The sequence below is a fragment of the Zootoca vivipara genome, chromosome 4, assembly GCF_965207765.1.
Source record: "Zootoca vivipara chromosome 4, rZooViv2.hap1.1, whole genome shotgun sequence".
NCBI classification, from domain to species: Eukaryota; Metazoa; Chordata; class Lepidosauria; order Squamata; family Lacertidae; genus Zootoca; species Zootoca vivipara.
This window is the reverse complement of record NC_142587.1, coordinates 34,500,338-34,788,695: the sequence shown is the minus strand read 5'-3', so window position 1 is coordinate 34,788,695 and position 288,358 is coordinate 34,500,338.

The window sequence follows — 288,358 nt, the reverse complement described above, 5'->3', positions numbered from 1 at the left end:
AGGGGGAAAAGACCAGAGGCACTTGGTACATGCTTGTTATCTAAACAGACTCAGAGAATAACAGGAAGGTGATGTAAATATCTAGGAACTTTCTGGAACATTTAACTCATAGACAGGAGATGTGCCTGAATTCTGGGATGAAGGGTCAATTGAGGCACTTCATTTGATGTACACACGTTATAAAGAATCAAAGTTTGATGAACTATATAAGGAAAAGGTTCTTGTGGGTGCATATGATTTTTTTGGAGCTGGACTACCAAACTTGTAAGCTATGAGCTGGAGATTATGGGATCTTGGGTGATGTTTAATCATCCCTATGTAGGAAAAGCCTCTTCTTTCTTGTGTGGCTTTATTTTTAAAAAAATGTTTGCATGAAGCTGTGTGGATGTGTCTTGTGATTACAGTGGAACCTCAGGTTATGTACCGTCCTCCTTATGAACGCTTCGGCTTACGAGCTCTGCTCACCTGGAAGTAGATGCTCCTTGTTGCAAACTTTGCTCCAGGATGCGGGCAGAAGTCACGACCCGATGGCGTGGCAGCAGCAGGAGGCCCTATTAGCGAAAGCGCACCTCATGTTAAGAACGGTCTCTGGTTAAGAACGGACCTTCGGAATGAATTAAGTTCGTAACTGGAGGTACCACTGTACAATAAAGGTGGTTTCAACTATTACCTCCTTTGTTCTGATAAATCAGCAAGTGACCAGGCTCCAAGCACCAGCAAAAAGTGACAGAGAGATTTTGTAAATGCTTCAACTCTGGTACCTAACTGAAGTCTCCTAAAAAGAAGAAAGGAAATTATTTCCCCCCCCCAAAAAAAGGAAGGGAGAATTTGATGAAATTCTCATGGTATGTGTCTATGTGTGTAAAGCTTCATTCTGCTGGAAAGACACATAGCACATTACATCCTTCGCTTAAAGTTTTAAACTTGCATTGATTTCAGTTGAAACCAGTATAGGATCATTTGTTTGCTTATCATATTTTTTTTGCTCATTAATTCAAATTGAGAACGATAAAAGCGCTGCAAAGATAGAATGCATTGTGCTGCTCTGCCACCATCACCTGAGATTATGTCAACTCCTCTCAGCATAAAGATGTCACCTCCCCAAAAATATCTCACCGAGGCAACAATGTCTGTTTTCTAGAAATGAGACAGTTATTATTATCAAGGGTGATTACAGGATATGATGACACTAAAAGAGAAGGGCAAATTCTTGACCTCAATCTGTCACCTTAGTTCACCATTTACTTGTTGCAAGGTTACATAATGGGGATTTTAATGAATCACTAGTCATCTTAACACACACACACACACACACACACACACACACACACACCAGGCTGCCATCAGATTTTAAGAAGTCATTTGAATTCTATGCAAAACAGGAAGCCCATAAATTCTATGAAACACTGAGAATTCCCTACATTATAAAAATTCATTACTCACTGACATAAAAAGTGTGTGTGGAGGGGGGCCCAGTGACTCACCAAAGCAGGATGTTGTTGCAAATAGATGTTCTATGAAAGTAACTTCACCCAACTGCCTAAAAGCCATTTGGGCATGTTAAGTGGCATTATAAATTATAATAATAATAATAATAATAATAATAATAATAATAATAATGCTTCATTTTAAAGCTGAATTTCTAGTGATGGATTTTTGGAGATACTGGGACTTGTTTGGAGTTCACAATCATCTGTGCTTATGGATGTTTGTGTTGGATTTTCTTGGTGAAAAATTGAAATTCCTAGTTTCTATGTACACCAGTACAAAGCATCAAGGACTGAAAGGCTTTTTAATGTGCAATAGTCCTGGGAAATACTCTTACCAATAAAGCTTGCCTGGTACCGACATTGAGATCTTTTCAGTTGCAGATGAAGACTTTTTGATCTAATATGATGACCTGGCTGTTACATCTAGTTGGCTCAGATGCTGTTGTTGAGTTGCTAGTGACACTTTTGTTTGTTTGTTTGTTTGTCTGTTTAAAAATGGTGCTGTTTTTATATTGTTATGATGTTTAATTGTTGATGGTTGCTATGTGCACCATATAAGGTAACTAACAATAGTAAATTGTAACAATATTGCACAGCAATGGGCTCAATCATTCTTATATCCATTTCTGGGTTATAAGGCTGACTGGGATAAAGAACAAGTGAGCAGGAGGGCAAAGCTACTTTTTGACAAGAAAAGCACCTTTGGAGAAAGACACCATATATATGTGTTTATAATGCTAATGCTAGAAGTTTCTGAGCCATGATGGGTGAGCTAGAATTTTCAAGAAGTGCATAGAGGGATTGGATACAGAGGGCACAGCAGAAACTTGGTGGAATGGAAAGAACCAGTAGGACACAATTGTCCAACTTAAGCATAGGTTGTAGAGTAGACATCCAAGGAGGAAATATGTAGTAATGAGTGACTTCAGTTATCTCTGGGCAGATGTGTATTCCAATCATAACAAAGAGGTAACATTTCTAGATGTCCTAAATGACTGTCCCATGGAACACTTGGTTATCAAACCAATCAGAGGGGCAGCAACCCAGGATTTAAGTGATGCCCACAACCTGGAGGGAGATGCCATTATTGTTGTCCCAATTGGAAACAGTGCTTACAATGCTTTGTTGTTGTTGTTTAGTCGTTTAGTCATGTCCGACTCTTCGTGACCCCATGGACCAGAGCACGCCAGAGCACGCCAGGCATATTGAATATTGAATTTGGTAGCATTGGTTTACAATGCTACCAAATTCAATATAGATGTAAGAACGTCCAACACAAGCAAAGTTGACTTCCTCAAAAAAAAAAAAAAAAGAGGGATAAAAGAAAGGGATGGATAAAAATGAAGATGAAAGGGAAAATCAAGAAGGTCTAATATTCCCAGAAAGTTGGGAGATTATCAAAAATCACAGTAATACAAGCTCTGCTAGAATATATACCTCAGATCATGAATGATACTATCAAGGTGAAGTTCATGTGAGTGTGGTGAACGAGCAGAATCAATGAAGCTGTTGAGAAGAAGGCTTTTTTTTCAGAAAATGAAAGTCTTGAGTGGTACTGAGCAAGACCAGTGAGATGCAAGTTTGGGTGATGAGGCCTATGAGGGCACTATAAGCAATGGACGATGGTGGGAGACCCATACCTCAGCCCCATAGTATGACCCTAATGATGCTACTGCTCCCCCCTTTGGCTATTTATGTTTTATTTTATGTGTAACAAAAGCATGCATTTGAGCTACATCCAACAATCAGTGTGACACCTAGCTTGGACCTGAGACATAGCAGCTTCTCAACCTTTTGAATGAGTTCATAGCGATATCTGAACCAAGCACTTCTAGATTCATAGTTCATGTTCCTAGCCAGTGGCCTATAGTAACTGTTAGACTGCAGTGGTCTCTGTTTTGCTTTTCAAACTCCTCACCATCTCAGGGACTTGAGAAGTGACAGCCTGGGAAACTTCATGTCTGTGACCTTTCATGGGGCATTGAATGGAAATAACAACATCTGATTTCATGTGTGCGCGCGTAATATAATATAATAATTAAAGTGACATTTAGTCCCATTTATCCATAAGCTCTATCTTGGGGAACCCATTAAACATGTGACTCGGCCTTTTCTTCGTCAAACTATATATAAATTTCAGTCCAGTAGCACACACAGCAAGTGGATTTCAGTGCCCTTTAAAAATGTTCATCTCTTTTTGGGGAAATGTATTGATCACCAGCTAACCTGCCGACAAAGGCTGGCTTATAATAAAGATTACACCAAACCTCAAATTAAACTACTGGTATATTGATCGGAAAATCATTTTCATCTGCTCTTGGTGCTGAAGCTGCCATTGGAATTATTATTCTTTTTAATGCCACAGCCCAGCAGGAAAGGGCCTCTCCTGAAGCTGCTCTTGTTCCCTTCTCATTCATTTCAAGGAGGCTTGTGCAAAGGAAGTCATAGCATGACTGTGTCGCTTTTTAAAAATGGAGACAAACATTTATTTATTTATCCCATTTCCTCTTGAGAAATGAAAAAAAAAAGGGTCTGTAGCTTCTTACGAAGCAAAACGTGATATCGTGCGCTCCTACAGACATCTAACTCAGGGGAAAGTCCCATTAAGTTTAATGGGGCTTATTCTCAGGCCAGTGGATTTGTAGACTGAAGGTACTAGTTTACAATGAAACCTATTTTTACCTTTCTGCAAAGGCAATAATAAGGGCTGGGATCTGGAGGCACACTCAGTGTTGTGGGCACGACTTAGGAAATATGTGACCTTTTTTCTCATTTAGCAGAAAATTCTCATGTCCATCACGAGCTGCCATGGGGAGACCCCTCAATCTCAAAATGGTTTATTATTATTATTATTATTATTATTATTATTATTATTATTATTATTATTATATTACCTGCATGTGGATGTGATTGGTTTGATCATGTGATGTGGCAGCCACCTCATCTTAGTTCCTTTAATTCATTGAAATGTCCTTAGAAACAGATTTTTTAAAAAATTATACAGGATTTTTCATGCAGACATCCATTTTCAGTTTAGAATGGTTTCTATTTATTTTTCTCATGATGCATCAACTGTAAATTTTAGGTTCATTTCCCCCCCCCCCATTTCCTTCATGGAATCAAGGCTTACAATCTGAATAGCCAAAGACCCAGTGCGCCCTTTTAATAAACATTCAATATCTACTTTTTCAAAAGTTCAGCACTGACAAAGGAAGAAAGCAGGAACATAAATGCTCTGATATACTACACACATTTTATATACAGTATAGATAGAACGAAAGAGATGCAGTAACTTCAGTACAATACTGCAGGTCAAAATGGATTATATATAAGACACACACACACACACACACACACACACACACACACACACACACACCACTAATGCTTTGTGACTTTTTTTTCCAAAGTGACTAGTCCTGCCAGAGCTGTACTTGTTCCATGTCAGACACATGCAGCTCTCAAACAAACACTAAAGCAGAAATTCACCTGGAGGAATTCTTCACCTGACAATAGCCTTTCTCCAATGTCATGTTATGGAAAGATCACAATTTCAAGTGTTTTTTGCAAACTGAACTGAAGCAAGTGATCGCAGCAACAGATCAGACTTCTACCCATCAAAGTAACAAATATGGAACTTGACATCAACACTTGAACTGAGGAGTGTGCTGTACAATCTTATTATTCCCCCCCTTGTGAGACACTCTACTAACCTGCAAAGAAAATCCTGTCAATAATTACCCTTTTATTACATAGTTTGGGTTGAAATACAGTGCCATTCTTCTGAAATGATATAAATTGACCCTTACATTGAACTGCATCAAGTATTTCCAAGTGGCTGATTTAGTCCCTTTATCCTCTGTTGAGACCATAGCAACACCGTGAAGCACCTTGCGGAATACATGCAGGAGTCTTGATCTCATTCATACCTTCCCAATGAGAAGCAGTGAACTGGTGGAGGGTGCTCTGGTGGTTAACATGCCGGAATTCGGCCGAGGAGACCTGAGCCTTCAGTTTTGATCAGTCACTACAATCCAGAGAGGGAGAACCTTCCGGATGTTCTTGGGCTGCATAGAATCAAATCCATGCTGGTGGGGACCGATGGGAGTTGGAATCCAACAACTGCAGAGCTTCAGGTTCCCCCATCCCTGTTATATATAGTTATCTGGGAGTAAGTTCTCTTTAACTCAGTGGTACATACATGTAATGTAGCCTTCAGCTTTCAATAAAAAAAAGACCTAGCAAACTTGCAAAGAAGTGTTACCATGAAGTGAGTACTCCACCAAAGGGGGGAGAGTATCTTGCCTCTCCTTACTGTCCTCATTCTCTGACTCAAACAATAAGAAAGCTTGAAAGCATTTCTTATTGCCTCAAACAATGAGAAAGCTTGAAATCCTCACAACCAGGTCATTCACCTGCCGAAGCAAGGAAGACACTTGTCCATTGTTCATTCTGGCAATAATGATGTCAATCTTGCTCTGGAAAATGTTCCAGAATGGAGCTGTCTCTCCCTCATATTAGGTCCCCTACACCACCGAAGTATAGACCGCAACCTGCTCAGTGTGAGTTAGGCCCTTCTCCACTATTCCTTATACAGTGGTACCTCTACTTACGAATGTTTCTACTTACGAATGGAGCTCCATCTGCCATCTTGGATGCTGTTTAGATAGGATTTTTTCTACTTACGAATTTTTAGATAGGGTTGCTTCTACTTACGAATTTTTTCTCCCAATGCATTCCTATGGGATTCGACTTACAATTTTTTTTTACTTACAAATGTGCGTTTGGAACGCATTAAATTCGTAAGTAGAGGTACCACTGTATGTAATGTGTAACCTGAGACTTCCATACGCAAAACAATATACCCTATGTCAAATCCTCTAGTTCTCCCTTGTATGGTGTAGGGTCACATAACAAACCATGACCATAGCATCTTGTACAGTTCCCTGCCTCCAGGATCAGCCAAAGATGTGGAGTGTAAATGGGGAAATGTACAATGTGATGATAGCAGAGCATGAAAAATCCTCCACATTAAGCAGAAGAACTCAAACTGGTGATGAGCACCATAGGCTGTCCAGTCCTAAATCCTATTCACTTTTGCATTAGTCACAAGACTGCACCATTATTTGCCAGCACAGTGGGCAATGGGATTGACGATACAAATTGCTGTTTTAATCATTTTGAATTTGCCTTATGATTATTTTAATAGTGAAGGTTGTTGTGAGCGCTGTAGGTTCACTGCTCAGCATCTTATGCTGTTTGTTCTGCCTGTTTAAAAATTGAAGAAAACTTTAACTGCTGTGGAAGCTGTTGTGTTGTGCTATTTTTCTCTCGCCTCCTATTATGCATTTTCCTTTTTGATAGCCTTATTGTGATATTCATTCTCCGGTGCTGGACCCTGACCTTCCCCTCTAATGAAAGATTAAAGCCTTGTAAGTGTGCATCTTTTCCCTCCTCTCTGCAGTGTGAAAGATGCACAAAAGGCCTCGACTCGCTGGATAATTATTTTCATCCTTCATCGTGATTTTAACTTTATTTGTCTTTATTATTATTTAGCACTTCTTAATTATTTAACATGCAGAGACTTATTTATTATTTAAAACTCTCCACCACCCATGGTTATTTCTCTCTAGATTTTCTTTATGTGCCAAAAGAAGTTGCGTCTTCTCCTGAGTGCCAGCTCTTGCTGTTATGAGGCTGAGCGGAACATCTCCCGTGGGCAAAGATCTAGCCTGTAAGACTATGTCACAACAAATGCAACCTGACCTTTACTTTCGGCCCATATTATGATGCACACGTTTAATTTTTCTCATTTAATGAACACTTGTGCTTTCTTTCTGAAGCCTCCTCCTTCTCAGTTTTTGAAACCTTGTAAAATTATCGTTTCTTTTCCCCTCAGTATTCCTGGGTTTTTAATTTGCACAAAAGTCTTGTACTCTAACCTACTGGTTTTCAGCTGGGGGTTTGAGACCCACAACCAGGTTTTGGCCTGCTCTAAGGTGGGTCACAACAGCAGCACTCCCATCATACTACAAAATGGGTCTCCATAGGGATGTTTGGGTTAAAGGTTAGTTAGAAAGACTTTGGGGGACATCATGTCTTCTCTGGGTGATTTACCATCCTTTAAAAGGCCAATCAGCTGGCTACATTTCTCTGGGGAGACCGGGTCCCACGATGGAAGGGCAGAACTGCTGTCTACCAGGAGGGTTGTGGGAGTGTTAGAAAGAGAATCGGAATATAGGTTGGAAAAATGTTTATACCAAGTTTCTGCTGTGATATTATTGCTAAGGAAGGCAGGGGTGGTAAAGCTCTTATTTATAATTTGCCAAAACTTCTTGTCATCTTGGTTTTTGGTAGCAGCGTCCAGTTCCATCCAACATGCTTTTGCGAAGGTTAATGCATTCTTCTGAGATCCATTAGCCCACTGACCTAGTGGTAATTGAAAAGGGGTTTACATGTGTACATACATAGAGCCCCTTCACATGAGAAGGGAAAAGAGGGCCAATGGGGGTTCCTGATCAAATGGAGGAAATGTGCACACATACACTTGAATATGTATAGGCCTTCTTTCATACTTCTGCAGAATTGATGGCCAAGGGGATGATGGTGAGTGACATGAGTTTCTAGGACCAACTCCCTTGTTATTTTGCTTTTGAATGCTGCATGTTGTTATATTTATGGTAATGGTGTGTGTTTTATGAATTCTGCTAAAATTGCTATTGCTTTGCTAGGTTCTTATGAAATTGTTATTGCTTTGCTATGTTATGAAATTGTTGCTATGTTATTGTTTTGTAATGGTTTTTGTGGTGTTTGAAATGCATCTCTGTTTCTTTGTTGTAAGCTGCTTTGAGCATGAAATGAATGAATGAAAGATAGAGAGCTTCTTAGCATCAAGGGCCGTGATCACCTGACTGCATAAGGGGGTGTTTGAAGTCAGCACATTGCAATCTTAGGGTCTGGTATTCTGCCTGCCCATGGTGTGGGGCAATCTGTGGGGTTGCACGCACATCATGTCATAACCCAAACCCTCAGTCAGATGATATCTTTGAAAACTCCAAGCATAGATGTGATTGGTCTCTGATGTTTTTGAAGTGTGATATCACTAGAGCAGGCATCCCCAAACTGCGGCCCTCCAGATGTTTTGGCCTACAACTCCCATGATCCCTAGCTAACAGGACCAGTGGTCAGGGATGATGGGAATTGTAGTCCAAAACATCTGGAGGGCTGAAGATTGGGGATGCCTGCACTAGAGGATTTCATCCCAGAGGGGTCCCAGAAGACTGCGAAGCCTCTACCACTGGTTTCAGAGGAGGTAGATTGCACCCTGCTCCTTTGACTCAGACTCCTTCCCTCAGAGTCCTCCAGCCCCCATGGAAACTTCTTCTCTACCCACCAAGTACAGGAGACCCATTATATTCTGCATAATAGAATGTATATCCATAATTTCCAAGCAAGCTCCCTCCAGGGCAGCTTCACCCACACCCCTCTTTGTAAGACCCTAGAAAGTATCATTCAGTGCTGGAAAAACACAGTTAGCTCCCTACTACCTAAGAACTCTATTAATCTATGATCCAGTCCCATCCTGAATCTCCCACGGAGAACTCTCCATGGTGCTGACCGTCATCTATCTAACCAGCACTTTGGCAAAATTCCCCTAATTCCCCACCCCTCTATTTGAAACTGAAAAGGCAGACTTTTGGATCTAAGACCCAATTTACATGTGATGGTTCCAGCTGAGATGGTTAGGAACATAGGATAGAGACACCTGAAATGTGCTTGTAAGCATGTGAATATAAGAACAGGGTATATTGTTTCCATGTGTTTGGAATAACTGGTAACTCTATATACATTCATGGGGCTGTTGCTCAACCAACCTTTGGTGAGAACCTATAAAAATGAGTTAAGGTGCACATAATGACTTCGGCAAAACAAGTACACTGTGTCTTTACTACCAGACAATTTAGTCATGAGCAAGGTGGTAGCTTCAAGAGCTAAGCTAGAATGCAACCATTCATATAGGGGTTGTCCATGAATTGATAACTGGGCATGATCTACTGATATTTGTGAATTTGGCAATGTTATAGTATTCTTGTTTATTTGCATGCTGTATTTTACTGGGACTATTGTACATAGCCACCTTGACACTTTGGTCAAAGGGCAGTCTAAAAATATAATCATTTTGATGCCCAGCTTGCCTGATTTCTGTATGTTTAGATATGGTTGGGAGAAGGGATGAGAACTAAAGCAAATAAGACTTCAAAAGCCTATTTCAGGTTCTGATGACTTCACTGCACTTATTTAGGGTGCATAACTGGACAAATTCATGCATTAAAATTCTCTCAACTGGAATGGGGCCATCACCACATCTATGTAAAGCAGTGTTGGCCAAACTTGGGTCTCCAGCTGTTTTCGGACTACAGCTCCCATCATCCCTGACCCCTGGTCCTACAAGCAAGAGATGATGGGAGTTGTAGTCCAAAAACAGCTGGAGACCCAAGTTTGGCCAACACTGATGTAAATGAACTGTGCATAAGCTAGACATTACATTATATTAAGATCCTCTTCAGGTGATTTCTAAATACACACACACCTTGCTAATCCCTGAAAGTAAGAGAATCAGAGAATGTGAGCATCTACATGATTGCAGAAGCAATTCACCAGGTGAGGCTGGACAACAGTGGCTTCTTGACAGGCAGCTGCATTTTCACCTTACCAAGCTCCCTGCTTCCTCCCCATCTCCCTCCCAGTCAGCAATAGCAACCCACCTGCTGGAAGCTAGCATAGCTGCTTTGTCCCACCTGCCGACCTCTTCTGCTTAAAGGAACATTGACATGGGGCATCTGTTGCATCCATTATGTCATCTGTAAGATGGAGGGAAGGGGGGCATGTCACCACATGAAGACCTGGTAAGAAGTGTGAGTCTGGGCCTTGTTTTCACTTCCCAGTTGCTACGGTACTCCAAATGTTATGGTATTGCTTTGGAAGGAATGGAAACAATTTAGCCTGTTGGAAATGGAAGATGCTTATAGGATGGAACTTGTCAGTGCAGCTCTCGCTGTGAATGAAATCGATGTCTATCTCTCAGACTTTTTAGATTACTTGACTGAGGTGTTGATTAAACTAAGATGAGGACTGCAGTTGCAATTACCACCAGATGAGATTTGTTAATTGGCTTCTTTTGAATCAGATCAGGGTTTCCCTTCTGCTATCTTCTACCTTTGATGTGACTCAATATATGTGGATAAGGCGCAATGAAAATTGACTGTAGAGGGGCTGCCACTTGAAAATTCAATCTCTTTAATTCATGCACATACAACACAAATTGGAATTTAAATAAATAGTTGAAGGAAATGATTAATGCTGTTTTTAATGTCACTGGTTAGCCAAAAGGATGTATAATTTGTTCACTTGCTAATGCGATTAATTGAACTGGTTTCTTAGACTCTGACAACAACAACAAAGTAATGATCAAAGATAGATGATCTCTTTAGGAAAGTGAGCAAAAGCCAATATCTAATCCTTATTTCCCTACTGCCGACTACAGAGGGGTATATCCATATCTTTGCTTGCATTTAGCACCGTTAATTTTGTTGCTATTGTATGTTTGGAAATAACAGCTTGCCCCAATCTGAAAAAACAACGACGATACAGTCACAGGAATATAGCATAATCCAACATAAAAACACTGACTGTTGGGATTTGTTGCATGGAAGCAGTGCTAGTGACGTGAATTGAAGGTGATATTTTGCTGAGATTCCATGCTGATTACTACTGACCTCTTTACAGAATTTACTGCTGGGTTACAAACTAAGCTGCTTACCTAAGTGAAGCAAGCAGATTTTTTGGTGATATTTAGTTTTTGCTCTGTGTGATGATCCAAATCTGCTGTGGAGCCTTTGTGAGCCTCTGTTACGTAGTGTCACAATCTGCTTCAAATGTTACTACCTCCTGTGCAACGGCTGCTGAGCCATCTCTCCAAAGAAGATATCCTAATGCTGGAGAGTGAAGCATTGCAGGATGTGGGCAGGAGGCGGTGGGATTAATGTGAGAGAAACTGCAGCTACTACTTGTTCCTTGTGCTGCCTCCATCTTAGTTGCAGGTGTGGAGGTGGAGATGTCTAATAACAGCTAAATAATGATGGATGGAGTTTTGGAGCAGGTTCTTGCTGAATGGGCAGGGAGCTCTCGATGCAATGATTTCCATAGGGGTAGCCAATCCATCAATCAATGCAATGAAGGGTGGTGAATCTGTAACATAAAGCTTCATTTTTAAGCCCTCACCCCACAAACATTATAAATGTAGTTCATTATAGAGGTGCTTCATCTCAATCTTGAATTGTGCTATGTAGTTTGCCATTCAAAAGTGTACGAGTTAGTGATTCTCAAGGTTTTTTTGTGGGGTGGTGGTGATATTTGCTAAGGGTTAGTGCAATGTTGAAATGCTGGGGGCAGTTTATGAACATTTCTCCCCCTGTAAAATGCACCTCACTTGCTGAAATTTGAAGGGGGAATATCACCCCCACCCCCCAAGAAGAAGGGGGTTCTGTGAAGCGTACGTTGGCATCCTCTGACACACTTTAATACGAGAAATCCTTAGCATTCAGGCAGCAGCCCATATTGGTTGTGGCTCCGGCATCATTTTTGTTTTGCGGGAAAATGTGTTTTTCTTCTTCTGGGTAGCAGAAACAATATCACACAGTTTGTCCTGTTAGTCATATGGTGATGTCATTGAGGACAAACAAAGCCAGTTCAGAGTCAGGGTGTTGCCTACTCAGAAAGGATTGCCCTCACTCTGAATAGGCTCCATTTTACTGTGTATCACATGACAAAATCTATTTTGCTTCATGATATTACTGTTACTATGCATATAAAACAACATGCAGAAGCTACAGTCAATGGGGTTGCAATCACAGAGTTAACTTAGAAAATCTGGATTCAGGGAGGCAGCCATGTTGATCTGGCACAGTCGTTTATATATATATATATATATATATATATATATATATGTGTGTGTGTGTGTGTGTGTGTGTGTGTGTGTGTGTGTCCAGTAGCACCTTAGAGACCAACTAGGTTTGTTCTTGGTATAAGCTTTCATGTGTGTGCACACTTCTTCACAAGTGTGCATGCACACAAAAGCTTATACCAAGAACAAACTTAGTTGGTCTCTAAGGTGCTACTGGACATTTTTATTTTATTTTTTACAAAATCTGCTTGCAGAAGAAATAGTGACAATCACTACTTGAGGGTTGTACAGATGCATCAGGTCAGGCACTGAGAGTGACAGCATTTTGGACTAGATAGGTCTTTGGTCTGTGACCCAACAAGGCTTTTCTCCTATTGTTATGCAAGATTGCAGGGTCTTTTCTAAGAGAAGGGGAAATCCAGTTCCCCTAAATCTTCTTTTTCACATTGAATTCACTAGATAACATTCACTTCAGCCCCATTAATTACTGTATATTACTGTGGAATAAGATATGCTGAAATATTTGTGGTAAAAGTGCCAGCCTTTGATTTAATAGCATTGAATGCTGGGTAATCCAATATTAATTGTTCTTAATCAGGGCAATATTGTGCAGAATGACCTTTTGAAGTATTCCACCTATGGCATTAGATACCATAATGTATCCTTGGCTTTTGAATAATGTCCAATATTCAACATTATTTCAACAAACGGCTGGTTAAAGGGTTGCACAGAGCAATGAAGTGCATTTAAAATTTCACAATAAGCAGAGAAAGAGAGGCTCTTTTTGAATTCTTTTTCTTTAATAGAAACATGGTAAATTGGTGGAGTCAATTGACTTTGGTAGTGCCAATAACATTTGGCAGGCGGGCAGTAATTGAACAGATATGTTGCTGGGCATGTGAATAAAATAACCTGTGCAATATTACACATAGAGCCATATTTTACCTGGACAGTCAAACTGCAACAAAAACACACTGTGCATCTAGATTTCTGGTATGCTAATGATATACGGTATGTTTGGGCATCAGTAAGTCAATGTAGAAGTGCTATTAGCCATGTGTAATCCTGTAAGAAAGTTTGTTTTGCACAACAAGTGACATAGAATCAGAAAACCATAGTGTTAGCAGGGAGGTCATCAGCCCTCTGCTCAATACAGGATCTGCAGTACAGGATACAATTACAGCATCCTTGGCAATGCAATATTCGGTGTGGAAAAATCTATCTGTTTTGGTTCCTCTAAATTTCTCACCCCCCCCCAAAAAAAAATCTTAAGCACAGCACTCCACATTTACACATCAACATTTTAGTGCAAATTTCTCCTTACACAATTTTGTGTGCAATTTCTCCTAATAGGCAAATTTTGCAAATCAACGTTCCCTTATATAATTCATTTTTTGCATATTATTTTCACCAACAATTGAGTTTTTATACAAATTTTAGCCATGTATATGCATTTTTCTACATATTATTTGACTGGAAAGCTGCATTTTGAAATTCAGAGACGTGTAAATTTTCAAAGGTGGCTCTGTTTCAGTTCTGATTGATTTGGTGTTCTTGAGGTCTGGGGCTAGCAGGGGTGGGGTGTGCACATCAGATCTCACATACCCAAGCCCCCCTATATTGGGAGCTGGAAATCCTATGTTCTCATAACTCACTTGAATGTGATGCAGCCAAGCTAGGCTGGTTTCCCCCAGGGTGGTGGACTCTCCACTCTGAAAAAAAATATTCAGGCATTTGGGGGGGGGGACCAGATTTTTGTTATTTTATTTTCATTCCCCCTCTTTATAAAGTCACCAGAGTTGCCATGCTGTGCACACACACCCCAGGCCTCTGTATCTTGCAATTCTCTGTTGTTATTTTACCTTTCTGTCAGTCACACTCTGCCTTCATTCAATTAATTTTTCCTTCATTAGAATTCGAGATGCTGTTTTCAGGTGGAAGACGATTTGGAGAAAGCTGTTAGAAGCTGACAAAAAAGGGGAATGAGATTTGTATTACTAGTGAAGCAAAGAAGATGCAGGAGAATTTGGAGTGGCAACCAAATAAGATTCTTCTTAATTTATCTAGACACCCCAATCAGAACGGTTCTTCATTTTGTTGGGTAAAGGCAGAAACAAAGATGTTAATCTGTACTTCTCAAGTACTGCCTTGATAAGGACTTGTTTTATCTAAAGAAAATCAAAGCCCGTTTAACCCAACAAGGCAATTTAGATACTTGCTATAATTCCAGTCATCTTCAGAAGCAGTAAATGGGTTCAAGTATATTGACAGTGGAATTCCACAACCTCACCCCTGCCCCTTAACAATTGAGAACCATTAATCTAGCAAATTCTGGTGGTTAACATCACCCTGAAGAATTCCAGTAAGAAGTAGAGACAAATGTAGTAGCTGGGGTAGTCAATGTGGAGCCCATCACACATTGAAAGACAGCACACAGAATGGTCACGTGTGATGGGGGATAGAGTTCACCATTTGGAGGGTAAGACATTGGTTAGCCCTCTGATATGGCAATTACAAGACACAAAGAGGGATGCAGGTATCTGTCTGTTTGGGAGCCATGGCACTTTCACTCGTGCTTTCTCATAAACATGTTGCATCCTACTTCTGCATTAATCTGTGTCTTATTCTTTTTAATCTGCATACAAATTAACAGTTAAACGTGTGTGTTTTTTAACAATGCAATCTTATACATGCCTACTTAGAAGTAAGTTTATTTCTTACAGAGAAAAAGGCCTTCAATGGCTACTAGCCACGATCCACTTCCACTGTCAGAGCCAATATGCCTCTGAGCACTGGTTTCTGAGAATCACAGTGGGGCAGAATACTGTCGTGCTCACATCTTAGTTGTTGGCATCTTATAGGCATTTGGTTGGCCACTGTGAGAATAGGATGATGGACTAGAGGGGCCATTGGCCTAATTCCGCAGGCTATTCTTATCTTCATAGTGTTATGTGTTGGGGGGGCAGTCTAAATCAGGCATCCCCAAACTTCGGCCCTCCAGATATTTTGGACTACAATTCGCATCATCCCTGACCACTGGTCCTGTTAGCTAGGGACCATGGGAGTTGTAGGCCAAAACATCTGGAGGGCCGCAGTTTGGGGATGCCTGGTCTGAATAGTACCCTGGGTCCCTTCCCAGGCCTGGTAAGAATCTAGTAAAAGAGGCTGTGGAACCAGCCCTATCAGTTTCTTTGTTAAGGTAATGTCTTTGGCTAACTAGATGTGTACCCATAATCTGCATCTCAAATAAAGAGCTCTATTGCCATAGAGACAAATGGGTGGGCCTTTTCCAACATCATCTGGTTGGATGGCACATCATTCTTGGATAGAGAACAATAGGCTATGCATAAGAGCTGTGTGTGTCAGTGGTACTTGTAGCATTAAGCATCCCAGGTGATTTATTGAAATAAATCATAGATTTATGATCAAATGTGTGTGGTTGAGGATGATGATTTTGAATTAACAATTCACCATATCAGACTCCTTCCACCCGGGTCATAGACTATATGATTTACGATATAAATTCTACAGGATGCTGTCTCCATTTTCTATACTTGGAAAATCACATTTTAGCCTGATGATTTTTCCAGGCAAGCCCAACAATTTGTTTCAAGCAGGCACAAAGCCATTTGTCTAAACCATTTGGTGCAGGCAGGAAAAGTACCATTTGCACTCCTTTACCACCCTGCTTTTCTGGAGGTAGTTTTTCTGCTGTCTTCCTGCCTAATCCTTTCAGGAATTTTTACTGCTCCTCTTTCCTGTTTACAAGCATACATGCTTTGTAGTGCAGATAGATAGCAATTAAAAGAGAGCCATATGTAAAGCTATTAATCATGATAGCTGTGTAGTACACCCAATCACTGGCGGAGGAAGAGGAGTGCGGGGGGAGTGCACCACCCTCGGCAGTGCGATCCCGGTGGGGTGCTATCGCGGCTGTCCCCCACCCGTGCTGAGTGCCATGCCCCCAGGACGCGCGCCAGCCCCGCCCCACCTGCTTTCCACCCCCCACCCCACCCCTGCTGGAGCATGAAGCTCCGCCACTGACATCAATACCAGGAAAGATTCTAGAGCAGATCATTAAGCAAACGGTCTGTGAGCACCTAGAAAGAAACTCTGTGATCACTAAAAGTCAGCATGGGTTTCTGAAAAACAAGTCATGTCAGACTAAAATGATCTCATTTTTTGACAGAATTACAAGCCTGGTAGATGAAGGGAAAGCTGTGGATGTAGCCTATCTTGATTTCAGTAAGGCCTTTGACAAGGTGCCCCATGATATTCTTGTAAAGAATCTGGTAAAATGCAGGCTAGACAATGCTACCATTCAGTGGATTTGTAACTGGCTTACTGACCGAACCCAAAGGGTGCTCATCAATGGCTCCTCCTCATCCTGGAGAGTAGTGGCTAGTGGGGTGCCACAGGGTTCTGTCTTGGGCCCAGACTTATTCAACATCTTTATCAATGACTTGGATGATGGGCTTGAGGGCATCCTGAGCAAGTTTGCAGACGACACCAAATTGGGAGGGGTGGCTAATACCCCAGAGGACAAGATCACACTTCAAAATGACTTTAACAGATTAAACAACTGGGCCAAAGCAAACAAGATGAATTTTAACAAGGAGAAATGTAAAGTACTACACTTGGGCAAAAAAAATGAAAGGCACAAATACAGGATGGGAGACACCTGGCTTGAGAGCAGTACACGTGAAAAGGATCTAGGAGTCTTGGTAGACCACAAACTTGACATGAGTCAACAGTGTGATGCAGCAGCTAAAAATGTCAATGCAATTCTGGGCTGCACCAATAGGAGTATAGCATCTAGATCAAGGGAAGTAATAGTACCACTGTATTCTGCTCTGGTCAGACCTCACCTGGAGTACTGTGTCCAGTTCTGGGCACCATAGTTCAAGAAGGATACTGACAAGCTGGAACATGTCCAGAAGAGGGCAACCAAAATGGTCAAAGGCTTGGAAACGATGCCTTATGAGGAACGGCTTAGGGAGATGGGTATGTTTAGCCTGGAGAAGAGAAGGTTAAGGGGTGATATGATAGCCATGTTCAAATATATAAAATGATGTCATATAGAGGAGGGAGAAAGGTTGTTTTCTGCTGCTCCAGAGAAGTGGACGCGGAGCAATGGATTCAAGCTACAAGAAAGAAGATTCCACCTAAACATTAGGAAGAACTTCCTGACAGTAAGAGCTGTTCGACAGTGGAATTTGCTGCCAAGAAGTGTGGTGGAGTCTCCTTCTTTGGAGGTCTTTAAGCAGAGGCTTGACAGGCATATGTCAAGATTGCTTTGATGGTGTTTCTTGCTTGGCAGGGGGTTGGACTGGATGGCCCTTGTGGTCTCTTCCAACTCTATGATTCTATGATTCTAGATCTGTAGCCTGGGAAAGGTCTTCCTGGTTTTTCCTCACGTATTCTCTGCTACCTGATCCTCTCCCACGTGAAACCTTTTTGGGATGTGCTGATGCGTTTGATTGGTTGTTTTGAATTCTATGATGCAATTCTTTTGTGTGATTAAAGTAGCCTGGGCGAAGGGTGAAGGAGGTCCCTTCTCCCTCTCTCTCCCACTTCGGACCAGAGCTTTGCAGGTCAAAGTGTCTGTCTGTCTTTCTCTTCCTCTTTCCCTATTCTTCCCTACACTCATGAGTAAACCCCACAATACTGATGCTAGAAGCTAAAGGCACAGGAATGTCTGCTCTGTGCTGGATTCAAAGCTAGACTTCATTGAAATCTTAAAGAGGAAGCAAGATATGTTGGGGTGTTAATGCTGTGAGCCCCTCCATCCTATGCAAAACTTGCATATATGTGTAAATAAAACCATATGTCCAAAAGACAACATAGTCTCCACTGACCTTTATTCCAAGGAAACTCAACCCAGGAATTCTTGAAGTCTCTCACTGCTCAGCGATTGGGATTGTACTTAACAATATATTCTTTAAAACCCTGTTGAATCAGACAAAAGGCACATCTAGATAAGAATCATGTTTTCACAGCTGCTAACCAAATACTTATGGCAGGAGTATGGAAAATCTTTGGCCTGTTGAACCAGATAATTATCTCCCCACACTCCATGTGCCAAGGTAGGAAGAAGCCTATAAATCAACTAATGTCCTAAAGGCTTTCAAAAGGTTTTCCTAGAGCAGACATAAAGCCAAAGGACCTGTAATTTCCTGAGTCCACTCTGGATCCCTTAAAAATGGTGTAAAATCAGCCAATTTCTAGTCTCCAGGCACTGGGACTGATCTTAGGAGCAAGTTACATATTTTTAATAGATCAGCAGTCCTCTGTGGTGGGTACATGCATTTCTGTCTAGGTAGGAACATGATCAGACATGAATAGGTCCTTAGTATAACTACGAAATCCTGAGCAGTTCTTCCCATCTGGAGATGATTTGCTGATGGTGACAACTCTGAAAAGCCCTGATATATTCTTCCTTTGAATATGCAAAAAAAGCCCGAACCTTTTGATATACCTCCTCCTGGTTAGAAAACTATTACATGAAAGAAAGCAAAGTGATTGCCAGAAGAAATATGATTTTGCTCTACAGAGCATCACATAGAGAGGGTAATAGTGAAGGAAAATGAGAAAAGATAATAATCTTCATGAAGAAATACATCTGTCAGAGAGAAATAAGAGGGCAGGTCATGGACAGCTCTCAGCAGCTGCATGCCATCTGCATGCAGTAAATCGGTTTCTCTTTGATGGGACACACTCAGGAAGGTGAATGGTGATGAAAACTGCAGAAAATGGGTTCTTACAGTCCGCATCAAAGGTGTGATCCAGGCGCTAGAATCAACCACATTTGTACATTAAAAACTTCAAGTCCTTGTATGTGCAGTGTTGTGTGTATGTGTATTGGGGGGGGGTATTCATGTTATACTACAACAGCAATTTCTGGCTAGTAATGTGCTCCTCCTAGGGCTGCCACCAGAATCCGTATCCCCCAGGTTCAAAGATGACAATGGTAGGGCTGGCTTTTGATATATATCCCCCAATCTGAACAGCAGTAACCTTGGAGATATGCCCCCCCCCCCCGGTCAAAACAACAGTCCAAACATTTTGTTACCTATATCTGTTTTCAAAGTGTTCTTGCTTTAATTGTTTTTATGATGGTGGTTTTGCGTATATTTGATTTTTTTTTAGCTGTATTTTATATTCAGTGTTATTTTTACACCACTCAGAGACCTCCTTGATCGAGTGGTTTAGAAATAAATGATCCATTTCCCCAATGGCCCACCACAGAGGCGGAAATATTTTACTGCATTTGATACTACATTCCAAACTAGAGAAGGATCCCACTCCATAACGTAAAACATTCCTTCCATTTCTATTGTCACAAACGTATGTCAGCTGTTCTCTTTCCACCTCCAACATTTTGTGCCTTCAAAAAGCCCAAGTAGAGGAGCATAGAAGAGCTTGCAGTGTGTGAATGTGGAGCGGCAGAAAGAGAGAAGGGAGTAAGAGAGTCTTGATGCAGTTTTTCTGCGTTGTAGGTTGTGCTAGAATCAACAGTTGCACAAAGACTTACTTCTGGTATGTTGGTCAAAAGAGCAGGTTTTTTTTGGGGGGGGGAATGGGACTGAGAACAATCTCAGAGACTTCAAAAGGTGGCAGCAGAAATTAATAATAGACTGTAACATGCTTCTGTTTGGTGCCTCTCATGGAGTAACTGATTTCATTAGTGCCCTTCTCCAAAGCAAGAATACACATGTGGAGAACTTAGCAACAAACATGAATGCAATGCATCAGAGGGACTTCACAACTCCAAAGGCAAGAAGAGGCGGGCAAATTTCTCAGGCACTTCATTTGGAGGAGGGCCTGGGGAATGGTTTGTTTTAGCTGTGCTGAGCTCCAGTAAGTGGTCCAAGATTCCCACATTGTATGAAGAAGGAAAATACAAAACTGGCCCATGTGGCACTATCGTATTTGGTGACTGAATTGCAATTTAGTTTACACAAATAATAATCAGCGTCAAACCAAAATATCAATACAGGCACAGATAAGGGTCATGGGCTTGAGCCCCATGTTGAGCAAAATATTCCTGCATTGGACTAGATGACTTTGCGGTCCCTTCCAGCTCTACAATTCTGTGATACTATCAATCTAAGAGCCAAGTAGGCCAGAATTATTATTTACAGGGAGGTAGCCGTGTTGGTCTGATGCATTCAAAACAAAATTAAGAAATCCTTCCAGTAGCACCTTAGAGACCAACTAAGTTTGTCATAGGTATGAGCTTTCGTGTGCAGATATCTGAAGAAGTGTGCATGCACACGAAAACTCATACCTATGACAAACTTAGTTGGTCTCTAAGGTGCTACTTGAAGGATTTCTTAATTTTGTTTTGAGGATTATTATTATCATCTAATAAATTTAGACCGATAGAGAGCAGCTTCCCAGTAAGATCGTGCTTGAACTGAGATGTGAATTTTGCACTTTCTGGCTCTTTTCTCATGTAAGACAGACTTCAAGGATACATTCTAGCCAGGAACCAGGCACTTGAATAAAATATTGGAGTGGGGCAGTTAAGCAAGCCCCTCCCCTGCATAATCGATCACATTACATGGCAAACACACATATTCTGAATGACAATGCTCATCAACTGGGGGGATGACCCCCCCCTGAAATATTTTATTGGCGGCGTTAATGGGACCTCAGCCACTTGGAGTTGGCTCCTATGTCTCCAAGGGTCTGACAGAGAAGCCTGAAGAGCCACACTGGGCCCCTGAGACTGAGCTGCATTCCACCCTGCTTTTACTAAAACAGTGCACTAACTCCCCAGAATGGTTAGAATGAATATAGAATAAAGTATGGGTTATAGTCATCATAGTGTTAAGGCAAATGTTCCAGCAGTGCAATGATTTATTCTTGTACAGCAAAACATTTTCTCTGTCCCCTTCCCCCTAAATCTGTTCTGGGTTTTCTCCCAATGCCCCAAAGCACAATCCCATTATGTTACTGCTAATCTTTGTCCTAGCCCAATACTTTAGTTGAATACTGCCCCAGGTCAATATTCCTTATACTTGAAATTAATTTAACGTACACAGAGAGAGACTATGGATTGGTAAAAACCAAACAATTCCAAATAATGGCAGAGACTGGCTTTCTATTTTACAAATCCAAATGATTATCCTCTCCATGATTTTCTTGCTCTGTTTTCGATCACACTCTGTGTGTTGCACTTCAAACTTCCTTGCACGCTTCACAACAAGATACTGTGTCTCAAGAGGGTTTTGACTGATAGAACAGTAGCAGGAAAGATCAAAGGGGGGCTTCTCATTATTAATAGATCAAATGATTCTCCCTCTTTGGGGGGGAGGGAGTGCTCTTCATTATCCAAATACTTCCCCACCACTACCCTCTTATCCACTGGACCTGCCAAAATGTCCTTTCTTAAAAAAAGGGGGGGGGGGAGGTTTTGAATACTGTGCCAAGTAAATGACACACACCCAGGGATTTAATTATTTTTATGTCACAGATCTCTCTCTCTCTCTCTCTCTCTCTCTCTCTCTCTCTCTCTCTCTCTCTCTCTCTCTCTCACACACACACACACACACACACACACACACACACACTTGAATTCAAATGTATTTTGCTGTTTTAAAGAATCTCTGGAGCCTCTGAATCTGAATAGCTGGTTTTAATTGCTTAGTTACTGGGATTGTTCTCTGCGTTCCATTTTACAGTGGAATTCCACCTGGGCTGAAACACATTACTCTGGCAATATACAATGTAAACAAGGCTTTTTTGGGTATTTTAATGCAGCAAGGTCTGCAGAAATTGTGGGGCATTACTGTTGAGATTGCGCGCACACACACACACACACACACACACACACAGAGAGAGAGAGAGTGTCAAGGTCAACTGAACTGTGCTCCAGGGCTTAGTCACTACATTTGAGAGTTCTTTCTTTGAGAGCAGGAATCTCCAAGGTATTCCTAATGGCAATTAAAAATAGAATGTTAAAAATGTCTGCACAATGCAGGCCTGTAAAAACACTGGCTGTCCTTCCTTAGACCAGGTATGGGATTCCTTCAATTCTGCGTAAACCCATTGCAAGGCATGCTCTTTCCTCCTGCAATGCACAACACAGATCACATCCACACAGTGCATTTAAAACATATTAAAAGCTTACCTCATAGAATCAGGGGAATTATAGATCACCCCCAACAAAGCTACAGTTCCCAGCACTGATAACAATCTATAATTCTTTGCAGGGCGCATGGATCACTGCCTTGTCGTGGCGAAGGGGCTTAAATAACTTGGAGAAGTTATGTTTTGACCAAACGTGATCCACCTGGAGAAGGAATTGGCAAGCCACTCCAGTATCCCTGCCAAGAAAACTCCATGGACAAAGACAATGGCGTACTATGGTCCATGGGGTCACGAAGAGTCGGACACGACTAAACGACTAAACAACAACAACAACAAATGTGCTTTAAAGCTATGGTGTGGATGTGACGATAGTGTTTTCCCTTTAGTGAAATTCTATATGGCAGGAACCAATAGGAGATCCTTCCAATTCACACCACTTCCGCTACATAAAACATTAATTGCCCTAAGCACCCATTTTTGATGGCTTCCTGCATATGTGTCTTATGGTGCCCCAGACAAAGCAGTGGAACCAATATTGCACTCCATTCCATGTGTCCATTAAGCCCCACCCTTGCCTCCCCATCCCAGTAAGTGGCAACAATTCTGCTGCTGGGAGGCTATTGGTACCCACCCTGCTGGACAAGCAGCTCCTGGTTGCTTTGAAACACCCTGCAGATAACCTGTGGCCTCTAGATTTTGCTCAACTACAACTGTCACCACCACTAACCATTGCCTGCATTGAGGCTGATGGGCGTAGGAATTCAATAACAGCAGGAGGGTTGCAGATTACCCACCTCTGCCCTATGGTATCATTTTCAGACTGCATGCACTAAGACAGAGATAACCAATGTGGTTCCCTTCAGAAGTTATTGTACTACAACTCCCATCATCCCTGACTATGTTAGGGGGGAACAGTGGGAATTGTAGTCCATCTGAAGGACATTATAATGGCTACCCTTGCTCTCTGGCAAGCAGACAGTCCAAAGAGGACGAGCAGATTCTGTCCTCCAGTGGAAAGAGCCTAGAGAGAGTCTGCTGGCAGCTCCCCAATTCCCAAGTCTGTTTCCCTGAAATTCACCAGCCAAAGGACTTGTATGGCAGGTGGTGGCAGAAATCCCCAAGACAGGGGTGGTCAATTTTTTTTTGGCTCAAGAGCCGCATTGCCCTTTTCCAACCATCTGGGGGCCACATGGCAGAAATGGGCATGGCTACCCCACACTTTCACATGCATGGAACAAAGAGTGAAAGCTCCTCAGTGGGTCAATGGATCAAATATTCATTCTGATGATGACCAGAGTGAGAGGGGCAGATTATGCCCCTGAATTGGGGGTTAGTTATCAACAAGTTCTAGAGTTGTGTGTGGTGCCACATCCCACATGTATGATCAGTACCCCACATGGGGTCTGTAAAATTTGACATAATATCGTTAAATATATTGGTAAGAGCACACTTTAGAAGATACCTAAAAGGATGTCTTAATTCTGCTGGGTTTCCCTGTCATTTACAGCATGAGAAGTATATTCTACATTATCAGTCACTCTACTGGTACTAGAAAGAACCAGTAGAAAAGGTATGGGTAAAGAACCAGTAGGGTAAAGGTAAAGGGACCCCTGACCATTAGGTCCAGTCGTTACTGACTCTGGGGTTGCAGCACTCATCTCGCATCATTGGCCGAGGGAGCCGGCATATAGCTGCCAGCTCACGTAGCCAGACTGACTAAGCCGCTTCTGGTCTGGCAAAACCAGAGCAGCGCACAGAAACACCGTTTACCTTCCTGCTGTAGCGGTATCTATTTATCTACTTGCACTTTGACGTGCTTTCGAACTGTTAGGTTGGCAGGAGCAGGGACCGAGCAACGGGAGCTCACTCCGCAACGGGGATTTGAACTGCCGATCTTCCAGTCGGCAAGCCCTAGACTCTGTGGTTTAGACCACAGCACCACCCGCCTCCCTTAACAGTAGATAATAAGCCTGCAGTCAAACTGCAGTATAGGTACATTCACTCTTTCTGTGACTGGCACACATTTTCTACTTCACTGTGCTTTCATATTTCCCTTTTTAATTTAATCCTGTTAATGTTCACATTTTAAACTCAGTATCCTCAAACCACAATTAAATGTCAAAGAGTATATTGAAGTACTCTAATACAAGAAGCTTGATTCAACACTTCTCAAATGGAGTGCGCTGCTCAGAGAAAGCATTTCACAAGCTAACTGCTGTAGTGTGACACAGAGGTGCCACCCCATTTGCAAGGAACAGCCAGCACAGCAGAACGAACAGGAACATTGGGTTACATCTGGAAGAAGTTCCTCAAATGGAGGAAACTCCTCTATGTCCAACCCATTGACGGTCACTTATCAAGCACTTAACACAGGCACCCCCAAACTGCAGCCCTCCAGATGTTTTGGCCTACAACTCCCATAATCCCTAGCTAACAGGGCCAATGGTCAGGGATGGTGGGAATTGTAGTCCAAAACATCTGGAGGGCCAAAGTTTGGGGATGCCTGACTTAAGGTATGGTGAATGTAAACTATGCTTTCCACTCCCGCCCTCCCTCCGATTTAGCTTCGCAACAAAGCCATGCAGTAATGTTTTCAGTCTGTCTTTGAAAGTTTTGGTGCCTAGCAGAAGCAGGAATAGGCAGTAGAAGCAGCAAAAATGTTGAATGAGGGTTATGCGCTTTCAGGAAACCTCCCTACCGACACTTGGAAGCTGGAAAAGTTCCTTTAAGGATGCTATGTGCTGATCTGTACAAGTTCCAGGAACCTGTCACTCTTCTTTACAGACTGAGGATGCAATGTTATGATCCCTGGGAGAGATCCAGAATATTGTGGATTTTCCTCTCTCTAGACAGGGAAGGAAGTTAATTCTTGAATAGGAAGGTCCACTCCTCCCTTACTTCAGTGGTAAAGTATCACTTCTCTGACATTGGTGTGTTGATGTTGGTAGGGAATGAAAATGTGTTGGGACTAGGGACAGTCAATTTTAGTTTTCCCCAGATTCTCAGCAGCCCTGTTTAGGGAAGTTTTTAATGTTTGATCTTTTATTGTGTTTCTAATGTTCTGTTGGGAGCCACCTAGAGTGGCTGCAGAAACCCAGCCAGATGGGCAGGGTATAAATAAATAAATATTCTTATTCCACTCTGAAGTTCAGTTTTCCACATTTCCACAGCAATTTGTTAATTTTCTTTCAATGTCCTCACAAGAATTAATCTACCTTTTAGGGCTATTTTTCCTAATATACACATTTCTGTCTAATAAACACATTTTTTCCAAAGCCATTTCCCTATATAATATAATTTAATATATTTATTTAACAAAACGTATATATCACATGATTGTAACAAACCTCTCATTGTTTACAAGAAATTATCAATCAAAATAGTTAAAAACAAGTAATGAAAAGAAATTACAGCACTTATAAAAACTACAAAGAGATTAAAACACAACAATATCTATGTGTCTGGATAGGCTTGCCTAAACAAAAATGTTTCAAGCAGGCACCAAGTATGCTTTGAACACCTGCTATAATACAATTCTAGCTCTTTATTCTTCACCTCGCAGAACCTAAAATAAATAAATGAATAAAAATCACATACCACCTCCTGGAGGAAGTGACAGAGCAGGGGAGAAAATGTTGGAATATTTTCTCAGTGTTGTTTTTGTCCTTTGTGTTATCCTTAAAGCAATCTATTCAGCGCTGTCTCCTTCAACATCGTTCTGCATAATTATCCTTTCCTTGACTTTATACCCACTTTGGAAAGCATTCTGAAAGAAAGTGAGACAAAACAAACCTCTTTACTTTAGGAGAATAAAAGCAGGAGCTTATTAAAGGTGTAACATAATCTTTCATAAGATGTAAGTTCCTTCTTTACTACAGAGTGAAGAATTTAAATTAGGGTCAGTGGCAATTAACACAACAGTAGGTAGCAAAACTTTAACAGTTTTGCTCTTTAACAATGCAATCCCATTGTTGTTGTTGTTGTTGTTGTTATAGCTTTTTTAGCCAGAACTCACCAGAACTCAGTTCCAGCACCTCTTTGATGGGCACCATTGCCATTCTAAGAAAACGGGGGAGGTGTTCATGGTGAGTTGTAACACCTTTTTTTCTAGAAAAATAGCACTGATTATTATTCTTATTAATTTATACCCTGCTTTGTTGCCTGGCAGGGCTCAAGGCAGCTTACAGATGAAAACAATAAACCATAAAAACATAGAAAAACCATACATCAAAATACGATTAACATTGATAGAACTAAATCTATCTATATAAAAATGTTCCCACTGCATGCGCGGATATAACAGCCTTGCTCCGTAACCGCTGAACCGAAATGCAACAAATTAGGACAAAGCGTACCTTGCCCATCAGGGAGGGATCTGGCATAAAAAAAATTCCAATAAAGCACACCTTTCATACCTAAAATAATGATTAAACACAAAAAGTGGTGCGCAAATTATACATCACCAGCAGAAGCTCTGAAGGGCCCCGCCAAATAATGATGTCATCAACCGAGCAACTGAAACCACCAATGCGGCCATTACCAGACAACCCACAGAGTCAGGCCGGGGCCAAGGAATGGAGATATAGGGCGGAGGCCTCAGCTCGCATTTAAATACTAGCCCAAGGCAAGGCCGACAGACTAGGCCTCTGCTCTACTTTAAAACCTACAAACTAGGCCTCGGCTCTACTTTACAGCCCACAGACTAGGCCTCAGCTCTAATTTACAGCCTACAGACTAGGCCTCGACTCTACTTTACAGCCTAAAGACTAGGCCTCGGCTTCACTTTACAGACTAGGCCTCAGCTCTACAGCTCTTTAAATACTATCCCGAATGGAGCCCTGGGTGGGGGGAGGGGCCCAAATAGGTCATGGGCTCATTAGGGTGGGGGAGGGGATACCTCATGGGTCACTACAGGATGGGAGTAAACACAGGGATGAGACACAACCATGGGGGGGGCACACAGTCCAGGGGTAAACGGACACATCCTCCCCCTTTCCTGGGAAACATTGACCCTGAGCATAGCTGTCAAGTTTTCCCTTTTCTTGCGAGGAAGCCTATTCAGCATAAGGGAATTTCCCTTAAAAAGGGGGATAGCTTCACAGCTATGACCCTGAGTCAGGCACAGCAATGTGTCATGGATCGTCACAGGGTGGGGGCAGCCACAGGGATAACCCACAGCAACACGTGGGTGGGTCAACTAGTACATATATAAAATGTATTTTAAACATCCCACCAATTTTAATAAAAACAGCATGGCACTAGCCCTTTAATTAAAGCAGTAAATTCCCAAAATCCTCTTCAAAAAATAAAGTCTTCAACTGCCAGTGGAAGTACAGCAAGGAGGGACCTAGTCTAGCTTCACTAGGACGGAGTCCAAAAGTCTGGGAGCAGCCAAATAAAAGGCCCTCTCTGCATCTCCACCAAGAGAAGGGCTTCCCCTGAAGATCTCAAAATCTGGGCAGTGTCTCATGTGGGAACACGGTCTTTCAGATAGCTTGGACCTAAGCCATACAGGGCTTTATAGGTGACAACAAGCATTTGGAATTGTGCCTGGAAACAGATCAGTAGCTGTTCTAACATGAGAGTTATATGCTCCCTATAACCAGCCCTGGTCTACAATGTCGCTGCAGTTCTTTGAGCCAGTTGACGTTCCTGGGCGTTTTTCAAAGGCAGCCACCCCACACAGAGTGTGTTACAGCAATCCAAATGGGATGTAACTAAGACATGTGTCCCTGTGGTGAAATTAGACACCTCAAGGAATGGGCGCAGCTGGTGCACTAGCTTTAACCATGCAAAGGCACTCCTGGCCTCCACAGATACCTGGGCATCCATTCTCAGGACTGAGTCTAGGTCAAACCGCAAACCTCAGCCTTCAGGGGGAGTGTCAGAGTCCTCTAAGCCGAATTCCTATTCTTTGTTTTGCCTTCCGACTGACCGAGAGCACCTCTATCTTTTCTAGATTAAGTTTCAATTTGTTCAGCCTCATCCACTCCATTAGCGGTGACAGACACTACAACTGAGACAGATTCCTTGGATTGAGATTTTTTTTAAGCAAAAAGTCTCCTGCATTTTTTATTCAGAAGCCCCACTCTGGGTAAGTGCAACCACCATCTTAATTCCCCACAATGTCCCTAAGCAGCACTATGTCATGGACACAGGATGTTGAAGATGCTCTGAAGTCTAAGAGTTGGCCTGGCTTCCTTTTTCCTTTCCATACTGATCTTAATTTTTCAGAACTACCACCATTTGCCATGCAAATGGATTCCTTTGCGGGACTTTCGCTAGAAATATGATATATTTGGCATTATAGATTGGGCTCTTTACAAAACATGATAAAGTTATGCAGCTGCTTATCATGGAACAATGTGGCAGGTAAAAATTACCAGGCTACTTCAGATCAGGCATTAAGCATTCACTTTATTTATCCTCCCATGAAACATTAGTGGCATGGGGGGAAATTGATGAATAAGCCCTTCTTTTATTTTAATAGAGATGGATTGATAGTTGCTGCTTTACCAGAGGGTCTCTTGAATTCTAACTGTAGTTGTTGAACGGAAATACCTCTGATAAAGCACACTGACTTGCTCTTTAGCTGGACTTAGACTGGCCAACCCTTCAAATAGAGGATTTCTTCAAACAGATGATTGTCCTCTAGCAGCCCTTCAGATAGAGGACTTCCCTCTGTAAGGTAGGATGTATGAACCCTTTACCTATCTCCATGAAACATCCATGTGGCAAGTTCTGCATGTACAAAGTAATTTACTGCTGCCTTCCTTACACTCCTCCTCCTAAATAGTTGCTCCTGAAGATCAGGAGACTATCCAGAACTGGGCTGGATCTACACTGATCTGTAAAAATGGCAAGAAAACCCCCGTGTAATATAGCTCTCAATGCAATTTTCCACAGATGACGGATTGCTGCTCTACAGCACCCTCTGGTGTCACATTTCTATAATACATTTTAATGTTATAAATGACCAGTGTGGATTAGTCCCAGGATTCAATGCAGTGGAAAGGGCAAGGCTGTAGTTGAAAAGGAAAATTGACATGGCGTCTCCACTTTCCCTGTGAGCAGAAACACTTTCTTCTCACTTAACAAAAGTATTTGGACCACTGTTTATATTGTAAGAAATTGGAGCACTGATGGTCCAGTCAAAAATGTGTTGTCTGTTGGAGGGCACAGTGGACTATAAAGAAGTTCCATTATCTTTGCTAGACCTTTTCTCCAGCTACAATTGCAGATTGTAGGTGCTACTAGAAGTGTGCAGTAGCTTTATTTAAAATTGGCAGCGTTCATCCAGAATTAATGGGATAGGATATATTTAACCATTTGATTAACTCTCATATTGAAATCAATATGGCTGAATCATGGGATTGTATCCGACCAAGTGCTACTCAGCACACACCCATTGAAATTAAAAGTACCTAACTTAGCCATATCCATTAATTTCAATAGGTCTTGACTAACTCTGGTTGTTATCCTTCTGGGTCTGAGTGTGAATTGACTGAAATTAAGGACGTGTAAAGATCTCAGTGGCAAAGAGTTAATCATCATAACTATAACATTGAAAAAACTTTGCTTGGGTTCAGCAGTGGCTTGTGTGTGGGAGGGGAAGAGGCAGTGGCATCATTCCAGCAGTGGTGCTGCACTTGTCTGGACAGTGGTTGGGTGGGCTGAGGTAGGGTTGCCCCAGTATTTTGAGGGGCTGTTTAAGATACAAGCAGTTGGTCCCTTACCTCTCTTGCCCTGATCTGGCCACAGTGATCCATGTGATGGTCACCTCCAGGCTTGATTATTGTAACTCGCTCTACGCGGGGCTGCCCTTGAAGCTGACCCAGAAACACCAGCGGGTGCAGAATGCTGCTGCAAGGCTCCTTACGGGGTCCCGGCCATGGGATCACATTCATCCGGTGCTTTACCAGCTGCACTGGCTCCTGGTGGAGTACAGGATCAGATTTAAGGTGCTGGTTTTGACCTTTAAAGCCCTATGCGGCTTGGGACCCTCATACCTACAGGACCGCCTCTCCTGGTATGCCCCGCGGAGGACCTTAAGGTCCACAAATAACAATATTTTGGAGATCCCAAGCCATAAGGTGGCTAGATTGGCCTCAACTTTTCAGTATTGGCCCCGACTTGGTGGAACAGTCTCTCACAGGAGGGCAGGGCCCTGTGGGATTTGACATCTTTCCGCAGGGCCTGCAAGACAGAGTTGTTCTGCCTGGCCTTTGGGTTTTGATTTGAGCCATTTTAAAATGAGGCTGCATTTTAAAACAGTTTTTAAATCTAAATTGTATTTTAATCGGCATTTTAATCAATTGTTTTTCTTTCTTTTATGTTTTATTGTAATTTTATTGATGTCAGCAGCCCTGAGCCCGGCTCTCACTGGGGAGGGCGGGGTATTATTATTATTATTATTATTATTATTATTATTATTATTATTATTATTATTATTATTATTATCATTTGAGGCTCTCTATAAGCATACAATTTCACTTATTTCTGTTTATGAAGCCATAATGGAAGTACGGATAATTGTATCATAGCACATTCATTGCGGTCAATTCTCACAACAGCTGGAGTGAAGAATATGACTTAATACATTATATCAACACTACGTAGTTAATACAAATCAGAAACAAGCCATTACCTCCAAATGTGATGTTCTAACAGAAACAGGAAAGGAAAAAAATCCCTAAAAAGCATATTGTAGGAGAAACCTATGGTGAGTTGGTGATAGCCAGATCACCGATGAATCATGGTGCAGTGGTTCTTTAAGAGTAAATTCTGTAGTACCCTATTTAATGAAAGGAACCTTTCAACCTCTCACAATTTTATGTTCAGTTGAAATCAGTGGCCAATCCTACCAAGCATTCTTGTCAAATGGATGAGAGCAGATAACATTTTTCATCACTTTCAACTTTGAAAATCACCTCTCATCAGACACAAAAACTACAGGCAGAGTGAGAATAAAGTGAAGCACCACACATAAATTGTGGTTAATATCTTGAATATTATATTTATGAATGAATAGAAGGGCAGCCAATGCTGTACATTGTTATTGTGTTTGAGTATGTAACCTAAAAACAAATCAACCAACAACCAACTGTAGATTTCAGTCAGAAAGTCGGTGAAATCAATAGCCCCTTCAAAGTGCAAAGATTCATCTTTGCAGCCCTTTTCAACCTCCCATGTTAGCCAAAGACTTAACATCAGATATGAATCCATGATCATTCTTAAACTGCACCATTTTGTTAAATCTGACATCTTAGGCGAGCAATTGTTCCATCTGCTATAACATTAAAGAATTATATGTGAAAATTGTCTTTTGGGTCGAGAATGGGGCCATCTGATGTTTCATCTAGGGAAAGCCAATGCTTCTTTATCACACACTGCTCTGGGAATGTTCTCTCTACTGATATCCACTCCTGGACTGGATGGACCTGGCTTAATGGGGAAAGCTCCAGGTCTGCTGTTTTATAGGGATGGACTTGTTTGCCTGAAATGCATAAGGCAGATAAGGCAGACGGAGACAGACTGACTATAAAGACAGGCAGGATTTCTTTACTAGATTTTGTTGTCCTTTAAAGTGTAGGGCCTTGGGCGATTGCCTAGTTTGCTCCCCTACCAGAAGCCATCACTGGTGGTAGTGATGAGATCAGGAGAGTTCCAGGTTGTTGGTGGCCTTGCAGGTGAACCAGCATCTTCAGGGCTCTTGCCCCGGGATACCCTGATTTTGCTGCTGCTACCATGTCCCACCTCACCCCAACAAGAATAGAACCATTGCCAGGGAGACTCCACTGTCTCTGTTCCCTTTCTTCCTGAGCCACTTCTGATCAGAAAGTTTCTTGTGTGTGTAAAAATATCACTATAGTGCAATATGATACCTTCCTTCTTTAAAGGATTGCAATAGTGCATCAGGAATTTAAACTATCATAGTATTCATATATATGAAAAAGTTTTAGTCTGTTCTTTTTTCCCTAATGCTGATATGGATTTCTTTCTTTTTTCTTTTCTTGTTGAAAGACTTGAAGACAGTTTCTCTGGTTTCCAAGTACTTAACTTATGATCTAGAAGTGTCAATCCTCATTTCTAAGAAAGTGTGCAAATTGCAAGTCTGGTAATTTGGAGCAATTATACGCTTTCTTAATTACTAATTTGAGTAAATCAAGATACAGTAATTTCTGCACTGTGGGTGAGAATACACTAAACTTCAACCCAGCTGTTTCTGCTACTTTATATAACATGAATATTAATGCATTTTGATAACCAGAATAATTCATTGCTTGTCACAGATTGACATTCAATTAATAAAGAGGAATCATATTTTTTCTGTCTCAGAATAGAACACCTAACAAAAAATTAATAGGAATGGCTAGTAATAAGTCCTATATATTTAGAGGATGGATCAAACATGAAAATATTTGCCAGGATGCTTGCCATGCTCATTCTTAATTTGTTAATGTGTCAAATACCTAGAAGTATTTTGATAAACGTTCTCTCAAGATTCCCATTAGAGCTGGAAGAGGGAGATATTTTGGATGGAGATATTTTTTTATAAAAAAAATGGCAAGGAGAAAGCTCTTGGAAGGGAAAGTAGTCAAATTTTCATTTGACAACCAGATAGAACAAATCAAAGAGTAACCTTCAACCATCTAATAAATTATATTTTTCTCAAAATTCACATGGGATTCCCTATCATTGACTCTTGCCCTCATTTCAGCTTCGACCTCCTCATTGTCAAAGTTTCTTAAACATCATGCTACCTCCAAGGAAAGGGTCACAAAATTCCCATCACAAATGGAAAATAAGTGAAATCATGATAGTTACCCTATTCAGTCTTTGGTTGAGGCTGCACTGCTTGCACCCTGTTTTGATGGGGTTGAAGAGAACTCTATCTAGATACAACATAGCTCAATACCTACTATTCTTCATCCAATTCTTTTCAAAGTATCCCATATTTCATTTTATGCATTATCATTGTACACAAACTTGAGATGCTCGCACAACAGGGGGGGTAGAGGTTTAAATAAAAGACCTAGGACCTGAAGAGTGCCACATGGAGCCTCAGAAATGGAACATCTTAGCCCCCCCCCCCCCAATGCATCACCATTGCAAAAGGTGCAGCTGATAGAGAGGGCCAATGCTGCATATTTGGCCTCCTGGCAGCACCATCCAGGCACAGGTAGGAACACTGGTTTGCCTTCATTGGTGCTCCTGAGCTGTTCTGACCCCATTGCCACTCCACCTCATTTCTTTACTTCCGAGTTTATGATGCTGCTGCTGGGTGGCCTCGTACCACCAGATCTTCTTGTAAATGCCAGGGACAAATGAGTCTCATGACAGAATTGGAAGGTTCTTCTGTGGCACTGCTAACCTGAAGCTATTCTTTTACTGGTCTAACAAAGTAATGACTTATTCTTTTCTTCCACAGATCCAGCTTCCAGGGGTGGGCAGGTTAATACTAAAAGCTCTCTCTCTCTCTCTCTCTCACTGATCTATTCATATGGTGCTATAATGAAAAACCATTAAGGACTGGGGAGGAATTTGGATTACTTGAAAGAAAAGCACTACAGGGCTGCAATTGCAAAAATATTAATTATTATCATTATATTCTCAGCTAGATAATGTTGGTTTTGAAGAGCACCTAAAATGCTCTTTGCTCCTCTTCTCTTCTGAGGCTTCAGATTCTTGGATTTTCATGGAGGTGCCTTTGTTGTTGTTCTTGCTGCTAGCCACATCTTATCCATCAAGACTAAGGTTGGATGAGGACTCTGTTTTAAACAGATTTATACATTGAATTTGGCAGTTCTGGCCTAGCTGAACTTTTCTAACATTGGACTGCCTCTTATAATAATTTATTATTTATACTCCGCTCATCTGACTGGGTTGCCCCAGCCACTCTGGGTGGCTTCCATCATATTTAAAAATATAGTAAAATATTAAACCTTAAAAAGATTCCCTAAATTATTATTGTTAGTAGCAGTAATATTAATTATTATTCTTGTACTGAGTACCCAGTTATGTCCAAGATAGTTTTGCATTATCATTTCCTTAATTAAAAAGTGCTTGCTAGTTAAATTCAAACAAAGGCTAAATTAAACATATATTATTTTTATATTATTTTGAACATTTGCTTACGTCTAACCTCCCTGCAAACAAATCAGAATCAGCACTCAATAAATAGCTCATGCCATCTAACCTCCCTTCAAACTGTGTGCAAATGAATTGGAATGAATGTCCAATAAACAAGTTGTCCGGATGCGACCTTGGTTCTGCAAGTTGCAACATTGCTCTGTTGTTCTGGAACTCCTCTCCATTTTCCCATAGTAACATTGCCAAAGTCACATAGTAAAGCTGTTCAGTGACTTGAGAGTGCCAAACATTTCCAGTGCACTAGTTCAACATTTATAAGCACACTGGGGGTACTTAGGTTTGTCTGATAATTCAGAATCTCTATTGTCAGCCAACAGAATAGAGACTCGCACTTCGTATTGTTGATAGATTTCCCCAATAAAATCTGAGCACACTTAATTTCCCCCCAGAGGAAAGAGTGTCACTTTACAAGTTCCACATTAGAAAGTTCCACAATGCTTCTTCCTTTCCTCTTTTTTGTCCTCATTTTGTTGCATCCCCTTGGTAGTAACAAACAAGTGACACAAAGAGAAAATACAAGCACATCAGTTTCCTTGCAGTCCCCTGATTCTATCATCCCCATTCCCACTATCTTTTAGCACAGATTTAAAAACACATTTGTGACTTCCCTCTCCCAAACACCTTTGTCCTTTCAAGGACTGATGGATGAAAAGAAATCTGAGAAAGTATATCTTAAGTTCTAACATGGTTGTGTACCTTTCAGATACGCTCACTAGGGAACACAGTACTGGCAGTACACAAGGGAACACAGTACTGGCATCTACTCCCCCCCTTCCCCATGTTAAAAGTATGGCACTTAATGTAACAACTTCATTAAAAAAAAAAGCACTGCCAATTCCCCAGTGCTGGTTTGGGAGTATTGAACCCAAAGGAAGGAAAATATCCCCAGAGAAGCTGGATTTGATCTTTGATGGAATAACCCACCTATAAAAAGGAAAGCCAGCTACATGGAACATGTGTAGTCCCTGCGGGTTAAACAATGTCTGCTGTCAATTACATAGACCATGTGTCTGGATATCCCAATGACTGCATATGCTGGTGTTGGTGGGGAACTCATCTGATCCAGTCAATGACAGTGATATGGATTGCTCCAGATCTCACAAAGGAACTTTGTATTTTTCAAATATTATAGCTTCATTTCTTGAGCAGTTGGGTCACTCTTGAAGAAGAGGTGCATCTAAAAAGTAGATGTGTAATGCAAGTGATCCCAAAAACCATCGCCAGAATTCTCCTCTACAACTTGTGAACCTGGACATTCTCCAATGATTCTCCAACTCCTACGCTTGTGAGATTTTGGCATTTGATATTTGTCGCTTTGCTACAGTAATCCATCAAGAGATCCTCCCCTGCCCGTTGCTCTTTCATTCTGATATCAAATAAAATCTGGATTTTAGAATTTAAAGTAGAATTTGGCCAGTGTTTACTAAATTTCAAACCTTCTCCCTGGATAGCACCTTCTCACATTCTTAGAGCTCTATGGATTATTTACTGGGGAAACCCCAGGTACAGGCAGAAAACAGAGCACAATCCAATATGTTAAATTCTCTTGTGCATGTTGAGTCTTATTTAATCCCAACTGATAGCTCAATTGGCAGGGAGAAGAGGAAGAAGAAGAAGAAGAAGAAGAAGAAGAAGAAGAAGAAGAAGAAGAAGAGTTTGGATTTGATATCCCGCTTTATCACTACCCGAAGGAGTTTCAAAGCGGCTAACAATCTCCTTTCCCCTCCTCCCCCACAACGAACACTCTGTGAGGTGAGTGGGGCTGAGAGACTTCAGAGAGTGTGACTAGCCCAAGGCAGCTGCATGTGGAGGAGCAGAGATGCAAACCCGGTTCCCCAGATTACGAGTCTACTGCTCTTAACCACTACACCACACTGGCTCTCCCCCTGTAAGACTCTTAATCTCAGGATTGTGGGTTCAAGCAACACATTGGCTAAAAAGATTCTTACATTGCAGGGGGTTGGACTAGATGTCCCTTGTAGTCCCTTCCTACTCTAAAATTCTATGATTCCTGGTTAAGTATTTTTAGGATTGCAGATGCGACCAAAGATAATTGTGTGGCTGTGCACCATGGGCAGCAATCACACTACAGTGGTACCTCGGGTTAAGAACTTAATTTGTTCCGGAGGTCCGTTCTTAACCTGAAACTGTTCTTAACCTGAGGTACTATCTCTGGGTTAGCGGAGTCTGTAACCTGAAGCATCTGTAACCTGAAGCATCTGTAACCCAAGGTACCACTGTACCTTCAACTCTCAGAAACAATAGTTGACCTCTAGTCCAACTGGTCTCTAGGCACTAGATCTTCTTATATCTAGGAAACTTGAGAGTGGAAGAAATGCTATGATTGTATCTTTCTTTACCACATGAAGGCACATATATAGTAATGAGTAAATATAGCAGAATTGCTTCCCCTTCCCATTTCATAAAGCTCATGGATATCTCACCACGTGTTCTGTGATTCCTCTGTGGGAAATGAGAATGCAAGCTCAGCCTCCACCACAGACTTTCTTATATGAGAATAATTTCAGGAGCCAAACTTGCATACAGGGAAGCTTTAGTGAAATCGGGTATAACGTCACATTGGGGATCATAGCAATAAGATAAATGGCTGCCGTGGACCTAACATATATGAATAATTCTTACAGATGTGAGTAATATCACAGGAATCAATGGGCCATCTTATGAGTTGCAGAGAAAGAGCACTATGTTTTGAAACCATTATAGGGGAAGGAAAAAGAACGAACATCTGTCAGTCTTGCAAACACATTTAACATCAGAGTGATTATACAGTGCTGAGCACCTTCCGTGGGCGTTAATATGCAAAATCACTGACATGGTGGAGCTTATGATATATACCTTGCACATATGCTTTTCAGAGTGGGGTAATAAAATGTAATGTATTTGCCCTTTCATGCTTCATCACTGTTTGAACTGTTGTGATCCTTCCAAGTTTAAATGTTTCCTGTCTTCTCAGAGAACAAATTCAAGGGCATCAGATTATTTGGCAGCCATTCATTTTGAAACGAAGGCGGCTGCTTGGTATCAGAAAGATGGAAGATGCAGCGCACACACACACACACACGCAGAGAGAGAGAAAGAGAGGGAGAGGGAGAGAGGGAAAGAGAGAGAGCCTTCTTGACATTTATTGGAACATGTCAAAGCCCCTCACTGATACTCTCCTGAAAGGAATACAGCACTTTCGCACTCAATGACTCTCCCTTTAATTGAAATCAATTTGACAAAAATGCACCTCTGTTTCCTCTCACACAGTGCTTTCGCCCAATGCACACGCACACAAAAATCTAATTCTGAAAGGGAAGCAAGGCCTACTGTCAATATTATAGGCACCTGAAATCAATGCTGCTGTTTTTCTTCCATTCCAGGTGCATATGCACATGGCACAAAATATTTCCTATATACAACAAAATTAGACACAGGACTTTTTAACATATGGTCAATGAAATACCATATTGTCAATGAAATCTTAGATATGGGGCTGATGGAAATTGTAGTCTACACTATCTAGAGCAGGCATAGACAAATTCTGCCCTCCAGATGTTTTGGGACTACAACTCCCATCATCCCTAGCTAACAGGACCAGTGGTCAGGGATGATGGGAGTTGTAGTCCCAAAACATCTGGAGGGCCAAGTTTGCCTATGCCTGTCTTAGATCTTCATTACAGAGTAGCTGATCAGGGTTACCATTTTGGCTCAGGGATAGAATTGATGTGATGTTTGTCATGTTGTTTGGCTAATGCAATGCATGCAGAGCTGATTGTTGTTATATAAATAGACAGCATGGGGGGGGGAGCCAGTTTGGCGTTGTGGGCCTGCCTCTGCTATGGTCCTCAGTAATATTTGTTTGCTTATGTGGAGCATGAGTGCGCCTGGGACCCTTCTTCCTTCTGTTTTTCTCTCTTCATCTTGGAACTCTCATAAAGATGATAGCTAGGCACAGCCTCAACCAATTCATGTGTTTATTAGGAGCAACCAAAATGTTCCCTATCTGACATTTTGGTGGGTCCTAATAAAGGTATCCATCTTCTGTGGCTTTTGGAACTCTCAGGGCTGCTTCAACTGGGCATGCTCATTTCAAGAAATTGAAGCTGGTGGTGTGGCAATCATTGGCCCTTAGGGGGACATAATTTTGTGGATTGTAGGGACAACTTTTGCTCCAGTGCTTATTTCTGTGTAAAATGTCCAGAGTGAAGTCTCTGCCACTGTAGTAAGTCATCTACCACACATGTCAAGTTCAGGCTAGCATATAAATAGTTGTTCACAAGAATGGCAGTTCAGCCATCCCTTACAGGGTCCAGTAAGTAACTGGAGAAGAATATTTTAGACCTAGGGAGGGGAAACAGCATTAACTAGTGAAATGTCACCTATTTCTATTGTGCCATGGTGAAGTGTGAAGAGCTGCAGGGAATGACTTCAGTGTTGCTGTTCTGAGAAGGTGGATGGATCTAAAGGAACTCTATACTCAGACTTCCACATACTTTTTAGTGCCTATTAATATCAATTGCTTCTGTGATCTGCTATGGGGGTATCTGTCCCATCACTCACAGGCAGCTAAGACAAACCACCTGTCAGTCAAATTATATCATTATGAGGTCAGGTGAATGACCAATGGGTTGCCCCACCCACCTGAAAAATTCCTTTGCTCAGTACTTTGCATGTGTCTGACAGCTAGTTGGCAGACAATTAGGAGCCTCACCACAAGGGGGCTTGTCAACCCTATGCTCAGATCCAGTAGGGTTGAATTCCCTGCCCATCAGTTAATGGGTGTTGACTTCAACCCTGTTTTATTTCCCCTTCAGATTTTTATTTTTTTTTAAAGTCATCTTTCCTGTGTGACCAGTACTGATGCCTGACTACTTGGAACATAATATGGATGTAGCTGTCATGTTCAAATGTGTATATAAGTCACAAAGTCATATCCCATTGAAAAGTAATTCAGGGTGGGTAGATGACATTGGCATGTTCAACCGGATGTTGATATGCATGGTATTGCTTTCAGCCAGATGTGCATGGCGTGGTTAGGATTCAACCCCCACTGCACCAGCATGAAAGCAGGGAAGGACTGATACTTGCGGAAGCAACCCCTTGTGCTTCATGGAGGGCATATCTGGAGGGCCTGCAATCTTAAAATTGCTCGTGCTTGAATGCAAGGCTGCTTCTATTTGCTTATTTTAATGAACCATGTTTGAGGTTTGTGTTTGAAGGGGTGAAAGCAGATGTTGCCTGGAATATGGGATGGTGGTGGGGAGAATTTTTTTCCACTGACAGATGGAAGAGGAAGAGAAGAACAGGTGCGCAGAGGGAATTACCTGTGTGGGGACTGGTTTGAGAGATTTCTAGTTTACTCTGCCTTTGTTTTCATTGTTGCTCAAATAAATATTATTGTTTGCTGTTAACTCTGGGCAATTTTCAGTGAAACCCATGATCACTTATATTCAATTATTATTTGTTGCTGGCATCCATTTCCATAACACTTTATATTTTTAAGAAAAAAATATCGACGCAGTTTACAACCTACATTAAAACATCAAATAAAACAGCCCAGAATAAAACATTACTGGAGAATGTCAAGTATACATTCAAAGCAACATAATTAACAGGAGACTAAAATATTACCTTAAACATTTGAAAATAAAGCAAAAGCAGTCAACTTAAGATGCACATTTAACGCAGCAAAGTTAACAACAAAATTTGTCTTAAAGCTTTTTTTAAAATAAAACATTACTAAAGCAAGTCAAATACAAAATGTTCATAGCCAATGCCTACATGCACACAGTGTTATTAGCAAAGTAAAAATGTGACACTTTGGATCCTGCCTAGTAGAATATCCATCCCCATCCATGTGACTAGTCAACAACATAGTGAAGGTCAGTTGGTTGGCATCCATCTATCTCAGGAGACAATGGAGGAGTACACCTTTGGGGGGATGGACAAATCTGTCAATTTTGTTTTCTCTCCATTTGGCCGCATCTGTTGGGTCACCAAGGCCTTTAAGGACTTAAGCTATGCAACCCACCTAGAGCTCTCACAATGTCCTGCATCTTCCCATGTGATCTGGAGAGAGCTGGTTAGGAAGGCCTTGTCCCCTCCTGCTGCTGCCCGGAGCCACCACTCTCCTTTTTTGCAATCTAGCTTCAATTTTCCAAATTCCACAGCATATTGTAATTCATATTAGTTTCTTAAAAGTCCAAATGGAAATTTATCAACATTTTATAGTGTGAATCTCACACATCAGTATGCAATTTTGCCTAATATACGGTACATATTTTTCACAAAGCAATTTTCCCTAATATCATTCTTTCTTGTATTATATTACTACTTACCACTACTATTAAAATTTGCATATCACCCTTTTAATGCACACTTTACCCTAGTACAGTGGTACCTCGACTTACGAATGACTCGATGTACAAATGTTTCGAGTTACGAACGGAGCTCCGTCTGCCATTTTGGATGTGGCGCAAATAGGATTTTTTCGACTTACGATTTTTTAAAAAATTTCCCCCCATAGGCTTCTACTTACGATTTTTCCAACTTATGGAGGTCCGTTCAGAACGGATTAAATTCGTAAGTCGAGGTACCACTGTATATGCATTTCTGAATAAGAAATTTCTGAATTCTGAAAAAGAAAAAGAAAAATGTGAATTTTGAAGAATGGCTGTGTTTTGGTTTTCATACTGTTTTGGAAAGCGCATATGCAGCACATTCACCCTTAAATGTTTACTGGACTGAATTTATCTTCCATCTTTAATGGTGAAAAGGGTTTAGTTCAGGCATCCCCAAACTTCGGCCCTCCAGATGTTTTGGACTACAATTCCCATCTTCCCCGACCACTGGTCCTGTTAGCTAGCGATCATGGGAGTTGTAGGCTAAAACATCTGGAGGGCCGCAGTTTGGGGATGCCTGGTTTAGTTCATTTGCTTTAAGAACAGAGGTGTCTTTTATTTCTCTCAATTCCCTTCCTGCTTGCAAACCGTTTTGCACCCTTTTCCAGAGGGTTGTACAAAGTTATCCAAAGGGAGGCCTATTACAAAAATATCCAAGGGAAGCATGCAAGAATGTTCACAAAGTGCACCACCCATGTTGGCGTTGCAGTAGTTTCAGCTGACAGCGTGAAATGGTATTGAAAAACTGAACAATTTTGTGGATGCTTCTTTGATACATGAGCAGCTGTGCTGGAGTGAAAATACTCAGGAAGATACCTGACGAGGTCTAGTGTCTGACAGCCAATAAACAAGATTTATAGACATCTTTGCCTTCTTTTTTGCCATCAACTTATCCCAAATAGAGTTCAAACACAGTTCAGAATCTGGGTCAGAATGACCTAGTTCTTTTACTAGATAGCTGGGACATCTTTCTGAATGTCCTAAAATTCTCAGAAGGAACTTTTGCCAATGTAAGCAACAATTTGAAAATGATTACTGTGAAATCAAGGATAGCAGTATGTAGTGTGCAACTTTCTAAAAACTGGCTGATAGTGTTTTTGGCTGCCTCAACAGAGCAGAGAAACTTTGCAAAATGACTTTCCTTTGGCTAGTAGAGAGAGAACAAAATATGCATCCTAAAAATAGCCAATTAGACAGTCACAAATAGCCAGTTAGACAATCACAAATAGCCAATTAAACAAGTCAATTAGACAAGCACATGGTAATTTATGGAAACATCTGGGGAATGTTGATGGCTTTGCAATTTAAAGGGAGGGTTCTTTATTAAGTACAGTTGAAGTGTGTTGCAGCCCATCAAATGAAGCTTTACATTCAATGGAATGCTTCTGTGGTTGCAAATCACAAAATTAAAACTAAAATCTCCCCTACAGTTCTATAGTAGCTTGGAGCAATATACTAGATGGTGTGCTACTAAACTTTCACAGGCATTTGCCCCTTCCCACCTATGAAGGCTCCAGAACAAGCAATAAATCTGGCCTACAGTTGACTCCACTGGGTCAACATTTTCATTGAACTAGGTTACTAAGAACCCTGAGGCACGTATGACTTGTTCAAGTCCTTTAACTTTTTCTACACTGTCAAACACAACCCCAAGATCTCTTTCCTGGTCACCCATTACCAGGTCAGACCCCATAAGTGTACGAGTGAAGTTTTTGTTTTGTTTTGTTTTTTGCCCCAGAGTGCCTTACTTCATACCTGCTTACTCTGAATCACATTTACCATTTTAATGTCCATTCACTTAGTTTGAAGAGATTGAGTCTCAAGAGATTTCAGTCCCAAGAAACGTCACAACTGCCCCCTGTGACAATGATAGCTGCTGAAAAACATTGCAATTTAAATAGTGATTTCTCTGATGTTTTAAAGGGTATAGTTGCTTCTAAATTATTAGTAATTAGCAATCTGCATATTCACTATACCCTTACTGGTCCTAGGATTCACCTTGCAAAAGAGTGCTGCACTGTAACACTGTTATTGTTTTGTTTCTTTTTAATAAGCTAACATTTAATTGTAAACAAACAAACAAACAAACAAACAAACTTCTCTTTACTACATCTATAATTCCAGCCCTGATTGTCTTCTCATGTTAATATATTGCTTTGTAACTATAAATTAAAAATTCTTCCCAAATCACGCTTATACTATCAGGAAATTAATATAACAACAACAAAAAAGCCATGATGCTCTTAGCTTTAAAACAATAATGTCATACTCTACAAAGGCAACTACCAGAAATAAAGAAACAATTACAAGAAAAAAATGCAAGTCATATAAAGGAAGTTCACATGATATCCCCATGTTAAAGCAATGGGTGATAGGAGTGATCATAGGACTATGTGGACCAGCCCTGCCCCTACTGCTGATACTTGCCATGCATACCACTTTCTGTGTGGAAAAGAGCTCTCTGCAAGTATTCAATCTGAAAAGGGATTGACTGTTAAACTACTCTGTGAGTTGTAGCTCTGGGAGTGGAATAGGAGCTTCTTAACAACTCTCAACACACTTAGCAAACTAAAGCTCCCACAATTTTTTGGAGGGAAGCTATAACTGTTTGTATCATAGTTTCTTGATTTAAAAAGGCAGGGAAGAGGCATTGTTCTCTTAAAAATCAAGCACCTTCTTCCCATAGCTATTATATCCACCCCCTCAAAAGTGGCATCTAGAAACATGTTCAGTAAAAACTTTATAAGTGCTAAATGAGTGTTCATGTACAATTAGCAATATGGTTCCGTCATCAGTTACATGCAGGCCAATGCTGAGGGCAATTAGGAGAAGAAGAAAAGAGATAGATCCATTTCATATTATGCGCTGCCAGGATGGTCTTTGTTATTTGCAGACATTTCATCACTTATCTGGGGAAGAGATTAAGCTTTATGAGCTATATTCACACTTTTAATTAAAAAAGCATGCCCAAAATGGATGGTTGTGAAGGTCAGGCTATTCATTTTGAATAGACTGGCAAAACAATGACATTTCGCCACCCGATTTCTGGTGCTTTAGTGATATGTTTTGTGATATTTTGACAAATTAGCTCTAGAGAGACAGCAGAAAAATACCTCAGCTATTGCAATTATTCATTCACCAACTGGATAAACATCAGGGTTATTAAGAAAATGACAAGTAATTATAGCAAATATTACTGATTCTGTGGATGCAGGCATTCTCAAATTTGATTCTTCTAACACACACCCAATGAGTCTCTCTCTGCAGTTGTGAGATAATTTGGGGAAGTGGGCACAGGGAATACAACTATATTTGTGAAATCATCATGTTATATGTTGGGAGCTCGTATGCATTCATCATGTAGAGGGCTTCTTTTCAATCCATGGTAACTTCTTTTCTGCCTGTCCAGGTACCAGACAGGCCTCCATCATCTGCACATTTTGTGACTGTGAAGGATACCTATGTCCAGAGGACTCCACCAGATGAAGGAGAATCCTGATTGGTCCAGGATTACCTCCTGTGGCTTCCATCAGGAATGAGATGCCCAGAATGAAAGAAAGTAAGAGCGCTGAGAACTTTACCACAGGCTGTAGCACAAGATTGGCTCTACGGAATCACCTGACTCCTTACAGATGTGTGATGCCCTGCCTTAAACTTTCTGTAGATCATTTGTCTGCCCAATGGTCCTGATGGCACAGAGCAAAGAGAATCCGTTTCTGTTCTACAGAGCTCCTAGTGCTAACATCATAGTACCTGACAATTGTCCTTACTGAACAATTGCATTACTTTTAAAGGATGAACACCAACACAGTGCCACCACCCTGTTTATCATTTGTTGGCTTTTGTAGTACAACAGTTAATTTATTCCTTCTTGTTATCCAGATATAAGTGGATATTATTATTATTATTATTATTATTATTATTATTATTATTATCCATAAAGCTAGAGCAGCAGGTCACAAATTGTATGTTTTGCATGCAGAAGGCTCGAATCCTGGTTCACCCTAGACATCTCCATGTAAAAAACAAACAAACATGTAGATGATGGTATGCACGACCCTTTTCCTGAGTCTCTGGAGAGTTGCAGCCAGTCACAGAAGGTAAAACTAGATTAGATGGAAAGATAGCTTGGCCCACTATAAGGCAATTCCCTACGTTGCTTTTTCCGCATTAATTGGAATAGTTGAGTATGTGCATGGTGCAAAAATGCTGAAAATAAACCCCAGTTTTCCTGTGATAACTGTCAAATTTATTATGAAGGCAGCTTGAGGATTAATATTATCAAGGGACTTACTTAATGCCCTGAATGGATTATCCCACACTTACAACAAGGCATCAACATCCTCATCCTCATAGTAATCAGAGTAATGTATTCTGAACACTTCTCCCTTTGCTCTTAAATTGTTGGCTTTCCAATTATTTGTGACATAATGGTATTAAGACACCAGTACCTAACTCCCATGTGTGCTTGGGTCCGGAGAAAATAAACAGCATACAATTATCTATCATTCTGCTCTGCTCCTCCGCAAGTATAATCTATCTCGGGAATGCACCGTTACGTTGTTGAATTTCATCTGTAGCAGAGGATGGTTGGGCTGAATATTATTATGCTTGGATGACAAAAAACAGAACATTTACCTGTGTGTAACCACCATGGGTGGGATTTACTTATGAGTAGGCATGTGTACGATTGAGCTATAAGTGCATTTAGAGTGATTTGTATATGTTTCCTAAAGAAGCAGGTTGTGTGGGGTTTTTTATTGTTAAAAATAAACTGAGAAATATTTTATTACATATTTTTACAAATTTGTACACACACACACACACACATTTTGATTCTGGGATTTGACCCGTGTGATGCCTCCGAAGAGAGGCTTGACAAAAAGCATTTGTTTAACTGATCCCCAAGCTATTGTCATGTCAAGGTCTTCTCAGACCATTAGGCATAAAGTTTAAAACCAATACACTATCCAATTCTCTTCTTGCCTTGTCACTTGACCCCCCTCCCTACTTCCTCCTTCACTTCCTCCGTTATCCACCTATATAAAATGTTGCTGTCACTACTTTTTCCATTTCCTTGACTCTTATCTGACATCATAAGGTCCTTCCTTTTTTATTGCAACACAAGATAGAAACCTAGATTTACCGTACATCTGAAATTAGAGTAGGCATGTTGAAATTAGTTGATCTATGGTGCATGGTGTCACGAAGAGTCGGACACGACTAAACGACTAAACAACAACAAAGGGTGCATTCAGACATGGGAATTATTGCATTAGTTTTCCTGGCTATAATGCCAGCATTTCTGTCCTTGTTTCTAATATTCCTTTTACACTTCATTACTTGTTGCATTATGGAAATGTGGCTTTTTGATCGATATACCACCATATCACGCTAAATTTCATTCACTTCAGTGGAGGCGGTATGACCCAATGGCAGATGTCACCGGACACGTCCTCACCCATTAAGCACATGTACATTTCTGTTTCCCCATGATTCCCTCATGAAAACAGCAATATGAGATGGAAATGATTCGTATATGAGGGTAAATCTCTGGGTCCCACTTCAGTAGCTAAAAATACTAAACCCTAAACAAGCTGAAATTAGCCCTTTTAACCAATGGGATATAAGATTGTCACAGTTAACTTGTTCCATTGGTTTAATGACAAGTCAATATTTAGACTGGGCTCGATAGTGGCAAGAAATTAACACCCAGAGATTAACAGAACCTCAACAACCCCAATTAAAAGGTTAGTAGGGCCTCAATAATGCAAGTTTGTTGACACTTACAAGTCCAAGGAGCTATTTTGTCCCTTTCATATTTTATGTTGATCAGTAATTGTCATCCCTAATAATTACACTAAATGTGTTTGGTGGTTGTAACATGGGTGTAGCTCTTCAAATAGTCCCATTCACTTCAATTAAGTTATAATTATTATTTTTAAAAAGCAACAACAACTGTGTTGGACATTTTCTTTATTGTGGTGTTATTTTAGTCAAGCTGAAAGACCCAATTAAGCCCATACATAAAATCCTTAAAAACCTGCTCTCCTGCTGGTTTGTTTACTCAGATGAGATGAAGAATTATAGCAATGAAAGTGCTAGTTGCATTAGAAATCCCATTTAAGATCCTGTTTATTGTGTTTCCTGAACAGGAAGCCTCTTAGCCAAATTAAATATATTTTCCCATGTGAACCTATAACAGTATGACTGAAGGTGTACTTAAAAAAAAAGGTTCATTGCTCAAGTCTTTGCTGATCTTTCAATGTGGGTTTATAGTTACAAGCACATTTAGATGTACTGCAGAATCAACAATAAATAAAAGTTCTTATTCCTCATACTACTTTACTTAAAGGGATCCTGTGAAAAGAGTCTGAAATACTAAGGCCAGCATTAGCTGCAAAATCCATTTTGGTTTTGTCTGCTTTGCCCACATGCAAAAGGAAAAGTGCACACTGTCTTGTATGGTTGCACTTTGCATTCTAAATTAGGGGATGGCTCAAAAATCCATAAAGACTGTTCCATTCTGGTCTGTGCTAGCTCGGTCCCTCCTGCATTGAACATGCACCCCACAGTGGCATGATTTTGATCAGGGCTATGAGCACAACACACCCATATCACATGTAGTTTGTCTCTGGGAGTTCTACCCGAGATGCCCATTTTTTTCACACACCACAGCTGGCATGGGTTGCACACAGTGCTGTTTCCTTTCTGCTGCAATTTGGTTTCTGTCAAAAAACTTAAGTTATTCACCTTGCTGTCTGCTATGGTGATATATGCAATTAATTAAATAAGTACAGTGATACCTCTGGTTATGAACTTAATTCGTTCTGGAGGTCCGTTCTTAACCTGAAACTGTTCTTAACCTGAGGTACCGCTTTAGCTAATGGGGCCTCCTGCCGCCGCCACACAATTCCTGTTCTCATCCTGAGGTAAAGTTCTAAACCCGAGGTACTACTTCCGGGTTAGCTGAGTCTGTAACCTGAAGCGTTTGTAACCTGAGGTACCACTGTAATTATATCACTATTATACTATTCTGGACCATTCATTTCAATTCAAAGGAAAAACAATGCATTGTTGGGCGGGTGTGTGTGTGTGTCATCAATTGTGTATAATTTCCAAGACTGAAAACAACAACAGTGAATAATGATCACATTTGCTAGATTGATTCCCATTCTGGACATACGACAAATGAGCAAATACCAGCAACTTCTACTCCGATTTCCATTTCCATCAGAATTCTACCCCTAGTCATGATGGAGTCTTATCTAGTAAACCCAGTTGCAATAAGAAGTCACTTTCCTGTGATGCTTCTGCTATGGGTTTTGGAAAGTCAAATGAATTGATGCAGATGCACAGTCAAATCACAGCCTCATTCACCAAATAACCAAAACTAAAATATTTTTCCCATAATTTATTTCCCCACATCGAGGAATGATGAACATTCCTAGTCAATTAAATATGTGCACATTTTCTTTCTTCTTTCTGTGAGTTAATGATGCAGTCTGCCATCATTCTTCTGACATTTATCACATATACATTCTGCGTTCAATTTAGCATGGCTTTTTCAATCCTGGTCCTTGAATTGGATTGTTCTCAAAAACACAAAATTAGTTTTGGTTAATGAGGAAATCCATTTTCTTATTAATGTAAAGAAATCCAAAACATTTTTATGAGTGCTCCTGCTAAAGAAAATCACATTAAAGAAAACACGGTGCCATTATGAATAGGTCTAATCTCTCTAAGTGAATCTTGATTTGAATATTTAAGAGGCTACAGAGGCCATTCGTCAAATAGCTGAAAAGTATAAACAAATGCACATAAATTAAATGCACAGACACAAAAATATAATAACATATAGCATCATATTCTGTTGGACATTCTAAAATATATCATCCTAGAATCTAGAGGGTTGAAAGAGTTTGGGGCATTATATGGCTTTTTAATTGCTTGCTTTGGTTTATACCTGTCATAGGAAAACTCTGGAATGGCTGTCAAAAGCAGCCCTCTATGCCTTTCTATGGGGAACCCCCCTCACCCCGCCAGAACACATCTCTCACATATTCCATTGGGGACCTTGCTCCCCAATATTGTGCATTGCCATCACTCTCAAGTGCTCTTGTTGGACTGGAATATGTCCTTGAACTATGACAATACCTCTTGCTTGCATGGATAGAGAAATGTTGCTTGTGCTGTGTATGTGTGTTTATTGAAACGTTTGACTTTTGTGTGGCTAGAAGGACAGCCCTGCAGGGAGACTGAGAGCCCTTCTCCTGCCTCTATCCACCTGGTCCAGGGCGGGGCCTGACAGGTTTTTATAAGGACTGCTGCTGCTCAGCAGAGATGGCTTCTTCTTTTAAATTGACTTTTAAAAAAAACATTATATACTTTTTAAGCAGGTGGCACTGTGGTCTAAACCTCAGAGCCTAGGGCTTGCAGATCAGAAGGTCAGTGGTTCGAATCCTCGCGACAGGGTGAGCTCCCGTTGCTCGGTCCCTGTTCCTGCCAACCTAGCAGTTCGAAAGCACGTCAAAGTGCGCATCGATAAATAGGTACCGCTACAGCGGGAAGGTAAACGGCGTGTCCGTGTGCTGCTGTGGTTCGCCAGAAGCAGCTTAGTCATGCTGGCCACATGCCCCGGAAGCTGTCTGCGGACAAATGCCAGCTCCCTCGGCCAGTAAAGCGAGATGTGCGCCGCAACCCCAGAGTTATCTGCAACTGGACTTAACAGTCAGGGATCCCTTTACCTTTACCTAACTGGGTTGTAAGGGCATTTTGTGGGGTGTGCTTAGGAGGAGGAGGGGAGCAGTTACAGTGGTTCCGGGTAGGGAGGGTTATGGCGTGAAGGGAGGGGCAGGCTGGGTAAGGGGCATGCGGAACAGGCAGTTTGTGACTGTGCCCTGTGCCAGCCCCTCCTCCAACCTGGCAAATTGTGGTTGTCATATCAGCCAGCCTTCAGGTTTGTGACTGCTCCTGTTGAATGCCAGGTCAGCCCAGAATAAAATCTCCCTCATCCATGATCTGATAATGGATGAGGGAGCTGGTCTGGCATGTATCACTGAAACCTGGATGGGTGAACAGGGTAGCGTTGGTCTCACCCATCTGTGCCCACCGGGGTTCTCAGTGCAGCATCAGACCAGACTTGAGGGTCAGGGAGGGGGAATTGCTGTGGTCTATAGAGATTCTCTCTCAATCTCCAGGCTCTCTGTGTTCCTGGCATTGGGCAATCGGGTCAGATTAGGGATTCTGCTGGTTTAATGCCCGCCTCGCTGCCCAGCAGTCTCCCTGCCTGAGCTGACAGAAATGGTCCCAGCGGAGTCCCAGACTGCTGGTTTGGGGAGACTTCAACATCCATGCCGATAAAATAAATTGCATCCACCAAGACCTTGACTCTCATGTTATAGCAGATAAATCTAATGGGGTTCCAGAGCACAGCCTAGTCCTCTTCTTTGACAGCTCCTCAAATAGAGGACTGTGCTCGGTAAAGCAGAACACATGTTCACCCTGTATTTTGCGCCTTTTAATATGGAAAGAAGGGATGGCAATATTTGTAGTTGATATACTGAGAGATGAAGTTCATTAAATGCCGTGCAGGATTTAATCCCAAGCATGTGTATCAATTTTCTATTCAGTATTTTAATGTTTTGAAATTATTCAAAATTTTGAGGTTCTAAAGCCCAGACAGTATGTAACATTATTAGTCCAAACTTTGAAGTTCTGCATTTCCACTTAAATCAGAATCAAAATTATGAATTCATTTAATCAAACATAAATCATCTCAATACTAGTGATATTGCCCTGTACACCATGCATCATATATGCAAAGTACTCTAGGCCAGAGATTTCCACTTACATCAAAATGTATAGCAAATGATGGCTTTAATACTGATCTCTTTGAAGTTACTGCAAAGTTCTTGTGAACTCAAATGAGAAAGACTCAAGTTTTCTAAGGAAAACTCTACTGAAATGCAGTGTACCACAGATCTAGGCAAAACAAGAAATGAGAAAGGAATACGTATGTATTGGCACTGGCTTGAGCAAGACTGAAAAATTATTAAATTATTTGACAGTATTAAGATGAATAAAACAAGTTCCAATCCCAGGAGCAGCAATCATGAAAATCTCATTCCCTTCTGTCTAGGGTCCTTGCCTAGAAGAAGAGGGTGTCTGAAAGTCTAGGCATGCTCTCTATGCCCAATAATGATTCTCAACTACAGTGGTACCTCGGGCTAATAACTTAATTTATTCTGGAGGTCCATTTTTAACCTGAAACTGTTCTTAACCTGAGGTACCACTTTAGCTAATGGGGCCTCCCGCTGCTGTCACGCCGTGTGATTTCTGTTCTCATCCTGAAGCAAAGTTCTTAACCTGAGGTATTATTTCTGGGTTAGTGGAGTCAGTAACCTGAAGCGTCTGTAACCTGAAGCGTCTGTAACCCACTGTTATGGAAAGCACAAGGAGTTGTTATCCAGATCTGATGTGAATCCTTGCTCCCAATCATAGACCGGCAGAGACTGTCATGTAGAAATTTCTTGGAGATAATGGAAGCCTGGAACCGTAATCTAAAATTAACTGTTGCTCAGGATAGACACCACTTGCGATGGACTTCAGTTTGTATACAGTGTCTCAAAGAAACAGCCCAGTTTCCCTCAGATAATTTGGAAGCTGCATGATTTGGGTCAGTGGTCCAAGGGCACTTCACCCCGACCTAATAATTCAAATCAAACTATACCTATTTCTTTACTCCTGTAAAGCTGTCACAACCCCACCCCCAGCCCTCCACAAAAAAAAGTACTGTGATTGGAGAGTGCAGGTAAAATCATTCTTCCTGATTATATGCTACATGTTAACCACAATAGAGCTTTTCCTCCATTCCATATCCCCACACTGGTGTTTGTTCTTCCTTCACCCATCATCCCACCCTGGTGCTATGACATCATGACAAGTTTTAGAGGATTATTTTCTGCCTGCAATACTTTTTGATGCCCAGATTAGCAAAGTGCTAGTACAAAACACTTCAAGGGTTCTTGCTCCAACTTGGATCATCTCGTAAAATTCACGATTCACCTCAGGCAAAACCCCAACCATGCTCTGAGACAGCCCATATTTCCTTTGGATTTGGGATTCATTAATAAGCTTGAGGGTAAAACTTTTCAGTACTTTTTAAAGTATAAATGTAATTTTATTCTACATTTTCTTCTGTAACACTGAGCAATGAATTTGAAAAAAAGGATATGCTGAGCCCACATTGCTCACAGCTGAATTATATAGAACCATCCTGGAAAATTGCTATTAAGGATACAAGATAAAAAATTACAAACATGAGATTCTGGCCAATGTGGTTCCACTGGGAGGGGATACCTTCCCTGGTTCCATAAATTGGTGATTAACATAGCCTCTGTCATCCCTGCCAAAGTGTTGATAACATGTAAATTGGAACATCACTTAGTGAGATGCTTGGTGTGAAGCCTCTGTTGTCACAGAACTTGATTAGCTAGTATTCAAGTATTTTGTTCTGATCAAGATAGGACTGGAGACTGTTCACATAAATAAGGGAAACCATGCACACACAGGAGTTAAAAAAGGGGGGGGAGAAGGTAAAGCACCCCTGGAGGGTTAAGTCCAGTCAAAGGCGACTGGGGTGCAGCACTCATCTCTCTTTCAGGTTGAGGGAGCCAGTGTTCGTTCGCAGATAGCTTTCCAGGTCATGTGGCCAGCATGACTAAACTCCTTCTGGTGCAATGGGACATGAACCAGAGCACACGGAAATGCTGTCTACCTTCCCGCCACAGTGGTACCTATTTACCTACTTGCACTGGTGTGCTTTTGAACTGCTAGGTTGGTAGGAGCTGGGACAGAGGAATGGGAGCTCAATCCATCACAGGGATTTAAACCACCGACCTGATCAGCAAGCCCAAGAGACTCAGTGGTTTAGACTTAGTGACACCTGCGTCCCCTGTCACAGGAGTATGGTATGGCTGCATATGGTGTTCAGGACCAGAGATTCTTGGGGAATTTGTTATTTTTAAATTCCAAGACTAACTGACCATGTCAGACAACATTTGCATTTCTCTGAATGTTGCAAACCACTTTAAATGTGAATTTTCATACAGATCTAATCTCTCTCTCTCTCTCTCTCTCTCTCTCTCTCTCTCTCTCTCTCTCTCTGTGGAAGTGGCAAATGCTAAAAAATACATTGATCCACTCACCCAACTCAAGTTCAAGGTGGGCAGGTGACAGGAAGTAGACTAGTAGGCTATAGCTTGACAGGACAGAAGGAGAATCTGGTTGCTTTCTTCACCAAGTAGAGCCAAGGTGGGAAGCAGCCAGGGGCACCTTACCCATAGAGGCTACTGACGCAAGGTGCCACGGCGCCAAGTTCTGGAGGCGCTTTGGGGGGTGCCTCCGCCATGCCGTGCTGTGCCCGGAGCCTCCTCCCTGCCAGAGGAGCAGCACTCAAGCCCCGCCAGCAGTGCCGCCCTCGCCCGCCTCTTCTTGGGCTGTGGGCGCCATTGCAGGGTAGCCGGCCGCGAGCCTCCCGTCGGTGCTGCAGCCAGGGCTGCCTGGACGGCAGTGCCACACAGCTGCTTTGGCAGAGGAGGCGGAGGCAGATCACAGCTGGCAGCGTCCCCGCCCATCAGGCTGCCCCCTCCGGGGGCCTGCCATGCCTGGCCCTGCCCAGCGGAGCACGAGTCCGGCGTCACCATTACCATTCCTGATCGCGGTGGGCGAAAAGCAGAAGTCACAGCATGGCTGTGCTGGGGGGAAGCAGCGCCACAGAGAAAGGGGGGCAGGATGCCGGAGGGATATCTGAACCATGGCGCTGGATAGGCTTAAGACGGCCCTGGAAGCAGCAAAGGCTGGTAGGACAGCATGGCCGTGTTGCATTGGGGACCTGGCTCCCCAATATTGTGCATTGCCATCACACCCATCCCAAGGAAGCCTCAAGATACTGCTTTAAATTGGGGGGTAAGGTTATAGTTATTGTATATAACTTTAAGGAAAACTTGAGGATCTGCAGAGAAAACCAATTAATCTAAGCAGATCCAAACCAACAAAACAAAACGTAGTCTGAGCAGAAAAGTTCCCTGCTTGGGAGTGGGGAATGGGGTCATTTGCCTCCCAACTTCTGAGGCGATGAAAGTCACTACCCGTGCTCTGCAGCAAGGATTGCAATAAATGATTCCTCCTTGCTACACAAGCCATGGGTCTGTGAATCAGACAAGTGCATTGTGACCCACTAAGCAGGTACAGTGTAGGGCAATGCCAGAGTGTCCCTATGCCATAATTCCTCAGGATTAAAGGTTACCATAACGTAAGCTGTCTTTCCTGCCTGGACTAAAGGCCACCGGAGGTGGTCATCGGTGACTTGGTCACCTCCTCCCAAGTATGAACAAAAGCTCAAACATAACCTTCTACAGATCCTCTAGAAAAATATCTGAACCTATTTTGGACAGGCGAACTCCATCATCCCTTCAGCTTCCTAACACCTAACAGATTGTTTGTTTTCTACTGCATTGCCTTCTGAATTAGCTGTTGCACTGCAATCACAGTTCCCTGACCATTTCATAATATAAAATAGTCTATCACTTGTTGAGAAGTTTTCCAAATGTGAAATCAATTGTTATCAGGTGATCTATCTCATATAAATAGACAATTTGCAGTATTTCTCTTGTAAACTCATTTCCATCCAAAGATTATGTTTCAGGTACCTGCACTTAGTGCCACCATATTGTTATTTTGGTGGTTACATCATCTGGCTATTACAAACTGACTCATTTAGAGCATATATCTGTGTGTATTTCATTTGTTTATTATGGTGGGAGAATGGATTTCAGACTGAATTTCAAAGCTAAAGGGCCGGGGGGGGGGTGTTGTTGAGTTGTATTGATTTGACTTCACTTCTTGTGCAATGCATTCAATGTAAGCAAAGGAAGCAAATTATGCACTATAAATGACATGTCAAACAATATACTCAAACGTATCAGTCAGCAGTCCTCGCTGCAGATTGCTGAACCAACAAAGAATTTTCGTACTGCCTTTCCTGTATTTGCTCTATACACAAGATGTTTGTGAATAAAACATTAAATGAACAAGGACTACCATTCTGAATATGTCTGTTCCAGCATTTCCAACCAGGTACTTTCCGGATGTTTTGAACTACAACTTCCATCAACCCCAGCAAGCTCAGGGCTGATGCAAGTTGTCACCCCAAACATCTGGAGGGCAGCACCTTAAAGAAGGCTCTTCTGTGTAATACAGAAAGCAGCCATACACATTTGTACCCGTGTATCGTATACATATACAGTGGTACCTTGGTTTAAGAACAGCTTAGTTTATGAACAACTTGGATCAAGAACGCTGCAAACCCGGAAGTAGGTGTTTTGGTTTGTGAACTTTGCCTTGGAATAAGAACATGTTTCGCTTCCTGTTGAGTGTGTTCCATTTGTAAAATGAGTCCCCTGCTGCTATGGGAAAGCACGCCTTGGTTTAAGAACGCTTTGGTTTAAGAATGGACTTCTGGAATGGATTAAGTTCGTAAACCAAGGTACCATTGTATATTGCAGAGACCAGCTACCTTGCACTAAGTTCCTGCACTGAGAAAATAGCATCCCTTAGCAATCTCTCCAGTGTCACCACAGCCCTAGCTTATAGAATCACACATTTGTCAAAAATATAGATTCAGTCAGGCTTAGCAAAGGTGGGCAACAGATCTGCATAGCAGAGTAATAAAGGCTGTCGTCTTGCTGCTTGCGTTACAATCAAATTCCTTCACGCAACAGCTTGAGGAAGTAGAAAGCACTTTAGATTTCATACTCCCTCTAGACTCCAGCTTAATTTGCATCACAGACTTCAAGCATTGTCACTAGCATGTTAATGTAACCTTCAGAATAACCTCTTTGCAGCCTCTAATTTTTTTAAAAAAGAGATGCTAAATTCTTCATGCTAAGAAGAATGTCCCTTTGCCTAACAGAACCTGTAATGTCTTTCTGTTTCATAAATGCCTAACTCGTATGGCTTCGCTTTCCACAGCAAGTTATTTAAAACCTAAACTCTCAATTGCTATTCTACTACAACTCAATGAATAAATAAATAAAACTATAGATGTTTGACGTATGCAAAGATACACAAACATTCCATACACAATGCTCCCTGAAAGCATGAACCAATTAATAGGCAATGTTTCTTTTTAATAATCAAGTAGATAGGGGACTCGTGGGCAGGTCTGGCTGAATCTCCCCAGCATGTCTTCGCAGATCTGGGTTTGCCCTGCCTAATATATGAAATAGCCTTCTGATTATGAATTGAATCTTTGTGCTCTGGATCATAGTTCGTATTACCATTAGCAACAATGGCCCTCATTTCTGAGATATTTGAGGATGGCAGGAGGCTGTGCCTGAGCATTTATGTTCCATAAAACCAAGGCATTTTGATCTCTAATTGCCCTTCCTAGATTATGAATATTGTTTTCCATGTTTGATACATTTAGCACAGACCTGAACATTATTTGAACTGAGGAGGGTTTTACTATTGTCATGTTGTTGGGGAAATAACTTGCTAAGTTTTCAGAATCATGGTGAAGTATAGCTGAAAGGGTTGCCACTTCGCTCACTTTAGAGACAGCTCAGATACATAGTGAGGCAGAGCACAGGGCCATTTATTGATCTGATTTGTGCTTTGCTAATCAACAGGTTTCCATGCCACTAGAAAACACATTGCTTGATGGAGGTACTATTCTAGTACTGGGGTGTGTGTGTGTTGTTATTCACATCACACTTTGACTTCGAAGGATCCCACTTAACCTTAATTTACCTAATTATTTGGCCCACAAAGAGAGCCAATACATACAGTATATACCACACTCACATGTTTTGACAATACATTTAGAGCATGGTCATTTATAAGCACAACATCCTTCAGCTGTATAAGGTTTACAAAAGAAGGTAAAGGACCCCTGGACAGTTAAGTACAGTCAAAGGCGACTGTGGGGTGGGGTGCTCATCTCGCTTTTCAGGCCAAGGGAGCTGGCATTTGTCCACCGACAGCTTTCCAGGTTATGTGACCAGTAGCAGACACATTACATTTTGGTAATTTCTTTGTGGTTTATTATTGCTTGCAGCTAATTTTGAGAAATAATTCCAAGCGAGCCATCATTATAGGAACATGTGCGCTACATCCTGGGGAATTGTAGCATCCATTTAATAGCAATTGGCTTTTGTGAGATTGCAACTCCCTTTTGTTCCTGTAAACATGTTCTGCTCTAAAAAATGCAGTTCAGAAATTATGTTTCTCTAATTACATTAATGCTTCGATTCTCACACTCTTAGGCCTAGGTATTAACACTTACATAAATGGCTATTTTATGTCACATTGCCTCAGTCACTGGCCGAGTATCCACAAAGAAATTATAAACAAAGCTGCTTTTAAATACTTCACTTCCTCAGAGGTGAATTTTCAACGTCCTTCTGATAGAAAGACAGTGCATTTGATTCATTCAGATAATTGTCTGCTTATGCAAAACATCTCCCAAAGTATTTGGTGAAAGCAACACAAGGTCATACCAAGGTCTTTTAATGCTTCAGTGTTAATGCTGCTGTAAATTGAGCCATATTTGGATATTTCTATTAAAAAACACTTATCTCATGTATATATTTGGTATGTGAACTGACCAAATGATTTGGTTCAGAACCCTGCTGGACATCCCACATTAACCAATGAGAAACCAGATTCTAACTTCCTTAATTGCATCCCATCATGCAATCCTGCTCACTTCATTGAACTGAATCGTGAGCCTTAACCAAGAGAGCCTATTAGATTGTGCATGGCATTTCAGACCTTGGCAGTAACTTAAACCATGCCATGTAATGTGGGCTTTCACTGCTATCTCTTCCTCTCATCTCTATCAAAGAACTAGTATCACTCAGTTATTGTGATTTTCTGTTACATTCTTTTGAGGAATGGGTGTCTATCTCCCATCTCTCAGGTGTGATTCTACTTCCCTTTCCATTTCCCCCCGCTGTATAGTTATACTTCAGTGTGTTTCATGCAATCAGCCTTCATTCACATAGCCGATCATAAATCTAAATAAATAAGTTAAAGAAACAGACTGTGTATTCAAACGCCTTTTCATCTTCTGCAATTGCTTCAAGGAAGCTACAGGAATAATCAACCTACTGTCAGTAGAGCAATGCAGGTTTACAATGTGGTTAATCCCAGACCTTTCATTTCATGATGACCCAACTGTTCAGTTATTCACAGTCTTTGAGTTCACTTCACTTTACTGAGTTCCCAATGGAGCAGTCAGGGAGTGTTTTATGTTCAGTGAGCACAGCACACGAAATACCAACCTGCTTTAATTAAACATAACTAGAAGGAGTTAATAATGGACAGTTACAGGTTGAGCTATGCATTAGCAAATGTATACGGGAACTAAAGCAAAAGAACCTAAGCTCGCATTCCCTACTGGCATATTCAGAATGGCCATTAAATGACACAGGATGGGAATCTATAAGCAGTTCAATTTCCTCATGGCATTAGATTTTATTGAAGAGGCTGCAGAAAAATAAACCAGAGCTGCTTACGTTTAAAACTCTTCATGTTATTGTCAGCCCCAGAATCCCTGGCATATGTTTCTAGAGGGTGTCACTTAATTCCATAGGCCAGAAGCGAGATAATGATTTGAGGCATATCCTTTGGGATTTTGAAGATTTTTCTTTGGAAGGCAGGCCCTAAAGCTGAGTTAGTCACATGGTCATAGTATTTCAAAATGGTCAATGAAGCATAGGGTTGTCTTCATCTAACTTTTGCTCAGAGTAAACCCATAAAAATTAATCAACTAAACTTAGCAATGGTCATTATTTCCAATGTGTCTACTCCCAGTGAAAGTTAGTTGAACACAACCCACAGAATCCCATTTCATGTCACCTGAACTCTTTCATGTAAGTATGTAATGAGACCCTGGGAATACAAAGAAGGAACAGGTTTGTATGAAAGTGGCCTTTCTCAACCTGGTGCACTTCAGATGTTTTGTACTCCAACTCCCATCATCCCTGATCACTGGCCTTGCTGGCTGGGGCTGATGGAAATTGTAGTCTACAGTATCTAGAGCAGGCATAGGCAAACCCAGCCCTCCAGATGTTTTGGGACTACAACTCCTATCATCCCTGACCACTGGCCCTGTTAACTAGGGATGATGGGAGTTGTAGTCCCAAAACATCTGGAGGGTCGAGTTTGCCTATGCCTGATCTAGAGGTCACCAGGTTTTGAGAATAAGCTTTGGATAGGTCATTGTAAGCCAGGAATGAGGAACCTGAGGGCCTCAATATGTTGTTTGACTCCAACTCCCATCAACCTCAGTCAGCACACACACACACCCCACAACTGCAGGTCATGTAGTCAAATCCCTGTTTGATGCAGGAAATCCAGAGCTAGAGCTACTCCAGCTTCACATTCCTATCCATGGACGTGCACAACAACAAAAATCTCTCCCCCCTCCCATGTTTTTATAAGAAGAGCTCTGCTAGGTCAGACCACCTAGCACCTAACTGAATACTTCCTAGAAATCTCAAGAGGAGGACAGGGAGGAAATTGCTACTGTGTTGACAAAGGGCAAATTTACACTAACATGTTCATCATCCGATAACCATGACTACAAGAAATCTGCATGTGTACAATGGATGGAACTTTCAGATTTAGTCCCATTGCTTCTAGCAGACTACTTTTCAATGGAGCCAGTTCTTGCATTGTTCAGAGTGTCATTTAGTGATAAGTCATCAAGTCATGATATCTCAAGAGATGAGCCATGTGTCTATGACTCAGCCCTTGGGCTGATTCTGACTTTTTCAAAATCCTGTCAAGTGATTAAAATGATGATGAAGATAAGGACTTTGTTATGAAGTTAATAAGACTTGTAATTTTTTGTTAGAAGGCAACTTCCCAATAGCACTCTTGTAAGAGTCAGCCTTAACATGGGCACGAAAACACCAGCAACCTATGGATTAAGCTTTAGCCCAGGCATCCCCAAACTGTGGCCCTCCAGATGTTTTGGCCTACAACTCCCGCGATCCCTAGCTAACAGGATCAGTGGTCGGGGAAGATGGGAATTGTAGCCCAAAACATCTGGAGGGCCGAAGTCTGGGGATGCCTGCTTTAGCCCCTTTGCAAGAACAACTCTTAATCTTAATATTCAGAAGCAGTGGGCAGAATCTAACTCAGGCTTCCTCAAACTCGACCTGCCAGATGTTTTGAGACTACAATTCACATCATCCCTGACCACTGGTCCTGCTAGCTAGGGATCATGGAAGTTGTAGCCCAAAAACATCTGGAGGGCTGAGTTTTAGGAAACCTGATCTAACATACATCCCATCGGTGCAAGGATTTACCCCTCCTCCTCACATGCACCCTCTTAATCTATTCAAGGAGTTTCCCCATCCTTCAGATTTGGGAAGGGTGTGAGGTGCTTGCAGGGAGATAAGCAGGGGGAAAGTTCCACTAAGCAAGTATAAATTCCTCCGCTGATGCATTAGTTGGGCACTGCCCAGTATCTTTGCTTTGCAATGCTGTTCTAGATTACAACCCTATTCAGGCTTTCTGCCTGATTAGGGAAAAGGAATTTATGTATTTGGTTGCTTACTGAATTTATCTTGCCCTTCCTCTTGCAGGAGCAAAGTAAACATGGCTAGAGGGTATGTGGAAGAGCACATTGCTTCAGTGTACCTATATGTGTGCAATACACTCAGACTGTCCTGTGTTAAGCAGGAAGGAGTGAAAGGGGCTTCTAAGCACGTTCAGCTGATCACGCTTAGAAGCCTCTGCATTATCTGAGTTTATGATTGCACAAAGGCTTCTATGCATTCGGAAGAATGTGCTTATAGGCCCCCTTCAGACTTTCTCACTCAGTGTAGGAACACCGGGCATGGAGCACATACACAGTAGAGATGTGTGCCCTGTGTGACTTCGCACACAGGGATATAGGGGTTGCTGAGGGCACCACTATGCCTCTTCTCATGTTTACGTTCATAATTCAGAAATATTGCCTCAATAGGGTTTATATCCAGTAAAGGCTGGTACACATTGGGATTGGTAGGACAGAAGGCAGGATGACTGACAGTAGGTAAAGCCAGAGTCAATAGGAGCCAAAGCCAGAGTGAGTAATGGGTGGAACCAACTGATTGTGATTTTGTTCCTATCCTCTTTCATCCAACCACCCATGCCTGGTTGTAAGTAAGGAGGCAGGCAGGAGGGGGCTGGCTGAGGGTAGGCTGTGCTTGGTGGGGCAGTGCCCTATTTGCCCAAATTGACCAATCACTACTGTTGCTATCTGTTCATCTATACACCTATCTGATGTTACTCAAGGGAATCTATCTGGCCAACCCCAATGATAGATTATGATACAGCTGTGCTAGTAAAGTAAGTTCATATGATGTGCACACATAGGGAACATAGGAAGTTAGTTGCCTTATTCTGAGTCAGATCACTAGACTGATTAGCTCAGTATTGTCTACACCAACTAGCAGCAGCTATCCTATCTGGAGCTGCTGGGGATTGAGCCTGGGACCTTTTGCGAAGCAGATGCTTGACCAATGAGCTATGGTCCTTCCCGGATATGCTAGTAAGTGCATATATCCATGCCTGTAGCTATATCTACACACACACAGTGCATACAACACACAGTTTTCAAATGAGACAAGGATGCCACAGTACATATTCTGCAAACAAAAGCAAAGCACCCATAGTGCATTAATAAAAAAATACAAGTTTTAACCAGCCATCACTGCAATGGCTTTCCACTGTTGTGTTCCTGTTTGTTTGCATTTCTCACTTTTGTGTCCCTGAGACAACGCTACACTGCTATATGTCTCGCTTTGTAAAGTTGACAAGAAAGCGGGAAACGTTAAGCGTATTGTTAGCGCAAAAAGGATTTTCTGCTGTTAACTGAATATAAATTGTAATTAAGCTAAGCAAAATGAATACATTATCTTTCATTTCTAGACATGATACGAGATTAATGCCCTAAACCAGCAGCCAAGTACTTGCTGCCAGCTAGGATTACTGCTCTCTTCCCAGTGCTGCTTTGCTTGCATTCATTTGCAGTGGGCTTTTAGGTCCAGGAATTAAATTTGTCTTAAAGAGTCAGGGATGTAGGTTTGACTACCACTTCAGACAAGCATCAAAGCAACGGAGAAAGATGAATAAAAGAACAACAGTGGGGGCAGGGCAGAAACCCTTCCAGCTCTGCGCTATAAAGTAGGGATGGTTGCACACCAGCTTGCATGCCTTGAAATAAGAAAACAATGGAGAGGACGTCAAATTTTGGCCTCTATATATAGGGCTCCATATAACCAAGATCCAGCAACTCCAGGGTAGAAGCATGGCTCTACCCGGAGATACCATGGATTGAACCGTTCACTTTCTGCATGCAATGCATATGCTCAATGTCATGAAGTGGCAGGATGATGGGGAAGAGGAAGAGGATCCTGGTGAGGGGCGTAGCTGGGACTGAGACACATCAGGGCAAGCAGGGGAAGGGAAAGGAAGTACTCACAGAGTGAAGGAGGATGGCAAGGGGATGGGAGTCAATGCCCAGGACCCATCACCAGGACCAGAGGGGCCCCTGTCTCCACAAACACAGCTGGCATAGCGAGCAGCAGCTGGCCAGGTGGGGCTCGCTAGCTCTGGGAGGAGGGGTGCGATTCCTCAGCTGGAGGAGGCTTGGAGCAGGTGAGGGTCACATGCCTCTTCAAGCCCAGATGCTGCAATCAACATGCAAAGTACAAAAGGGCAGCAGAGCTGAGGTGCTATGTCTGCTGAGAATTTCCATGCTGTTGGATCTTGGCCTGGTTGTTCATGAACCTCTACAAGACTGTGTTCTGACTGCTGGACTTCAGACTTGGCTGCTTGGATTGACCCTGGACTGCTTTTCTTGGACTTTGCTTCTGTGGCTTGACCCCCCAGCCTTGGACTTGAGATATTGACTTGCTGCCAGGTAAGCCAGGGGTTCAGGATATTTAAACACTGAGCTACAGCCCTTCTGCTATCTCAGTTTTGTAAGCATTCCTTGCACAAATGCTCACAGAACATCGGAAGATAAACACAAAGGTTTTTACCCACCTATGTTCTCATCTCCTATCAGATCCAAACACTTTCCCCCACAGACAGGAGGAAAAAACACAATCCTTTTGTTGTGAAAGTGTAGGTATGCAATGATGGGAGTCTGTGCTGTGTGCCCTTCTGCCATGCAGGTGTTGAAACAACACATTTGGGCATGTTCAGAAATGTTTCCTTCTAAGGTTAAGAAAGACATAGTCCAGAAAAAGATGTTTTGATTTCTGCAGTAGGATGGGCAGGTAGACTGACTGGCTAGACAGTCACCTAGTGAGCCAGGGTTCTTCCACGTGTCACAACAGTATGAGTTTTGTTTTCATTTTGTAGGAAATGCCAGAGTGGAGGGAGATAAGAAAAGAGGAGATGCGAGTCTAATTTGCATGCCTGGGTAATGATCAATTCAGACTTATGTGGGTCTGGACTGACACAAAATAGGTTGCAAGGTTTATTTTCAGCAGGGTTTACCTTCTCAATTTCATATTTCCTTCCGCTCAGTTTGAATATTTAAACCATCCCTGATATTAGACCTTCCCCATGTATAGGGGAAGGATGGAGTAGTAGGAAGCATGCCTAGTTCTTAGCATTTCCTGTGAAGCTCAATCTTCTGCCACAGTGGAGGCTCTGAAGCTAGCAGGAAACCACACAGAGAGACAAATCATGCCACCAACGAACATTCAGAGCCAATAATACAAACTTGTACTACCAGCCAGGAGTCCAGGGCTATAAAAGGATGACTACATGTTTCTGCTTCAACCTGCATGAGCAATTGTGATTTCCTTCTGGCTCATTCCCCCACCCTCCCAGTTTCTCAAGTAGAGCTTCAGACATCTGCTTTACCAACTTGACTTAGCCATCCAGTCTCATGTGCAAAGTTAACCTAAGTTCTCAGGATAAGGTTCGCCACCAGTCATTTGGCTATCTGTTCGACTTGTACCTCTGTGCTGGCCCTACTATGCATACACACAATTTTGAGCTTTGTAGAGCTGTTCTCCAGTTCTCCTTAAAGTACCACATGAAGCTGAATGTTTGCACATTCTTGGCAATATGCTTCAACAGAAGTCATGTCCCTATAGTTTTGTCAAATTACCCTTATTCCTTGGTTTCCACTTGTGAGCTGTGGATAAAGCTGTCCTCAGTTCCCTATGAAGACATTTTTTGTCGAGCAGGCCAATGAGCTGTGTAACTTATCGGATGCCAACTTTGTCACAGCTGACTATTTTGGCTGAATCCTCAATTGACCATAATGTGGCCCACAGGCTCTTTTCATCAGAATAGTTTCCAAGTGCCAGGTGTGGGCTGGTGTCCACCTTGGACCACAATCACACTCTCATACAGACATTCTGGCAGGCAGATAATGGAAATCCACAGTGTGCTTATGTCCTGCTCTAGCTTCTGGCAAGGAATACAATTGCATTACCATGGCTCCATGAGGAGATGTCATGCCAATTAGCAGTGAACTGTCTTACCATCGCAGCGGGCCACGAGATGATGACCTAGAACCTGCAGTGTCTGCATAGCATTTGGACAACCTTCATAAGTGCAATTTAGCACCTGCCTCCACAGAACCTCAGAGAGCACCAGTTTCCCTTATCTCTCATACGTGAAAAGGGCAAGGAGTCAACTACCAATGATTTAACTGCAGTAGATATAGGTAATTGTATCTACTGCAGGGTGAAATCATGCTTTGCTGTAGGTTGCCCAAGCAAGGCACATCCAGACCTCTAGCCATATTTCTCTTGCAGTCTGTGCATGTTTAAAATAAGCTCGCTCAACTTGGGCTATTTATACATTTATCATACATTCCTGAAACCAAGATTGGTTTGCTTGCAGCTTGCTACACTTATGTAAGCTGCTTTTGTGAGAACTGTGCAAAGCTGAGAAAAGAGAAAATAACAGAATTATGCACTAGTGCTATGTGTTAACCTGTGTGTGCAGGAAAAAATTCTTTGGTTCTCCTTCCTTTGCGCACATGCATACAGGTTTGTGTAAATGATGCAGGCAAACCGATTGCTGGATTGAGCGGGCTCAACAAGTATATCTGGTATATATTTTCTTGGGAACATATAATAGTTTGTGGTTTGGTTTATGTATTTCCCTGTTTACAGTAAATAATGATGAGTGGGATAGGAGAGCTGAAAAGAATGCCAATATATTTCACATCTGGCAACCAATGTGCCCCTTTGGTTTCCGATAGTACATGGGAAGATGAGTCTAAAAATCCTGGGACATAAATTTTCACAGGCTATAGTGGCTCATTTACCAGAAGTAATGTATTTAGCATTAACTCTGGAAGTGTATACTGTATTTGATTCTGACCAAACTAAGCCTCCTAGAGCAAAATACACATCAGTCAGTCTATAGTCTTACAATTTGACAGACTTCAGGCTTATGAATGCAGGTCAGTGAAATTAAAGTTACTCAAGTGTGCAAATATTTCTGAGGTCAAACACCATAAAAATCATTAGGATTGCCTTTTGATATTAGCAGGTGTCTGGGGGGAAATGAGATTGATATGCTTTATGTCATAGTTGATAGCAATTTAATTTGCAAATATGGCATTAGGGTTTGGCTGCTTACCTCTTAATGAATAATGGGTTTTCCATAAAATAAAATGCAGCCTTTTATAGCTTTTGCAGTAAACAAGAATCATAGGTAAGGAGGGAGTGAAGGTTTTACCCAGATACCCAAAGAAAAGCAGTGCAATAGAATTAAGGACACAGCTGAGAAACTCTTCCAGCTTTCTCCGAGTTATTAATCATAACCTTAATGTTTTCCAAGTTCCTGCTGGGAAGACTCAACATGTGCTGGACAAGTTTTCTCTGCAGGCAAAGAGAAATGATGTAATACATGAACAATATGAAACTCATTTTTAAGCTGATATAAAATATCTTTATTTTGTCTCTAATAGGGCTGCCAGGTGTTTGCTGCCCACCTTCCCCATGTAGTAAGTGGCATGGTTTCTGGCTCAACATGACCTTTGGGTTGCTGCTCCTTTAGATTGTTACAAACTCAAGGACCTTCCTTGACATTCCTCATGGGTGTGGATGGGCTTGTTGGTAGATGAGAGATTGCAGCAACTCATATGTGTTTGAGATAGTTCACCAGGCATCCAAGAAAGAGATGGATTACTGGGAAGCTGCAAGAGCATGGACACAGTTCACACACATACCACACACGTTTGGTGGGTATTTGGTTATTTTGCTGTTTCACAATGTTTTGATTCGTTGATTATACTTGGCCTTTGATTGCACTTTTCTCTTTGAATATGCTCTTTGCTACTTTAGAGGCTTTTGGAGTGAAGAGGGATATATAAATCAACCACAGCACGACACAACATAGCATAATCCTAGCTGGATGAAGTTCCTCCTTCACTCTAGCAGCTAAATTTGCATAAAATCCATGTAATCCAAAAATCAGCAGTAGCAGTGTACCAGCTCACTGTCCAGGAAGAAAATGGGGGGCAGTTTTTAATCTCCTCTCCTGGGCTCTCTTCCCCAACAATGAATGGTGCTTTCACTGCCCAGTACATTCTTAGTTGGATTTGGGATAATATCTGGAATGGAGAACTCACAGGAACCAATCTTTTCCCTCGGCACATGATGAATAATTGGCCATAAGTGTGAACGTTCAGTATAGGATGAAGATGTTTTTTCACCCAAAGTTGTATCAACACAAAGTTGTATCAGCTGCAGAACACATTGAAATAACTCAGTACTTTAGGAAGTTATTTTTGCTATGGCATCAAATATTACTGGGGAAATAACCCTTCCTAACTCAGCTTTTGCTCTCTTGTCCATTATAGAACGTCTGGAAGGGTTGGTAGTTCATAGAGAACTTGCTCTTCTTGCTGGTTGTGGCCCATATGGGAATAACATTTCAATGGAAAACTGGACAACCTCACAGTTGAGAGGGCAATATCCAGTTCTTCCACCTATCAGAAAAACTAATGCAGTATAGCAGGACAGTACATGTTTTGGGTTGTCAAGAAAAATGTGATTGTTTGGTATCCTTTCACCACGCATGCTACTAGAGCTCTACCCCCACTTTATCCCCCGCTCACTCTTATCTCCCTTTGGCAGAGGTCAATAAATACCATGAGACATAAAATTAGTTATGCGTACTCGTTTATTTTGTAGTAATACATCACATGCAGTAAAATGATGGCTTATGCTTCCTGTATGCTTGCCATATGCTGGACTCCAGGTTTGATTCTGCGTTGTTTGTTCTTCTTTCATGATTCTTCGTAAAGCCAATAAAATGCAATTTCTGGATCCACATGTGTCATCATTGGATGCCATTTTTATGCCAAATCATGTCCCTCAAAAACCACTGGGAATGAAGCAAATATATTTCAGATCACCTCCACCAAAAACATTATTAAAGGCGCCAAGCACAAAAACCCTTGGGCCTATATCTTTCTATGATTTGATAGGTTTCTTACCTAGAGAAAGCTCTCTCATGTGTATTTTTGCATATAGCGTGCCCACAAACATTAGAAGAAATTAAGTGAATTGTTGTTGTTTTTTACTCCGCCAAAACTGTAAACTCTGCCCTTGTAGGAAAACCACTGCAGCTATCCTTCTGCAATCTGGCCCCTCAACTGGGGCTGCCATATTTGCACGATTCATTCAATTTTGCCAAAAATATAAATGGTCCCTTCAAAAAGGAAAAAAAAAATGGTGCCCAGCAGAACCACACTGGGCATATGTGCCTGTCACTTGGCATGCTTTACTATGTCTGCAATTTTCATCCCATTGTTAAAAACAAAAGATAATAACCATTTTTAAGCTTTCTCCATAATTGTGAGTGGAAGAGGCATGAAGTTTTTTTGTCCCCCCCCCCAAAAAAAAATTGGCACAGTCGCTGAAGCATTTCAGATCAAATCTGGCTGACTTCCATAGTGTCAAATCAGGGTATGAACTAAATACTGTAATCAGTGCAGACCCTTTTTTGCAGCCTGCCTGAATATGTGTTTGGTGGTCATGGTGGCAGCCGAGCTTTCTAGCCACATTTTTATTACATGCAAAATAAACATGAGGATTTTTATTTTTAAGCCACCATTGGGCAACCTTGTAACAAAGTAAGAACATATTACCGTTCTCACATGCACAGAAACAGGATGGAATGGATTTAGGAGTGAACACATGTGAAGTAACATGAATCAGAAATAGATTTATCATCTCTCTAGAGATGAAACAGTACGAAATTAATAAGCACCATGAGAAGTGTTTGACCACCAAGCTAATATATGTGAAGTGCATTGCACACTTAGGTAAAATACTTTATAAATAATAAGGCCAGGATCCAAAGATTCACTTAACTAATTCTGCCTGGACACATATAATTTAGAGTGCAGTTGTTTCTTGAACAGCAATTTCCATCCTTCTCTCTCTCCTATTTCCACACACACAACAATTCAAGCCACAGGGCAAAATACACTTGAAAGTTTAAAGCTTGAGAAAATAGAAATGGAATGGATATTCTGTAATACATCTTTTAAAAAACCTCTTGCCATATAAAACAACCCTTCACCTCATTTCACATAGCTCTTTGGATCCTGGCCAATCTGTGTAGGATGATTATGATTATCAGAGGGAAATGCTTATGGGAAACTGCTGCAATAACAAAGGCAATAATAAAGAACTTTTAGCTCTCCAGTATGGGTTATTTTTGGGGAGGGTAAGTGATTCTTTTGACAGCTTATAGTCAAAATGATTATATGGCATTCCACTGGTGGTTAACATGGCTATCTTATACTGAGTCAGCTGTCTTATACTGTCCATCAAGCTCTACATTGTCTCCACTGATAGCTCTCCAGGATTTCAGAGAGGGTCTTTCCCAACCCTACCTGGAGATAATAGTCATTGAACTTGGGACATTTTGCCTGCAAAGCAGATGCTCTACTGCTGAGACCTTCCCTAGAATCCCCATTGATCCCCCCCCATATTTGGCTTTTTGTCCAGATGTGATACTAGACACCAATTGTCATTAGCATGATGGCACATTCAGAATCCTCTTTTGATGTACTGAGAGATAGATAGCTTAGCTGGTTAGAGAGTGGTGCTAAAAACACCTAGGTTGCAGGTTCAATCCCCGTCTGGTTCAGCGGCATATTCCTGCATTGCAGTGGGTTGGACTAGATGACCCTCGGGGTCCCTTTCAACACTTTGATTCTGTGTTCTATGACTGCATGCTAAAATAGTATGGCCATTATATTGCATGATGCAGAAGCTACTCACCACCTTTAACAGCAGCAATAACAAGGGCAGTGGCACTTATCTTAGTGTCCACCAGGCAGTGGTTACCATTTTTCCTTCAGAATGGTGTTTTGTATGGAGCATTGGGTGGGGGGATGGCGGAGGGGTGGCAGTCAATCTGTTGTCATCACAAGGAGAGACAAAAATTAATCACAAAAAGTGGGGAAAGAACCCTGGCCCAGTGCCAATGGGCTGTTAGTGATTTCCCCCCCTCTTTTACAAACGCCACAAACCTGCAAAATTCTCTCCAATCCTACACCCAAAAACATGTCTGTGATTTTGGCAAGCCACTAGCAAGATCAGTTCTGTAAAATAAACACAGATGTTGACATATTGGTAGCTGTGGTGGCGAGTTTCTGAAAGAGACGACTTTTGGGAAGCACACCATCTTCTCTCCTCCAGGAATAGTCTTTCGCTGTTTAACGCCTCACCCCTTCCTAAATAGTTATGAATTTCAAAATTTTAAACATCTAAACTTTGGAACAAGGGAGTGCAGGAGAAGAAAATTACATCCCTAGTTTTGAAGAGAAACTGTGGTCTGTTGAATTACAATGTGGATGAAATAATGCATTATAAAATACTAGGAAATGATGGAAGGAGAACTAATGGGCATTCTGAATACATTGTGAGCACAATCTGCATTGCAGATATTAGCAATGCATTCACGGTGTGCATACGTAGGAAATTGTGCTGGTATATATTTCCCCGCATTTTGTCATTTCTTATCCATAACTGTTCCAATAAGTGCTCCTTGTGGATACCAAGCACCCTCACTATGCACCAGTGCTTGATTACCAGATGCAACCCTTAACTCAGCTTTGAACAGTTAAATATATAATGCATGGTTTAATTATTGGAGCAGAACTAGTAGGCATACATTTGCTTTTTAAAACAGTAGCTTGGATCCAACAAGATACAAGCTAAGTTCTGTTAGGTAGAATGGGACCTCATCTCTCCCTGCTGCATCTGTCCCAATCCAATTCTGAAAATTGGAGGACTGTTGGAAAGGATGAAGTTCAGGGGGCTACAGATGAAGGGGGAAGTCTGAGGAAATCAAAATGTAGCTAGCAGAAGCCATCCACTCACATTGGAGCACCTTTGGTGTCAACCCAATATTGCCAATGGGAGTATAGTGTTCCCATCACTTAATAATGAAGTGTTTTTCTTATATACTGCATCACTTTAAATTCTATTACTTTCCTAATACAGTGGGACCTCGACTTACGAGCTATTTGACATCCGACGTTTTCGAGTTATGAGCGAAAAAAGTGGCCGCGCGCTTATGATTTTTCCGACATCCGAACGGAAAACCCGTTCGTGTTCTTCGACTTACGAGTTTTTAGATGCGGTTTCCTCGACTTACGGATTTTCTGTTTCCAATGCATTCCTATGGAAAACCACGTTTCCTATGGGAAACTCGACTTATGAAGTTTTCGACCTACGAGTGTGCATTTGGAATGGATTAAATTCGTAAGTCGAGGTCTCACTGTAAAAAGTCAGTTCCATAAGAGGCTCCATCACATCCAAGCTTCAGCAAGGATCAGAATCCATGGCTGAACTATGGAGATTTTAGAAGATGAAGACAAGAGAAGCAAATCTGATTCTCAGTAGAAGCATCTTAGAGTTGCCTCTATATCTATCTGGAGGAATTACAGGTAGCATAATTACTTCGTTTGTACATTTGGAGATGGTGGAGTTGTCATGGTTGAGAGCAATGTCAATATATTTGCCAAAAGTAAAATTGCACGCGCGCGCACACACACACACACTCACACACACAAGAGATACATATATGGCTGCATTGTAAAAATTGTAAATGACTGACACTTTTTTGTTGGTTGGCATCCAGCAATAGGATTGGCTGGCACAGACCCTGTGTAACATAGCTGAGAAGTGCCAAACGTGGTTTCCTCTTTTCATTCAGATCATTACAGAGTAAGATTAGTGATTAAACAGAGCTAGTTTTCCTTTCCCAGAGTGGCCTTGGATAGCAAAGCCTGTAATTTCCTAACAGCTGCATAGAATTAGCTGAAAACAATCTTCTGCAGGCAGAGACAATTCCGATTATCAAGCAAACACAAACAAGCCATTTATGTAATCAAGAGCTTCATTCCCCAAGTTTATCTTGGCCATTTATATATGATGATCTACTTCAGTGTGAAGAGAAAGGTAACTAACATAGCCAAGAAAATGAACATGTGCTATTTTCTAATCCATGGTCACCAGTGCATTTCTAAGTGCTTGATCCTATGGACCATCGATTGCTGCAAAAAGACTTGAGAAGCTAAAGCTAAAACCCTGTTTTATACATGGGAAGCCTAGTGCAGCCAGAAAAATTGGAGATTTTTGCTGAATCCATGCATGTGGGCATACATACACAGAACCACTGATGGGGGGGCAGGGAGTACTGTTGTACCAGGTTCAAAGCCAGGAAGGGCTTCCACAACAGGGGCAGGAGAGTGTGGCATGAATCCATTATTCCCCTCATGCCTAGTATTATGTGATGGAAGAACACAAGACTACAGCTCTTGTTGCTGCTCTCCAAGGTGCTGGATCTCCAGCCTGACTTTGCTTGACTAGGCCAGTGTTTCGCAACTTTTCCCCAACCATGGCCCCCTTCCGATCTTGTTTCCTTCCTGTGCTCTCCCATGGGCATAGCCAAGGAGGGGCAGAGGGGCAGCTCCCCCCCAAAAAAAGTAAGAATCATTACAAATCAATACAAATCTGAGGTTCTTCCAACATGCTCATGATAACAGGACAGTTAATCTCCAATCGACATCTGGGCATAAATTGTGTTTCTCTTCCTTTAATAATGGCATGATAATAAAACACACAACATATGCCACTGAAATATTGCAGCATGTGAATGGTGGCTGAGGCACCATTTAAAGGTAAAAACTTCCTTAGTGATAGAGGGTTCGGCTATCAGGGTGAAATGTCTGTTCTTGGATATATTTAAAATTCATTTGCCAAGACAAAAGTTTTGTGAGTACTTTTTAAAAATCTGTCTCCTAATAGCTACAGATGAAAACAGTCACACTTTCCCTCAGGAGAAAGTGATGCAAATAGCATCTCATTCCCACCCGGGAGACTGGAATGTTTATTCCTAGTCCTCTCCCAGTGTGAATGAATGCTCTGCTGCTGTGGAACTGAGGGGAATAGGGTGTGTGTGTGTGTGTGTATGTAACATTCAGAATTCATATGGAACATCTTCTTCCACAACCCTTTTATGCTTTTTTCAACTAGTCCATTTTAATCCCTCCCACTCTGCTGCTCTTAGAACAGCTTCCCTTTTCTATTTGACAACCAAGAAAATCAAATTCTCCTTTCATGTCCTCACTCCATGCTTCCTGCTTTATCTGCAACACTTTAGCCTTCCCTTTCCAAGACTTCCATTGCCACATGCCTTCACAATCCAACACCATACGAAGGGGGAAATCCAATGCACATGTAGTTGGGTCTATTTGCAGACACATTTTTTTGGATTACCAATACAACCCTGCCCTTCCCAATCACATTCTGGTTTGGCACTCCCACAAGCTAAGGGTTGGCTTAAATGCATGGGGCCATTGATGGGCTTTTAACATGGCCAGGATCAATTGAAGTTATAGATGCATGATATATGGATAGACATCTGCTGCAATTTGCATGATCATAGTAGTTCTTCCCTCCCAGTTTCCAAAGCCATGCACATTTCAGCAGTTGTGTATCCAACTGGCACCTCCAAGAGATTCTGGACATGTCAAAAAAAAAACCTGCTAATGGAACAATGTATTTCCTCAGGCAAACAGCAGTGAAATCCACATATTTGAAATGGCTCTAATATTATATCCTAAGTATGTCTTGGCTTATTCTGTATTGGCTGCCTTTATGAGGCCGATGTTATGTCCTAGATTTCAAGGGGGTGGGAAGAGAGAGATGTCCACTTTTGCTATTTTTTTCAAGGCACCTCTGAAGACTGAACTGTAGAGCATGCCAATTCCCCACTGGCATTTCATGTAATGATCTGGCCAACTTGCTGATTGTGCCAAGTTGGGGCAACTGTTGCTCTGGATGTCACATTGTGCCAGAAATCAGCATTCTGCCATTTGCCTATAAGGAGAATGGCCATCACATAAAGCAGACATATCAGTAACCAATTTCTTTTCTACCCTCAAGAAATCCTGTCACCTACATACAATTCAGAATTTAAAAATAACCCCCCCCCTTAATGATTTTCTAGTAATGCAGGGGCTGGTGAAATCCAATCTTTTTGGATTGCCACTCAGTTTAAAAGAACATTGTCATTCAGTTCAAAAGAACCAGAATTTCATCTTTGATTTGGGAAGCCAGAGGGAAATGTCATGCTGTCATACACTGGTAGGTGTTGCTGTTGTACTGTGCAACCATACCTATAGAATGTGGAGAAAGTGATTAGTTACCTGGTCACAAAGAAATTACCACACTGTTATTAATTCTAACCTGCTCTGTCAAGCATGGCTTGGAACTGCAATTTTCTGAAAGCAGTTGAGCTTCCTACTACCCCAGTTACAGCTAACTGTATATGTTTTTGAACAATTGTTTAGAAAGTGATGGTGTTTTTTTCTCCAGTCTGCATGCTTTATTTTTGTAAGTATAGTCAATGTATAGTGAAAGGTGCATGGGCAACCACTCAAATCAAATATGTTTCTGTCTTCATTTATGCACTGCCTTTTGATTGATTGATTGATTGATTGATTGATTGTCTGAACTGCACTTCATCATAATCATCAAGTTATGTCTACTTGTTTCTTTTTGATTTTATTGGTATTTCCTTGTGAATATTTCATATTATATTAGAATCATAGAATCATAGAGTTGGAAGAGACCACAAGGGCCATCCAGTCCAACCCCCTGCCAAGCAGGAAACACCATCAAAGCATTCTTGACATATGGCTGCCAAGCCTCTGCTTAAAGACCTCCAAATAAGGAGACTCCACCACACTTCTTGGCAGCAAATTCCACCGCCGAACAGCTCTTACTGTCAGGAAGTTCTTCCTAATGTTTAGGTGGAATCTTTTTTCTTGTATTTTGAATCCATTGCTCCGTGTCCGCTTCTCTGGAGCAGCAGAAAACAACCTTTCACCCTCCTCTATATGACATCCTTTTATATATTTGAACATGGCTATCATATCACCCCTTTTTGGAGAAGACTGAGGCAAATAAGGTATTGAGGAGTTCTGCCCTTTCTCTGTCCCCTGTTCGCATTTCACCATCTTCTCCCCTAAGTGACCCCACTGTTTCCTTGTTCTTCCTTTTGCTATGGACATACCCATAAAAGCCCTTTTTGTTGCTTTTAACCTCTCTGGCGAGCCTGAGTTCATTCTGTGCTTTAGCTTTTCTGACTTTGTCTCTACACATGCTGGCTATTTGTTTGAATTCCTCTCTGGTGATTTCCCCCTTTTTCCATTTTTTGTACATATCCCTTTTAAATCGTAACTCAGTTAAAAGTTCTTTAGATAGCCACCCTGGCTTCTTTAGGCACCTTCCATGTTTCCGTCTCATTGGTACTGCCTGAAGTTGTGCTTTTAATATTTCCCTTTTAACAAACTCCCAACCATCATGAACTCCCTTCCCTTTTAGTATTACTGTCCATGGGATTTCACCCAGCGTTTCTCTAAGTTTTCTGAAGTCGGCTTTCTTAAAGTCTAGGATTTGAGTCTTAGTATTCTTGGTTGCTCCTTTCCGCTGCATAATAAACTCAAGAAGAGCATGGTCACTCCCACCTAATGATCCTGCCACTTCTACCCCACTAACCAGGTCATCACTATTGGTTAGGACCAGATCTAAAATGGCTGATCCTCTTGTTGCTTCTCCCACTTTTTGGACAATGAAATTGTCTGCAAGGCCAGTGAGGAATCTGTTCAACCTTATGCGCTTGGCTGAGTTTGACATCCAACAAATATCAGGATAGTTGAAATCCCCCATTACTATCTCACTTCCTTTTGAATGCTTGGCCATCAGTTCCAGGAAGGCATCATCTGTGTCCTCAGTTTGGCTTGGGGATCTATAGTAAACTCCCACAATGAGATCACTGTTATTTTTCTCTCCCTTAATTTTGACCCAGATACACTCAACTTTGAAGTTTTAAATCTCAATTTGGCTTTGAAGTTTTAAATCCTGGATCTCTTCACAGGTATACACATCCCTGACATATAACACTACTCCTCCTCCTTTCCTGTTTGGTCTATTTCTATGAAATAGATTGTATCCCTCTATTACTACATTCCAATCATGAGACTCATCCCACCAGGTTTCAGTGATGCCTATTATGTCGTATTTAGATTGCTGTACCAAGAGCTCAAGTTCATCTTGTTTATTTCCCATGCTCTGCGCAAACCATGCTTTTGTATTAAGGCAATTAGGCCTTAATATTAGGCAAACCATGCTTTTGTATTAAGTGGTTTATACATCATATTTATTAAAAGAGATTCAATGAATAAGATTCCAGGCAGTTTCCCAACAACACATCCATATCATAAAAACTCAGTGTGTGGTATGTCCACTCATCTTTCTTGGTGGGCAGTGTTGCAGCCAGACCCTGGACCTCACCAGTGTGACCTTGCAAATAGCAGGCTGGATTGCCGAGCTGCCGGCTATTGGCCAATGTTGGGAGCCCTTGGACGGGCGTTCCCCTGGCAGTGGTCCCAACCAGCCAGTGGGAATGCTTGGGCCCCACTCCCAGGGATTGTTTAATTGTGAACTGCCCAGCACTCATTCCTGCCTTTTTTGGATCTTGGCACACAATATGCACTTCCTCTTTAGTTATAATACTCCTACTTCCCCTTCCCATTACACATGAGTAAGACATATTTTATAGATGGTTCAGCTTCTTCTTCCCCCTTTCCCCAAAAGCATTAAGAATGGAGAATCCATATTTGGATGAAAAAGATATAACATCCAGTTTAGACTATGTGGGATCTGTCATGAACACAGTAGAAGTAGATGTTCATGAGGAACTTTCCAGGATTGACTGTTGTGATTAGACTTATTTGCCAGGCTCATCTGGAAAGGGTCTTGGTTGTGTCAGCAGATACACTGAAAAGAATAAATTCCCAAGCTGCATGGCAGTTCATTTACTATTTATTTCCAGACTCTTTGGATGGCAGCCTCTCAGCAGTGATGTGTGACCTTTCCACAAAGTTGCTGTTTGTACTGGAGTTGATTTAATTGCAGAGATGAACTTTTACTTCTGAAGAGTCTTAATCCAGTCATTTGATGCATACATCGTTAGCCTTCTTGTCCTCTATCTATTACAAAAGAGCCTATTAAAGTTCAAAGCATGCCAATTTTATTTTTAATCTGGAAATACAAGGTTTTGCATACTATAATGTAAAAAAAAGGGGTTGGGTGACATTGCCTCGAAAGAATCATAACATCCCCTATAATAAGAGAGCTTTAAAAACAACGAAAGAGACTTCTTGACACAAGAAAAGGTCATTTTTCTCTTGATGTCTTTCACCCTTGGCACCCAAAGACAAATCCTGTAAGTCCTAATCAACAAACATTTCTCTTTCCCTCCTGTGTTTTTATGTGTTTTAAAGATCTCTCTGGCTAGAATAAATAACCTTTGTCAATAAACAGAACAATAAACTCAGGCCCTGTTCCTAGGATATTTGTCAAGGTGGACCTCTGTTTTCTCAAAGCTAGGAGCTTTATCAATGACTGTAGTCCAGAGAGTTCCTTAACTCTGAGCCAATTTCTAGATCACATCTCATCCTTGCACTGCATCAGAGATTGTTCATGAAGATCCCTTGGGCGTCATGAGAAACACAATGGGTGGTGCTGTTAAGATGGACAGGTGCATGACTGGGAGCCCTATGAAAAGCAAAACCCTCAACTGCAAAGTCGTAGCCTGTGTGCCTGCAGTTTCAATGTATGCAGGGCTCTGTTCAAATCTTTGGCTAAATAAACAGAGGTTTAAGCAGGATAAGCAGATGCAATGCACCACCACCCCTCAACTCCAGCCTGCATGTACTAAAGATATGCAAAGACATGCAAACCTTTTCCATCTCCTCTCAACCCTAGTCAACATGGCCAATTTCAGGGATGATTTATTTATTTGATTATTTAAAAGCATTTCTAAACCTCTTAATAGTTCAAAAATATATAAGTAGTACACACTATGCACATCAGAGAAGCAATATACATTGAAACAAAAATTCAACAGAAAACAACATATATAAATTTCTCACACACTTAGAGCAAAAAAATAAGAGATTCTGGGTTTTCATACACATGGAACAGGGAGTTAAAATCCAGCAAGTCTACACCACATTGAGCTCCTTGAATGTAAGCTGAATCACTCAGCTGATTAGGGCATTGTTCTAATAACACCAAGGTCACAGGTTTGATCCCCACACAGGAGAGCTGCATATTCTTGCATTCCAAGGGGTTGGACTACATGATCCTCTGGGTCCCTTGCAACTCTACAATTCTATGAAATGCCCTTTATGAAAGGTGGTGTATAAATAAATATAAATAAATCAGAAAGATCCGGAGGCTTACTCTTGCTTTCTACAGTATGATTTTAAGGAAGACTTTTGCGAATCTGACTATTGTAATCTGGGGAAAGATAGCATAAACTCCAGTCATATTGGCCTGGTATTCACTACCACCCCAAGTCCAATCAATAACTTTTTAAAATTTGTATTTATCTGTGCCTGCAGGCTTTTGATAGTGCATCAAGATGTATTCCTGAGTCATATTGCTGTCAGTGCAATGAGTCATTCATTATAACCAGTAGCTGTATTTTTGTTTTCCTTTGTCAAGTGTATAAATCTCAGCAGCAGATGGAATTTATAGTCATGGCACTCATTGCTCAGCATTCATCAAGTTCTGAACCTTATATCACTTTTTAGTCTACCCCATGGTAGGCTTCTTGCATTTTTATGTTACTCTTCCCCCTGTGAACTACCCATGAATCACATGGCCTTGATGAAGGCCATGTGACTTTAAACAATGGATGCTGGAAGATAAATCTGACATTAAAATAGTACCAATCAACAAAACAGTGAGAAAGGGGCTTTGTGATGCCAGATTTAAAATGGATGTGCCATTACAAAACCTGACTTGTACAAAAAGCTGTAGACTAACATTAAAGCGGTAAAATGTGAAGGCTTTGAGAACAATGTAAGAATTCACTTGAGATAAACCAACATACCTGTCTGCTAAAGTTCACAAATTCATAAAAGTGAGTTGATGTGAAAAGCTTTCAAGGCTACCAAGATTTTCAAGCAATACTAGATGGGCATGTGTTCAAAAACATGGTCAAACTAACATTCACCCTACTTAGGGCTTCCTCAGACTGGAATTTTATTGTAAGTGTATTCTGCAGCATGTGTTTTGGCACAATAACAGTGGTGGATTTATTTTGCTTTAGTTTGTTTGTGATGCTTTATTATTGGTGTCTGGAGGCATTATAGCATAACAAAGACGGAACAAAATAAAACAGAACATTGATGGTATAAAAAAGTTCCAGGATTTCAACAGAAAGTTTTGGGGGTATGCACTGACTGGGAATGAAACACTGTAACCACCTAATAACTTTTTCATCAAAGAGTATAGAAAGTGGGGTCACGTGTCCAGAAGCTTGTGGCCTGTTACAAAACTTGAGTGATCAAAGGGTTTGCACATGTAAGTCTTATTTGCGCCTTGTCATTGTTATTTCAGTTGAACCTGCCAGCCTGCACAGTATTTTTGAGATGTTCCTGGAGCCGTGACAAATTCTACTTGCATGTCAAGCAACTTTTGTCACCTCCAGGAGGACTGCATTCTCTAGAGAACACATTTGCATACTGTAAATATAAAGAAGCAGCTAAACGAGTCCTTAAACATGTCCTTATATTTAACCATAGCTCCCCATTCAAAGTTAAAAGCTGTGAAGGCATTATAATCTAGAAGGTGCCACACATACCCACACAATCTGCAAAATATAAAGAGGCACAAGCTATTTGTTTGTCAGGTGGAAATCCCATTTTCTTTGTGATTCTGCACCAAGAACTTAAATAAAAATGAAGACGAATAGCAAAATAAGGCGGTGGAGAAAAAATGTTACTGAAGGTGAGTGAGATGCTGCCCACCAAATGGTGGGAATGGATATGGAAACAAAGCCTAAAGGGGCTGTGTAGCTGATTGCATCGATTAGTGCTACACACAACTTATCTTCCATGTCCTCAGCAGGGTTGGCAGGTGAACTTCCATTGAGCTGTGTTCTGAACCAGACACACCTGATTCAGTCTTTTTGGCTCCCCTCCCATTGCCAGAGTATGAGGAGTATTTTCAGAGGCTATTTCCTCCCCTTCTTGTCCCAAATGAATGTACAATCATTGGAGGGGTTGGATTTGAAACCCATGCTTCCCTTGATTCCCACTTTCTAATGAATTTGTACGCTAAGTGGAGCAAACACTGGTTGTCTTCATTAAAAAGCATCTTCAGTCCTCCTTTTTTCTCCTTTCCATTAGCATGGCTAATGGAATCTGAATAGGAATGTGGAGGATGATTTGATTTGAGGATGCACCCTTTCTCGTCAACCCTCTAACCTTGGACGTGGTGGTGTTATATGACTAATTGACATGTAGTCTGGGCACAACAGGCAGATAGTGTGGGTGGGGAGGAAGAGCTGAAAGGGCTGCCTAGCAAGCACCCTGAGGCACCCACAGGAGGCAATGATGGCCACCAGCTTGGGTGGCTTTAAAGAGGAATAGACACATTTGTGGAGGAGAGAGCTATAGATGGATATGCTGCTCTTTCACAGATGGAGGCAGCAATGCTTCTGAATACCAGATACTGGAGTGTTCTTGTGCTCAAACCCTGCTTGCTGGTTTCCCACAGGCTGGCCACTGTGGAAACTGCTAAACTAAAGGGCAATTGACCTAATCCAGCTGGCTCTTCTTATGTTCCTAATGTTGGGGTGCTGCAATCACTACCCATCAATCTCAGGGGGTTGGGAAAAGAGCATGCCTTGGACTTGGATATTTCACTCTTCTGTACACATGATACCCAAGGGGAAGGGGAGCTGTCAGGTGAGCTGCCTCAGCTCACCTTTTGGTGCGCAGGCAGAAAGTGGGACCAGACAGCTAATTTATGCTCCAGTGCTCAGAGGCAGGATGGAGATTTGCACCTATCCGTCTCCTCCAGTTAAGCATGCCCACAGGGACTGATTTAATTGATCCTGCCTCATTGTAGATTCTGCATGCAAACCAATAAATAAAGCCATGATTTTTTAAACGAGATATACCGTAGTGCTGAGTCCTATCTAGGTGTAGGGGTCAAAACAGATGCTGGCTATTGCTGATTTAGGAGGCCTTTTTCATGATTCATGGTTTGTTATATAAGATGTACAATAAATCAGAGAAGGCTGTTCTCTGTAGGTTCTATTCTATAGAAGAAATACACGATGCATGCACAAAAGAGACTTCTTTCTAGTAGTGATGCAACTCTGGAATCATCTCCCAAAGGAGGTACAATCAATGCTGTATTCTTTCTGTGGTTTCTAAGGTAAAGGTACGTGACTATTTTTTTATTTTTCTTTTACAGGATGCAGTGGTACAGTTCTTGGTCACCTAAATTTGTATCTGAGAAACTGCTTGATTCAGACTCCTTCTTATAAAAATAATCAACTTTGGATTTGTCCTTTTGGGGGGGGGGGTCACTCACAGAAAGCTGTTCAACCTTGTGTCTGACCATTGATCCATCTAACTTGGTGTTGCCAATACAGTCAAACAGCAGTTCTCTTTCAGGCAGGTTCTATCCTAACCCCACCTGGAGATACCAGGCCTTGAATCTGAGACCTTCTATATACAGTGGTACCTCCGGAAGTCTGTTCATAAACTGAAGCGTTCATAAACTGAAGCGAACTTTCCCATTGAAAGTAATGGAAAGTGGATTAATCCATTCCAGACGGGTACACGGAGTACTCAACCTGAAGCGTACTTAACCCGAAGCATGGGTGTAATTGGTTCTGGAAGTCTATTCATAAACTGAAGCGTTCATAAACTGAAGCGAACTTTCCCATTGAAAGTAATGTAAAGTGAATTAATCCATTCCAGATGGGTCTGCGGCGTTCGTAAACCGAAAATTCGTTAACCGAAGCATGGGTGTAATTGGTTCCAGAAGTCTGTTCATAAACTGAAGCGTTCATAAACTGAAGCGAATTTTCCCATTGAAAGTAATGGAAAGTGAATTAATCCATTCCAGATGGGTCCGCGGCGTTCGTAAACTGAAAATTCGTTAACCAAGGTGTTCATAAACCGAGGTTCCACTGTACATAGAAGAATTCCCTAGAATTTTTCACTAGATTTCATTTTGAATTCCTTCATTCATATTCAGCTTGCTGTGCAAATGTTACACAAGGCATCTACTGCCAGTGGCCTGGTGGTCTATCCAGACACTAATTTTCATGTACTGACATATCATGGCTCCATACTGCAATATTGATAGATTGTTTCAAATAATGAGCACATTGTGATTTGAGAAATATTATAATGACCACTCCCCCCCCCCAAAAAAAAAAATCATCGGAGAAAACCATAATATCCAGCCTAATTGAAAACTTCCAAAGAAGGTTTTCTGTGTTTACAAGTTTTTATTTTAATCTTCCTCCAAGTGCATGGTGTCTTACAACTGTCAGTAATATTTCCCCAGTTGATGATAATCCTCCCTTTGAAGTTTTCTGCTAGATTATAAAGAGGATAACACAATGGCTGGCTACTTTGCAATGACAGCTGGGTGAAACCATTGTAAATACTGAATATAGCTTTCCATATGGCAAGAATTTCTCACAGCTTATATGGTAATCACCACTATGTGCTAATTAAAGCCCAAGGAACGTTGTTCCATTTGGTTCCTTGTTTGCAAACTGAGTGGGTGCCTCTACAGTAAGCTATGTCTTAACGATCAATGCAAGCAAAAAAAATTCATCCTCTTATGGATTTTGAACATCACACAGCTCAACGGTATTTTAATGAGGGACTTTTTACTTACTTCATTATTAGGACCAATGATATGACAGACATCAAAGTTGTCTTGATTTCATTATGTTATTGAAGAACAATTTTCAATGCTTCTTTCTGGTGCATTTCACTCATTTCTCAAGTACTATTATGGATTATCCCAAATTCATAATTCCAAAAAGTTACCCTGTGTAACAATTTGACATATATAGAAATTAGTGCTGAACTACATTTTTATGACGTTCATTGTTGACTGCAAAACCTGCTATTTCCAGAGGTGAAAATGTTCACTTTCCCACACCTTTAATATTTTTTATAAATATGCTTTATGAATATGAAGGCTGCAGTTTTTTCTAAATTAAAAGGGCCTCAAGCATTTTAGCCTTTCTTTATAGGAGTGGTGCCACAACAACAATCATTTCAAGTGTTGTCTTCATCTTTTATACTGTTGTGAACCCGGGGGGGGGGCATATTCAATAGTGGTAACTGAATAGAATGGTTCATTGAACCCAGAGCATGGAACAAGAAAACTGGGAGAGCAAGAATTACACCAAAACAGGAAATGAAGCAAGAATAACCACAAATTTTTATTGGTTACAGTTGATATAGGGACCCAGGTGGCGCTGTGGGTTAAACCACAGAGTCTAGGGCTTGCTGATCAGAAGGTCGGCGGTTCGAATCCCTGCAACAGGGTGAGCTCCCGTTGCTCGGTCCCAGCTCCTGCCTACCTAGCAGTTCGAAAGCACGTCAAAATGCAAGTAGATAAATAGGGACCGCTCTGCCAGGAAGGTAAACGGCGTTTCCATGTGCTGCTCTGGTTCGCCAGAAGCAGCTTTGTCGTGCTGGCCACATGACCTGGAAGCTGTATGCAGACCAACGCCGGCTCCCTTGGCCTATAGAGCGAGATGAGCGCCGCAACCACAGAGTTGGACACGACTGGACCTGATGGTCAGGGGCCCCTTTACCTTTTACCTTTACAGTTGATATAGAGTTTGGTGCAGCATAGGGCAAGGATCCAGATTTCTGACAAGCTGACTGAGATGCCTCAGAATATGTCTCTCTATTCTGATAATGTTGAGAGAGTTTTTTTTTTAAAAAAAATTCTTGTTCCATATCTTTAGTTCTGGTTAGAGTCAGTACAGTGGTACCTCTGGTTACAAACTTAATTCGATCTGGAGGTCCATTCTTAACCTGAAACTGTTCTTAACCTGAGGTACCACTTTATCTAATGGGGCCTCCTGCTGCCGCCACACTGCCGCCCGATTTCTGTTTTCATCCTGAGAGTAAAGTTCTTAACCCGAGGTACAACTTCCGGGTTAGCGGAGTCTGTAACCCGACGTGTTTCTAACCCGAGGTACCACTGCATATGAAATTGGCAGAAAGTTCAGGACTTCATAAAGGAAGTACTTCATAAAATGCCCAGTTATTTCCTGTAGAATCTATGTACTTATATTTAAATATTTTTAAAAATATATATAATAATATTTGTACTCAATTCCTCAGTGTTACCTTGGTTGACCTCTCGAATGTGTTTCATCAGTCTCCCTGAAATATATTATAACGTCAACATCTTACATTTTTGTTTCTAAACGTAGGGTTGACTTTGAAAATCATGATCAGTGCAGTCTTTCACTATATCTTATTATTTTCATGTTTTATGCAGAAAGTATTATGAATATCAAAGAAAAGTGAGAAATGATTAATTATTCACAGTAGCACTGAACAATTTTTAATGACTATTCTACCATTATAAGAGGTAAGGCAAATATATAGGGGTGTATCTAATGATATTTCTGTTCAAATTCGATGCAAATTAATGGGTGACTTAGGTCTACACCGGGCAGAACTGAGTTGGATATAATCCATATTTTTACATTATGATTGCCCCCACATTTCTCCTACATGTCAATAATGGAGAAAGATGTATCACAGCAGAATGGCATTTCACAAATGTCATGGGTCAAAACCAGCTAGGCAGCAGGCAGAAGTGGAACCACCAATAACTCCCTTGCCAACTGTTCGGCCAGAGATGGTAGACATTTGTTTATTTTTTTATTTTTTTTATACCCCAGACACTCTGGGCGGCTTCCAACAAGATATTAAAATACAATAGTCTGTCAAACATTAAAAGCTTCCCTAAACAGAGCTGCCTTCAGATGTCTTCTAAAAGTCTGGTAGTTGTTTTTCTCTTTGACATCTAGTGGGAGGGTGTTCCACAGGGCAGGTGCCACTACCGAGAAGGCTCTCTGCCTAGTTCCCTGTAACTTGGCTTCTCACAGCGAGGGAACTGCCAGAAGGCCCTCGGCGTTGGACCTCAGTGTCCAAGCAGAATGATGGGGGTGGAGATGTTCCTTCAGGTATACTGGACCGAGGCCATTTAGGGCTTTAAAGGTGAGCACCAACACTTTGAATTGTGCCCAGAAACATACCGGGAGCCAATGTAGGTCTTTCAAGACCGGTGTTATGTGGTCTTGGCAGCTGTTCCCAGTCATCAGTCTAGCTGCCGCATTCTGGATTAGTTGTAGTTTCCAGGTCACCTTCAAAGGCAGCCCCACAAAGAGCGCATTGCAGTAGTCCGAGCGAGAGATAACTAGAGCATGCACCACTCTGGTGAGACAGTCTGTGGGCAGGTAGGGCCTCAGCCTGTGTACTAGATGGAGCTGGTAAACAGCTGCCCTGGACACAGAATTGACCTGCGCCATCATGGACAGCTGCGAGTCCAAAATGACTCCCAGGCTGCACACTTGGTCCTTCAGGGGCACAGTTACCCCATTCAGGACCAGGGAGTCCTCCACACCTGTCTGTCTCCTGTCCCCCACAAATGGCCGTAGCTGGTGAGCCAGCCTAACCTGGGCATAAACACATAAGCCACAGAAGTTGGGACTCTTGCTCAGTTGGGAGTCCTGTAGACTTCACAGCAAAAGAAAGTAGGTTTGAAGCAATAGACTTCGCTGGGCACAGATCTATCAAAATATGCTCCCTGATAAAAAGCTACCATAGCAGAGGCTCACTCACAACCTGGCCCATATTCAGTACTATTTAAGGAATGAAAAGAAAGGAAAGGAATAAAATGAGCAGCAGTACCAGTTATACTAATGTCCCCCTAACAAAGGGAGAGTTCGAGGCTCCTGGGATGCCCAGCCCTCTGTCTAATAGTGAAGTCAGGAAGGTGACTCTCAGAAGACTAGAATTTTATTCGTACTAGCATGAAAAATCCATATAATGTCCTGTCTGCGTAAAAAGGAGTTGTAAGTAAAAAGAGAGATGGGGAGCTTTTAAATGCATTACTACTAACCTGCTCACTAAAGTTCATTTCTAGCAATTCTTTTGTCAGTTTTCCTGCTCTTCAGGTAAAAAAGAAAAGAAAGAAAAGACAGTGTGCGATACTGAAGATTGGTCCGAGAAACATGAAGATAATGACATGGATAAACTGAATCACTCTGTCAGACACAGTGGGAGAGCTGCTTTATGTGCCACTGATGGAATGGCACAGTTTCAGAAAGTGTCCTTTTTCTCTTGCTCCAGGTTCTTCTTTTATCACTTCAAAGGGTCAAAATGAGCATCAGATATAGATGGAAGATACCCTGAGTTGCAAATGATGGCACATGCAGTGGGGGAGGGGGCACCTCAAAAAGGCGAGCTGACTCTATCCCCATCCCTGAGGAGGTCTGCCTTTGTTCAGTAGCTGCCCACAAAAATAAATGCTTGCTCCTTTAATTGCTTTCTGAAAAGAGTTATCCCTCTTGACTTGTTAAAACCCTAAGCCCAGTTAATATTCCAGACCCACCAGTGAACGTCCCCTAGGTACTCGGTGTAAGAAACTTCTCAGCAATCTCCAGCCAGCAGTAGGGCAAAATTAGAGAGCCCTTCAGACTGATTGTGGTTGTGTGTTTTTTTGGGGGGGGGGCAGGTATCCTCTGCAACATGGCACTGGTTCAATGACTGTGCATTAGTGGTAGGTTTATATTAGACCATTCACACATCCTTCCATTTTATTATATATTTATTTTTTTTTAAAAAAAAATACAATCTGCACATTCACATCAAATACAACATGGCAGTGTGCAACCTTAAAAACACAGCAAAAACAAACTGAAAAAAGTCAAGCAGATAAGTAAAAACAGGTTGGCAAAGAATCTCAGATTTGAAAGGCCTTGAATGAAGATGTAAAAGCAACAACAACCTCTGCTGGGAAGGTTAGCCAAACTGCAGGCATATTCTGACTTTCTTGCACCAAGGAACCCAAGGCAGTTTGTATCTCAAGGAACTCGGCATCACTGAGTTTCCAGGGGGTTCCCCCTCAAGCACTGACCATACCCAGACCTCCTTAGCTTCAGAAAGGTGTCAGTATCTTTTGTTCTCAGACCACACCCTGGTCTAGGTGCCACCCAGGAGAGAGGCAAAAGTTGAGGGGTGGGTGGGTGGGTGGGCAGGCAATATTTAGAGCTAAATTTCTGGGTATGAAGTTCTGTACCAAAACCCTTCATTACTTGTACGGCTGTACCAGATATCATGTACTGGCTGGATGCAGAAAAGTGGTGGGAGTCACCAGTTGGGGAACTCTTGAGGGAAGCCTCAAGGGAAGAAGGCTCAGAGATAGGGGACTGGTGGTGGCATGATGGTGAGAGGTCAGAGGGAGAAGAGAGAACAGGCTTAGAGAAGGCAGTGTCAGAAGCAGAAGAGGTAACAAGGTTTAGTGAGCTGGAAGAAGCTGTGGCAGAGAGCAGTCCAGAACCAGAGGCAGAAGAGGAGACTGAGGAGAAGGTTGGCCAAGAAGCAGAGTTGAGGAAGGCTGTGGAAGAATATAGGGAGTCTCCCCTTCCTTCTGTGACCAGCTCTCCTCCCCCCGGTCTTCCAGAACTAGAAGTGGTATGAAGAGGGTGCAGCAAAGACAGGCAAGGCAACATAGTCTCAGATTCCTTGGGAAGGAGACTTGGGGGAGCAGGGGGACTTAGGAAACCATGAGAAAGTGGGGCCCTTCAGTTCCCACAACTGCCTCATTGGAGCAATATCTACCAGGAAGAGTAGATGTACTCAAAAGGTTTGACCTCCTGTGCTGTCTTGTTTCTTTGAATGAATATATAACTTTACTGATGATGTGTGAGTTATTGCTGACTTGCTCCTGACACCTGCTCCTGACCCTAAACAATTTTCAAAGGTCTGATTCATACATTATCAGCAGTGGTGTGTGAGCTACTCAGCATGGAATCACAATGAACATTAGTAATGAAGTAGCACAGTTAGAGACATCTATTAAGAATCTACAGCTTGAATGATCTAAGAAATTAGAGTCTCAATTAATGACTAATACATTACATATTTCGGAAAAGTAATTGGATAATTTGCATAATAAACCCAAAATGAAAAAGAAGACATAGGCAGATTATGTCAATCAAAGGTTTACTCATGGTTGATGGATGCATTAAAAAAAACAGTCTCATTTCTAGATTCCAACTGACACTGAGTTCCATGAAAGCAATAATGATTCTGCCAATCCTTTGAGAGTATTTCAAGGGGGTTATTTTAAGGTGACAGGCTCAGAAAAAGAAAAGAGTGTTCAAACCTAGAATGACCATGAATTTTACTCAGGGGTGGACTAGGCACTGCAATGAGGTCTTGACTTGATTCACTGGAGAAATTAATTTGTTGGATGAATGCTATCAGATTTGTTCCTACCTCTAAATACAATGGGATTTATTAATGAGAGTGGATCTGTATAAATTCACTAGAATATAATGAGAGATTTAAAAAAATAAAAAAAATACCTCGAGCCCACATGCAAATACTTGTAGGTGTAGATCTAATTTTGTACCAACTCTCACATTACTGTTTTTGATTAATTAGTCCTACGAGATTTGCACTTTTTAGAACAGAAACGTGTTTCTGTTTGGCATAATTTGTCTGGTAATGAATTGAGAATTCTGAACCATTTGCAAAACGATATGGAAATGATCAAACCTACTAATGAGGGAAGGACTGTTAGAGGAATGCAAAAGATCATAGAAAAGAAATCAGCAGCCAACTTAACATATAACTCATTTCAAATACATGAAGCTTGATCTTATCAGAACCATTTAATTTATCACTTGCACCTGTGCAAGTAAAGTCCAAACAGCACATACACGGAAGATAGTGGGTTGTCTCCATTGCTGCTGTTCTGTTCACACAGCAGACTTTTACTTGCTGAACAGAACTTCCCTGTTCTCTCCTCTCCCATTGCACCAGAGGGCTGATGGATCCTCTGGGGCAGTTTCTTGGCAGGGCGGGCATTGTAAGGAAAGGAAGGGAAAGTCATGCTGCATGACTAGGAAGAAGGTTGGTGGTTCGAACCCACCCCATTTCTACATTACAGGGGGTTGGACCCTTCCAAATCTACAATTCTGTGATTCTACAAATATATTGTATCAAAATATTTTGTTAACATATATCCTAGAATCAGTGCTTTTTTTCTTTAAAAATGTTTAGGGGTACTCTCATTTTGACCATTTTATAGTTCAAATCAGGGGGAAATAAATACAGTAAATGGACAAAGATTCACAAAATGTCTAGGGGTATGCTTCTCCCTGTGTCCCCCCCAGAAAAAAAGCAATGCCTAGAATATCTTATTTTCCGCAGTCCAAAGCTGCTGATATCATAATGCCCATAATGCAACATACCTGCCAAGTCCTGGACTGCAAAATCCGGGATGGCAGCTGCGTGACACCGGAGGTTGCGTAGATGCAACTTCCGGTGTCGCTTTGCCCATCTATGGGCACCAAAAATGGCTGGCGCCGACACCAGAAGTCGTGTCTATGCACTTCCGGACATGTGTAGATGCGACTTCTGGCGCTGGCCATTTTCGGTGCCCATAGATGGGCAAAGCAGGGGGGGGGGGAAATGGCCGCCGGCAGGAGCAGAATAAGGGAGAAGAACTGGAGACGAACTGATATGGGGGACCGCCGGGAAACGGTACAAAAAACGGGGGTTTCCTGGGGAAAACGGGGTACTTGGCAGCTATGTTAATACAAGTATATGGTAAGACCACATTTGTTCAGTTCTGTGCACAGTTATAGTTGCCTCACCTCAAAAGAGATATTGTAGAGTTGGAAAAGGTCCAGAAAAGCACAACCACATTGAGTAACTGGGTGGAGTGACTGCCATATGAGGAAAGGTTACAGCATTTGGGACTTTGCAGTTTAGAGTAAGAGGTGACATGATAGACGTTTATAAAATAATGCATGTCATGGAGAAAGTGGATAGAGAAAGGTTTTCCACCCCAGAGGAACTTGTGGGCATCCAGTTAAGATGTTGGAAGATTCGGGACAGATAAAAGAAAGTACTTATTCACAAACCAAATGGTTAAAACACAGAACTCACAAACACAGGTGGCCACCGACTTGGTTGACATTAAAAGTGGATTAGACAAAATGATGGCGAGGACAATGCTATCAACAGGTGTTTTTTTTTTTTTTTTTTTGCCAGGATGGCTATTTTCTTCCTCCATAATACCAGTTTCTGGGATTCACGGGCGGGCATAATAATAATAATAATAATAATAATAATAATAATAATAATAATTTATTATTTATACCCCGCCCATCTGGCCGGGTTCCCCCAGCCACTCTGGGCGGCTTCCAACAAAACAGAAATTCTAAAATACAGAGATCCATCAAACATTAAAATACAGAAATCCATCAAACATTAAAAGCTTCCCTAAACAGGGCTGCCTTGAGATGCCTTGTCCGGTTTGCAGGCTTCCCACAAACATCATGTCCTTCTAAAACAGGATGGAGAAGACTTATGAGTGAATGCAAAATGAAAGGGACACTAACTAGAAACAACTGATCATGTATGGATTTGGCCCCAAGTGAAATAATCCAATGAAACTTTGTAGATATTATTTGCTGAAATTCTGAATTCAAAACAGCTCTGCTAGTTTAAATGTCTCTGTTCGGCTCTTATAATACAAATCCAATGAGGCACAATTTTTAAGACCCACTTCCATTTTATTTTATTTTATTTTATTTTAATTTGCTTCTGCTGATTCACTCCCTGAGGATTCAGTCTTGCCTCTCCTAACACAGAAAACTAGTGGGTCCCCACCATGTAGGAAAAGGCCTGTAGGCATAACTTCTTCTCTGGTTTGGCACAGTTTCCCTACATTAGAAGATGAAGACAGGAAAAAATGATTTCACAATGCTATGATGAAAGATGGTTTTCTGCCCTCCCCCCAAGGACCATATGCAAATAATCTCAGTTTGCTTTATGGTATACTGCCACTTCTGTATTCTAAGAAAAGGGAACGGAGAGTAAGAGAAAACAAGTGTCTGAGTGATGGGTGAGGTGAATAATTTGCTGTAACACTCCGTGAAGGAGGCTGCAGTAACTGCTAAGTGAGAATTTTGTGGGTTTCCTACATGACTTTTTATGTACAGTAGTGATGGGCAGGGACTGGAATTGCTCAGAGAGGCAGGCTGTCTTGCTTGCTCATTAGTTTTTATTCAGTCACTCCTGGAAGTTATTAGAGAGTGTTCAATGACCTAACATGAAACCATTTTGTGGCTTATGTCAAGACGTTCAAAAGGACTGTTATAAAATTTTTAAAAAATTAGACATCAACTTGGACATCAATTCACATCTCTGCAGGGAGATGCCAGAGATTTCTGTGTATGGACATTGTAATGTGAACCTAGTTTCAGACATCACCAGACTCCCAATTGCCGGCTGCATTGTCTGAAATGAGAGTGGATTAGCTTGGAAGATCTTTTTTAGAGGTTGTGTTTTACCCGGCGATAATAAAATTAGTTTAAAATTATGCATCAAGGTCACTTGAATGCTGCTCCTAGAAAAGCCTGATTTGGTGACCTATATAATTTATATACCACTTGATTGTCATAAAATCTTTAGGAAATCAGATGAAAGAAAACATCAATAAAAGGCAGCTAGATACCAGTACCGTATTTAAAAAATTAAGGAAAACCAAGAGTAACCAAAAATGGATTAAACCATATGTCAGCATTCTGTGAGTCTGGATAGACTTGTCTAACAAAAATATTTGGAGCAAGCACTGAAAAGAGGACAGTGGAGCTGCCTGATGTCAATAGGCAGCCACTTGATTTGTGACAAGTGTGGAATGAGTATTGTGCATGACCTGCAACAGTGCTGGTTCTGCAGAAGTAAAGCCTGTTTGCTCACCGCCGTCAAATGTATGGCTGATCAGTTCGTGTGTTTGGTCAGTATTCCACACCAGTGGCAAGAAGGTAAATCTAGTCAGTGGGAGCCCACAGTCCCTTCACACATATTTTTGTGGTATGAAGAAGCTTTGGAGAACTGACTACTGTGAATTCCTGAAGCATTGGGCTGATGCATTTAGGACATCCAAGTTTGCAGTATCTTCAAGAACTGCACAGAATTCTTTGAATTTGACCACGATTCAATAGTTTTCAAGTTATAATTAATTATTACGGTTGCTGCAGGACTGGGACCTGCCAATCCTAAAGCAGCAGTAAGTGTTGATAGGCAGCGAGTGTGAGTAAATGCTTAATTGCACATATTGGTTTGATCCAAGCTGCCAATTTCTTAGCTTTTCAAGGCAGACAAGCTCTCCCCCCCTTTTTTCAGTTTGATGTCTCCTCCCCACTCCACCTCCTCCCCAAGCAGGCTGCATTCAACTAGGCCTTTTAATTAGCACCAAATTGAATGGTAACAAGTAGCTTGTTCGCTTCGCAGACTAATTAAATTGAAAATGAATTACGCATGTTTTTCATCGAAATGCTTGATAACAGCACACTTCAAATCCTCCTGTTCGAAAAGTAGCCTGTGATGAAAATGATACCTTGAGAGTTGGTTTGGTAAAGGGTTAACATTCCTGGAAATGGGCTAAGTTCTCATGACCTGAATACTGACTTAGCCAACCTGAACACACACCCCACCTTAGATTTCCAAATTGCCATCTTGTCATTTACTATGGCTTTGTCCATTTGTCAGCGAAATTAATTTGATTCCCTATATATAGCACATGTTTCCTTGGAAACTATCTGTTATGCCCTGCAAATACAGAAGCATTTATTGCCTATTTGTGGGAGCCACAAGACTCGTCTGCTTCCTTCTTTCCTATAATAATTGTCACAATATTGGATGGAAAAATGCAGTGAAACCTAAAGCTGTTTCAAATAACCTTTGTTGTGTTTACTTCAAGGTAAATACTTTAGAGGGCTGATCATTTTAGTTTCCATTTGGGCAAATGGGATAGATTGTGCTAATGCTGGATTGAAATAGTTGGCCTAGTAATTTATGCAAGTTTTTGGAGGGTGGGGGAGGGTAGAAAAGCTGAAGTCTGGATTAATCTTTTTTGGGATGAGGTTTTGGTGTGTTTAAGTTGATGGTTTAAGAATTGAAGGAGAAATTTAATTCAGTTCATATTGAAAGGTTAATCAACCTGACTTGTACTTTCCAAAATAATACATGAACCAAAACAGCCATCCTTTGGAAATTGCTCTTCTCTGAATTTTGCAATGCAGATTTCCAGCCGAATAATCAGTATGGAAATGAAAATACTTTACTAAGGTAAAGTGTGCATCAAAACGAATGCACTGGTGAAAATAACATACAAAGGTGTGTTATATTAGGAAAGATTGCTTAACAAAGATGTGTATAATAGATACAATTGCTTACAAATTGTGTATACTAAAAGTGCGCGCTAAAATGCTGATACATTTTTATCAGGACTTTCCAAATGAATCACAAATTGAGAACTGAGTTTAAGACTAGAAAATGAGAAACTGAGATTGACAGATTCACCCATCTCTAGGATTACCCTACCTTTATGAGGTAGCTGAGGACTTTTCTGTATGTGACAACTGTTCCTGATGTCATGTTATAATGAGACATTTCGGAAGTTTATTTGGGAGACTTCTCCACCTTGTTTTTCACTTGTAAAGATGCAGCTTTCAATATTGGAAGGATGAATTAATTTTACAGATCTTAGTTTGTACCATAAGGCACAAGGCTTGCAGAAGTGATTAGTAGGTTTCCCTTTCTGCAAATACCCTAACATGGATAATCATGGAGATGATGCAGTTGACACCTTTTAATGGATGAATATAGAAAAAGGAAAGGACAATTTCCACCTATCATTTCAGTGACTAGGGATGCATGGAGTATCATCTCCAATCATTTACATCTTGACTCATATGCGCATACTAAATTAACTCTTTAGGGTAACCTAGATTTGACAACAGAGAGGCAGTCTTGTTTTGTCAAAGAATTAGGCTGATAGTGGGATTTATATGTTAGATCAGTTAAGATCACAAGAGAAAACATTCCTCATCAACTAGTTCTTTGGCTGTTGATCAATCTATGGCCTTTTGAAGGGATGTTATTGCCTTAAAAAAACACCCTTTATTATGAACAATGGTACCTCTACTTACGAATAACTACTTACGAATGGAGCTCCGTCCGCCATCTTGGATGCGGTTTAGATAGGATTTTTTCTACTTAAGAATTTTTAGATAGGGTTGCTTCGACTTATCTATACCACATATCTGGGAGTAATCCCTATTGAACTCAGGGTGAGACTTCATTCTGAACAAATATCAATAGTATTGTCTATAAGACCATAATTACTTTTTACAATTACCTACAGCAGGAATGGGGACCCTTAGCCCTCCACATGTTGTTTAAGTTCAAGGGCGACATTCAACTCACTCCGAGTAAACCTATTGAAATAAGTAGCCCTTGGTTATGCACACTAATTTCAATGGATCCACTCAGAGTAAAATTTAGCTGAATACCAAGGCATATCTTATCACCCTTTACCTTTGGCCATGCTGGCTAGTGCTTATGGGAGCTGGAATCCAGAGGGTCACAGGTGTTGGTGTAATGCTCCTATTTCAGGCTGATAGGGATAGATTTATCCAATAGCACTTCATGCTGATTCAATATACACTGGTACCTCGGTTTAAGTACACAACTGGTTCCGGAAGTCTGTACTTAACCTGAAGCGTACTTAACCTGAAGCAAACTTTCCCATTGAAAGTAATGGAAAGTGGATTAATCCGTTCCAGACGGGTCCGCGGAGTACTCAACCTGAAGCGTACTTAACCCGAGGTATGAGTGTAATTGGTTCTGGAAGTCTGTACTTAATCTGAAGCGAATTTTCCCATTGAAAGTAATGGAAAGTGGATTAATCTGTTCCAGACGGGAGTACTTAAAATGAAAGTATTCAAACCGAAGCATATTTAAACCGAGGTATGACTGTACTGAATAGGAAAGCACTTCACCTGAGAGGGCACTGCAAGATTAAAATAAGCCATTATAACCGGTAATTTTTAAATTTTATTTTTAAGGCGAGTGAAACTTTTTGAGGGTTTTTTTTAAATAAAAAAATTCTATTATATTTCCTGGATCAGATACCTTACCTCCTTACCGTAGGGGTTTTTCTAAATAAAATTCACCACATTTCCATATCAGTTTACTTTTTTTTTTAAGTCCTCAGGAAAACACATCAAAATTTAAGTATGCATTTCTCCAAATACAGTATATGTGTTATGAGGCAAAACTGCCTATAAAATTGCATACACATTTCTGTAAGCAATTTCTCCTGATATATTGCATGTTTATTCTTTATACACACTGTCCATACATACATACATACATACACACACAGAAAGACACATATTTGATATTTGGAAAATAGCAGCTTAAAATTCAGATAATTGTGAATTTCAATGTGAATTAAGATGTGACTCGAACTGAAATTCTTTCCTATCCACACTTTACCATAAGGAATTGAAACAGGAAATGTTTAACCAACTCTTAAGCGAAATTGCTTTTCTGCAATAACATCCGAAAAGCTTTCACCAAAGTACTTATGTAGGTGCACTATATATATGACTCTATAAGAAAATATCTCTCTTTATTCCATCCTACCTTATGTGTTTTCTGTTTGGGAGGAAGCAAACACCTCAAAATTATTCCCCATATAACACTGCAGGCAGAAAAATAAAACATGCCAGTACAGTTTATTTGGGGGATACTGTGCCTTGAGAGAAACCAAACCAAGTCTGCAGTTAGAAAAGACCTGGTCAGAAGGCCCAGGAGAGTGGGCAGTCATTGCAGAACAACCAGCCTGATGCGTTTAAAGTTATTTAATTGAATTAAATATTAATAAAATAAAATGGAATGTTACACGTTTCAAATAAAGCCTTAATGCTTCTGAGTTTTTATCCCAGTGCTTTTCACTTATTGCTCAGATGAAATAAAAGGATCTAGTAAACTGCCTGAAAGCTTATATTTCCACTAGTAAGCAGCCTAGGGAAACAGATGATATTGGATTCCAGTGCCATCAGGATCATACTTACTATTAGGTAGGGTGATGCAGCTGCCTCCTACAGCAGATGCTTAGGGACAGGGAATGGACAGAGGTGTGTCTACCATGAAGTCTGCTCTGTAGCCCCTAAGTTGGTTGCTGTCCACAGGTGTGGTAGAAGATAGGGATGTGAGAGAATTCTGATGAAATTAAAAACAGGAGCGGAAATTGCTGGTGTTTGCTTATTGGCCCAATGATCAATCAGACAATGTGATTGGTATTTAGTTACAGGTAGGTAGCCGTGTTGGTTTGACGTAGTCGGAAAAAAATAAAATTATCTGAAGAAGTGTGCATGCACACGAAAGCTCATACCAATGACAAACTTGGTCTCTAAGGTGCTGCTGAATAGAGACAGAGCTGCAGCATGTGATGAGTAAAGGGTGGGCTGGAAAAATGGAAAACTTCTTACATGTCTAGTGGAAGATATTCTTAGTGTTTTTAAGTGTCAGGTGTAACCAGCCTGAACACAGCAGAGTTTGCGCAGGCTTTTCCGGAAGCTTCTGGCGGTAACTTAAATGACTAGACGTCTGGACACAGAGTAAAACTATATACAGGATTTATTAAAAATAAAGAAAATCCAGAGTTTCTATGTACAGCTTTAGAACTCAAAACAAAGTGAAATAAATCCTTTCCTCTGTGTCTCTCTCTCAACAGATACAGCACCTCTCCTCCTACACTGACCACACTCACCACACCACGTACTGTGCTAGCTTTCCCTGATAACAGGTCTCAGTGCTGATATCAACCAATGAGAATGCAGTTACTAATGCAGAAGTAGACCTTGGCTTTCTGCCCAGTGTTAATTGCTTGTCCTAGAGTTGATTGTGTGAAGAAACAATCTGATGGCTTCTCACGCTACTAATTTAGCAAAACCTGAACAGATATTGCCCCTCCCTGTGTAGTAAGATCCAGCTGGTCAGTGTATGGATCTGGAGTTAGGACTGCCATATTTCAAAAAGTGAAAATCCAGACACAAAAGTTATTGAAAAATCTAAAAAAAGAGTTTTTGATTCATTCATTGATTGGTTTTTAAGGAAATTCACCCAAAAAACCCAACACTTTCATTATGGGCTGCCATACGCTTGAATTTTCCCAGACATTTCAATCAATTTCTGAAAATTCTGCCCAGACGCTATTTTCGGAGGACAAAGCCCGAATATGTCCGGGAAATTCTGGACGTATGGCAGGCCTATCTGGAGTAGGAGAGGCAACATCTTCTTCATCATCTCAGGTGGCAAAATGTCTTGGGCTAGTCAGGCCCAGCAAACATTATTGAAAGTCAGGGGTGGTTGGAGCTGGAGTCGAGCAACATCTGGAGGGACACGTCCTTGGGCTTGAAACTTGCTTCTACTTCTTTGTGCGTGTTTTTCCATTTGAAAGAAAAACTGTCATTCCACACAGATAAATTAATGCAGTTTGGCACAGAAAACACCAAAGCACCCCCCCCCCCAAAAAACCCCATTGAGCATAAATCTTGTGATGGATTCGAATAGCTGAGTTTTGAAGGTGAAAGAAGCAGTGAGTTGGGAACGGTGCATCATCTCTCTCCAGAGGTCACCTGATTTGTTAATTTTATTTTGGAGGATTTATGTAAACTGGCAAGAAAAACTAAAGCAACTGAACTCTTGCAGTTAAAAGGTAAAGGTAAAGGGACCCCTGACAGGTCCAGTCGCGGACGATGCTCATCTCGCTTTACTGGCTGAGGGAGACGGCGTACAGCTTCCAGGTCATGTGACCAGCATGACTAAGCCACTTCTGGCGAACCAGAGCAGTGCACGGAAACGCCATTTACTATCCTGCTGTAGCAGTACCTATTTATCTGCTTGCACTTGACGTGCTTTCGAACTGCTAGGTTGGCAGGAGCAGGGACTGAGCAACGGGAGCTCACCCCGTCGTGGGGATTCGAACCGCCGACCTTCCGCCCTAGGCTCTGTGGTTTAGACCACAGCGCCACCCGCGTCCTAGCTAAAAGTTAGTACCCATGAATTTAGATTCCACTTGTCATTATTTTCAGTAGTAGTAATGTTCAGGGCAGCTGGGTTACCACATCCTACTTTAAAAGTGTGTGAGGGAAGTAGTGAATTTCTAGGTAGGTAGGAGTTCTTTTCCTATAGTTGTTGTTTTTATTATTATTAATAAAAACCTGGAAGCTGTACACCAGCTCCCTCGGCCAACCCCAGTCGGTCACGACTGAATCTAATGATCAGGGGTCCCTTTACCTTTGCCCATTATTATTATTATTATTATTATTATTATTATTATTATTATTACCCCGCCCATCTGGCTGGGTTTCCCCAGCCATTCTGGATGGTTTCCAACAAAATATTCAAATACAATAATTAATCAAATATTAAAAGCTTCCCTAAACTGGGCTGCCTTCAGGTGTCTTCTAAAAGTCAGATAGTTGGCCACCAAACAACCTCTGTCAACCTCTGTGGTCCAAACTTAGCATTTAGCTAGTATTGGTGGGATTGTGGCCTTAATCTCAGATATTGCATGAAACATCAATACAGGCTTCTATCTGCTTTATAATCTGAATTTGCTCTGGAAGAGTATCTGTGTTTCTTGAAAAGGAACGCCATCTGTGAATACAAAGTACTAACACACCAGTATTTAGCGTTCCTTGCATGAGGGTGAGCTTTCTTAAAATGCCCCCCATCTCGTTTTGTCCAAGGCTCTACATTTTAGAACAACAACAAAAAATGAGAGTTAACACTCTCATTTCTTACTGGTAAATAGAATTTACAGTAGGCTTATAAACAAGTGGCTGGCCTCTCCATTTTCTATCACCCGAGCATTTAGAGGCAAGAAGGAAGGCAGTTTTTCACCCCAAAAAAGGTCATAAATGAAATGGAATGCAGCAGTACTGACAACAAACACTTTAAAGATCTATCGGAGGCCTGTTAAGGGCTGTTTGCTCTTGGATGAAGGATTGCCTATTAAATCCGAGAAAGGTTGCAAGCTGAATAAACACCATCTAGTAGGGTCAGTACTCTTTAAAGTCATGTAATAGAAAGCACAAAAATGCTCTGGGTAATGTACAGTATATCTACATCAGATTGAATAGTGTGGGAGGTAACGCTAGTCTTGAATGGCACTTACAGGAATTGGTTTCTGTGGATTCTCAGTTTGATTAATATATTAAAAAAAAAAGTTTTGGTTTGCATTAATGTTTTCAGTCTAAATAGGACAAAGCCTGCTACTGCTTTGCATCTGAAGATAAGGGTTGAATTAAGTACACCAAGTCCAGACCAAGACAATTTGCTGCCCGAAATGGATCAAGCAAATGGCACCGCTTCTCCAGCCATGTTCCATAATACCCAAAGCTAGCGAAATTATTTTTTTCACCCGATGCAAAATAGGGTTGCCATATTTCAAGAAAGCAAAATTCCTGACCCCACAAAGTTGTTGTTGAGCTTTCTTTTCTTCTTCTTTTTAAAGGAAACTACCAAAATTGTTGAGCTTTGGGGAAACTTCTTCCCACCAAAACAGTGATTTTAAGCTTTTGGAGCTGTTTCCGCTGCTTTTCCACCACATTGCCATACATCCGTGTTTCCCTGACATTTTGCTGATTTGGCAAAATACCCCCCCCCCCCACACACACAGGTGCCATTTTTACATACCAGGACATATCAGGAATTTTCATGACCTATGCAAAATGCCTCCCTGGTAGTAAAAAAAATACTACAATAATAAAATAAAATACTGTAACTATCAATTTGCTGCCCTTTCATGGCACTCAGTTTCCTGAGGCAGTCACCTAACTCTGGCTAATGGTAGGTCAGGTCTTGGAGCAAGTTACAGGAAAGCTGAAGACAACTTGAAAGCCAGTGCTGAGCTCAATATGTAGTTACTCTCAAGCTTGGTAATGAGAAGCTATTCAATGTTTCATCAGAGAAGTGGATTGCAGGCACACTATACTAACTAACATCAGCCATTTGGGGGAAAGGGGCAGATAGAGGGGATTTTGAGCTTTAACTGGAGTGTTGAATGCTTCTATTTTTTGTGAATTCTATTCTGGTGTTGGTTTTGGAAAATACTGTTTTACACTTGTAGTTTTTTATTGATGTGAGCTGTTTTAGAGGGGCTTTGCCCAGAAAAGTGGCACATGACTATTTTAAAATAAAATAAAATAAAATACAGAATAAGCACAAACCCTGTCCACTGCATCTCCCTCCAAATCAGCCCATCTCATCGCTTTTCTGAGAAGAAGTGGCTTTAACATTTCCTGTCAAAAATATAGATCAGGCATGCCTACAATTTAGGGTCAGCACCTGGTAATTCATATTGATGTCCGTGGGTCTGAATAGCTATGTTCAGTGCACTGAATGAAAATAAAAAGTCTTCGAAGTGATAAATGGACATGTAAATACACGGCTAGCTGTATCCTTAGACTGTAATCTAGAATCCAGTTTACTCCAGAGTTGCACAGTTATGGTCAACGGGGCTACTCGGGGGCAGTTAAGCTGTGGGTGTCAGTCTCTGAAAACTACAGAGCTAATGAATAACCCTAATAAACATATGCATGAATTGAATAAGAGATGCCTCTTTTTAGTAGAATGAGAGATTTCTGCATTAGTGATAGAAATTATTAATTCCCATTCTGGTGATTTATTACTATCAGAGTGGGAGTCATTCTTCTCCCATACACACAGACCTCCAAGACCCTCACAGGGCATACAGTCTGGAAGGAATTTATGAATGCTCCCACTGCTATTCTGATTAGCACTATAAATAATACAGGATATGCAATGATAAATATTAAAAATGAGCCCAATCTGACCTTTTGAGGAACTTCTGAAAGTCAAAGTCATGCTTTGCCTCATTCATTGCCTAAGGGAAGCAAATATTGGAGTGATAAGGACATCAACAAATAAGGTCCTTTGTAATGTGATTCCTCCTTGAAGACAATGGTATGATTAGTTTACTTTCTGATCATAGATCAACCGCCTCCTGCTGCTATCTCTTTCTACTTGTTTGTGTGTGTTTTTTCTTATCAGTGGGCCAGAAACCTAGTGGGGAAAATGGATAGTAAATAAAATATTAATTTGCTCCTCTTTAAAGAGGGATAGATGCAAAATTAGATCGTTGTGATCAATGTCAGTGTGAATTATTTTACAGTTTTGTATGCATTGTACTGTCACAACTGTACATTAACAATATTATGTGATCCAAATACCATTTACAAAATTGTTTTAGAGAAAAGTATGCTGGTGCAAGTCCAATGGAGGCAGCTAGTACACTGTCTGTTCCATCTGTACTGGTCATAGGTACTTTTATTGTCCAATAACTCTTATTGGACGTCTGAGTAAACATGTACTGTATAGGCTTGCACTGTAAGAATCCTAGTAGTGCCAATGTGAGGGGACTTTTTTTTTTTACTGGTCTAGTTAGCACATAAGCTCCAGCTCTTCAGCAGATCACATCCATGCTATATAAAGACTATTGTGTCACTCTGTATAAGTTTGTCCCATCCTCTTTCTGCATCATTTTATTATAAAAAAATACTACATTAAACATTCAGTTTGTACATATTTTTCACATGTGCAATTTTGTATATATAGTTTAACCTAAAATGCACATTTTTGTGTGCTTTTCGATGCATTTAAGCGCAAAAATAATAAATAATAAAGTAATAAATAACACCATTTGAACCTGTGCAAATCAAGTCAGTTTGCTGAAAAATGTAGACCGGCTAAAAGCCTTGGGCATCCCTATTGGTAACATATTTCAGATCCAGGACATTTAGAATCACAGAAGGCACCCCAAAGGTCAAGTAGTCCATGTATGATCATGCATGACAGATGGCCATCCAAGCTCTGCTTAAAAACCTCCAGGGAAGGAGAGTCCATTGCCTTTTGTGGGAGTCTGTTCCATTGTCAAACAGCTCTTCAGATGAACGTGACTGAAAATAACAAATTTATCCCTGGTACCTAGGCAGTCATATTTAGATCAACTTTCTATGCCCATGATTTTTTAATATGTCTCAGCTGCAAGCCTACCTCAAATAAGATCTACAGAAAATACTCAAGGAAATGTTTCTGTCACGGCAATATAGATACACATGCATAAATTAACTCATCCCTCATGGTTTGTATCATGAGAACTGCAGTGTGAGGAACAGCGGAGAGGTTCTTTAAGGGGGGAAAAAAAATCATGTGTACTTCAGCACATTTGTCACTCATAGCAGATGGGGCTTTGTAACCCTGAGTGACATAATTCTCCTTAGACATTTCAAGGTCTGCCACCTCCCTTTATAGGAGCTACAAGTGACTGAGCATTGAACTTGAGGTGCAAAGGAAATAAAAGACAGGCACCAATTTCTGGGATTAATCAAACTACAGGCATACCTCGGTTTAAGTACACCTCGGTTTGAGTACTTTCAGTTTAAGTACTCCGCAGACCCGTCTGGAACAGATTAATCCACTTTCCATTACTTTCAATCGGAAAGTTCACTTCAGGTTAAGTACGCTTCAGTTTAAGTACTCCGCAGACCCGTCTGGAACAGATTAATCCACTTTCCATTACTTTCAATCGGAAAGTTCACTTCAGGTTAAGTACGCTTCAAGTTAAGTACGGACTTCCAGAACCAATTGCACTCATACTTCGGGTTAAGTATGCTTCAGGTTGAGTACTCCGCGGACCCGTCTGGAACGGATTAATCCACTTTCCATTACTTTCAATGGGAAAGTTCGCTTTAGGTTAAGTACGCTTCAGGTTAAGTACAGACTTCCGGAACAAATTGTGTACTTAAACCGAGGTACCACTGTACTCCGTTAGTTTTTTTGAAAATATGGTGAAAACATCCTCACTGTAAACTATTTAGACAAATGTGGAATGGGCATTTATAATCAGCTCTACTAAGATAGACAGGCAACTGAGACAGGCACGTGTCAGTCAGTGCTAAAGCACACTGAGAAGAGGGAGCTTTTCCAATGGAGCTGCCTGCAACCTTCTTGGTTCCACTATTGTAGGGTGAAATTACTCTCAGCTTTAATGCATTGGCACTAGGTAATAATGCCCAGGCACAGGAATGAGATCCTAACTCTGAATCCAAAGCCCTGCGGTAGTGTGGTGGCAGAACATAGTATTTGCCTATAAGATAGTGGACCCAGTACAGAAGCAATTATATACATAAGCTGAGAGCTGGCTTGAGACATTTTGCTGTTTGGGGCATAGCAGGAAACAGTGTCCCTTTACATCTCAAGATTCAGAGTACAGTCAAGCTATTTTGGCACCTGCGCTGGAACATCTAATAGAATCTCTTCCGCCCCAGCAATGAAAATTCAATGGAAAGAAATTTAAAAATTCCTAAGACTCAAAGTCAACATCCTTGGGGGGCCAGCACATTCTGTCTAATGGTAGGGCCAGCTCCGTACACAAGACAATGAAAGGGGCACACTGCAGCTGCCGTGAAGGCTAAGTACTACTAAAAGGTAAAGGACCCCTGACAGTTGAGTCCAGTCGCGAACAACTCTGGTTTGCGGCGCTCATCTTGCTTTACTGGCCTACTAATGATCTATTTAAAGCGCAAGACACTTTGCAGTAAGTCCGCTTACCCCCTTTTAGGAGTGTGACAACTTTGCGGGGCGGCCAGTGCCTCCCCCACAACAGACGGTGCAGAGCTGGGATGCTGGGCGCTTGTCTTGCCAGAGTGAGAGCCTCGACTCGTGCTCCCAGCTTGAAATCTGGCACCATGTCAGCCTGCCAAATTGGCCAATGGCAGGCTGGCATGGAGCTCTGGGTTCTGCGGAGGGAACAATCAAGCTTCCCTCTGACAGCTCCTGGTGGATTTAAACAGCCCATGCCAGCCCCCCCCCCACACACACCCAGCTCTTCAGTAAGGGTCTAAACTACATTTCCATAGAAACTTTTTATGACGTCCCACTTTTAATAGTTTTCCTCCATCTGTTTATCTGCTGCTTGGAATCAGTGACAGAGCAAGCCGATCAGGTGCCTGGGGCAGTGCGAATGCCCTGTGCCCAGGGGTGGGGCCAGCTTCCCGCAGGGGTGGGGCCAGCCATGGCAGGAACCTCCATGGGGCCCCCGAGGAATCTGCCTGCCTCCTCCGACTCAGCCATCCTACAGCTGAGGGGGAGGCGGCAGGCGGACCGTTTGGGGCAGCGCCATGCAAGCCACCACAACACTCCCAGGAGAGATGTGTGGCTCAGGTGCGCTGCAGGACCTGTGACGAGGGGCCGCCCAGCATTTTTTCACCCCCCTCAGTGGTGACACCCAGGGCAACCCGCCCCCCACCACACCCTTCCTCCACCTCTGCTTGGAATGAACTAGTTCCACTTGATAAAGTTCACTAAATTAGTTTGAATATCTCTGAACTACACCTGAAAGTAATTCCCATAATTGCTGAGTGAACGGAACCTGAATTAAATTTGTTTTGGGGAAGAACTCTGAGTGATTTCCAGTTCATCTTCAAGTTTGTTCTCTTGCATTCATTCTTTACTGTTTAGAGCTTAGCTTAAAGAGCTAAAGAGCTCTTGCATTCATTCTTTACTGTTTAGAGCTTAGCTTAAAGATTGTACTCGTTGGGGGGAAATAAACAATTCACATTCCACCATGTGTGTATTTTGATGGGGACACAGGTGGCACTGTGGGTTAAACCACTGAGCCTAGGGCTTGCCGATCAGAAGGTCGGCGGTTTGAATCCCTGCGATGGGGTGAGCTCCCGTTGCTCAGTCCCAGCTCCTGCCAACCTAGCAGTTTGAAAGCATGTCAAAGTGCAAGTAGATAAATAGGTACTGCTACAGCAGGAAGGTAAACGACGTTTCCGTGTGCTGCTCTGGTTCACCAGAAGCAGCTTTGTCATGCTGGCCACATGACCTGGAAGCTGTACGCTGGCTCCCTCGGCCAATAATGCGAGATGAGCGCTGCAACCCCAGAGTCTGGACCTAATGGTCAGGGGTCCCTTTACCTTTACCTTTAAGTTTGATTTAGTAGTATGCTTAAACTTCAGCACAGCAGCTTGTAACATTCTGAAGGCTGAAAAGAATTGCTGAGGATAATTTGGATGAACTTGAACTGAACATGAAGTAGTTCATTTTGTAAAGGAGCAAATATGAAATGGAATTTATTCCTTCTTGAACTAGAACCAGTTCCTTTTTAGAATGACTTATCTATATCTACATCCATGTTATATTCCCCTAATGATTTTATAACATAATACCCATGCTCAAGCAAGCCACATTTCTATGGAAACAATGTTGAATATTACAAATGAATAACATATATTGAAGCATACTTTCTGGGGAACCAGGTACTTTGCAAGTGGGGCTAACAAATTCCATCAGTGAAGGGCGACATTTCCTCACAGCAATGCTGCACATGTGTTTGTGAAGGAAAACTTTCCCCTCACACCCTAAGGCAATCATTTTAGTCCATGAAGCATGAGATTTAATTTCCCTTTTCATTAGTTTCCACAACTACAACTTTTATTTGCTATAATAATAATTACCGTAGCTTTTTAAAACGAATCTAGCCATGATATTTGTCAAATATATTTCCTGTAATGTGGGTAAGGTTGGGTAAAGAAAGCACAGGTCTGATATTTAGCTGAAAACTGATAATGATTGCTAATGATAAAATGATTTATCGCCCATCATTTCTGAGCATGGACAATCTTAAATTTCTACTCAGCTGGAGGAAAAATACACTACTTCAAAGGAGGGACTTTTAGAAAAGGGGAAATCCTGTATCAGGAGAGGATAGCAAAGCTTTCTCAGAAGATCCACAAATTCCTTGGCTACTAAAAAAAAAGATTACCAATTATATTTAAAAATCAGTGATTAAGGGCCAATTGAACCAACCACCCCACCCTTCTCAGATTTAGCTGGTGTACCTAAGAAAGTTGGGTTGCATCTGTTACTTCATGCAGTAGAAAAAGAAATTACTTTATTTGTTGTTTGGAGGGGGCAGGCAGTCAATAATGTAATGGAGATATATTTCCAGCGGTAGACCCATTCCTTTTGTTGCCACCATGTGAAGAATCACCATTCCCTTTCCTGTGGCTAGCAGGAACACGGAGAGGAACCATGGATGCTCATAATGTGTGTGTGTGTGTGTGCGGGGGGGGGGGGGGGAGAGAGAGAGAGAGAGAGAGAGAGAGAGAGAGAGAGATTAAGTGCAAAAAGTGGCCGGCATAATGTGGTGCTACAGCTCAAAGATCTGGTGGGTCTCCACTGCAGTTCAGTGGCTTTGAATCTCCTGAATGCTTTTGAATCATAATTCTGATGCTCTTTGTTTAATTTTCTTTGCTTTTGTATTGCTCATTATTCTGGAAAGCAAGCTACGTTGGGAAAACCACAGCTGTGTACATCTCCAGATAAGCGCTGTCTGCATAATACGTATATAATGAGATTGTGAGTCAGCTAACACCTCACCCTTTCCTTTTCACTTTGAATAATATTGTGTATCTTTACTCAAGAACAAACAAGGACATCATCAATATGTGTGTGTGTGTGTGTGTGGAGAGAGAGAGAGATGAAAGCATCAAACAGCACTTCACACACACAAACAAATGTTTGCTGTGATAATTAACATAGTGCTAAATGAGAACGCACAAAAATATCAGGAATAAAAGCCACTATTCATCACCTTTTTGGTAGCACAAATGGGAAAGAATTATTTTTCCATTCATTTTTATGGCTACGTTCTGTTCTATGTCCACACACAAAGAGCACCTACAATTGCCTTCATGAACTGTGAATTTGGGAAGTTGGCTGTCCCAGACTAATGATATGTGTCACAGGATAAAGAAGGAGATTTTGTTTTATTATTTAATTTATACCTTAGTTATCTTGGAGATATTTCTGGAGCAAATGCTGGGAAAGAGATCTATATTATCTATCATCTATCTATCTATCTATCTATCTATCTATCTATCTATCTATCTGCAATCTGTTTTAGTACTAAGTATATAAATATAGAAAGGAAGGGAGACAGAAAGAGAAATACTGTAACACAGTGTAGAGGAATAGAGTGAGGAAGCATAGCTCTGGGACTTCTTCTTTTTTCAGAGCATGAGCAATGGCATCATCTACCAGAGCACCAGGATAATCAACAGACTCTACTCATCCATCCATCCATCCATCCATCCATTAGCTATATCCATCACATTCTGTTTAACTTCAGTTATGATTTCTGTCTCTTTATTTCCTTCACACTGCAACTGCAATTTTCTCATCAAGCTGTCAGTTTTACATTAAGAACAAACACATACAATTTCAAGAAAACCCCAAACGTTTGTAAACTGTGAGCATGTGAATAATCCTTTTTAAAGGAGAGGGGACAGCAGTAAAAATAAATGGGGGGGGGGACAATTTGTTTGGGAGATCATCATTCTGATCAGCATCATATCCAGCAATATTCTCTTTCGCCGTAGAATCTTTTTTTGTTCAGGAGATCTTGAGAGATCATACTTTTCAGTTCTATTTTTGCTAGAATGGAGTGAGTGCAATTGTTTGCCTATGAATACATGAGCATTCATTTCTATTAAACGGTGGTTTAAAGCTTTCAGTTGCATGAAATGTATTAAAAGCAAAGAGAAATGGATAACAACCAAGGGAAAACAAATTGAACTCTGCAGCTTCCTTCTGGCATTGTGTCTTTGTTGTGCTGGTTGTGGGGCTTCTGTTTGGCAGGAGGATGCTATTTCTTAAAGCAGAATGTGCAGTATACTTATGGGTATTTATTTTATCACCATTATCTATAATGGCTTGATGGATTTTTTAGTTTCTTTGCGTTATTTTTCTTCTGAGTTGTAGTACAAGGCAATAAATGTCACAGTCGGTTTGAATCTGTAGTAAAGGACAAAATGTGAATATTCATGAGCAGGCAATTCCCAGGGCCTGGAGCTAAGCCATGGGGCAATCTCTGCTAAAGGGACACTCCCGTTTGTATTGAGCTCATAAGAAAAGCACTGCAGGATCAGATCATCAGACCCAAGGCTTCTCTGATGCAATGCCACCTTTCCCACAATAGCTTGCTTTCCTTTTGCAGCGACTCCAGCAGACTTCCACTCTGCCACCTATGAGCTGATGGGCAGTAAAGAAGAAGGCAGCACACAATCGGGAACCCATTTTAAGGTTCTTGATTGTGCATTGGCCTTTGTCCAATGTGGGTGTATTAAAAGGGGTTCACCTAATTCTCTAATCTATGTTAGCACACTTTCCAAGTGTCCCTATTTTCCAGAGACAGTCCCAGATTTACAGAAGCTATCCCAGTTTCTGATTTGATACCAGAATGTCCAGTTTTTCCTTAGGACAGCCCTATTTTCACTGAAGAAATGTTGGAGGGTATGGAATTATGCAACCCGTGAGTCAAGGAGATAAGTAACTACACAACCTTTAGAAGACATCTGAAGGCAGCTCTATATGAGGAAGTTTCTTAATGTTTCTTATGTTTTTATACATTTTGGAAGCTGCCCAGAGTAGAATCATTATGGAATAGGATGTTCCTATTTTCATCAGAGAAACGTTGTAGGATATGTATTTTTTAGGCCACCAATGCATTAGGCAAACTTAAACTCCATATTACTTTCATATTTTTGCAGATGATTTTTCTTTTCTTTGAAACAGAGCAAAACACTTTCTTTCCTTTTAAGTTATATCAAACTTTTAACTTTAAAAAAATCACCCACTGCTCTCTTTTAACAGCAGCAATGAAAACAACAATAACCCACAATCATCTAGAGCTGGCATCCCCAAACTTCGGCCTTCCAGATGTTTTGGACTACAATTCCCATCTTCCCCGACCACTGGTCCTATTAGCTAGGGATTATGGGAGTTGTAGGCCAAAAATCTGGAGGGCCGCAGTTTGGGGATGCCTGATCTAGAGGTCTTCAGTGCTCTGCACACCACATTCTAGACAGCCTCACTTCATGCAAAACTCTGGATCTAGAGAAACATACTGGTAAATACATAGGTGGAAAAATAGAGATATTGTGCATATAAAAGTAGAGTTATAGAAATACAGAGCAACTGGGTGAAACGGGGCTTTGTGGGTACCCTGATTTGACTGAGGGCATTTTCTCTCTCTTTTCTTTTCTTTTTTACGTCATAGTTTGATTCAGTGAAGGTTAAAAAAATCACCCTGAATCATCTCTATTAGGCTCATTATTTGGTCCCAGCACAGAGACACTGCATATCCCTCATATTTACCCAAAAGCAAATATGAGTCACTCTAAAGACATTTATTTTAAAAGTATACAAAAGTATACAATTCTCCCAATTAGGGTTATGACAAAATGGGTGGTTCTAATTCTAACTAGTTAATATGCACAAAATAGAAAAGCTATTTCTGGCTTCTGCAGGTCAGGGTCTGTTTCAGATCCAAGGTTCCTGAGCTAGAAGGCAAAGGAACCTTACTCTGTATTTTCACTGCATGCAACTTGCTATAGAATGCTGATTCAATCTACTCTGGCAGAAAAAGGCAGCCTGGCTTGAAGAAAATAACACACCAATAATGGCAAAAAGCTGGGTGGTTCTGTGAATCATCCTTGAGTGTAACTACTAGATGCTTTTGTGAATCTGAAACTGTTTATGGTTTGTGAAATATTACATTCTGTTTTGCTTTTCAAAATCCTTCTCACATAAAATGTTCAAGAGAGCAAAAATGCACTGTTCATTATCTCTGCATAGACAAACAAGCATTTGGAGTTGGGTCTTAAAAATATATGTGACAGGTGTTAGAAATATAAAAGTGGATTTATCAAGAGATTAAATTAATTTCCATGATTACACTCTGAAATGAAGTGTGTTTGTTGCCTTCTGAGAAATGCAGAACTGTATGCTGCTAAAAGCTTTTAACTTTTTTGCCTAAATATTGTCAGCGTTTAAAAAGGCATGCTACATTTTAATTATATTTTGTTATTACTGATGAATGCATATGCCCTTGTAAGGTGGCTTATTATTATTATGAGTAAAGGTAAAGGGATCCCTGACCATTAGGTCTAGTCGCGGACAACTCTGGGGTTGCGGTGCTCATCTCGCTCAATAATTGGTTTGCTGGTGTGTGTGTTTTTGGTTTTTTTTTTTGCTTTTTTGTTTGACTTCCTACCATGCAAATAAGCACCATCACTGTTACTGCAATATAAAGCAAAACCTGATGAGCAGCAATACTGAAAAATCAGATCTGGAGTGTGCATAATCTCTCATTTAAGGCCCCTAAGGTCTGTGTGGTCTGAAGGTACGTCTCAATTTATATCAGATAAGGGCTAAAACCCAAGCCCCTGGGATTTAACAGATCTGACAAAACCAGAGGCTTTGCGGTCTTATAGACCAAATTAAAGCTGACATATTGCCAGGACCAGATGGCATCCACCTGAGAGTTCTTGCATAACGCAAATGTGAAATAGCTGGTCTTCTAACCAAAATATGTAACTTGTGCTTAAGATCAGCCTGCGTACCTAAGGTTAGAAAATGACCAATGCAGCAACAGTTTTTAAAAAGGGATCCAAACTGGATTCTGGAAATACTAGGTCAGTTAACTTAACATCTGCTTGGGAAAACATGTGGAAAGCATATAAAAGAACAAGTACTGCTGAAGCAGAACCAGCATGGCTTCTGCAAGGGTAATTCCTGTCTCACAGACATCATATAGTTCCTTGAAAATGTCAGCAAACATATAGACAACGGAGATTTGGTTAACACTGTGTACTTAAACTTTTTTTTAAAAAAACTTTTGATAAAGTACATCACCAAAGAGGAAGCTTAGCAGTCCCCGAATAAAAGGAGCAGCCCTGTTATGGATCAGCAGCTGGTTAAGAAACAGGAGGCCAATAATGGGAATAAATGAACAGTTGTCCTACTCTATTCCAAACTTAAAAATGGAAAGCGTAATGCTGGTGGTCAACAAAAGAGGTTTAAAGACTGTCTCAAGGCAAATCATAAAAAAAAATAGTATAAACACTGACAACTGGGAAACACTGGCCTGCGAGCGCTCCAGTTGGAGAACAGCCTTTACCAAAGGTGTCATGGGCTTTGAAGACACTCAATCTCAGGACGCAAGGGAGAAATGTGCTAAGAGGAAGGCACACTTGGCAAATCCACACCGTGATCAAGGCCCGCCTGGAAACCTATGTCCCTACTGTGGAAGGATGTGTGGATCCAGAATTGGCCTCCACAGTCACTTACGGACTCATTGTTAACTGTGTTTATGGAAGACAATCTTACTTGGCTAGGAGTGATCGCCAAAGAGAAGTAAGCAGTGGAGTCTCCAAAGCATCAGTATTGAAAACTGTAACTGTGCTTTTTTACTTGCTCATAAATGATCTGCAGTTGGGTGAGAGCAGTAAGGGGTTGTGAGGAGCTCCAAAAGGATCTCTCCAAACTGGGTGAATAGGCAATAAAATGGCAAATGCAATTCAGTCTAGTGTAATGTAAGGTACATTAAGGCAAAGAAATTCCAAATTTCACTTATAGATTCATGGGGCCTGAGCTGGTGGTGACTGACTTTGGGTCATAGCGGATAGCTCAGTGAATTGTATTTATGAACTGACTTTCTGCCAAGAACAACCAAGGTGATGTACAATTTTAAAGGACTAAAACAAATGATATAAATCCAGCACTATTTTTCTAGAAAAAGAGGGGCCAGAACTCACAATGCACGCCTCCCTTGTTCTCTTATAATGGCAACAGAGTCCACCTGAGAAGTGCCGGAACTGAGTTCCGGCTGAAAAGAAGCCCTGGGTATGCAAAGTTGGCTGGGGAAGGGGGCAGTCTCACTGGAGCAAGGCCTGATGTTGTCTATGCCTCTTCCCTTAACTCTCTTCTTCCTTCTCACAATGGTGTCCATTGGCCCTGTGGGTGGGCAGAGGGAGCGGTCTAGCTGGAATTGGCCCCAATATTGTGTTCACTTGCCTCACTGGAACTCTGCTTTTTCTTACAAGGCAGATTTGAGGCAGATCCCTCCCTGAACTGTTTAGCTTGTCTCTTAAGGGCAACACTGTTGCTTTAGTTTAGTTTCACTTTCACTTTTGGTTGTTAGAAGGTTCTAGTCCAGGCTAGATTTGTCAGAAGTCTTGCTTTGTTTCTACCAAAGCCTACCACTTGGAGTGTTCATGGAATTATTACCTGCAAAACACTATTATTCCCCTCTGTGTCTGAAGAAGTCCCTCAGCCCTTAGCACGTTCAGTCCCAGTAAGGTAGACAGGATGTCTCATTACCAGACCGTAAGTTTCCTGCTGAAACATTGGAGATCCTCTTTAGGTGCCAATGCTAAACACATTTATCTATACCCATTGACCCCAATGGGACATTCTTCTGAGTAGGCCTGCATAGGATTGAAATGTTACTCTCTAGTTTTCTTAATTCCGTGCACAATCCTTGCTTTACCATTGTCAGAACATTCCTCTGATGTCCTCTGCTAGTCATGTCAACTACAATTTTAAAAGAAAACTTACCCAGACTCGCTCCAGTGACAGATTTCATTTGTATGGGCTGCCACTGATATTTCAATATAAACTCAAGCTTAAAGCTGTGTTGTGTTTTGCTGTAAAAGTGTGTTTCCCTTTAGTGATTGATTATGCTCTTTTACACCTCGGTGGATTTCTCATCTATTTTATTTTTAATTGTTTTTTAATTAAATGATATATTTTACTTCAGGCATGCAGGGAGATAATAAGAATTCAAGTGTGCTGCCAGATGTTCGGGTGGATTGCATATCAACAACATTTCCCTGCAGGCAGAGAACCAAGAAAGCTTGGGGAGTTTTAAAACAGCCTGTGCCGTCCGTAATGCCTACTTGTTTACACAGTTTTATTCTGTGTAAACAGTGATGGAGCCATATTTATTTCTCTCCGTAGCGGACTAGCTATTCCTATGGCATGCTGATCAATTGTTTACAACTTCAGAAATACCCCTTTGGCAGAGGGTAGAAGCTACAGGAATTGCTACTGGGGCAATTCACATAAAGAAAACAAAAACAAAAATGCTTCTGTACACAAATGCTCCATGAACGCAGGAATTTTGCATGGAAAAAAACCTCTCTATGAGTAGTTTATTTCAGAGTACATTTGGTGAACACAGACCTGCTACTGTACATAAGAAGCTGTGGATCATGAGCACAGTATGTTAAGAGGACAAAGGTTTGAATCCAGGGTTCTCTGTTGGTTTCTGCAAGGCCTCTTGCAAGTTTAATGTTGTGCAACCGAGGCATCCAATGCAACAGTTGAGATAGTGGAAACTCATTGCACAACAGATCTGTACAATATACTGTGCAACAAAGTTACCAGCAACCTGCATGCTCTTGTGGGACAATGCAGCAGAACAAATGTACCACTAAGTGACTTTAATTTCACACTACATTGGATGCAAACCGGTAACTGTGTTAAGGCAGGGTAGCCAACAAGTTCTGGTGTTCTGGATTAGAACTCTCTGATCCTTGGCTATCCTGACTGGGGCTGTGCTGTTTTGAGTTGTAGTCCAAAACATCTGGATGGCTATCCCGATGTTATGACACTTCAAATGACTTTCTAAGTCTTCACAAAGAAAGTATCAAATGATATCATTTGGGGTTTCTGGATATATAGGTGGAGATGTAGGGAAGTTTGATAGGAGCAGGGTCTCAGAGCATGTGGAAAGGAGTAGAGAGGAGCTCTAGCCCAGTGACAGAATACATCAGGCTGCAGAAATATGATATCTGTGAACTCCATGGTGAAATGACCTATTCCCCACCTACCAGACTAATATGAAGATTGAAACATAATTTTTCCTTGTTAAATTTTGAAATACAGTTCTTGGCTCAAACAAGATCAGAAACAGCATGATAAAATGCATATAAGAATTGTATTTCAGAATATAAAGCATTTAGAAATGTACACCTCAAGATAAAAGATCTTTGTAAGTGCATATTCTGTGATTAAAATATACATTTCATGCAGTGTTTTTTTCTTTTTAAACATCTGCACATTAATGTGGATTTGGGATGGGAAAGAGTTATGAATAAATATATGTGAAATTTACATAGACTGACTCAGCTATCCCTAATATTATGCTCAATGGCATAATTGTAAGAAATTGCAGAATGCACAAAAAGTATACATTTCATACAATTGTGCTCAAAGGGATAATATTGAAAGATCTTTGGTAGCAGAACCTCTACCTGAGAGCTGAAAAGAGCTTATTCTATACAAGGTTGATAACACTGATCTATTCAGACCACTGTTCTGATTCAGTATAAGGAAGATTTTCAAATTTAGAATGGCTTTACTGCTGACATTTGCTGTGCAGCAAATTTCAAGAGCAGAAATTCATCCAGAGATATTTGCTTTGTCTACTGTGCCCAAATAGCAACTCAATGTAGTGTGATCAATGACCTGAACATATGAAATGTGACTATAATAGGCTATAGCTGGACAAAACCTACAGAGAGCCAACCTTTTAGTAAGATTGCATTGGGGAAAGTTACACAATCAAATGGGCAGACATATTGTAAAACATTTACATTTGTGTGCTTTTAGCTTTTCTAATTATAGTACTAGTCATATACAACTCATTCTGTAGTCATCAGCCTTGCAGATTTAGGAAGTGTGAATGAGGCCACATTTGACTTTTCATTTAAAAGTATCAAATCAGTGTTAAATCTAAAGCAATTTCCATGATAGGTTAACACACTTCTTTCATTCACAGGGCTGACTGGGCAAAGAACATTAATTTTGGTTAAACATAGGAAATCAGCCTGTGTATGATCACTAAGCTCTGACCAAAAATGGCAATGGAATATGGAAAAATACAGTTTATTATTGTATTATTAATGGATTTTATTATAAACCATATTTTGATGTTTTCATACTAGACAGTATAAAATTATTATTATTATTGAAAAATAAAAATCCATTGACTGGAGCAGGTCACATAATAAGATACAACTTCAGGGTCAGACTGGCTTCCTTGTCTGAACAATAACATATTTCTGTTTTGGTGCCAGGACTTTGCTACCATTGAACCATCTCCAACTTGGAATGATCAAGGTCCCGGAACAAGTTCTGCAATGCCGTCCTATCACTAGCCTCATTTTCTCAAAACAATATGACAAGTGGGACCTGCAATAAATTGTCACAATGGAATATTTCTGTTTAGGATTCTAGCCAGCCATGACCTATTTCAGGATATTCCAATCCATTCCCATTCTCCTCTAGTTATCCAGTACCAACAGACATTTTGCTTCTGTAGTCCTTGAGAATGCTGACTTCTGACTGGTGTGTTTTGAGGCACCACCCACTTCTTAGAGGGCTTTCCTCCCTATTTTTCCCTCTCCTATCATGTTGATACCTCTCAGTGACCCAGGTTTGGATAGAATCCTGTCAACAGCACCAGCTGAGCACGCTCTAGCTACAGCAAAATGTTTCAACCTTTTTGGATACCAGATTTTATTCAATTACACGCACACACACACACACACACACACACACACACTCATTATGGTTAACACTGAAACTAACCACACTTTCCATAATACACCTGCACAGTCATATTTTGTATAAGTAGCTGTAGGTTTTAAAGAAGGTGATAACATATAGAAACTCAAAAAAAGAGAGAAAGAATAGGTCACCACAACTTAAGTTCTACAAGCATACCAACTGAAACAGTTAATAAATAGCATTAATAACAACTCAGAGAAGCAGTGGATTGTGATGGAACACAACATCTACCTAGGTAATAAAATCAAGAAGGGCCACATTTTTAAATACATAAATTGAAAATGATTCATAAAATTAAAATGTAACTTTTTTAAAAAAACAACAACAACACTACAATGGTTTGGAAGACTTGTGTCAAGAAACCATCACCACTAATGCTTTTTCTCAAGCGTGCTTTTTTGATGAATTCTATTTCAAGGTCTGGTAGAGCAATAGTCTAAGTCCTATTGAATATGTTTACATGAGTAATAAATATTGGACGGGGGAAATAACTGGTCTCCAAAGGACACAACACAGCTGGATGCAAGTCCACCAGGTAGTAGGCTCTTTAGATTGGCCTGATGTTCACATCCAAACAACTAGAGCTCCAGCCCAGTTTGAGCTACCAATTGCTCAAGCCAATTTCTTAAGCAAGGGAAGGTGTTCTTAAATGTACACATTATTCTCTAGGAAATGTACAGGACCCACAGAAGCTTTCCAGGTAGTATGGGGAAATTATCTAAAAATACGAACTTAAGTCATGCTGTGTTCAATGGGGTTATTCCAAAGCTACTGTGCATAGGATTGCTGTTTTATTCTTTAACTGTTCCTTCAAGGTTTCCTTTCTCTCTTCCAACATAATTCTTCCAGAAAACTTGTCCCTCATTTAGTATCCTCAACCAAGTTCCTATTTTTAGATCACTGAGAAGTGACTGAGAATAGATGAACATTTGCGATTTGATTTTCATCACAGACTACTTGCCTCCAGCAAAAATGTATTTATAGAAACATTCTTACTTGGTATTTAATGCTAAACAGATTTTCCCACACCTCTCTCTGTTTAAAGGGAATTGTCACCTAAATCATGAAAAATGGTGTGTCTTTTGTTATAGTTTAGGAAAGCACTGAAACAAAACTATTGCTTATTTTTGCATTTTTTTAAAAAAGGATTTACATATACATATACAAGATATACATATAAACGAGCATGTACAGATTGTTACAATAAAAACATCACTACACTAGCCATTTCCTTAAAAGTAAGCACCCTAAATAGAGAAGAAATTTCCAAAGGACTGATTGAAATAAGGTGCTGATTCTGTAGGTTCACCACATCTGTACTTTTCATATGCAGACATGAAAACATGAAGAATAAAATTACAACATAATTAAAAAAATCATAATATCATAGAAAGCTTAAACATGGATGACATAAAATATATTCCATAATGGGGTACAAGGTTCATATTTCTACCAAACATACCAGATATTAATGAATGCTGCCAAATAAACTCATATTTAGTGTGAGTGTGCCAACCATGCTGCGCATGCGCGTGACACAATATGGTGCTTCTGCTCAGGCGCAAAGCACGATTTAGCGCTTCTGCGCATGCGCACGGGTTACCAACGCAACATGAAGCGGACGTATCATGAGGTATGACTGTATTTTATTAGACAAGTGTTTCAGAAATGGGAATAAACATTACTTTTTGAAATTATTGATCCATAAAAATAACAAGAAGTGTCCTTTCGCCCTTGAGAGACCACTAGATGAGCGACAACCACCAGATACAGAATTAGTAGTTGAAAAGTGAGGTCAGCATTGGCAACATTAATAGCTTAGTGTCCAAGGTGACCTCTTTGCTAACAATAATGTCAAACCTCCATTACATCCTGCCTCCAGAAATTGTGTACATAATTACATCCTTGCCACATATGCCAATATGTTCCTCGTACCTTACAACCCCACCAGCGTAAAGAGGAACCCGATCTTACAATATGAGCTACTTGGAGTGGGGTTAAAAACCAGCAGTGGGGGCTTCCGATTCGTCGCGCTGGTGAAGTTGGACGCAGGGACTTCGTGCTCCGAAGTCCCTGGCTTCGTGGAGGGGGGGGGGGAAGTCCGCAGAGCGAGCGGACTCCCCGAAAAAACACCGGGTAGAGAGTCCCGGTGACATAGTGCCCAGCTGTTTGCTCCGGACGCGAATCCTCTGCTGCCCGAGAGCTCAGTAGAGCAATCGAGAGCCAGCGGAGTGGAGTCGCGGGAGCCATTTTTGGGTTTCATCTTACCTCCTTGAAGTGAAGCTCCGAGTCCTCAGCCTGCAAGCGGCGGATTCTTCCAAGGAAATAAAAGACCATTTTAAATTTGAAGATAGGAAGAGATTCTAAAGTAACGGAAGCCGATCTCTTCCAAATGGACAATCGGGAGGCGCATTAAATATTCCCAAGCCGAAAAGGGAAAACTTCTTTCAAGATTGCAGACCCGAGAGAAAGAAAGACTTTTCCAAACCTCCCCAGCCCCCGGTGTCGTTGCCCCTTGAGGTTCAGCAGCAACAAGGGGGAGGACGCTTTGACAGCTGTCAAAAGCTGTCAAATTGTTAAAGGACTAAGAAAGACGATTTTATTCCTGTGAATTGGAAAAATTGATTCAAAAGGTTTTAAAAGGATTTAAGTGGACTGTAAATTTGAAATCTGATGAGGTTAAAGACAAAGGATAAGAACAGCCAAGATGGAGCCGACAACGTGGTAGAGAGGAATTTTCCAGTACCCTTCTGCCCTTATCTCTGGTCTGCCTGTGGTCAAGTGAACTATGAAAACAAAATTCTCTCGAGCTTTCCAGGAGGCTGTGCTGGGCTATCTACAAACATGGGAAGATATCTATAAGGAAAGGCAATGCTTCAATCCAACAGAAAAGGAGAATGAGGTGCAAGAGCAAGATTTAGAGGACAATTTTGATTATGAGATTGTGTGTGAGGAGCAACAATTTGAGGACAATTTGGAGACTGATTCAGACCATAAAAAATATGTGTTGGATGATGAAAAACAAAGATCAGAACAAAGAGATGAGGCCGACAAGGAGAAGCAAAGTGAAGAGAAGATTGATGGAAGTGAAAATCCTGGAGAGACTGAAATGTTGAATGGTGTTAGTGAAGGGAGGGAAAGGCAGAAAGAGGGAGGAGCAGAGGTCTGGAAGTGGATGTGGGAAAGAATTGGTGTGGGGTAAAAATTTTAGTTTAAGGTACTTTTTTTGGTTTATGAACAACGGTGTCGGAATCTTGGCCTGCTAAAGGATATACTGATCCAATTGGGAGGAGGGACATTGGGGGGGGGAAGGAGAGATTTTTATAGTTTAAGGTTAAGAGCTTTCTGGAGGGAGTTAAAAGAATGGCTGAGGAAATATGCTTAGAGTTTGTTTTTGAATAATTTTGGTGATCAGGAGGTGTTTGGGTGGAAAACTGCCTGTCTCCCCCTTCTTACTCTTGGTACCCAGTGGCAGGGGGTGCCTTGAGGGGAGAGGGAAGGGTGGAGGGAAACCCAGACACAAAAATGGAACCTTTTGACTGCTGGATTCCTAGGGCTACCCCAGTGGCAGGGTGGGGCTCAGAGGGGGACAGCATGAAGAAGGAGGAGGATTGTGTTAATATTATAAGAATAAGATTCTGAATTGGATTAGAAAACCCGCCATAACTATGTAAAGAGGTTGGGAAATCCAGGAGGAGGAGAGTCGTGGAAGCCATTAATATTTTTCATTTTTCCTTTTTTTTCCTTTCCTTTTTTCCCCCCTTTTTATATTTTTGCTTCCCCCCCCCCTTTTTTCCTTGTTTTTCTTTTTTTCAGTACAGTGAAGAAATAGCTGGGGGATAAGCCAATCCCCAGAGATCCTCCACCTTTGTCCTCTCAGTGGCAGGGGGGGATGAGGGGGGAGGAAGGAGGGGGGAGGTCAAACCCAGCTTAAAATGGACCCCTTTGTTCCCCAATACCCATGGGTCTCACTGGTGGCAGAGGTGGGCTGGTGGGTGGAGGGAAAATGAAGGGACAGCGTTTATGTTGTATACTTTGTATGTGTTTTCTTTTTCTAAAAATTAATAAAAATTATTTTTTTAAAAAAAACCAGCAGTGGACCACCTTCACAGAATTCTCCCTAACGTTAACAGGCAGGGAACAAATGGACAAGGGGACAATATTGTAAGCCATTGAGATTCTTTCAGTTCACCTATAGCAGTGGTTCCCAATGGGTGGTCCGCAGACTCTAGTGCAGGCACCCCCAAACTGCACCCTCCAGATGTTTCGGCCTACAACTCCCATGATCCCTAGCTAAGAGGACCAGTGGTCAGGGATGGTGGGAATTGTAGTCCAAAACATCTGGAGGCTGAAGAGATATCAAATTTTTCCTAAGTAGGAGGTCCATGTCTTGGCCTTTGACAAAACAGGGGGGCTGCAGTACTTAGATAATTAGGAACTACTGTACTGGACTATAGGATCCATCTCCTAAGCCAATTTTAAAGTTGTTAGTAGAGAGAACTGGGATTGTATTAGTAGGAAATATATAATAGAGACTTTGCCTCTCTGGGTGCTTGCTACAGCTAGATGTTCATAAGGTTTCAGGGCTCTAGTGGCTACAGCATGTACCACAGGATCGTTCAAGATGATGCTAATCTGGTTGATATGTAGCCAATCTATACCTGAATTTTCCCTTATTCACAATCCATAAAATAATTTACTGATATTCCCTCATACAGACTGGTGAACTGAGGGCATTGACAGAGATTGGGGTTCTGAGCCCACTTTTCAAAAGCAAATGCTAGCTGTTATTTAACATTAGCTCTCTAACGGGGGAAAATTCACATAGAAGGTTTTATCTTATGCTGACTAATTTAGGAATAAGACCAACTATGTCCAGCAAGATTTACTTTAGAGTAATAATCTGTAGGATTGGCCTGTAAGATTTTTTTAAAAAATGATTTTTTCCCCTATGCTCTGAATAAGACAAAATAAATTATTTCCCTGAGAGCAAAGCTCTTGGAAAGCTTTCTGCTCTAGTTGAGGCCTTTGTGAATGGAAAAAAATATATATGTGGATTTTAAAGCAGAATAAATCCATTATTTCTCCGGAATCCCCTTGCCCCATATAGTAAATCTTACACTGCTGCAGAGGACTTGGCCCCAGCAATCTGGAACATGGGATGGTGCATGGGAGTGCAGATGGAAAGGGGAATAATGTACAAATTGCCTTTCCCGCTTTCTATCCACGGAAGCCTCCACTGGTTTGCAGAGCCTTCCATGAATAGAGGGACAGAATTGGATACAATCCATTATTTGGACATGTTGCCTTAGCCAAGATAGCAGGGAAAGGTAGTTAATGGACCATTGCATGCCTCTCATTAGGGCAGTATGTTTTTCCATTGTCCTGATATATGAGTGCATCCACAGTGGATGATGATGATTCAGTGCTTAAGATGCCATTTCTATTTTATTACCATAGATCTATATCTAGAATTGTAAGGTGCTCCAGTAATTTCAAATCATTTTATACCAGTTCAGTATTATGATTGCTTCCAAATGCAAACACTTATAAAAATGACTGAAGTGTCTGAACAGTTATTTATTTCTCTAGACAACATATATCTTAGAGTTCACTGCTTGCAAACTTTAACTCATTTGAGCTTTTTGCTTTTTTAATGGAAAGCCCCTTTTAGCAACTGGCCAACTTGACAAGGAAGAAATCAGGGCCTTCTTCCATCTGGATGCAATATAGGAAGAACAATGAAGATAAATGGCGTTGCAAGCCATCAGAGAAAATATCTGCTGTTCAAGTATGGATTTCTCCTCCTCTGGATACTTCCCAGCCTCTGAGCTTGTGTGTCCTCTAAATTTGATGCACAGTGTTATGAGGATGTTGATTGCTTTCCATCACAGCTGGAAAGGAGCACAGAGATGGAAAAGCCCATCTAGTGGCCCTACCAACTGTGGGCACCTTGAGATTTGTAAGAATCTCACCAACTTGAATAACACCAACTTGGACACTCTTGGTGATGGCTTGAGCAGGGTGAAAGGTGTTAAGCTGCTCAAAAGCTACAGAGTGAGCTTGTTGATCCAGAGTGAGGCCTGCTTTGTGTGAGAAACAGAGGGAGAGCCGGTGAGTTGCCTCAGATGAGAGATGGGGGTGGACAGAAAATGGTACTTTAGTGGTAGGGAAGGTTTGAGTTCACTGGTGGGGAATTCATGAGGGCTTGTGGGGAATTCCATTACTACTTTATATGTAGGGATGCAGGAGGAATTCAACTCAGTTCACATTTAAAGGTGAGCTTACTTAATTCACACAAGCATCTTTCATAATTTGCATTTCTGTGCAAAATTCCATATAGCTTACATGTTAGTGAAAATAACATACAAAATGCATTATATTAGGGGGGAATTGCTTGCAAAATGCGTCTGTTGTGTCAAAAGTAAATACATAAATGTGCTAGGGAAAATTCTGACAAATTTTCATGAAATTTGTCGCACAAATGTGGAGAACTTAATTTCACATTAGGAAAAAATGAGAATTGGAGAGAAACCAAAATTGATAGATTTGTCCATTGTCATTTACATTTTATTTTTTAAAAAGCCCAGTTTGGTGGTAGAACAAATGTCTTGCATGAAGAAGTTTTCATGTTTAATCGCTGGCATCTCTAGTTTGGGGGTAGCATGAGGGGAACTGATCAAATAGGTTAGGTGAAAGACCTGAGACTGCAGATACTTGCTTTCAATCAAAATTATCTATACTGGGCTACATGAACAAATAGTTTGACCTGGTATAAGAAAGATTTCCATGTTCCTGCAGCTCTGTTAGTATCTCCCTTATTGCTGGAGTCTTCGTCTCTGAGGGGCAAGCTAATTTTAATAGCTTTCCCAGTTATCTAGTTTCTCCTAACCTACTGATAACCAAGTGTTTTGGACTATGATTCAATTTATCCCTGATCACTGATGGAAGCAGGGGCTGATGGGAGTTTTAGTCCAACAACACACTGAGGACATCTCATTGGCTTCTGCTCTTCTAGAATTTGAGACATATGCCCGAATTGCTCCATTATTAGAAGCAGTGGTGTGCATTCCTATCATTTGGTTCTTCTCTCATCAGGGGACTTATAAAACCATTTCAGTTCTCATGTGATTTGAAGGAATAACACACCCAGCACGGACTGTCATAATGGTTCGTATAGCAGCCTTGATTGGTGGAGCTTTTGCAATTCCACAGCATCTGTAGTTGGGATTTAATGGACTTGGAATTATCTTTGTTCAGAATGAGAAGTTGGTTTCTATATTGGGCTGCACCCATTAAAGATTATGTAACACATCACTGATAACATCAGGCAATTTCTTGTCATTTTTATAATGCACTGTCAGACTTTGAGAGAAATAATGTTTAAAATGGCTTGCTTTATAATTATCTCTCAGGAAAGAAAAGAACAGAAATTATACCATTGAGGCTGCTTACTTTACAGAGTTCATCAAGCTGCACAATCTATTGGTTCCCATGGGAAATTCAAGATGTACTAGTGTGAAAATAAAAAAGGAAAGAGCTAAGTGTTATGTTTTCTTTTACAAGTGGGTTTGCCTTTCTTAAATCCTTGATGGAGGAGCTCCTTAATACCTTTTCTTTTTGCAAATAATACCAGAGAACTGCTTTCTTTCTTGATACTACCCTTTATTAGTGTTCTGCACTGCTTCTGTGTCCTTCCCGAGCCACTCAGGTGATGTTTTCACACACCCCAACTGGATTTTACTATTAATGAGGTATCTCAAGTTGGAACTAAATGCTGCGGTTTTAAAGCAACCACTGCATATTTTTTTCAAAAAAGGTGAAACCAATCTAACTAGGGAGATGCTCTAAGGCTTGGGTAGGCAAGCTAAGGCCTGGGGGCCAGATCCGGCCCAATCGCCTTCTAAATCTGGCCCGGAGACGGTCTGGGAATCGGCGTGTTTTTACATGAGTAGAATGTGTCCTTTTATTTAAAATGCACCTCTGGGTTATTTGTGGGGCATAGGAATTCATTCATTTTTTCTCTCTCTTCAAAACATAGTGCGCCCCCCACAAGGTCTGAGGGACAATGTACCAGCCCCCTGCTGAAAAGGTTTTCTGACCCCTGCTCTAAGCTTAAGAAGGAAGGGGGTGGAGAGGTGGAGAGGCAGGGGGCAGCTTGGGGCACTTGCGCCAGGACTTGTTGGGCTAAGTTGGCTGGTGGGCCCTGCCAGGGGCTTGCTGAACTTACATTGTCATGCTAAGAACAAGACTCCCGCCCTGGGCCTCACACAATCTCTGCACAGGCCTGAGTGATAATGTTTGTATGTGTGAAGAGATCTTTCACTATGGTGGTTTTAAATCCCCAGGGCGCTGCAATCGCAGTGATTGGAAGTGATTTGAATTTAATATGAAGAACCATATCCCCCCCCCCCACACGCACTTCTTTTCATATGCATCTGTGCTGTGTGATTTGCCCCTACACCCACCCCTTTCCTTATGCAAGCCAGGGGACAGATCTCTCTTCCTGAGATAAGGGGCTGCACCCCCAAAATCCAGGTTGGAAGGCAGACACCCATCTATTACTGGCCCTTGTGGTGGCAGGGTCCTTGCTGAGAGGGTGATGCTTCTCTCATTACAAAAACATCACTTGGGGAAACTCCGTAAATTGAGGAGGCTCCCTAAGGGAGATATGTGGCCTCAAATTCTTGTAGGGTGTAAAGGAGGCTGCAGATGACATGTGAGAAGGATGGAGGTTGCTTGTGTTTATGTGCTTCCCTTTGCACAATTGCTTATCATGAATGCCCAAATACCATTGTAGAATTTGTGTTTTTCACTGTTTTTCATGACAGACTGATGGTTCCACTTTCATGAAATTGAACTGGGTCACATGAAGAAACAACTCATATCGGAACAGAGCAGGACCTTAAGAATAAACTTAGTTGTGGCAAATCACACTAGACACGCAAGCCTGCCTTCCTTTCTCTCTGTCTATCTCTCTTGCTGTCTACATGCATGCTGTTTAAATCCTTTAAAATGTTTACCGTTGCCTGAGGCATATTGAGCCTTCATCTAGAAAGAACTAAATTGACTCTCATTTGCATGTGGCAAGGTGAAAAAGAACTCTGTATTGACTTATTTTGGCAAACAACTGATGTATACAAATGGAATCTATAACAGGTATAGACATTTGTTTTCTGAACTGTTTACTGAGAGAATTCATAAAACGCTAATACTGCACAAGTCAATGAAGGATTCATTTTGCTGTTTAGCTTGGGTCCCTTTCTATTACATTGCTGAAATATGTTTGCCTAGAATCCTGTCATGTAGCTTTAAAAAGACCCAAAACTAAATCAACAAGGGGCAGGTGCTAAATCTAAAATTGAATTAACTCAATGGGGTTTCATGTCCAGATCACATGATACACTTTTTGGTTGTTTTAGTCTGAGAATGATCAGGTGTAGGGGTTTTTTTTTTTTGAGGGGTGGGGTGGGGTGGGGTAGAGCATCATGGCCAGAGGATCCATCCCACGGTATGCAGCATTTTTCAGTTTTAGTCCTTTATAAGGTCATTCAAACAACAAATTGGTCCCTCCAAAGTTCCCTTTGAAAGGGGGGTTGTGTATTAAAGCAATCCAGGGATTGTAGCTCAGGGTCTTCTAACAGCTCTCAGAACCCCTAACAAACTACAGCTCCCAGAATTCTTTGGGGGAAGGCATTACTGTTTAAAGAAGTATGATAGCACTTTGGAGTAATTTGTTTCCTCCTGCTCTGAAAGGTAGAACCTGAACCAATGGCTTCAAGTTACAAGAAAGGAGATTTTGACTCAACATCAGGAAGAACTTCAGGAAGATCTGTTCAGCAGTGGAACGGACTCCCTTGGAAGGTGGTGGACACTGCTTCATTTGAGGTTTTTAAGCAGAAATTGGATGGTCCTCTCCCATGGATGCTTTAGTTGAGATTCCAGCATTGCAGGGGGTTGGACTAGAAGACCCTTGGGGTCCCTTCCAATTCTACTATTCCATGATGTTATCAAATGTATAGTGTGAATATGGCCAAGTTCTATGCACATCTACTTGGCAATAAGGTCCACTGTGGGGCTTTTACCCACTGCATTAAAAACTGCACCCTTAGAATATAGGTCTGGTTCCTACCTGTGTTCATAATCACATGATATCTGGAAAGACTTGGCTAATGTATTAGTTCTTCACTGTGCACCAGTTGTTTCTTTGGTTTACTGAGAGCTGAGGTTGTATTATCAAGAGCTTCAAAGGAGGTTTGCCTACAAATGAGTCTCCAGGAAAATGGACAGATGGTGATAAGTTAATGTAAGTAAGGTATTTTTCAGTAGTTCCGACAGATATCTAAGCCTTCACTTCATAGTTGCAATGCCCTACAACCCATATATGTCATACACAAACTACGATTTATTTATCCAATTAATGTTTATACAGACTTTAAAAGGTAAAGGGACTCCTGACCATTAGGCTCTGGGGTTCCGACACTCATCCCGCTTTACTGGCCGAGGGAGCCGGTGTACAGCTTCCGGGTCATGTGGCCAGCATGACTAAGTCGTTTCTGGTGAACCAGAGCAGCGCACGGAAACACTGTTTACCTTCCCGCCAGAGTGGTGCCTATTTATCTACTTGCACTTTGATGTGCTTTCGAACTGCTAGGTTGGCAGGAGCTGGGACCAAGCAACGGGACCTTCTGATCGGCAAGCCCTGGGCTCTGTGGTTTAACCCATAGCACCACCCACATCCCAGACTTTACCCCTAGCTTGTATCTTGAAGACTTCAATTTTGGATAGCTCAGTTGGTTAGAGTGTGGTGCTGATAACACCAAGGTTGCAGGTTTGATCCCTGTATGGGACAGCTACATCTTTCTGGATTGCTGTGGGGGACTAGATGATCCTCAGGGTCTCTTCCAACTCTACAATTCTATGTCTTAGGGCAAAATCTCATGGGAAAGTTTCCTGAAAAGTCATATTGAAATAAACATGGGATGCTACATTTGCACAGCTCACATTCATTTCAGCGGTCCTCATTTGGACCAGCTTCCCAGTTAGATTAGGAACAGCAGTGCTGAAAGGTCCTTGTTAGTGAAAATGAAAGAGAAATGATGCATTTTCTAACAGTCAAGGCAACCAAACAGTTTTACTGATCAGTGCTTCCTTTGCTCATGAAAGTAGAATTCATTTCAAGAAACGGATTATTCATCTAGTTTATGAAATGAATTCCTCATTAAAGCTGAAGGCATGCAAGTTTTGAAAGAGAGGACAATGACATAAAATAAATTATTCTTTATTGCCCAGAAACATCAAGGATCTTGAATGTTTTGGTCCCCTGTGAGATGATTCTCCTCTCTTCATAATAGTCAAATATACCGTAGTCAAGTTGCTGTGATAGGGACTCATTTAGAACTGCATGACCAAGCTCACAAGTAGTCTATTTAACAAATCTGAGATGTTACTGCTGCCAACTCTTCCCAGTTCCTCTTCACTAACTGCTCATCAAAGTTCAGGGCCAGGCTATGTGTGATATTCTCCTTTATGAAGTTTCAGTCTGACTTTTTCCTTTTCTTTGGTAGAATACAGCCGCAGAAGCCAATTCACATGATGGGGTTGCTCTAAAATGCTCCACGGAAAGTGCTATTTTAGTATTCTATTAACTCCCACCTCACATGTTTTAATGCTCCTGTAAACAAAATATGCACATACAGGGGAACTTGTGAGCGGGATTTGCTGGAGAGTGACTGCCTTCTGCTGCAGCCTTCTGTGCTGAGCTTTTAGGAGAAGAAAAAATGGTTGGAAAAGGTGTTAGTGCTGTGTGAACATAACGCTGCAGACAAATCTGGAAGGGTCTTTGTTGTTGTTGTTAAATATATTTGTCCCAAAGGGGAAAATGGGTTGTATCCTACTAAAGGCATATCCACATTTCCTCTTGTTCTGCTGCTTCTCCCCCACCCCCACCCCGGAAAACTGCTCTTTAGTGCTCAATCGGAGCAAATGGCAATCAGGTTACCATTGATTGCTGTTTGTTCCAATTCAAAGCTAAAGAGTGGGTTTTCCCTGGAAGAGGAGCATGGCAAGGGAAAAACCACTCAGACCTGTGCTTCCAGGCATGGGACAACCCCTAAGTTTTCCAGTTAGTGCAAGGAGCTATGGAACATTCCCCCCCTCTCTTCCCACAGGTGAGTTACCATGGAGAGTGCTCAGCTCACGGGTGGAGTAGGCTTATAAAGGTTCATCTTATTCTCCCTGACTAGCAAGACATCTCTCCAATTTCATGATACAACCATGGCCCATAGAAAGAAACCCCCCTGCTGCGGTAAGTGGAGGAACAAATTTGCCCCTGCCCAAGCACCATGGAGAGGTGCTTAACCAAATGGATATGAATTGCACTGTTTGCGATTCATAGGATTCAATGCTTAATTTAACACTAGAACTTTGAAACCTCACACCTTTTACAGACGTTTACCAAATCAACTACAGGCATAACCTTCCAATATCCATGAATGTATGACCTATTGTAAATGGCCACTACCGTAAATGAAATTGTGTGGGAATATACTTGGTGTGCAAGGTCATGTGTTCCGTTTGTTGGTAATGCTTGCTGAGTGACACTGTCAAAGAAGATGCCAACTGCTGCATAACAGTTTGCAGCCCAAGGTTACTATGATTCTTTCCTCATGACGTTCAACGGTTATAGAAATAGTTTTTAATATATACTGTATATATATTATAGTAGCTGGTTGCAAGCATGGGGCAAATTGCCCCGATTTCATGATGAATGGCATATTGGGGTTTTACTGGGACAGAATGTTCTGTGTGTGCTGAAAAAGTGGCACATTATCCTAAGGATCATTGTGTTGGTCTAGGATAATTGTAATCCATAAACCTTTGAGAAACACAAGTCAATTCCACTTTTAGAGCTCAATAGAAATGTAGGTCTTCTATTTGTTGGTCTCCTATATATAGCATCACCTGTTTCTTATTTTTATAACCCCATTATTCTACAATATGACAGTGATGCATTACTCTATTGGTGATGAGACATTACACTGAGCAGTTCCATATATCAAATAACTTTTTCAGACATTGGGCACCTGACCTTTCCTTCTTCTTTAAAATGCCAACCAAGTCATATTATTCCATATTACTGCTACTGTTATCATTATACCTTTACCAAGATTACTATATCTAAGCTATTTGACTTGATAATAGCAATAGCAGACTGTGTAGCCAGCCCCTGAAATGCATTACTGCCGAGCAAAAATTGCTATCATCTTTTCCTACCCAAAATAATTGTTTGCGGACTTTCGACCCAATCTTGTGCTGTCGGCTTGCACTGCCATGGTTAAAATAGCAGCCATCCAACTCCTAGGCAAATTGGACAGCTATCCATTTCTGCCTTGCATACCATTAAAAACAAATTATTTTTTCCTATAGCACAATAACACATGAGTAACAGAGAGAGACAGTGTTGTGTGGTGGTTAGAGTGCTAAACTATGTCGTGGAAAACTGGAGTTTGGAGTGATACTCAGCCAGGAAGCGCAATGGGTGACCTTGGAGCTATTGCTGTCTAGAGCACCATCAACGTGCAGGACATTTTACAGAATAGAAGAGCGGAGAAGAAGCTTATGTTTGAAGTTCTAATGAAGGGGAAACACAAGAGGAAGGAAATGAAGGTGGAGGCAGGGATAAACAGAGAAATGGGTTTGTCGCATGCATTGGTTGGAAATTCGAATAGAGCATGGGGATGAGTAGGTTGAGTGAAAAAGGTGGGATTTGTGGAGGTAGTGAATGAATGAAGAGAGATGACATCATGGAGGTGATCTGGGCATCAGTCCCACGCATATGGGGCACCAATAAAGAAAGGATGCAGTCTTTTCAGATGACACGAAACCTTCAGGAAGCTGAGGGTGTTTAAGCTGGAAGATTAAAGAATGGGTGTGTTGGGTTATAAATTAGAGAGATAAGGAAGGGCATGACCATGAAGGTAGCTGACAGGAAGCAAGGGTAGGGGACTATAGGAGGAATATCATTTGACCAAAGAGACAAGAGAGGTTAATGATTTTGGTAACAGGGTGGTGGAGAGATGGGATGATACAATGGAGCACTAGAAAGGAGAGTCTTGCAGGTAATGTACATGAGAGATCACCAGGGCGTAAACTAGAGGTTTCACCAAAAATCTTTAAGGTATTCAAATACAATCCTTCAACCTTGACAAAAATCTACCAATCCTGTGGTTGTTGTTGTTGTTGTTGTTGTTGTTGTTTGTTGTTGTTGTTTTAAAAAAACCTTTCTTCTTATTCTCCCATCAAAACCAGAGTCTTATCCCAGATCCTCTGTGCCATTGCTTTAGTCCAGCAGAGCACAAAATCAGGCTGTCAGAGAGAGAGAGCCACTTTTCCAATCAAACTGCTCATTTCCTTCCCTCCTTATTGATTGTATCTTTGATGTATAACAATGGAGATGCAGATTAAAATAAACACTATGAAGTACCTTTGAAAGTGAATCGAACAGCTCCTCATGTTGCTGAAATTGGTAGTGGTATCACTATCTTTATGCACTGAGATTTATGCTGACAATGATTTAAGCCAACAGGGTTCTAAAATCATGATAATCCACTGTAATGGATTTAATTAGAACCACACTGTAGCAATTGGATATGACTTACAATGCCGCCTAGCAAAATAAACTACAATGGTGATTATGCTGTTGTGTGGTGTAAGATGAAAGTTAAGGGAAATGGAAGACCATAATTGCTTTTTGGCTTTCTCCTAGCATTGTGTTGTAATGGATATAGTATCCTTATGGTACATAAATTGCAAGGTAATTATTTCAGATCTACACCATATATCCTTTTCAAGTAATGTGCAGGATAAAAATGTATTTAGACAGTTGTCTTTTTATCTTTTGTTTGCTCCCAGTGTTTCTCAAATAATGGTTTGAGGACCACCAACAGGCCTCAGTCCATTTTGAGGTAGGCCTCAGTGTCTCCACCCATCTTGCCCCTGGTGAAAAGCTACAGCTTTTGCTTGGACTGATACCAGAACCAGCAACTCCCTTTATGCTGTTCATCCAAGTTTAGCTGCCTTTCAGGATATCATCACCAAACTTGTCAGGATATATATATATATATATATATATATATATATATATATATATATATATATATATATATATTAAAGTTCCTGAGGTGTGGGCAATGGCCACAACTAATGTTTGGCTTCCAGCTGCCATTTTGAATCAAGATGGCAGGCTGAAATGTGATTTTGGCTTGGCTTCACCTGTTTTCCGGCATAAGTTCAGCCGCCTCTTGACACATATTCCCAAACTCGGCATCAAGGTGGCAGTAGTGGACTTTAGTGATGTTTGGATACTGTCTGCCATTTTGAATCAGGATGGTACATCAAGATGTGACTTTGACATTTCTTGTCCCATTTTTGGTGTGATAGTTTCAAACTCACAAATTACTTTAATATTGAAAAATCACTCCCTCCCAAACAAATTCCCAGGCAATGCCAGACACTCCCCTCTAGTAAAATTGTATAAAATTACAATATTGTAATAGTGTATATTTACATTGTTGTAACCTGCCATGGGACCTTATGGTGAAGGGTGGGTAAGATATCTAAATAATGCTGAATTTGTGTGTGCTTGTGTGCGTGTATTTAAACCTTACAAAATGATAGAATGGGACTATGTTTGAGCACATGGAAACCTGATATGGAATGGTGCAATCTGTCTATAGTGTTACAAGTAGAAGACAAACAAAAAAAGCAAACACGAAAAGAGGATGTTGGAATGGTTGGTAAATAATCCAAGAGAACCTGCTTAAGTTTAAAGTCAGGAACTAGTTTTCAATATTTCTTGGATGTAACAGGCCATAGTGTTTTATATAGTTACAGGAAAAGTTCGTTGATTTCAACTTTTCTGCTTTAGATTTTTCATGTTTTTAAAATATCATTTATGTTCCGTATGTATGTTTGTTTTGTTAACATTAAAGACTGCCACTAAGCATTCCAAGTGACAGTTCTTTGATATACCGAATGCCATTACAGGAAATCATTAAGTGCACAATTAATTGGTTCCAAAATTAATGTGATGCCAATGGTAAATGGAAGCTTTCTTATGATTTTGTCATGACAATAAGCGTATTATTTGATAAAGGTAATTTAGTACTACAAAACTTCTATTATATCTCATTAAAACAAAATGACTTCTTAACTGAAATACTGCAATGCCAAAAACGGCAAGATTTGTCTAATGATTAACAGCATAGCTTTCTGTAGTTCTGTGACAGGAAATAGGAAAATAATCTAGGAAGTAACAGCTTAAGACATCCTTGTTTTTATGCTGTCCTGATATATATATATATATATATATATATATATATATATATATATATATATAGCAACTTAGATGGTTTGTTTTGGTGCTGCTGATCAAGGATTTGCTAGTGTTTTCCCATTGCCCTGCTGCTGTGCCTAATATATATCTATACTTGTTTTTAAGTATGATTTGAATAAAAGGGGTCCGAGGGACATTTATTGGGGGTGAGGGTGGAAAAAATAGAGTACAAGCTTCCCATTAAAGAAAAGTCATTGTTATAAGGTGGGTCTTCCAACATAATTATATTAAGGTTACCAGATTTTTTCCAAAGAATCCGGGGACACTTAAAAAAAAAAGAGAGCATGATTTCTGTTCTCATCCTGAAGTAAAGTTCTTAACCTGAGGTACTATTTCTGGGTTAGCGAAGTTTGCAACCTGAAGCGTTTGTAACCTTAAGCGTTTGTAACCCGAGGTACCACTGTACTGTATATCACTTCTAAGGTACAGTCTTTCATCATTTGACTTCTGCTTGCTCAAATATAATTGATATACATTTACAAAGCTCCTCTTCACAAATTATCTCCTGTTTCGCAATAGTCTCCAGATCTTATTTTACGTTATGGGGTGTGTGTTTTTTTTGGGGGGGGGAGTTACTCACAAATAATAAATATACAGGGATGGAAAAGGAATTTCATTCACTTTTCATCGTACTGGGAAATTCACACTTGGACCAAAAAAGGAAGCTATCCTTTGAAATGTGCACATCTCAACAACAACAACAACAACAACAACCTATCCAAAAACATGGATATTTATATATTATTTTATTTGTTTCATAAAATTAATATGCTGTATACAATCTGTGATTTTTTTTAAAAAAAACATCTTTCTAATCTTAAATTCAGTTATTCACGTTTCCATATCAGGTTGTGCATGTATGTGTGTGTGTCATGAAAATTAATCAGCATTTAGGTGTGGAATTTTCCTGCAATACACATTTTAGTAAGCAGTTTTTGACTAATATACATGTTTTGTAAAACAACTTAGCTAATATAATGCATTTGGGTATGTTATTTTCACTGCCATGTGTGTTTTTATGCATCATTTTATTGTTTGTAAACACCCTCGAGCTTTTATTACAATCATGTATATAAATGTTGTTAATTCAATTCATTAAATAGCATGTGTATCTTCATTCATATTACTTGACTGGAGAAAAATGTGAATTTTTGAAGGATGGCTGTGTTTCAGGTTGCATATTATTTCAGAAAGTGTGAATTAGGTAGGTTTGCATACCAGGTTCCATTTCTCCCCCATCCCTGCACAGAGTATACTATGTTTTGGAATGTTCTGCTGAGTGCAAAAAATAATAATACAGAAATAGAAACAAAAACTTCACATTCCACAGAAATTGTACACACAAGAACCCCACCACCTTGAAGCTCTAGGCTGCATTGAATGCAGTGATCCACCCCCTCCGCCAATCAAATCTAGCTCTCCTGGTTACAGTATGCAGGCTCTCTGTCCTTGCTATGTTGTTGTTCTTTAAGATGGTCACCTTCTGTGGTCATAGTTCTTCCCCCTTTTTTGTTGGTGAGCATGTTGGCTCACTAGGTAAATACATAAAACACCCACTGAGAGTGCTTGCTGTTCAGTATGGATTTATTATCTGTAAAATCCTTTCTGCAAACAATGTACTCTGCAGGATTTGTTGCCAGTGGCTTATTTCAAAACCTATTTTTGCTACTGCCTGAGGTGATTGTCTAAGGCAGATCAGAGTTCTTCATCATTTTCTTTTCTGTAATTTGTTCTGTCTTCCTTTTTCACTTGGCTACATGACATACCAATCCCTTGATATGACTGATGGAACTGGGTGTGACGTCTCACATGTCATCCTGTAATAGCTGACCGGGGAAGAAAAAAGTTGTGGCGTTTTCAAAACTTCTAGGTTGTCTAAGTGGATTTGCTGAAATTCAATTTATACACCAGCACTTACACTGCCCCCAAAAATGTATCTTAAGAGAAGTGAATCCACATTGAGGGTGGAGAGATGAAATGTCCTGGTAAAAATGTATACGCATATATGCATCTTCCATAGAAATCTAAAGTAACCCAAATTGGGCAGGCTTGGAGTTCTTCATTCTTTTCTGTAATTGTTGTGTCCCCTCTCTGTTATATGACATGCCATCTCAAAACCTGGGCCCTAAAAGGAAGACTGCTCCTTACATGCAAACACATAGACTGAATCCCTCATATGTATCCTTTTGTTCAATGCTGAGATGCTCTAATTCTGAGTGGAGAAGTAAAGGGAAAGGAAGACTCCTTTATCATTTCTCCTTGTATTTTTTTTCCACCTGAAATTCCTGTGCTACGAAGTAACTTTGAGCAGAAAAGTGGGATATGGGGTTAAGCACTCTCTCTCTACACGTCAACCTCACTCAGAATTATAGTTCCTTGAGATTGCTTTTCATTAAAAATGAAAACTGTCAAGACATTTCTTATAATGTCTAGGTTGCATATAATGTGCTCAGATGTTGATTGTCATTCCTTTAATGCCTGTGAAACCATTCCCACCCCCATCAGCATGTCACACCGCCATCTTGGAAATTTCACCAAGAGCTGTTGATACAATATGTCATGATCATTACTGCCTCAAGCTATGGAGATACTTTCCGAGCAACGCTCCCCTTCTAAGGTGGTGTCTGTGGGTAAGACTTGCAACAACAGAACCTGAACAGGATGAAACATCTGAATATCACCAAAGTGGTGCACCGATTGGTAAAGAAAATGAGAACTTGTTTTGCCATCCCTGTTGCATTTTAGTATGTTGCACTGTTCATCCTTTGGTAACTTATGCCCATGTTATCTATTTATTATGGCTAAAGATGGTAGATCTTATGGCATAAAGCCGAGAAAACATTTTCAATGAAATGCAATGGGAAATAGTCATGCCACACATATGACCCCAAGTGAGTGTGACTCAATATTCTACCTCCTAATAAAAATATTCAGAGAGACTATCTAGCTAAATGTCAGGGTATGCTAACAGAACAGACTTCACTGTCGCTGGAGTGAGTTACTTAAAAATGGAAGTGCTGGAATATGGCATTTTTTAAACGAAGCCATCATAGCATCAGGCTACACAAACTTAATTCAGTTAATGTTCCAAAGGATACATCACTCCCACAAAATGATGTGTTGCATAACCCTGAGCTCCTTCTCCTGTAGGGAGAAGGCACACAGACAATGGAGTGAAAAATCATTAGGATACCTGCATTGCAGTGAGCAATTGTTGCTTCCTTGGAACTGCATGGCAGGACCCCACTTGCCACAAGGACTATATCATTCATTTCTTATGATGTATGCCAGAGTCGGTCAATTACTGCCAGAGCTCAAAGGCTGTGTTTTTTTATAGAGCAAAAGATGCACTCCACTGAAAAAGTGAGGGAGAGAGAGAGAAGGAGAAAGAAAAAAGGGGAAAGCTGCAGAAAGGGGGGGAGGCACAGAATGCCTTATCAGCTCTTTCAAGCTTAGACTAGAGAACTCACTCAATTTAGCATCCATATTATCTCCACAGTGCTATAAATAAAGATGTGGTCTTGCCACGGGAGAGGCAAGAGGGGAAGGGTGAGGGACTAAGTTAACACACACAAACACAGAAAGGGTAACAAAGGTCTGGTGAAACGAGCCAATGGTTTGCTTGCTCTGTCACCCGAGCCAGAAATGTGTACATGTATGTGGTGGGTGTATGTATTTAGAGCATTTGTTTTGCATGCAGAAGGTCCCAGGCTCCCATATCTCAAGGTATTTGCTGAGGGATACTCCCACTGTGAATCCCGGAGAGCCATTGCCAACCAATGTAATAAAGCCTGAGGTAGATGGACCAATGGCCTGGCTCAATTCAATGCACCTTTTGGGTGGGGGAGAGGGGCCCTTTTAAGCACCCAGTTTATAATATCTGCGAAAAGGCAAGCAGCTCTCAGTATATGCAAGAATAATTCTGCAAGAGAAATTATATGGCATTTCCCTCATCTACCCAGGTGTCTTTTCTGCATAGGAAGCACAATGCTCCTAGCAGCTTCCTCCTGTGTGAGGTTTCTAATGTATCAGGGAGACAGAATCGCAGGCTTAAAGTGCCAACAGCCAGCAGCTTTCTAGTGACATCATTTCGTTTTCTGCTGTTTTTGTGTAAAAAAAAAACATCAGCAAAAACCCAGCAAGGAAGATTCTTGTGTCTCCCACCCCACCTGCAAATGGTTGTCTCATTTCCCTTAGCTAAAATCTTATGGATTATATCTAATTCTCACATCACCCCCTGTGAAACATTAAGGTTGATATGCCATACATGTTCATTTTTATGCCTGTTCTTGAACTACTCACTCTGTTCAGCTGCTTTGCTCTGCTCCCCCCCCCCCCTATACCAAGGCACCCGCTCTGCAACCCCCTGATACAGGAGGGCTGCCAAACTGCTGCAGGCTTTCTGAACATTACAGCCCTGCAAAATGTCAAATGATCTTCCAGTGAAGCTTGCTGGCTCAGTGGTATCTATTCATATGCTTGGAACATCTCCCTCTGGGCTTCCGCGAGCTTTCTCTTCTAATCCTTTCATTCCCTCGAGAGCCCATCACTTGGCATATTGATTTCGCAACCCCCTATTAGCCAGACCAGGCATGGTATTCTCAGCTGAGCTGGTTCCACAAGCTCCTCAAGACTCCTGATGCAGCCTGCGATCCAGGGAGCAAAGCCTTGGTGCATTTGTCACAAAAAATCCTGTTTATTCTGTGTGGGGAATGGCAGGCCTTTACTGCACATTCCAAACATCTTATACAAGTTTGGATGGAACATTAATGCAAATTTGTTGATGCTACCTATAGAGATGGGGAGGGGTGGAACGTAGAGACAGGGTCTTTGTTAAACGTTAAGCAGAAGAAAACTAGAACAATCCATTGCAGTATTTAAATTAATTCAAATGATTAATTAATTAGTTTGACATTTACTTTGTTTTTTAATGAATAGTTTTTCACCACCAGTGTCTACCAGTTTCTTGTCCCTTCTGGGCTTAATAGCTCCTCAACCCTCATGGGAAACTTCCTGTATAATTGCACAATACAATCTAACTTTCATTTGAAGATCCAACTTGATCTGCCGATCTGCCTCATTTTTCCGAAGATTGCTGCTGTTCTTTTGCCATGTGAAGCCACTGCTTTTCAACAATGACTTTCAGATGCTTCCTTCCCAACATTTCTTAGTCTTTTGTTGTCTTATATTCGCATCGGTTTTTGCTTAGGCATTTCCTGTTACGACCTCTTTCTCTTGTGATTTTGATCCTTTCTCCATTAATTGTTGTTGTTGTTGTTGTTGTTGTTGTTGCCATAGGCATTCTGGGTTCCTGTTCTATTTTATTTGCAAGTATAATTATTCCTTCCCAAATAACTCTGTAATAGTTCCGTTGGAGCTGAGAAACAGAAAGGGAGGCAGAATGACTATCAAAGGACTGGAGTGCAATTCCAGTGACAGCTGAGGTCCCTTTAAGGCGGGGAGATAGGGAGCCTCAGGTCCCAGGGGACAAATGTAGCCCTTGGGACTCTCCTAGGCCACGACCTCTCTCCTCAAGCCACACCCTTCACTGGTCCTGCTCCATATCCTCTTCAGCTGATTGCCTAGAACTTGTCTGAATGGAGGTGTGTGTATGTGTTGCTTTGTGAATGTCAAAACCTCTGTGTTTTGTGTGGCCAGAATGTAACCTCCTGAAAAGTGAGAGTCACATGTGTTTCTCCGCTCACTTTTCCCTCTTCCTGCCTATCCCTGGCATGTACACACACACACACACACACACACACACACACCAGGTTGTCTATATTGAAGTGTGGGCTTCAGATTGAAAGAGGTTCTCCAACCCTGCCTAAAGGGGCTGAGAAGCACAAGCCTTGAACCAATCAATCTAGGGGGAGCTAGGGTGCCATCTACACCCCAAGCCTGGGTGTTCAGTTCATGAAGACAGGTAAAGCTGCCAGTGTCCCATGGTGCCCTTCTTCCCAATATTCTCCTAGCCAGTGTTTTTTTCTTTAAAAAAATGTTTAAGGGCACTCTCATTTTGACTCAAGAAAACCACCATTTTATAGTTCAAATTGGGAAAAATAAAAACAGAAAATGGACAAAAAGTACAAAGAACATGCATTATCCCATATTACACGACTGACATCTCACAGTAACTTCCACATTGGCATGAGGTTGTGTGCACTAACATCTTCCCTCCTATCTCCAACTCCTACTTCACACATTAAACGCTCGCTTCCATCTGAGACTCAGGAAACACCATGACGGGAAATGAGGCTGCCATTGGGGGTAGCAATGGAACTGATGATTCACCGTGCTAGAGAAGAAACAATTTTTTTTTAAAAAAAAAATTAGTTTCTTCTCCTGTTAGATTCACAAAATGTTTAGGAGTATGCATACCGCTGCGTACCCCCAGAAAAAAACAACAACACTGCTCCTACCAGACAGGTTGGTGTTGTGCATTTCAGTGAACAATATGGATCTGTAACTGGTTGCTACACCATTACTTTCTGGAAGTGGGACCCAGTGAAGTGATGGGCTCCTTTCCTTCTTCTCTTCCCACCTGGTGCCACCACTCCCTGCTGAGGACACAATTCTTTCCTGCCACAAGATCATTTATATATATATAAAAAACCTCTGTCACTTTTACTGATTGATTTTATTTGCTTTGCATATTCAAAAGTTTTATCTAGGTTCAGGCAGCCTCAAACCCAAAATGCTGTCTTTTTTATTACAGAAATTAGGTTACAAATGGAATGATCGCTTAGGCTTTCAAGAAGTAGAAACTGCAATTTGGAAATTATTCTGGTGGTGGGTTAACTGCTAGCATAATTTGAAGTACTCACTTTCTCTGATCTGACATTCTGACATGAGCAAAGAAATTTTTGTGCAAAGAACTCAAAGGGCTTTAAAGAATCTTTGACAGAAACTGGGGGTGGGGTGGAGATTTATGGATTAACATTCCCTTAAAATCACTTACTAGGAATAGAACGTTTGGGACATGGGAAATGGCAATATAACCATCTTCCATTCTGTCAATATCAGCATCTCATAATAATATCCAGGGAGAGAAAGAACAGTGTAATTACTTTCTTACTTTTGGCAGAAGATAAATAGCGAGCTTTGTTTGCTCAAATATGTTAATCAAGTATGGCAATTAATTTAAAATCAACTGATTATTTGCAAGTTACGGAAGAAACCATTCTTGTTAATAAATGTCTAGTCACATAATTTATTTTTGCCAACTTCAATGTCTATTAAAATATTAGGGATCAAGTAGTAATGCATTTAGGCTTAAAAATGCATATATGGACATCAATTGCAAATGTTTCACTCAGTTTAAACGCATTGTGAATTCAATTCTGTGCCTAATACTTGGCTGGCATTTGGGAAACTTGACTGAAGGCTGTGCAGAGGGAATGGAAATCTTCAGGAATTTTCTCCAGATGCAACATTAACATTTAATATATTTCTTTGAAATGTCTTGCTTATAAACAGTATAAAGGTAAAGGTACCCCTGACCGTTAGGTCCAGTCGCGGACGACTCTGGGGTTGCGGCACTCATCTCGCTCTATTGACCAAGGGAGCCGTTATACAGCTTCCAGGTCATGTGGCCAGCATGACTAAGCCGCTTCTGGCAAACCAGAGCAGTGCACGGAAACGCCGTTTACCTTCCCATCAGATCGGTGCCTATTTATCTACTTGCACTTTGGCATGCTCTCGATGTGGACAGGACAAATGCTTGCACAGAATTTTTCACTATATCCAGTGCTAGTCATAATACTCAAAGTAAACCCACTGAAATCAATATCAACTGATGAGATCTGATGAGTTCAGTGGGTCTACTCTGAGCAGATGTGCAAAACCCCTTTATTTTTGCAAGAAATGAAAATACAGGTTCCTTCATGCAAACAACCATTGCTAGAATAGCAACCATTCACTCAAAAGATGCTTCATACTTATTTGAGGGGATGGAGCTATTTATCCCACACAACATGTGAAGAATAGAAATGAGAAGTTCCCAATGTATCACTTACAGTGTGTAAATAAAATTGGGTAATTCCGAACTGCAGAATTTGGGGGAGAAACATGGATAAGGAGAGTTTCTCTAGAGCTTCTCAGTGTCTATGGAGAGATAAGGAGAGTGACAAATTATGACAGTATTCATGGATAAAGTAATCCAGGGATGTCCAACATGTTGATCACAATCTATTGGTCGATCCCTGCAATGTTTTTGTAGATCACGGTTGATCGCTGGTCCCCTTCCTGCCCTGCCCTGCCTGTGCAGGCATCTATTGTTGCTGAAGGGAAGCTGGAGCTTAGAAACAGAGGCTGTTATCTGGCTTCTGTTCCTCCCTCAGAAGAGCTGCAAAAAAGTCAGTGAACCCTTATAAAACGGGTCATTTCCCCTCCCTAAAAAGCGGGGCCAGATCACTGCCAGATTTTAATTTTGAAAGTAGATCACAGTCTCTAGGGAGTTGGCCACCCCTGAAGTAATCCATTATGGATCAATGGAGCCCTGCTTATAATGAATCAGGCCATTGACATGTATAGCCTAGGGTCTATCAAGGTTCTGAGTCTCCAGACCAGGTTTACAGTCCTGAATCTTACCCTGGAGATGAGGAGACTACTGAGCCTGTGGCTGAGAGACAGCAACCTACTACCAGCACCTGGAGGGCCACAGCCAGGGCCCACATGGGCACCTTCCACTAAGCCCAAGGAAACCAGTGCCTCCCACCACACTACACCCTGCCAGTCCAGTAGTTCTCACCAGAAGGGAGTCATGGAATGGGGAATGCCCAACTCCAGGCCAGATTATTGATGCTTTAAGGCTCTAAAGTTATCTGCAAGGGGACAGGTAGCCCAGGGACAAATCTTAGATCAACTTTTATTGGGGTAAGTTGCTCATTTGGGTTGGATCCACACTCATCAGGTTCCTGAACATTTTGGAAGTCGAATGGACTTCCGGAATGGATTCCATTCGACTTCCAAGGTACGACTGTGCATTGTAAGAAAACATATTTTAAAATAAATATTAATTTCTATGTCGATGGGGGGAAATCACAGAGTGATAAATAAATGTGTTGAACTAGACTTAAAAAGCAAATACATGTGAAAGTTAATGGATTGTCCTCATCCCATCCCTAGAGGAACCATAGAGGTGTTCTAAATACACACCTTCCTATTTTCCTTTATGCCATTTTAGAGAGTTTAAGCCTATCATGAGCCAGTTGTGCAGCTACCAAGACATCATAAATATAGTTTCTGAGCCTTCTTGGTGTTTTCTCACATAACTGGCTTTCCACAGGGCAGAAACAACATGTAGAGGCTTTTCAAATACTTACCCTGCAGCTATCAATCGCTCAGTTGGAACTGGCCCTAATACAGAATCTATCCATCATATTACAAGTCATTAAAGGTACATTCAGCACTATGGCCTACTGCTGTTCCCGAATCATCCCTCAGCAATACCACAAAGAGTCTTTTCAATCACACAAAGAGAAAGCACCACATTTTGCCAACACGTGGTGTGTGTACTTTGTTTTTTTGTGTGGTATATGTTAATATGAAATACAGTATACATGACTGTTGCAGTACAATTGTGTGAGTGCTGTATATCTATAGCCACTTAGGTTTACAATAAAATGCATTCCTTTTTAATGTTATCATGAACTCAATAGCAAAAATTGGATATTTTTTTAATAAAAATGCTTTCAAAACTTTGTGCATCTTCTAGCCAAAGCTCCTATTACAAACCAATTACTGTATGTGGGGTATGGGGATGGTTAAAGATCTCTGTGAGCAAAGGGGGACAGATTTTGTGAACATGGGGCTTAAACACCCCTAAATTGCTCTGGGGTTAGAATGTGATGTGATTGTTTCCTCCAGGGAATTGAAGCACCAAATTAAAATGAATGAAAATAATTCTCAAATATGAAAGTCTGATCTTCTACACTGTTGTAATTACATACTTTTTGGATTTTTGTTAAAATGCCTGTGCCTGTTGAGACAAAATGTAGTGGGTTATATTTTACTCCCTGTCACTCTCAGAAGCAAATGTCTCCACACTTTGCTTACACTTATGAATGTTAAGTGCAGAAATTTGCATTGATATGAAGGCATGTTTACAATATGTGTGCTCTTATCATTTTAGACAGGGATGGGGCACTCAAAGAAACCCAATGTTAAAATAACTGAACTAACAAGACAGTTTATCGATAAAGGGTGGCCAACATGGTGCCCTCCAGATATTGCTAGATCCCAACACCCATCAGCCCCAGCCAGCATAACCAATGGCCAGGAATGATGGGAAGAGTTTGGATTGGATTTGATATCCCACTTTATCACTACCCGAAGGAGTCTCAAAGCGGCTAACATTCTCCTTTCCCTTCCTCCCCCACAACAAACACTCTGTGAGGTGAGTGGGGCTGAGAGACTTCAAATAAGTGTGACTAGTGACTAGTGGAGAAGCGAACTCGGTTCCTCAGATTACAAGTCTACCGCTCTTAACCACTACACCACACTGGCTAGAACTGTAGTCCAACAACATCTGGAGGGCCACTGACACCCACACACCCACATCCCTGTCCTTGGGATGTCTGCCCCATCCTGCACCATGTTGGCTATCCCTCAATTCTCTTTCCCCTTTTCTCTCTCAGCTCCTCTCTCCACAACAAAGTTCTGCCCCGAAAATTGTCCAAGAAAAGCAACTTCCCTTTATCTTCTTTATCAGCTAGCTTTTGACCATTACAACAAGCAGATCATCTGGGGTTCTAGCCCCCTTTCCTTCCCCTTTTCTAGGACCCTTGAGTGCCAGCAGAAAAGCCTGTCTATGTGACCCAGTCCTCCATCAAAAACAACTAAGAATCTTGTGGCACATTATTTTCTGCAACAGACTAGGGTGCTTACACATTTGGAAATCCTCCATCAGAGGAAGGGTATATGGGTTCCTAGATGCCTCTTTTTCAGTCAGGACATCATGGACAACAAAGCAGTGGAGAGCACAGAGAACAAGAGAAGCATCCCAAAGGAGCCCTTCCTCCATTCAAGATATCAACAGTGGAGAAACCTAGATACACACACACACACACACTAGAACACTAGACCAACCTCAGCATGCTACACTAGTGAGAACTGAACATAAGAAGCAGCCTTATACCTAGTCAGACAACTGTAGGGTTGCCATATTGCAAAAAGTGAAAATCCGGACAGAAAATCCGGACAGAGCTGTGGTTGGCAACCCTAGCACAACAGATCCGTTTAGCAACAGCTCTCCAGAGTGTAGACAGAGGACATTTCCAGCCCTAGGGCTAGCCCACCCATGTGACACACAGAACCAGCTGCTTTGATCAGAGGAATCCAAGGGGGTGCCATTGCCACAGGTGCCCCAACCCGCTGCTGCCAGAGATGCAAGATGTCACCAGAACCCGGGAGCTGTGCCCACAACAGTACAACTCCAGTAAGTGAGACTATGGCAGGGGTGGGGAGGGGGGCACCTCCCCTCATGCAGTGAAGTGGGACACAGCTCCCCTTCTAGAGGTGCTGGATTTTAAACCTGATACTTTCTGCATGCAAGGGAAATGCTCTACCAATGAGCTACAGCCCTTTCTTTCAGACTGTAGCATCTATCCCAAAAGGCTTCTCTGCTTTCCCCCCCAAGGTATCAATAGTGGGAGGCGGAGAAACCTTGAAATATGTACCCCAGATCACCTCAGCAGGCCACACCAGTGACAACTGAAAGTTAGGCATGTCAAGCATGTCTCTTTAAAAAGAAAACAATAGGTTCTATTTGCTATATCCATAGATAGACTCTGCCTGAAACGTGACATGTGGATAGAAAGGAAAAAAATTCCCAATGGGACATGTCTGCCAGCTAACAGTACATTAGCATGGTTCTTAAGGACACTTAAAGGTGAAAAGGAACTATTCATTGCTCTCAAGAAAGTATCTAATCAGCTTTGCTAGCTGATGTAACTCTGCATTTTCACAGTTTGAGGAGGCAACAGTAAGTGTAGCTTTTAAACCAACTACTGTATAGCACCCCCCCCCTATCTAACAGAAACAAATAACAATGTTCTAACCATTACAGTATTCATCATAGATGTGGAGGTAATTTCTAAAAGGTTATGGCTTAAAATTCAGCATAGGAGCTCTGAATTGGCATGTGAAAAGATGGTCAGCCACAGCATCATTCTTGTGGTTTAACCCAATAGCAGTGGACCATACATTTATAGCAGCATCACAAGTTTCTGGCTGAAAAATCCCGGTTTCTTATCTTGCTGATGTTTAATATTGATCAAGCCACACACAATAACTCTGACAGTCTTCTTGAATAATTACACAGTTGTGTCTGACTTCTTCTGATTGAAATTCTGGGTAAGTGCTGTGTGCACGGGATGTGCAACACTAGAGAAAGTATCGAAACTTTAGTGTTTTTGCTCAACCCATTATCCAGGAACTTCATAAAGTATCATTTTGACAACAGGTGCATAATCCATCAATATATAAATCTCAGTTCAAGTAATCTAAAGGCAACCTAGAAAATCTATGCCACACCCCAAAACTCTAGGGGAAAAAAACATTAAATATATTATCTCTATATGTTGACTAGGACTTCCACAAAACACCCAGCTGTGAGCTGATATAAAAAGTATCTTACAGAAAAACCTATACGTGTCTACTTCAGAAGAAAGCTCAATTTACTTCAATGGTGTTTACTTCCAAATAAGTGGGCACAGGATTGTAGATTTTAGGTATTCTATGGAACTTCTTTACATTGTCAAATGGTTAGGCAACGTTTCACACCAGAGGCTTACTAAGAAATTAGTGTGGACCCTTTAAGTAAGTATTTCATTTCTATTCCATCTTTTTGACAAAGAACTCAAGGTGGTATAGGTGGCATGGTTAATGACCGAAGGTCACTTAGTGAGCTTCATGACTGAGCAGGGATTTGAACTCTAGTCTGCAAGGTTCTAGCCCAGGCATCCCCAAACTTTGGCCCTCCAGATGTTTTGGACTACAACTGTCATCTTCCCTGACCACTGGTCCTGTTAGGTAGGGATCTTGGGAGTTGTAGGCCAAAACAACTGGAGGGCCACAGTTTGGGGATGCCTGTTCTAGCCCAACACTCTAACCTGGAGCCAGCCCAACCATTAGGCAGGATGAGGCCACTGCCTCAGGTGGCAGCATGCCCATGAGATCTCACCTCATGAGAAGTATCTTGAGGAGTGTGAGAGATCTCATTCAATTTTGGGTGAGATCTCACCTCAAACTGGCATGATATTGCCTGAAATCAGTGCCAATGGTGGTGGCACTTCTCCACCAGTGGTGGATGTAGCAAGGAGTGTGTTGACTTCAGAGCAGGCGGTGGTGGCAGAAGCAAGGTAGGTGGTGGTGGCAGTGGTTGAGCAAAGCGGCAACCTCCCCTGCACTGATCACTATGCCAGACTGGTTCTTAATGATACCATAGAGAAGAGGCAGGGTCTATCTCGGCCTTCCAGAATTGTTCTAGCTTACAAATGGATGGACACTTGAAACTTACACAGACTGGAAATAAGCTGGTATATCTCTCCCTTGCCACAGTGGTAGAGCTCACACATTGCATGTGGAAGGTCCCACATCCAGTTATAGGCATCTTTTGGCAAGGCTGAGAAAGACCCCAGTCTGAAACCCTGGAAAGTCACTGCCAGTCAGTGCAGACAACGGTGAGCTAGATGAAACAAAGGTCTCGCTTTGTTGAAGACAGTGCAGGCAATACTGAGAACAAAAAGTTTGAATTTCTATCTTTCTATCTTTCATTTCCCATGCACTGTGACTGCGGCAATATTTGGAACTGCCCACTTGAAGGTGTGTGTGTGTGTGTGTGTGTGTGAGAGAGAGAGAGAGAGAGAGAGAGAGAGAGAGAGAGAGAGAGACAGAGGAAGGAGCCTCAACAATTTACTTCAAGACTGGCTTAATTGGAAAGGATTTCACATATGGAAAAGTTTCACTTGTGTTTCTGTGTGTCTCCTGTGGCTTTATCCGTTTTTTAAATACTTGGGTTTTCTTTCATAGGTGCACTGAGAAAAGATGGCTATTCAGTAATGAGTTGCGAAATGCCCTATCCAGTAACTTACAGGGAGTGAATACTTACAGTTAAACTGACAAGATAATAGCCAGCATGCTGAGATAGACCTGTGCTGGTCACATTACAGATGCAGAAATTAGCTCATTATAACAATTCAACTGTTTCTTAAAAAATAAAATAAAATAAAAATCTGCCCTCTCTACAAAGGCATGGAATTGAGGTTCAGGTATGTGCTGTGTGTTTATTAGGCCTGCCAGATGATTCATTGGTTGATTAATCAAATGCCTTTTTAACTGATGATTCAATAAATTAAGTAATTAAATTTAAATAGATACATATGACTGAAACCTCAGTATAGTGCCCAGACTGTGTATGAATGCTTCAGTTCCAGAATTAGCCCTAGAAATTTCCCTTGAGAAACTGGAATTCAGGAGGAATAGACCACAGGAGAACCAGAACAATGCAGGACTTGGGCTGGGGAAATAATCTCTTCTTAAACATATGCTGACACTTGCGCTACATCCCCTCTCCTCCCCAAGTCACAAAATTACAAAATTCATCTAGGATGGACTGTAGAATGCCACCAGCTACACTTATATCTGATCACAGCTTCCTGTAGTGAGAGCTGTGGATAGGAAGACCAGTGCAGAATGAAGATTGCTGTCAAAGCTTGGTAAGGAAGAATGCTGGATAAAAAAAACAAACCCTGGTCTAGCAAATAAATCCTACTATATATTTTTTTTTACATGTAGACCCTTGAAACCAATGAGTTCTGCTCAAGAGAAATAGATCATAGAATTGGAAGGGACCATGAAGGGTCATTTAGTCCAAACCCCCTGCAAAGCAGGAATATTTTGCCCAATGTGGGACTTGAACCCACAACCCTGAGATGAAGAATCTCATGCTTTACCAACTGAGCCATACAAATGTGGAGAATCACCTGGTTACTTTCAAGCTAAAACTGCAATCCTGGGCTCACTTACTTGGGAGAAGGTCCATTAAACTCAATGTGACTTAATTTCAAGCAGGCATATACAGGGAATTGTACACTGTCTAAATCAAGGTATTGGCACATTTTAAAAACCAAGACAAAAAGTAATAATGCATGAAGTTTAGGTCTATGAAAGACTAGAAACCAGTGTGCTTGATTTACATACTCTACTTATCAGTTTCCGTTAATGCAGCCATCACCATTAAACTATTAATTTTCCATTTCTTAACTCTAACAAATGATAATGCCATTCATTCATTAACACTGGAAAGTGAAAAATATTGACCCATTAAACCTTTGATGAATCCACTCTAAGAGATAATTCTTCTCTGTAAGTTTGTTCTTAATTCTAGCTTGTCTGTGTGATTGATTTTATTTTTGAAAGGCTTTTCTAGTCTTCAGTGCACACAACTAATATTCCCACTCTTCTACTCCAGAGACCAGTGCTATACACCCATTCACATCAGGAACACATTGTGATTAGACAGAATATAGATACTGTATGCATGCTTTGAGTAACTCCTTTGGAAGAGAAAAGCAGGTGGTTGCACCCAACTAAGCTATTCCAAGTAGACCCATTGAAATTAATGGATTAAAGGCAGCCATGCCCAATAATTTCAACATGCCCTCTCCAAGCAGGACTAACATAGGATCCAACCTATAAAGCTTTGCATGAACAAGTTCTAGTAGTTTTGCTAAAAGCAAATCCCATCATTGGCCACCATAGCCTGAGCCAATTCTGTACACTGCTTTCCTGCTCTTTAAATATTACTCCAATAGATTCAAATTATTTAGGCTAGGAAAGACTAAAGTTTCATCCAAAGATTTTTCTTTCATCTTTGACCTCACCCGTAAGTCAGAACTTAACACTTAAAGCCTAAATATTCATGGAAAATTACTCAAGGAAATTGTGTTGGTTTCTGGTAGACCTGTCAGGTTTGAGGGGGTTCTAAGAAAAATGCCACTCCACATATTCTCACACTGATTCATCTCCATTCCATACTGCCTTCTCCAAGCATCGTTTATATTGATCATTCATAATGGCTTGTGCTGATTATGCTGGTGCGACAGTTATATGGAAACATGCTTTCAGTTCCATTTGCACCTCCCAGTCTTTTGGGGCTGTCATGCTATAGGCACTTGTCCCATAGTTTCCTGCTGTAATTCTATAAATTCTAATACCACAGATTTTCGGGGGGTTGTCCCATTTTTGTTGCACTATGTGGAAGAGTGGCCATAATGGGGTAATATTGGTGAAACATTGCAGAACAACTAGTAAAGCACAATGGTTGTGCAGACTCAGAACTTCCCTGGGCACTCTGGCTGCAATGATGTAGTTTCTTCCACCCACAGAATAAAAAATTGGGATCCAAGGCTATATTTTCTGTTATTTCCAGATATCTGTATCTGCTTTCATGGAAGGTTTATCCAAAACCAAGAATGGACAATAAGCTTCCCAACAATCCAAGTTGGGGATCTACAAACTAACTCATTCTCTTCTGTGAAAACAGCTGAATGGAGTAGCCATCATTTAGCAAGCCCCCCTGTTCTGTTTGCATCTGCTTTTGTTGCAACAGGTACAACAAATAAACAAATAACTTGGCATGAAGGATGAACATTGGCATTCCATGAGATCTCCCGAAACCCATTAATCCAGCAATATACTACTTTGGTGCCCTTTCTGTATTCTTCTTGTATCATTAATAAATGAAGAGTTTGTCAAGCAGGGGGACATTGCAAAGGAAAACAATTTACAAAGACCCAGAAGGTGGTACAATTTGGTCACCATAAGCTGATTGGCATTGTAGGTGGAATACCCAAGTATAGTCCTAGAAATGTGTTGGGAGCTGCTTTGTACACAACCATGGCAGATCTGTTATTTCTTTCTATCTGTCCTGCATGTTTAGGTGTGCATTTATTTTTAAAGAGCAGAATTAGCCATTCCTTTCCTGCTGCAAGCTAAATATGTCTTGTATCATTATCATCATCACCACCACCATCCTCTCTCTCCAAAATCAGTGCCAACATTTCCATGGCTTGATTATTGACGGGGGCCAAGCTACACATAAAAAACAAAAACCACCCATACACCTTTTTAAATATAAAAGTGTACTTCAGATGCCAACTTTTTTCTTTTCATTGCTCCATTGAATGACTTTTTTTTTAAAAAAAAAGTAACAAAAAGTACAAAAAAATAGTTCAATCTCTTCCCATCAAAACCAAACTAATTAAACCCAATTATAGGCTTTCTTTGCCGCTATTTCTCCAGGAGAACAAATTCCAATTTATATGCATTTCAATGTGAAACTAGCAAATTCACATTTCTCCAATCAACATGTAAACCGAAACACGTCTATCGTTTGAAATCCATACTTCTCCAAAATTTGAAATGCAGTTCTCCAATCAGCCAACATGAAGGAAAATGCATGGGGTGGAGCGACGGTCTGCAAATTGTTAAGGAAATGTGGAAAACTGGATTTAACATTGGACAATTCAGAAACATAGATAACTGCTCTTTAACCCCAGGTGTGCTATTTTTATACAATGTACTGTGACTCTTCTTCCTAACTGGGAAGAGTTCAAATATCCCACCCCAACAAAAATGGTACCCATACTTTAATGCTGCCAATTAAAGATTGCACTCAAATTACAAGTGTCAAAATGCTGAAATACTGTCAAATAGAAAAATATTAAAAACCAAAAGGGTAATATCAGATGACAGGTAGCAATTATTTAATATTCATCCCTGGAAATCAAAAGAGGTAGAAAATGTCAAGAACCACAGAATCTGACCCAAACTTAATTTGATTCTGTTTTCATAATTGCCAAAATAATTTTATTTTTGGTGTTTAGATAGCATAGATGCATAAACTCCACCAATGAAGAAATACTCTCCCAAATGTCTGTGAACTCTGCTCTTCTTGCCTGTTGGTTTTATGCTATGTTTTGACTTTTAAAAATTTCAATAACATAAGCCTTCAAATTTTTATTGCAATTGCACACAATGCTCTATCTGCCTGGAGACAGAATTTACATTTGATGCCATTTCTTCCTGGCAGGTACAATGGCAGAATCAGAATAAAAGCAAGGTCTTTGATAAGCATGAGAACTCATTTAGATACCTGGGTGACAATTTTCATTCAGATACTCTCATAAAGACCACATTTACATGCCAGCAATAGGAGACTATAAAGAGGAGAGAAATAATATTATTAAAGAAGCTCAATGAAATATTAATGTTGCCCTGTATGCGCTCCATTATGGTGCATGCAAACTCTGTAGGTTTACAGTTTTATGGGAAGGCTCCAGGCTGTTATATTTTGATCTCACTGTTGGTTTCAGACCTTTGACTTGATGGCACCATTTCAAATTCACCGTGGTGTAAAAAGCGGTGGGAGGAGGCAGATTGTATCACGGTGCAATGCTAAACAAACTCGCATAATAGAAATTATCTTCAGAGAAACAATAACTGTGTGAGAAATGTGCCAATTTATATTAAATTTGTTGGCAGATACAAACACCAGCTTCCTGGGCAGGGTGATACGTTCTTCCTGATCTCAAACAGGATGGCAAGTAGATTTTGGATGAGATGAAGCAACCAGACATACCCTTCTGATCTTGAACCTTCTGGCCTCTAAAATCAGGGAAGTTCAAGGATCTCTAAACCAGGCTTCCTCAACCTTGGCCCTCCAGATGTTTTTGGCCTACAACTTCTGTGTTCCGTAGGTAGCAGGACCAGTGGTCAGGGATGATGGGAATTGTAGTCTCAAAACATCTGGAGGGCCGAGGTTGAGGAAGCCTGCTCTAAACAGTGCGATTCTGTGCAATTCTGCTCTGAAATAAGCCACAGTGGGGTCTATTCTCAAGTGTTATCTTTTGCAAGCAGACTTTGTGAGGCTGTAACATTGCTTACACCAGTGTAGGAGGGAGGGAGATAGGCTGAGACACTGCTTTGAAATGAACCTATGAACTGCATGTGTTTTGTTAAAAAATCTTGGAAATGCCTTAAAATAGCTGCAGCCCTGCTGCCAGAAGAAGAAAAGTCATGCCAGTCAGCTGAAGGGAGGACCCCAGTGTTCCACACTAACAATCTTCCCCCTCCACTGATGCCCTAACTCTATCCGAATGTTGTTGCAAAGGGCTGGAAAAGCTGGCTTTGTCAATTTGGTCTGGCCAGTGGATGTCACAGAGCAATGCCCCGATCCATTTTGGGTTCATGGGGACTTGTGGTCATGTTCTGAGATGCTCCATTGCAGTGCTCTCTCTCTTCCCTTCCCCATAGGCATCAGCCAATCTTCCATCACTCAACTTGTCAGCTGAATGTAGTAGGAAAATTCTAGCCCTCTTCAGGCATTCACCGTGTGAAGAGGACCACGGGGGACCACTGGCAAACTCTGAGAACCCCGTAGACCAGGCATCCCCAAACTTCGGCCCTCCAGATGTTTTGGACTACAGTTCCCATCATCCCTGCCCACTGGTCCTCTTAGGTAGGGATCATGGGAGTTGTAGGCCAAAACATCTGGAGGGCCACAGTTTGGGGATGCCTGCCGTAGACCTTCCCACCTTGAGCAAGAAGATCTTAAGAGGGATTGTAAGCTTGATTAAACATATCTACAAACCTTTTTCAAACCTTTCCAGTCAAAATTGGACAGCTGGAATAGGAGTGAGTGGAGACAGCAGACACAGACAGGGGGTGCGCACTGGAAGCAGTGCTGGTCTGTGCGACTCAATACCTTCTACACAATTTGAGATATATATTGTTGAGGAAAAGCACTTGAACCGGGATTCTGCTTCTTTTGTTTCATTTGTGATGCCTGTTTCACACTTGTCAGCCATTACACTTGTCTCATTGAGTGACAGAAGGGCATGTACAATCTCCCCATGACTCCCATTTCTTTAAGCAGAACTTACATTCCTGAGCTGGGAAATGAAATCTCAAGGAATGTCCAAACAGGTTCTTCTGACACCCTCCCCAAACTGACAGAGTATAATGATGACATCATAGCTCAGGAGGTTGTGCCGGTTTCATTCAAAACATTTTTTCTTTTTTAAAAAAGCAATTTTCTCAACATATTTGGTATGTGCTATATGAAATATGCTATTAAATCATGTCTCTGAGCCTATGTCTGTATAACGCTAAGCCCTCAATAGGATTTCTTTATCTAGGCCTAGCAGTTCTTAGGCACCAAATGACGACAACAAAGAGGTTCTACTTCAAGCATCTATTAAAGGTCTGAAAGTCAACTGGGATTCTCCATTAATGTGACTGTAAGGAAATTACCAGCTAAATTCAGATTTCTGGTGTCACACGTGGGTCATGAAAGGAACCTCTCATTTGATGGGGCTGGAAGTATAAGAACTGCCTTTAGGAACATGTATTCATAAGATAGGGATCAGGAAAAATGCTAAAAATCAACAGTTTTTCAGAGGCTATATGCTCTATTTGAAAAGGGGGTATCAAATAGGAGAAAACTACTGTTCCTTTACTCTCTTATGAGTATAAAGAAAGTGGTTTCTCTCATCTGAGAATGCTGCATTTCATTTTTTTTTTAAAAAAAACAACAACAATACCCATGCTTCTTGTTGATTATTTTCACTCTTTTGGGTCTTGCAAAAGAAGCTATCAAGTACAAAAATGTTCACAAAAGTACAGAAAGCGGATGCCAAGAAAGTTTAATTAAAATGAATTCCCTTCTGTGGGGTGAAAATTGCAGCTTTCTGAAATATGTAGACATGGAATTCTTTTTTAAAAAAAATAATTCTGGTAGAAAGGGCAGGGGGAAACACCAGAACAAATGAATATTCTGCATATTCAGTGCAGTCAATCTGCATGAGAATGGCTTGGCTAAGTCATATTTAAATGAATTGTTTTGCTACTTGGATTAAAAATAAAATAGGGAAAAAGCAATTTGGTTTGTCTCCGATAGCTTTCTAAATTGTCTACAGACAAGCTATCATGGAGCTCCATAAGGAAATTCATTGTCTTTCAGAAATAGAGGTATTTCATTCAGAGAGTGGATGATCAGTTTTGAAAGCTGAATATCCAGTCCCTACACGGAAAGCTTTTCCCCTCCTTAACATTTTCTGTTTTATGTGTTACTGTATCCGCTCCAAATTTCAACAGGGATTTACAGATGTAAGTGACCTATGCTCAGATTTGTGGTATATGCAACTTTCTTGCTGTGCACACTTGCTTCTATTTAGTACCACAGGACTTAAACCAGGAGTGGACTTCAGATGTTGTTGTATTTTTATTTGTTTATTCTTTATTCATTTCAACAATCTGTATATCGCTTAACCACAGTCATCACCAAGTTGTGTACAGGAGACCCAATACAATAAGGCGAAAAAATGAGTTAAAATGATAAAAAAAATCAGATTTCAATTCAAAAGCCTCCTGGAATTCTAATAATAAGTTCAGGCATTCAACAGGGTCTTGTCTGACCTCAACTGGTTGGGAGCTCTCCCAAACTGGTTGCACAATACTGAACAAGCAGCTCCTAGTGGATAGAAGATTTGTATCTCAGCCAAGGGGGCCAACTCACAGTGAGTGCCCCAAATACCAAATAAGGCAGGGATATAAGGGATCAGGTGGTCCCTGAGGTATCCTGGGCCCAAACTAAGGACCTTGTAAATTAATGCAAGAACCTTGAACCTGACTTGGTAGCATATGGCAGCAAGTGAAAACTTTTGAGCAATGGAGTTATGTGCTGGCAATAGACTGTCTCCATCAACAGTCTAGCCACTGCTATCTGCACCAGATGGAGGCTGCAGACCAGGCCAAGGGTGGCTCCACATTGCAGTAATTGAGTCTGGAGATTACCAATGCATGAATCATTGTAGCTAAACAATCCCTGTCCAAGAATGACCACAGTCAGTGTAGCAGCTATAGTTGGTAAAAGACACTCCTGTCAAGAGTACTTGAGCCTCTAACAACAAATTCCAAAATGGTTCTTTCAGAGGGAGTGTGACCCTATCCAGGGCAGGCATCTGGCCAGTCTCTCAGTCACAGGAACACTAACTCACAGTGCCTCCATCATCCTAGGGTTCAAGCTCAGCTTACTGGCCCACTCCCATGCCACTGCTGTGCTCAGACAACAGTCCAGACCATTCACAGCTTCTCTTGACTTGGATGTTATGGAGAAGTAGAGGTGTGCCTCAAGATTCTGAATGACCACAGTCAGCAGCTTCAACTATAATTTAGACAGCTTTGGGGGCAAGACTGTACTCTGCAGAACTCCATAGTGCAAAAGTTCATGGGTCCAGATCATAATCTCCCAGTGCTACTCTCTTGACAAAACTTTGTAGGTAGGAGCAGAACCACTGTAGAATAGTGTCCCTAAGACTTATCCTACAAAGTCAGTCCAGAGTCAAAAGCCACCAAAAGAGGCAGAGTCACACTCCTCCTGTCCTTTTCTGTATATGGGTCATCCATCAGGCTGACCAAACCATGCCTGAACCCAGATCTAGATGGGTCTAGATAATTGATCTAGATCCAGAAAAAATGAAAGGCACAAATACAGGATGGGTGACACCTGGCTTGAGAGCAGTACATGTGAAAAGGATCTAGGAGTCTTCGTAGACCACAAACTTGACATGAGTCAGCAGTGTGATGCAGTAGCTAAAAAAGCCAATGCAATTCTGGGCTGCATCAATAGGAGTATAGCATCTAGATCAAGGGAAGTAATAGTACCACTATATTCTGCTCTGGTCAGACCTCACCTGGAGTACTGTGTCCAGTTCTGGGCACCACAGTTCAAGAAGGATACTGACAAACTGGAGCGTGTCCAGAGGAGGGCAACCAAAATGGTCAAAGGCCTGGAAACAATGCCTTATGAGGAACGGCTTAGGGAGCTGGGTATGTTTAGCCTGGAGAAGAGAAGGTTAAGGGGTGATATGATAGCCATGTTCAAATATATGAAAGGATGTCATATGGAGGAGGGAGAAAGATTGTTTTCTGCTGCTCCAGAGAAGCGGACACGGAGCAATGGATTCAAACTACAAGAAAGAAGATTCCACCTAAACATTAGGAAGAACTTCCTGACAGTAAGAGCTGTTCGGCAGTGGAATTTGCTACCAAGGAGTGTGGTGGAGTCTCCTTCTTTGGAGGTCTTTAAGCAGAGGCTTGACAGGCATATGTCAAGAATGCTTTGGTGGTGTTTCCTGCTTGGCAGGGGGTTGGACTGGATGGCCCTTGTGGTCTCTTCCAACTCTATGATTCTATGATTCTATGATTTGTATCCTCCAGGAACTTCTGCAATAGAACGTCAGCCACAAACTTCTCCACCACCTTACTCCAAAAGGGGGCATCTGCAACTAGACGGTCATTGTAATAATAAACTCCCATCATCTGTAAATACTGGTTTTGTGGCAACTGGAATTCAACAGCAACTGGAGGTCACTACTCCTGCCTTAAACTAAGAAAAGCAGGATATATTTATCTCTCATTGTCTTTCTCACCAGGGGTGAAATGAAGCTGCTGGAGTGATGTTAGAAGCAGGGATGAATATTCACAGAGATTGTTGCATTCAACTTCATTTCACTGATTTGCACTGCAGGGTACAAATTCTAATATTTGTTCACAAACACATTTGAGTTCCTTCTTTGAAAACCCCTGCCTCATTCAGTGCAGAATTTCAGCTCATGCATGTTTCTTTTTTTAAACAAAAACCAAAAACAAACAAACAAACAAATCCAGATGTCTGAAACAAAATGTCAATATTTAATCACATATCAGTAATTGAATATATGGAAATAAGTAAATATGAATGTTTTGGTCTCTAGATTGAGAAGTGAGTATGAGAGCAAATGACTTACCCAAGGCAAGCCAGAGATATCACAGCCAAGCAAATATTTGCATCTATGTTTTCCAAATCTAAATTTAATATGTTGCCATTGCCTTGTGACAGCATCCTCAGTAATGTCTGCATACAGAAAAACCACATGAAATAGGATGTTGCTATTCTCTCCACATCACTGTTTATCCCTCTCAACTCATGCCATAAACCACCTTGAGCATGGTTTTAACCTATTGAAAGGCAGCATACAAATGAAATAACGATGGCAATGATGAAGAGCAGTGCCTCTGAACTAGGGGAAAGGGATCTTTGCACCATCCTAAGCCATCCATCCATCAATATCACAAAAGGAAATGAGTGTAGGATTATATTCTTTATGTACCAAAAAAAAAAAATCAATCAAATGTTAATAACAAAAAAGCTGCAATTATGAAAACATGTTTGTGTTAATGTCCTTAAAGCGTACCACTTTGAATGCACTTAAATGTAAAAAAGGAGGGTGCCAATAAAATGAAATAAATATGCAAAATTAAATCAAGCATTATTATTCTTCCATCTGAACAATCAACTTGATTTAAACCCAAAAAGCTTTTAAACATTTCCAGAAAATGAAAAACTAAAAGAACAGAGTGCCTAAGTCATGCAAACACATTCCTGAATTTCTATGTGTAATTTGGCATCATCTTTGCAAATTCCTAGAATTTTGTTTCCCTTTTTCATAGCTCCCATTGTATACAGTTGTGGGGTTGTTGTTGTTGTTGTTTTGCCGCTTCCTTACTTGTGTTTTTTTAAAAAACCACACCAGGCTTTTATGTCACAATTTCTTTCTCAACAGCATTTCATGGTAAACACTGAGCTTTATCTTTCTGTGCAGTAGATAAGGATCCAAAATGTAACACTTGAGTCCTCAAGTCTGGTATACTCTCTGACAGTATCTGGAGAGCTAAGAGCTGCCTTGTTATTGGCAATACAGCAGCAGGCTCTGTTCTGTTCGTTCCCTTTCATGATACCATTTTGATTGCTATAAAATTGCTTTAAAATGGCACCGATTTATATTGTACCAGAAGAAGAAATGCTTGAGGAAAAGGAAATTCCATCCATTAAAGTCTATTTCCTTTAACTGCTCAGCTGCAAGAAGACGCAACAGAAAAGCTTGAAATAGGCACTGCTATGCTGTAATGTGTGACAATTATGCTACACAATTGCCATTTTTGTGAATTCTTGTTTAAAAGGAAATGTTATTCTTGTGATGTTCCTTTGGTTTCAGTCTACACTCCCCATTACGCCGACTTTCTCGCCCATAGTTGTGTGCATTCTTCAAGAGTACCACATATTTTCAGGTTTCCCAACATAGGGGCTGGTTCACGTTAACAAAAATAAATAAAATAAATGCCTAGTTGCTTGGACCATTTTCAACCTGTAATGAAATGAGTAAATTTTTCTACATGTTTTACTGCAGAACGGAAAGCAAATCTGTAGGCTGAAAGGCACACAACAGAGAAATCAGACAACAGCAAAGAAAGAGACCACTTGTTTGTATACGTAACACACAACCAATGCTTATGAATCCTAAATATATTAATCAACTTAGGATTTTACTAAGAGATTTTACCAAAGCCTTCCCAATGTGGCTTAAATATGAAGCTTACACATGAAATACAGATAGAAAAATAAACTCATTCATATTATAATGTTAAAGCAGCAGTTTCTTTCTTTCTTTTTTTAAATAACGATTTATTAAATTTTCCAATTAAACACATTTAAAGACATTAAACAAAACAAACAAACATTCATAACAACACATTACATACATCACTCTTTTTACTCTTCTCACAATCTTCTATTAAAAATGCTCCGCCAAGCTTGACTTCCCTCCCTCCCCTCAATAGGTTTTCTAATCAGTTCTTATCTCGCAGTTCCTTTATATCTACTCCTTAAAGTCAATTCGTAGGATTTATTTCAAGCCTGCAAGTGTCTTTAAGCTTCTACAGTTCTTTTCCATATAGTCCACAAATTTACTCCAGTCTCTTAGAAACCTTGTTTCCCTCTGGTTTCGAATCCTGCTGGTCAGTCTCGCTAATTCTGCATAGTCCATCATCTTTGTCTGCCACTCTCCAATTGTCGGTAAGTCCTGAGTCATCCATTTTTGGGCTAATAATGTCCTCGCCACGGTTGTCGCATACAGAAATAAAGTATTGTCCTCCTTGGTTATCTCTTGGCCTATCATTCCTAACAAAAATGCTTCTGGTTTTTTGGGAAAGGTATATTTAAAAATCTTTTTCAGTTCATTATATATCATTTCCCAAAATTCTTTAACCTTTTCACATTTCCACCACATATGATAAAAATCCCCTTCCTTTTCATTGCATTTCCAGCACGTTCTATTACTCATTCTATACATTTTAGCTAATTTCACTGGGGTTAAATGCCATCTATACATCATCTTCCAAACATTCTCTTTCAAGGCGGTACATGCTGTAAATTTTAATGTTTGATTCCATAATTTCAACCACGTAAAGCAGCAGTTTCAAAATAGTATTCTACAGTCCAGCATATGCATTTTCACTCCAATACAACCTGAGAGAAGAGTTCCATAGGCATTTAGCAATACGACGTAGCAGCCTAGGAGCCAACTCCTGGGGGCCAAGGTCCTTTTGACCCCCCCAATAAAACACTTCAGGGGGCCGCCCCCCACAAAGTTAATGGACATTGCCATTCAAATGGTGTGTGCAGGCCACATCATGTGATTGATTATGGACAAACCTGCTGTATCTGGAATTAGATGTGGTGAGTACAGCTGAATGGGACACAGCTGTGGGCAGTATCATCCACCTTGGGTCTAGCCATAAAAAGCAAGTCTAGAATGAGAGTCTAGGGCAGGCATCCCCAAACTGCGGCCCTCCCCAGATGTTTTGGCCTACAACTCCCATGATCCCTAGCTAACAGCACCAGTGGTCGGGGAAGATGGGAATTGTAGTCCAAAACATCTGGAGCGCCGAAGTTTGGGGGTGCCTAGTCTAGGGTGATCTTCTCTGTTTCCTGGAACTCTTCTCACTGTGAGACTTTTGAGAATGAGCTGAAAGTTTATTTGGACCCTGGGTGAGAACTCAGAGGCTGAGAAGGAGGGTATGTCAGATGGAAAATGAATTGGTAGCAATAGATTATAGATATAGATATATAGTGTTTACTTTTACTATGTTATGTTTAAGTTGTTGCTTCAGTCTTCTTAGAGATATTCTTAATGTATTAAGTGGTATAGAAATAATCAATAAATCATACAATGTGATTATCATAATTTAGGCAAAATGCCCCACAAACGGCAGGCACCCACAAGGACCTCACTAAACAGATGCCTGAAAGAGCTCCATTTCAGCAATCAAAGGCAACTGCTATATTTAGTAATTTAGTTACTTTGCATTATGCAGATTAGTATTTTTAAAATGTATCAAAGCACCTGTTACGTTATTTGAATCTATTTTCTCTCTTCCCAAGCATTCGTAACTTTACTATTTTGAGATCACATCAGAGGGTTTTTATATAAAGCCTGCATCTCCTGGAAGCTAAGAATGGAAGCTTCATTCAAATTTCAACAGTGTTTTCCTCTGGCTTTTTTTTTTTTAAAAAAAAAACCTGTTAAAATGCTGCTCTTGGAACTAATTACTTGTAAGCAGTCACTATAATATGATTACATTTCCCTATTAAAACTGTAACTGGGAACTGAAATATTGGCAATGGCAAGTCATTACACCTGCTGGGTGAAATGAAACTCTGTGTGTGTGTGTGTGTGTGTGTGTGTGTGTGTGTGTGTGTGTGTCCTTTTCTGTTTGTATTTATCTGAAAATGGAAAGAAAGAATATGGAAATTTAGAAAATGGCAGTGTGAACCCCGAATTGTGTCCCTTTTGCCACATTCAAGGTATGGGAGCTTCTGTAGTGTAGCTCCTCACACAGTGAAGTTAACAGTAGAAGTCCTGGGGTAGATGCAAGGAGTCTGCTATGTTGTTCTTCCCTAGGCAAGTGTTCCTGTAATTTCTAAAGCATTCAGAATTGGCGGGGGCAGGGGCCACAGCATGAGTTTCATCCATGTAGCCCAAGCCTTTAAAAAGTTAAGCATCATCACCATCTTGAAAATGAACTATTTCAAAAAGCAACTTACAAAGCAGGGTCATCTACTGTTGCATTATCAACTGGAAGAACTGAGCAGACAAATAAGATTTAGCTTATTGATAATTTCAAATTAATAAGCCTCTTCTTTGAAGGTTCCAGACCTTGAAAGAACTGTGCTAAGGTGGCTTTCACACCTCAAATATGTAGGGCTTTTCAGCTGTAGTGGAAAAACGAGGTACTTTGGCACTTAAAATGTTAACTTCCACAGAAGAATGTGCAGCCATCAATACATTTTGCCAAGCTAACATGCCATGTCTTGCAGGTGGCTGCAGCATCTGGAGACAAACAGTCAGGTCATGTACTGGGAGGAGCGCAGAAAGAGGAGATGCCATGGGACACCTGCGTCAACACAACCAGAAACCATCATCTGCCCCAACTGCAACAAAACATATCTATCCTGTATCAGTCTTTACTGCTGAAACAGGTGCTGTAACTCTCCGACAGTTGACTTCATCCTCGAAGGACCACTCTACCATTTTATCAGGAGACAGATGGATGCCAACCAATAATATGCAACCCACAATGTCTTAAAGAGCACCAAGAGACTATAATACCTACCAACATGGTGTGTTCATGCTGTATTTTCATCTGAATGAATTTTAACGTGGAAAAGCCAGCAAGAACAATATGATATAGATATATTGTATCAAAGTGGCTACTTCTGTTTTCAATCTAATTACCAGAATGTTTTCTGCCATAGCAAAATGATTTCATGGCTGCATGATTAAGTGATCTAATAGATGTTCAAACACAAAAGACATCAATGTTTTACTAAGAGTGAAGGAAACCCATTTTTGTTGTCGTTTGGTCACAGGTAAGAAGCAATAGGATACTTTATGGGGTTTTAAAAAAACAAATAGATCTCCCCCCCCCTCCAGTGTTGCACAAGCAGCAAGTAATGTAAAGGATATTTCAAATTCCCTGAACTAAATGTGGTATTTATCAAAGCTTTCTTTCCTGATAATGATGCCACCTCTTACAAGGTTAAAAATCTTTAAGCTCAATTTTATGCTTCTAGGATCTGATGTTAAGTTCCTCGGGTAGCTCTAGTGATTCTTTCATCCCATTGGTCAAATAAAGAAAATTGATTCAGACCCTGTACAGAAGCAGAAGCAAAAATATGCATAGTGTGCTAACACTGCTGCAAAATCCATATTCCAAGGTGAAGATCTATAAAACAGCTTTATAAAACAACCAAAGGGTAGAATTTAGGCTATAGTGAGTGTATGCAAAAGAAGTGCTTGCAACATGTTTTCCCCAATACTCCCCCCCCCCCCATCTCATTCATTAAATGTCCATTCCCCAAATAGCTGCTGATTTGGTGACATTTCTTCAGATGTCTTCCTGATTCAAAGTAAACAAGGAATGTGTAGTGACTGTGATAAAGTCATGAATATCATTTAGCCAATCAGACTTGCCTATATGATGTTGCTGGGTCACTTCAGAGTAAAGGCAGTGTTTCCTGAGTCAGTGCTACCCCTTGCTCTCAATAGGCAAATACTGAATTTACGTGAATCTAATGTGCCATCGAATATAAGGTGTACCTCAATTTTCAAAGCCTTGAAAACAAAAAAGTATTTGCTGGTGAATGTTAATGCACCATTGAATCTAATGTGTGTCATAATATTTGCGATGGAATTTGGCCAAAAAAGTTGAGCATTGCATTCAAGTAAATATGGTACTAGCACTCTTTTGTTATAGTATCTTTCCTCCCCATGATTGTGAAGAAGAGGAATTTTGACAGTTGTAAAAGTTCATGGGAAATGTCCCAATTTTGTTCAGCATTCGCAAAATATTTTGTGTAGAGAAAGGAGCATCTTTTTCTACCCAGAATTCCTTGGATCAGCTAGATCAAAAGTCTACCCATTCCATTTCACAGTCAAAGCAACCCAAGTGTTGGTTCCAATGCCTGCCAATATGGCAACTGTTTGGGCAATATGGCCAACTGATTTCATGGAGGAAGGCTCACCAGTAATGAGCTGCTGTGCTCATTAGACCTTACACTCAACCAAGATTGTGGAGATCCCGTTTGGACTATGTGATTACTGACCGGCACACTCTGTGACAGTGTATTAGGAATGTCTGTGGGCTGAATCATACTTAATATGTGGTTGAAAATGGATGGGTGGGTGGATATAATCACTGTGGGTGAATGAGACATCAGGTTTTATTGTGTCACTAATGCACAAAGTCCCCCTGCCACAAAATTTCCTCATGCACTCCTGTGGAGTGGGCAGCACTGGGCAAGGAAATGGATACTCACTGTAGAAGCTCTGGAACAGGGCAACTTAACCTTACAGGGCACAAGTCATAGGTTTCTCTTCATTTCTGTTAGCTCCTATAGCCTTGGTACACTTATCTTCTATTACCATTATACCACTTGAGAATGTGGTTGTTCTATTTTTTTATTTTTTTGCAAACCTATTTGATTTATAATTACAATGATACTTCATAAAGATTAATACAACAGGGGTTTTGATTTAACTTTTCTTACTGTTATGCTAAGCATAAAATTTTCATTCCCAGACTTACGAGTCTCTTGATCCCCATCCTTAGTTTGTTTTTGTTAATATTCTGAGGCTGATTTTGAATTAACCAACAAGAATGCTGGTAACTCCTGCATTAACTCAAGTTACTACACTGTTTTTTTTTTTAAAAAAAACAGACTTATACATTTTCCTCAAGTGGAACAATGCGCTTAATAGAGTAGATCTCATTGCTCCCATACTGCTAGATAAAATTGCCACATTTTTTCTCTCTCTTTAAAAGAAACATCCAGGGTGTAACGCACCATGGGCTTCTGTGGTTTTCTTTTGTCTGAATGGAATATACACAGGTAATAAAAATTAGGGATAAGTTTCAGCTGAGTAGTTGTAATTAGAACAGAGTGAAAAGGGGAAGTGCTTTTCAATGAAAATTTCCCAAGCCATGAAAAGCACGTCTATTGGCCATTTATCACGGCCCCTTGTAAAAGGGGGGATAAAACGTTCATGCGAAGCAGATGTCAGTGGGTGAGAGAATCCTTTGTTGTTGCCAAGACAACTGAGTCAGTGTTTTGTCATTCTCTGCTGTCCCTACAGTGCTGTGTAGAAAAACCTGGAGCATTTGCTCAGTTGCCCTGGAAATGGGAATGCACTCCCACCCTCTGTATCCCTGCCCACAAATTGTGGACAATTTGCATTCAGTGATATCACCATATAGCCCAATCTTATTGGCTACATGTTACTGGATATGATCCCACATTGGCTGAGATTAGTCAAGGCAAGATCCTAGAATAAAGGTAAGACATAGTGGGGGGGGGATCAGTGACTTCCAACAGCTGGAAACCAATATGAAAAATTGTAGGATTAAATTTTGTGTGGTGGCGGAGCATTTTGTTAAATCTTTGCTTTCACCTCAGCAGCTTTTCAAGACTGCAAATCTAGCACAGCCTTCTCTCTCATTGCCCTTGTGAAAAAGAGGAATTGTTGCCTCATGTGTTTTGTATATCACATTTCATACCTCTAGATATCTGCTTTCAAATCCTGAGCTATGTAGCCGTAAGAGTCAATGGCTCTGATATAGCTGTAGGATCTTGCCTTGACTAATCTCAGCCAATGTGGGATCATATCCAGTAACATGTAGCAAATAAGATTTGAGGACAGCATGTAAAGATTAGCAGCCCCATATGTATTTGGATCAAAAAGCAACATCCAATCAGTTTGACAGGGCCAGTTGCATGGCTTTATCACCTGATTGTCTCTAAGAGTCCCAGGCTGAGATTAAATAGATAGATGATAGATAGATAGATAGATAGATAGACAGATAGACAGATAGACAGATAGACAGATAGACAGATAGACAGATAGACAGATAGACAGATGGATAGATAGATAGACAGACAGACAGATAGATGATCCATAGATAGATAGATAGATAGATAGATGATAGATAGATGGATGATTGATGAGAGAGAGAGAGAGAGAGAGAGAGAGAGAGAGAGAGAGAGAGAGAGAGAGAATGGTGAGGAACTGTTTAAGTGGCTACAGCCTTTAAATATTACATATATGCCATAGGACAAACACATAGAAAAGCTGTTCTTACTTTTTTGCTATGATGTGAAGCATATCAGAGGGCACTTCATATCATAAGAGGAGGTGAGGCCTGGTAACTTTGCAGTGAGTGACCAATCTTGGGTATTCCAAGTAGACAGCCTCCCTGGCTTCCCACACTTCAAGTAAAGCCCAGGGAAAGACATCATAAAATAGCTTAGGATTCAGGGGCCAGAAGGCATGCAAACAAATCCCATATCCCCCCAAAATGCAACATCTAGTGCCAGGACACAAGGAGCAAAGAGACTGCAGCAGATCTGAGTAAGGTCCGGACCAGACTATTTGGCAGTGACTCCACTGTTTTCTAAGAAGAAATTGAATGCTTCATGTGCCAGCTATGCAGCTAGCTCCTCTTTCGATGCGTAGCCACTGTTGATGCAGCATCTCATCCAGGTGAACTCCCAGCAACCTGTATGGGACAGCCCTCTTGCTCTTGAAGGCTCCCGGTCCCTGATGGGTTAGACTGCTCCCCAACATAGCTAGTGAGAGGAAGAGCTAAGCCACACAACTCCAGTGGCTGGAAGAGGACACTATGTGGGTCTGAAACCCTGGTAGTGCACCTTGGCTTATTCTATTACATGACTGCAATGTGTTCCTTGTTGTGTTAGTAGACTTATGAAGCAGAGGATTTAGGGGAGTACAGGTGCAGAGCTTCTGGGATGCTGCAGCAGGTGCCACAACTGTAACAGCTAACAATGGAAGGTGAACGGGGGGCAGCACCGGATTTTGGCATTGCACAAGGCACTATTGAAATTTGAGACACCAAGATCCGCCACTGCCTCAGTGCAGGTTATGCCCCAAGCCTTAACTCTACAATTTAATGGCATCAGCATAAAACAACACTGAGAAGGGATTAAAGTTACATGATTCAAGTGCCGTATCTCAAGACTTTTTCCACATTCAGTTGCCTTCATCTTTGTTTATCATGCATGCAGCATGATATCTAAATTTCTGTTAAACATAAACTGAAAGTCAGCTAATCTCATATATAGAATGAAATAATTTGCATTGAAAGCTATTTGCCAATAAATTAGAACCTATGGTAATCAATTGTTGTGTGTGTTGTTTTTATATATATATATATATATAGAAAGCATTGTCAAATACTACAAATGGATATAATCCCTTGAGGAAAAAAGCTGTAGCTAATTTCTTGGTATGATTAGCTTCATATCAGCAAGCCAGCAGGGAAATAATTATGCGTGAAATGATAAGTAGGCATTTATATTTGCTGGAGGAAGGTTTTGCCTTTAAACACACACACACAAAATTGCTTCAAGCTCTGGTATGGAGTTCAATGAAGGTGGTTCACATATTGAAACATTTTTCATGCAATAAAAGAGCCAATTTCAAATGGGGACTCTGTCATAGACCGAGTCAGACCAATAGCTGAGCATCGTCTGCAGTGGCTTGCAGTGGCTCTCTAGGGGTTAAGTCACGAGTCATTATCAGATCTACCTGGAGAGCAGAAAGAAGATGAAGAGGGATTGGATCAAAACTAAACTGGGCAGGTCCATCCTTTTGTGATTTGTCACCTCACCATAGGTAACCTCCTCAACCCTTCTCTTGGGAAATTCCTTCAAGTAAGGGTGGTGATGATGCAAATCTGCCATTGCTAATGGTAGAACACCATTCTCAGATCTACTTAGGTATATGCCAGGGATCAAATTTAGGACCATCCACATGCAAAAGCACGGGCTGTGCCACTGAACTATGACTTTTCCCCTTAAGGAATAGTTGAATTGAAGGGACTGCACTATTGAGCTCTGTTATGATGGAAAAAAGAACAGGCAATACTGTTCTTAAGGCTACCCTAAGCCTACATATCTTCTCTTTATTTTATTAACTGAATCATGTTCATAGCCTCATTGGCCAGATAATGCGGATGTACAGAAAGAGACGCACACAAAAATAGTTTCATGCCAGAGACATTAGAGATTAGGTTTCATATGTCTAGTGTTCCACCAACGTGTCCCAATTCATTTCCGCATTTTCATGGCCAAAATAAATTGGACAGTCTATAAGGCAGAAAGGACGTTTATCACATTATGCAGTAGTAAACCAAGGGCTGCCATCTAGCGTACAATTGATGGGAAGTCACAATCAATCCCAGCTTCCACACAAGTGTATATGTAACATGTGCAGAGGTCCCATAAAATCCAAAATTGGTGCTTTGCCAAGAAGTTCACCATGAAGCCTATAGATAGAGATCTATGAAATGGGCTGAAACTATGAAACATTTTGACCACATGGCATTTTATCCTCCCACAACTCGATCACCCAAGATTTCTGGTCTAAATCTTACATTCTAGCCACTTCACAATGTTCATGCAACATCCAGCTGGGATATCAGCCCATGTTTATAAATCCAGAAAAATCCAAGGTTAGATTGGACTGGCCTGAGGTTATATCATAATTTTCCACAGGGAAGATTTGTCATCAGGTCTGCCACTTTTAATGGTTACTTCTTGATAGCTACATAAAAATGAACAGGCCTTCTCAGGGGTCCAGAGAAACCCAGCCCTCTTCAAGCTTTAACATGTGCACAATTAAAAGACTAGACCAAACACCACAGGGATGCAGCAATAGGAACTATGTGGCTGGGGGTTGTTGTGTAGCTTTGAAATATTCATTGAGTGACAATTACTGGAAATAACAAAGTTGAAAATCATTAGGTCTCAATATCATTATGCTACTTAATAATATGTAAAATTAATTATTTCTGCAATGGCTCAATAATTTTTTCAGAGAGAGAGAGAGAGAGGAAGAGAGAGGAAGAGGAAGAACATGATCTTGCTAAAGTTTCTTTAGATGTTTCAATTCCCACTATTTACAAGAGGAAATTAAGCACATGCTCACATCTCTGTTATGGAAAGCAGTGAGGATGAAGAGTATTTAGGCAGGCTAGATTGTGCCCACTGCTTCTTTTCTCATTGTTTCATAATTTCTGGTATCCACATAAAAAAAGATTAGAAATCAGATTGGAATGAATTAGAATCCCTTTGTTCTGCTTTGTTATAAGGGAAAAAAAACACAAAACCATAATTCTTCAGCATGGAGGAGTCTAATAATAAGATAGGAAAAAAGTACCAGCCATGTAGTAATACAAATTTCAATTATGATGCCTATGGCTATGGTGCTTTCATTTGGCAATTATAATTATTGCTCAGTTTCTTGTAGTGGCTGAGCATGGAATTGTACTTCCAAGGTACTGTCATTCCAATTTAGTTCAAAATATGCTGATGAACTTGAAGAAACAAAAGTATATTCTTGAAAGATTAATTTATAGGATAAATGAGTGTTGAATCTCTTTGTTCTCAGGCTTGGTACACTGTGCCAATTAAATTAATTAGTAATCCATGCTCATTATTAAAATTGTATAACTCCTTGGAAGATTAGCAAATGCAAAATGTAAAAAAAAAAAACCATACTGGTGTAGCCTGAATTAATCTCTGCTCAGGAATGACCGTTCCACACTTCAAACAGGGGGCAACCTTTACATGGTGGCGCACAGCCCCCTGATCCCATAAAGCGACTCCCTGGTAGTTCGGGGCTGGCACCGACTTCCCAGGTAGGATGCCAATGATACGAAACAGTTAATATGATGATAATAAACACTGTCTCCTGAGAAATCTCTATGTGGGACAAGAAGCTACAGTTAGAACTGGATATGGAACAACTGAGTGGTTCAAAATTGGGAAAGGAGTACGACAAGGTTGTATATTGTCTCCCTGCTTATTTAACTTATATGCAGAATTCATCATGCGAAAGGCTGGACTAGATGAATCCCAAGCCGGAATTAAGATTGCCGGAATAAATATCAACAACCTCAGATATGCAGATGACACAACCTTGATGGCAGAAAGCGAGGAGGAATTAAAGAACCTTTTAATGAGGGTGAAAGAGGAGAGCGCAAAATATGGTCTGAAGCTCAACATCAAAAAAACCAAGATCATGGCCACTGGTCCCATCACCTCCTGGCAAATAGAAGGGGAAGAAATGGATGCAGTGAGAGATTTTACTTTCTTGGGCTCCTTGATCACTGCAGATGGTGACAGCAGTCACGAAATTAAAAGATGCCTGCTTCTTGGGAGAAAAGCAATGACAAACCTAGACAGCATCTTAAAAAGCAGAGACATCACCTTGCCGACAAAGGTCCGTATAGTTAAAGCTATGGTTTTCCCAGTAGTGATGTATGGAAGTGAGAGCTGGACCATAAAGAAGGCTGATCGCCGAAGAATTGATGCTTTTGAATTATGGTGCTGGAGGAGACTCTTGAGAGTCCCATGGACTGCAAGAAGATCAAACCTATCCATTCTTAAGGAAATCAGCCCTGAGTGCTCCCTGGAAGGACAGATCGTGAAGCTGAGGCTCCAATACTTTGGCCACCTCATGAGAAGAGAAGAATCCTTGGAAAAGACCCTGATGTTGGGAAAGATTGAGGGCACTAGGAGAAGGGGACGTCAGAGGACAAGGTGGTTGGACAGTGTTCTCGAAGCTACGAACATGAGTTTGACCAAACTGCGGGAGGCAGTGCAAGACAGGAGTGCCTGGCGTGCTATGGTCCATGGGGTCACGAAGAGTCGGACACGACTAAACGACTAAACAACAACAAATAAACACTAATGCATGTCCCCCTTTTCCACCGCAGTAGGAAGAGTTGGATAGGCTGGAAAGACCATCAGCCAGGCTCAATGGTGTAAAGGTAAAAGGTAAAGGACCCCTGGACGGTTAAGTCCAGTCAAAGGCAACTATGGAGTTGCGGCGCTCATCTCGCTTCAGGCTGAGGGAGCCGGCCTTTGTCCACAGACAGTCTTGTTGCACACAGTCTTGTTACACCAAACTAAACCACTTCTGGTGCAACGGAACACGATGACAGAAACCAGAACGCACGGAAATGTCATTTACCTTCCCACCGCAGTGGTACCTATTTATCTACTTGCACTGGCATGCTTTCAAACTGCTAGGTTGGCAGGAGCTGGGACAGAGCAACGGGAGCTCACTCCGTCACAGAGATTCAAACCGCCGACCTTCTGATTGGCAAGCCCAAGAGGCTCAGTGGTTTAGACCTGGTAGGAAGTTGTATAGGTGAGGCTAGTGAGAAGGCTAAAGGGTCTATGTTATATCATTAAAATAAAAAAGACAGATGCTCTATCAGAGGCTATGGCAAAGTAATTTTGGATTATAGCCCCAGAGATATACTCTACTCTCTAGTTCAGGGGTCAGCAAACTTTTTCAACAGGGGGCCGGTCCACTGTCCCTCGGACCTTGTGGGGGACTGGACTATATTTTTGAAAAAAATATATGAACGAATCCTATGCCCCACAAATAACCTAGAGATACATTTTAAATAAAAGGGCACTTTCTACTCATGCAAAAACATTTTGATTCCCGGACCGTCCGCAGGCCAGATTTAGAAGGTGATTCGGCCATATTTGGCCCCCGGGCCTTAGTTTGGGAACCCCTGCTCTAGTTGGTTGGTTTTTGAAATAAAAGTGTAAAGAAAGATTCTTGTCAATTGGCTTCCAGAGATATTTTCCATATATAGATGGTGACAGGGAGGCACTTGGGCTCCGCTTCAGTCAACAAAATATCTTGGGCCAACACTGGGCAGATAACATTGTGTTATTCCATACATAAAACCTGCACAGATAGCACTGGAATGAATATATCCTCCCCATGGATTGTCTATTCTATCCCCATTCTTTATATTCCCTATATGCAGTTGCATCACAATGACTTTTTGTTGTCGTTGCACAGAATATAGATCTCAGGATCAGTCCGGGGATGTTTTCGTTCCGCACAGAAGCATCCGGTTTGGATTTGTGTATATGGAACAGTTATTTGGGCCTGTGAAAACCTACTAATGTAGGGTGATAAGTCGGTTGAAACACACAAATGTTACTAAGCAAACTATTGAAAGTATCTTTCAGGTGGATACAGCACTGAATTCAACTGACAAGTGAATGCAGATGAAACACCAGTGATAAGCACTCGAAATGCAATGTGAATTCAAGTTAAGTGATTTTCTTTCTTTCTTTCTTTTAAAGGAAGGAAATGGAATGTAATAAAGTTCTTTTCTGTCTTGCTGATCCTATTGACATCTCTTGACATTTTAAAAAAAGAGGAGCGCACAAAAATCGATATTTTTTGGCTATCAAATTTTACAAAATTGAAGAGGGCGAAAAAGTAAGATGCTTTTAGAAAGATGCTGTTTGAATAGAAGGAAGAACAAAGTCCTCTTCAGTCATTCTCGAGATGAGTTAAGTGAACACCTGGGCAGCAGGGGTGAAAGTGCTAGTTCTACCCTCCGTGGCTGCTAACAGTCTCCAACCATGAATTGGATGGTTTGCCATTTCAAGCAGGGAAACTCTTGTACCCATACAGAACTACTTGTGTTTTTGCAACCCTGGAAAAATCAGAGTTCTGATACAAACAGGAGTTTAAAAGGTTCCTGATTCTGTCTGTCCCTGTCTGTCCCTGATTCAGACAGTTGTCAGTAGCCATCCTCCAAAGCATGAAGGGTGAATGGGATGGCAATGGGGGTAAAACTAGCATTTTCTTCCCCACTGCCCTTCTTCCAACACGTGTTACTAAACTTGTACATAGAATGCCTGCCGAGTGCTTATTTAAAATTCCATTGATCCGTCATTGCCAGCGAACAATGAATAAAGCTCACGACAAAATTAAATAGCAAAATGTGGTTATATTTATGAAATATAATACATTAGAAGATCTGCAATGAAATCGAATCAAAGGAGTTCTAGAAAGTGAGCTTATTTAATAAGGAAGGATTAAATTTCTCCCACCTCCTGGGCACATTTACAACCATTATCTGTGGCCACACATAAAAAGGCATGGAAGTAAATTCTTCCTCCAAAGATAAATTATTCGAGCTTCTCTACTACAAGGTTGTGGCTTGTTGCAACCAAACAGCAACCAAGAGAAGAAAGAAGTCTTCCTTACGGATCAATCCCATGAGTCCTTTAAAAACGTATAAACACTTGTTGTCTGTAACTGTTCACATGGCATGAGAAGGGCAAAATCTAATACAAAGGCTGAATATCAATTTCCCTTGAATATGTCATAGACTATCTGAATTTACATAAGGCGTGTAGCTAACCTTTCCAGACTTAGTATCTAACACAGGAAGTACTGACTTCGTAACGCAACAAATTGCTCTTCAACATTTCTTTGCATCAACAAATAAGGATTGTTTTTCTCCACATTTTATTAGATAATCCTTGCAACAATAGATACTAATTTTGTCTCTTACCATAAAATGTTCATTTCAGCAATCCTATATCTTCTGGAAGAAAGCAGCCCTTTACAACGTGACAGAGAAAAGTAATTACTTTCAAAATATATAGAAGACAAAGCCTCCGAATGTAAATACTTGGTGGTAGAGAAACAGAGGGGAGAAATTACTCAATTGGTTATTTGTCTAGTTATGTTTGTAAAAAAAATAAGTGCTAAGTCCACATTTTCTGTGGCAGTAGACTGGAGAACTGCATTTTGCTGGTGGTTTCATTTTAATGGCAGGGACACTAGACTTTACAAATAAAGATTTCCTAATGTTTGGAGATAAGGTGCAAGTCACAACACTGATAGATGCAATGGGCAGGATCTACAGAGTCTGAGATGCATGCCAGATGTTTGCTGCAGCCCCTCATCATACATTGAATCCAATGTCGTGGATTGATTCTTTAATTCCTTTTGAATTTCTCTCCCTTCCCTTAATCAAGTGTTTCAGAGACGTCGGTTTTGAAAATGAATGGATTACTTCAAATGTATGCATTAAAATACTGTTGCGAGTCAAGGCCCTGCTTCCTGCTTTGTGATGAAATAAGAGACATGGACACAAGTATTTTAGGTTAATGGGCTAAAAAAGGCCACAACTTTATTGGTTACAGAATGTGAGTGGTATTGGCTTAGGCATTGGATCCGAACAGACTATACTTGACTCCTGCCTGCTCTTTAACAACCTTTAGGGGGAGCTTGTTGATGCAAATCAACTGGAAGCTTTCCCCTAGAGTCACCGGAGGGCCGTGCCATGGTCCTAGCCACCACCTGGGCATAAGACAGGAACCATGACTGCCAGACTCCTTTAACAGAATACCCTTCAAGGGGAAGGGTAGGTGATGGCCACCACCCCCCTCCAACATTTTCCAATGCCTAACAGCCAAACCTTACAATTTTCTACGAGGTAGGCGAAAAACCAAGCGGCCCCTACCAGGCCCCCTCAACAGGTGACCAACCTGACCCTATTCCTACCAGGCCCCCTCAACAGGTGACCAACCGAGGTCCATAGCAAGGTCAGATGTTGAATGCAAGGCCTAGAGGGAGGGTGGGCGGGAGAGCCAAGGAAGCCGGAGCAAACAGGAGCCGCTCGTGGGCCCACAGTCATTTAAATGCGGCCAACCCCACCCCCCACCCAGCAGGGGACATGACGCGGCTTGGATCTCTGGGATTTGAAGGCAGCACACCCATCTGCTACCTCCTGGTGCTTCGCACAGGCTCATGATCATAACCAAATCTGTCTGCATTGCCATGAAAATAAGTTTCCCCTCCTTCTCATTTGTGCTGCATTATTTTACACATCTGACTCAATCTTCCTTATAGGTTTGCCACCTTTTTTTCTGGCAAAATACAGGACAGGATGGAGCAGTTGAAGGACTTTTTTTTTTTCATCTGGTGCTGAAGCGACTTCAAAGCAATCAATTACAATCTATTGCAGCCTAACAGAATGTGTCCTCTTAAATTTGTCATGCATGTGCATGAATTTGAAAATCTGGCTACCCAGAACTTAAATGCATGAACTTTCATAAACCCTTTCAAACCCATGCATGGTGTGTAGTGGTTAAGAGCAGTGGACTCGTAATCTGGTGAACCGGGTTCGCTTCCCCGCTCCTCCACATGCAGCTGCTAGGTGACCTTGGGCTAGTCACACTTCTCTGAAGTCTCTCAGCCCCACTCACCTCACAGAGTGTTTGTTGTGGGGCAGGAAGGGAAATGAGATGGTTAGCCACTTTGAGACTTCTTAAGGGTAGTGATCCTGTCAACCTAGCAGTTCGAAAGCACGTCAAAATGCAAGTAGATAAATAGGAACCGCTACAGCGGGAAGGTAAACGGCGTTTCCATGTACTGCTCTGGTTTGCCAGAAGCGGCTTTGTCATGCTGGCCACATGACCCAGAAGCTATACGCCGGCTCCCTCGGCCAATAATGCGAGATGAGCGCGCAACCCCAGAGTCGGTCACAACTGGACCTAATGGTCAGGGGTCCCTTTACCTTTTAAGGGTAGTGATAAAGCAGGATGTCAAGTCAAAACTCTTCTTCTTCTTCTTTGGAAAAAGAGGACCTGAAATACGGGACAAAACTGTATCAATACAGGACATAGCAGTTTACATTGAAATACAGGGCAATCCTGTATTATTCAGGACAGGTGGCAACCCTATCCTGATGGGGGCATTCCTATCAACCATCACTGTGCCATGGCCTGGCCATATTGCACCTGACTGGGATGGGCCTGGCACAGTTTTGAGCATCCTACCTACCTCACATTTCTGAAACCAATATGCAAACCAAAAGACAACTATTTGCATTTCTTCAACTAAACAAAGCTTATGATAAAGCATTTATTGGGGAATGTGTGCACAAAAACACATGCTACTGTGACGTGTGTGTAACCTATTTCCTTCTTTAAGGCTAGCTTTGATTACCATGGAGGCAGGGAGTAAGATGAGAAAGTCATATGCCTGTAAGAATCAAGGCCTATGATAAAATGAAGTCGAAGAATGGATTATTCTTACTCATTTGGTAATAATACAGTGGAAGGACTCATGCATGGCAATGCTCGCTCAAGCAAAACACGGTATTTAGAGTTTGAAATCAGAGTCCTTTTAGCAGCTACATGGCTTTGTGTCAAAAAAGGGGCCGGGGGGGGGCAGGAAGGGGAAAAAATGCTACCCAGTAGTTTAAGCTTAACAGGGCCAGAGTAGAATGAATTCATTTTTGAAAAGAGAACTTGAGTTGTGTGTTTAGACCTTTAAACCTCCCCCTATAAATAAATTCCGACAAGACTCAAATTTTGGTTTGGTTTTTGGCAGAATTTAGGCCACAACTTTATTGATTACAGCAAGTGAGTGGTTCCATAGGCTATGGTTCGACTAGCTCCCTGCACCGTTGCAGGTAGCACTGACTCAGGGCACCAGCATAGGTCAGCCTAGGGTGAACACCTGGAATGGCGGAAAGCCGGGGACATGCTATATCCACCACCCAGATGTCCCCCTGACTCAGGCACAGGCACAGCCCCTCTCAGGGTTGACCAAACCATTGAGTCCCTGGATTCCTTTAATGGAATACCCTTCACATAGGGATGGCAAGAGCGTTCCCCCATCCCTATCACCTGAACCAGAGCCTATCTGCAATCTTACAAGTTGTGACGATTTGCTACGCAGCAGGCCAAACCCAAGTGGAACCAGCCAATCAGCCAAGTGGGGAAAATTCCTGCTGCCCCAATGACAGACCGCACACGACGGCATAGCAAGGTCAAGCGCACAAGCCCTAAAAGTAGGGAGAGGTGGGAGGGTGTTCCAATGCACTGACCAAAAGAGGAAGCTCTGAGTCATGTGCATGGGCATATATAGGTCCCTTGATCAGTTTGGCTAGCGTCCCATTGGCCTGATTAACCCAGCATCAAGGGACCTACCAATAGGGTGTTGTGGCTATCCAATCGTACCCACCCACAACACAGGGTTCGGTTGCCAGGTTGCACTGCAACACGCACCCTCTTTGAGGGAGGACACAATTTAACACCAATCCATAGTGGAAAGAAGAAAAACAAGCTTCTTCCTTAAAACTGTAGTTCCCTGGCATTATAGTCACACATTTATCTCAGGCAGATCACAGAAAGGCATAATAATCACCTCCCTCTCACTCTGTGATGTTTCTCCACTAGCTTACTGCATAAATCAATACTTCTACTGCAGCAATAGGTACATACAACTGTTCAAAGGTATAGTGAGATCCTCAAATGTTTCTGGGTCACCTTCGTGCAGAGGACAATTACAACTCTCTTTCTTAACCAGCAGTGGGGCCATCATCGATGGGACACCATGTCGCCATGCTAAATACTGGGAGGAATGAAATAAGAGTGGAGAGGAGTGGAACTAAATTTAATCTATCGAGCACAAATTTTCTTTGAAACGTTGACGATGACCCAGATATTACCACTTTCTGAAGGCACTGAGTACTAGACCAAACTGAAAAATGGTGCTGCTTCATAAAGCCATTTACACAGGACGATTTAATAGGTGGTACGGCAATAAAAACCTCAAAGATTGCAAAATGATTTGTGAGTTCTCACAAGGAAGATATTATTCAAGAGTCTTCCGTCTAAGTGCCCCACTCCTAGAGTCATCCCATTCATTTGTGTGTATGGTTTCATATTATTCAAATTAGCATTTCTAAAAGACTTCTGCACGACCACATTTCTCTCCTGGAATTAGTGCTTGGACAAACCTTTCGTGGCCATTTATTTCAACCATTTGAGGGGCAGGGAGCAAAGCAAACACGCCTTCAAAGAGAAGTGAGTGAAGTTTGGAGAATGTTTTCCTATTTTTCAGGGGTGGGGCCTATGCTTAGTTCATTTCATGATATGAGGAGATTTGTGGTGGGTCTTTATTCTCCTTAAGCAGGATAAGTAGAATGTCACATTCAAGGACTGCCTCTTTCCATATGAACCTACCCACACCCTGAGATCATCTTCTGAGGCTCCCTGTTTGTGGAATGCTCTCCCTAGGGAAGTTTGCCTGGCGCCTTCATTATGCACCTTTGGTTGACCTGATTGACATCCTAAAACCTTTTAAGATGTGGCTCTCTTTTTTGGGGGTGTGTGTGTTATTGGGTTATTGTTCTTATTTGGATTTTATATATTGTGTTCTTTTCTGTGAACCGCCCTGAGACCTCCAGGTATAGGGCAGTACAGTATATAAATTAAATAAATAAAATAAAAATTCACTTGCATCTTCTTAGCAGCACTTTCTGGGACATCCATGTGACTACATGGCATTGTGCAATCACACAGTCTGCATTCACACGGTGGTGAATACCATATCCCTGACATTACTTTCCATATTATATTTGAGGCTTCAAACAAAATAAAAAACCCTTATGGGAAACTAATGAGATATAGTGAAAGTTTAGCACTCTGTGTGAAGTTGGGGGGGGGGTGATTAGTGATGGTGTCTAATGCTTAGCTGCCAAGTATCCCGTTTTTCGCTGGAAACCCCCGGATTTTAATCCGTTTCCCGCTCTTCTCCCGAATGGAGAAAAATCCCGGAAATCCCCTGGATTTCCTACCTGCCAGGGAGCCTCCCTTTTGGGTGCTGCTCTGCCCATGTGTGGGCACTGGAAATAGGGCAGAGCGGCACCGGAAGTCGCTTCTACACATACCCTGCAGCCATATTAGTGGTGGCTGCATTCCACAAAAATGTAATATTCCCCACATCTGAATGCACCCTTAGTGATCTCAGGAAGTGCAACATGCAGAGAGCTTTGTGTTTCTACGAGTGCACACAGGGCTTTAAAATGCGTTTAAGAGCAGATCTGTTCTATGTTGGAAACAAGAGCAAAAAATTCCTAATTTGAAAACTAGGATAGTTTCAGAAGCATCCCCAAGAAATATTATTTGTTTTACCTACGAGATTCCAATTTGGTTCCTAAGTGATACATCTGACCTGCCACTTTTGAAGATTATAACGTTACACAACAACATATTTTTATATTCCAGATATTTAGGGCAATAATATTGCTTTTATTGGACCCAGCATGCAAATATTATTAATTTTATGGATTGTTCAGAAGTATTCAGAAATTATTAGTTTCTTTATGGCATTAATTCTTCAGTTTCTTTGCATTATTTTAGTGTGTGTATATGTGGGCATGCACATCATACATAAATGTTCCGCGCGCAGATACATGCACACGCACACACACACACACACACACACATACACAGAGAGAGAATGAAATCACTGTAAATTATTTCATCCATCTTGGCAAAGGATCATGCTGTCATTAATAGATTGCCTACAAAAGGAGATCAAGCTGCCATAAAATGTGATTTACGTTCTGAACACTCCATCAGCAATGTTCCTCAACTTACTTAGGTGTGCTGTGGGACAAAATCCAAACTCCAAGGATGTTCTTTTTTTTCCCCTGGTGAAAATATAAAGTGTACCTCTCCTGAAATTAATATGAAATAAATTGTGCTTCAAAGAAAACTTTTGATGGTGTTTCTTAGGGCATTTTAAAGCATCTGAGTGTTGAGATTTTTCTTGCCTCTATGGCCTGCCCAAGGCATTTTGCTGTCCACAGCAGAACAGAAGTGGTGGCGTAATGGTGCTCCCCTAATGTGGTGGTGATCCACAGGTTGCCAGAGGCCAGGGCCACACATAGGATGGGAGGGAAACTGACAGAATATGCAAATGCATTCAACTGCATAATGGCATCTGTGTCACCCAGGCAATCACAGCTGCAGAGATACGAAAAGAAGAGTTGTTCCATTGTCTGGAGAGCTCACTTCCTGGTTTTCACGGGAAAGCTGTTTTCAATGGAGCCTAGTGATGGAAGCATATAGCTGTATTGAGGCAGCACTAAGCATTGACATTTTGTGCCCTTAACAATTTTGTGGCCGGGGCAACAACCCCTGGGGGGGTATGCTATGCCACTAACCCAATGCCTACCAAGTTATCTTGACCCTTGAGATAACTTGGGTGGAATATTCCACAATATCCCTAGCAGTAAAAATGCATCAATAATAAGTTAACTAGTTCATCATATGCTGATCTTTTCTATCACTCAAAATCAGACCAAGTCTCTGTGCCTAATGGGAGGGTTGGCCCTGGCCTGCCTCTGTGGTGAAAGAAGGAAGGAGAGTCCTCTGGGAGCAAATGGGAAAGAGCACCCCATTTTCAAGGCTTCCATTCTAAAGTTATGGCAGTTAGACCCTGGAGATTATGGTGCCCTTCCACCCTCATAAAAAAACAAAGAATAACAGAAACTCTGCCCCATTTGATCTTTTGGGGACTCACTCACTCAAACCAAGCATACTTATAAGTCTGCCCTCCCTCCCTCCCTCCCTCCCTCACACACACACATTATCTCTTTTCTTCAGTATCTCATAATTCCACTCATCAATCAAGCTTTGAGGTCGACATGCAAATATTAAATCAAATAAAACAAAGCCAAGCCAATCTGCCAACTCCATGTGTTGTTCTAGGTTGTTCCCTGCTTTCAATATGATTGTGGAATAGCCTGAAGAGAGAACATATGTGCAACTCCTCAGCCTTTTTCATGCAAAGAGGGGCAGTGAGTAGAGAGGGGTACCATGACTTCTTAAATCAGTGGAAGTCTCTGCAGAAAGTGGTAAATGCAGGAAGGCTTCCTCATTTCAGATAGGCATGTTAGCCCATGGAAAGTGGGGACAGAGCTGGGCTGAGTTGTGTGCCATGGCCACAGTGCCAAGTGTGGCCCCATTGTCTCTTTGTCTCACAAATAGTAACCTTCACGTGGACCCTGAGACTTACCAACATCAATACAGAGCAGCCTTTCCCAGATGTTGTTGGACTACAACTCCCATCATCCCTGACTACTGGTCCTGCTAGCTAGGGATGATGGGAGTTGCAGGGAGACAATATCTGAGAACCCAAGGTTTAAAAAGTCTGGTATAGAGCATGACAAAATTTACTACGCATACGCTTATGTTGTTTGCATTCATATTGGGATTCATTGCTGGGCGTTTTGAAGTTAGCTCTGGTACTGCATGTTGAAAATACTTTTTGGTGTCATCTTATTTATTTATTTATTTATTTATTTGATTAACTTTCAGCAGCTAGGCTTCATTTTCAGACTGGCTGTTATTACATTTGCAATTTGGTGTTTCCCAGGATGATATTACTCAAAGAAGTGAAAATAAAAGAACCATGCAGAACTTGAGACAAATTTCTCTGGTGAATACTAAGGAAATTGCCCAAGAAATAAATAGGCACAGAGCAAAATCCTCTGCTTCTGCCAACCTAGAAACTGATATCAGCATGGATAAGACTTGCAACGATAGTTAAAATTGAGACGTTTCCTTACAGAGGAATTATAATGCAGAGAAGCCTGTGCTGGCAATGTGAAGCTGGGCTTTATTTGGTTCTCTGTTCACGCAGGCCTAACTTTCATACACAAATGGATTTTTTATTTTAGCCACTGGGTGCGGCAACAGGAACAAATCTTGCACAGGAGCGCTCAGATGTTCTGGGAATAAAGGAATTGCAATATAACCTCTCATTTGAAAGAGAAAGTCGCCAAACCAACTGCGGCTATCACCTGCATTAAAGTTATTATTTTCTTATTCATAGGCTCAGAAAACACAGCAATGGACTCAATAAAGAGGAAAATCCACAGTCGCACTACAAATGAAAGCTGAGATAGTAATATCCACAGACCATGGAAGTATCAAGCAATCTGATACATATGACAAACAGCTTCCATGTGACGTAGCCATTTTAAATTGCACCGTATGAAGGCTGTATCTGGATAGTGTCTGAACTGTTAATCTTGAATAATTCACATTGCAGACAAGAAGCCATATGACACTTCAATGGCACAAACCCAGTTTACCTTTGAGTCTGCAGCCCTCATGTGAAGACAAAATGATGATGATGATGATGATGATGATGATGACGACGACAGCAACAACAACAATTTCACTATTTCTACTTCCCCATCTGACATTGTCACACAGGAACTTCCAGTGTTGAAGGTGCTGGGGACTGTTCCCACATTCTGCTTTGCCATATGTAGTGGGAGAGTTAGACTTACAGAGTTTATGAAAAGAAAAGCTCCACTCTACACTGAGCTTCCTTTCTGGGTTTCTGCATAACTAAGCTGGGTTTTCTTGCCTCCCCAGCTGGCAACCTTAATACTGTAAGTGCTTTCTTCCAGCTTGCACAATGGGTAAATAATATCTTATCAGTCCTATAATGAGACCTGCTCTTCAAACCCAGTATGTGTACCCAAGCCCCACTGTCAAGCATTCACCTCAAAATGCTCACGCCAGGCCTGAGGGGAAACCCCACAAATCCCATCAGTCATAAAGCTTTGGTAGATCTCTGAAGGGTGCCCTTAACCCAATAGTGCCTCAGCTTCCCTAATAATTTCTCTCCCACTTCCTTAACTGCCTCGTATTCTGTACTCCCAACAGGTTGTCATACCTTTGGAGAGTCAATCAAATTAATCCTAGCAGTGCAGAGTACGGGGAAACAACGGAAACAAACAAACAAACAACAACAGAGGGACCCTAAGGCCAATCAAGGAAGGAATCCCCACCCCAGCAAGAAAACTTCCATTCAGCCCCTTCAACTGGCGAAGACCACACTGCATATAGGGAGAAATTCTGGGTGCTGAAATTTGGCAAGGGGGGAGATTTTGGAGGAGGAGGTAGCTTATCAATCCAAGCTCCACCACCACCAATTGGCCCTCAAGTCTCCACCTGTCCATGTCTCTCAACCCCTCCTTTTGGGAGCTGCTAATGCTCCGAGCGTGATCTTCTGAAGGAAAGGGGTAAGAGCAAATATTCCCCCATTTTATTGGTGAGAAGAATGTACAGTACTCTAGTACTGTCCCTAGTCTAAATGTCTATGGTATTTTCTTAACATCCATTAATTGTTACAGTCTGAAACATATAAGCTGAATAGAAAAAAAGGTGTTTCCTACTAATGTTGTTTCTATTCAGCGGAGTGCATTTGGTTCGCTTCTGATTCCTGCTATATATACACCATACCAGTGCAGTACTGTTACCCAGCTGCACAGGAGGAACTGCATATTGCAATGAGTTACAAAGTGTATGCAGCAAACTGAGGATTGTTTAGATGCTTTAAAGTAGCAGTGATTGCCTTGCAGCTACGAGATGACTTGTCTTACTTATACATTTTATGACCTTTCAAGATTGCTTCTAGAATTGGATAATTAGATTAGTACAGCCATGCAAAAAGAGAATTCAAAATCATCATCCAAAAAAAAAAAAACCAACCCCAAATTCTAGGCTTTAAAATGGCATTTCTGCATTGTTGTTCTTTTAATATAAAGTTCTGTCTTATACTCTTCCTTTGGGGAAATTTTAACAGAGTTAGATTTAAGGAAAGCAAGAGCAAAAGAAAGAAAAAACAGGGAGCTGAAAGCTCTGATACAGTATGTTGATTGTATTCAGGCTTCTATAATCTCTAGGCAGCAGCTGTTATGAGGGCAGTGCATATGAAATAATAAAGGTTGGGGAAATGGGAAATCAGCAAATGTATGTCATTCTAAAACCAAACAAACTTCAATAGCAGGTAGAGGAATATACAACAAAAGACTACAAGTGACACTAAAGTCCTGATAAGGGGAAATGAAAGTACAAAAACACATGAACTCCTAAAAGTAACAATGTTTTAGACAAACAATCAAAACTGGTCACATCCAGAGCTTTTTTTTTTCAGCCGGAACTCACCAGAATTCACCTGTGGTGGCACCTCTCAGGTGGGCACCATTGCCATTATATGAGAACAAGGGAGGCATTTGTAGTGAGTTCCAGTACTTCGTTTTCTAGAAAAATAGTACTGGTCACATCCAAGAAAGAACTGAAGCCATTTTAACAATGATCTCCATACTTAAATTTGCTAGAGAGCACATCGCTTCAACATCCCTCTCTGCTACTTCACAAAATCTCATACTAAAATGAAGCCACAGATTACTTGCAAAATTAACAGCTTGAAGCCCTCTGTGACTGCCATTCAGAACTTAATTTTCAGCTCTGGGTAAGGAAAGGGATTATTCCAGCACTTCTCTTTTTAAAACCTTTCAATTAGCTCTCCTGAATGGGTTGCCTCTGCTCAGTGGTCAAGTGCATGCTTTATATGTATAAGGTCCCAGCTTCAATGAGGCATACTGAGTTCAAAGAGATTTACTTCTATGTAAATCACACTGTTCTTTTTCACATTAGTCATACCAAATCACTTATTTGTTTATTTATTCAGAAGGAAGCTGAATTTAGGATGAAATAGACGAACCCATTAAGCAAAATAAAAACATCTACACATTCCAGAAGTGTAAACATTACTTTTGATTTGATAATGAGTGCTGTGGGTTAAACCACAGAGCTTGCCAATCAGAAGGTCGGCGGTTCGAATCCCTGCGACGGGGTGAGCTCCCAATGCTCGGTCCCTGCTCCTGCCAACCTAGCAGTTCGAAAGCACATCAAAGTGCAAGTAGAAAAATAGGGACCACTCCGGCGGGAACGTAAACAGTGTTTCCGTGTGCTGCTCTGGTTCGCTAGAAGTGGCTTAGTCATGCTGGCCACATGACCTGGAAGCTGTACGCCAGCTCCCTCGGCCAATAATGCAAGATGAACGCCACAACCCAAGAGTCGGTCATGACTGGACCTAATGGTCAGGGGTCCCTTTACCTTTTTACAGACAGAAATACTGGAAAACAGGCATTAATGGTAATATCCTCCCCTAAAATTTAAAAATGTAAAAAGAATAATGTCCCTTTAAAAAAATCATTTTAGTCTATCTGAACCAGGCATTGCCAATGTTTTGGACCATGACATCTATCTGGCCCAGCCATGATGGGTAATAGTCAAGGACAAGGAATTCTGCAGTCCACAACATCTGAAGAGCACAACACGGTCTACCCCAATCTGCACCTTCATCATGATCATTTTTAGAGTGCAATATCATCCACACTTACTTAGGAGTGCGGTAATTTGAATTCCGTGGTATCCCTGCAAAAATGTGCATTGGATCAAGCTTAATTACATTCAAACTCCAATGTACAGGAAACAAAATGCATCAGTGTTTTGCAACCTTTTCTTTTCTCTTTCGCTTTTAAAAAGAGGTATTGAGTAATGAAACTGCAGGACAGGCAGAAATAACAAAATAAAATAAAATAAAATAAATTGATCTCCCATCACATCCCAGCTATGGTAGCATTGCAATGGGAAAACCACCAAGGAAATTAAATGAAAATTAAATAAATGAAAATTGGCAACCCTAAATGAACCTCCTCTGTAAAAAAACATAAACATGCTACTTTATGAGAAGCCTCCATAAATGAGAAGCCTGTATGAGAAGCCTCCATGTGATAGCTCTACAATCATCCTGATGGTTTTGCATATTTGCAAACATGCACACAAAGTAAAGGTGAATGAAACAGTCTTCTAAATGCATGGGGAAAGCTAAGGAACACACTTGGATTTTGATTTTTTCTTTTCTTCTTTTTGAGTGCCTTTTTTTTTTAGCTTTATCACTTACTAGCTTAGAGCATACAATGCAATCAACAATTTCACTTGAGTATTCACACATACACAATCAAATTTCCACTTTCTTTCCAGTCAGGGAGTAGTCACAGTCTGTAGCATATGGTGCAAAAATGTGATTTGTGATTATCGCACAAATACCTCAACTCAGCCTATGACCAAGCTCAGTAATGAAGGCTCTGCCAGCCAGAAGGAGCCTGGTGTTGCAAAAGTCACCTTGTAAATGCTCTCTCTCCACAGGCAGTTGGTTGCAGTTTTAGAAGTTCTGGATGGAAACAGCTAATGTAGCAGTTAAATCTATAGTATTTAGGAAATAAATGTGCATTGTTTTTGCCCTCTTTTACATTCAGAGTTAACTAATCATGCAAGGAAGTGCCATGGGGCACTAGCTCTGCCCCCCCACCCCCAAATCATCATTTTGATCATCCTTCAGAAAAACCTTGCAAACACACGTTTGAGCAACATTCACCTGGCAAGTTATTCTGTTTCCTGGAGTTCCCCTAGCTGTTAACAGCGGCGGAGCTTCATGCTCCGCCACTGGGGGCGGAGAGCAGGCGCGCTGCCCCCAGTGCGTTTTAGGGAGGGGTGATGGCGCCCCTGGGATCGTGTCGCTTGGGGCGCACCGCCCCCACCGCCCCTATCTTCCTACACCCCTGGCTGTTAATTTTCACTTTATATTTGAGTTTTCACAAGGCCACTTCTAGAAATGTAGTGATAGTTTAGTGCTCATCTCCAGATAATTTGCTTCCAGAAACAAATCCATTGGCAAATTACATGGATAGGAGCGCCAAATTTGTGCTTGTTTCCAGAAGTGGGTTTTATATCGTTTGAAAGCTGAAGCATAATGCAGAATTTATCAGGGAAACATCAGGAAATGTGGGTGCAGCCTCTGTTTTTCATCAATGGATCAATGTTTCATCTTTAGACAACTTATTTGATAGTACATAGCCCAACTCCAAGCAAGTTTAATCAAAAGCAAGTTCCACAGAGCTCAGTTTCATATTGCGCAGAGTCCCCCCTGAACCCCAGGCAGCCCTGAGCGGAATAAAGACGCAAGACCACATTTTATGGGATTGAAATTGGCCACAACTTTATTAAAAATCGCTCCTCTTCTCTGTGCACCAGGTAAGGCTACCTGTTCCCACCTGGCCAATCCCCTGGCACGCCTCCCCTTGGCTGGATTGGACGACTGACCGAATGGGCGGAGACACCAGTCTCCAGCCTCAGGTAGGCAGTGCCGGCTTCCAAACTTCCAGGGCTGCCCTAGGGATCCCAGGGGGGCTGCACACGACTGCGCAAAATGTGCTTCCTCTTTTATGTTGGGGAAAACGGTCATTCCTGAGTAAAGCTGCATTTAGACAACACTTGGCTTCCCCCCATACATTTCCTACCTGACAACTTCTATCTTTTATGTGACCTTTCACACAACATAAAAGCCACTTCTGGCAATGCAGTGCAATCGTCTGGAAGTTTAGTACTCGTTTCTGTGTTTTTTGGGGGGAAATAAATCCACTTGCAAACCTGTTAACTCGGAGAATTGCAAGAGTTTCGCGCTGTAATTTCAAGAGATTAAATCTGGGGCGGTATCACAGCATAACACAGTTCTTTCCCACCATTTGAAATTTAGTGTGACATGGAGGTACATCAACCCCCAAAGCCACAACTCCAGAATACAGTAAGCAATGAAGTTTAAAGGGAACATTATAGATTGGGACAGAAGTGCTGGCATTATAACCAGCAAAACTAATAACCAGCAATAAACCTCATATCTGAATGCAGCCAAACTGTGCTTATGATTGTTGCTTAAGTGAAATTGATGAGTGATTGAGGCAGCAATACTATACTATACTATACACACTTCCCTGGGAGTGAATTCCAATGAACTCAATGAAGTTTTCTTCTGAGTAGACATATAAGCATGTATCAGATTGCGCTGTAACAATTTGTTCCATTCTAGCTACTAAAAAAAAATTGACCAGGAGACTTTTAGATTGAATTTAAATAACAGCAGTCCTTTTTAAGGATGCTGCCACCGTTTACTACTATCTTCAGCTTCAGTTCTTCAGGTAGTCTCAAAAGAATTTGACACACAAAAAATTCACAACTTTCTGAACAACAAACCAGAGGTAAACATTGCATTTTGTCGTTATATCTTTCCAGCGCAATATGTTATTCTGCTAGTGCTCCGATGATTTTCTCATGACACTTTTCATCTGACTGTCTTTTCATGTAACAATTTCCAAACAAGACCTGGCGGAAATATTACAGTCATGGGTATATTCCTGTATTTGACATGGCAACGCACAAACCTGAAATGTGGCAGTCTTCCATTTTGGTAGCATTGTGGGGAGTTTGAGCCACAAATGAAGCACAGGAATTTATAACACACCCTTCTAGGATGTATATATGATGCATTTTTTAAGGAGAGAGAGAGAGAGAGCGATTTCAAAATCTGAATTCAGCCATTAAGGTCAAAGGATGACCTTGAACCCGTCTTCTTTCTTAGCTTAATCTCTAGCTTGTTGTGAGGATGAAATGCAAGAGGACAGGAAAAGGTACTTATTGTCATCGGAAGGAATAAAAGAGTGGCTGGGGAAACCCAGCCAGATGGGCGGGGTATAAATATTATTATTATTATTATTATTATTATTATTATTATTATTATTATTATTATTACGCTCACTCATATCACTGGTAGGCTGTGCCAAATATTCAGATCTTGGTAGTCTGGTAGCATGATCAGTATAGAGGTCAACACAACAGAAGAATCAGCAGAGTGCCTCACATGTTCTTAGATATTCAGAAGATGGCCTGTTTGGTGGTTCCCTTGCTTGTGTAGGTATGAATGAGGGTAATTAGATCTTGGTTCTTTTCTGTGGCGGCATTTTTTTTCCTCCAATTCTCCCTTCCCCTTGGGAATTGTTCACACAATCATGTGTTGGTGTGTTGATGACTTGAACCGCCGCTTTGTGGAGGCAGCTCCATTACCAAGCAATTCGGGATGGTGGAGCAAACACTATCATTGAAATACTACCGGAAATGGCCTCCCATGGCAAACTGGTGATCACTACCTCAGTGTCAATAAGCTCATGTCCACATGTTGCGGAATAACCAAGGTGTGGTCATGAGACACATAGTGCAGCCCTGTGTCACATACCTAGGGACTAAGCCCCATTAAATTCAGCAGAGCCTGTCATTACCTCATTGCGATGAGAACTGCTGTGTGTATGCAAGAAGCTCAAATAGGGTCTTGCCACACACAACATCCTCTGCATCGCAATTAAAGCAGCTGCAATGCAATGTCTCGTTTGAGCGGATTGGGCTTTAGTGTAAACATGCACAAAAGTGAAAGGTATATATATATATATGTTGTTGTTCTTTTCTGTTATTCTCCACGGTAACAGTTTATACTGCTAATTTGTTGTGTGCCATAATGCACACCATTTCTTTGTCGTATTATATGAGCCTCTCTCCTAATAACAACCGCTTACGCAACCATTTTCAATTACCTATTTTTAAAAAGCCATTTTCACAGAAAGATTCTGCTTCCATAATGCTCAATCACCCACATCTTGGTCTCTCTCGGTTTCTCTGCAACTACTGGAAATGAATGCAAGGCGAATCTACTTGATTCAAGAAGAGATAAAGCCACTCAGGCTCAGTGTGATATTCAGAATCTTTGAAACGTATTCTAAAATTAATTTGCTAAAAATATGTTGTTGTTTTAAATGAACTGTTCTATCTCTGTCTCTAATTAAATGAATGCAAGTTCACAGTAGTATTATCTATAAATTAGTTCAGCACTATTCATCCATCTGAGAAATGCTATATAATCTAGGGAACACAGAACACAGGATATTTTCTTACTCTGTATCAGACCATAGGTCCATCTATTGTCAACGTTGGCTGTTAGCCACTCTCCAGGTTTTCTCTGCTCTACCTGGACATGCTGAAGATTGAACCCGGGACCTTCTGCATGCAAAAGCAGGTGCTTCTCTCACAGAGCTACAGCCTTCCCATTACTGAAGATTCTGCTTCCAAAGCATAAATGCTGCTCCTCACATGATGCAGTGATAAAAATGTCAAATGTACACTTGATGGGAAGCCAGAGTATTCACGTGCATGTTGCATACTCATTGGGTTGGCTCAAGGCTGTGTTACTTAAAACAAGGTCCTAGTCCAATCAGTGTGAAGTGTTCATCATGGCTACCCATTGATTCCACTGGGAACTAAGCTCAACGAAATTAATCTGGAGCCAACCCGTTATGTTTATGGCATATATTAATGCCCTGATTCAGCAAAGAAGCAGGCCAGGTTTGCCCACACACAGCTAATGAGGATAGAGATGATGATGATGATGATGATGATGATGATGATGATAATAATAATAATAATAATAATAAAATTTATTTATACCCTGCCCATGTGGATGGGTTTCCCCAGACACTCTGGGCAGCTTCCAACAAAATATTAAAATACAATAGTCCATCAAACATTAAAAGCTTCTAAAAGTCTGGTAGTTGTTTTTCTCTTTGACATCTGGTCGGAGGGCGTTCCACGGGGCAGGTGCCAATACCGAGAAGGCCCTCTGCCTGGTGCCCTGTAACTTGGCTTCTCGAAGCGAGGGAACTGCCAGAAGGCCCTCGGCACTGGACCTCAGTGTCCGGGCAAAACAATGGGGGTGGGGACAGTCCTTCAGGTATACTGGACCAAGGCTGTTTAGGGCTTTAAAGGTCAGCACCAGCACTTTGAATTGTGCATCTTCACTCACACTGATATGCTTATTCAGTCCCTACTTCACTAGTCAGATATGTCTTTTAACAATCATAAGGTTGTGCAAGCCCAGCCTGGGCAGCTAGTTGTTTTGCATCCTTAATCATGTGCTGCTAGAACTGGATCAGGGTCAAAATGTCTCCTGTTATCCATTAGAAGCATAATGTGGGAAGAAATTATAGCAAATTTCATTACTTGTGAGAGAGGCGGTTCCAGGCGTAATGGCACAAACCACTTCAGCAAGACACTAACAGCTTCATCTAATCCAATGACTTTAAATTAATATATTGTATGCTATTATCTGCATGGCACTCAGTATTGTTGGAATTAAAAATCCCATTCAGCACTAGTGCAGATACGTGCAACATATTTATATAAATATCATTATTGATATTCTATTATTTTGCCTCCTTATCAAATTGGACATCATTATGTCAGAGCCAGAGCTGAGAGGCAAGAACAGAGTATTCAATTGTGAAGGTGGGGCAAATTCCTTCAGTCGGGCCTGATGATTAATTGCTTGGAAAAGTAATAAAGGTATATATATTATAGGGATTATAATAAAGGGATTATATATATATATATATATATATATATATATATATATATATATATTCATTAGAATATATATATATATTCATTAGATAACATGTGTAAATATGGTATGAGTGCTTTTTTTATTATGGCCAAAGTGCTCAGCTAATTAAATTCTTGTCTGTCACTTTGGTTTTGTGAAGCAAGAAGACGGATCCAAATCTTTATGAGGTGGCTAATAGCATAATAAATAAAATTTAACTGGCTTTAACACTGGTTATTACTTAATAATGGGTAATTGTTTATTTGGTGTTGATCTCTGGCTACCAAGGCAGCCCTTAGGCTGGAAAAGCTATTTTCCTGATATTTATGAGGTTGCAGCACCATAAATGGTCAAAGAGGCTTACTGCACTTCATCAGTCCACAAAACCGTGTGATTTGGGCAGCCATTGGAGAGCTGGTTTTATACTAACATATCAATCTGAGGAAATGCAGTAGCCGGGATTTTCTGGAATCGGCCTCTGCCCATGTTGGACAATGTTAACTATGTCTGGGTCTTCTGATCTTTCTCAATCTGCCCCAAACATGCCTTTTGACTTAACCCCTGAACTATGACATTTGCCCTTACTTTTACCCACACTTCTGTTTTCTCATTAATCTGCCTTAAAACACTAACACCTCCAAAATAGGCATTCACAAATATGTAACTTAAACCATAGTTCAGTACTTTTCCTCAACATAGTATATTTTCTCTCACAATACTTACTTGCAGCATTTAGAGAAATGTGAAATGTTGTAGAGGGATAATTCTGTAAATTAATTGTCCAGAAGTGGTTCAGGCCATTTCAGGTAAGAAGCTGTGAAGATCAAATTCCTTAAGCGTTCCCACTTCATGAATTTCTTATATAGACTGGCCTAAGCTACACCTCTCAGCTAGTGTCTAAGAAGTCTAATGTCTTGAGATGGGGCAGAAATTCAGTTTGGTTCTCTGAATTTTGTGATGCAGTTTTGTGTACTTAATATATTAGTGAAAATGCATTAAATTGTGGGAATTAGCTTGCAGATTCAGAAGGAATGTGCATGGAAATGTTGACAAAGTGTCACAAGACATTCTTGTTAAAAATATATATTGCAAACTGAAGTGGAAATTGAATTTAAGGTAGGAAACCTAAGAAACTGAATTTGACCATCTTTACTCAGAATCTATATATGTAGGCTCCTTCCTGTATGAATAATCAGGAGCATCCATTTTCTATGATATTGTTTGTGGGTACAAAAGCCTATGTGCATTTCTGAGTAGGCTACATGCTGGAATATGTGGAAGTTGTTGTTTATTACCCACTCTTCACCTCAAGGCCCCAGGACAGATCACAACTATTAAAAATAGAGTAATGGGGTCAAGGGCAGCAGACATGACTATATCAGCCTCCCTCTGTGGATTCATTAAATCCGAGAATGTCTGGAAAGGGCTTTAATTAAAGGGGAGATTTGTGGATGTACAAATACTAGCAACTATATGAAGAAGACCAGGATAACAAAGATAGGATTTTGAATTTAAGTCTCTTAATTTTCCAAGTGTAGTTACAGGCACCAGTGTTGCAACACAGCAAGTGTGAAGGGCTTATGGCAATAGAGTGAGTCTCTTTATTAAAAAGTCCTTTAACTAGAGGACAGAAAATTGAATTCAAGCAATGGAAGAGTAATTCTAATTCTAATGAAACATACTCAGTCAGGACTTCTAAACACTTAGATGGGGAAAGCCTTTGAATAATGATGAGCTGATTAAACACAACATGGAAGGCTGAAAGAGGAAAGGTGTGGAGAAAGGAAGAGAATGGGTTGTGTTTAAATATGCAAGACAGTCTAATTTAAAATACTAATGCTTCATATTCGTCTGCTCCACAACTGAATGCAACTTGAATACTTGAAAAGCATCAGCAGCATCATAATTGATTTGTCCACCTCAGCTGGAATATCTATTACTTATATGCACATTTCAGAATTTCATAGAAATTCTTAATAAGGCCAAATCTTAGAATCATAGAAGTGTAGAGTTGGAAGGGACTTGGAGGATCATCTAGTCCAGGCATGGCCAAACTTGGCCCTCCAGCTGTTTTGGGACTACAACTCCCATCATCCCCAGCTAGCAGGACCAGTGGTCAGGGATGATGGGAATTGTAGTCCCAAAATAGCTGGAGGGCCAGGTTTGGCCATGCCTTATCTAGTCCAACTCCCTGTGATGCAGAAATCTCAACTAAAGCATCCATGACAGATGGACATCCAACCTCTGCTTAAAAACTGCCAATGAAGGAGAGTCCACAACCTCCTGAGGGAGTCTGTCCCACTGTCAAACAGCTCTTATTGTCAGAAATTTTCCTGGTGTTTCTTGTAACTTGAATCCATTGGTTTGAATCTTATCCTCCAGAACAGGAGAAAACAAGCTTTGTTCTGTCCCCTCTAGATATTTGTAGATGGCTATAATATCTCCTCTCGGTCTCCTCCTTTCCATACCCAACTCCCTCAATGGTTCATCATAAGGCTTGGTTTCTAGACCCTTGATCATCTCAGCCAACATCCTATGCACACATTCCAGCTTGTCAACATTCTTCTTAAACTGTGGGGTCCAGAACTGAACACAGTATTCCAGGTGTGGTCTGACCAAGGACAATGATTAGAACAAAGAAAGAGGTTCATGGAAGCATTCTCTCTTACATAAGGTCTTCAGATACCGGCAGCTCCAATTAAATTTAATATTTCATGTTTCTGTTTATGAGATGGCTTGCCCCCCATCCCTCAACACAATAGCCTGATCCAGAGTTGGGTAGTAAGATAAGCAGAAGTGGCTCATGAGCATTCCCTGCTGGTGCCAATCTTCTCCACCGCCACCCCGTCTCAGTAAACAACAGTGATCTCCCTGCCAGGAACCTAGTGAAGTGGCTCTGTGGCATCATATGAGTCAGTTCTGGAGACAAGATAGCAAATCATAATATCAAAACACATTTTAAATATCTAGGGTATGTGGCTGTCAGATTGTGGCGATGCTGTTGCTTCCTACCACCAGTATTATCATTGTCCACTGATGCTGCGTAGCAATGACTGATTAGCAGTATCAATAGTCAGAGGGGTGATACCAAGACGACAGCTGAGACTCCCCACTTGACCATATGAAAGGCACAAATACAGGATGGGTGACACCTGGCTTGAGAGCAGTACATGTGAAAAGGATCTAGGAGTCTTGGTAGACCACAAACTTGACATGAGTCAACAGTGTGATGCAGCAGCTAAAAAAGCCAATGCAATTCTGGGCTGCATCAATAGGAGTATAGCATCTAGATCAAGGGAAGTAATAGTACCACTGTGTCCAGTTCTGGGCAACACAGTTCAAGAGGGATACTGACAAGCTGGAACGTGTCCAGAGGAGGGCAAACAAAATGGTCAAAGGCCTGGAAACGATGCCTTATGAGGAATGGCTTAGGGAGCTGGGTATGTTTAGCCTGGAGAAGAGAAGGTTAAGGGGTGATACAATAGCCATGTTCAAATATATAAAAGGATGTCATATAGAGGAGGGAGGGAGGTTGTTTTCTGCTGCTCCAGAGAAGCGGACACGGAGCAATGGATTCAGGCTACAAGAAAGAAGATTCCACCTAAACATTAGGAAGAACTTCCTGACAGTAAGAGCTGTTCGACAGTGGAACTTGTTGCCAAGGAGTGTGGTGGAGTCTCCTTCTTTGGAGGTCTTTAAGTGGAGGTTTGACAGCCATCTGTCAGGAATGCTTTGATGGTGCTTCCTGCTTGGCAGGGGGTTAGACTGGATGGCCCTTGTGGTCTCTTCCAACTCTATGATTCTATGATTTTCCTTTGTTGGGAGCTCAAACATCAGTGGCACCAGGAGCAGACTGGCTGCTAAGTTTTCCTGTGTGTTTGCAGTCTCCCCATAATTATGAGTCCCTGCTGTGTTCAGGATTAATGCTGTTTCCCAGCATTAAGTATTCACAAAACTGGAACACGGCTAATTTCTTCTCTACAACGATTTATGAAGGGCTGTATTAATTCCCATTGGCCATTCGTATGCTTTACAATGTTTCACACATAAGATAAATGTGATCAAGTTGGGCAGCTAATGTATCATGAATTTATTATCACCAAATAACAGTATACTTTGTACCCAGTTCCAGCATAGCTAAACCCCACACAATTTGTAGCAGGCTCCTGAATAATGAAGAAACAGGAACTCAAACAATGTGAGAACAGATAAAAGGGTTGTATCTGCAATGGATGTTATTAAAACATTATTCAACCAGACCCACTTATAACTTCAGACACCTTTTTTAAAGCGGGGGGTGGAAGGAAAATCAGATACAGGCACAGCAGAAAATAGGAACAGACAAGGAGATATATATGTATAAAATATGAATGAGACAGAATGCAATGATGTTTTAAGAAATTTCAGGCACATAAAACCCTAGCAGTAATGGAGGAAAAATGTACTACATTTTCTTTCTCCATTCCCTCCCAACACATGAATATTACACATTTTTCCATTGCTCAGAGTGTCAGGAACAGTGGGGATAAGGCATGTACTCTCGCAGTTTCACATAAGATGGAATAGTTGTACAAAAGAAGCTCTGTGAAAATACATTGTGCAGCAGACTTTCTCTTAGAGAGCTCCTTCATCAAGTACACCCTAAGAAGTCTGCTGTTGCTTCATCTGCTCCACAGATGATTCAGAGCTGGAAAGCCTGTGCAGAATTTCATGCTATTCTATTACAATCTTAAATAACAATGCCATCTAGTGGACGTTCTGGCTCCAAAGCTTTGTGGCTCTCTCAGCGCAAGAGGCATTTTAGGAGAATGTGCCCGTGGAGAGAATGTATCCCTCCTTTCTTCCCTTCCTTTAAGAAAACCCTACCAGAGTTTTAATATCAGCCAGCGGGATAAATACCAACCTTGGGATTTGTTTTTGAGACCAGAGCTCTAGCAAATGTGAATTAATGGTAACTGTTAATAAATATAATGGTAAATGTTACAGGTAGGTAGCCGTGTTGGTCTGACGTAGTCAAAACAAAACAAAAAAATCCTTCCAGTAGCACCTTAGAGACCAACTAAGTTTGTCATAGGTATGAGCTTTCATATCTGAAGAAGTGTGCATGCACATGAAAGCTCATACCTATGACAAACGTGGTTGGTCTCTAAGGTGCTACTGGAAGGATTTTTTTTATATATAATGGTAAATGTTTCTGAACGTGTCCAGATGCCTTATGTAACTTCAGGATACATGGGTTTCGCCAGTGGTCTGTCACTCAGACACAGGCTGATAAATAATAAGCATTCTTTATTTTGCTTGAATTAGTTTGCGTGTGAGAGTGTGAGCGCTGCGTGGATATGCGTGCCCACAGCCCATCTACGAGACTAAATAATCTACTGCAATCTCAAGAGAACAGTCTTAAATGCATCTCCGTACCAAGGTCAAACCACTCAAGCACATAGTTCTTTCTGAGACAATTGCCCTGGAGCCAATCCATCTGGAGTGTAGATATTGTTGGGGTTGTGTGCTAGATAACTGTATTTATCGGTGTGATGTGTAGAGACATCCACCTAATGTTCCACCCCTCCTCACTCAATTATCCATCAATGAAGCTATTGCCACAAAGGTATGGCGCCGGGGGTAAACCTCCCTTGATAATCCCCGTGTCTGAATTGAGAGTAAGCTCCCACACACAAATAAAATGAACAACACCACTACATCACAGATCAGAGCCCATACTGGACAGACGTTTAAGGGAGCCACTGACAACTGAGTTCCCTCCTACCTAAAGCCCCGCCCCTTCACCTGCATATCTCCTCCCTAGTTTCCAATTAATACCGTAGTCATTGCAGAGCATGGTGCAAAGTTGAAAGGTTTGGAATTTCTCTTGCACGCTCCTGATCGTGAAGATCTCACCGTGAGAGAAATAGTACTGAGATGAGATTTAATCATGTTGTGTGTGTGTGTGTGTGTTTTAAAAACAGACAATTGATAAAAGAATGAATTCTAATGGACCACAAAACATTAAAGACATGCAAGAGGATGATACATAGAGAGCTGACTAGATGTGGTTGCATTAACCATAGGTCATAGCAATAGAATATGATGCAGATTTATCAAACAAATGTTTTCCTGGCTCAAAGTCCACATGTGATAATCAGATGCAAAATCCTATAAACAAGACAAGATACAGAGGAAAGAAATTGCATTAACCTTATAAACTCAAACCTAATTGTCAACACAGCCAAGGAAAAGAAGCCAATAGGTGCGTAAATTTCATTATCTGCCACTAAGCATCTATTCATATATTTTAAAATAAGAAATATTATCTATATAGCAGCTAACAAATCATTTCTATGGCTACTCTTTAAAAAGCATAAAATGCCAAATAATGGGGATGTTCTTTGGCAATACCTGACCTTCAATTGCAAAAATGATGCCCTGACCTCCAGATATTCTTTTCTTTTCTGACCCAGTTAACCAGTGGCTACATCAAGCCCTTGGGGGAGTGTCTAAACTGTGAGAGGGAGGGCTGAGGAAGATTTCTCTCACCTGAAGAAGAATCAAAGGGGGCACGCCAGGCAGCGGCAGGACTTTTTAAAGGTCCCTACCACCACGATCCTCTTACAAGATCCCACTGGGCCATGCAAGATACAACACACCCTGAGATTTCATGAGAGCAGAGGCTCCTCTCTAAACCTAGCTCATCGTGGCCAACTTTTCACTAATTGGCTCACCAACGTCAACACGGTCACCTGGCCTCAATTCAGTAGAGGTCTTCTTTCCCAGTCTGTTTCTATATGGAGTGTTGTTGTTTTTAATGCTTTATTGCTTTGTGTTTGCCATACTGGGCTCCTTGGTGGGGTATAAATTAAATAAATAAATGAGACACTTGCAGAATATGATTTGTTCTTAACATCTTAAGCAATCAGATCCTGTTAGGATCTGGTATCACTTGGGAGACAGTTGTGAATCAGTGTCACTTTATTTCGGTTGTTTTCTCTATTTCAGAGGTGAGGAACCTCTTCCCCAGGACTAATAAGGTCAGCCAGCACCCCTCCCCATATAATAAGGGAACAGCAAATATCATAGGTTCTCTCCACCAGTGATTTTTTCCTTGTAGTGTAATGTATAGAAAGTGGAGTACCCAATTTCTACCATGCTACCTTAACTGCTACAGCTGTTCATGCCACACCCTACACCATTTCAGAGGGTCTCTCAACTGTCAGGAAAAGTTTTCAGGAAACACCAGGAACTTCAATGGGTAGAGAAGAACAGGTAAAATCACATTTTGTGAGTGCAAGCATAGCCACACGCTCTGTGTGCATTCTTTAAAAATTGGAGTTATTATTGATACATGTATTTTTTCCCAAGACATACATATATATTCATCCAATCTATAATATACTTGGGTGAATAATAATCTTTAATTATTATTAATGTGATATTATTTTATATAGTGCAATTCTCCAAAGGTGAAAAAGGTGTTGAATCCTATCAGCTGCCACATTAAATAAATTGAAGGCTAGCACCCCACCCTGTACTGGCTCATTGTCAGCTTTGCCATTCATTCTGGGCAAGGTTGCTTTATTAACAAAGTCAATTCCAAATGTTTGTACACTTCTAAAAATGATTTTGGTCAATCACCTGCTCTTTTTTCCCTAGGTCACTGTGCTTGCATTATCACATTCAATTAGATTAGAGTGCATGATAAATGGGCTGGGAACACATTTCATCAAGTTAACGTTATAATGCACGATTGGCTCTTAGTCAAAAGTGCAACTTCTTTTAGTATGATATGGCAGTTTGAGAAGAGCCAAGCTTGATGGCATATTTTCAAGCAAAGCGGGCGATCATGCTTAGGGCAACCTCTCCCACCAACCTCGGCCTGTGATTTTGCTCCACTAACTGAGCTATTTTCCTAAAAAGGTTGGCAAATAGCTTGGCTATCTCCAAGCCCAGTTAGAATTTCCAGAACCTGTTGCACTCCTGACGGCAGATACCTTTGGGGGTGAAATAGGTCTGAATCCCTCCCCCAACTCCGAAATCATTTTTATCTGTCAGATGCAATTTCCCATCTCTCCTAACCTTCTTTGGCTACAGTGATGGTAGGAACAGCAGCAGATCGCCCTTTCCTCTGCTCCCTCCTTATCTGGCTGTCTCATACCATCACAGAATTGTAGAGTTGGAAAAACCCACGAGGGTCGTCTAATGAAACCCCCTGCAATGCAGGAATCTTGTTGCTCAATGTAGGGCTTGAACCCATGGCCCTCAAATTAAGAGTCTAATGTTCAACCAACTGAGTAATCCTGGCAGAGGCTCAAAGGGAGATGGAAACAGACTTGAATGGACACTAAGCCAAATTCGTCAGTACCCTGCACACATCTTGATGCCAACCAGATATCGTGGTCATCGTAGATAAACTGTAATAAGTTCTGCCATGGAAATAATCATCATGATGCTTCGGAGGTAAAGAAACACAAGCAGCGTTCTGCTCATACTGTGGCAAATTCCTACCTTCTTTCTGTTACTGCCATTTACAAGCAAGAGGTATTATCACAATTCAAAGATACATTACATCCATTCAAAAGCTCTTGAGAAGGGTACAGTGCAGAGATGGTGAGAAGTACAGCCTGAGGAGAAGGCATAATATGAGAAGCAGATAAGGGAGGCCTAGAGAGCTGTATTTGGCCCTCAAGCCTGAGGTTCACCATCCCTGATTTAGATAAATGAATAGCATTAAATGTCTAAATTCTTCAGTTGATTTAAACTTGAAGAAAAAATATTCAGCTTATGGGTATCTACTTTAAAAGAAAATAACAGCTATTTTTGGACAACTACCGTGTTTCCCCTTTTTTAATACGTAGTCATTAAGTAAGCCATGGCAGGATTTCTAGGCATGTGCGAAACGTAAGACATACCCCGAAAATAAGACATACCTCGGAGAGGTTTGAGACCATGTGGGAGGGGGTGCATGAATTGAGCGCGTTGCCAGGCGAGCCGCACTGGGAGCCTCCCCACTCTTCCCAGGACTTTTTTCCACTCGGGCCGAGCGCCCGGACAGGGAAGCCCCCCGGCGTCGGGAGCGCTGCTGGCCCCTTCCGCGCCTCTGGAGCATTGTGGGCTGCATGGCCCAAGCCTGAGCGGCGACGGGAGGCCCGCTGGCCCTTCCGTGCCGCCAGAGCAACGGACGGCGGCGGGAGCGCTGCTTGCCCCTTCCGCGCCTCTGGAGCGTCGTGGGCTGCATGGCCCAAGGCTGAGCGGCAACGGGAGGCGTGTGGGCCCTTCTGTGCCGCCGGGGCAATGGGTGGCGGCGGGAGCGCTGCTTGCCCCTTCCGCGCCTCTGGAGCGTCGTGGGCTGCATGGCCCAAGGCTGAGCGGCAACGGGAGGCGTGTGGGCCCTTCTGTGCCGCCGGGGCAATGGGTGGCGGCGGGAGCGCTGCTTGCCCCTTCCGCGCCTCTGGAGCGTCGTGGGCTGCATGGCCCAAGGCTGAGCGGCAACGGGAGGCGTGCGGGCCCTTCCGTGCCGCCGGGGCAATGGGTGGCGGCGGGAGCGCTGCTTGCCCCTTCCGCGCCTCTGGAGCAACGGACGGCTTTTTTTTTCTAGCCGCTTTTAAAAACAAGGCGCTGGACTGGAGGGACCTTTGGTTTGGTCCGCCTGAGCTCTTTCTGTTTAAGCGCGGGAGAACAGTTCTTTGGAGAGGCTCTCCCAGCTCCCGCCTTGGGCTCTGCAGCACCACCTTCCACATAGAGGAAGCGTGAGAAGCGCAGCTGCCGAGGGCCCCGCTGACCCCCGCGGAAGCCATCACGCCCCTCCCTCAAAGCCATGTTGTGCTGGAGCAGCCCAGCAGCTTAGCCGGCAACGTCTCGCCCCGCTCCCAATCCGCCTTGCCACCCACGACTGGGACATTTCAGATTCCACCCCACTCCCGCCCTGCCTCCTCAGCCGCTGTGCGATCGAGCCCCCGCCAGCCAGCTGCCCAAGCCTGGCTCCTTGAAGGCTTCGCCTTAGCAAAATCCCTGCCTAGGCTGGAGCTGGGGGAGCCTCGCGCCATCGCTTCACACACCCGCTCACGGCGCGCCCCAAGCACCAAGCTACCCCGGCGCGGGACCTGCCCGGTTCCCGCGTGCGCAGGTTCAGGCCGCAGCTTCGGCACCGAACGGACGGTGACGGGAGCACTGCTGGCCCCCTTCTGCCCCGCCGGAATGTTGTGGGCTGCATGGCCTCGGCGCCCGGAACCGGCGGCTGCTGCAGCGCCAAGCAGCGCCCCGAGCCAGCGGCCTGTCATAAGGTACCGACTACACTTTCCTCCCTTCCTGTATTCCGAGAGCCAGTCTCTGCAAATTCCACCCTTCCTGTCTGCCTTATAAGACCAACGAGCAACAGAAGGTACCGTAATAAAATAAAATAAAAACCTAATAAAAAATTAAGACATCCCCTGAAAATAAGACACCTTGTGTTTTTTTGAGGAAAAAAAGTTATAAGACGGTGTCTTAAAAAAGGGGAAACACGGTAATGCTTTTTTCATCTGGATATCATCTTCCTAGCAAGCATTTTGCGGAGTTAAGATTCCATAATGTCACTATACTGTTTCCCGTCTAAGAAAACACTATGGACAGTAGGAGTTATGCCACGTATTATAAGACTCTGAGTAAGCTGTTTTATCTCTCCATTTCATTGGCACAAGAGTAATGGACACAGAGATGTCTTCAGAGGCTGAAAAGACCTTCTTTGACGTGATTCATATTCCAGAGAGGATTTGGAAGTGAGCTTTGGGATAGGCACATGTTGCCGAAGTATATCAAAAAGAAACTAGCTTTGAAGAGAACTCGTTGAGCAGTAAAAAGATGTTTCCTTGTGGAAGGTCTTATTCATGATGACAGAGCTGATGTTTTACTTTAAGCTTAGCCCTTCGGAGACTTCCTATGATAATGCATACAAGTCTGCTGACAATTTGAATGTTGCTTATCTCCCCTGCACCATATTATACTTTACTTAAAACAGAATCATGTTCTACTATGCTCTAAAGACTACCACACTAGATACACAGTGGAATATCCCACACTCAGATGTTTGTATTTTGTGCAGTGCAGGGCCCTGGTTTACTCCAGTTACAAAAGCTAAGGTTGCTAAGAAGAGGCCAGAGAGCACCTTGGCTGTCTTTTACTGCAGACCCAGATCATCAAGCCTGAGCTTCCACAATCACCATCCTCCATAAACCAGCAGTACTGGTAGCAACAAAAGTACATATGTTCTATGCTCATGAAAACATTCTATCCTCTTGGTAATTATGCTGTTATAAATGTGTGTTCTTTTAGTAATGTTTTACATACTTTAGTAATGTTTTCTTTTTAAAATTTTAACATAATATTTTAGCTTCTTGTTAATTATGTTTCTTTGAATGTATGCTTTATATTTGACTTCTGTATTTATTTATTTTTGCGGGGTTGTTTTATTTGTTGCTTAAATGTAGGCTGTAAATGGCTTTGAGATATTTGAGACATAAAGTGGTATAGAAATGAAATCAAAAATAACATCCATCCCCAAAGTACATCAGAAGGGGAAGTTCCTTATTTGATTTCAATAGGCCTTACTGTGAGATATGTGTTATATGAATTGAGCTTCAGTGTGTTATGGAAAAGAACTAAGGAACTGACTTGTAATCTTGTAGAAACAAATATGAAGAAGAAAACTATTTTTAAATACTGAGATATTTTTTTTAAAAGCTCAATTAATATAAAATATTTTGCACTATATTTAAAGCAATTTTTTCCTCAATTCAATCTGCATTAAAAAATAAATAAATTATGGGGGCCCAGAGTTACAGTAAAGAACTAAGGTTTCCATCAATTAAAAAAAATAAATGTGTTCTACTATAATTTCTAATATTACTTAATAGATGTGCTGTGTGAAATAGTTGTAATAGATAAGCTCCTCATAAAGACATTGACCATATACTTAACAACTGATAAATTTGTCCCTTCATAATTATAATCTCAGTTGATCACATGGGCTGTAAATGGGTGATGTTTTGTAGTAGCAGTAAATTACATTGTTAAAAAGGAAGACTTCCCAATAAACATTGGTTTCATATTTGAAGCATATTTTATGCTAAGCATAGGAAGCCAATAGTGTGTATATGTTGGTGTGTGTTTATGTTTGTTTACGTTATGTCCACAAAAGGAATTCCACTTTCATTTATACACTCAGTCATACACTAAGGTAATCTGTTGGCTAGACCTTTGATTTCCATAAGTTGCTGGACTGTCACTCCCATCATTCCTGACCATGATCCATGATGCCTGGTGCAGATATGATGTGGGGTCCAAAGAACCACCCATGGCCTTAAGCATCTTTCCCCTAATACTGGGAGCAACTTTCGACCTCAAGCATACTGCATGTTCCCAGGTCAAGATCTTTCCCTGTTTTTTTCACATTGCCTCATCGCCTGAATATTATACTTTCCAGGGCCGGCCCTAAGGCAAGACTGGGTGGCGCAATGCGCCAGGGTGCCGGGCCACCAGGGGGGGGCGCCGTGCTGCTGCACCGCGCTGCTGCACCTGCCAGACAGCCACGTTGGGGAAAGGGGCGGGGCGCCGGAGGGATCTTCGCACCACGGCACCAGATATGCTTAAGACGGCCCTGATACTTTCTACCCAGACTCTTACCCAATTGCTTTTTCACCCCACCCGATCCCAGCAAAAAATATGAAGGACTCATTAGATGCTTCCTTGTGTAACTGGGCACCCACAGCTTCTGTAGAGATTGAGAGATATTCCTCAGTTTTCCTTTTCACAACACCAGCTATATTTATGCCACCACCACATTACTGCATTTGTTCCTGTGGTTTTTACTTGTTGCCTACCTTGGCATTCCCCTCCCCTTTAAAACTCTGATTCATGAGTCAAGAGAGTTTCTATGGCAACAACCCTATTATTGTTTGGTGGTTGCATCTTGTAATCTTACCAGAACAGTAGCAATAAAATTTAATATTTAAAGCAAGAGGGGGACAACTCATTTTGGTGTTGGAGTAATTTGTAGGAAGAGAATTTGATAAGACTGGGCAACTGATTATGCTTTAAGTATAAAAATATTTTTGATACGGAGGGTAACATCCCCAAAGCCTTGTCAAATATTCAAGAGAACTACATGGCAGGAATGCAAACCAATTTCAACAAAGCAAAGGAAAATTTGATTGAATAGCAGGATGCTCAGTTGGGAAGCTCTGATCTCCACTGCCCAAATCAAAATCCTCTATTTTTATTTACTCTTATCAGCAGTAATTTTTATTGCATTCAACACTATTTGCCTCCACTGCTATTAAGACACCTTAGCTTGAACTGATTCATTTCTTTCCAGGTCTGCACCACTTGCCTTGACCCCAAAATAATTACTTCAGCAAGGTTGTTGTGTTCATTTCTCATATGGTAAAGTCATAAAGAAGTAACTTCTACTGAATACTTTTTGGGTGGTAATGTGCAAACTAAAGATGTGAGGAATATGCCTGAGAAGGGTCTCCATTCTTACTAAAATTCCTTTAGTTTCTTTCCCAAAGGTCTTCAGAATAGGTTCCTTTTGACCAGGAACTTCCCATTGAGCCTCAAAAATTCACTATGGCAACAATTTAGTGAGAACTTTGGTCTCAAGTCTTATCAGCTTTGCCTGCTTCGTGGAGAGTTGATTCAACAACTCTGGACTCAATGTAAGACACTCCCTGCTACAGGAGTAAGAGATGTATGATGTCCATAATATAGCTTGATTAACAGGCACTCACTTTTTCTGTGGGTAAGAGGTAAGGTAGGAATGTTCAGAACTTTCTAGTGTGAAGCATCAATGAACTGGCTGTAAGAGTTCATTGATTTGACTTCCGGTCTGCCGCGCTGGAAAATGGAGGCATCGCGGAGGGGGGGGAAATCCGCGGGGGCACGCGGATCCCCGTAAATACCCCTGGTTGAGCGTCCAGGGGGCAAATTTTGCCTGGCGGAGCTCCAGAAGCGACTCCTCAGCTGCCCAGGAAGCCCGCAAGAGCCCCTGAGAGCCAGCCGAGTGGCAGTCGCGGGAGCCATTTTAGGCATACCATCGTTACCTCCAAGAAGCGAAGCTCCGAGCCTCCAACCTGCAGGCGGTGGATTCTTCCTGAAAAAGTTACGATCTGGACGAAGTAAGTTGAAACCAATCAATTTGAAACAAGAATTTGGCAGTGGGAGGCGGAGATTAAAAAGGGAAGTCATCTCCCCCCGATTGAGTAACTAAAGATCGCAGCAAGCTAGAAAACCCAGAAATGCTGTAAAAAGAGCTTTTTCCTGAGGCAGAGTAAAGGAAAAAGTAAGCGGTGTATTTATCTCTGCAAAAGACTGAGATCCAGCATGAGAAAAGCCCCCTGCGAGCCTGGAGTCGGGTCAAAGGAAAGATCAGTCAGTTTGCTGATTAACGTCACAATACAAAGGAATGTGTCTGGCTGAATGTGAGAGACTGAGAGCTGTAAACAGTGAAAGAGGACTTGTTTTGCCTTGAGGCTGCTCAGTATTGACTCTGAGGAAAAGAAGGAGTAAAGAGAGAGATTCTGACCAAGTGGGACTGGATTCTTGGCTTTTTGCCTATTTGTTCACTTTTCATATATATTGGACTAAAATTTCAACTCCACGGCCGGTCTGTACAAAGATGGAGGAGGTTTTAGACAAAGGAATAGGAGAGAAGGTTCCAGAGAGTGGACAGGAAGTCACACAGTGGGACTTAATATTGGCAACAATTTTGGATCTTACTAAGCAAGTGAGCATCTCCAAACTTGATGTAAACTTTCTGAGAGAAGAGACTGTCGAGACATTTGTTTTTGACTGTAAAACACAGGATCCAACAGATATAGAAGATCAGGAGAAGGGAGAAGAAAAAAGATTGGAAGACCAGGACTGTGCTGGAGTGACGTATGTAAAAAACATAGAAGAGGAGAAAGATAATACTGAAGGACAATATGCTGAACCAATGGATTTATTTCCTGAAAAGAACACTGTTCTACTGGTGGGAGGGGTGGAACAGGGAGGGAAAGTAGGAGAAAACACTGCTTCACTGGTGAGAGAAGTGAAACAGGAGAGGGTAAAAGCAAAAAAGCACCCCAAAAAAGAGGTTGGGAAAATCAGCGCTCCGGTGAGAGAGGGGAGGACACAAACAGTTGGGGGGCAGAAAGAGGATGAAAAGGTGCAAAGATGCAAAGTGATGGGATTACAGAAGAGGGGGGCAAGAGTTCGGCAAAAGTTGGTATGGGACAGACTAGGGGTGGGTTGAGAGGTCTTGGATTATTTGGTATTGTCTGAAATAATATGGTCTGATCTCGGAATGTATCAAGGATTGTATGAAGAACCTGGCTGATTCATCTGGAGACTTCGATTCCAGGGAAGGGGGGGTGGGAACTTTGTTGTGTGGGTGGAAGTAAATGGGTAATAAATTAGGATGTGAATCTTATATATTTTTGGGTAAGGGAAAGAGACTAGGGATTAGATAATAATAATTTTGGAGAGAGGATGTTAAGAGAAAAGAGGTTAAAGTACAAGGAGAATGGATAATAGCAATGAAAAAGATGAAAAAGTTGAAATTCAGAAAAAGGAATGTGAAGTTAGAATGGGAAAATGCGAGAACTATTTTTAACAATAAGAACTCAAGAAGGGGAAATGAGGAAGTCTGAATCTGTTTTTGTTTTTTGTTTTTTTTGTTTTTTTTGTCGTTTTTTTATGTATTTTTCTTTTTTGTGCCTTTTTCTTTTTTCTTGTATTTCTTGTTAAAATCTAATAAAAATTATATTAAAAAAAGAGTTCATTGATTTAAGAGTTAAGCAACCAAAGCAGTGTAGGTAAACTTACTTTAAATGCATGTTTATTCCAGGAAATTTGGACTTAAAGCTCATTTGGTAGCCTTGGCCACATCATTACAGTATATCCTATACTGCATTTCTAAGCATTTCTACTTTGAAGTAAGCCCCAAAGACTTCAATGGAATTTCAATGGAACTCACTCACTAATAAGTCTATAAATGCAGTGCATCCACAGTCTAGCAGTAGAATGCTGAGGATCATGTCCCACTTCTCCCAAAGGTATCATAGGTATCACAGTGAGAATACTGGACTAGATTGTCATTTGGTCTGATCCAGCCAGGCTCCACTTGTGTTCACATATTCTCCTACTCCCAGGGTTTTGTGAAGATAAAAGAGACAACCTCTTGTGTGCTCCCTTTGGCCATCCAGATGTTGCTGAAATACAACTCTGATGACCATCAAGAGGACCAAAGATTTCCCACATCTGTTTTCCTTGAATGCAAATAAGACAAGCAAGTTGCTGAAATGAAGCTAAGACAAGATAAAAAGCTGCAACTTATCAGTGAGTGCATTCAGTATGCATCAATGTCAAAAAAAAATTCTTAAGATAAATATCTAAGAGATGACTAAACCACAAGAGAAGATATTGATATATTTGTTTTATTTCATTTCCCCACCACTATATGCTTTAAGTTAAGGTGGAAGGTCCATTGTCAGTGACATGGACATCTATAAAATTGTGCTAGTTCATATTAAAATTTTAACAAGATAAGTGCAATTATTTAAAATTTCATTGCAAATGGATCAGAATTCTCCACAGAAGACAAAGTTTAGAACAGTATATTGTGTGTGGTGTGTGGGGGATGGGGAGGCCGGTTTTGATTCATAAGCCAGGTTCTTACATTCAAGCTTTCATTTTCTCTTTGGGACTCTGAAAATTGTCTCGCATTAAGTACACCCAGAACTCATGTGTTTTTAAAAAAAATAAAATAAAATTGATTTATTTACCTTCTAGTCTCTGTGCACAAGAGAAGCATACAAAGAAAAAGATTAAAATAAAGCAAGTCCTACCCGAATTGTCCATAGGGATATAGATAGTTCAGGCTGGACGTTATGCAACTATCTGGCTAGACAATAAATAAGAAAAAAAGTAGGGATGAGGGGAAAGAACGTATTAGAATGATATTCAAAGAAATATATTCAGTACTAGGGTTAAACCCATAGGGGAGAAAGGCAAGCAAACATTTTTGTTTGCTACAAGGCACTTTCAGACTAGTAATAAAGCATGGATTGCTGGGCCCTCTTGACTGCAGAGAAAAGCTGAAGGGTTGAGTGTGCTAATAGCTGAAAGATTATTCTTTCTAGAAATACAAGTTTTCCTGTCCCCTTGACCTTTGGCCTGTATTTAAATACCAGAGAGGTAGTCTTGTATCCTTATGTTGTTGAGCTCATCAACACCCATATTGGGAAAGTATTGGAGCTGAAAGTGGTGAACAGTGGTGCCTCGGGTTACAGACACTTCAGGTTACAGACACTTCAGGTTACAGACTCCGCTAACCCAGAAATAGTACCTCAGGTTAAGAACTTTGCTTCAGGATGAGAACAGAAATCGTGCAGTGGTCCCACGGCAGCAGTGGGAGGCCCCATTAGCTAAAGTTGTACCTCAGGTTAAGAACAGTTTCAGGTTAAGAACGGACCTCCAGAAAGAATTAAGCTCTTAACCCGGGGTACCACTGTACATGGTTCACCCCCTCCATTTTATTCATGTGACGTAGGTCAGGTTGAGAAATGCTGGGTGAAGTTGAGTGAGCCTTTATCTCTGCAATTCTAGTTCAATTCCATCAATGTACCACTACACCATACCGGTATGGTATGCCAATGTTCTCTGCATACAACTTTTGGGGACCATATATTGAGAAGATAGCAAGATCAAGGCAGAAAGCAAGGCCAGGCACAAGGGTGTAAAGCAAGTTTCATGTATTTAGATAAGTATCCCAAAACATACCCTACTTTCCTGAAGGAACATTAAATGCATACTGTATAATTGTGGCATTTGTGGTGCAAATGATTCCTTCCCATGTGAGATAAGGAGGGCTTCAGCCTGTGGTGTTTCAGTGTCTATCTAAGAAACTGTAGCATGAGCCATTGGCTTTCAGCTACTGGTTCTGTAATGTCCCAAAGTTAGTCTTCCTAGGAGAAAAGAAATACCCCATTCCATGTGGTATATTCATTTTGGAACATGGGCAGCTACTGTTTTAGAGCAGGCACGTCCAACAGGTAGATTGTGATCTACCGGTAGATCACTGGACGTCTGTGGCAGATCACTGATAGATCACTGGCTCCCCCCAAAGAAGCTCAACAACTTTTGTCTCCCCTAATAAAAGCTCCACATTTTTGCCCTGCACCTCCCAAAAACAGTCCTTCCTTCCTCCCTTAAAAAGTTCAACAACGTTGACCTGAATCCCCCAAAAAACAGGGCTTTCCTTCCTAAAAAGAAGTTCAACTTTGACCTAAACCCCCCAAAAGGGAGTAGATCACTGCCAGTTTTTAACTCTGTTAGTAGATCACAGTCTCCTGGGAGTTGGCCACCCCTGTTTAGAGGATCCCATAAGGGGCTTCACACATTACATTCAACAAGTGTTCAATCTGTATACAGAAATAGTTGACCATACACTTGTAGAATTATTCACATGTATTGAGTCTGTATATGTGGGTACAGTAGTTGATTTATACAAGTCAACAAGTGTGCATTCTTTCACACAAACACTTGCATGTATGTAGAGACAAATGCTTCCAGTACGTAAAGTAACATATCAACAAGCCTCTAGTGTTGCAACAAAATATCTAATAAGCTTAATTTACAAACAGGATCTCAGGATCCCACAGTCTAGAATTCCCCATGTCCTTATAACTTATTTCTAAACAGTATACCATGTGGAAGATGACAAGCAGAGCAGAGGGGTTGTAATCAAATCCCTCCAAAACAGGTTAGCCTGTACTCCTTTTTTAGACTGACCTTTTTGCCTTTGAATTTGCCTGTTGAATTTGCCTTCGGCACTTTTAACTGAAATAACCCTGGTGAATCATCTCATTCCAGTATGTGTCCTCCGGAACTCCACCTTGAAATAAAATGAGAAATTAATTTGAAATGATTCAGTACCTCATTAAGGCTCAAAAAGAACAGACTACAATGAAACAGTCAAATCTAAGTTTAAAAGATTAAACCAAGTCAACATCTGTGCTATGGAATAAACAGCTGTGAGTTTACCAGTTACAAAGCATGGTATGTTGAGAAGGAAAAGCAAAAATATGTGACAGTCCATGACTCAATTCACAAAAAACTATACTAAGAGCCAGAGTGGCATAACAGAGCAGGCTTCCTCAAACTCTAGATGTTTTCGGCCTACAACATCCATGATCCCTAGCTAGCAGGACCAGTGGTCAGGGACGATGGAAATTGTAGTCTCAAAACATCTAGAGGGCCGAGGTTGAGGAAGCCTGAGTTAGAGTGTTGGACTATGACCTGGGCAGCCAGGGTTCAAATTCTCACTCAACCATGAAGCTCGCTGGGTGACCTTGGGCCAGTCACCATCTTTTAGCCTAACTTACCTCACAGGGTTTTTGTAAGGATGAAATGGGGAGAAGAACCATATCTACCACCTCGAGTTCCTTAGAAAATCAAGGTGGCATATAAATGTAATAAATAAACAAATACTTACATGCTTTTTGTTGGTGTCTTTTGCTGTTGAATATTCTCAAATAAATCTCAAAGGGTTTGCTCATAATTTAACATTAATTACAGCTCAAGGTCTTCTTCTGATATTGTTGTTGTTGTTTAGTCGTTTAGTTGTGTCCGGCTCTTCATGACCCCATGGACCAGAGCACGCCAGGCACTCCTGTCTTCCACTGCCTCCCGCAGTTTGGTCAAACTCATGTTCATAGCTTCGAGAACACTGTCTAACCATCTCGTCCTCTGTCGTCCCCTTCTCCTAGTGCCCTCAATCTTTCCCAACATCAGGGTCTTTTCCAGGGAGTCTTCTCTTCTCATGAGGTGGCCAAATTATTAGAGCCTCAGCTTCACGATCTGTCCTTCCAGTGAGCACTCTTCTGATATACTATACAGATAAATATTGTTGGACATGGATGAGGGCAGAACATGAGGAAAGAGTCCTCATCAAGTCCAGCCAATCCTTTGAATGTTTAGGTAGAAAACCCAGCATCCACTTTAGGCAATGCCAGGAAGCAATGAGAAGAGGGTGTTCAGGCTAGTAAGAACAGAAACACCTGATGATGTTCCTGAGCTCCAGGTTTCCTATTTAAAGGAACAAGGGACTTAATCAGCCTCAACAGAACTATAGAAGGTCTGGAATTCTGATGGTACACACCCAATCCTCTCTCCCAGACCCCCCAAAATCAAACCCTCATATATTAAAAATGAATAGGAGCTTGCTTATTAATTCCATATTGGAAGTATCATTTACTTTAATATATTTTAGATGACACAGGGTGATTTTACCTGTAAGTTCATGTAAATCCAGTGAGAGCTGGACCATCAAGAAGGCTGATCGCCGAAGAATTGATGCTTTTGAATTATGGTGCTGGAGGAGACTCTTGAGAGTCCCATGGACTGCAAGAAGATCAAATCTATCCTTTCTGAAGGAAATCAGCCCTGAGTGCTCACTGGAAGGACAGATCCTGAAGCTGATGCTCCAATACTTTGGCCACCTCATGAGAAGAGAAGACTCCCTGGAAAAGACCCTGATGTTGGGAAAGATGGAGGGCACAAGGAGAAGGTGACGACAGAGGATGAGATGGTTGGACAGTGTTCTCGAAGCTACCAACATGAGTCTGACCAAACTGTGGGAGGCAGTGCAAGACAGGAGTGCCTGGCGTGCTTTGGTCCATGGGTTCACGAAGAGTCGGACACAACTAAATGACTAAACAACAACAAATTGAAAGGCAGCATAGCCTAAGCTCCTGCTAGAACAGGGATGTGAAACCTTAGTCTTGGAGCCAAATGGGGCCCTCCAAGCCTTTCTATCTAGCCATCAGAACTGTCACCTGACCACAAAGCCATATCCCTCATTGGGTCTGCTTTCACATGACCGGAATGTGTCACTGAACTGCGTTAATGCCCGTCTAGAAACCTCTGGTGTACAAAAGTCAGAGCCACACCCATTGCTCCACCCACTCCTGCCTCCCAGAAGGTTGTTTACAAGGGAATTTGGCAATGGTTGGTGGTGGAGCAACTACACAAGGGGTTTTTTATGATCCAAGGCACTGTTTTCCCTTGGAGCAGGGGAAGCCAGGTGGTGACTCAATGTGCAAACACAAAGTAAGCAGTGTGGAACTGCAGAGAACAGGTGACCTCCCAAGTCTTTCCAGTTGCAATATGCACATTCCAGCAGGGACCATGATGCCAGTCTAAGATCATTAACATGCAACCTCAAGACACAATGGAGTTCATCCTTCTTAGCGTCAGATGGGAAATATTATCTAGTTTTAAATTAGCAACTGATAATATGCACCCATGTCAATAGTGAGATTCATACAACACTGAGATATAGTATTTCCCAGTGGCTTATGTGATGAAGGTTTGAGTCAGTGGTTATTTAAGCACTGCGATGCAAATCCTGTTGCCACCTAACACGAGACATTTGAACCAGAGTCCCACTATCCGCATAAACAGACTAGCAATTGATTGGTATATCTGTGCCTATGATTTTGTGCACATCTGAATATGACTGCATTCTTCCTTCTTCTGGTTTGGTTTCTGTGCCCTTTCTGTCTGGGAAATGACTTGGATCAATAATGCTTACAGTCAGTTGCACATTGACTTTGCATCCATTATCTTGGGCCAATATCTGAAAAAAAGTTCTGCCAAGAATCTTAGTTCATGGCACAGGAAGCTATTTGTTGTCATTGTTGTTCTCTGTATTTATTTATTTAGAGATTTAAATCCCACACTTTTAATGCAAGGCCTCAGGGTCTTAGGTTTTTTTAATGTTTCTTTTTGGCGGGGTGGGGTGCGGGGTAGGGGAGCCCAGGACACCAACACTATCACAACAAGATAAAATTGAGCAAGGCATTTCCTAGGCTCTCTGTTTGTGGAATGCTCTGCTCACCTGGAGCCATCGTTACATATCTTCAGGTGCCAAGCAAAAAAGCATTCCTTTTTAACCAGGCCTTTTGCTTTTAACTATCTATGGCCTTTTATGGCGCAGTTTATTCCACCACCCCCATCTTCTGTATGCATGCATTTTTTTGTACGTTGTTTCGTAAGTCGCTTTGAATTGCCATGGGAAAAAGTGTCTAATAAATTTAAAAATAATAATACCGGTAGTGAGTTAATACAACAATAGAAATACAGTAGTACCTCGGGTTACAGATGCTTCAGGTTACAGACGCTTCAGGTTACAGACTCTGCTAACCCAGAAATAGTACCTCGGGTTAAGAACTTTGCTTCAGTATGAGAACAGAAATCGTGCTGCAGCAGCGCAGAGGCAGCGGGAGGCCCCATTAGCTAAAGTGGTGCTTCGGGTTAAGAACAGTTTCAGGTTAAGAACAGACCTCCAGAATGAATTAAGTTCTTAACCCGAAGTACCACTGTAATGGTTATGTGTAAGATCTTCATCCAATATAACTTTCCTCTTTAACACCTTTTTTTACTACTCCTTCTCACTCTCCTCTAATATCTCTGGCTGAAATCTTTCCTCTAACTTTTCTAGCTTTGTTCCACTCTCCAGTTGCTCAAAGTGACTCTCTTACTCGCTCCAAGTCTATTCATGATTCCATCAGACTCTCCTGTTGTCAATCATTCCTCCACTCAGTCTTCTGTTACAGCTATGATCTGCATTTCTTTTCGTTAAACTGTTTGGTATTTTGAGGGAGGGAGGGAGGAATATATGCATGTGCAAAGGGAAGGTATCTTTCAGGAAAACAAGCCAGATACTTCTCTTTTATGACAGACTGTTGCTAGGCATGTGTTGATATGGTCCAGTAGTTTCCACTATTAAACTTCAAGGAAATCAGCTCCCCCCCCCTCCATATAAATGGAAAATAACACTAAATCTTCTTGGCAATTGCTTCTCTATCTCTTGGCAGGCAAGTAGCTGCAGTTTGGACAACTTTATGTACGGTGAACCCAGATGATGCCCCAATGACTCTTCCAAGTTAATCACACAATTTGTCGAAGAAAGCTGTGTTTGTGAAGATAAACAGAGATAAATAAAACCTTTAAAGACATGTAAAGTCCTTCCTGTTGCACCATGCTTCTTACTGGTGATGTAATATAACATTATGCACTGGTATCAGCTGAATGATCAAGACAGATTTCCCTGCAGATCACTTCACTCTGCCTACACTTTTTTGCCTTTAAGTAATAATATCCTTTGCTCATAACCCTCTTTCAACCCTACTCTTTATCTTGTATTTGGTAAATTTAAATCTTCCAACTTCTTTGCTAGCAGTAACCCACTGCTCTACAATTGGTGGTTCAGGATTTCAAATAAACAAACAATATATAACCACGTTCTTCTTTTCATGGGTTTTCCAAGAATCTTGTTGACTTGGGAATCTAAGTAGGTTGTTTTATCAGTTTTAATTTAATATTTTATTTACATATATAAGATGAAATCCTATGTACACACATTCCAGGGAATAAGGGTAGTTGAATTCAATGGGACTTAATTTTGAGCAGACATGATTTATTCTTTTATTTTGTTTAAACCATTCCCACCCACCCACCCATCCATATTTCAGCTACAAATGCTCCCAGAGTATGTTGCATGTGATCCATGAAAACAAGACATCTGTTTTTGTAGACATGGGGGAAATATTTGTTCATATTTCAATACAGACTTATCAGACTTATGTAGAAGAAACACAGACGTGTACACATTTTCATTCCGATCCTTTAATATTTATTTTGTTTTATTGTAAAAGTATGCAGAAATAGGGTGAAGACTGGAAAAATGAGAAAACAAAGAGAAACAAAAATCATTGGATTCCTCCACCCCTAGTTTTGGGTGATAGCGTTGCAGTATAGAGATCAGTTGCCTTCCAGTATATTATACTGTGTTTAAGGTGATTTCTAAGTGGCCACCTTTTAAATACATGTATAGGATTGCATATATTATCTTCCTGCATTTCTGCACCCTGCTGTTCTGTATTGCCATTTTATGATTTTGACCTTGATGGGTTTTATTTCAACTTAATATTTTAATGTAAAATTGTGACATCTTTGTAAGCCACTCTGGGACAATTTGGTGAAAGGCAGGCTAAAAGTACAAATAAATGTTTTAAAAAACATAGATAGATTGACAGATTTCGATCCAGGGTAATTTAAGACCCTTTGATTTCAATCAATCTACTCTAAACAATCTAACTAATTGTTATTGGTCCCAATTCTTTGGGTAAGGGTTCTTTCTAGTCATCTAAATACGTGTCAAAATTGTTGTTGTTTAGTTGTGTCTGACTCTTCGTGACCCCATGGACCAGAGCACACCAGGCACTTCTGTCTTTCACTGCCTCCCACAGTTTGGTCAGACTCATGTTGGTAGCTTTGAGAACACTGTCCAGCCATCCCGTCCTCTGTCGTCCCTTTCTCCTTGTGCCCTCAGTCTTTCCCAACATCCATATCTTTTCCAGGGAATCTTCTCTTCTCATGAGGTGGCCAAAGTATTGGAGCCTCAGCTTCAGGATCTGTCCTTCCAGGGAGCACTCAGGGCTGTTTTCCTTCAGAATGGATAGGTTTGATCTTCTTGCAGTCCATGGGACTCTCAAGAGTCTCCTCCAGCACCATCAAAATACAAACATATAAATCAAGGTCTACACAAAACATGTGAATATTTTTATCTGTAATGTCTGGTGCTGCTTCTTTTGATAAATATGGAAATAGACCACTGGTTTCAATACAAGCATGACATAGTAGTGTTTGTTGGCATTCACCTCCTAACATCTGAGGCAGCGCAGCTTCTTGGGAAAGAGAAGCGTAGGGTCAAGGAGGTGGGAAGGTGGGTGAAGCACAAATTCTCTCCAGCTCCTTGCACCACACCCTCACAGTGAAGAGCAGTGATTCAGCTGTCAGGAGGTCAAGTGAGTGCTTCCACACCACTACATCATCTGCTACAGGACATAAGTGTTTAGAGTGCCAGATGTAAACTATGGAGACCTGGGTTCACTTCCCAACTCCACTGGAAAGCTTACTGGCTGACCTTGACCCAATCACCATCTCTCACCCTTATTGGCCACACAGAATTGTGAAAATAAAAGTGAATAAGCCTAACCCCGAGCTTCTTCAAAACGTCTGGGGGGGGGGCAGGGGTAAAGCAAACGTGGTTAATTGATGCACTCTTGGATATTTTCTTTTCAAAAATATCATTTTCTTTTATATTTCAACATTCGTATTCTTCTGAAGGCATTTTACAAATATGAATATAACTAATCACAAAAAAATTAAAAACAAACGTAGCTTACAATAAACAGGACAACTGGCCTGGCTGTGTTCTCCTTATTTTCTCCCACTATAGTAACACTCTGTGCTTTCTGAACACACATTTACCTACACCTTTGTGCCATATTATTGACATTTTTATTTTGTCAGGCTTTCCTCCTAATCTTTCCTTTGGATCAAAAACAGAGTGTGATCAAAATTAGGCTAAATGCCAATCACTGCAAGAGGCTAATCCTTACTGCTTTCCCCCTGCTCCATATTCCATGGCACGCTGACATCATCGGTTCATTTGCTTTATTAAGAATTTCACCAATTGACTGTTACTTCCCAATATATCATGCTAGTTTGTTGTTGTGTATTATATGATTTCCTGAAGTCCAAGATGATTATGTCTGCTGCTCCACCGTTGTCAGCTTTCATTGTCATTTCTCTGGGAAAAATAATCAAATTAGTGATGCATGACCTTCTCTTAATAAATCAGATCTGACAAGCTGACAATCTTAAGCCACTCTGAACCTGACCAAATATTCCTTTTCCATGGCCCCAATCAATCTCTAATTTAGTTAGAGATAATGGAGCTCAGCTAGGTGGATATGTCTCTCCCCCCCCCCTATAATCCTAGACACTTTGCTGCTTAACTGCTGCAGAATGTTTTGCTCAATCGGTGCCCTACTTCTGGAGATCCTTCTTGTGGGGGGAAGAAGAACGGTCACCAAGAAAATGGCAGAAATGCTGACATAATAAATACTTAACATAACAGAAAGGGGGGGGAGTTATCAGAAGCTACAAGCAGGGAGGAAAAGGGGAAAGGAAACAGAGGAATGAGCAACTGAACAGGTATTCCTTTCTACACTCAGAGGTTGTTGACCAAAGTTCTAAACTTCAGAATCTAGAGTGCTCAATTTCCTAGGCTGGTGAGTGCCTTCAGCAATAGCTCTGGCTCAACAGACATGATGATGTCCTCTGCACAAGTGTCCACACATTAATTTGCCTCGACATAGTTCATTTTACACATGAAGGAACAAGAGGAGAATTCATTGGGCCAGACTGCATACCGTGTTTCTCCAAAAATAAGACATCATCTTATATTTATTGTTCCTCAAAAAAACACACTATGGTTTATTTTCAGGGGATGTCTTATTTTTTTCCTCCTCCTCTTGCCGCGGCCGGCATTGCTGCTGTGCCTATCACTATGTCTTATTTTCGGGGTATGACTTATATTCATTGAATGCTTAAAAATCCTGCTATGGCTTATTTTATGGCTACATCTTATTTTTGGAGAAACAGGGTATTGCAGGGGGAATGAAGTTTACTTAGGAAATCCATTCACACTGTCTTCTAAAACTCAGACGTGAAGAAGTACTTTGAATTAAATGATATGTGCAGGAAAATCTGGCTTTTTAAATGCACTGGCCATGTTCACAACAGATAGTGTCATGTGGGAATGTTTCCGATTAATTTCAAGTCCTTTTTATACCTGTAAGGTTGTGGCACTTGTCGCTCCTCCCAACCCTCTCTTCTGACTTCGGACAGATTGGTGGGAATAGCAAAACACAGTCACGTATCTGTGAAACTTAGACAAATAAAACTTCAATAGAAGCTGCCACCACCCGTTCTCCCGCACACTTGCACCTGGGTAGAGAGACCGAAAGGGAAATCTCTCTGCCTTTTACTAGGCTGCAAGGCTCTTAGTCTCTTCTTATGAAGCAGACAGGAATCCAACCGGTTTGGTTTTCCTTAACTCAAACCCAGGCCCACTCTCTTGTACAGCCCACAGAAAGATTAACTTCCAAAAGGTATTTTGACAGACCCTGGTCCGCTATTACTGTGGAACCAACAGGACTCAAACAAGTGGTAAGCAACCAAATGGCTTAAAGGGACTCGATTGGTTCCTCCACCCTCAGCAAAGGACATAAGACCCAACGATAGTCCTTTTCCAGGATTTATTTAAAATATAAAACAAGACAGCTTAAAACAATGGTACACATTTCTTAGGAAGGTTACAAACATCGAAAATAATAACAAAAGCATACAGCTGCTCTAGCTAAAATACATACATCAGTAGATAGAATCATGTTGCAAGGTCTGAGAGAAGCGAGCCCCCCCCGGTCCCCCTTCCTTCTCACAGCCTCATGTTGATATAGGCCAGGCATCCCCAAACTGCGGCCCTCCAGATGTTTTGGCCTACAACTCCCATGATCCCTAGCTAACAGGACCAGTGATCAGGGATGAAGGGAATTGTAGTCCAAAACATCTGGAGGGCCAAAGTTTGGGGATGCCTGACATAGGCTCTAGCAGGGTTTGCAAGTTGGCAAAGTGCAAAGTTCTATTCTTGAAGGTTCCATATTTATCCTAAAATACCCCACAAGGGGTTCCGGAATTAAACCAATGAAAATATTACAACAATTAGCTCTCACCAATGATGTTAGGTGTGAGGCATAACTCTCAGCTGACCGAAGTTAGGTACCTTAATTGGGTATTGGAATGTCTAAGGGCGACTCCCCTATTCTTCCCAGCCTAATTGATGGAAAGCAGACCTTCAGGTGAAAAGAGATTTCTTGATCTATTGTCCATCCTCCCTTCACATGCCACAGCCCGACCATTCGAATGTAAATCAGGGAAATGGACAACACTTGGGCCTCTTTTTACAACCAGAGGCAATTAACACATTCTCTACAGACAGCTACCGTGTTTCCCCTTTTTTAAGACACCGTCTTATAACTTTTTTCCCTCAAAAAAACACACAGTGGCTTATTTTCAGGGGGTGTCTTTTTTTTAAAAAAAAAGTGCTGGTACAACTGGGACCCACTGGCTCAGGATGCTCGGTGCTCTCTTCTGCACATTGCTGGGCGCGTTGTTGGCGCTGCCAGTTCCGAGCGCCTGCAGGGTGGGGTGGGGGTGGCAGTGCTTTAAACCCCCAACCCTGTAGAAAGCAATGGAAGTTATGGACCGTAACAATCCTTAAGAGGCGCAGGTCTTAAAAAACCCCTGGTATCACCCTTGAAGCACAGCCTTCCAAAGTCAGGGGGGAAGAGGTCTGTTTAGACAAAGGAAAGGATCGGGGTGATTCTGTGCCCTGGGACCCACAGAACTACTTTAAAAATCCCAACCTGGGGTGGGGGGTCAAATAGTGAAGCCCCATAGCCCTGTAGCAACAGAAGGCACATTCTGAAGCACCCGAGCTGTTCGGTTCCATAAAAAATCCAGGAATTGTAAAATTAACAACAATAATGGGGGGGGGCACTCTATCCAAAGAGTTAAGAAGGAATGGGAAAGTGTTGAGTTATATATGGAAAAATATGGAAAGGAAAGTTAGTTAAAGATAAAAAATAAATAATTATCGCAAGGGGAAAAATAACATCATAAAGGGTAATAATATTAAATATAAAATAGACAACACAACAGAAAAAGCAAGTATATGACTAAATGAGATCGCACAGGAGTGAGGGAAGTGGGGAGAGAGGGAGGGGGGTAAGGAATGGAAGGAGACAATGGTTGGAGGAGGGTATAGGGGGATGAATTAAAGGAAAATTAAGACTGAGAAGCGCATGGTTTTTGTTTTTTAAAGATGCAAAGGCTTGCAATCAGCCAAAGTATAGAGCCCAACTTCCAAGAGACTGCGATCTACTTGCGGATTTATAAACTGGAGGTGATCTACCCCCGTTTTATTGGTGTTCAGGTCAGAGTTGTTTTTAGAGAGAGGAAATATCCCATTTTTGAGGTTAAAGTAAAAGTTCCTGACCTTTTTTTTATAATGAGGAAATGCTGCTAAAACTCTGTTCTTCATTCCACGAAGGGGAGAGGGGGCGGGGCCGGGTGCTCAAAGACAAAAGAAATGGAAAAGGAGATAGCGATCAACTCCAGCCTCGCATTCATGCAGCCGTCGGGAGAGGCAGGGGCTGCAGCCGAGTGCTGCTTCACAAACAAACGGGGGAAAGTGCTTAGAACCCAGAGAATCCAGCTGAAAAACACGAAGCAGCAACAGCAATTGCACACACACCATCCCAAGCCAGCACAGTAACCAAGTCCCAAAAGCAAGAAAGGACTCAGCAAACACTGCTGCGGCCGGCGTTGCTGCTGCTGACTCGGGGAGCTCAGTGATCTCTTCCGCACAGCGCCTATCACTATGGCTTATTTTCGGGGTACGGTTTATATTTCTCAAATGCTTAGAAATGCTGCTATGGCTTATTTTATGACTACGCCTTAAAAAGGGGGAAACACGGTATATGGGAGGGAGTAGAGAAAGGCACAGGCTGGTGTTTAAGCCCAGTCTGCATTGCTCTCTCCCAACATGCATTGCTACAGAACCAAGGAACCAAAGTTGCCTACCCTACAATTCCTATTCTATAATTCCCATACCGTTTATCATGACAATACCCGAGTTTAAAAATAAAGATAGGCCCTAATTGCCATGAACATCAGTAGGAATTTTGAATACATAACTGAGCACTGAAATGATCTGCAATCAACTATTGTTTGCCCCTGTGGTTCTGTACACACATACCTGGGGATAAGTCCCAGTGAACTCAGTGGTGCTTACTTTGGAGTATATGTGTACCTGAGTGAACTGTTTGCATGTGCAGATATATGCAATGCTATTTATAAATCTAAATCATTATTCTGTGCAGTCTACCTGGTTAAAACACCAGTTTTCTGAGCCCGTTTGCTAATAGTAAAAGCCCTGTTTGCATTGCCCTTTTGCTCATGTGCAAGTTATCTCATGTGCAAGTTTGGACACATTTAATATGCATCAAGATTAAGTTTTCCTGTAAGCACATGACATCTACTAACTCTTTTGTTTGTGAATGGCATATTTAATGGTTAAGAATTATCCTGAGTCCTCTTGAGAAATATGATACAACATCGCTCAAGGGCTCCTTTAAATAAAACCACAGGAAATGCCTTAAGTGGATTCATTGGTATGCCTTTATGGAAGCATCAAAGGAGAGAAGGATAGTAACTGAGTTTTCCAACCCTTCTTCACCGAAAGAAGGTTATTTTAATTACCTCTGAGGCTTGTGTAGGCAGTATTTTAAAAATTAATGCACACTGACAGAATTATGAATGGGTGATAAAAATTAGGCTGCGGGCACTTTCTCAGAAGAATATCATAGCAGAAGAAGATACATTAGATGATTCTCTGGGCACAAAAAGTTCCCTTGTTTTGCTTGAGTTTGATGGTTGTGTGTATGTGCTGTGTTTTAGCAAAACAAGGAAATTTTCAAAACAAGTGGAAATGTCCCAGTTTGAACTGTTCTCTCTCTGTTTCTCTTCTGTAACTCTAGTAGCACCAGGGAGTGTGGAAAATGAAGGCATCCTCCTCATGAACAGCGCTCAGCATTTTCATGGGAATTCATCCTAATATGTTTTTGCATGGAGTTTTGACTAAAATACACATTTCTGCAAGCAATTCCTCCTGATATAATGCATTTTGCATGTTGTTTTTTCACAGAGAAATCCATTGTCATGCACATTTCCCCCTTACATTTGTGTAAACGCTGTTTGGTTGGAGGGCTGCATCACAAAATTCAGGTCAATGTAAACCTTAAAAGGTGGCTCTGTTTTGGTTTGGAAAGTGAACATTTGATAAATGAGGCTTTGAAAGCTAAATGGGTCGAATTTCTCCCCAGTCTGTAGTCAAAACCGTTGCTCAAAGCAGAACAGAAAAAAAAAAAACTCCAGAGCTGAGAGAGGTGTTTGGCCTTGATGCAGAGGTCAAACATTTTTATTTTTTTCTGGAATATGTAATGCATATCTGCTGGATACAGAAATTTTCCTTTATGAGGGCCATAGAAAATGATTTGTTTGATCACTGAGCTTGCAGGTTACTACACAACCTCTATTATACAGTGAAGAAGTGTACACTGTGTTTTCACTTGGCCACCCTATCTTTGTAAAACATGTGTGTAGCGTTCTGAGAACCGGGCTAGAGACAATATTGAATGCAGTAAATCATCACAGCTGCCACAAGGGCAAAATGGTAGCTATGGTAACATCACATATTAGTGGCAGAGAATCGCATTCAGTGTTCCCTCCTTGTTTATTCTACAGTGAATGCTAGCCAATGTGTATGAACCTGTAAGAATAGAGAGAATTACTTGTTAAATATCCTAGGTCGCCACATACATACAACTGCAATCAGAATTTCCACATGGCACTCAACACCTTCCAGGCTCAATCCTGTAAACCAGCAGCAATTCAGAGAAAGAAAATAAAATCTGAAAAACCAAGAAGAAAACCAGTTTTCTGTAAACATCGGGGCACACTTGACATTTATTACATGCAGTTGAGCCTAATTTCTAAATATTGTACCTAAAACCTGCATCATTAAAGACATTTTGGAAACCAAATCTGGCAAAAGGGGAAGTGGTTTAGTGACAAAGTTATTGGAAACATTAGTATGCTTTGAGGTAACTTTCTATACCATTAACTCAGGATAAGGCTTCATGTATATTATGAGGTTGGCTGTACCCATAAAAGCCTATGCCATAATACAATTTAATCTTTAAGGTGCCACTTCTGCATAGACACTACTGAAGTGAATGGTGGGTAATATCAGTAGCTATTTTGAGTGTGTTTGGGGGTAGTTGAGGGCATATGGGTTATTAGGGGAGGGCTATTGCCTCTGGTAGTAACAAATTTGTCCACCTTTGGTCCCTACCCTGCATGCAGCTCGCACCTGTGGCTCCTAGAAGCTGTCAGTATGTGACAGCAGCCACACCCCAGAAATGGCTTTGGCTGGCTGGCTAAGCCAGGTGAGGGTAGCTGATGGGCCTCAAACCCTTGGTGAGTTAGGGACTGCCCTGCATGTGAAGACAGGCTCTGGTGGATTGAGTGGACAAGGCCAATAGTGGGTCCAACGGTCAAGAAGGTGGTTTCTGTAGAGGGAGGTGAGGGGCAGATGGGGCTCGGCAACCTGGGAAAGTTGTCAATGTAGGAGAAGGAAGACTCTGATCCTAAACCTCTGCTGCCTTGTGGGATGTCTTTGGGAGAAGAAGAAAAGAAGCTAAGGAGTAAACCCTACACAAATCCAGACTGGAGTCCCTAAGATGGTTGGATGGTGGTTTGTACACCTCCTTCCAGCAAAACCTGCAGCCAAGCGAGTGCCGAATGTATTGTTCTGCTTTGCTTTAGACTAGATCAGCAAAGTTGAGAGGGGGGTTCTTGTCATCTGGGCAGCCCAGGACCCCTATACAAACTACACAAGCGGGCACACCATGGAAGGTCGCTTCAGTGTTGCTAATGCGGCAGTTTGACTTCACCCCCAGAGGCACACTCCATTTCCTCTCTGTGCCACCCCCCCTTTTCTTCTTGAAAAAAGGTGCCTGCAGTAGTAAATGTTTACAAGTTGCTATTTCCGATAGCCTGGTCAACAGAATTCGGTACAAGGTGGGGAAATGGACAAGGTGGGCCTTTAGTTAGAGAGTTGCGGAGGAAATGGAACTCGGTTAAGGAAACGTATGTACAAATTTGCTGCAGCATCTTTAATGACATCTTCACAGTGTTTGGAAACTTTGAAGCCAAGAAACAAAGGCAAAGATAATAAAACAAAAACAAAAACAAAAGGGATATGATGAGAGGAAGGACTGCTGCTACATGCTTGTGGAAAGAAATGGCCTGGCACTAAGCTTTCAAGGTTCAATAGTGAGCACAAGCTCAAAATACAGAAAGTTAGTGGGATGCTTCTTTAAAATAAGGTAAAAAGAAATATGTTACGATCATAGAGCTGGAAGAGTCCCTGAGGGTCATCTAGTCCATCTAGTGCAACTATCTTATTCAGGGATCAGACCAGCAACTTTAGCATTATCAGCACCACACTCTAACCAACTGAGCTATCCAGGATGTAACTGTATGCCTTATCCTTTGGTCCTACACATACATATCTCTTTGAGAAATTAAAATCTTATATATATATTTACTGAAGGAAGCCTGAGAAACATGCTACCAGCAGGGGCGTAGGTAGCTGCTCCAGCATCCAGAGCGGCGGGGGCGGGGCGAGCCACCCACATGGGGGTGCCGCAGTGATCTGCCCAGGGGGGGCAGCATGGCGATCCACCCAGGGGGGCAGCATGGCGAGCTGCCCACGGAGTCCACTTGGTGGTCGCAAGCCCCACACTGCCATTTTGGGCAGCGCGGGGCCCTGAGCCACCGCGTCACTCCCAGGAAGCTTGGCTCGGGCGCGCTGCAGGCCAGGCCCCGCGGTAAGTGCCGACCCCCGTGGTGTGCCATTTTTGTCACCCCTCTCAAGGATGACACACAGGGTAGACCACACCCCCTGCACCCCCCTTCCTACATCCCTGGCTATCAGGTGGAAACATGAAGTATTTCATCTCTTTCTTGAAATGACTTTATAGATGGGTTGAAATTGCTCCATATCCACAAGTAGTAAATTATCCTCTCTTCAGGCCCACCTTGTAAAAAGAAACACTTCCACTTGCCATAATGTTCCCTTTTGTCTTTCTTTGAATGGCTCAGGATTTACATCAATATTTTACTGGTTTCGTTGCAACACTCTTTTGTTCCCAAGGTGATGAGGAAAATGAGGCCTTTGAAGTTCTCTCACATTCTACCAAATTAGCTGCTATCAGAAACCTTAGGAATTTAATACAGGACATATAATTGTTGGAGGCTCAATTCATCAAAGTTTAAGTCAGAAAGGAGGCACATTTTGCACAGGAATTATAGGAAGTGATTTCAAAAAAGCGTAGTAAATTATCTGTGATTCTGGGGCTTTCAAATGATCCCTCCAAATTCATTGAAAGAACATATGTGGAGGTTGAAGAATTGTCCAGTCTCAACATGGAGGTGGAGCTAGCCCCCACAGCCTAATGCATCTTTGTTTCATAATAATTCATGTCTGTCAGCTCTTCAGAAAACCTAGAATGACCATCTTTCCATAGTTTCTCAACTAATGCAGCTTTCTCCTCCAGATCACAAGTGTACATTTTTTGTAGTGTTTTGTGTTGGTCAAGAGTGCTATTCATCTCAGTTGAACTAACTTTATTTCCAAAATCTGCTAGGGGCTACAGTCTTGTTTTTGTTCTATATCGTATTTGTTGTCCATCCTTTTGGTTTCATTATACAGTATGCATAACCAATATAAAAAAGGGACCACATTCCCTCAAGCATAAACAAAAACAAGCCACATCCACCAAGTGTTTCTAGATCAATTATTCTGGTATAGTATTATATGCTCTTCTAGCCATAAAATTGAAACTGTTCATGGTGTTTCCATACAGCTTATGTTGTGGGAAAGCGTTTAGATGGGGACCATTGGTTCCTATGCCCCAGGGGTAGAATGTCCCGAATTTGAGGTTGGCATAGACTCTGGATGATATGTAGGTAATGCCTGTCTTTATGAGGAAATGGAACAGCTGTGGAAATTCTGGCAGGATGTTGTGACTGATTAAGAGTGCATGTAAAGTACAGCATTAACCTATTTTCTTACTGCTACACTCCATTCATTTAATGTATGAAACCAGAAGCGGTTTCCCAAGCCCACACTGAAGTCAGTGCCCCAGATCTTTTTTTCTATATGTTGAAAATGGAAAGTTTTGGCTTCCTATTTGCAGTTCTTTCACATGTTTTATTACATAAGATAGAGGTTTCCCTTTCCATTTTTGTCTTCCTGGGAACCTTCTGATCAGCAGCTCAAAGATGTTATCACACCATTTTTTTAGCTGGGGAGTCAGCATAGCCTATGGGAGCTATACTCTTCCAAGCTGGTAACATGCTAGATAGTTATTTGGGGACTACCTCCTCCTTTTTCTTCCATTTCTCAAATAGAAATCTTTTTTATACTTAGATGTTTAGCTTCACTGGCAATTCATGTCAAAATCCTCCTCATGTTTTAAGTTTGCACGTAGCTGTTAGCTACGCTCTTGTACACTGAGAATATTTCACATGGTATGATTATGTTCTGGGTCCTTTGAGTTTTGGAAACATAAACCCCAAACTCCTGCCTTTATTTTTGTTTTTCCTTTAATAAAGGAAGGACTTTACTAGGAGCTCAGAAGCTTTCGAAGCCTAGGGCATGTCATGATGTCCATTTTATCTGGTAGCAGCCTACTGTAATTCTTTTTTAAGGAAGCCTTACACAAAAATAGGAGCCATCAGTATGGAAAGTCTCCACCGCCATCCATCACAACCTTCCACTGGTTGCGCCTTGATTGTATCTCTGATACTTCTTCTCTCTTAGCTACAGATAATCTTGTGAAACATGACTACCAATTAAACTGGCATACATCTCATATCTCTGAATAAATAAGGCAAAGCTGATTGCAAACCAAATGTCTAAAATTTGTTTTCAGTTTTAAAGAATATGTAAATGGTGGGCTCAGTAGAAGGAGCATAGTGGGTCAAAGCTTCACCCTCCTACATGAAAATTCAGAAGCTTATGAACTGGTTCTACAAGCTCAGAACAGAGTATACCACTCTTCAGAAATTCTGCCATGCACCAAATTTCCCTTCATGCAACTCCTTCCCTTTTGCTGCTGAGCCTTATGCATGAATAATGGATCTGATGGAGAGTCGCTGCATTAATATTGAAAGGAGAGTTTCATGAAGCTGACATTCACCTGCACTATTTGCACTCAATGGCGAGCCCGGAGTCGTCTGTTAGGTGCATGATGATGAGGGGGGAAGCTCATGCGATTATTCTCAATCACCAAACATCCTCAAACATAAGCCGTGTTCTTCATTTCCATTTGCTTCCCTTTCATCCCCTGCAAAAGATAACGGCCCCGAATCTCTTTTCATTTAAATAGGCATAAATCAGTTAGAATAACTCTGACCAACATGACGTTCCTCTCGCTCATTAAAAGTTAAATTACTGTGGCACCAGATTTATCCAAATGGCACGAGAGAGAGAGATGAGAGTCTGGAAACCTCACTGGCTTCCTCTCCCATCTCCGAGAAATGACTAAGGCCTTATTCCTACGAAAGGAAGATGAGGTGTGTTATCAAGGTGGAAAACCTTTTTCCTCACTTAACCATTCAGAAATGGCCAAGCATTTTGCTCTTTGAGGCAGAGCAGCAAGTGACCTCTGGTCAGACCTCACCTGGAATGCTGTGTCCAGTTCTGGGCACCACAGTTCAAGAAGGATACTGACAAGCTGGAACGTGTCCAGAAGAGGGCAACCAAAATGGTCAAAGGCCTGGAAACGATGCCTTATGAGGAACAGCTTAGGGAGAAGAGAAGGTTAAGGGGTGATATGATAGCCATGTTCAAATATATGAAAGGATGTCATATAGAGGAGGGAGAAAGGTTGTTTTCTGCTGCTCCAGAGAAGCGGACACGGAGCAATGGATTCAAACTACAAGACAGAAGATTCCACCTAAACATTAGGAAGAACTTCCTGACAGTAAGAGCTGTTCGACAGTGGAATTTGCTGCCAAGGAGTGTGGTGGAGTCTCCTTCTTTGGAGGTCTTTAAGCAGAGGCTTGACAGCCATCTGTCAAGAATGCTTTGATGGTGTTTCCTGCTTGGCAGGGGGTTGGACTGGATGGCCCTTGTGGTCTCTTCCAACTCTATGATTCTATGATCCTTCATCCTCTCCTGAAGCCAAGGTCTATAGTACCTAAGGCTGGCAATGTTATTTTGGCACCAGAAGCAGCCTCTTCCCCAAGAGGCTCTCCCCCCTCTATAGTAGTACAACTCCAGTAACAAATTAAGTAACAAAATATTTGCTGCCCTTTCATGAAAACCCAAATCAGGTGCCGGAGGCAGACACATAACTCACTCAAACCGTTTCAGACTCTTAATGGAGGCTCATATAACTGTTTGTATCTCTACCACCACCACCACAAAGAAACCATCTTCAAAGGTATTATTACTATTAAGGTATAACACCATTCATGCAGATATATGATTAAAGCAAACACCCTTTCCAGATTCAGTGCAACTTCAAAACCAATTCAGGCAGCAGAAAGAGTGATTCAATACCAGTTTGCGTGTTTTTTTTTCCCTTTTAACACAGCTTCCTATAGGAACAGGACATGCAGGGGGAGAAAATCGAAAATTGTGATGGTGATGGAAAATAGAAGTGGCACTGCCAAGGGCAGATAAGGAAGCCCACCCCTTTGAATATGGCGCGGATGGTTCCCCCTGGATAAACTTGAGTCCATGTAATAGCATATGAATGGGACACTTCTTAATCTATATGCTAAAGCCGCATTCATGTAGAAATCGTAATTTGCTTCTTATAATTAAATATGAATTCAATTGAGCATTTTTAATCACTGGAGCACTGTTTTATAAATTATTAACAGAGGCTTTTGATCTTTTGTATTTAAAAATTCTTTGTGCTATATTTATCATTTTTAATCTTGGAAAAGAAAACTTTGTTCTTAAACCCAACTATCAAGACAATGGTTGTAGCACAGAACACTGGGATATAAGAAGAGCTGCTGGGTCATTTCATCCAGTATCCTTCCCGATGATTTCATCCAAAGGCCCATTTCATCCAGTATCCTTCCCGATGCTCACAGGAAGCTCCTTGCTGACAGTAAAAAGTCTGCTCTTCTCAATTACCTGTTGTTAGGTTGAGGAAAAGTAGAATGAGGTTCTGTATTGAGTCTCCCTCCATACAGTGGTACCTCGGTTTATGAACTTAATCTATTCCAGAAGTCCATTCTTAAACAAAAACCATTCTTAAACTGAGGCACGTTTTCCCTAATGAGGCTTCCCGCCGCCGGTGCCCTTCAACCGTTCAGATTCCGTTCTTAGACCAAGGTAAAGTTCTCAGACCGGGACACTTTTTCCGGTTTTGCAGAGTTTGTAAAGCGAATCATTCGTAAACAGGACTGCTCTTAAAATGAAGTACCACTGTATTACAATTCTCTCCACTGTGATCTTGGAGTTAACACCAAACATCTGTTTGGTAGTGCGTACACTAGGATGCTGAATGTTCAACCCTTCCCTCCACACTTCCCTGCACATGTTCCTCTGATAAACTTAGTCATTTTCAACACATTACTATCTTTCAACACCTCCCTCATCTACAATATGGGAACCATAATTATGACCAATTACACTGACCTACTTCAGAGACTTGCTGAAAGGATTATAGGGTTGCATATACGTGATTTTGTTTAACCCTCCCAAATGTTATATGTAAATGCTATTATTTGAAAGCGAAATGCCCTTTAACCTTTTTAAAAGAAGCAGACCAGCTTTGAAATTAGAGCTGGGAATTGTTTCATGAGCCATATTATCTGTTTCTCTGTATTGGCAACATTTTGTTTCTTACAGCACTGTTATCTAGCTCATTCGCATTGTCCAGGTTAGTCTTAAATGACTCATTTCACTTTCTTTAATTTCCCTTGGGAAATTGTTGCACATTCTAATAGATTTCACTCTTAAAATGTTTCCTCATATTTAATCTTAATTTCCACTGTTCATTACATCTGATTACATCTAATTATACTTCCATATATCACCCATAACAATATCCTCATTTTCTGTTTACATTTTGGGATTGCTCCTCTTTCTCTTAGTCCTTCAGTGATCTTTTAACAAAGACATCCATAGCATACTCTGTTTTCTTTTTGATGAAACTACATCTTATGATATAAATTAGCCCTGCACAGTTCACTATTATTCTCTGAGCCTGCAAGGCAGTAACCATTCATACAAGACTTCCCACCCTCCTTTTCCATTTCCCACTTTTTTCTTTCCATGTAAGTATTTTCCAAAATAAATATGAATTTCTTTTATACTTTGCAGACACTGAGAGGTATCAATGGACCTAAATAAGTCAGGTTCATTAATTTTGATGAGTCTATTCTGAGTCAAATGTAACTGAATACTATCCTCTCTAATACTAAAAACGTTAGCATGATTACCAGCCATTGAGCATAAAGCTATCCATGTCTACTAATCATGGTGGCTAAATATGATCTCCAGGCTCATAGGCAGTATGACTCTGAATATTTGTTTGTTTGTTTTGTAAACAAAAGGCGAAGACCAAATACATAATAAAACAAAAACAAGCCAGCAACCCTCTTCCCACAGACACTTTTTAAGGCCATGTAATGTTAATCAGCCAAAGGTCTGGATATTGAGAAATGTTTTTGCCTGGCGCCTAAAGATATGTAATGCCAGGTGAGCCTCCCTGGGTAATGCTTTCAACAAATGAGGAGCCACCACAGAAAAGGCCTGTTCTTATATTGCCATCCTCCAGACTTCTCACAGAAGAGGCACAGGAAGAAAGGACTCAGGTGATGAATTCTAATTGCTGAGGAATATGAGAAGCAGAATGCTACTGTGCTCACGTCCCGCTTGTGGGCATCAAGTTGGTCAATGTAGGAAACAGGATGTTGGATGAGAGAGGCCTTTGGTCTACTGCAGTTGACATTACTAAGGGATCAAGAGCTTTTTAAAAAAGCGCTAGTAGATTTTTCCAGAAAATATGTCACCGTCTGTTAAGGGTGGCGGAGGGGCAGGAAAGTTGACCTGAAAACAAAATTTCAGCTAAACATTTGTCAGAGATATTTGCTTTTCCTCTCAGGTTTTAGGAATTTATGATATGATTTATCTTCACCCTCCAGGGAGTTTTAGTAATTTGCAGGTCAGGGAACTATGAATGGGCAAATGCACAGGAAGCATGCCCTGTGTAATACCTGATAGTATCAATATAGTAATATCTGAAGTATCTATATCTATTAAACTCTTTGTCCATTATTTCCCATAGATGATTTCTGTCTATTTAAATTGTGCTTCCAGTGCCCTAAAATTGCCATACTTTATTAGAATCTCACCCATCCGTTTGCACTATGCGATTATTTGTCTCATCTGCGACTTGATTATCACGTGTGTGCACATGTTCAAATTGAAGATTTTATACCCCTGATTAGCAGATGAGGAAGTATGTTGGTTTAGCTAATTCAATATACCCTTGAATATACACTTAAAAGACTATTAATTCCAATCCCTGGAGTAACCTATGGTTGAAACAAAAATCAATATGATTAAGTAAATGACAGTAAACAACAGGGGACAATGTAATCAAGAAATTTATGAACCTTTGAAAACTATTAATCATTTGCCCAAGTATTTATGCTGCCACGTCACACTAACGTATCGTATGGCTGATCAATAGTTAGAGCTGCAGTTATTAATTATGAGTGCACAGTATTTTTAAGATGCTGAATCTAAGTGCAGCCTCTGACACAACTGACTTTAAATTATTGAGTTACTAAACACTGTTAAATAGGACTGGGTGGGGCAGGGGGGACTTTACCAGTAGCAAATGTTCAGTTCAGACAAATTTTGGGATGCATATATTTAACGATGGTGTTGAACTCTACACAATTCTGAGTATCACATTTTAAAGATGGGTCTGTCTTAAGAGGCAATGAATGTTTGAAAGAACACGGCATCTCCCTTCCCTATCCAGCTTCTGGTGCTCAGTATAGCTGAAGGAGCATCTCCACCCCCATCGTTCTGCCCGCACACTGAGGTCCAGCTCCGAGGGCCTTCTAGCAGTTCCCTCACTGCGAGAAGCGAGGTTACAGGGAACCAGACAGAGGGCCTTCTTGGTAATGGCGCCCAGCCTGTGGAACGCCCTCCCACCAGATGTCAAGGACTTTTATCTGACTTTTAGAAGACATCTAAAGGCAGCCCTGTTTAGGGAAATTTTTAATGTTTTAATATTTTATCATGTTTTTAATATTCTGTTGGGAGCCGACCAGAGTGGCTGGGGAAACACAGTCAGATGGGCGGGATATAAATAAATTGCTGCTGCTACTACTACTACTGTTTTCACCTTTGTAAGTTCCCAGAATCAATTACTTGGAAAACCCATAATGAGAACTGCAGCACTGATTTCATTAATTTGCGATGAAATAAAGAAATGAAGGCATATTAATGTTAAATGGACTTGTGCTTCAAAATAAAAACTCCAGTTATCAGTGTAGTTTAAATAATTGCACTTTGTAAGCAACAATTGTACAGTCTCTTGGAGGCTGCGCGCGTCCACGCAAAAGTCGCCCCCCCATTTGATGTGGGGAGCAGTCATTACCAAATTTCAGGCCACAGATGTTTCTTATGCAGATCCTTCTGTTCTGTTAATAAAGTTGTGACCAGTTCATCTGACTTTTGTGTTTGAGCATCTTCATTTCAGGGTACGGGGGCAAGTTCTCCATAAAATTTACAAAAGTGAAAATCCCTCCTGAGGAATTTTGTCCAGTTTTATTGAACACACATTTGTTACAGTGTAATATTTTTCAGTTGAAATTCCTCATATGTTCACTCTGAGGAGACCCTCTATATTTGATTTTCAGTTTGCCAGATGCAAATATCTAGTGATCCTCTGAGGTGTAGTTACCGGTAAGTCTCTCTCTGTCCACAATGTTTTTAATCATATTAAAAAATGGTTGACTTTCACAATTATTCAGATTTATTGGCTTATTGGCTGTGAAGGCTGCTCCAAAATTTGGTTCCAGCTTTCAGTGGCAGATGTAATACAGATGGTAAGGACTTCAAAGGTCCTTGATAGGTCCTCCTTCAAAGGGTCCTTCACTGGCTAACTGTTCGCGGGGGACAGGAGGCGGGTAGGTGTGGAGGATTCCCTGGCCCCTGAAGGACCAGGTGCGCAGCCTGGGAATCATTTTGGACTCACAGCTGTCCATGGAGGTGCAGGTCAATTCTGTGTCCAGGGCAGCTGTCTATCAGCTCCATCTGGTACGCAGGCTGAGACCCTACCTGCCTGCAGACTGCCTAGCAAGAGTGGTGCATGCTCATGCTCTAGTTTTCTCCCGCTTGGACTACTGCAATGCGCTCTACGTGGGGCTACCTTTGAAGGTGACTCGGAAACTACACCTAATCCAGAATGCGGCAGCTAGACTGGTGACTGGGAGCGGCCACCAAGACCACATAACACCGGTCTTGAAAGATCTACATTGGCTCCCAGTACGTTTCTGAGCACAATTCAAAGTGTTGGTGCTGCCCTTTAAAGCCCTAAATGGCCTCGGTCCAATATACCTGAAGGAGCGTCTCCACCTCCATCATTCTGCCCGGACACTGAGGTCCAGCACCGAGGGCCTTCTGCCGGTTCCCTCGTTGCGAGAAGCCAAGTTGCAGGGAACTAGGCAGAGGGCCTTCTCGGTGGTGGCGCCTGCCCTGTGGAACGCCCTCCCAACAGATGTCAAAGAGGAAAACAACTACCAGACTTTTAGAAGACATCTGAAGGCAGCCCTGTTCAGGGAGGCTTTTAATGTTTAATAGATTACTGTGTTTTATTTTTCTGTTGGAAGCCGCCCAGAGTGGCTGGGGAAACCCAGCCAGATGGGCAGGGTATAAATAAATTGTTGTTGTTGTTGTTGTTGTTGTTGTTGTTGTTGTTGTTGTTGTTGTGGATCCTCTGAACAATGGACATAGCCAGGGTGCAGTTACCCCACCCCCCAGATCAAGTAAAACAATAGAAACTAACACACTAATCATGTCGGTTCTGCCCCCTAACAAAAGTCCTGGTTATGCCCATGCTCTGAATATTACAAATAGATAAAAGGCAACTCTACTTCGCAGTCCATTGGAGTCAAACAAAGGTTAAAATATGTTATTATTAAAACCAAAAACAGAATTAACATTTCAACATTGAAATCTGACCCCAAATATGTAAACAGCTGAACTCTAAAACCATTTATTTATATTCCATCTTGAAGCCTACTGGAGGCTAATTATATGTTCTAATTAATTATTTCTAGATGTACTTGGAGTGTGTTCTTATGAAGCCAGTGAGTTTGCTCCTAAATGGTTTTCATGGAGTAAAATGAATTAGTTTCCTAAAGCTCAGGATACCAATCATTCTTGTTGTTTCAATGTCAAATGACAACAAGCCACAGTATTACAAATTGGTTATTAATAGGTACCAAGTACATGTTAGCAAGCTTACATTTTTGAAGCCTACTGTTAAATCTGAAAACACCAAATCTGAGAAAAAATATAATAACTGGCAGCAGTTTGCAATATATTAAATCATTGGATATTATGAGTTCCACAATTTACATAAAAATGGGCCTTTAAAAAACACACTATATCATCAATTTGAAGTTTTTAGAAGTCTGACATTGAGGATTGGATTCTCACCAGTATTATTTTCTCCTTCCAGTAATTCAGCCTTAATTCTAATAATACTGGTATCATATTTGAAAGATATGTCTATAAAGTAGATATTTCACCATTGTCAAGTAAATCACAAATTAAATGGTTCAGGCTGATCTCTACATATCTCTTTCCTCTTTCAATCTACCATTGAAGGGCTGATGTTCTTTCTTGCGATTCGAGGACCTGCTACCCGCATAGAGTAAAAAAGACACAGTGACACATGAATTTAGGTTAACGGGCAAAATAAGGCCACAACTTTATTAGTTACAGCATATGCATGGTATTGGCTTAGGCATTGGACAACACAAGCAAGCATGACTCCACCCCGCTCAGTGAGGAGTCATTTAGGGTTAACAACCAGTGTGAGGAGCTTGTTGATGCAAATACAACTGGAAACTTCCCCCGGGGGTCGTGCCATGGCCCAAGCCACCAGCAGGGCATCGGAGAAGGATCCATGACCACCAGATCCCTTTAAAGGGATACCCAAAAGCGGAGGGTTGGGTGATGTCCACAACCTGTCCTCTGACACACAAGACATATACATATTCAGGACGCAGAAGCTGAATGGGGCTTGAACGCTGCCGCGGCTGCTTAAATGCAGCCAGACTCCGCCCCCCCCCAGCTGGCCCTATTGACCAGCTGAGTGGCTTGGTGCGGCAGCGGGGATAGGCTGACACAGGGGGCCGAATACGCCCCCCTGCTTGTGCGGGAAACGGCTCCCACTTGCAATGCCTCCCCTTTGCAAAGAGAGGTCTTCTGGCAAGCGTTTTATTAATTTTTGTGTGTGGTTGTTTTGTGTATGATTCTCTCTGATGCTGTTTTGAACATCAGCATCAGCTTCCAAATGCCTGTGTAAAAAGCTTTGTTTTAAACTAACATCTAAATGGCAAAAATGTAAACATCAGACCAATTTTGAGGGCGACGCCATTCCAAAACCAGGGTGCCACCACAGAGAAGATCACTAGCAAATGCATTTGTCCTAATTGTGGGACAGTGAGAAATGATTCCTGATTCACTAAAAAGATTGCAGCCTTATTCCCGTTCTTAACCTGAAGCCGTTCTTAACCTGAGGTACCACTTTAGCTAATGGGGCCTCCCGCTGCCGCCACACAATTTCTGTTCTCATCCTGAGGTAAAGTTCTTAGCCCGAGGTACTACTTCCAGGTTAGCGGAGTCTGTAACCTGAAGCATTTGTAACCCGAGGTACCACTGTGATGAAGACAATGACTGGAATCAACTCCAGACACTGGCACTAAGCCACTTTGCTGCTTTCCCCTCCACAACCTGCTGCTGGACCCTGGATTTTGGCCCCATGATTAATCCTTTGCGGAGCCACTCTATCCTTTGTGTCACCTTTCCTAATTATACGTGCATCATAACTACAAGCAGCTCACATCCTCTAGCAAGGATGTCCCATTCCATAAGGATTATTTTACTATTTATGCCCCACACATCTTTTTGGGTTGCCCCAGCACTCTGGGCAGCTTCCAACATATATAAAAACATGTTGTTGTTGGTTGAATTTATATACCACCCTATACCCAGAGGTTTCAGGGTGGTTCACAGAAAAGATCATAATAAAACATTAAACATTTTTAAAAAACCTTCCCTATACAGGATTGCCTTCAGATGGCTTGGGGGTCGGATAACTCCATAACCTCGAACATTTCTCCAACAAAAATAGGGACATGCTCCCATATCTTCCAATATTTCTCTAATGAAAATAGGAACATCCTAAGGAAAAAGTGGGACATTCCAGGATCAAAACAAAAACGGGGGTGGGTTCTCTAAATCAGGGACATCCCTGGAAAATAGGGGCACTTGGAGGGTCTGGCAGCTTGAATGACTTTAGAAAGCCTTTTCTTGCAGCAGCTTACTGTGCCAAAGTAAGCTGGATGATATCACTAGCAATGGTAGCTGTGCAAAGGCTGAGATTAATTTAAAATTCCTATGCACCTTGGCTAGGCTTCTGTTATTGTGTGTTACTATCTATTTTTGTATTCTTTTACTTGTAAAATCTCCCCTGTAACTATCATCCCTAACCTCTGGATCATAGCTACCAAGTACTGTAGGTATGTTTGGCAATAGTTACAAGGTATTGGTTGGCAATGGTGCACGCTAAGGATATGCTTGCTCTTTTTGGTTTTGTTGATTGAACTGAATTGCTTTTAGTGAATGGATAGGATACTATTTTTCTAGAAAAAGAGGTCCCAGAAATCACCATGAATGCCTCCCTTGTTCACTTATAAAGGCAATGGTGCCCACCGGAGAGGTGCAGGAATTGAGTTCTGGTAAGTTCTGGCTGAAAAAATAGCCCTGCTTATACTGAGGTTTCAGCAATATGCAAACTGAAATCTATGCAAATAATATTGGTAAATAGGCAGAATATTAATCAACTAAAATCACGTCAGAGGCTGATAGCCCTGTTTAATAGATGTTATCACAAAACAGGTACAACCCAGTGTGCAGCAGCAAGCCCCTCACCCATTTTGATAAGCCAATGCAAGGAATGTTAAAAACAACTGCTGGAAGTAAAACATGTAGGAGGAAGATAATTTTTGCCCCAAATGCATGAAAGAACAAGAGGAAATTACTGACTGTGGATAAGTAGCAATATAAAAGCAAAATGCTATAATTTCGTCTTTATGACATGCAAAGGGGGGGGGCTAGAATTGAAAGCATTTTTCTTATGCTATTGAAATATGGCTGTAGGGGTTCCTATCTATCCCTGCAATTTATTTTATTTTTATTTTTTAAAACTTTAAAGTACAGCTGTTATAAAATGCACACCCTGGAAAAGAGTTGCATAGCTATGATGTTTATAAATAGTGAGAAATATTTTTAAAGAGCATCAGTATACAATGGAACATCGCATTGAGCATGCGGAACTTAATGGTTCTTCTCCCCCCCCCCCAAAAAAATATTATATATATATACACACACACACACACACACACACACACACACACACACACAAATAAAGCTCAAATTGCAGTGGGAAGGAACAAAAGCCAAGAAGGGGATAGCAATAACTTCATTTACATGAATCAAAACACAGGGCTGTAGGAGTCCTATTAGTGCAAGCACTTCCAGTTGCAAAATGGAACTTCCTCTGCTCCTCTTCCTCCACACACCACAAATCTATTCTGCCCCCCCCCCAAGCACACCCGCCCACCCTCTGAAGCAGACTGGGTGGAAGCATGGTGGAAGAGAACAGAGGGGGAAATTTCCATTGCATGAATGGGATGATGTCATTAGATACAGCCTAATTGATGGTATGCATTTATATCCTTTGAATGCAGCTATTTCTATTAAATTGAATAAACTCAAAGAAACTAGGGAGAGAGCCCTGTGTACATTCAGCACCCTTCCCAAGTTGCAGACATTTATCTGTTTAAGGTTAGTTCCTGAATCAAGGGGAAGCAGTGGCATAGCATGCGTTGCCAGCACCCGAGGCGAGGCAAGCATTGCGCCCCCTAACATCATTGCTGGCATCGCACAGGAGGAAGCAGGTGGACTTGGCTCATGGCCTCATGGAGGTTGCCCGCCAGTCACCAAGTTTGCCCTTTCAGCTCAGCGAGCTTCTGGTGTGGGCGGATGCTCACACTCCGTGATGAGCTTGGCAACATCCCAACAGTATCCGAGCTACAGCTGCAGCAGGTCTAGGAAGGCCGTGGCAGAGAGCAGGAGGAGGCACCAAGTGCAACTTTCCCCCAGCTGCCTCTCCTTGGTGATGCAGCACAAGGACGGGCATCAGCAAGTCCCAGGCAAGTGGGCAGCTCTCCTCTCTGTGCTCCCACCATGGGGCGTGTGCCTCACCTAAGGGCACATGGTGAGATGCCTCCCCACAGCTCTGGAAGGCAGTGGCTGGAAGCTCATCCACATGGCCTTAGCAAGTGAACCTGTTGTGGGGGCACCGGGTTGCACCCCCTCAGAATTCTACACCCTGGGCCACGGCCCCAATTGCTCCCCCACGCTATGCCACTGTGGGGAAATACTTGAAGAGAGAACTTATCGAAGAGGTGAGTGTGTGGAGGAAGCCAGTGTAGAATTGGAGACCTAGGAGTATGCAGGGCTGCTTGTCTACTATACAGTGAACCCTCTAGTTACATACCGCTCTGGATACGTAACTTTCGGGTTACGAATGCGGTAAACCCAGAAGTGTATCTTTGCGGGTTTCACTGGGTGCGCATGCGCAGAAGCGCTCTGCATGCCACATGTGTGCATGCGCAGAAGCACTCAGTCATGCTGCACGCATGCGCAGAAGCGGCGCCTCTGCCTATGGACTTTTCGGGTTGCAGACAGACCCCCGGGATAAATTTAATTCATATCCGGAGGGTCCACCGTACTTAAATACAGCTGTTCATTTTTGAGTTTATCTGAAGTGCCTTGAGTCTGTTTCAAGAAAGGTAGTGTCAGGTTCCCAGGTTCCCAGCTTGTTAACACAGTAAGCGTAGATAATTCAAAAGGAGGATTTATTGCAAAAACAAACAGATAGCTCCGGACAGCTCTAACGAAGCCTCCGGCATCATTACTCAAGATGACCCTTCTGAAGATTGCTTCCTGTGTCTACAGAATATATTGAACTTTTGCACCTTATGTCTTTTGTTTTGCATCCTGTCTAGAAGCGCCCCCCCCCATTCACCGACTCCTTGAAGTGATTGGATCATCTCCAACCCTTTCTGTTTCCGATAAACCCTCTCTGTGCCTGTTCACGCCTATTTGCTCCTTCAGAGAGCTTTGGCTGTGTTCCAGCCTGCTCTCAGCCACTGCCTCATCAGCCACCCAGTCAAGGTTTTGCCTACTCCTGGAAATATTTCCACATTTGAAAGCACTGCTTTTGACTTGATAAATGGTCGGGGGGGGGGCAGAACACAGCCCTAATTCTTTGTCCTCATGCAGCTTCCCCCACCCATCCCTGCATGATGACAGAAATATTGGCTGTATATTGTTTAAACAAAGCAATAATTAATATTCTAGGCATCCCCCCCCCAAAAAAAAATGGCACTGAAAAATTGACATTTTTGATGCATAATGTTTTCTGTCCAGATATTTGAAATATCCATGATATGCCGGGGAGTTTAATGAGAGGTGGAATCATGAAATATTATTTTGGGGGTGCTGTTGTTCTGAATCTCCCTCTCTTCTTTTACTGCCAGAATATTTAGAGACCTTTTGGTAGAACTGTTCCAAAGGTGATCATCACAACCAAACTTTTTTAATGCAGTGAGAAAGCAGGTTGCAGAACATAAATATTCACAAACATGCTGGAGAGAATCCCACAACATTTATTGTCTTATGATGAGAACTTTTTTACCATTGTGGTCAAAGCTCTGCTCTCATCCTGCCCTATATCTAGCAAGTTAATGACCAATGTTTTGCTTTGAGGTAGCTTGGCAAGACTGCAAGAAAAAAGCATCTGTCTGGATTTCTCTCTTTTTCAGAGTGTTTGGCAGAATTTAGCATCATTATCAACTACAAGATCTCCCCGAGACAGCAGATGTGATGATTGCTTGGAGTGCAAACAAGATCCGAACCTTTAAGAAGCAAAAAATACAAAATAAGAATATTTGGAATGAAGAGTTAGACGCAAAGTAGCATAAGTTGACCCTAAAATATGAACCTATAGGATATATAGATAATTAGCCCCAAATGAGTTCTCTCTTGTTTTCATATTAGTTTGCCAATCAAATTATTCCTGAACCTGAAATATTTTCCCCCAAGTGCTATATCAATAAAGCTCATTAAATAATATTGTAACAGCCTGCCAAGCAATGTGTTAGCTAATGTCATTTTGGCCTCTTTGAGTGAGTTAAAAAACTAACCAACATATTTTAGCTTATTTATAGTCTGAATTTCTGTCCCAAGGGCGCTTAAAGTGATATGCAATAATATAAAATATACACATTATAAACTAATAGCAAAGGAAACTGGGAACTCTCATAGAAACAGGCAAGAAAGTCAACCGATTCTATACATATAATGGAGTGGGTGAAAAATGATTTCAAAACCACCACCACCACCTCATGTTATTGGTCTATAATTGTATGTCTAATGTAATTTAAAATGGAGATCAGCTAAAATGTGAACCCAGAGGGAAAAGGTGCGCCTAATCCTAAAAAATCCCAAATGGTGTACAGTGGTACCTCGGTTTATGAACACAACTGGTTCCGGAAGTCTGTTCATAAACTGAAGCATTCATAAACTGAAGTGAACTTTCCCATTAATGGAAAGTGGATTAATCCATTCCAGATGGTTCTGCGGCGTTCGTAAACCGAAAATTCGTAAATCGAGGTGTTCATAAACCGAGGTTCCACTGTATGGTAAAGCCCATTCTGCTCAGAGAGAGGACAGGAAGTTGCAGCAAAGAAGGAAGAGTTTGGGGGCAGGTCACATTTTAGAGGCAACATCTTCCTGGAGCCTATTGGTTATAAAGGACATGTGAAATATAATTTTAATGCATATATTCTTGGCAAAACAGAAAGAAAGAGATTCTATTTATTAATGAGAAATTTTGCCTATGTGGTAGGATACCCTTAGAATAGGACCTTCCTTATATTGTTAGACTACAAATTATTATAAATATTAATATTGTGCAGCTTGAAGTGACAGGATGCATAAAAACTGGCTCCTTTTGGAATGAAACATTGTCCAGACCAATTAGATCATGGAAAACCTTATTTGCAGAACTTTCTTCAAAACAGAAGAAATAAATCAAAGATGCGTCCAAATAATTGTAACAGAACGGCTGCAAGGAATCATAAAACCCACTGACAAATACCCCTTCCTTTTGGTGCATGTGGGAACCAATGACACTGCAAGCCATAGCTTACAGAAGATCAAAAATGATTATGAGGCTCTGGGCAGGAAGTTGAAGCAATTAGATGCACAAATTGTCATCTCTTCTGTCCTCCCAGTTGAACGACATGGCCCAGGGAGAGAGGGAAAAATAGGGGAAGTGAACAACTGGCTTCGCAAATGGTGCAAACAGGAACGGTTTGGATTCCTAGATCACGGTCTGCAGTTTCTTGAAGATGGACTTCTGGCAAGTGATGGACTGCACCTCACAAAAGTTGGGAGGAATGTTTTTGCCACGAAACTCAAAAACCTCATCAGGAGGGCTTTAAACTGACTTATGTGGGGGAGGGAGACAGTGGTCCTGAAGGTAGGAGTCTATCAAATGCTGAAGATGATCATCCAAATGTCAAGGACCAAATGGAGCAAGCAGCATGCAGACCTAGTGGTGGGATGAAAATATCCTTAAATAAGAGACATGGGGGAATGATCAACGGTCTTCAATGTCTGTATACTAATGCACAGAGCATGGGAAATAAACAAGATGAACTTGAGCTCTTGGTACAGCAAACTAAATATGACATAATAGGCATCACTGAAACCTGGTGGGATGAGTCTCATGACTGGAATGTAGTAATAGAGGGATACAATCTATTTAAGAGAAATAGACCAAACAGGAAAGGAGGAGGAGTAGCTTTATATGTTAGGGATATGTATACCTGTGAAGAGATCCAGGATTTAAAACTTCAAAGCCAAATTGAGAGTATCTGGGTCAAAATTAAGGGAGAGAAAAACAACAGTGATCTCATTGTGGGAGTTTACTATAGATCCCCAAGCCAAACTGAGGACACAGATGATGCCTTCCTGGAACAGATGGCCAAGCATTCCAAAGGAAGTGAGATAGTAGTAATGGGGGATTTCAACTATCCTGATATTTGTTGGATGTCAAACTCAGCCAAGAGCATAAGGTCGAACAGATTCCTCACTGGCCTTGCAGACAACTTCATTGTCCAGAAAGTGGGAGAAGCAACAAGAGGATCAGCCATTTTAGATCTGGTCCTAACCAATAGTGATGACTTGGTTAGTGGGGTAGAAGTGGCAGGATCATTAGGTGGGAGTGACCATGCTCTTCTGGAGTTTATTATCCAGCGGAAAGGAGCAACCAAGCATACTAAGGTCCAAATTCTAGACTTTAAGAAAGCCGACTTCAGAAAACTTAGGGAAACGCTGGGTGAAATCCCATGGACAGTAATACTAAAAGGGAAGGGAGTTCATGATGGTTGGGAGTTTGTTAAAAGGGAGATATTAAAAGCACAACTTCAGGCAATACCAATGAGACGGAAACATGGAAGGTGCCTAAAGAAGCCAGGCTGGCTATCTAAAGAACTTTTGACTGAGTTAAGATTTAAAAGGGATATGTACAAAAAATGGAAAAGGGGGGAAATCTCCAAAGAGAAATTCAAACATATAGCCAGCATGTGTAGAGACAAAGTCAGAAAAGCTAAAGCACAGAATGAACTCAGGCTCGCCAGAGAGGTTAAAAGCAACAAAAAGGGCTTTTATGGGTATGTCCGTAGCAAAAGGAAAAACAAGGAAACAGTGGGGTCACTCAGAGGAGAAGATGGTGAAATGCAAACAGGGGACAGAGAAAGGACAGAACTCCTCAATGCCTTCTTTGCCTCAGTCTTCTCCAAGAAAGAAAAAAACGCCCGACCTGAAGAATATGGAGCAGATGATTCAGCAGGGGAAACACAGCCCAGGATAAGTAAGGAGGTAGTACAAGAATACTTGGCTAGTTTAGATGTATTCAAGTCTCCAGGGCCAGATGAACTACATCCAAGAGTATTAAAAGAACTGGCAGAGGTGATTTCAGAACCACTGGCAATAATCTTTGAAAATTCCTGGAGAACAGGCGAAGTTCCAGCAGACTGGAGGAGGGCAAATGTTGTCCCTATTTTCAAAAAGGGGAAAAGAGAGGACCCAAACAATTACCGCCCAGTCAGCCTGACATCAATACCAGGAAAGATTCTAGAGCAGATCATTAAGCAAACAGTCTGTGAGCACCTAGAAAGAAACTCTGTGATCACTAAAAGTCAGCATGGGTTCCTGAAAAATAAGTCATGTCAGACTAATCTGATCTCATTTTTTGACAGAATTACAAGCCTGGTAGATGAAGGGAACGCTGTGGATGTAGCCTATCTTGATTTCAGCAAGGTCTTTGACAAGGTGCCCCATGATATTCTTGTAAAGAAGCTGGTAAAATGTGGGCTAGACAATGCTACCATTCAGTGGATTTGTAGCTGGCTTACTGACCGAACCCAAAGGGTGCTCATCAATGGCTCCTCCTCATCCTGGAGAGTAGTGACTAGTGGGGTGCCACAGGGTTCTGTCTTGGGCCCAGTCTTGTTCAACATCTTTATCAATGACTTGGATGATGGGCTTGAGGGAATCCTGAGCAAGTTTGCAGATGACACCAAATTGGGAGGGGTGGCTAACACCCCAGAGGACAGGATCACACTTCAGAATGACCTTAACAGATTAGACAACTGGGCCAAAGCAAACAAGATGAATTTTAACAAGGAGAAATGTAAAGTACTACACTTGGGCAAAAAAAATGAAAGGCACAAATACAGGATGGGAGACACCTGGCTTGAGAGCAGTACATGTGAAAAGGATCTAGGAGTTTTGGTTGACCACAAACTTGACATGAGTCAGCAGTGTGATGCAGCAGCTAAAAAAGCCAATGCAATTCTGGGCTGCATCAATAGGAGTATAGCATCTAGATCAAGGGAAGTAATAGTACCACTGTATTCTGCTCTGGTCAGACCTCACCTGGAGTATTGTGTCCAGTTCTGGGCACCACAGTTCAAGAAGGATACTGATAAGCTGGAACGTGTCCAGAAGAGGGCAACCAAAATGGTCAAAGGCCTGGAAACGATGCCTTATGAGGAACGGCTTAGGGAGCTGGGTATGTTTAGCCTGGAGAAGAGAAGGTTAAGGGGTGATATGATAACCATGTTCAAATATATAAAAGGATGTCATATAGAGGAGGGAGAAAGGTTGTTTTCTGCTGCTCCAGAGAAGCGGACACGGAGCAACGGATTCAAACTACAAGAAAGAAAATTCCACCTAAACATTAGGAAGAACTTCCTGACAGTAAGAGCTGTTCGGCAGTGGAATTTGCTGCCAAGGAGTGTGGTGGAGTCTCCTTCTTTGGAGGTCTTTAAGCAGAGGCTTGACAGCCATCTGTCAGGAATGCTTTGATGGTGTTTCCTGCTTGGCAGGGGGTTGGACTGGATGGCCCTTGTGGTCTCTTCCAACTCTATGATTCTATGATTCTATGATTCTATGATTCTAATTCCATACAATATCTTGTGTGAGTCCAGCACAGGTTCGTCTTCTTAGAAATAAAAGATAGTTACAAACGGAGCTATAAGTTCTTTCTCCTCCTACAAACTCCATTTTGTCCAGAGCTCTTTTCTTTCTCTTCAGGAGAGTCTCTTTTATACATATTTCCTCCTACAGAGCCTGGGAACAAACACTCAGCCACCATCCTTCCAAGATGGAGAATTTGCAATTCAATAGCTCTCATGTGATTTAAGGTTAATAATTCACCTGTTAACTAGCAGAGAATAACAACAGTTAATTATCAACCCATCAAGGAGCTTAGAGAGCCATTCTTGCTTTTCATTAGCTTCAATGGAATCTCCCAGTTAAACACTTTTCAGCAATACACATAGACATTTTTTTCATTTCAGTATCAATTAAACAATTATACTTAACACAAATTCCATCATTCCTGATCAGTGGCTATGAATCCTGGGGCTGATGAGAGTTGTAGTCCAAACATCTGGAGGATACCAATGTGGGGAAAGTCTCTTATAGAGATTTAGGCTGCAGTCTTTTACATAGCATTGTTAAAAATTCAATTGAGCTCAATGGGACATACTTCTCTGAGTTAAAAAAAAGAGAGAAAACCTTAAGCTATTGTAGAATGTCAGATATGAAGCAAACATTAAAATAATTTGCTTTGTGAGATATGGGAATGACCAGCAAGCATCTTCTCTAGATAAGAGCATAAGTAATAATAATAATAATAATAATAATAATAATAATAATAATAATAATTTATTATTTATACCCTGCCCATCTGGCTGGATATTCAGAATCTTTGAAACATATTCTAAAACGTATTCTAAAATTAATTTGCTAAAAAATATGTTGCTATTTTAAATGAACTGTTCTATCTCTGTCTCTAATTAAATGAATGCAAGGTCACAGTAGTATTATCTATAAATTAGTTCAGCACTATTCATCCATCTGAGAAATGCTATATAATCTAGGGAACACAGAACACAGGATATTTTCTTACTCTGTGTCAGACCATTGGTCCATCTATTGTCAACGCTGACTGTTAGCCACTCTTCAGGTTTTCTCTGCTCGACCTGGACATGCTGAAGATTGAACGCGGGATCTTCTGTATGCAAAAGCAGGTGCTTCTCTCACAAAGCTACAGCCTTCCCATTACTGAAGATTCTGCTTCCAACACATAAATGCTGCTCCTCACATGATGCAGTGATAAAAATGTCAAATGTACACTTGATGGGAAGCCAGAGTATTCATGTGCATGTTGCATACTCATTGGGTTGGCTCAAGGCTGTGTTACTTAAAACAATGTCCTAGTCCAATCAGTGTGAACAGTTCATCATGGCTACCCATTGATTCCACTGGGAACTAAGCTCAATGAAATTAGTCTGGAGCCAACCCGTTATGTTTATGGCATATATTAATGCCCTGATTCAGCAAAGAAGCAGGCCAGGTTTGCCCACACACAGCTAATGAGGACAGAGATGATGATAATGATGATGATGATGATGATGATTTATTTATTTATTTATTTATTTATTTATTTATTTATACCCTGCCCATCTGGCTGGGTTTCCCCAGACACTCTGGGTGGCTTCCAACAAAATATTAAAATACAATGGTCCGCTAAACATTAAAAGCTTCTAAAAGTCTGGTAGTTGTTTTTCTCTTTGACATCTGGTTGGAGGGCGTTCCACAGGGCAGGTACCACTACCGAGAAGGCGCTCTGCCTGGTGCCCTGTAACTTGGCTTTTCACAGTGAGGGAACTGCCAGAAGGCCCTTGGTGCTGGACCTCAGTGTCCAGGCAGAACAATGGGGGTGGAGACTTCTGGTATACTGGACCGAGGCTGTTTAGGGCTTTAAAGGTCAGCACCAACACTTTGAATGTGCTCGGAAACGTACTGTTGCGGAAACGTACAGCCCTGTTGTATCAGATGAGTAGTCCAACTTCCTGTTGTCACAGTGGCCAGCCAAATGCCCGTGGAAAGCCCATAAGCAGGATGTGAGCACAACAGAGAAGGGAGTTCCTGGTTCATTTGAAACTGATTTTGGTCTTCTCTGATGGGTGTATTACTTGGTTGATTTTGAAGAGGCTTCCAAAATCAATTTGAATTATTTCTTTGTGGTGGACACCTCTTTGCTGGTAGAGAAGTAAGTAGAGACTCAATTTGCCAGACTCAATAGAGGACAGGACATCTGTGCCTTTAATTGCCCTGCTCTCTTTTGAGTCTGGAAACCTTAAAGAGAAACCAGCAGACCCTTTGTTTAATTTCCAAGGAAAGTCTGGCAACCCTATAAGTAAGTCTGGCAACCCTAGAAGTAAGTGTTGCCTGGAGAAAATAACTGAGAAATCCACCATAGCTGTAAATGGTCAGTCGTGTGACTCAAAGGCAAAAGTTAGCAGCAAAGACAAGAGTTGATGTTCTTTGTAACTCAGGTTTAATTTCATACAAAAGCGTCAATATTTTTCGCAGTATGTAAGCATTAAAAAGTACCCTGCTAATGCAAATGAAATCCACCATTAGTATACCCATATAGTGGAGAGCAGGTATAATGGTTTTGAAAACATGGATTCCATCAGCCACTCTCCCCAGTGGAGGCTTCCATTTAAAGTGTTCCTACAAAGCTATATCAATAATTTCTTCATATTCAAAAGGCCACTGGCTTATGGTTGCTCTCACTGAATTTTCTATCTATCAGAAATGATGACTGGATCCCTGGAAAAGAGGCTGGCTGCTTTTTTGCCCCTGCAATTCATAAAGTCCTGCTAATCTCTCATAAATTTTTTAATCTAAAAGGTTTCAAATCTGTATGTAAATCCTCACATTCTTCGGTATGGTTAATTTATTCCCCATCACCAGGGAATCCAATTTCTTGGAAAGATGAACTTGTAAATTGGGGACAGAAGAGTCCAAAAGTGTCATTTCCCTATTAATCCTCTCTCTTTGGGAAATGAGTGTTTATTTATATAGGGTGGCTGCCCATTTTGGCAACAATCCGGATTGTCCTGGAACATTACCATTATAAAATTTACTCTGGTTCAGTCCACCGCAAGAACATAACAGAACATAAAAAACACACCCTAAACCAACCAGGGGAAAAAACCCAATATACAACTGGAGATTTACAAAAGTAGAAAATGAACCGTGGTTTTTTACATAGGGGGAATGCCCTGAACCATAGCACACACCCCACTACATCTGCTGAAATTAACCCAAACTATTTTGTTGTTTTCCAAGTTTTACTACAATATATTTTCCTGCCCCCTTTCCATACATTGCTCTTCTTAATGGCTGGAAGCTTTTTCAAACAACTGGAAATTGTGCAAAACAGATAATCGTACCAAGGAGCTGAGAGCAGGGAACTAAATCAAACCTGCATTTCCCCCTCTCTCCAAAATAGGTGTTTGGTGCTGTTGCCAATTCTTGTTCTGACTATTTATGTGAAGATCCAGAAGGTGAAACAGGGAACATAGCGCTACTCTTTGTGTGTGTAGACCTTTTAACCACCCCCAAATAAATTCAGACAAGACTCAAATTTTTGGTTTGGTTTTTGGCAGAATTTAGGCCACAACTTTATTGATTACAATCAAGTGAGTGGTTGCATAGGCTCTGGTTCGACTAGCTCCCTGCACCGTTGCAGGTAGCGCTGACCCAGGGCACACCATAGGTCAGCCTTGGGTGAACACCCAGCAAAGTGGAAGGCGGGGTCAAGCCAGTCCACCAGCTCAGGCTCAGGGCACAACCCCTCTCAGGGTTGACCAACCAAAGAGTCCCAGGATTTCTTTAACAGAATACCCATCACATAGGGATGGCGAGACTGCTCTGCCACCCTATCACCTGAACCAGAGCCTATCCACAACCTTACACAACCTTGTGATGATTTGCTATGCAGCAGGCGAAACCCAAATGGCACCAGCCAATCAGCCAAGTGGGGGAAATTCCTGCCGTGCCCCTGCATCAACGACAGACGACACACGATGGCATAGCAAGGTCATGCATGCAAGCCCTAAATATAGGGAGAGGTGGACGGGTGTTCCGATGCACTGGCCCAAAAGAGGAAGCTCAGGGACATGTGCATGGGCTTAAATAGAGGTCCCTCGGTGGACCTCTGGCATCCCATTGGTCTAATTGCACCCAGCATTGAGGGACCTCTAATAGGGTGCTGTGGCCATCCAAATGTTCCCACCCAAAAACACAGGGTTTGGTTGCCAGGTCACACCGCAACATGTGCCCTCTTGTTAGGGAGGACCCGATTTACGCACGGTTTCTCTTTCAGCTAGAGATATGTACAAGGAAGCCTGCTTCTGATTCTAGCTAGGCAAGGCAACTTTGGGTCCAATTAGGTGTGGTGTTTGTCACATAGGATGCCCTCGCGTTGCTGGTTTTTATTTCTTTTTTTAAAAAAGAATTAGTGGGTGTGAGGGCTCCTAAGCCAGAGCAGGAGTGTTGCATTAAGAAGGGAGGATGTTCAACCTTTTCACCCTTGCCTTAGTCACTTTTGAATAGCAACCATGCAGAAGGGTGTGTGATTTCTATCTAGATCATTGGGAGTGGGAAGCTTAAAACCATAAGGGTCCCAGGTCCCAGGAACTGCACCATATCCACCAGTGAACCAAAGGAAGCACACCTCACCAAACAAAGGGCCGGATCAATAGTATAGCTGACTGAGCCCTCTTTCAGAAAGGACAGGTGGTGAATGAGCCTGTATTCATTCACCTGGTATCTTGTTATGGAACCCTCCCCTGTATGTTAGGCAATGGTGGTGTTTGATGCAGGTAGGAGGCCTTGCCCTCCTCTTTTCCTTACAAAACTATTATACCTGCCAACATTTCTCCAATGAAAATAGGGACATCCCATTCCATAATGATAATTTTACTATTTATACTCTGCACATCTTACTGGGTTGCCCCAGCCAGCCTGGGCTGCTTCCAACATATATAAAAACATAATAAAATATTAAACATTTAATAAACTTCCCTATACAGGATTGCCTTCAGATGGCTCGGATAACTCCATACCCTGCAACACTTCTCCAGTGAAAATAGGGACATCCTAAGGAAAAGTGGGACATTCCAGGATCAAATCGGAAACCGGGGCAGCTTCTCTAAATCAGGGACACCCCTGGAAAATAGGGACACTTGGAGGGTCTGAACTATGGCCACTATCCTTCAAACCACCTTGTGATTGTCAGACTTCCTTGCCTGTTTCCCCATTTCCCAATAGATACCTTGTCCAGGAAGATAGCCAACTGCAATTATGGGTCTTTCCAGTTCCATTGGACAGTAGGATCATTATGACTGAATTTCTTACCCAGAAATTATAATACCAGTTAAAACAATTTACAACCAGAGAGATGCAGGCCATTCATAAACACCCAGGAACTCCCAAATCTCAAAATGACATCCCTAGAAGAAAACTGGAGAAAAAGAAAACACCCCACTGGGCCTTCCAAATTATCTTTATACAGCAAACTACATGGCTCAAGCAAAGGGACCTTCCTCATATGATAAGTTCTACTCGCCTAACCACACTTGTGGAACCCTCCCCATTTTATATTGGAAGGACGTGATACAATTTTCACTTGCCTGGGAGTGACTACAGGAAGACATGCTTGTGAGTAAACATGCATAGGATTGTGCTGTCAGTCAAGTGACGTGACATTGAATGAAGGAGATAGTCTAATATACAAGATGATACGCTGTGCATAATGTCCTTTCCTCCACTGATTAATAATAATAATAATAATAATAATAATAATAATAATAATTTATTATTTATACCCCGCCCATCTGGCCGGGTTCCCCCAGCCACTCTGGGCGGCTTCCAAAAAAACAGAAATTCTAAAATACAAAAATCCATCAAACATTGAAAGCTTCCCTAAACAGGGCTGCCTTGAGATGCCTTCTAAAGGTCTGGTAATTGTTCTCTTTGACCTCTAGTGGGAGGGCATCTCATTGTTGGTGCTATTTTTGGCTCTTATGTACATGGAAAGTAATCATTTTCCAGTGGAAACTCAAAGCACACAATCTTGGAACGACTGTATTATCTCTCTGACGCTACTGCAAAAAAAAAAGGGGGGGGGAGAGAAGATAGCAATGATTCAGCTTAGAGAACATTGGGGCCAGAATAGACTATAGAAATAAATTAGGTTTAGACCTTTAAGATGCTGTTCAGAATTTGAATTAAATTAGAATTCCAAATTTAAGGGGTGTAAGAGGCTGAATCCCCCCCCCCCAAGTAGTGGAACTACTTTTCCCCAATTCCCAGACAATATAATCCCCCCCCTCAATAAAAGGCTGTAACACTTTCATCCCCCCCCCCAGTACTCAGTTTGTTTTCATTAATAAAGACTTAACACATTACATTATGCATTCAGAGAAATCACATTTCCCTCCCAGCATACATGTTCCATTGTTCTTATTCCTTCCTTCTTTTTTCTACTTCTTGTCATGTGGAGGCAGCAGAAGCAAAGGTCTTCCCTACTGTGCCCTAAAGGTAAAATAAAAGGGACCCCTGACCATTAGGTCCAGTCGCATATGACTCTGGGGTTGTGGTGCTCATCTCGCTTTACTGGCCGAGGGAGCTGGCATACAGCTTCCGGGTCATATGACCAGGATGACTAAGCCACTTCTGGTGAACCAGAGCAGCACACGGAAACACCATTTACCTTCCCGCCAGAGCGGTACCTATTTATCTACTTGCACTTTGATGTGCTTTCGAACTGCTAGGTTGGCAGGAGCAGGGACCAAGCAATGGGAGCTCACCCCAGCACCTAGATTATACTTTCTGCCAAACCATGTTTCCTTCCAATTTGATAATGAAAGGTGTGGTTAAACTGAGGGTGACAACACATCCTTCAATGAACAGGAGCTTGGTGTATGATAACCAATATGGCAATGGGCATGAAGTGAAGACATCCTCCTTTCTTGCTTTCTTGACTGTACAGCAATGTGACTTGGAAACGCAGCATCAGGAAATGACCTCACTGCATCTCAAGCCACTAATGTGTACATAGCCATATTATTGAGACATTTCAAACTCTAGGAAGCTTGATCTCTGATTTATTTATGGACAACATGTCTCTATATTTTGCTTGCAGATTCTGTGGAGAAAGTGAGGCTTGGAATAATTCCATAGCACATTTGTGTCAGCTACACCCTTCCTTCCTTCCTTCCTTCCTTCCTTCCTTCCTTCCTTCCTTCCTTCCTTCCTTCCTTCCTTCCTTCCTTCCTTCCTTCCTGGTTTTCAGAGTGTAATTCCCACTACAGGGTTGCCGATACATCAGTTTAAAAAGTCCAAGGCTACTTTTAAAAAAGCAAACGTATTCTTGTGGTAGGAAAAGCCTCTAGAAAATAGATTCCAGGGCACATTAAGCCAAGCTAAAACTTTTAAATAAAACTCTAGGGTCATGCAGCAAATTAAGAAGCCCTTCAGTTACCCTGGTGCAATTTAAAGCCTCATTTGAAATGATGTCCAGATTTCCCATCTGAAAACTACTTTGCCCTTTGGACAAGGAACCAATGTTGAATTGCCATTGCTGGCGCTGCCCATTAGACAGAGATATGAAGTAGCAAAATATTCAACACATGTATTCTCTTTTCTCCAAAGGCTGCCTTACTTAAAGGAAAACATTGATTTTTGCCAAAAGATATACAGAAGGACAATCAATCAATGACAGTCTTGCAAGCAAACTAACAGCAAAACTACCCCTGGTTTCCTCAGTTCTATTCCTTAAGGTCATGCATTTATCTTAGCAGGTTTTCTTTCCTGTATTGTTGTAAGGACTTTTCATAATCCAGACAAGCTTCTTTTTCTTCTTTTCTTTTCTTTAAGAAAGTAAGGAATATGAATTTTAAAATGTAGAACTGTAATGCTTTATGTAAGCAATACTTTAAAAGTTTATCTTGTTTATTAGCAATCTAATTTTCCTACCTTTCTCCAATTCCTGTATAGCATTTAATGAATGAACCAGAATTTCCAAAGAATTTTTATGGCAATACTGTAATTGATTTTATATATTCTTCACTTTTTTTTCTTCATTTTTATGAAGTAATATGAGTAATTGTAACAATAAAATAAAACTGTTGAAATGATGGCGTGACTCAAAACAAGGTCAGAGTTTTCTTTTCTTTTTGTTTTCAAAAAACATCTGGAAGATTGATTTAACACAATTTTTCCAAAGCCTACAGGACAAGGTGTCATGGAACCATCACTGAACCACTATCATACACTGTGGCTGTAAAAGTAGGTTGCATAAATATACTCTACTTTCTGATATGGGGAGGAGAAATTGATCAGTTGACATTTGTGCAACAATGACTGATTACAAGGTATCAACTTCCTGCTTTTTTTCTTTCTTTCAAATATCCAACCATTTCAATAAGGTTGTATTCTGTTTGTGATTTGAATATATTAAAAACACCTGCTTGGAGTCATTCACAGGGATCATCCAATAGAGGCAGAATGGTGTTCCATAAATATACCTTTGGACGGTCAGCTAAACACAGGGGAATTAGAGAACATTTAATTACCTAGAGTCAAATACATGAGACTATTGTAGAATTCTTTGTGGGAGCATGCACACAGAAGACTGATAAAGAGTGACTATGCAATTACAGTTTATCAGAGAAAAGAAGTACAGGGAGAATTTTAAATGTACTTGAAAAGAGCAAAGTGCTCTTCTTGTGAGTCCAGAATAGCACTTGCTAGATTGCTAATACAAATCACATAAAGTACCAAAGTTTTGGGGGACAAAAGAAGAGACCTGCATGCATTACTTTACCAACAAAAGCTTGAGTTAAAGCAAAGGATATGATCTCACAGAGGAAGCAGGTAGAATAGAAAGGATGTTAATGACTTTAACCACAGGCCAAAAGAGATGTGTGTGTTTTTTTCCAAAGCTTTCCTCTGCAGTTCTTAGTTTCTGTGGTGCAGAGTTAACTCTTACACTGCTGTTTGAACTATAGGTGGCACTGTGTCTTGCTGGTGTTCCAAACTATTGCAATAAAGCTGTTCGTCTGGTAAACATCCATTTTGGAGTTAGGCTCTTCTCTGAATTAACCTGTCAGTTTCCTATTGCACAAAAACAAACAAAGCCTCAATTAAGGACTGAAATAGGGTGTGGAGTGAGAATGAGTGAAAGGTAAAGGCCAGTTGGAATATGATAGAGAAACACTGGGGTGGGGAGGAGATGAGAGAGAGATACAGGCAGCAACAAATTAGTACACATAGCTTAAGTTACCTCACAACTTCAATTGAATAGGCTCCATGTGTCTTTTCCATTGAACAGACAAATCTGGGACTTCGGTTCACCCCTCTGCCACTGACAGTCATCCTGTTCTGAGGGAGTGGTGAAGCTTGAATTCACCACAGGATAGGATGCCGTACAATTTCAATATTGCCAAAATAATGTGTCTTTTTAGGGTGTGACCCTTAACTGCTATAGCTTCCTGGCATTTTGGAGGTTGTTTGAATATGGAAAGCCCTTAACTCAACCTGTTAAACCAAAAGGTTTTCTTCTGTTAACTGAATCTCCTTGTGCACTGTACAAATTGATCACATTAAATGAAAATCAGCCAGCTGAATTCTGAAAATACTGACAGCCCTCTTGAGGGGAGCATTATTACTGTGTCTATCATGGACTTGAGAAATAAAAATAAGGACACCTTTACAGCAGAGCCAGATGTGCTGCACAATAATTTATTGTAATGAATGCAGATGCTAATTATTAATGACATTACAAATCATTTTAGTTGCTTCTTCAATTTCCTTGATAAATAGACATAATTTGTAGGCTTGATTATGCTTACAAATTCCACCTCCCCCTTTGCATTCCGCTCACAAGATACACAGTACATGTTTTTCGCCACCTCTTTCTCTGAACTATTTCAGGGAACAGACAGGGGTTTTTGGAATCTGGGTTGATAGAAAAGATTTGTAATTCGACAGCCAGAGGTGGAGATGGAATTGACTGAACACTGCAGCAACAGGAATCTAAGTATCCTCTACAAGTGGGGTGGGGGGGAGGAAGAACAGTGAAGTATTATTAGTGCTGCAGCTACAACAAGCTTACACACCTTGACATGAATGCTGAACCCTGTATTGTGGCCTGACGGGGATTTTAATTGAACTTTCATACTTAAGACTCTAGGATAGGGGATGGGTTGGCACCTGTAAGCTCTCAACACATAGATGTTCTACTCCATCTGTCCTGGTGGACCACAATTTGTGGAAGCCAGGGTTGAAGAGTGGACATAGTTAAGGCCAATTTAACCATAATGGTAGCTAAGTTATGAAATAACTATTGAGTAGTTCTCAATAGTTATTGAGCAAACTATGGCAAGTTCTTAAAGAAATGGGAGTGCCTGATCACCTCATCTGTCTCCTGAGAAATCTCTATGTGGGACAAGAAGCTACAGTTAGAACTGGATATGGAACAACTGAGTGGTTGAAAATTGGGAAAGGAGTACGACAAGGTTGTATATTGGCTCCCTGCTTATTTAACTTATATACAGAATTCATCATGTGAAAGGCTGGACTAGATGAATCCCAAGCCGGAATTAAGATTGCCGGAAGAAATATCAACAACCTCAGATATGCAGATGACACAGCCTTGATGGGAGAAAGTGAGGAGGAATTAAAAGAACCTTTTAATGAGGGTGAAAGAGGAGAGCGCAAAATATGGTCTGAAGCTCAACATCAAAAAAACCAAGATTATGACCAATGGTCACATCACCTCCTGGCAAATAGAAGGGGAAGAAATGGAGGCAGTGAGAGATTTTACTTTCCTGGGCTCCTTGATCACTGCAGATGGTGACAGCAGTCACGAAATTAAAAGACGCCTGCTTCTTGGGAGAAAAGCAATGACAAACCTAGACAGCATCTTAAAAAGCAGAGACATCACCTTGCCGACAAAGGTCCGTATAGTTAAATCTATGGTTTTCCCAGTAGTGATGTATGGAAGTGAGAGCTGGACCATAAAGAAGGCTGATCGCCGAAGAATTGATGCTTTTGAATTATGGTGCTGGAGGAGACTCTGGAGAGTCCCGTGGACTGCAAGAAGATCAAACCTATCCATTCTGAAGGAAATCAGCCCTGAGTGCTCAATGGAAGGACAGATCCTGAAGCTGAGGCTCCAATACTTTGGCCACCTCATGAGAAGACTCCCTGGAAAAGACCATGATGTTGGGAAATATTGAGGGCACAAGGAGAAGGGGAAGACAGAGGACGAGATGGTTGGACAGTGTTCTCGAAGCTACGAACATGAGTTTGACCAAACTGCGGGAGGCAGTGCAAGACAGGAGTGCCTGGCGTGCTCTGGTCCATGGGGTCACGAAGAGTCGGACACGACTAAACGACTAAACAACAACAGTTCTTGTAATGTGATGTATACCAGAGGTGGTCCAATGACATCTGGAGGGAATCATGTTGGTTCATACATAATAAATGTAAGATTAGGGGAAAATTCAGTATTGTATTTGCTGATTCTACCACCATCTGTTTGTAAGAACTCCCAAGCAAAGTCTATGTGCACACCAACTGTGTGCACATTGGTTTTGTGCAGGCAATTTCTACTCTTCAAGGTTCCTTTTACAGTCATACCTTGGGTTACAGACGCTTCAGGTTGCGTCTTTTCAGGTTGCGTCCTGCGCCAAACCTGGAAGTACCTGAATGGGTTACTTCCCGGTTTCGGTGCTTGCACATGTGCAAAAGCACTAAATTGTGCTTTGTGCATGCCGGAAGTCCCGAATCTCGACCCGTGCATGCGCAGACACGGTGCTACGGGTTGCGAACGCTGTAGGTTGCGAACGTGCCTCCCACATGGATCACGTTCGCAACCAGAGCGTCCACTATATATGTTATTTTGTACAAACAGAGCTTATGTCCACTGCTGTACAGTAGAACATATTCTGCTATAATTGGACATGGGCAACTGTGTCAATTTCGGTTTCTCTCAGTTTTCAATTTTTCCAATTTTAAGTTTGTTTCTCCATATTTACTCATCCGTTTTTGATTTAAAAATAAAAATAAAAATGCATAAGCATTTTTGTACAAATTGTTCCTACTATACGTATGTCTGTGTTCAATTCTGTCTAACATGCACATTTTTGCAAATATTTTTTTCCCAATATTCTGCATCTTTGGATGTTATTTTCACTAAGATATGCATGTTTAACCTTTGTTTATGCATTCAGAAAAGTATGAGCTTCAAAGAATGTGTTTCAGTTTGTGTATTGTTTCAGAAATCACAAAATAATTTGGTTTAAATACAAACTGAAATGAATTTCTCCATTATCCCTAACTATAGCACAGTTACATGCAGACGTTTCTAACTCTGAGGTTGGGGAGGAGGGATCTATGCAGGAAATTCAGAGTTGATCCAGGAAAAGAGATGTCTATTTCAGCAAATCCAGAGGCCAAGGGATGTGGTTTCTGGTGGGTCCCTGAGCAAACCTCAGTGTATAATCACAAGGGGGCGATGGGGGCGGGCCACCCCGGGTGCCACCCTGGGGGGGGGGGGTAACACTCGGCGCACCCCCACTGGGGAACATTTTTATTATTATATTCTGTTGCATGAGATTTTTCAACTGTTCTTATATGTTTCAATGCTGATTTCACATCTGAAGTTGGTTTTATTCTGTAAGCTTTAGTTTTGTTTGCAATTCATGTTTTTCACTTTTCACCAGAGCCAGAGCCAGAGCCGTGTGGGCGGGGGTGACAAAAAAATAATTATGCACCGGGTACCACCTGGGCTTGCTACGCCTCTGTATTCACATTAGGTGTGCTGCTAAAGAGAGAAAAAAACAGAAAGAAAGAGAGTAGGGAAATAACAGCATGAGACCGACACTATTTCCGCTTTCTTTATAACCACTAATAGAAGATGATTAGGGCTGCCCCGTCCCCATTTGGTTGGTAAACCAAATGAATGCCCCAGTGTGAAGAGTGATGCTGGTCTTGCACCCTATGGTTGAAAGTATGAGGACTAGAAATGCAAATAGGCTCCACCAACCAGCAGTACAGAACATTACAGAGTTTTGTGGGTTTTTTTAAAAAACAACGACAACAACAACAACAACAAATACCCAGGTTTGGTTCCATGAACAATATAAAGACACCAATAAAAAGTGGTTCAAATACTGCAAAAGCCACATAGCAACATTTCTAATAATAAAACATGACATTCAGATTTAGCAACCTTAATATAACTCTCAACAGTGTTTATGGCTATACCTTGTCCTGAACTTTAATATTCTAAAATGTTTTCAAAAGTACTCCCTTTCTGTTTGAAATGATTGCCCACCTGCCTCCCTTCTCAATATTAGTTAATTTGGTCTTTTACACTGCAGACCTATACAATGTCTCCTCAGAAATAAGCCCCATTGAGTTCAGTGATACTGACTCAAAGGAGAGTCGGTATGTAATGTTAGTTTATTGCATGTCTTTATTCTTCTTCTGTAGCTTGCTATACAAAAACATGTTATAATTCTGCTAGATGAATCACTAGCTTCACCCAAGGAAGCCGCTCTTATCCAATTCTCTCAGTTTTGGGGATTGTTTTAATAAAAGTATTGTGGATTTGGAAATAACCCTTTTGGGACACAAGGCATGATGGATTCAAGGATTTGTTGATGAAGCTATCAAGAATTAATGCCTCAGTATATGGCAAAAAAACACCTTTTAAAATTTCTCACTTGTTTCATTCTGTTGTTGCTTCTGTTTTTCCAGTCCCACCGCACATGAATTAGGGCCCCTTATTTTCATTGCAACAGGTGTCAAGGAAGCGAGGCAATTATCTTTCAAAATCTCTGTGATGCCCAATACATTTTGAATGTTATATTTTGCTGTATCAAGGGTAGCCTGGGATCAGAGGAGCTGAACTATGCAATATGTTTGCTTATTGTCAACGTCTTAGGAGAGACAATAAATCTTCTTCCTTATAACATCAGCACCATTCACAACTGCTCTATTATATACATAGTGGGTAAATATCAGGTCTGATTCCAAGAGAAGACATCATAAAAATCAGATGACTGAAGTACATAATTTGAGTTTAAACACAAACACTCACATAAGAACACGAGCCACAGCAAAAAAAAAAAAAAAATACTAACAAAAATACTAACAAAAAAACTAGGGCGAGACATTGCTTTTTCATCAAGCCAAATTTCCTGGTCTTCCCATGCAATTTTCCCTGTCTGGCTATGGCATATTTATATTATTGCAATTATTTTTCGATATTTTGCCTTGTATCCAATATAGGGCTAAGTAACTGTCCCATTGGCGCAAGGCTTTTTGCTTGTGCAAAGGGGTTTCGCCCCTCTCCTCCCTCTGTGTGTGCCTTGTGCCCTCCCCAAAGCTGCTCTGGAGGGTTTGGGGAATCCCCAAAACAACCTGGGCAGGGGCTTTGTGGGGGGTGGGGGAGAAGAGAGGGTAAAGTGCCACTGAGGAAGAGGCAATTATTTATTTACTGATGTTTGGTTACTTACCAGGTCTTCTCCATGAGACCCAAGGACAGTTTATAACAACAATAGAAAAATGCACCTTCACCAGTTCCCTTCACCAATTGACCTGAAGGTGGCTTGCAGCATGCTGGAACGATAAGCTAAAATGAAGAGTACAAACACAAGAAAACAATATCTATTTATTAAAAGCCCAACAGCATTCGCCAAATGAATTACATATATTGGACAAGATTAGCTTCCCCCACCCACCCCCCCTATGCTCAGACTGCAAGTGAAGTTGCTGAGGCAATGAGGACAAGAAGGTTTTGACATCTACAAGCAATAGATGCTGCTTAGAAGCAGAAAGGACTGCGTTCATCCTGTAGAACAGGCACCCCCAAACTTCGGCCCTCCAGATGTTTTGGACTACAATTCCCATCTTCCCCGACCACTGGTCCTGTTAGCTAAGGATCATGGGAGTTGTAGGCGAAAACATCTGGAGGGCCGCAGTTTGGGAGTGCCTGTTGTAGAATGCTGCTGGCCGTAACAACTCCTCAGAAGGTGAAGGCAAAGATTCTGTGGAGAGCCATGTGGACATTGCCTGCCATTTGTCAATAGCTTCCTGCATCTCTGTAGGATGTATTGAATGTTTCAGACAGTTCAGCTCCTGACTGATGTCAGTGAATAATGAATAACAGTTCTTCACATTCAAGCAAAACTAACACACAAACACACATGTGCACCAGAGCTGTACAAAAAATATGTCAGGTTTATATGTTATTGTTTTGTTTGTCATTATGTTATGCATTTTAGTGTGGTATATTAATTTAAAAAGAAAACAAAATAATAAAGGAGCAGACTTGGTTTTCAGTGACTGGTGTGACTGGGAGCAGAGTTAGTCTGTACCCCAATTATGCATCCAACATAGTGGAGACACTGTTACTTCCAAAGTAAAAGTGTTCTGGATTCGGGACACTGAGAGCCTTGGCCCTAAGCTAAAAGCATTGCACTGAAGATGGGATGTCAGAATGGAACTGTAGTCCCTCTTTCATCCTCTGCAGCCAGCCTTCATAGGAAAATGCATTTCACATTATTTATTTGCTGCATATCTGTACTACTCAATAACCAGGGTGGTTCACAATAACGATTAAAAGAATAAAACATCAATGGCTTGAATTTAAAACTGTAAAATGAGAGCAATAATTATTTGTTTGCTCGATTAGATGTGTATCATTAGATTTATCAAAAGATATCAGGGTAATCTACAAGATAAAAATACAAAACTATAATAAGGCTATCAGTGGCTACCTGCCACAACTGCTATGTTCTACTTTTAGGGTTGCCAGACTCAATAGAGGACAGGACTTCTGTGCCTTTAATTGCCCTGTTCTCTTTTGAGTCTGGAAACCTTAAAGCAGACCCTTTGCTTGGAAATTAAACAAAGGGTCTGCTGGTTTCTCTTTAAGGTTTCCAGACTCAAAGGAGAGCAGGGCAATTAAAGTCACAGAAGTCCTGTCCTCTATTGAGTATTTACTTTCACTATCAGAGCCAGTATGACCCCAGATGCCATTTGTTGGGAATAGAGAAATGGGAAGAGTGTTATTGCAGCCAGGTCCTGCTTGCAGATTTTCCCCTGGGCATGCTGAGCTAGACAGTAGAGTTCTTCTCTTTGAATAAAACTAACAACAGGAGATAACACCAGTTTAGAAATACTAAGTAAGGCCAAAAGCATTTTCTTAAAAACAAAAAACAAACCCAAAACCTTGGAATATGTTACTGGAACCAAGCTGCATAATTTCTGAGTTCACAGAAGTAATGGAAAAAGCAGACCCAAGTCATTCACCAGGATACTTGTAGAAGATTTCAGATGAAAGAAAACTTCACTGTTGAGAACAAATGCAACACACACCACTCACAGTGCCGAAGTCCTGCAATTAAAATGCTAATTAGCACTTTTATTTATAGGAAACAAGGTTATTTGATGGTGATTATTATTTCCCTTGTTCCCTTCAGCAATATCGATTGATCAAACGCGCCAGCCAAAGCCCCCTTCCAGTTGCCTGAGGAATATTTTTTTGTTCTGTTGTCTCTGGAGAGAAATCTGATATATATCATGGGGAAGACATTGAACAAATTAGGCAGCAATGATTCACAAGAAGTTTGCTTTTTTTTCTTCTCAGGAGCTAGCTCCAAAATGCAGACAAGTCCATAATCATAATTATTGGTGCGCTAAACATGGTGAGACATAAATAAAAGAGAGAAAAAGAAAAAGAGACACAACACAGAAGGCAAAGTAAAGGGAAGAGGGAGGAAAAACCCAGGTCCACAATCATTATTCATTCACAGCACAACACAGGTTTAGGAGTTCGTCACACCCTTTCGTGAATTATTTTCAAAACACAGGCGGATATCAATTGTGAGGCATAAATTAGCTCACCCTACCTAGTTTAACTTTAACAATACGAAGACTTGTACCACAGCTTTTGCAAACCTCAAAATGTATTCATTGGTGATTTAAGTGCAAGGCAAGCCAGTGCATTTAATGGGATTCCATGTGGTGTAAATCAACATCGCTTTTTTGGCTTCAGTCCTATTTACAAAGTACAATAAAAAGATATAGTTTGCATGCACAATTGAGAAAGGCTGCCTAAGGCAAATTGCCTTCAGCTGTGACCCATACTACTTCACCCTCCTTCAGGCTGCAATCCTTTGCAGTTTTAACCTTATTTACTTGTTTACTTAAATGCATATAGCCTGCCTTGGGGAGGGGAGCGGGGATAGTCACAAGGCAACAAACACACACACACACACACACGTATAAATTAAACAGCAAACAATAACAAGATTTAAATGCATGGTTTTAAACAACCAATAATGTTTAAATAGCCAGCACATAAACAACAATATAATTTCCTCATATAATTGGAGGAAATCAGCACCAGAAATGTATGTAGCCCAATGAAAATCATCCCACAAAGCAATTGATAATCAGTTATTTTGCACGTTCCCCTTAAAGAACTGTAGGAATGATCTCTGATCTCACTTGGGATGAAGTATCACAAATGTGGGACCAAGTAATTCCTATCCCACATGTCACCTTGCCCAGCTGCTTCAGGGAGAATTGGTTGAGCCACTGCCATGTCTAGTTGTGCCCCAAGGCTACAGCAGCTGGAATCTTTATGCAGGTTTTCAAGATCAAATGTCAAGCTGTGAACTACTGGGCCACGCTGGTTACCTTGTGCTATTGCCCTTCTATTTTATTAGCTTGATCATAGAGCATTATTTGAATAACCTGAGTTCAATGGCTCCGTGGAAAAGCCTTACCTTCTTGCTAGTGCCAATTCTTCCCTTTCATGATTCTTTCTATAGTTGTTGTTTTCTTTTAAAAAAGAAACAAGCAAATATAAACAAAACCCCACCGGATTCAAGAATTGTACTACAGTGGTACCTCGGTTTATGAACACAATTGGTTCCGGAAGTCTGTTCATAAACTGAAGCGTTCATAAACTGAAGCGAACTTTCCCATTGAAAGTAATGGAAAGTGGATTAATCCCTTCCAGACGGGTCCACGGAGTACTCAACCTGAAGCGTACTTAACCCGAAGCATGGGTGTAATTGGTTCCGGAAGTCTGTTCATAAACTGAAGCATTCATAAATTGAAGAGAACTTTCCCGTTGAAAGTAATGGAAAGTGAATTAATCCGTTCCAGATGGGTCCGTGGCGTTCATAAACCGAAAATTCGTAAACCGAGGTGTTCATAAACCGAGGTTCCACTGTAATATCAAAGGGAAGAGTTTCATCTCTGCACCTCAGTCTCCCAAAACAAACAACCCATGTTCATTAAGAGTAACTTAGAAAAGGGCACAGTTCTTTGATTTAGGCTTCCAAAGGAAACACTACTATAAATCTAGAATGACAAAAAAATAATAATAATGGAAGGCTCTTCACAGAAAGTATGGTATGCGCAAGTAGTGCTTTTTAAAGGGGTAATCAAGGGTATGTAGTAATGGCACCTCTTTTTTCGTTGTTTTAAAGTGTGGTGCTTACTGAAACAACTTCTGCACGCAAGGAAGAGGAAAAGAAAACTGTTTGATTGAAAAGGAAAATATACCGCCTGCCTCTGGCAAAGGCTGTAAAATACAGTGCACAATAGATGACTTCAACTCAGATGAGATGGTTACAGAGTCTCATTAAAACCACACAGGCTTTGTGGTGATACTAATTAGATTAAGGTCCTCCAGCCACAGTACAGAGACTTCTCAATCAATGTATTATCTGCAGAGCTCTGATGTTCCATCAGCATTTTAAGATTTTGGTTGCAATAAGAACTTCTCTTCCAATAAATCTAGGAGATGAATTGATTCTTGAATAGAAAAGGCCCAGATAGTTTTATAGGAGATATATGTACTGGGTGTTGATAGGCCTGCCACCCAATCCGTCCCAACCTCCAAGGTCTTTTCCATTATATCCTGTTCTGCTAACTGAAACTCTTAATACCTCTGTCAAAAATGTTCTCTGCATGGAAATGACAACTTGATTCTAGGAGCAATTTTGTCTGCTGAAGCTATTTTCCAGAATGCTGCATAAAAAGGGGCTCCCATTCTCTTTTATAAGATGGGTCACATTGTCCCAATGGAAGGGCCTGTATGCATATGGTTCTGAGGAGTTTTATAAAGCAGAGAACGTGTATTTTAGCCATTGCAAATATGTACCAGTATATAAACACAATTATCCTAATTAGGTTCATTGGGTCAATTCTTCCACCAGCTGGCTATAGCCTAAAGGGGCACAAATTAAGCCTCTGAAGGAAAAATTCTTATCCTAGTCTGTATCTGTATTGTACTGTAAATTGCAATGTCCAACAAAGTAATTGTGCTAGTTGTGATGACACACTGGGAGATCTTTCTGTATGTTCCAGAAGACACCTTCCATCAGCCCCAGTGCTGATTGACTGGGCTGAGTGGATATACATACTTCCTTTGACAAGTAAACTTACTACAGCAGAAGTAAAGAAGTTCATTGATGAGCTCATGAAAACTCCACCGTGTCCTTGTCATGCTCAGTTTATAGAGAGGTGTGTGAAACAAGTCACAGAGACAGCAGGGAGAGTGTATACACATGAGAAACATAAGGCCAAGAAGCAAGTCAGTGCCTGATGTCCAAGTACAAATAATAATAATAACAACAACAACAACAACAACTTATTTATTATACCCCACCATCTATCTCTAAGTTGTCCTAGTCACTCTGGGCAGCTTCCAGCCAATCAAACAAGACATAATGGAACTTGTTTATATTTCTTATTACCTTTGTAATGCTGTTTTATGATTACAAGGTAACGTTGCATGCTTAGTAGGATATGTTTTATGCAGCGAAACTACAGTTGTACCTTGGTTTTCCAATGGAATCCATGTCGGAAGTCTGTTCGACTTCCAAAAACATTCAAAAACCAAGGTGCTGCGTCCGATTGGCTGGAGGAGCTTCCTGCACTCAATTGGAAGCCTCGGAAATCACATTGGATGTTTGGCTTCCAAAAAATGTTCACAAACTGGAACGGCATTCGGGAGCCAAAACATTCAAGTCACAAAGCATTCCAGAACCAAGGTACAACTGTGATTTTTAATAGCATTCCCTAACATTCTCAAAAGGTAAAATAAAAATTCTTTGGTTTTCCAAAAGCAGTTTTTGTGCTTTGTAATCAAATGTAGATTTATCAAGCTAAATGTTGTCCAGTCACAAAGCAGACTTGAATTCCTCACAGGCAAAAACTTATTTTTAAGACTCTTCAGTGAAGAAATTTGCAAAAATAATAAGTTCCACCTCCTAAAATAACATGCCCCAATGCTCCAACCCTTCTCTTTTCCCCTGTGGCAAAACACAGAGCTGCTAACTTCCTCATAGGCTCCTCTCTGTTCTGTTGCTCCCAAGGTTAGCCAAGGAAGGGGTTGCCCCATCGGATTTCAGAACTGCCTATTAACAAGTCTCTGCTCAGTTCCAGGGCAGTGTAAAGTCATCACCCTGGGTGGTTCCACCAATAAGAGCCGACTTTGAGAAAGGAGTATGTCTTTCATTTCCCTGCCTTCCTGAAGCCAGTTTCCTGAGTTCTCTGTGATGCTGCTGAATTATAAAGATGGTGGTGGTGGGGGACGGGACTATTTTGGCCATGGCTTATTTATCAGCCCCGCTAATGAAAACAGATTCTGAGTTCCTTGTTGATGATGCTTGGAACAATTATGCCCTGTTTATGTTTCTAGGACCAATTCTAAATTAAAGACCCTGCTAGTAGGATATAGAATTGATTGCTTATCTTCAGATAACTGCTTACGCAAGCCATTCGGCTCCTCACCTCATGGTCTTGCACACGCAGAGAAAAAGAGGCGTAATATTTATACATTGTTGCTTTGACAAAGAGCGATGTACCTGACCCATATAAAACTGAGATAAAGTTGTTTTGGGAAACAGGGGTCTGAATAGTGGAAATCCAGCACCATTGCACCATTTCTACACTTGAATACTGTACCATTAGTACAGCATCTATTCCACAATGCATTGCCTGCTGCAGCCTAATAGACAGTTATCAGGGTTTTCCAAGAGGGAGGCATCAACACTTTTTTATTTAAATTAAATCTACTGTCACTTCAAGCTTGAGTGGCCAGACTGACTGCATATATTTCAGCAACTCTTCAAAATGTGAGCTGCCTGCCCTGCTTTGTTTCAGGAAATTAAACCATGAAGAGGATCCCAATCCACAAGGAAACGACAATGGGAGGAGATATGGAGAGGAGGAATATCCTTGTCTTGTGTCCTGAGCATCTGAAGTCTCTCACAACTGCCTGACCTTTCACCATAGAACAGATATTGAAACTAGAGCACAATTTTTCATACTCTGCAGTTCTAGGATGCATTTATCTGCTGATACACCCTGCATTGTTTCTCACAGCTACAATGGAGCTGCTGCTGTCTGTCTCATTTGAACCCTGTTAAGGAAAGAGTTCTCTCAAGATGTTTCTCAACTGGACTTAGATCTCAATACAGTATAGCAATGCTGGACACCATCCCAATCTCTGAGCAAAGCAATGCGAGATTCCCGGGGTTCCAGTCGGTGAGCCAGGGTTCGTGTTTTATTCAAAATAAGGTACAACAGAGACTATGGTGTCTTTATGATATATGGTTTATTTACAAGTATATACAACCTACAATGGAGGCATTCACAGCATGAGCATCCCAAGAGGATATTGCTTCTCTCATTGCTGCAGCCTTGGATTCAAACAGAAATCAATCGTTGCTCTGCCTCTCTCATTTTCCAGCTTGCTGCTTTGCTTCTAGCTCACATCACTGCATCTCTTTGACCTCAACTCTGGCTTGTCTTTCTAACTACCTGTAAGTCGTTGTCTCGTACCTTCCTCGGTTCCCCTTAATTTCCCATCACTAGGGCAATCACATCACTAGGAAGATAGCCTAGTTTATATTATATCTTTTAACATTGGATCCAGGGGTGAGAAGGGTCTCAGGATACAGCCCACTCATAACAGCATCACTTACGTTAGGGATGAGAAAGCTTTAGCATTCCATTTGATTCTTGGTCATATTGGCTGGGGCTAATGGGAGTTGGAAGCCAATGCTATTTTGAAAGCCTATTCCCCATCCTTGAATTATGTACATAGTTTCTTTTGGTTTTGTTTTGGTTTTTAAAGGGGTTTTAAAGGGTTCTTTGATTATGTAGTTGTAGCCAACACAGTATTGATTCAATTAGAGAGGGAGAGAGAGGGAGAGAGATTTTTCAAGGCATTTATAAATTTACTCACATACCAAAACCGCAACATTGTACACCAAGGCACCAGCTTCAACTTCCATGCAAACACCCTCTCTTGCCCTGAGCCTTTCAACCCAATCCTCTCCCTCCACAGGTCTTGAGACTGGGCTCAATGTTACATCAAACTTTTGAAAGATGCAGCCTTTTAAACTCTTAGCTATGACAGCTAACCTTTTATATAGCTGGTTCATCATGAGCTGCAAAGAACAGCTCTTCTCCCAGGCTTTTGGCTAATTTGCGTGCCGAGGTTCCAAGACATCCCCCCAATAACTCACACTTCACACAATATTTTAAGTTTAGAGTTTGGGGCATTAATTTGACCACAACTTTATTTAAATACAACTGAATGTGAGTGGTTGCTTAGGCATTGGTTCTTGCCATCTGTCCCCCGCTTGGGACAGATCTGATTCCCACTAGCCTAGTAGGAGAGCCTTTAGGTAAGCACCCTCTGGGAGAGATTGGGGCAGGGGCCCACGCCCTTGACCTCATCCCTCAGATGCTCCCCAAGGCTCATGTACGGCCCTGGCCCCTAACAGGGATAAATGGACAAACATGTAGAGCCCCAGGATTCCTTTAAAGGAATACCCCTAAAGGCAGCAGCAACCATGAGGGGCAGGCCCAACCAAAATCCGTACCCCTACACCATCCAATTTGAACCAATGCCTAACCGCCAACCTTACAAGTTGTGAGTTATTGCAGCGTAGTAGGCAAAAACCACCTGGCACCAGCCAATCAGCCAAGTGGCAAAATTCCTACCAGGCCCCTGATCCAAAACAGACGACCCCATGAGAGGCGCAGCAAGGTCAATGCAAGAATGCCTAAAATTAGAGGAGGGCAGGCGGGAGATTCGTTGCGAGCAGCAAAAGTGGAACTGAAAGCTGCTCGCTAAGCATATATAGGGTAAGGCTGTCAATCAATCATTTGCTACATGCAAATTTCCCCAGCAACAACACACCCACCAATCACACATGTGACCATCCAAACTGACCCACCTCGCCAACCCTGGGATGTCTTGTTAACCCTTCCGCAACCCATTTCTCCTCTATGGGGAGAACCTGCTTAAACAATCTCTGGACCTTTTAACTGTGGGTGAGTGGAGGTATTGTTTTTGTTTGCTACTATGTTATGTATGTGGTTTTTTTTGTTTTTATATTGTAAACTACTTTGTGATCATCAGGTGAAGGGTGACATAGCATATCTCTGTTTACATTTACTACAGTAAATCCAGAAAGAAACTTCCCCGGAACATCAGGCTTGTAGACTGTTCTGGTTGTAAATGCTAAGCATTAAGTATCCACTGTTAGTCATACTGAGAGAGACCCATTAGAATTAATGAACACAACTAATTCAGGTCCATTAATTTCAATGGATCTACTCTTGAGGGCTACAACCCTAAAATAATGTATCCTTCACAGCGCCAAACTGCTGCATTGTTTATTCAAACTGTTTATTCCTGAATGGTAGGGACTTTCTCCTTTCTTGCAGATGTACAATTGCCTCACAATGATTCAGAAATGAGCCACTATGCCCATGGGCCTCCAGTTTTTCCCCCTTTTGCATCTGCACCCTTCACCTGTCAAATCCGTCCCTCTACACAGTGTGTCAGTATTACTTACAATATTATTTCTAATCAAATTAAACAAAATAGGGAAAACTACCACCTCCTTAGTGACTATCCTAATTGTTAATGTTACAGGTACGTAGCCGTACAGCTCTCTTTCTCAAGCTCTGGGAGGAAGACCTTTCATTGCCTACAGACAGCCACCCAATCTTAAACAACTCCTCACCCACAATAATACAACCACCAGACTTAACATGGACACTGGTACCAGAGCCTGCAATAAACCCAGATGCCAACTTTGCTGCCACATACAGCCGGAAAACACCATTACTGGCCCCAACAACATCCAACATACCATCTCAGGACTATTTAATTGCTCATCTTCTAACATTGTGTATGCCATCAAATGCCAACAGTGCCCTTCAGCTCTCTATATTGGACAAACAGGCCAAACCCTACGCCAAAGGATAAATGGACACAAATCCGACATCAGGAACCACAACACAGAGAAACCAGTAGGAGAACACTTCAGTCTCCCAGGACATTCTATACAAGATCTCAAAGCAGCTGTTTTATTACAGAAAATTTTCAGAAACAGACTAGAAAGAGAAGTTGCTGAATTGCAACTCATTAGCAAGCTTAAAACCACGGAGCCACCTGGAATGAACAAAGACATAGGATTCTTATCTCATTATACATGATCAAACTTTCCTTAGCACCTCAGCCCTTGCTTTCCCCCATACAAGACCAATTGCAGTCATTAACAGTCGTTAACAGTCATCAACAGGTTTACCACTCCTATCAGCCCATCACCCATTCCCATCACCCCCACCCCCCACCCTCTGAATATACATAAGGGTCTGGTGGATTCTGTTTCAGTGTATCTGAAGAAGTGTGCATGCACACGAAAGCTCATACCAAAATAAAAACTTAGTTGGTCTTTAAGGTGCTACTGAAGGAATTTTTTTAACTAATTGTTAATGTTTGCCCAATCTTAAAATGAGTTGGTGCTGACAGACCAAAGGAAAATCTGTTTGCATGGAGCCAAAGGGAGAATTGCCCTTATGAATTGTAGCTTCCTGTTGGGATGGGACCAAGACATTCCATGAAGAGGCAAGTGTGAGGCAAGGGACAAAATTATATCCATCCACCCACCCAAAAACCACACACACACTCTCCAGGTACAGAAGGCAACTGGACTGTCTTGCTTAAACACAGGCAACCAGACACAATCATCCATTAGCAAGTGACTCCTTACTCTTTGCTCAAAAGTACAGTAAACTGATCCAAATGAAGCCACTCTAGAACTTGCAATTGCTTAGGAAGCTAGGGAGCACAAAAAAATATTCTGCATACAGTATATCATTTAACCTTTGCAAATGTGAATGAAAATAAGCAAAGATCAACGAGATGCAAGTTCCATTCCATTCCAAAAAGGGCTTGTTCTATATATGCACTGTAAGTGTGTGAATGTAAATAAACACACAGCAAACAACAACAACTTCCTTACTTATCCCATGTGCTCTTATTCTTCTGGGTCTAGATAGCAGAGCGACTTCTGGCCTGAAAGCATTAATTGCTTGCCGCAGTGTCTCCAAAATGCTTTGGATTTTTGCCTTTCACACTCTTTGAATCACTGATCGTAGAGTTAATGTTTCTTTTGCATGACATAAGAATCATGAAATATGGGAACACAGATGCAGCAACAGCTGATGTACAGATAGTTCCAAGCTTACCCTGATGCTTGTGCAGAAAATGTGCCACTCATTCTGTTCAGTTCTCGCTTCTCAGTCTGTTCCTGCTTCTCTGCCTTTCATGTTTCATCATCTCATTTCCCCCCTGATAATATTTCAGCTATGTGATAGACAGTTGATGAAGGTTAAAATGGTCATTAGATGATTTCGTTTTTGTGGCAATGGAAAATACTTTCTTTCTCTACCCCCTTGCATAACAAATATACTCCTGTTAGATGTTCAGTCTTATACTGGTTGTATGTTGGTTTCCACTATTCCTATAATTTACTTAGGGATATAATCAACAGACTGTCAGGTGGGGGGAGGGATAGAAATTAGAAGCAATGACATCTTTTGCTCAGTCTTTTCATTCTTTACAGGCATTTTAGAAAGTATGGGATACTAAAATTGTAGAGTTGGAACAGACCCTGTGGATCATCTAGTCCAGGCATAGGCAAACTCAGCCCTCCAGATGTTTCGGGACTACAACTCCCATCATCCCTAGCTAACAGGGACCAGTGGTCAGGGATGATGGGAGCTGTAGTCCTAAAACATCTGGAGGGCCGAGTTTGCCTATGCCTGATCTAGTCCAATCCCCTGCAATGCAGGAATATGCAGCTGTCCCATACAGGGATCAAACCTGCAGCCTTGGCATTATCAGCACCATGCTCTAACCAACTGAGCTATCCAGGCTGGTCATCCAACTAAGCTTTTTTTTAGAGTAGTTCCACTGAAATTAAAGGACCTAAGTTAGTCATACCAGTTAATTTCATGGCCTCTGTGCCTGAGTATGACTAACAGCACATGCAACCCTTTTTATACATCTAGGTTTTAAAAAAATGCTTGAAATTGCCTACATTCAAAGCATTATGATGTCATTTTAACAGTAACAACTTTCCCCAAAGAATCCTGGGAGCTGTAGTTTGTTAAAGGTGCTGAGAATTGTTTGGAGACTCCTCTTTCCTAGTTCCCAGAGTTCCTAGGGGGGGGGGGGCTTGATTATTAAACTACTTTGGGAATTGTAGCTTGGGAAAAATAGGAATCTCCAAGCAACTCTCAGCAACTTTCCAACCTACAGCTCCCAGATTATTAGGGGGCGAAGCTATGACTATTTAAAGCAGCATCATAGTGCTTTAAATGCATCACGTGAATGTGGTCACTGTAGTGCACATCTACGTAATTGACACTTCGGTCTGCACCTCCGTCAATATTGAATTAAATCCTATAGAAATCCTGTTGGAGTATAGCAAACATGTTTCACTGCACTCTGCTTGCCTCTGTTGTTGTTGTCTAATCTATATCCAAATGTCAATCTCTCATCATGCAGATGCAATGGTGGGATACATTTGAACCTTGCAGAAGGTTTCTTTCCAAATGAATAAACATTAAAGATGCACTGGAGGGGGGTGGGGGTGGAAGAGTCATACTGTTCAGAAAGCAACTCTAAAAAATAAAATGAAAATGTTAAAAGTGATTACAATAAACAGCAGCTGACATTGAGTCTGCAGAGAAATTAACAGTTCCTGCATATTTGAAAGAGTGGTTTTAAAGGTCAGCATCTCACTCTAGTGGCATTAGGCAAGTGTTTCTAAACTTATTTTTCTTTCGTTCTACTTGCACTGAGGAGTATTTGCATAGTTTCAGTACCCATATAAGGGTTGCAAAAGCTATTGTCCTATTTAATCCTGTGCTGAACATTCCTGTCTTTTTATTTACTGTTCTCCATCAATGGGAAAAGAAATTGCATTTGAAATTTTTCAAAGAGAAAACACCATATTGGGGAAGTTGTCATAGGTGGGGTTTTGTTGTGCTTGTTTTTAATGTGGTCGATGGGTTTGAGGGGTGTCTTTCATTCTCATGGGTAGTTGGTATTCTGCAGCTTTCCCAGGTGTAAAGGTTCTTGTTTGTTTGTTTATTTCATTTTTACTTTTAAATAAATCTGTACAACAAAAGGAAGGATTCCCTTTACAAACAAAACAAAACAAAAATCCACGTACGTTTAAGATGTTCAGAGCAAGCTTCTCTGACTTCCTGCACCAATTAAAGCACAGGGCAAGACTTTAGGGAGCAATTCATCCCATGGGTCTTTTTCATATCAGGACGCATGGGCAGCTGGGAAGGAATGTTTAGTGCAAAGAAAACACACACACACACACACCACCCTCAGAGTCTCAGACACCTTGCATTGCCAAGGTAAGCTAAACCCTGCCCCCTCAGAACTCTAAAGGTAATTGTAAAGTAACAGGAGGATAAGGACAAAACAAAATAAAAAAATCCTTCCAGTAGCACCTTAGAGACCAACTAAGTTTGTCATAGGTATGAGCTTTCATGTGCATGCACACTTCTTCAGATACACTGAAACAGAAGTCACCAGACCCTTATGTATAGTCAGAGGGTGGGGAGGGGTATTACTCAGAAGGGTGGTAGGAATGGGTGATTGGCTGATAGGAGTGGTAAACCTGTTGACGACTGTTAACGACTGTTAACGACTGCAATTGGTCTTGCAGGAAAAAGCAAGGGCTGAGCTGCTAAAGAAAGCTTGATCATGTATAATGAGATTAGAATCCAGTGTCCTTATTCAGACCAGGTCTCCCCATGGTTTTAAGCTTGGTGTTGTTGTTTAGTCGTTTAGTCGTGTCCGACTCTTCGTGACCTCATGGACCAGAGCACGCCAGGCACTCCTGTCTTGCACTGCCTCCCGCAGTTTGGTCAAACTCATGTTCGTAGCTTCGAGAACACTGTCCAACCATCTTGTCCTCTGTCGTCCCCTTCTCCTAGTGCCCTCAATCTTTCCCAACATCAGGGTCTTTTCCAGGGAGTCTTCTCTTCTCATGAGGTGGCCAAAGTATTGGAGCCTCAGCTTCACGATCTGTCCTTCCAGGGAGCACTCAGGGCTGATTTCCTTAAGAATGGATAGGTTTGATCTTCTTGCAGTCCATGGGACTCTCAAGAGTCTCCTCCAGCACCATAATTCAAAAGCATCAATTCTTCGGCGATCAGCCTTCTTTATGGTCCAGCTCTCACTTCTCACTTGGTAATGAGTTGCAATTCAGCAACTTCTCTTGCTGTTTTAAGGATAAGGAAGAAAACTGGAAGGCTTTGTTTTTTTGCAGGAGAAGAAAATTTTTGAGAAATTGGAGAACAGGTTTTGGCACAATACTGATTGGTTTTAGTATTATTATATTGCATGATTGCTTTAACAATTATTATTTTAATAGTATTATGGATTAATCAGTCCTTCCACATTCCTGTGTGGGATGGGCCACTGCTGCATTGACAGAAGGTTGGGGTGGGGTAGCTAGCAACTGATGCAGCACTTGGGTCTGAGTCAAGCCCAATGCTTGATATATAATCATATGCTTGTGTTCTCTCTCACTCTCTCTTGTATTGCTGGAAAAAAATGATTCTAATTTTCATATTGACCCAATCAATTATTTTTGTTCACTTTTGGGATTTCATCTCCCCCCTCTCCCCCCTTTTTCCAATGATGCCTTCCTTTCTTTAGTTTCTATTCTTCTCTTCCTGGAGTGAAATACCATATTTTAATTAACTATTCTTACCAGTGTGTGTGTGTGTGTGTGTGTGTGTGTGTGTGTGTGTGTGTGTGTGTCCAAAAAGGGCCATGTAAAAATCATTGGATTTTATGACCTTTTTGTTCTACATGTGTCATAGGTTTAGATAGACCAGCGGTTGTCCACCTGGTCCCTACCACCCACTAGTGGGCGTTTCAGGATTCTAGGTGGGCTGTAGGGGGTTCTACAGCACAAGCTGAATCCTTCCATCGAGCACTGGTGGGCGGTAAGGAAATGCTACCATCAAGAAAGATGCATTAGTGGGTGGTAGGTATAAAAAGGTTGACTACCCCTGAGATAGGCAAACTTGGCCTTCCAGATATTTTGGGACTACAACTCCCATCATCCCTGACCTGTTAGCTAGGGATGATGGGAGTTGTAGTCCCAAAACATCTGGAGGGCCGAGTTTGCCTATGCCTTAGATAGATAGATACCGGTAGATAGAATAGATAGATGATAGATAGATGCAGGATTAATTCATAGTAGAGAAAAGGTGTGTGTGTGTGTGTGTGTGTGTGTGTGTGTGTGTGTGTGTGTGTGTGTGGTGATTCCATCCACTTACAACTTTCATTAAAAAACAATACAACCAGTGTTCCAAAGTCAGTTCCATTCATTTCAATGAACTTGAGTGCAGTAGCACAAACCCAGCTGCAGATCCATATATTTTTCATTCAAAGTAGCCTTAATAAGACAGAAATGCCAAGAAAATGAATATAGGTTGAGTTCTCATGAATCTTTAATTGTGTATCTTACTTTCAGCAGCTTAGTGGATCATTTGGAAAAAAGGAGAGCTTGCAGAATTCGTAAACTTTCTTCTCTATCTTCCGATTTATCAGCTCCTGGTGTACAGAATTCACTGGGCGTTCACTGACTGATGCTCCTGCAGTGCTAATTATGATTCATGGTGAATGTATATATATGTAAAAAACAAAACAAAATCAAGACTACATTAAAAGTATGAGGCGAAGCAAATTCTGGACTCCAGTTAAGATTTTCACTGGTCAACATGCCCATCTAGTATTTTAATTAACTATTCTTACCATTGTTTGTGTGTCCAAAAAAGGGGTCATGTAAAAATCCTTGGATTTTATGTCCTTTTTGTTCTACATGTGTCATAGGTTTAGATAGACCAGCGGTTGTCAATCTGGTCCCTACTGCCCACCAGTGGGCATTTCAGGATTCTAGGTGGGCGGTAGGGGGTTCTATGGCACAAGGTGAATCCTCCTTCCATCGAGCACTGGTGGGTGGTAAGGAAATTTTACCATCAAGAAAGATGCATTACCAGTAGTGGGGGTAGGTATAAAAAGGTTGACTATCCCTGACCCACTGTATTGTAGCCCAGGCTCCAAATTCTCCTGCTAATCTGGATATGAAGGTTCCTTTTTTTAAAAAAAGGATGAGGGCAGTACTGGACAAACTCTGAGTAAAAGTAGTTTCCTATGAAAAGGAAGCAGGACCCCCCCCCCCAAAAAAAATCAAAACTTGAGTTTCTGTTTGCTCAAGTAGGTTTCAAGGCTTTTACGAGCTCTGACATGATTTTGTTTTAGTCAGTGCATAACATCCCAAAATAGCCAAATCCTTAGTGGTTTGTAGGCTCTCCAGCCCTGGAATAGCCCACCTTTTAAATCAAGTATCATCAGACAGATTTCAAAGATACACATCTTTTATATATATATAAATGAAACCTTTCAGGATTGAACAAATAGTGTGATATGGAAGAAGCAATATCTTACAAGTCAAAGAGAGATTGCCATAGAGAAGATCTGTGAAACCCCAATCAGAGCTGGGTAAGGCCTAAGTGACCTTATGTACCAGAGCTGGGTAATCACCTCTACCTGGGAACAAGATTGATTAGCTTTGAAATTGAGATTCCTGGAGGGAAGAGAGACAGACAATTCACTATACCTTTTCTGGAGCAGCTTGGTACATGACGAAAATGGAGTGACGGACCCCTAAGTATATATGGCAGACCACAACACCCAAAGGAATTGAAAGGCACAGAGGGACTTGCTAGATATGGTTTCCTTTTGAAATGAGAGCTTGGCGCATTGTGAAAAATTGCATTCGCTCCATCAAGCAAATGCAGGGTCATTGAAGAGGAGTTTGAAGACACCTTAAGACATCTCCTTGTAAAATAGTCAGGAAAGGCACAAAGACAAGGCCACACTGCTGTTGATTTTCAGTCATCCTGTAGTAATTTATTATTTACAGATTGTGTAAGGTGCTGGGTATTGATTGGTTTAGACTAGGGAAAGCAATGGCTATGAGTGAGTTTTGCTTAGGTGAGCACATTTCAGAGTTCCCCACAGTATTTTATGTAATTTTTAATGATGCATCAGCAAGACCTAGATTCCCCCCCCCAAGCAATGCCTCAGAAACCTCAGCATTATTATATTGCCTAAAGAGCAGAGTATGCTGTCCAGGAATGAGAAAGATTTATAGATAAAATAACATTAGACCTGTCCATGCATTGCAGAGCTGTATGTTGCTGGTCACACATGGACAGAGATTTTCTTGGTGAAGATTTAGCTTAGACCTCTATATCATGTATAACATTATATGGTGAGATAAATCATAATGGCGGGGTTGGACGGGAAATCAGTAGGAAATTAAGAATTGTCTGCTCCAGTGGTTTTCAACCTTTTTGAGTCCAGGGCACCCTTGACCAACCACATTCTTTTTGTGGCTCCCCAGCTGCAAAATCTCTCAACCCCATTGGCCAGAATTACCCCAGCAACTGAGGGACCCAATTGGGTTGTTGTGGCTATCCAAACGATCCCACCCACACAAACTGTGAGGTCAGTCTCGGTGATCTCACTGCAACACGTGCCCTCTGTGATGAGGACACGATTTGTGATTGAGCAGTTTTGCCTATCATTTTTAAGGCTCAAAAAATGTTAAGGCTTAAAATTTAAACAGTAAAGAATGCCATCATTGTTGACACCTGCTTTGATTTATTTCACAGTTTTGTATCTTTTTTAAAAAAATCCTAATTTTTCATTTATTGCAAGATCTTTTGTTGGGCAGCATGCAAATATTGGCAGCAAATAAGCATATTGGTGACACCCCAAATCTCCAGATAACCCCACAGTGGGAGCTTCCTCAAAATTGGGATTCCCATCTCTTAACATATAAGCCCTTCCTTTCCCAGAAGGATATATCTGGGCACATCCCATTAAAGTTTAAATGGTTGCAGATGTATGATTAAATGCATTACGTCCCAACATGTCTCTGATGCAGCCACATAACTTGTTCATATTCACACAATAACACAGGCTGAGGGAAAAGTTAAGGATGTTAATCTAGGATGAAGGTCACTCAAATTCAAATCTGCAAGGAAAACCCTGGTTACACATCTAGTGACTTGTCATTTGTACAACCGAGGTCTCTTTGCACCTGTTCAGTAGGTAAAAGAAGTGTCCGGGTTAATAGAAATGGAGTTAATATTCACCTGAAGTCTACTTTGCACTCTGTGCCAGAGTGATTTAGAAGGGCCCGACTGTGGAAATTCAGAATCCATGCACCATATTTTCACTTTCCAATTAGGAGGACAAGCTGGACAAAACAATGCTCTGTTAGGAAGGCTGCCAAGTCTCAACATATCAGTGCACTATACATGTCAATCTTGCAGCTGTGTTCCACAGATATCCTCCTGACACCTGGTAATGCTGAATTTTACATCTTAATACAATGTGGCTCGAACACAGAGCAGCAGCATGGTGACTAGCAAAGTGCCTTCTGGAAGCTGGACAAACACACAAATACATTTACAGTAGATTGCCCAAAGTAGCCAAAAATATATCACAATAGCCTTGACAAAAGGCAAAAGGGCTATTTGTCTTTCTGCACGCTGGCAAAGAAAATCCTTGGTATTCAATGTCAAGCACAACCTTGCTAAAAGATAATTTGATCGAATGAAACAGGACCAAATTCTTCCTATCACCAGCAATGGCATGATACACTGGAATTGTGGACCCTGTAGTGAAGATTACACTATTGTTTAGAAACTGGGTGTATTAACATAGTATTTCTGTTAACATAGTATTTCTGGTGTTGGCACTTTAGAAAGATAGGTTATATTTCTAGACTTTAATATTTCTGTTAAAAGTCACCGAAGTTTCCAGTATACTATATGTGTGTGTGTGTGTGTGCACGTGTGTGTGTGTGTGTGTGTGTGTGTGTACACACACATACACACACTAGCTGGCCATGCCACACGTTGCTGTGGATATCTGTTAAATGGAACCTCAGAGTCCCCCTTCAGACTCCCCTCACCTTCAGAGTCCCCCTGTTTTATGTGTGTTATGTTTACACAGGTGCATCCCTGTGACTCCCCCCACCCTGTTCCGACCCATTACCTATCCTGCCCCTCCTCCCCCCACCCCCTGGCTCATCCCTGTGATTGGGCCCACCCTGTCCCAACCTATCCTGACCCTCCCTCCCCCTGGCAAGCCCCCACCTCCACTCGGCCTAGTCTGGAAAGCGGTCTAGTCTGCAAAGCCAAGCCAAGAAACCATAGAGAGAGAAGCTTTCCTAGGTGCAGTACCAGTGTAGCCGTTGCTAGAGGGCACTGTGTTGCAATCTCTCCTGTGCTCTTCCGTCTGATTTGTGAGTTCTGAAACATGGGGTTTTGGGGTTTTTACCTGACATAGGTGAAAAAATGTCATCCCAGCAAAGTGAAACACTTATATAACCCCTGCCTAAGTAAATGTTAAGGCTGTTAGCAGAATGCAGAAACACAGCAACATTATGCATTTTTATTTATTTATTCATACTAAAAAATATGTGTCTCGCTTAGCTTTCTAAGAGAGATGCTCAAAGTGGCTAACAGTGTACAAGGAACATCAAAAGAACAATGAGCTGTATCAATGAAATAATAAAATAACATATCACTAAGTTAAAATCAGCTTAAATGGAAGCATGAGTCTTATGGTTAAGGCATTTGCTTTTCTTCACCACAGGCCAAGAATTTGTCAGTAATCCCATTTCTATCACTCATTTTTATCCAAGGACATATGAGTTGTTGTTGTTTTTAAAAAATGCTCCAGTAATATAGTCTTCTTCAGTTCACAGTAGGATAATCTTTCTTCATATGGGCAAAATGATAATGTGTACACAAGCTCTGGGGGGCATACTTCATGCCAAGGACAATTACTCTTAAAGTAGCAACACTCCTAGTCCTATCTGGAGATGGAAGGGATAGATCCTGGGACCTTCTGCATGCAAAGCAGATTCTCTGCCACTGAGCTAAAAGGGGCCTCTATATGCAGATAGCTGTGCTCATGTAGGAGTCCCCCTAATGCTTTCAGCTGAATGTAAGAGTGACAGTCAAGTGGGGGTGCTGCAGAGCTGACCTCACAACAACAGCAGCATTGCCACTTGCCCAAGTGGAGTTGGGCGAAATCAGGGCAGCGTGAGTGCTGGATTGGCTCCACTGGTATGGTTGTTCCACCTCGACCTTGCTGCTACCCTGCGCCATCCTGCATTATCTTGGCAAGCACCAAGCACGTGGCTGTCAGGAGGCTGGTATTGCCCTCCTCCACCAGCCACACCTGGTTGACTGAGCAAACACTGGGTTTATTTATTTATTTATTTACTTACTTACTTACTTATTTAAAATGCTTATCGATCACACTACATCTGCAGAGATACCAGGGTGATAGGGATGGGAAAGAAATCTGATTTTGTTTTCATTTTAATAAGGATCTATCTATACTTCACAATCTCTAACCAATACACGAACCGAACCAGAGCTATGCTTCAGAATTTTGGCAGATCTCCGGATTTTGTGTGACGCAGCTCTCAAACTAGAACAATGCATACAAAAATGCACATACGAGAGGAATCTGTACATAATATGCACACATTAGTGAAAAGAATATACGTATTTTGATTCGGTGTCAAAAAGATTGTAATGATGCTGTCAGCCATACCCATATTCTACAGATGGGGTACCACTACAGAGAAGGCTCCATCCTTTGTTGCCACATAATGAAGTTATCCTGGCAATGGTTATGAAGAAAAGCCTCCTCTCAAGATCAGAGATGTTCATTGTTCAGTGTATGTTGGATTGAAGTTATGAAAAGGGCTAATATCAAACTGCGCTAAAGTTACTGGAGGATTAAAAAACCAAAACCTGGGTAACTCTGACAAAATGGAAGTCTGTGCAACAAGTTTTTCACTTAGCCTCCCCCCCCCAGTTGCCTACCATAGACAGATTGACACTTGTCAGTTTTGATTGTTGCTTTCTCTTTCACAGCAAGGGGAAGGTTGAAGGTCTGCTACCTTATCACTCATCTTTTGGCTCAGAGATACAACGCACCAAATCCCTCACTCACTCCTTCAACTCCATCCCCTTGTGTTTCTGAAGATAAATAGAAATAGAGAGGACCAAGAGTAGCCTTTGTGGTTCGAAAGACACAAATGAAGACCTTATACTTTTGATTGAACTGAAAAAAGAATAGGAGAAGGTACATTTCTAGGCAAGAGGTAGATGAATAGCTTTGCAAACCCTGGAAGCCAAGCTTTAAAAATAAATTATAGAACCATTAACTTTAAATATAGATGTAAGATATTCAGTGGGCATTGTAGGAGAAGATTTGAATAGGCAGTCATGGTGCGTGTAGTGGGCACCTATTGCAGGATAATTCTCTGAAGTGTTTTGAGGATAATGGATGTAAATTAGGGGTGGGTGGGATAAATCGTGATTGGGTGGTACAGCAGGATGTTGAATTTTTGAGATGAAACTGATTGTTTTCTTCCCAATTTCCTAGAAAATTATGTGCTTTTTTGTCACACAAAGGATTAAACCATGTGTCTGCATATGTTTATAGCAGTTTACAGTAGGATCAACAGCTAACGGGTGAGCACCACTATCAAACACTTCCTGAACAATGAAAAAGTGTTTTCCAGATTTAGACTATGTTGTATGTTGGAACCTTTTTAGTAAGATAGAGCGATTAGGAAGGGATATTTTAAAATGCAGAGCATGAGGCCCTGCGTCTGCTGCTGCTGGAACAAATTATAACGATTCTCAGTTCAGGTTCTTTCATCTGAATATAAATGTACCATTAGCTCTGTCATAAGAACTACTGAATGAATGTGGTTGCCGCAGTAAGATCCAAGCCGGATAGATACAAAATTCCATCTGCTGTTTAAGTGCCCTAGCCTGGCAGAGGATGGTGGTTTTCCTGCAAAGCATTGACATATGGCAGTGGTTACAAACAAGGCAATGTGCTGAGAGAGCAGTTAGTACTGATTTTCTTACTACTCCTACAAGTCATGTAAAAGACAGCTTCATGCTAAAATGCCCTTCGATTTACCCATCTGCTGTGTCCAAGACTTTTGAAATACAACCATGTTCCTCTAGCCATGTATATTTGTGCAATACTTAGCTCAGCTGTAGACGCAACATACTGGCCTACAGACCTGAGCCTAAGCAAATTTCTGTGACGTTGACAAGATACGTTCTATGCAAACAGGGCATTCATAACAAGAAGTATAACAAAGTCTACGGACAAAAAGGAATTAGAATTACTAAGAATTAAATATGTGTCTCTTTCCGTGGGAAATAGTTTTGCATCTGATTCACTGAGATGTCTCTCTGTGTTAATCATGTATGACTGTGAAGGTCTGACTCTGCCCAGAACTTGAATGCACCCTCCCATATGGTTCCCTTTTCAGTCGATGTTGCCCTCAGTCCCAAAATGGTTTCCCAACCCTGTTGTAAAGGGACGGTTGTCAGCTGGTGTGAAGTAGACTCATAAATAATTATTTCTGGGGAATTTCTGTACAGTTGGAACACTAAAGGAAGAGAATGCAAAATATGGTATAAAACATTGAAACAGGGATGGAAGGAAAAGTGCATATTTCTCTGTTGTAGAGTAATGAATAATATTCCAAGAGAAAACGAATACTCCAAGGGTAATGAATAATATTCCAAGAGAAAACGGAAGGTAGAAATACATTTTCAGATGTGCAAGATGAATATGGTGAACATGTGAGTGCAGGTGCAGCCCAACATCCAATGCAGATGCATTTAATATAGTAATTTGCCAGTAATTGAAGCATAGAGCTTGCCACCACAATCCTACGTTACTCAAATGTTGAGTGTACTCACATGAAACATTCTGAAAAGGACTTGTGTCCCTACTGAGTGCTACTCACCTCCTTCTGTGACCAATAGCCCACTGCTTTCCCTACAAAGCTGAAGAAATAGGCCAAAGGGGGGGAAATAACAACCTGGATTGATGTTGTCTATATGGTTTGCTTCCTTCTTCCTCAGTCACTGTTCACAAGAGGTGTGATACAGCAGCACTCCCTCTTGAGCCTGACTCTTACAGAATCTTCTTCTCCAAATTGCATTCTGTCAACCCTAAATTTAAGTGCCTGGGAAAGTTGCTGAGCTGCCTATATTTCTTAGACGGCAATCCAATCCCATACACATATTTACTTCCATGCATAGAATTAGTCTGTTCATGGCAATTCCTACCCCATTCCCTGCAGGGTGGAATGCAATTACAAGTTATAATCTCTAGTAGAGGGAAAAATTATGGCTTGGGAAAATAATGGCTTTTTACTGGACTGATGCCTAAATGTCATTGTCAATATTTGTTTAAAATTACACAGCTAAATTAGCTGGCTAAATGAATTGGTGTAATTTACCTGCCTTATAAAACATGCTTCATAAATCACATGCTTCTAATGCAGAGATGCTCAATGCAGAGATGCTCAAACACTGTATTAACTATCATTAAATGGTTTTCTAGCTTACCATTTCTCAAAACCACACTTTATATGAATCGTCACTCATCACCACAGAAGACAGGGTCCTACAGTTGTTTCTGGGCTTTCATAGGATAGAGATACATTTATATGAATAATAGCCTATTAATTTTGTTTGAAATATGAAATGATATCTAAATTAACATTTAAGAATGAAAAAAGATCCCCAGTACCCCTTAGGAAATGTAGTAGCAAACGGCTATTGAAGTAAATATTTCAAGTGCCGAAAACATACTCTGAATATGAGCTTCAGAGTACCTCTGCTTGCTTTAGCCTATACAAATATACAAATATTCTACCAGTTACATCATCAGGGTAAACTCCTAAGCACACTTAGTAAAAAGGAATACCCATTAAGTTGAGTAGGCCTAGCATCTTTATCGTGGAACAATATCATATTATTTTCAACATTGTAGACAGATCATTTGCACTAAGAACCAGCAATGGGACGCATTGACAAAAAATAGTAAATATAGTTAGCTATTTCACCAGAAGTAATAATCACTGCTGAGGAATCCACTTTATACTTCTGTGCTCATTTTTTTCACTAAACTAGTTCAGCAGAAATGGGATTTTCCCCCCTTTATCAATTCAATTATGAAACAAGTTTGATAAAAAGTTCATGAATCCTGCCCAAAGGTATCACTTTAATGTTAGCTCCTCAAAACCATCTAGCGTATCTAAATCTTTCTGACATTTTATACCATAACCTGCAGTATATGACAAGACCTTCAAATGAGATACAATGATATATCTTTGAACTCTGTCTAGATTTTACATGAATATAGGGTAACTCTGATTAACTATGAAACATTGCTGACAGATCCCTCTAAAGCACTGAGAGAGAGTGAAAAGGAGAAGCAACAAAGCTATTGAAGAGTAACTCCCAAGGAGAAGCAGATTTAATAGACAATCTTCTAGGCCTACCTAGATATACTAAACTGCAATTTCAAACATTCCAGTAAAACATAATTTGATATAAAACCATAACTTGTCCAATTTCCCTCAAGTGGGATGGTGTTGTCACTTGCATGGCACATGTCCTTATGGATATCAGAAAAGCAGACAAGCTCTGTTAGAAAGAAGTTTGCCTGACTCATCCAAAGCTCTCAGCTCTACAGTCCATGGGCAGGTAGGGTCTCAGCCTGTGTACCAGATTGAGCTGGTGGACAGCAACCCTGGAAGCAGAATTAACCTGCGCCTCCATGAACAGCTGTGAGTCCAAAATGACTACCAGGCTGCACACCTGATCCTTCAGGGGCACAGTTACCCCATTCAGGACCAGGGAGTCCCCCACCCCCTGTCCCCCAAAACAGTACTTCTGTCTTGACAGGATTCAACCTCAATCTGTTAGCAGCCATCCATCCTCCAACCGCCTCCAGGTACTCACACAGGACATTCACCGCATTCACTGGTTCTGATTTAAAAGAGAGGTAGAGCTGGGTGTCATCTGCATACTGATGAACACCCAGCCCAAACCTACTGATGATCTCTCCCAGCGGTTTCATATAGATATTTAAAAGCATGGGGGAGAGGACGGAACCCTGAGGCACCCCACAAGTGAGAGCCCAGGGGTCTGAACAGTCATCCCCCAACACCACTTTCTGGACACGGCCCAGGAGAAAGGAGCGGAACCACTGTATAACAGTGCCCCCAGCTCCCAGCCCCTCTAGATGGTCCAGAAGGATGTTATGGTCAATGGTGTCAAAGGCCGCTGAGAGATCCAGCAGAACTAGGAAACAGCTCTCACCTTTGTCTTACCTTCCAAGTCCCGGACTGCAGAATCCGGGACCGGCAGCCATGTGACACCGGAAGTTGCGTCGACGTAACTTCCGGTGTCGCTTTGCCCTTCTATGGGCACCAAAAATGGCCGCCGCCAGCTTCGAAAGTTGCTTGTACGCATGTCAGGAAGTGGCCACTGGGAAAAGGTAAGTAAAATCGGGGTTTTCCCGGAGAAAACGGGGTACTTGGCAGCTATGTCCCTAGCCCGTCGGAGATCATCAGCCAGCACAACCAAGTCAGTTTCAGTCCCATGGTGAGGCCTGAATTGGAAGGGATCCAAATGGTCCGCCTCCTCCAGGCATGCTTGGCGTTGTTCAGCAACCACCCGCTCAGTCACCTTGCCCAAGAATGGTAGATTTGAGACTTGGCGATACTTGGCCATATTGGCCGGGTCTAAAGAAGTTTTTATGCTTAGCTTTTTTTAAAAAGCAAGAGTTTCTTCTTTCCAATATATATGGAAAGCAACTTGACATGAACACAAGAAGGAGTATTATCTATAACTGTTTCATCTATATCTGTATCATCTATATCCCTATATCTATATCCATACCTATATCTATATATCCCATATGTAATTCATCCCCAGGAAAACCTGATCTTGAGGTAAGTGGTGAAATGGCCAAAACAAACATTATCAGTAAACTATCAAAAAGTAGGCCTATGAAACATGCCCCCCAAATACAACCTAAAATGGTGTTCCTGTGTGAAAGTATATAAGCACTTGATAGATTCATACTAGTACCTAATCCTTCACTTATTTGTACTATTCCCCCCCCCCAGCAATCTTGATAGCCCTATCATTTGAAAGGGAAGTTTATTGTGACTTATCAGCAACCTGTGATTTATGAACTTTTCTGAATAGGATTTACAAGTTAATTGTGTACCATTAAGAAACAGCTGTTTTTATTGGGTCTGTCTGAGGTCAGGGGGACTATAGAGTGTAAGTGGCTCTGTTTGCCCATCTCCAGTAAATTGCTTGCGAGTGACTTCGCAAAGCAGAATTGCTTTAAAACAGACAGTTGCAATTGCTTTCCTAGAGTTGTAAGCTGTTAGCAAACCACAGAGGTTATGTAATGCATGTAAAGCAATTCCTGGGTGAACAGACATAAATTCTTGTGGCACCTTTGCAGAGCATTGAGCTGTTTTTCATACTTATTGTAATCCTTTATGAAAACTACCAGGAAAACAGAGATCAGCATTACAGTCCCAAGGTTCGTTCAGCATATGCATATATTTATTTAGATTTCCAGCCCATGCTATTCTAAAAATGAAATGAGGAAAACCAAGTGGAAAAGTGGAAAACCAAACTCTTGTGTCTCTGTGTACTTGTACAATTTACATGTGTGGATATATTTGCATTATTTTTTTGTTTTGGTTGTGTGTGTTTTTTTTAAAAAAAACCCGAAACAAAAGCACAAATGTTCCTGATTTTTACCCCTGCTGAGCCAGCACCACTGTGGAGTCTACATTATTTTCTCTGTTCCAGCTGGAGAAAACATTTTCTCCTTCCACTACCTGTTGTCTTTCCAACATTGTTAGCTTTGGCCATTAACAATTGCAAATAATGCTATGTTTATGCCCAGTGTATTCCATTATGTTTTTTCCTCCTACAGAAGTGCAAATGGTGGTGGTGAATATGATGGTGGTGATGTATGCATACAACCCATTACTGACATTTTGAAATTGGCAGTTCCTGGAGCAGAACCAAGTGATATCGAAAAGTTGGACTAATACAAGGGAAGAGCTGGCATAGTCTACTCATTCCAAGATCAAAGTAGCAGATAGTTGGCTGAGAGAACAGGACATACTTTGCCAGGTGCCAAAATGAAAACAGAGTCAATCAATCAATCAATCAATCAATCAACAAAGTACAAAATATAAAATTCAAGATCACAGCCTCTGTAGAACTAATGATTGATTATTTACTATGCCAACCTAGGAACAAACAGTCACAACAGGTTTGACAACAATCAGATATTTGGTCATCTGCTCAACAATATCTTTATTAGTGCTCTCAATAAAGATACTCGAAATGATCTCTAAGGATTGACCAAGAAACACCCTCATAAGATAACTAGGATACCATCATAGCATAGATCATATGTTCTCTAACCCATGATAGAATCTACAGAAGAATAACATATGAGAGACTGTTTCAACCCTTGAATGGTTAGAAGGACAGCACCTATCCTTGAAGGGGACTTTGGGAAACCTTCCATGTAAGATCTTAGAGGATAAAATACTAACAGAGGCCAGCAAAATTGCTCTTCCATTCTTAAGAAGAAAATTTAGATACGGCATACATTTATTAGAGTCAAGCCCAGTGATCATGGTCCATTAGCTGACACATGTAACTCCTGCAAATTTGTATCTTTTATCCTCCACTACTAGCAAATGACAAGGAGAAAAGCCAGAGATATGCCAGAGCAATTAGAAAGGCAAAGGAGCAAATTCAGAGCCAATAATGAATAGAATATGTCTGTGCCAAGAAGCTTAATGAGCTAATTCATAGAATCATAGAATTGTAGAGTTGGCAGTGACCCAGGGGTCATCTGGGGTCCAACCCCCTTCAATGCAGGAATCACAGATAAAGAATCCCCAGCAGATGGCCATCCAACCACTGTTTAAAAGCCTCCAATGAAGGAGAGGAATTCAAGAATTCTTGCTGTACCATCTGGGTTGGACTTGGCTAATTTTCTCTGCATCATACAGTTTGTAGAATCATGCAATCAGAACTCAAGGACCATGCAGGAATCAACTTATTCTAGTCTATGGCCACCCCTGATGCAAGATTGCTTGGGCCTTCGTTTTGAAAACACCATAACCTGAATTGGAATCTGATGAAGAAGTCTGAGGAGAGTAATTTGGATGCTATCGCCACCACAGGAAAGTGCCTTTCTTTAGCAGCAATCCACCTGAATTCAAAAGGTGGGTTGAGCCAAAGAAGGGCCCGAGAAGATCTTAACTAGCAGGCCACTTTGTACATATGAACAGACTGCATGGCTGCAATTACATCTGGCTGCTATTCCCTAAATAGCTAAACCATTGTGTGCTCTGGATCACAGATGAAAGTAAGTTAAATTCAATCTATTAATCTCAGAGCAGGGGAATTGACTGAATTTTGCTTGTACTAATGTGCAAGATCCCATGTGCTAACACTTTAATCCTACTTAGGTTACACAGGGTACATTAATACCAGTTATGGTGTCTCCGTGTATAATTGTAGTCATTTTTTTGCATGGAAAGCATGTTCCTGTAGCAGTTCCTAGAAATAGGTTTTCCTTTCAAAGCCATTTCCCTCTCCCTGCTTTAATAATTTCTCTTGCTTCATACAGAGCAGTGAACAGTAAATCAAGCCGTCTGAGCACTCAGTTTCTCTCCTAGGCTATTTGACTTCCACAGCAAGCAAGAACTAATAGCAGGCTTAGGATCTTGTCTGTGTAATATGAAACAGAGAATCGCACACAGAACTGTAAAACTTTGAAGTACTTTGCATACACCTGCCACAGGTAATAGTGCTTGATTCGAATTTGGCATAGTTATTGTTTTAAAAGCAGGGTGACCTCTTTTGTCCAGTTAAATTCTTTTTGATTCTGTGCATCACCTTGTCAAGTGAAATGAAACTGGCTGAAAATGAATGTGAAACTCTCCATTTTCCACACCTAACAACTTACATTAAGCATAAAGAACAAAGCATTTAGTAGGGGTTATTGACTTTAATTTCCTTTTTTAAAAAAAGCCCATTAAACATGGATATGAAGGATATAAGCATAAAGAGGAATCTGCATGATGACAGTGAAAGGAAGTGGGTTTGTATCAAAAAATTCCAATATGCATATTGATATATATATATATCCATATTCATGGCACATAGTTGCAGTCTGCGAAACAGCTTCTATGCTTTCAGCATGCAAAGAAAAGTTTGCTTATTTTTTTTTTTAAAAGTAGGCATTTTTTACCCATGTTGTGTATCTTGGATTTCAAGCCAAAACCAAAAGGGAGCCAATAGTGGGTTATTATTATTTTGTTGGAAGCTGACCAGAGTGGCTGGGGAAACCCAGCCAGATGGACGGGGTGTAAATAAATAAATAAATAAATAAGGCAAGCAGTGGGACAGAGGCACTCACCCTCTGGTCATTTGTACTGCTACTGTTTACCAGGTGTTAGGGAGGAGTACAGTAATGCTGGTGCAATGAAAACATATCAGAGGGAGTACTGGATTGGGTCCACTAGTGATTTGCAACATTCCAACCTCACTGCCACCTTCCTCCTCTCTTCTACCTCCCAAAAAGCAGTAGTGATGTGAATGGTGAATGACCACAACACTGGTCAACAGGAAAAACAAAAAAAATGAGCCAATTTTTTTTTCCCCAAAAATAATAATAATTCAAAACAATTTCTTTCAAATACATAAAGGTAAAGGTAAAGAACCACTGACAGTTAAGTCCAGTCGCAAACGACTCTGGGGTTGTGGCGCCCATCTCGCTTTACTGGCCGAGGGAGCCGACGATTGTCCACAGACAGTTTTTCCGGGCCATGTGGCCAGCATGACTAAGCGGCACCTATTTATCTGCTTGCACTTTGACGTGCTTTCGAACTGCTAGGTTGGCAGGTGCTGGGACCGAGCAATGGGAGCTCAACCCATCACAGGGATTCGAACCGCTGACCTTCCGATCAGCAAGCCCTAGGCTCAGTGGTTTACTACAGCGCCACCCGCGTCCCTTCAAATACATAGCTGCTTTAATTGGAATTTAATTTAAGCGGTTTAGTCATTTCCTTTATAATGAAATTCTTCCTCCTTCATATCCACCCTAATTTCCACTTGATACTCCTTTTAATAATTTTCTTTAAAGCACTGAAAAGATACTATGCAAAGGCTATAGTTGTCTTCTGTTTGACAGCATAGAGCAACAGAATGGACTTGTGCCTGAATTTCCACGATAAACACAAGTTCCTTGGCATTTTCAGAGTGTGTCAGATGCTAAATTCAATTAAAACTAAACAGTTGCTTTGTAATGTAATCTGTTCTCTAATCTATTTTCTAATCAGATCAAATACAGCTTTATATAATGTAGCCATTGGCAAAATACACTGCCAGGAACCTTTATGTTCACTATCTGTTGTTTAGAAGGCACCAGATTATGATATAATTATAAAGAAGTAAATGATCATCGGGAAGTCATTAGTGAAAGCATTTTGCAATAAGGCTCAATAATGGTACCAGAATCTGATTGGTGTTCTATTGCACAACAAACCCTGAGGCCGTGTCTGCACTGCCATGCTTCCATTACGACCCTTAACATCTTATTTATATTATTAGTTACGAAGAAGGAGAGACACAGAGTGGTAGCAGCAACCTGTGCTTTGTAGCATGTAGTTTTTAAGTCCTTAATGTCTACAGGAATGGTTTTATACCATGATAAATTCTTTAGCCTTTAAGGTGCCACAAGAATCCTTGTTATTATTATTATTATTGCTGCAAACGACTAAGGGTGCTTCTAACTGGAAACATGGGCATACCCAGCGAAGGGCAGGGGGGCAGCTGCCCCCCCCCGAAGCAAAAAAAAAATCAAATGGTTATAAAGTGATGAAACAAAACAAAATTAGGTAGGGCGATGGTGAATAATCAGTTGTTTACCACACTGAAATGGTGTAAAAACTGAGAAGTATCTAGAGCCACCTAGTGACTGGTAGAGGAATCTATGTCAACCAGCCATTGGGATTCAAGGGAGGGAGATGTCTCTAGCAGGCTCTAGCAGAGAGAAGATGGAATCTTCTAGAGGGGTCTAGTGAGTTCCGCGTCACTAAACTGAGCCGCCCGCCACTAAAGTGAGCCGCCCGCTATTAGTTTACCTTCTTATTTACATTTAGAATACATTGAGGCTGCGTAAATGGATATAAGAAATTGGTTCCAAAAAGGCAAGTTAAGTAATTTCTGTAGAAAATTTAATTTTAAAGGGTAAAGACCTGGCTCAGAAGTACAATGGGAGAGGACAGACTGACTGGGTTGTGTTTGATGAGCGTCCATCGGAAATTCTTCAAGGAAAATCAGGACTGGATTGAAATGAAAGTTTTTAACAAGTTTTCTTCAAACCCAAGAAAAAATGATATTGGTATAAGACATGTAACTAGAATAAAAATTTAAAAAAATATATTCAAGCAAATAATTGTAATAACTACCATAATAAAGCACTGCTATAATGATATATACCCGGTAATTTTTTAAAAATTTTTGGTTTCATTCACCTTTTCCGTGCTGAAATGTCACAACCTGAACGACCATGGCTCCCCCCTCCCCCCCCGTTTTGATCCTGGGTACGCCCCTGCCTGGAAACCTACTGATCTTTCCCAGCTTCTCTTTCTGCTTTCGTTGGAACGCAGAACAGAATCTGCACCTTTCAAGATTATATTTCTTTTACATCCATGGTCTCCCATCCACACCAGTGGCTGCTGCATGTCTGAAAATGCCCATTTGGGGCATGCATCCTTACCTTTTTCCATGCTTCCCACGTACTACCTGTTGCACTTCATTGAGCAAACACAAACCAGGGGTGATGTTTGTAATTGTCCAGCAGCAGTTTGATGTACCGTGTTTCTCATATTATAAGACACGTCTTATATTTATTTTTTCCTAAAAACACACACACTATGGCTTATTTTCAAGGGATGTCTTATTTTTTTCCTCCTCCTCCTGCCGTGGCTGGCATTGCTGCTGCGCCTATCACTATGTCTTATTTTCGGGGTATGGCTTATATTCCTT